The sequence below is a fragment of the Siphateles boraxobius genome, unplaced genomic scaffold (assembly GCF_051911475.1).
Source record: "Siphateles boraxobius isolate OS27281-9 unplaced genomic scaffold, OSU_SipBor_1 130, whole genome shotgun sequence".
Classification (NCBI taxonomy): Eukaryota; Metazoa; Chordata; class Actinopteri; order Cypriniformes; family Leuciscidae; genus Siphateles; species Siphateles boraxobius.
In genome coordinates, this window is record NW_027508734.1 from 16,191,726 (window position 1) to 16,442,500 (window position 250,775).

Sequence of the window (250,775 nt, forward strand, 5' to 3'; positions counted from 1 at the left end):
CTGAGGGGCCTTATGTAGATTTATTCTTGGTTTTAGATGTTCCAACTTCCAGGAGGATTGTAGTACATTTCATTCAACAGACATTCAAACATTATGAGTGTGTGGTAAACTTCAATGTTGTTGGTTTGTGGAAGAAAATAATTTTCTGATTTGTTTTCGGAAATATCAGAATACAACTTTTAAATGCACAGTCAGCATGACTTCGAAATTACCTGATTACCATGACACTACATAGTAATGTATATAGGCTAGCTACTAACAAATAGGCATTGACGCGTGAATCAAATCAATGTTGTTATTCCATGGGCTACCATTAAAATGAGGTCTGTCGTTCTAAAATCTATTTAAATGCATTCTTAATCAACACACATGCGACACAAAAGCTACTACAATTTTGCCATTATGATATACATGAATCTTTCCTTTGACTCTCCTTTATGAACATTTACTAAGAACTACGATTCTTTCATCAATAGCCACAAGATGTCAGTGTTCACTAAAGTTTTAAAGAAGACGTACACATTTGTGTTGCATCATTGTACGTCACCACCCAACACCCAGTGGAGGTTGTAAAAATACGTAGGCCTACTTGTTTTCATTTTTAAGCTCATGTAGATCCTCTTCTTTTATATCAAAATACCGTTCTTAGAAAACTTGTCTTTTTAGAAACTTCCTTTAGAAAAGTTTGTAGAATCAGTCTTATTCTTATACTTGGAGACCTTGCCCCTTATAAACAGTTAAAAGGGAAGCCTAATGAGATTCTAAAGATAATGGTTAGTTGGACATATTGCCTTTATTCCAAAGAAACCGTGTAACCTAGCTTATCAAGTTCCATGATTGTCATAAAAAAAATCTCACTCACTCACTGTCCATTAGCTCATTTAGAATAGATCATGATGACTCTGCAATTTTTTTTTTTTTTTTGTGGCATTGTAAAGCCCGACTGGATCGGCCCAATGGAGGTTTTCTGATCAGTGGGTGAAGGTCTCTGCGCTTTACCGTCTTTCCGCGTGGCAAAGTAATTTGATTACATACATTTTATCACATGTATTAACTCGTTATTTCATCTGACTCCATAAATGAAAAAAAGGTTTTAATGACATCTGTGCATCAAGTGTGAGCGAATGTTTGAATGTATTCTTTTTAACTCTTTACTGAAAATAATATCAGAGTCGATTAGAATAAAATCAAATGTTTACAATTTAAAATGTCAAGTAAATGTATCACGCCAGTTGCATAATCAGTTCAAAGATAATAGATACAAACATCAAATGCTCTAGAATAAAGAGAGAAGATGCTATACCTTGACATTATAAAAACGACATTATGCGAAGTGGTTACAGAGAACACCCTGAGCTCGCCTAGTTGCAATTCATTATATAGACATACCTCATTTCAAATGTAAACATGAGTTCACAGTGGGAATTCACATTAATCACTGGGGGCATAAATTGATTTACATGGAACCATTTGCTAACAGTGAGAATTTGCATTGAGTTAACACCTTCTGAGAACATGAGGCCATATGCCTGGAAGACACACCCTCCTATGTATGTGAATTATTTCCAAACACATAAATACCTTATTACCTTCCGGTTTACTTCTTTGAGAATGACACGTTTGTACCAGTCGCACTGAGACATTTCAATGATATCAAATGTGTGATACTGTATGAAGATTATTCACATTAAACTATATAGATTCTTGGGTGAATTTCAGGTGATCTCAACATGAGGGAGAAGGAGTGATGGGAGAATGGAGGGGTCAAGGGAAAAGATGTCGATTTGGATTGCTTAGGTGAGACTCGCGTCTCGAATGGTGCACAAGAGAGAAATTCAAAAGTTAATTTGCTTTGTTCTCTCAGAGAGTTGCGCTCTCTTCCAGTTTTTCCAGTCTTACAGCATAAAAATCTTTTTTCTGGTTTGTGCATATCTTTCCTAGAGGATGAAAACATGACAATAATTTTTAAAAATCAAATCTATTTGTAAAAAAAAATAAAGGACACAACATTATTAATGCAGAGTCTATGCCTAAAATAACATGATTGTTGTTATATGAGCAAACCATTGAAGCACTTGACATCAGACTTTAACAATGGCTTTCCCAATGTTTTCCCCCTGCAGCATCCCCATGAACGCAGCAGGCATGTTTTCAAACCCAACAGTGACATGTTCCTTACACTTCAGCTTTCCCTGTAAATCACCAAATCAAGAGAAACTGCATCATTATCCAAATATGAATACTGAGATAAAGTTAGTATCAACCAAGCAAGCATGCGGATGTACCTCTTGCATCCAGGTCAACATTCGCTTTAGAGACTCCTCATTTTTATTTTCCCACCTGCTCACCAAGAATCCTTCCATTTTCAGCTGCTTAAAAATCATGTGCATGTGTAGATAAGGACCTAAAAAGGACAAACACATTATCACAGCTGTAAATGAACAGGAGTCTATGTCTACCCAATTCTTCATGTCTAATTTTTTGCTTCAGTAATGGTGACTAAACTTTTTTTGCATTGCTAACAGGTATTGACTCTATAGTGTAAAGGTCATTCAAAGCACTCTCTCTTGAGCTGTGTTCGAAATCGTCTCCTATAACCTTATTCACTATTCCCTGCATCACTCCACTAATATAGTCCACTTGAAGGAGTGAATAAAAATGAGTGAGCGAATTCGGACACTGATTGCGCTGAAGTGCTGCTGCTTTTGTACAGTTTGTGCTTGAGGTTAAATAATCATCTGAAACTTAGCAAACTGGTAACTCCAGTAGTATTGCAAAGATTTATCTTGAACTCTATCAAGAAACTAGCATGTATAAACCTTATTTATATAATTTAATAGTCATTTAAAATGGAATTCGATTTGTACCTGTATGATATTAAGCTGTACCCACATTGGACCAGAGGTTTGGAAAATGGATGTATGGATGATTCACCTTCAGGCGGTAGTTTCTGACGAGACGTGGGAATTCATTCAGCATGAACTTCACAGTGCATTATGGGTATTCTCTGGCCGTTATGTGTAGATCAGTTGCACACTCGTTATTGCAGTGCATTGTGGGATTGAATGAGTGCACTCGATAACGTCCACTATGGTTTCGGACACCACTACAAATGGCTGTCCTCCAAATAGTGCCCTATTTAAAGGTATAGGGGTTGATTTCGTACACAGCCCAGGTTAACAGCACCATGAGAATCACACACATAAAAAGACTCAAACCTGTTTGTGGGGTGGTGTCATTGTACATTGATATTCCTCCACAAACAGCAATACGCCCAAAAGCCTTCATCTGTGGAATAGCAACACTCGAAAAAGGGCCGCCCACCTGGAAACCAAACCAAATCACTGAAAAATCAAGATTACGAATATGTCTTTTTTAATTAAAAAGGGCCACAAAAAAGCATAGTTTTTTGACAATTAGTATTAGAAAATATATTAACCTATTAGTATCAGTCAGTTCTTACATTCTCAAAATAGCAGTCATATCCTTCAGGTGAAGCTTTCTTCAGTGTTTCCTCCAGTGATGTGACAGTCTTATAGTTAAAGGCCTGGTCAAAGCCCAGGTCCTTCAGGTATGCCACCTTGTTATCACTTCCTGCAGATCCCACAACCTTGCAACCTTTAAGTTTGGCAATTTGACCGACTACAGAGCCCACCGCCCCTGCAGCTGCATTCACCAGTAAGGTTTCTCCTGGTTTAATGGCACAGACCTCCTCCAAACCGTAGAGTGCAGTCAGCCTGTGGCACACAGTCAATGTTATTTATTATCTATTCATGTATCATTTTATCATATAAAGTTTGATTTCTATTTGGTGCCTCAAATAAAAGATCCAGTACAATTTGTAAAGGAGTCGAAATAGGATTGCATCAGAATTAAGGTCCATTCAGACCAGGAATGATAACTATATTAGCACCCACAAGATAACATTATGTTTTTTACAAGTGTACACTGCGGTGGTCTGCTGCTTTTAATGCTTGAGCATTTTGATGTTGGTTAGGTTCTGATTGGCTGTCAATGTTTCTTTCGTTCATCAACTGAAAAAAAATGGTATGAAAGTGATTCCTAAAACATCGTTCTTCTATGTGGTTATCTTTATAGCTGCAGTGTAGGCTTCCCTATTCTCATATGCCTACTTTTTGTGGGCAGTCAGAAAAGAACACAATTTATTTGCTATCAGCCAAAAACACTTCTGAGAACATATGTTTAAAAGCGATCCAAAACGAATGACATTAAACAGAGAACATGTGGGCAACAAATGTTTGTCACGTAAAGCCAGAAGTGAATTATAAAACACATCTACTTTTCCCAGAACTCGGTAATGTCTACTCACAACATCTGTGATGCTCTTTGATGTGCTCAAATGAAACATCAGATAACAACTATATCAATGTGGATTAAGCCTTTGACCTACCTTTCCAAGACCATTTGTAAAAGAAGCAATTGTGGGTTTGAAAGAAGCAGTGGGTCTTACCCTGGCATGCCAATGGCTCCGATGGCATGGGAGAGGGGGACATCTTGAGGCCAGTCAACCAAGACCTTGTTGAGATCACTCCCATCTGACACAGTATGTGTTCTCCAACCACATCGACCAATCACATGGCAGCCCACGGGAAATGAAGGATTATTACTTTGAATCACCCTATAGTCAAAATAGAAGAAAGAAGAGACTTTGATTGGAAAATTAAATGATCACATTAAGTAAGTAAATATTTTTTTTGAAAGTGGTTTATAAATCACCAACTCCAATAAGTATATAGTCGGCAATCGGCATGACATGTAAGTTGTGATAAACGTTTGTAAAAGCTCTTTCTGATTCTGACACACAAGTGAAATAATAAGTTTCATAAGTGAAATAACTTGTAGAACAAGAAAAACTGTAGGGTGGGACTTGATTTTGTCCTTGTGACTCATGTGAGTGAGAGATTGTCCTGATGTCATTGCAAGAGAGAGGGGAAGTTACTTTCATTAAAGATTACAAGGGCACATTATTTAAAAAATAATGAGGTGCAAGGATAAATTATTTATAACAAACATTGCAATAATCCATAAAAATAAGAATGGTCTTTTTCGATTTTGTGACTTTAAAAAGGAGAGGCAAATTCAAACTGGTTTTATATGGTCTCTTAAAGTATGCAGTTTAAACAGCCATTACTTTTAACATTGTGCCAGTTCTTGATCTAACTATCTAATGGTCAGTGATGGTAAATGAGTTGCAGATGCATTTCTTTTCGAATGATAACCAGATGGTTGGAAAGATCCCATTTTACACTGACTGAATAATCATGGTTTCATTTGTAATCTTGATGAGAGGGACTGAACAGGATGAAGCCAACTGTTATTGAACTGAATAGCTATTTCTTTTACTTGGCAACTTGAGTTCCGATCATCACGTCTCCTTCTTGCATTCGAACACGACTGTATGGTCTAGAAGAAATTAAAAAGATACAATTTTATTTTTAGGGGAAATAAAAATGAATGCCTCAAACATATCACACAAATCAAACAAGGAATGATTTTCAAACAAGCACGATCAGTATGACATGTAATCAGGCCCTTAAATGGAGATATTGGTGCAGCTGCTTATTACAGATTTCTCACTCACCGCATATAAGGGTCCACACTAAGGAACAGTGCCTCCAGAAGAACCTCTGAAGAGCAAGAATAAATTATATTTAAGAGAGAAAATATGAAAAATATAATTTGAGATTTAAAGAGCACAAACCTCCATCTCTGGGCGCAGAGAGCTTCTCTAGTTTCAGCTCAAAGTCGGTGTCTTTGGGAAAGCCCTCAAAGTGCTGCTTCAGAACCCAGGTTTTAGCTTGAGTCATGGCTCTTTGTTTCGAACTGTAAAAGTAAACAAAAATAATATTGCATACATAAGTTAACACAGGCAAAGTGTAAAAAGAAGTTGTGTAACCTTCGAAACAACAGACTGCGTTGATTTGCTTACATATCACATTAGCAATAGCCTAAAAAAAGTAGCGTAAACAGTTTGTACAATATAAGTAACCGTAATAATATAAGTAATATAAGTGAACCAACAACATGTTTATTAGATCCAATACCCACTAAACTACTGAAAGAAGTGTTACCTGTAGTGGAAGAGCCTCTTCTTAATATTATTAACTCATCTTTATTTTTAGGTCATGTTCCAAAAATATTCAAGCTGGCAGTAATAAAACCTCTCATTAAGAAACCGCAATTAGATCCAAATAACTTAGCAAATAACAGACCCATCTCAAATCTTCCATTTATGTCTAAAATACTAGAAAAAATTGTGTCCGCTCAATTGTGCTCTTTCTTGCAAGAAAATGATATCTATGAAAAACTCCAGTCGGGATTCAGACCGCATCATAGCACAGAAACTGCGCAAGTTAAAATTACAAATGATTTACTTTTAGCTTCTGACCAAGGCTGTATCTCAATACTAGTTCTACTCGATCTTAGCGATGCGTTCGACACTATAGATCATAAAATACTCTTGAATCGACTACAAAACTACACTGGTGTTCAGGGACAGGCATTAAGCTGGTTTAGATCGTACTTATCAGACCGTTACCATTTTGTCTGTTTAAATGGGGAAAAATCGAAGATAACGTCAGTAGACTATGGAGTGTCGCAAGGATCGGTTTTAGGCCCTCTGCTATTCTCAATATATATGCTGCCACTTGGTAATATTATAAGAAAACATGGAATTAATTTCCACTGTTATGCTGATGACACTCAATTATATATCTAATCACGACCAGATGAAAACACTAACTTATCTAAATTGACAGAGTTTCTAAATGATATAAAATGCTGGATGACGTGTAATTTCCTGCTATTAAATTCAGATAAAACGGAGGTACTACTTATTGGTCCAAAAAAACTACCCACAAACTCACTTACAATACAACTTTAATTTAGAAGGACGTCCTGTTACTTTATCCACTACAGTAAAAGACCTGGGTGTTATACTAGACCGCAACTTGACTTTCGAAAATCATATTTCATATATTACAAGAACAGCCTTTTTCCACCTTAGAAACATTGCTAAGCTACGTAAAATGCTATCTGTTTCTGATGCAGAAAAGTTAGTTCATGCATTCATGACCTCGAGACTAGATTATTGTAATGCTATATTAGCTGGTTGTCCTGCATCCTCAATAAACAAGCTACAGTTGGTGCAAAATGCAGCCGCTAGAGTTCTTACTAGATCAAGAAAATATGATCATATAACACCTATTTTATCATCTCTACACTGGTTACCTATTAAGTTACGTATCAATTACAAAGTATTCCTACTGACCTATAAAGCCCTAAATGGTTTAGCTCCTGTGTATTTAACAGACCTTCTATCGCCATACAATCCATCGCGCTCTTTAAGATCACTAAATTCGAGGCTTCTGGTCATTCCTAGGATATTTAAGTCCACTAAAGGAGGGAGGGCGTTCTCACATTTAGCTCCTAAACTCTGGAATAGCCTTCCTGATATTGTTCGTGACTTAGACTCGCTGTCCCAGTTTAAAACTAGATTAAAGACGCATCTCTTTAACCAAGCATTCACTTAATGCTTAACCTTTAATACTACTGCTGAATCAGTTCGAATGCATTAACATTATGAACATCAGCTATGCTAATTATTTCCCATCTGCCTTTCTGCTGTTATTTCGGGACGCTAGTCCCGAGGTAAATAGCGTTCGTCAGCTCCAGTTTGTATCAAGCCTCTCACGGAGACTTCAGATGCCCCAACGCCTGTGAAGAGACGACTCGACGCCTGTGAAGAGACGACTCAAAGCCGGCGATATGTTATGCCATACATTAATACATGATTAACTAACTGTATTTTTCTATGTATATTTACGAAATGCACTTTCTGTAAAGCTGCTTTGAGACAATGTGTATTGTGAAAAGCGCTATACAAATAAATTTGAATTGAAATTGAACGACGCCTCGTGGTGCCAGCCCAAAGAGTCAAGTCAAGTCAAGTCACCTTTATTTATATAGTGCTTTTTACAATACAGATTGTATCAAAGCAGCTTCACAGTGATAACAAGAAAATAATATAACAGAGTTTGTTTCTAAAAGAAAATTGAGTCAACGTCCACCTTAAGTAAGGCAGATCAATAATATTATTGAATATTAAATGTCCCCAACTAAGCAAGCCAAAAGCCAAGGCAACAGTGGCAAGGAACCAAAACTCCATCAGGTGACAGAATGGAGAAAAAAAACCTTGGGAGAAGGAGGCACAAAATCACTCCCACAATCTCAATTCAAAAAAGGCCATTTAAAAAAAATGTCTAAAGACACATCTTTTTCGTTTTTCTGATAAAAAAAAATCAGTGTACGACTCGTTACAGCATATATTTTATACAGTTGCCCTCCTGCTGGTCTGATTGCTTCTATTGTTCTCTTCATTTGTAGGTTGCTTTTGACAAAAGCGTCTGCTAAATGATTAAATGTAAGCAACCATTCTTCTTCTATTCTTTTAATGTATGTTGGCAACCCCACTTAAAGCGCAGCACGTAAAGTGAGCATGATACAAGGGACAAAACAACTAGTGATTAAACAACAACAACATCAACAAAATACAATAAGTATATATACTTTACAAAGTGACCTTAAATCCTATTTATTGAACAAATTGCTTTGAAATATATATACATATATAATTGGATAATAGACTTTATACTGTGCTGAAGCATTCTTTAGTATTGCCTTAAGTGTTACATTTTCAATATTCAGAATACTTAATTATTTTTGAAATAACCATAAGTAACGTTAGTACACATACCCGTTAATGTACACAAAGCTATCTATTCTTCTATACTTCCTAGTGTTGCGCAGAGAACTTGTTTAATGCCCTCCCACAGCCCATATACTGCTAAGCGCTTGGCTGAATCTAAATCATGTGACCCTTTGTATTTATCTGATTGGCCGACTTGATATGTCAATCATCTTCAACGAAGAGGCTTCTGATTTCTCCCGCAGTCAACTGCTTGAAGTCAACTTCTATATATTTGTATACAGTTTTAACCAGCATTATAACATTATTCCAACTTATGTGGCAATAAATAAGATTAATTAATCATATAAATATTATAATTTGAGAAACCACCCACCCCCACGTCATGTGACGAAAGCAAGCGCGGGCATTTCGGAAGAGTGACACGCGAGCGAGAAAGACTACAATAACGTTGCATCAAATCGCAAACTGTGCTGTTTTTAAAGGTAGGGGGTATTTTTAATTATATACTGCTTTGTGACATACATGTAAAAGTCCGTTTTAACTGAATTGTGGCAAAAGCAAGATAAAGAGCTCGGTTTAACGGCTCTTATGTTCAAAATATTGTAACTTATTCATCTGATATTCTGACGTTAAAGCTAAAGCAACTTTGACTTTAGCTGTCTTTGAGGTATTAGTCATCATGACCATAGGGGAAAAAAAGAAGGAAAAAAAAGTTTTGTGGAAACTGCTTTTTCCAAATCTGTTTTTCACAGAAGAACATATCAGGCTAAATCACCTCAGTGACGTTTATTACTGTTTATCAGTCATTTTCAGCACGCCCAGCTGCAGCAGACGTAACGTTATGTGGGCTTACTTGGCTAACGTTATGCTGAAAGGCTCTAGATGAGAAACTAAAAATAAGTGCACTTTAACTGATGAAACTTTGATTAAAAGCTGAGCAAAGCAACATGTTTGTTTATAACCTATATCCTGTTCACCTGAAATTGTTAAACTTTGAATGTAATTATAGTAAATTTTAGTTGTTTTGTCTTTGAGTATAGCTTACTCAGGTTGTTACAAGCGTTGTGAGACTATATACAAATTCTGTTTCAATAGTTCTGGTAATTTTTTGTTTTGATTATAAAAATGGTTTCAATTCTAAAAATATTTATGTAATGTTACAGTTAGTTCTAAATAGCCTTAGGAATCCTCATTTGGATGGGTAGGTAAGGTTGTGTGTAATAAATAAATTAGTCCTTGATGTTAAATAAGAAATGTTTCTTGATCACCAAATCATCATATTAGAATGATTTCTGAAGGAACAAGCAACACTGAAGACTGGAGTAAAGATGCTAAAAATTCTGCTTTACCATTTTTTATTTATTTGAATATATATATATATATAATTTAAAATTGTTATAATGTTTGCACAACCTTATTGTTTTTACTATATTTCGATTAAATAAATACATAAGAGACTTATTTCAACAACATTTTTAAAAATCTTACCGACCCCAAACGGTAGGTTGTGTGTGCGTGTATGTTTTCCAGATTGCACACAGTACAGTATTTTGCAGCACTCAACCCTGTGGGACCTCCTTTTGTGAATGTGTATAATATGTCAGGCTTCCCATAATGTCCTTTGACTATCTGCCTTAGGATAACTGAATATCTGACGTGTGAGCCGAGTTCACATAAGCAGACATGCTGGATGGGGCTCAGTTCGTTGAGGCATTGTCACGGTTGGGTTACCCACGGGCGTCTGTGCTGGAAGGTTCTGAATTTGACTGGTTATTTGACACCGCACCAGAAAACCTGCACCTTTTACGTGTTGTCTGCAACCGCCTAAACCGCAGCAATGTTCTAACGCCAGAAGAATTGCAAGCATACAAGGCACTCCGGGAGTCTGGTAAGCCCAACTTGGATGAGGCGTCTCTGGCTGAGCTCCTTAAAACCTGCTTGCCTGTGGATGGGGGTGTAGGGTCACAGGGCTGTTCTGCGCTGGGTGGAGAGGGAAATGTAACAATTGAGGACCTTGAGACAGAACTTCAAGCTCTCCGCGAGGAAAAGCAGCTAAAACAACGCAGACTCAACAAGCTGCAGATGCTAGCTACCAACTGGGCTGCGAACTCCTCTGCATCCCAAGCACTGCTGCAGGAAGGAGGCAGTGTGGTAAAAGATGCCAACTCTGCCTTGGCAGCTGAAAACGCATGCACCAACTCAGCAGTAGAGAACTTGTCAAAGGAGACCACCAAACTGGCTGGCTTTTTCCAAACCAGCCCTCATTTCCTTAGGAGTAAAGATGGAGCCGCTCCACCTCTAGTTCCTCAATCAGGAACCCCAGTACTCCCCTCTCAGTTGTCTCTAGAGCCGTTCCTCCAGCAACAGGAGCAATTCACTAAAGCGTTGGCTGCCTACACTCAGCGTCAGTTCTTTCAAGGCATCTCGGACATGATGGAGAGCTCCACATTCAATCGCTGCCAGCTGACAAATCTGAGCTGCTGCAGTGAGAATGAGGAAGAAGAGAATGATGGACTGGTGGAGCTCAGGAGGAAAGAGATGGCACAACTCCAGTGGGCATATATAGTGGCACAGTACCAGCTGGTGAAAGAGAGGGCAGAGGAGCGTGGTGACAAAGCAGCAAAAGACTGGCTCATCCAGCAAATGAAAAGCAGCACAGAGGTACACGTTTTTACTGCTGATACTTTTTATGGCTAGCTGTGTATTTCCTTTGGTCCTTTATTTTTCAAGACTAGTAAAGTTTAACAGAAGCAAAGACTACGTATACACCATGCAAAAGTCAATAAGTGTTTTTTCTTTTGTTTGTTTTTTTACTTTTAAGAAATTCAGCAATAACGCATTAAATTGGTAAAAAGTGAAAGAGACATTCATAATATTACTTAAGATTTCTATTTCAAGGGGGAGGGTGAAACATTGAGTTTTAGTTATTTAGTATTAGATCATAGCTGACATCCATTTTGTATATGTGTGAAACAGCTTTTTAGCCACTATTCTAACATGTTCGCCAGTAAATTTGGTTGAAGATAAACACACTGTGCTAGGAGAAGAAACTTGTGCATGGGACTTTTAAATAATGATACAGTTGAGGCATTATTTTCTGTCTCTTGGATTGAGTATACCTATAAATGTTTCTAATTTTCATTCTTCCCTCCCTCTCGTAGTCTCTGTGCTACTCACATGTGAGCAGGATTGAGCCTGATCTACGGTCTGAGATCCTCTCAATTCAGTCTGAAATTCAGTCTCTAATGTTAGACCCAGTCCGCTCCGCATTACGAGACTGTGCCCGCCTCCTTAACATCCCCGTGGTGCGTGGTGACCTCACTCTTCAAGTAGCCAGGCAAAATTACTACACCTCCAGACAGAGCGAAGTTCGCAACCAGCTTCTCAGTCAGAAGGCCTTCTTCGAACTTGTGCGTCTGGCCCAGGATGCTGAGCTCCTTAGAGGGAAGAGGGTGATGGAGCAGCTTGATGAAATGGTGAAGAGGCTAGAAGGGGCAGCAGAAGCTGCTACTCAGAGAGAAAACACTCTGACACAAACTCACTTGACTCAAGTCCCCTACCTTGGTCCTAATGCTAAACAACAGATCATGAGCTCCAAAGACACAGCCTTTAGCAGGTAGCCATGTGTGGAGAGAAGTTTAATTTACTTTTTCTTTTTACAGTATAATGCAGGTTTAGATTGTAAGACTATATCCTGTGTTCATCCTTCAGGTTGCTGCAGATGCTCGAGATGGGTAAGGCCTCAACGGAAAGACAGGATCCATTCCAAACCTACGGTAGGCTGGAAACAACAGCCTTCAACCTACAGGAGAATCTGGTCAATGTACAAGAGGCTTTGGATGGGGCCAGACGAGAGCAAGCCTTTGCTGGAGCTCGGTTAGAAAGTGACCGAGATGCGCTCGACCAAGTGGCGTACTCGGACATTGTGCAGCCTCTCCTGAGGCCGCAGGTATGTGCTACAGCCACATCTGCACTGGAGCTCTGCCCTCATGCACAGGTATGTCTTTCTTTTTTCTCCACCTTACCGCCATCATCCCTTGAACATGAATCCCAAGAAACGTGAGCAGATTAATTTGTCAACATTCATGACTTGTAAAAAGCATGCACCTCTCATCATTTGGTGGTGGATTTTTCTGCATAGTAATTTTGTTTTATTGCTGTTTTAAGACTTGGTATTTTCATTCTTTTGTGAAAAGATTCAAAATTGTCTGGCTTCTGTATTCTTTCCTGTCACTGCAACACCTCACTGTAGGGCTGTAATCAACCAAAGAAAATCTTGGTCGACTGAAGTCCTGAAATTTCGACTAATTAGTCGACTAAAACGTAAAAAAAACTAGCTGCGCAGTACTTGGTAGCCTTGTCCGCCTAAATGAATTGAAAAATAAACATAAAAAACCAGCAGGGTATTTGCAGTATATTAAATCGTTTTTTGACCAAATTATTTTGCACTGAAATGACACACTGTCGGCTCTGACAGCATTGCATCACGTGCACTTGTGCAATATAGCCTATGATTTCCGAAAATAGTACTATGTCAACTAGCGATATCAGCACGAGAACTGTTGAAGAATATGCAACATAATTTAGACAATTGTTTTTGTCATATGTAATGATAACTGACAGACACTATCATTTCAGCCGCTCTGTGCATGTCCTCGCACAGAGCGAGGCTGAAGCTCAGCTTCGCAGACACGAATAGACTATTAACTTAAAGCTTTTACTCTTAAACACACAAGACACGTCCACTTTAATAAAAAAAAACTTTTACTCTTAAACACACAAGACACGTCCACTTTAATAAAAAAAAAACTTTTACTCTTAAACACACAAGACACGACCACTTTAATAAAAAAAAAAAATTGTATTAAGCAAACCAGATCAAGACGAGAGCAGAAACTAAATAAAGTGCATAACTGAAAAATAAAGTATAGGCTCAAAATAAATACAAATAGTGGGCACAGCAATTGCTGTATAACTGCAGGCGCACCCGCACGCACTGACGGTAGCATCTCCCAGACCATGCTGGAAACATTTTATGGTTCACTTTTATTATAGTGACCATTTATTTCTAGTAGGGGTGTGCCATATCATACCGTCCACGATAATACCGGTATACATTTTTACATGATAAAAAAGTGTCATATCGCGATATCAATGATATAGCGACGCGATGACGTATGGCGCATTTACTTTCCCTAGCACGCACAACAACAACACCTGTCTGAGCACGAGAGCAGCCTGTCAGCCTCCGATGACGATTTAGCAATTTCACTAACAGCTTGAGTGTTCAGCGGGGCTGCCGACGCGCGTCTTCTCTCGCGCGCGTTTAGGAGTCGGGACATGACTGAATGGTCTCTTGCACAATCGGGCCATCAGTGCATCGTAACTAAAGTTTATAATCAAGTCTTCTTAATTCTTATCAGTTTAAACATTCAAGCGGTTTTAAACTATCCATTAAGCTACTCGCGCACTCTCTGAGAGAGTTGCACTGCGTCTGCGTGCATACATAGAGTAGCCTACAGCTCGCGAGAAACTAAAGCAAAATTGTGTAAAACTTACGGTCTTGGTAAGTATTCTCATAAACACAGTCGGTTATGTATAAAACGCATGTGACAGTGTGACAGACAGTATAATGAAAACAGCAATGGATCCGTGCACTAGCTGTAAAAGTGACAGCAGCCATAGGCTATGCGTCTGTCATTAATGTTGTCGTCAAAACAACAAAAGATAGCTTTAATTGTGATGAATTAGAATTATTAGCCTATGTATTTAATTTAATCAGGAAACAGAACTAAAAGACTATGTGTTATTTTACATTTGATTACTTTATTATGTTTCTGTAGTATTTCTGAATACTGGTGTTAGACCTACACACATTTAACATTTAATTCAAAGATTGAAATCAAGCTTCCTTGTGTCGTGTAAACTCTTAACAACAAAATTACCACATTGTAAAAACGCAATGAGTGAGCAAACATTTTGGCGAGATAAACATACTAAGAAAATTTTCAACAACAACAAAAAAAATGTCTATATCGTCATAAATATCATTATCGCAAATATTCTTGAAATATCGTGATAGAATTTTGAGGCCATATCGCCCACCCCTAATTTCTAGTATTATAAAGTGCCCAAATCCAATAAATAATACTAGAAATAAATGGTGCAGGTGCGCCTGCAGTTATAAAACGAGTATTACTAATTGGCATACTTCAATGTTTTATGCCAATTCTGATTTGTTCATTCATATAGGCTACTCGAAACAGACGGGGCAACCCAACGCAGACAAGTTAGCTTACCGTTTTTAGGTGATATGCCATGTTTGATGTCGAGCTGTGATATGCAAACTGTTGTTTGCAAACTTTGCTTTCAACTTTTTTTCTATTTTCTATTTTCATAAAATGCTGCCACACTCCCGATGTCGTTGACATGGTAGATTACTCTGACAGTAAATTAAATGCTAAATTCAGCAAACCACCATGGATGATGCAGACCAATGCCTTGTTCTTTCTTCAATCTGTCTCCAGTGGGTTGGGCTAATCCAAAAAAGTGAAAACAAGGGGGGTGTTCTGAAGACAGACTGTTACCTGTGAAACAGGGGTGCTCTGAAAACACCCCCATTAGCAATTAGTGATGAAATGAATGTAATGAAATTAATGCGGCAAAAGGTCAACTAATCAGAATTTTAGTCGAGCCAGAACGTATCGAACGATAAATCGACTAGTCGACTTGGAGATTACAGCCCTACCTCACTGTCTGTGAAACACATTTTATTGGACTGTGATATTTGTTTTGTACTCTGAGAACAGTTCTGTTTTGCTGACACCCATGAAAAGCTTTTTAACAAAGTTAGTCCAGAATCACTTTTAGAGTTTTAAATGGACCTTACGTTTTGGCCGTTATTGGCCATGACATTTAAAACAATTCAAAATTGTTTTCAAAATACTATTCAACACACATAATATTTAATTTCTTGTCTTCACTTCCCATTTTAATGTAATCTGTTCAATTTAATTTCTCCTCTTCACCTCTCATTTTAATGATTACCTTATTAGCAGTGAATTAGATCAGTTTGTAGTTATGTTGTTCACCACTTGCATGCACAGAAAGCAATCAGTGTTCATTAGAAGTTTAAATCCTCTCCGTCTGACTTGTTCCAACCTACTCTCTCTGTTTAGGAGCTCACAATGGTTCTAGATGAGCTAGAGGTGAAGCAAAAGACCTTGTACACACTTCTTCAGGACATAGTTGGAGACTTGAAGGCCAAACGAGGGAGACTTGAACGCAGTGAATCCCTGAGGAGAGAGAGGGAACTGTATGTCTATTTCCATCTGGACCCAAAACTGCTCAGTAGAGCAGTGAGAGATATAGAGGCTCGAGCAGGAATGTAGAATCAGATCTCCTTTGTCTTCACCAGCCAACATATACAGAGGTCCCTGCTGCGAAAATACGTCTGACCGAGAAATTAATGTTAGATGCAGATTAGGACATGGACAATTGTTGCTTCTATGTTGTCGAGCTCCATAGATCTTATATTCTCATGTATTCTTTATTAATCTGCTAAAAGTTAATGTTCTTTAGGTATGTCAAATTTGTGTTCAATGCCTACAGTTTCACATTAATTTGCATTTGTACTTTTACAAATGAGCCACACCTTGTATAAATAATGGTGTATGTATATGTTTTGTGATTAAACAGTTCTATCTGTGAATAAACATATGTAAATGATGGAGCAAATATTTTTTTGTGTGTGTTTCTCAAACTTTTTTAAAAAGCATGTTTTTTGTGGCCTAAACGCAGTTAAGAATTTCATCTTATTAAAAAGACCACAACAAAACACGAGTCTACTATGTGTATTATCTTGTAATAGATTTGAGTATACTGACAGACATTGGAACATTACATTTCCACTCATATATTGTGTAGTGGACAGAGTATGACAGCAGTTTTGCTTGTGCACATTTGATCCCTTTACTATCAGATTTCAATCCAGCACCTCTTAAATTGCACCTCTTAAATTGCACTTAAATTGCAGTATTTTTCTGCATATGTGACTACAGGGTTAAGACAGACTAGGAGAGCAGGAAATGAGATGGAGAACTACCTCTGCAGCAGTCTGAATGCAGCTCCTCTCTCTGCAGCTGCGCAGAGCATCATAGCAGCCCTTCAGTTCCAGTATGTGCACAGAGCAGACAGAAGCAGAGCTAGTGAGTTAGAAACATTCCAACAATATTATTAACTTGAGACTAATTATGGCCAATAGAAGTTTGTTTTTTATTGGTTTGTTCACACTCAATTGTCTGTCTGAGGGAATCTGTTAATTCAAAATTACAGCCTTGAGTAGTAGAGGCTTCAGACTGTCTCAGCATCAGGGCAGAGATGACAGAAATCAAGACATCTGCACTGGGAAAATCAGGTGAGTAGTAAGAGTTTTGGACATACTGTATATTGAGTCAACAATACTTTATATATTATTTTCATTACTGCTAATAAAATTATTGTTCATTTGACTTTTGAACTTAAAATGCTGATGTCTTTGCCTTGAACAAATTAACATTTATATTATTTATTCTCTGATTGTGTTATCTTTTGATTCATGTATTCTTTATCTCTTTAGAGACTTGGACTTAAATATTCTGGCAGAAGATTCAAACCAATTCATGCTAAAGGATGAGACCAGTAATGAGAGGTTTGCACTCTACTATGCTGGTGATATCATAAAGTCCAACACCCAGCCTCATATACCGGTAGCACAGGGAGAAAACAGTTTATGCTTTAATAGCGTGGGGAGCCCTCAGTCTAGTCCAGACATGACAGAAGCAGAGATCCATAAACTGACCTTGGGTAAAAGGCGGTGGATTCAACCAGCAAGCCCCATTGAAAAAGGCCCAGTAGGTTGTAATCAACATGAGACTACCCCAGTGAAGAAGATCAGCTTTAGCCAGCTTACGTTGCCTACTAACAACTGTCATCCAGCATCCGAAGAAGAGTGCAAAAGGACTGATAATGTGGACAAGCAAAGTATGAATGGACAGATAGACCAACTATGGAGCTGTCGATCAGAGTTGACAGAGAACGATAACTGTGATTCTATTTGTGAGGAAATCTCAAAAGAGGCCAGAGCTGACAAAGCTGTGTTCATACAAGTGCAGCATAACAGTTTTATATCTAATGCAGAGAAACCAACATATACGTATCAGGATCTGGAGACCAGCCATTGCCGGCAAGATAATCTAAACTCTGATTTGTCAGCTCCAGTGGAAAGTTGTGCATATGCCAAAGGATGTGGGAGCATCTTTGTCCTTGAATGTGAGCAAGACGCACCTGTTAGGCCAGGTGAAATACTGGACTCAGTGAGGGAAAAAGAAGACAGCGACTCAGAAAGAAGAGAGATTACTAAGAGTAGAACTAGTAAGTACAGCGCTTGATAGACTTCTAGACAATACAAATAATTTAAAAAAATACTTATTCTTTGTATTGTATATTCTCCCAGTGTTCCTGCTTTAACTAGGCTGAAAATGTTTTCATTTGCAAACAAATTGTTAACCAGTTCTAGATTAAACCAATTTCAGTCTTATCAAAATAATTAATAATTTTTTGGTTGATGTTTAAAATGGTTTTAGATGGTATATAGCACATTGCAGGACATGTCAACTTTCCATAAATACAAGCTGATACTAATGATACTACAAACAGACACTATTACTGGACAGAAATTAGCTTATTTTTATCGTGCATGCAGGTTCTCCCAAGCCAGATGAGAATACAATCCTGATGCCTGTTGAAGAGAGAACTGGAAAGATAGCGTCCACCAGTGGTGGTGTGCAGCACAGCATCCAGCCCCACTCTCAGGTAATGCACATACTCACTCCAGAGCAGAGAGATGGCAGTTCTGGCTGTGTTATGTCATCAGAGAGGTAATTTTTAGGCTAATTTTCTGTATCATTTTATCCCCCCCACTATTTCAGTTAATGTTTTTTTTGTCCTGACCTTGCAAAAGAACTTTTCATCTATGAGTTTTATTCTGTGTGAGACTCTAAACTTTAGAGTCTAAAGTGATAAGAAAATGCAGCACAAGTAAAAAGTGGTCTTTCAGGGATCAGTTAACGTGTAAACGTTTGAGCATAGGGATCACTCTCTTCTCAGAAGGCTCCGAGTGGTCCATTAGCAGTGCTGCAATGTGGAAATGAAGATAAAGCATAAATATATTTATTTTAAATTTTCTTTGTACAGAGAAGAAAAAAACGAAAACTTCCCTGGAGTTATAAAGTGCGAAGCATCAGAGTGATGAACTGACAATAAACTAAGCATACACGCACATACAATGTTGTATTACAATCTAAAGGACAGCATTCTTTCAACTGCTCACAGAGTTCTATAGACAGAGATCACTAAATTCTATATGTTCTATATAGCATGAACATTAAAATGCCCCTATTATCTGTGGATCAATTATCTAGTGTGCAAGTATATTTTGATCCTGAGTTCTTGTAGCTTTTTTTTTTAAACATCTTTAAAGGTGAAACAGTTTACTAATGAATAATGGAAATCTCTTACTGCAGATGTCTGTTACATAAAGAATCACAGGGGTCGTTTAGAGGTTGAGAAGTGCCAGACAAAGACTTGTCCTTGCAGTGATAAAAGTGTGGGTGAATCAGCCTGAAAACAGCTTTAGGGAGCTTTATTAGTGACAGCCTGGGAACTGTGTGTGAATATTCTCTTTTTGAAGCTTTTTTGAAGCTGATTTTTTTGGCACTGACATCCACACTCTGAAATAGAGGGTTGCGTGTGGATGGCTGTCTGCTGCCTATTTAAGCTTTTTGGTGTTATGAAATTGACTTTATTTGCATTGCTTTTGTTAAATATTCTCTTCACATGTGAATAAGAGATAGTGTGAACTGACAACTCCTCTTCTTAAACTCTACCTGCATTTGTTTTCTTGACATACAGGCTGGTGAGGGAAACTCTTTTCCAAAGCTTATTAGAAAATGGGAACCCCCTGGACCCTTACAGGAAGCTCCTAAGATCACTTCATCCCAGGAGTTGTGTGATAAGACACTTAGAAACCTAACATTCTGCCATGCAAAAATAAAGGACTCAGTGCAGCTCTTAAAACCAAAAGCTCCACAGTCTGGTGTCAAGAGGCAGAGACATCTCCTCAGACCCCAGAAAGAATCGAAGAGGCAAGGATGCAATAAACCGAATAACTTCAAACTCCCCAAGCCCTCCGATCCAAGTCTGTCAGGATCCAAAATGAGCTATCAAATGTCTCCGGAAACAGATATAAAAGAAGATGGAACCACTGCAACCTCTAGAGGGGCTTTTAGTTTGATTTCTGATCCCAGGGTGTGTGACACAGGCCGTCTCTCACAAGAGGATAGAGAATGTATGTTAGAGGAGGTTGGAAAAGCGAAAGCATTAGTTGTCACCATGGTATACCAAGATGGCTCCATACAACTGGACCCAGAACAGGTGTGTTTACAGATTTATTCTATGATATTCATCTAAATAAGTTTGGAGAAGGAAAACATTGATTGTGGGCTTTAGTCATTTTTAAAATTACAGTAAATGCATTTATAATGTAACAAAACATTTCTAATTAAAAAAAAAAATTAAATCCTGAAAAATATGTCACTATTTCCAACGAAAATATTAAGCATTACAACTGTTTTCAACATTTATAATAATAACTATTTCTTCAGCACCAAATCAGGAGTAATGGCTGCTGAAAATTCAGCTTGCCATCACAGAAATAAATTTATAATATCAGTCATTTTAAATTGTAATAATATTTCAAAATATTACTGTTCAATCAATGTATTTGTCAAATACATGCAGCCTTAGTTTCAGAACTCATTTAAAAAAACCAACTCATTCAAGGCACATTGAAATTTTTGGTAATGTATGTGAGCATTAATGGCTTGGTGTGTTCAATGTCTCTTCTAAAGAGGCTGTGCCCTGCAGTGTGTGGCCTGCTGGTTTTGCTAAAGACTGATTTGGACTCAGAGGGACTACAGGACAGGCCACCAGAGAGAGTGCTATACCTCAGACTAGAGCAAACACCAGCCTGGGCCCAACAAGACTTTATACAAAAGCAGGATGCCTTCACCAGGTGTGCTTGTATTTTTTGGAGAGGAAATGAGAAAAAGACAGTGTTTGTCTAATCTTTTACTATCCCTGCTTTTTTCTGTCACAGATTCATTTTTATTTTTTTAAGGTATACTGTTACATGTGTAATGTGGTCACTGTGTAGGTAAGCACATGTGTGGATATGATATTTAGAGATGCTGTAGGTGGTGTTCAGTGTGTGTTTCTCTGTATCTGTTTGTGTCCTTAGAGAGCTGCTGCTGCGAATGATGTGTGGCAAAAAGCTGTTTGTGTGCTTTAAAGCTAAAGACCTGCTTCGCACAGCATTGAGACACTTCAGCAGAGACCTGAGCTGGAAACAAGGTGACACATATGAAGGTCCTTTATCTCTGACTAAACAGTTACCATGTTATGTAGAGTAGGATTCAAATTCTAAGACTACATCGACATTTTTTAGAGAACTGGAAGTAAACAGTGGGTTAAGACATCAAAAAGTTGAGTGAAGATTTTAAATATTGTTCTATAATTCTGTAATATATTTTATCCATTGTTTCTAAGTCAATCATTTGTTAAAGCAAATTTGTGACTTATCTTGTTAACTCCTTTTAGAAGGTTAGATGTTCTTGAAACACAAGATGCTCTTAAAATCATGCTGTGTCAGCTTGAGTGCTGCTGTCATTAAGGCAACAGGCATACATTCCAGATACTACAAAAATTCTGAAATTCATACTTTTATAATAATAATATTCTTTATTTTCTATAGCGCCCTTGAAAGATAAATCTCAAAGCGCTTCACAAAAATAAGAAAAAATCAAAGAAATACAACAGTAACAGTTAAAAGACCAGCTTCGAAGGAGCGGAGATCACGCGTTGGGATGTACGGGATTAAATGTTCTGACAAATATTGAGGAGCCAGACCATGCAAAGCCTTATAAGTAAACATGAGAATTTTAAACTCAACATGAAACCTGACAGGGAGCCAGTGTAAGGACTCCAAAATAGTAATGATGTGATTCCTATTACTTGTCCTAGTCAGGATTTTGGCTGCAGAATTTTGAACAAACTAATTTGTTTAGCGTAGCTTTTTATGCTGATATGAAATTAAAGAGGATCTATTATGCAAAATTCGCTTTTATAAGATGTTTGAACATAGATGTTGTGTTCCCAGTGTGTAAACAACCTCCCTATAATGGTAAAAATCCTCCCAGTCCTTTTTTATAATCCCCATAAATCATAAACCATCTCACCAAACGAGGTGTTCCAGATTTACGTAAGAGTAGGGGGAAGCCCCAGCCATGACTAGTGATGATCTGTTATCTCCAGCTAATGTTTTATATATTTGAGCAAATCTTTTTACGCCGGACTGCTTCACAAACGAGGGTCAGATCAATGGTGGATTTGCACAAAAGTTGTTTCTGAAAGATTTTTAGATTAACATGACGGTACATGCTAGTCGATGGGTTGAATCAACTTAACTCCACAAGAACTACATAAATGTATCTACTAACAATTTAGAAACATCCAGTTGTATTCTAAAAGGTTTAAATTCGGTGTCCGACTCCGGTTCGATCATGTAAGGCTGAAAACCGTGTCTGACATTTTGGCTGCTTGGCATCCACCAGTTTTGTTGTTGCTGGAGTATCCGAAGCACGAGTTGGGCTGTTGCATTTAAAGGGACACACACAAACGTGTTTTTGCTCACACCCAAACAGTTTCAAAAAGGTGTACTAAATTAACTCTGAAGCCCGGGACACACCAAGCCAATGGACAATGTTGGGCCATTTTTGAGCATTGGTTGGCTCTCTTAACTGAGAGTTCCAATGCAGGAATATTTTCATAATAACATAAGCTGAGTGTTATGAAGAAAGTGAACAAGTGCTTTGTACAGGTCCTTCTCAAAAAATTTGCATATTGTGATAAAGTTCATTATTTTCCATAATGTAATGATAAAAATTAAACTTTCATATATTTTAGATTCATTGCACACCAACTGAAATATTTCAGGTGTTTTATTGTTTTAATACTGATGATTTTGGCATACAGCTCATGAAAACCCAAAATTCCTGTCTCAAAAAATTAGCATATTTCATCCGACCAATAAAAGAAGTGTTTTTAATACAAAAAAAAAAGTCAACCTTCAAATAATTATGTTCAGTTATGCACACAATAGTCAATACTTGGTCGGGAATCCTTTTGCAGAAATGACTGCTTCAATGCGGCGTGACATGGAGGCGATCAGCCTGTGGTACTGCTGAGGTGTTATGGAGGCCCAGGATGCTTCGATAGCGGCCTTAAGCTCATCCAGAGTGTTGGGTCTTGCGTCTCTCAACTTTCTCTTCTCAATATCCCACAGATTCTCTATGGGGTTCAGGTCAGGAGAGTTGGCAGGCCAATTGAGCACAGTAATACCATGGTCAGTAAACCATTTACCAGTGGTTTTGGCACTGTGAGCAGGTGCCAGGTCGTGCTGAAAAATGAAATCTTCATCTCCATAAAGCTTTTCAGCAGATGGAAGCATGAAGTGCTCCAAAATCTCCTGATAGCTAGCTGCATTGGCCCTGCCCTTGATAAAACACAGTGCACTAACACCAGCGGCTGACATGGCACCCCAGACCATCACTGACTGTGGGTACTTGACACTGGACTTCAGGCATTTTGGCATTTCCTTCTCCCCAGTCTTCCTCCAGACTCTGGCACCTTGATTTCCGAATGACATGCAAAACTGAGCAACAGTCCAGTGCTGCTTCTCTGTAGCCCAGGTCAGTCGCTTCTGCCGCTGTTTCTGGTTCAAAAGTGGCTTGACCTGGGGAATGCGGCACCTGTAGCCCATTTCCTGCACACGCCTGTGCACGGTGGCTCTGGTTGTTTCTACTCCAGACTCAGTCCACTGCTTCCGCAGGTCCCCCAAGGTCTGGAATCGGTCCTTCTCCACAATCTTCCTCAGGGTCCGGTCACCTCTTCTCGTTGTGCAGCGTTTTTTGCCACACTTTTTCCTTCCCACAGACTTCCCACTGAGGTGCCTTGATACAGCACTCTGGGAACAGCCTATTTGTTCAGAAATTTCTTTCTGTCTTACCCTCTTGCTTGAGGGTGTCAATGAAGGCCTTCTGGACAGCAGTCAGGTCGGCAGTCTTACCCATGATTGCGGTTTTGAGTAATGAAACAGGCTGGGAGTTTTTAAAAGCCTCAGGAATCTTTTGCAGGTGTTTATAATTAATTAGTTGATTCAGATGATTAGGTTAATAGCTTGTTTAGAGACCCTTTTCATGATATGCTAATTTTTTGAGACAGGAATTTGGGGTTTTCATGAGCTGTATGCCAAAATCATCAGTATTAAAACAATAAAAGACCTGAAATATTTCAGTTGGTGTGCAATGAATCTAAAATATATGAAAGTTTAATTTTTATCATTACATTATGGAAAATAATTAACTTTATCACAATATGCTAATTTTTTTGAGAAGGACCTGTGTATCTGCAGTCCTAATTTCGGTTTCCCTTTTGAATGACGAAAATAGACTATTGATACCTGCTGATATAGACAGTTATTTCCTTACACACAGGTGCGGAACGCACATGCTAGTTGATAGTCGCCTGTTGTCCTTTTGGTGTGTTCAAGCGCAGTTTGGCCCAGATGCTGCTGACGCAAAGTGACAACATAGTCAGCTTTCGTCGCCAATAGTTCTTTGACGTCGACTTTTTGTGTCCTGAAATATTTACAGTGGTGCTCTCACTAATGGACTTTTGAACCCCACTGTATATTCACAAAAGTTGGAAATACTGTTTAAATTTAGACATTACCATTAGATATAGACTTTCTTAATACATCTAATAATGTTTTAAATGAATTTGGGAACAGTGGTATATTGTGGGTAATATTTGAGTAATTTGTGACTTTGATTTCTGATTCTGTGCAGTGTTGGGGTGTCAAATCATGGATCCTCAGATTGCGGCGTGGTTGTTAGATCCTGGCAACTCTGCTACCTGCTTTCAGACCCTGCTTTCCAAACACTACACACATCCAGTTCCGCCCACACTGGAACCTGTGCTTGGGCAAGCCAAGGTTCAGGATATAAACTTGATCAATAAATAGTGGTCAGGAAAGGCCCCAGCTGGTGTATTTGAATTTTGACTTGGTAATGACACTTTTATTGGTGACATTGTCCCTCTTCTTACTGCTTATAAGGTGACTCAAGCGATTTCAAATTTGTCTCTTCTACACAAGCTAATGTTGGAACTACATAACAAGCTTCGGGTAATTGAACCTGAATCTTTTCTAAATAAAGCATAATGTACACTGTTTCTCAGTTTTCACTCTTACTCACAATTTTCCGTCCCTGTCTGTCTTTTTCTCTATAGACTCAGGGGCTGTGGCAGCTCTATTCTGGCATAGAACAGAAGATGATTCCAGTTCTGGCAGGTCAGAGTAAACGATTCTAGAGATGAAAAGTGAATGATTTAACTTACAGAATCTCACCATACTGCATATCCGTGATCTATACATTTTATGATATAACTGTAGTCAATCATTTTATCCCTTTAAAGTCGTCATGAATTAAAAACTTACCCTATTTACTTTGTTAGCGCACATTACTAGTCTTGTGGTGAATAATTAATCTGCGCAAGTTAATACACAGAAAAAAAATGGTAATGTCATGGTAATCTTTAATCAAAATCTGAACATTTGCTTTCGCTCTGGAATGGCGTTCCTTCTCTGACGTCAGTTTGACGGCTTGGGTTGAATATCCTTAACCACTCCCCTCCAACCGTCAGTTTTCCATGAGCGAGGGATGGAGAGGTGGTGCACTAAAGTAAAACCCTGCCCTCTATTCAATATTCCGTTTCCCTTGGAAATACGTCACAACACTGGAGAAAAGTCGGTTGCAACTTCGGTTTACGGGGACTTATTTTTGATAATCAAAATTACACATTTTAACTTCTTTTTTTTTTGTGAAAATGTCTTCATGCTTTAAAATAGTTTGAATGTTACTCCACACCCTTGCTTCATTTAGTATACACAGAACCTCCACTCAAACACACCAGCTCAGACTACCTGATCCACTCGCTCAACTTTACTGTAGTAAACGCTGCATGAAGGCAAGTGGAAATACTGGTTTAATTCAGCCATACATGTTTGAACCAGAAACTGATTCAGAAGAAGTGGAAGTGTGAATTATGCAGGGTCGTCTATAAGTCAATGTATCGGAATAGTAATGCGTTTTATGTATCTCTCTCTACATCATCTGACACATAACGTTAACTGATATGATTAGTATTTGGCTTGACTATGTCTTCAAACAGCTAATAATGTTTTGTTAATGTTACACCATCTCAGAGTTAGACAGCAGCCTTCTAAAATCAGCATCCTTAAAAATGCTTTAAACATCATAGAAAGTCAGTGGAGAAAAGCCCCACCCTGCATGTTGACGGGATTGGTTACATGTTTGAGATGGTAGGAAACAGGGCCGGTGTTTCGACTGCCTGCCAAAGTATTACCCCCCTCGTTGAAGTCACCAGCTGATATCCTAAACCCATACCCCACAACTAATCCTAAACCCTACCAATACTAGGGGGGTAATAATTTGACGGGGGTCAGAATTCGCCACAACACCAGTTTCAAACACCGTTTTTTTTAGACAATGAATGACAAAGAAAAATTAGATTTTCACCACAGGGGGTATTTTGCATTTGCAATGGAGCCAATAATTTTAAGGTGCTGCTTTAACATTATTCTATTCTTGCTCTCTCTCAGCAATGGAGAGCTATAAAATGCATGTGGACAAGGAGGCCTTGAAAAAGACTTCAGAGATGTTGGGGGTAAGAGTTGTTTATGTGATTCTTTGAAACAACTATAAACTGATTTTCACAGGCCTATCTACCCTGAGAGGGAATGGAAGGTCTGTTATATGTAGTTAATTTTAATGAGTAGATCTGTCACTGCTCAAAAAGAACATGAGAATGACACATATATTGTTTTCTCTAGTCCTTTGTCTATATTAATTTCATACGCTTCTACACTTTTCACAATTCCTCCTCTTCTATCATTCTTCTACATTCCTCTCATCCTTCCCCAGTTCTCTCTGAAGAAAGGAAGGGATGAATAAAACTCTACTGTGTTATTCTTTGTTAGCGGTTTTATTCTATCTTCTGTTTTTGAAAATGTCAGAATGTAAAGATTCTCACTTCTAATTAGGGTCTCCTGTGCTCTCTCTCAGTCTAAGCTGAAGCAGTTAGAGCAGGAGGCTCACCAGGCTGCAGGTCAAAAGTTCTTGGTATCCAGCAGTGCTCAGCTCAGAGTGGTCAGTGTTTTTGAATGACTTCGCTAAACTTGAAAGCATTTTTTTTATGCACAAAATGTCTATTAAGTAGGTCCCTAGGTTTTGAAATAAGGTCTTGTGCCCGGTCAGTTCATTTTGTTCTGTCTTTGGTCTGTTGATAAATGAGTGTATAGTGTAAATGTATAAACAAACCTCTCCTCCTTTCAGATCCTCTTCGAGAAGCTGCATTTACATGAACTTTGTGAGAATAAGAAGCTTCCCAAAACAATCAAACAACAGCAGTCAACATCAGAAACCGCTGTGAGCACACATTTAATGTCCTTATATATGCACATGAACTTGAGTGGTGGTGTCATAGATGTTATTGTTTATATTTAATTATTGTCTTCACCAATTTTAATGCTTAGGGCCAGATTTACTAAATGCTGGGGACACACTTAACCACTAGCTGAAACATTCAATACTGAACTGAACACACTTAAAGACTGTTTCCAACGACTGGAGTCGTAAGTATCAAATTACATTCATAATCGGCCTTACAGTCGTTAAGTGTGTCCCCGGCTTAACGGCAAATTAGCGTGAGAGCGCAATTCCAAAATCCAAAAGCAGCAAAGGGAAAGCGCACAAAGTTATGTGCGTGATCTACTTACGATGCGCAAATTAAAGAGCACAGACGCATTCGGATCATTTCCATAATGACCAACGCAATCTACCAGTTAGTGTCTGGTTTAAGACGTTTTTTTGGGCGGAAACATGAGTAAATTGGTGAGTGGAAACCTTAGTAAATCACCTTGCATGATTCATTTAAATACTCTCCTCCCATAAATGATGCGTCTGAAAGGGAAACTCCTACAGATGTATATGCAATAAGGTCAGCCGCAAAAACAACTCTGTCCATGCCTTTTCAGTGCTAATTTTTCACTGTGTGTCTTTAGTAAATCCTTACAGTAGTTTTTTAACGGCAAAAGAGGGTTTGTGCTGGCACAAGCTATTAGTAAATCTGGCCCTTAGTTTGCAGGTTTTAATGATTAACGCACATATCAAATTCTCAGATTACTTGATACACATTTAAATTTTAGATACGCAGCATAAGACAAATGGCTCATATGCTACAGAAGATTTTTTCTTCTAATGTATTAGATGTTTTTTTTCTCTAGGTCTCCTATTGGAACACAATGTCTGATTCTTTCGCTAAAATTAAAAGAGGAGTCTTATCTTTTTTGTATAATTCAGCATAACTGCCCCTTTTTTAATGTTTTTTTCTGCACTCTATTATAGCTATTACAACTACAGAAGCTGCATCCACTGCCCAAAATCGTACTGGAATACAGACAGATTCACAAAATCAAGACTGCATTTGTGGATGGCATTTTGTCTTGTACAAACAAGGTGAGACATTTCACATGTAGGCTAGAAATCAAACCATATCAGATTTGATTTTAAAACATGCCTTTTTTATTGTGCTGTTGTTTTTCTTATGTCCAACCGACAGTATAAAAGTTTATTATTAAATTTATATGTAATGTTTTTATTTTATTTTAATTTTGTTTTATCCAATGTTTTCCATTTATCTATCTGAATAGATTGTCATTGTTGAAATTTTTTTTTTTATTAGGTGTTCAAGCACTTTAGTGCTGAAAACCTATTGTATTTGCATAGGTGGCGCTACAGCAACCAAAAGTACTAAATTTGGGCCTGAAAAAAAAAATGTTAAGTCCAATTTTGTCCAAAACCTACTTTTGCGAACTAGTCCCTGGTTTTTCGCCCGATCGGAACCAGACCAGTCTAGGACAATTCTCTGGACTCTCTAGATCAATAATTATCGAAAAAAAGTTGAAATTTTGCAATTGGGTGGCTGTAACACGGTCATTTAGAAAAAGGGGTGGGGCAAAATACACTCAAAAGCCTATAAATCATAAATAAAAACTCAGAACTTCACAAAAATTGATGAGCATATGTGTCATAACATGGTGAAGAAGCATGCAAAGTTTCATGGAGATCGGACCATTGGTTGCGCTATAACTGTCAAAAAGGTCTCATTCTTATTAGGTGTTCAAGCACTTTAGTGCTGAAAACCTATTGTATTTGCTATTTGAAAAAAAAAAATTGCCCTAAAACGCATCGTGCAGCCCAAACCGTAAGGCCTAGAGACTTGAAACTCGGCCAGATGGTAGGCCACACTTTTGGGGAGAAACTATCAGAGTATGACCCCGATTGGCCCATAGGTGGCGCTACAGCAACCAAAAGTACTAAATTGCTAATAACTCCTAGACTGTTGGTCCTAGCCACATGCTTTTTACACCACTGGGATCCTTGGCTCAAGACGAACAAGATGTACAAAAAATGATGAGCATATGTGTCATAATATGGTGAAGAAGCATGCAAAGTTTCATGGAGATCGGACCATAGGTGGCGCTATAACTGTTAAAAAGCTTCAAAACCATTTATTTCCTATGGTAAATTGCCTGTATTAGCCGTAAATGGTCTTTTCCATCTACGATCATATAATGTTCATATCATAATGTTCAAAACATCATAAATCATTCTAGAATGTGGTATATCATGGTAAATCATCCTATAACATGGTCGATTCCATCTATGATGTCAGTGGTTAAATGCTTGCTACATAAAACTTAATGTCTTTTGATGCTTGTGTGGTTAAAAATCTTAAATGCCTTAACTGCTTGAACACCGCTAAATGCTGCTTGCAGCTTTAATTTTTTTTATTTCTCTGCTTCTCAGACATTCATTTCTTCCACATGGAATCAGACCAGTACAGTGAGTGGCAGACTGTCTGCCAAACATCCTGTGAGTACTTCTCCTTTTTCCTTTCAACTCTCTATCATTTGCCTGGTTACTATTCAGCTGTCCTCCCTTTATCTCTCCTTCACTTTCCTAGTTTTTTTATGCTCTGTTTTTTTTTTCACACACATCCACACGCCCACTCTTTGCATTTTAAAAAGTCCTGGGCCTGGCCTGGGTAACATTTTGAACAAAATAAGATTTGACTCAGCCCTTTGCTGCCCTATTATATGGTACTATTCTCTCCTCTCTGGCTCTGTTGTGACAGATCTATAGCTCATCTCTAGATCTGTTTCAGGGTCCAGCATACACATATCTGCTTCCTCTAGGCGCATTTTCAATCCATCAATCAAGCCATTCATTCTTTCTTTCTTTAATAATTGAACTTGTCATTATTTTTTACTTCAAGAAATCCCTCACACCATACGCTTGTCACGTATGTTTATAAATGATCTGTGTCTCCTTCACACTGAATTCAGTCGAGTCACCTCTGGAGGTTTATTCATCTGAGTATTGTACTGTAACCTGTGCATTTAATTTCTGTTGATGAGCTAGCATATAAATGGACTGTCATTAGCTGTTAGGATGAATTGAGAAAAATAATCAGCCATAAATTGCAGTCTAGGGAAGATTGAGAGCATCCTAAGAAAGTACCAGTTCATACAGTATGATGCCGATGCAGTATAAACACCACCTCAATAAGAGATTCATTGCACAGCATGGTTGGCTTCATTGATTATAATCTTTATCACAAGTTTTCACAAGAGTGCCGCTTTGTGCACTAGTGTTGTGATTACTATGGCAGTGATATTTGCTTGCTTTTTTGAATATAATATATATTTTTCATTCTGCTAACTTCACATTCCAAAGTTTCTGGTTTGACAACCGTATTTAAATTTGAATCCAATTGACGGGGATAACCATAGCAATTAATGGAATAAAACTATCTGGTACTGTATGTCAAATGATCTCTGCATTAAGTCTTGGTGTGTAAATGCAAAATGATACACCTGAAACTTTTCCTATGTAAAGTGTTACTTTTTCGTTTTATGACTGACTTTTCAAATTAGTAACTCAGTGACGTTTTACATAGAACTATTTTATAGCTAAAAACCTGTAAATTTATAAGATATGATCTGTCCTGAGATTGAATATATTTTTATTTCATGAATAGGATAAGCTAATATTACAAACTGTTTTTTTTTGCATTTAATTTGGATTTATTGTCAGTACTTGGCTCGTAATTCACATGGCTGTGTTCGTCCACCACCCCCGAAGACCACTTTCATACTTTTCATTACTTTTTTCCCTGCTCTTACTCTTTCAAAATCATTCCTAAGCAAGTCTAAGCAAGAAGCTTTCATGCAATCAGGATTTAAGAAGGATTAGAATCACATTTTTTCATTGCTGATTTTTGTGCTATAGTTCATGTCTATGTATTTTCTGAGAGCTTCAAATGTTACATATTAGTAAAGCTTTATATGTTTTTCGATTTTAGATTTCACATAAATGCTGTTCTTTTGAACTTTCTATTCATCAAAGAGTACAAAAAATCAATCATGGCTTCCACAAAAATATTATGCAGCACAACTGTTTTCAACATAGAATAATAATGAATAAGATTTTGGGGGAAAAAATTAGCACCAAGTCAGCAAATTTGATAGACCATGTGACGCTAAAGACTGGAGTAATGACTGGTGAATGACTGCTGCTTTGCCATCACAGGAATAAATTGCATTTTAAAATATATTGAAATAGAATACAGTTATTTTAAATTATAATAATGTTTTACAAAGTTTACTGTTTTTACTGTATGTTTGATCAAAGAAATGCAGCATTGGTGAGCATAATAGACTTTTCAAAACATTAACCCGTACTTTTGAACCGGAACGTGTGGGTGTGTGTGTTATTTTTCGCCATATTTATTATTCACATTTTTTTTCGCCATTGAAACTTGGACTTTTAGGGATAGACAAAGTCGTGTCCAATCAATAGGTTGTGCATTTTTTTGTGGCATGTCTAATACTCAAAACCAGTATTTTCTTTTTTATTCGTTCATTAGAATTTTTTGAGGTATTTTCAATGTTTTGTGTAATATGAATTCTACCCCTACTATTGGTGAAACTTGAATGCTGTGCTATGCCGCAGAGGGGGTGGCTGCCTTGTGCTGATATCTTTCTGTAATACACATTCACACTTTCATTATTGCTTTCTCTTTTCCACTTCCCTTTTGTCTTTGAACACGCACAAAAATCTACCTCGGCACAAATGAAGCTGGCTGGCAGCAAATTTTTTCAATATTAATACAGGTTTGCTAAAGACAAAGCTTTTGCAGGCTTTAGAGTCACAACAAAAATTGAGCTGCCTTTGGAACAGAATCCCGCAAGTGTTCTTGAACAGAAGGCCAAACATTTCTTTTTCATCTGGAGATGAGCACAGACTCCTTGGACAATCACACCAAACAACAATAGAACGAGGACAGACGTCTTTCTCTTAGAATTTCTTCGTCTTCCTGCTATGTTTTTTACTGTTTATATCAGTTTTTTATATAGATTGACTATACTACTACACTACTCATTTAAACACTCTCTCAAGGTGTTTTCAAAGTGCAATTAAACAAACTCAAGTTCTCTCCATATGTAAAGAGTTTCTGGGTTCCATTGGACGAGTTAGTGTTGTGGTGGCTGTTGCATCTGAGTGATGCATGGCTTTCCTCTTGTCATTTGAAGTTGGCTACATCAAAGCATCACAGGGATGTGTAATAACGCTGTGTGACTCACTGTGTGTGTGTGAGCTGATTAATTAAATTGTCCTCTGACACAGAGAGCAGGCAGGATTACATTTGTGTATGTAACCTCCCACACACACACACACTCCTTGAGAATATTCTTGTACTCGGCACAATACTGTCATCTCTCTTCACTGACTGCATTATGCATCAGGGAGATCTTTCTGAAGGGCTCTGCCAGCATTACAGCAACACTTGGCATCAAGTTTGATGAACGTCCTGTCTGCATAAATTCATGGATAACCAAACCACTGAGTCCATGAGCTTTGGACTTTAAATGATGGAGATAGAAAGTTTGTAATACAGTATCTCTCTGTTAAAAATTCACCCTATCTATTTTCTAAATGCATGTTATTGATCTTATTGTAAACGATTCATCCATGGATGTTTTCTTTTTCTTTCTTTTTTTTTTAACTTGTAATTTTTAATCAAAATATAACTTGATCCGGTGAAAACTTTTCACCTTAAATGTTTACTTTTTTTGATAATCTGTAATACTCTGATGTATGTCACAATACAGAATAAAACAGAGGTCTTCAATACTGCTCCTGGGGACCCAGCAAAGTTCCTGCAAAGTTTATTTCCAACCTACTTCAGCACACCCTGTGTATTTTCAAGTGATACTGAAGAGCTTGAATTAGCTGCTTCAGGTGTGTTTGATAAGGGTTAGAAATACACTATGCTGGACTGTAGGTCCCCAGGAGCAGGGTTGAAGGCCTCTGGAACAAAACAATAAATAAATGTTTCATTAAATGAAAGGATGGACAGATACATGTTGGTGCATCACATGCGTGGAATAGAAAAATTTGTTACAGAATTTTGGCTATATTAACTATAATGACATTGTATGGTGTGTCTAATCTTAATTTTTCCTTTTTATCATTATTATTGTTATTCCAGAGATCCACTGACCTTGTGTTACTATGTTAATACAGTTAGGTCCTATTAATTGTTACTGGACTTTCATTTAGCTAAAGATCAATGATCTTCTAATTAACATTACATATTTAGTACTCAAACATCTCCAACTGGTAAATGATTGGTATTATACATACATACATCTTTTTCCAACCCCAAATAATTAATCTTTTCATTAGTGTATGGTGTAAGACCAAATACCAATTGCATATGGAGCACCTGCTAAGTTGCATAATATTTTTTTGCTGAAAAATCAACCCACTTGATTTTGACAGACTTTGAAGTCCCCTGGATAGTGATTTTCACACATGGAAATTTGCAACCACATCTGTGTCTATATACTGTATTTGATGAGTCACTTTGCAGAGAAAAACATCAGTGGAAGCATCAGAAAAATGGGTCACACACATCACAGGTGTGTTTATGCATGTGTGTGTACTTTTTGCTTGAACACCAATGCATTTGATTCTTTCCACATTTGTTTTCTAGGGGAGCGTGCAAAAGGGATCCTCAACAAAGCCTGACTGACTGCCCTAACAAAGCACTTAGCCTATACTGTTTATTCACTACAAACAAGTGCTCAATCACTGAGCATCGAGCTGAAACAAAAACATCGTACAGCAAACCAGACTCTACAAACCAAAGTAGCCCATTAGGAGTCAATGAGATGCACGTCTATGTTATTATTTTCACAGTGCCTGGTTCTGATGAGCTCTAAAACAACAACCTGCTAAAATGTTAATTGCGTTTCTGCATGGACCTCAGTTTCTGTGTTTTTTAAGCTTTTGCCACACAACACAAACAGTAGCAGATGAATAACAGCAGTGCATTCGGCATGTGCTAATGAGATATAGAGAGCATCAGGGACATCTTACTGTGGTTTCAGTTGTCTCACAGGCTTTAGAAACATCTGTGCCTCAAAGCATCAAAACATTAGTCTTGCTGTGGTTTTTCTAAAGATGGGCCACAGGGAGGAATAGTTATATTTCAGTAATTTGCCAAAGACTGCTGAAAATCACTTTGAAGACTTCAAAATGATGACTCGGATGTGTAAGACTTTGAGGATAATTTAGTCCCTGTCTATGGTGTTTCAAGGCCATTAGCAGGTTATTGAGTTAGTTTCCACTGTAAGCAAGCCATTGCAAAATATTTGAAGTAGTGTATGGTTTGTATATATTGAAAAGTGCATGAGTGTGTGTTCGAGGCCTCTACTGTATCAGAAACAGCAGAAGCAGCATGTTTCGGTGTTGTCATGCCGACAGGGTGCCGTTGTGGGATGGCAATGGATCTCGCCCATCGTCTGGGTGATTGAAGGGTTTGTTGCCACGGAAACTGCGAAGAAACATAGGGAAAGGGTGTACAGTGGGGTTAATTTCACTTGAAATGTGACTGAAATAAAATGGTGTTACTAAAACAAATCCCTAACCTAAAATAATTGATATCCTTCTGACAGGATGTGAGATATAGTGTTTTATACTCTGTGAAGGTCTGGTTGGTGAATTCTGTGCTTACATTGCTCTATTAATTAATAAATCATCCAAACCTCTTTAACCTCTGAATCAATATAGCAGATTCTCCAGCCAGTACTGGCCAGCTATTAACGCCCCACCTCACGCCTCCTACAGCAAATGTGTGCACACGCACAGACTCTCGCTGCATAGCTTTTCTTTCAGCTTCAACCCCCTGTTGTGTCGGTTAATGAGCATCCAACACCCCTGTGTGTAATAATGATCTTCTGTGTGGGCGTTGGTGTGTACTGCGGTAAAGATGAGGTAGATGCAATGATGCAAAGGCTCCAGCAGATAGCAGCAGCCTTGAGCTATAGAACCATTGTACGGCATGCTAGCTGAGAAATATTCTTTGCAACTATTCTATTCTTCAGTAGATATTTTTTAGATACATTTTACGGTGCCAGCGGCTGAAGTAGCTTAGATGTAGAAATTCTATTCTTTCACTTGTGTCATTGTTTCTAACTTTCATCTTTGCTCATTTCTGAACAGTTTTGGGGCCTTGTATTACAGAACTTCTCATGTTATTGCATCGTTGGGATGAATTGCTGACGATTTATTCTTCATTCATTCAAGTCACTTTCGATAAAAGCATCTGTGAAATGTGTCATGCTCATGTTTTTTGATTGGGATGCTGTGAGACTGACAGCCTTTGTCTTGTGCTTTTAGAATAAATACTGTACGATAATGTTCATTTTGGTTAATGCAACAGCAAACATGAAATTAATTTTTAATAAGCAATACTTTTAGAGCATTTATTCTTCTCAGCTTAATAACATTACATTACATTAATCATAACATTTGATTCTATTAATCAAAGATTCCTGAAAAAAATGTATTATGATATCCACAACAATAATAAGCAGCACAACCGTTTTCATCATTGATGATACTAATGTTTCTTGATCATCTCAGCATATCAGAAGGATTTCTAAAGGATCATGTGACTGGTACCTGGAGTAAATATATTAAAATAGACAACAGTTAATTTCAGTTCTATTAATATTTCACAATATTACTGTTTTTACTGTATTTTTGATCAAATAAAGACAGCCCCAACTTTTGGTACAGAATATTTGTAAAATAACCTAAATGCTGTAAAAATTTTAGCTAATGGTACATAATACATGGACTAATGTTAAAATTTGAGAGGTGTTACCGCATTTTAAAACTTATTGCAACATTTTGCAATTAAACTAATCAACTGTCCTGGGGGAAATGACTGTTTTGACTGAACATTGCATCAGGGAAGAGGTGTGAGACTGTTTCTTCCACTCAGCAAACACGTTCACAGGACAGTTACAAATTTTCATGGACACTCAACATACATAAATTCAGGCCTCCCCATCTGATAGTTACACTCAAACACACAGTTTCCTGCTTCCTCAACTACTCTCATAATTAAAGAGACCCTGACTCAACAGCTGGAGGGAACTGAAGGGCAGCGTTTGTGTGAGTGATGCGTATTGATTGTGTGTGTGTGTGTGTCAGCAGTAACAGAAGGAGCTGACCCAAGCTGCATGTTGTTGTTTTTTTTTGTTTTTTTTGCCTTGTCATCTGTCTTTGTAACCAGGGTGATGCCAACAATGTCACCCAACCCCACATTGGAAATGGACATTGGAGTATGTTGCACTGTAATTCAAAGCCAGTGTGATGAGAGAGAGAGAGAGAGAGAGAGAGAGAGAGAATGGAAACCTGAGGATGGATGTAAAATCTGTCTAATCAGGCAGATGCAACAGACAGTGAGTGTACATGTATGTGTTTGCAGTGAGCGATAGACTATAACCACCTCTACTACCGTGAGAGAGCGAGAGTCCTCGTCTTATTGACTCCCTGTATGTGTGTGTTAACACTGGTGCAGCATATGTTGAGGAGGGGAGAGGCCTGCAGGGTGGAGACCAGCCTTCTGTCACCCTGGCAACGCTCCTGCAGTGCCAGCACTCTGTATGAGAGATGAGGGTTTAAATTAAGGGAAGTCCTATGCTGGGGGTGATATTGAAACAGAGAAGAGCAGTGGGTGGGTTTGTTACACCACTGAGGCCGTGCGTATTGCAGTATGCTCGTATCGTGTAGGGTATCGACTCTGAGGGTTGGGCCGATTGCTCCCTGCTGTCAGAACTATTAGTATCGCGCCCCCAGTGATGCTTGTTCATCAAGCTGAGCAGGCAGATCTGACAGATCAACCAACCCTTCGCTCATACTTTTACCAGAGATAGCCCTACTTGAACATACTATATTTTGAACGATTTTCTGCACGTAACCTATTGTATCTTGTATATTTGTTTATTATTTTTTCTCTTTCGCTATTTGATCATGCTTTCAGCTATCAAGAGTGTAGCTGTCAGCTTACTTTTAGCCAATTTTAACCCTTTAAAGCCTGGCATTTAAATCATATTCAGAAAAATCTATTTTTTTAAATGGAAAAGTTTATTGAACATGTTTTTTTGTTAAGTATAATATTCGATCTGATTGATATTTTTAAGGTTTTCTTGGCTCAGATAGTATGATATAGAAGAAGAATACTAGGGCAGAAAAAAACACCTCAGTTTTATTCAGAGGCCCAAACTGAGCAAAAATATCCAATTTGATGTAGTTGCTGATATTAATATGACTTTCACTTGAAAATACGATGAAATTCTGATTGTGATCTTGTATTGTAAACAATGAGATTTGTATAACACTAGCAGACTACTTGAATATAATGCATATAACTTTTTAGTTGTCACTCCATATCTCCCAATAATGTCTTAATATTATGTATTATGATCAAAGCTCTTTAGTTTTTATTTTGGGTTGCAAAACATAATGCAATGCAATATAATGATGATTGAGAGTACAAAATAATGTTCCTTAAAAGCCTTATGAAGCTTAATACTCACATTCTGGGGAAAAACAATCTTGAAATATTACTTACAATATATATTTGCTTCATAAAAACGGTAAAGATTCCACAGCGTAACGACACATGAACCATGAACTGAAATATTTTTTTATTAAATATTCTAAACTCTCAATCAGATGACAGAAGGTATGTACAGTTGTAGCTTTTGTACAGCAAGTTTTGATCATGTTGCTAATTTAGTGGGCTTAGAAATCTGTGCATATGATAAAGTAGGCTTTATAGGGTTAAAAAATTAAAATCCATTCCATGTAATTCCTCAAATTTTTCCCACAAACTATTTCAGATAAAGTGTTCAGATTCCATTTGAGTCCATATTTACAAAGAAGAAACGCATAAATGCACATAAATATTCTGAAGGACATAAAGGACTTCCTTAAAGTTGGCATGAAACAGAAATTGTGATTCAGGTCCTTTTCCTATTGTGACGTATATCCGACTGAAGCGGCTTATCAAACAAGAAAAAATGTAGGATTGGACTTTGTATTTGTCCATCTGGAATTGATTGATTTGTTGTCGCTTGCTAATTGCTCATGTGAGTGACAGGTTACTGGAAGGGAGGGAATGGTCGTCCTGCTCTCGTACTGGTGTGCACATCATTAGAAAAGAGATGAGCGGGGGGATGAGAGATGTAAAGAGGGAGGTGAATGTTTTTGATAAAGTATGAGTATGAGGGCACAAGAATTTTAAGAAAATAATGATTTGCACGGATAAATCTCTCATAATAAACACTACAGTATTCCTTAAATTAAAATTGTCCATTTTAATATTATGGTGACTTTAAGAATTGCTTTAGAGCATTCATAAATTTTGCTGTTTGAAGTGACAACTTAATTTCCACCCCCATACATACACACTCTGTTTACTCTTCATTTAACCCCCATCCCCTACCCTTTTTTGTTCTCTACTTCTTTTTGCCCTGTCTCCCTCTCTCTCTATTGAATAATTGATCGCCTGAGCTATGGATGAGCAGCGGTGTGTGCTTCAGTCTGAATTCTGCTACCATAGAAAAATCACCTGCCATGAGAGTGAAGAATGTGTGTAAGGGAGCAAGAGAACTGAACAGAGAGAGAGAAGGTGGGACGAAAGAATCAGGGTTACAGAGAGTAAATGGTACATGGAAGATTGCTCTCAAGCCTTGACTTTCAAAAATGTGTCTTCAGTGCCAGTGTGTGTATGTATGAGTGTTAATGTGCCCTTTTGTGTGTTTGTGTGAGAAAAGAATGGTAAGCAGAATTTTCTTTGTCCAGATTAAGCCGGATTAGAGTCAGAGTGTAGCACTGAGTCCAGCCTGATCCTTGGATCAATACCACTGCTCTTTCCTCTGCGCTTTCCTCCATCTTTGTCTTGTTTTACTTGTTCTGTTTCTCTTTTTCTCCCAATCTTTGAGTTTATGCATCCAATCAGTGTTTTTCAATGTTCTAGTGTCTATGTTCAGACTATACTGTAGTTATACTGAATTGTCACAAATACATAAGAAATAAAACCTAATAATTGAAAATAACAACAAATAGATTTGTAAAAGGAGATAAAGTTCAGTCTGACACTCAAAACATGGTTTTATTTTATGCAAATGACCGATTGACCATGATTATCCATCTTATTACATGGCATTGGCTACATACCAAATAAATAAATAAATGGACAAAAATATTGAATTGATTGGTTAATTATTAATCTTCATACAAAATAATTTGACTATGTAATGCTACAGTTGTCCAATTAGATTCAGGTATTCCAGAGAGCCATGCAGTAGTGATATTACTAATAATTATAAGAAAGAAAGGAATTATATCTCCCCCTTTCTCTCTCTCTCGTGTGCAGAGACTCTCTATACCTCTCTCTATCTACCTTCTATCTGTATTATTTTACTGTCAATCAATAGAGCTACTCAAATAGAACCAGAGAGCCTCAGCAGCTATTAAAAGCTCTTCCTCTCTCCCAGACTACCAGCATCTATCACACCCAGACAACAGATTTACTGCACACAATAACCTGAGATACTCAACTCATATCATTTCTACACACATGCTATAAACCGCAACACAATGCTGATTTTAGGATGGGATCGAATCACAAATACTGCAGTTCTAATAGAGATGTAGACATGGGGCAGTCAATCATGTGAGGGTAAAAATGCTGATCGAGCACAATGTTCCTGTTCACATTTTACATTCAGAATAAAGACAATCAATGATCAGCACAGATATTTTAAGATGTTTGATGCAGGAAGAATTTTGAATATCTTTCACTAATTCAAATACTTCAAGACACACATGACTGCACGGTTAAACTGAGAGGGAGCCGTTTTGTGTTTGTATGAGAAAGATGGGAGAGTGTTTGTGACTGGCCTTGAAGCTGTATATCTCTTCCCTCTTAGCGTTTGTAGATTTACCGCTGAAATAAAGCACTGGGAGTAGAGGACGGACCTTCACACCAGCACTCTCCTTTCATTCAGACAAAAACAGATGCAAACCTGTTACCTGCAGACTCCCTCACACACATTTGGGCATCCCATCATTTCCCTTTGGCATGTTCTTTCTCTGTGCATCATTGTCTCTGTCTCTCACACACAAACACATGAGTGCTGAGCAGCTCCTTTCCTAGATCCTGAGAGCTTAATTTGTTCTTCAAAAAAGATGAGGAAAAGTAGGACTAATGATGGTTTTACTACCGACTACTCATGCCACCACCCCTCTGCTTTAAGATCATAAGGCCGGGCGTCTGTTTCAGATCCAGAGACAGCAAGACCGTCTGTCAGCCAAACAGTTTAGATCTCATGTTCAAAAAGCTATCATGACTTTACCAGATTAATTCTTTATTCTCTTCATCTCATTAATGTATTTTATCCCTCAGTAGACTGATAATGGGCAAAGCATATTTTATATTCCTTCCCAGGGACAGTTTGAAATTAATTTAAAACCCCAGTAAGAGACGGATCTCATTCATTTACTGATTGGAAAGACACCACTGCATCGTGCCATAGCGGCCCCGTTTGGCATTTTGTAAGCCCTGTGAAGTCTGCATATTTGTTAAAGCCAGGGCTAAATTTAACCTACTCTTTGTGATATGGTATTGGATGTGAGAGGCGCAGTGATGTGCTTTTCAGGGTGACTGAATCAGACGCTTTCAAATGAATAATAACTGGTTCTTTCCTCCTCCTGTAGAATTTTCAAGCTCTTCCGAAGCTTCCACTGCAGATCTCTAAGAAACAGTACATCCAAGGTAAAGTATGTGTGTAATTAGAAACTCACATGCATGTGCACGTTTATATTTTTACAAAAAAAAATAAAAAATTAAATAGATGCTATTCTTTTGGACTTTCTATTCATGAAATAATCCTGATTTTTTTTTATGATGGTTTCCAAAAAAATATTAAGCAGAACAACTGTTTTCAGCATTTGATAACAATAAAAAATGTTTCTTGAGCACCACATTCAATTTTTTTAAATAATATCTGAAGGATGTCAGACACTCTAGGCTGGTGTCAATAGCTGTATATCTGTCATGGGATACTCAAGTCTTGATCTGGAGTAAAATTTGGGCTTCTAAATCTAATTTCAAGTGCGATTCACCACTTTTTTTTTTGGGCGGTGTTGACAGTTGTTACTTAAATAACCCCAATTAGGGTCTACACAAGGCTTTAGTAAGAGAAAGGGCCTTCTGTTGATAGAGTATGAATGCAAAAACAATTTTTAATCTTATGCTCCCATTTCATTTTAATACTGATGATTTTGGCATACAGCTCATGAAAACCCAAAAGGTTTTGGCATGGAGGCAATCAGCCTGTGGCACTGCTGAGGTGTTATGGAGGCCCAGGATGCTTCGATAGCGGCCTTAAGCTCATCCAGAGTGTTGGGTCTTGCGTCTCTCAACTTTCTCTTCACAATATCCCACAGATTCTCTAAGGGGTTCAGGTCAGGAGAGTTGGCAGGCCAATTGAGCACAGTAATACCATGGTCAGTAAACCATTTACCAGTGGTTTTGGCACTGTGAGCAGGTGCCAGGTCGTGCTGAAAGATGAAATCTTCATCTCCATAAAGCTTTTCAGCAGATGGAAGCATGAAGTGCTCCAAAATCTCCTGATAGCTAGCTGCATTGACCCTGCCCTTGATAAAACACAGTGGACCAACACCAGCAGCTGACATGGCACCCCAGACCATCACTGACTGTGGGTACTTGACACTGGACTTCAGGCATTTTGGCATTTCCTTCTCCCCAGTCTCCCTCCCAACTCTGGCACCTTGATTTCCGAATGACATGCAAAATTTGCTTTCATCTGAAAAAAGTACTTTGGACCACTGAGCAACAGTCCAGTGCTGCTTCTCTGTAGCCCAGGTCAGGCGCTTCTGCCGCTGTTTCTGGTTCAAAAATGGCTTGATCTGGGGAATACGGCACCTGTAGCCCATTTCCTGCACACGCCTGTGCACGGTGGCTCTGGATGTTTCTACTCCAGACTCAGTCCACTGCTTCCGCAGGTCCCCCAAGGTCTGGAATCGGTCCTTCTCCACAATCTTCCTCAGGGTCCGGTCACCTCTTCTCGTTGTGCAGCGTTTTTTGCCACACTTTTTCCTTCCCACAGACTTCCCACTGAGGTGCCTTGATACAGCACTCTGGGAACAGCCTGTTTGTTCAGAAATTTCTTTCAGTGTCTTACCCTCTTGCTTGTGGGTGTCAATGATGGCCTTCTGACAGCAGTCCGGTCGGCAGTCTTACCCATGATTGCGGTTTTGAGTAATGAAACAGGCTGGGAGTTTTTAAAAGCCTCAGGAATCTTTTGCAGGAGTTTAGAGTTAATTAGTTGATTCAGATGATTAGGTTAATAGTTCGTTTAGAGACCCTTTTCATGATATGCTAATTTTTTGAGATAGGAATTTTGGGTTTTCATGAGCTGTATGCCAAAATCATCAGTATTAAAACAATAAAAGACCTGAAATATTTCAGTTGGTGTGCAATGAATCTAAAATATATGAAAGTTTAATTTTTATCATTACATTATGGAAAATAATGAACTTTTTCACAATATGATAATTTTTTGAGAAGGACATGTACGCATATACATACATAGTTTTTATGACAGACTCCACTCATGAGACTCCACTCATTTGAACTGTTGCTGTCCAAAATGGTGCCTCAGATCACTAGGAACTAGAACATCTAGGCACAGGAAAAGTTTCTTCCCACAGAATATTTCCCTCTCGAATAGTTCAATGTTTTAAGTATGTAAAAGTGCAATACCCCACTTTTTTGTGCAATTTCTTTGTAAATTAATTTAATCCTATTTATTCATATTATTATTCCCAATATTGTAAATATATATTCATTATCTGTATGCGTTTATTCTGACTAAACCTATCTGCATCTTTATACTTTTTAAAATTTGTTATTCTTAAATGTTATGTCTTGTTATAGTTTTATTTGTGTACTGGAAGCTTCAATACCAAGGTAAATTATCCCTTGTGTGTACAAGCACACTTGGCAATAAAGCTTTGTCTGGTTTCTGATATACAATCCACATAACCCTTCACATGTCATATTTTATCAAACTCCCTTTCTTTTCTCTGTCATGCTCGTTATTGACATTAACATGCTCTTTACATATATTCTGTAAAAGCATATACCTAGAGCTTTATTCACCTTTGTCTTGCTCCTCAGTTCTCCTTTTTAGCACTTTCACCTTCTTCTGCACTGCTTTTCTCTCTTCGTGTCCTTTATATGGACCTCATCTGTGACTGATAAACGGCTGATATTAAATTAAAATTCTTTCATAAAGCTGCAGTCCGTAACTTTTTTGGGTTAACAATTATCCAAAATAAATTGAGCAAGTACATAACCAGCCAGTGTTCAAAACTATCTGCTTGCCTTAGTTCGATTCAAAACAGTAAGCTTGTAATAATATTTTTAATCTAAGTGGTACTGGTGTATTTCTGCGGGAAATTGGAGCATGTCTTTGCTTCATTACGTCACATTTGTACACATAAAGAAGGTGTCTCGGCTAGTAGGCTATATTGCGTGTGAGGATGTTGGAGGTGGAGATTTATAGCCTTTTCTCACAGCACTTGATATAATTTAACTTATCAGTTTGATGTCGGATCCAGAAAGGTTCAAACGACTATCACCACTGACAACTGGAGATTTACCCGTTGTAAAATGCAAAAGACTTCGAACTTCGGAGTGGCTACAGAAAAAAGGAGACTGCAACCGGGCCCATGCGAAAACAAGGATAAATATCGTAAGGGCGTTAAATGTAGTCGCGCACTGCTGATGTTGTTGAACATTAACAATTTGAGAAGAAAGTATAATTTGCATGGTTTGACGTTATATGATAAGTGATCGTTAGATTTAATCAGCGCAATTTACTGCAATGCTTTTTTTCCCTTAGTTGGTCAGAACAAAAGTGGATGTTACTTGTTCAAACGACATTTTCCGGTGAAAATTCTAATGTTGGTCATACTACAAAAAAGTAAAATCTGTGATTCCAAATGACAATATCCACAACGGCGCGGTGACTGACAGCCGCACATTCTCCTCGAAACATTGTATTCATCTGCGCTGTGCCGTGCTGAGGCACAACCCACATAACGTTGATAATTCCACAAATAACTGCAATTGCACATTTCGAACAGAGATGGCGACAAAGAGGAAAAACTACGGACTGCAGCTTTAAGTAAATTAAAAACACTAAAAACTAAAATCAGTCATTTTAAATGCTACAAGTAGATTTAGATGCCACCGCATTATAATGCACAGTATGAAAACAAAAGATAATTAATTTTGGGATTTGCTAAAAACAGTGTTATTCAGTTGTGTTTTTAATAATTAATGTTAAGTCCGCTTTAGATGATGGGAAAAAGTAATCTAAATGTAAATCTAAGAGAAATTATTTCACCTAACAACTATGTGTGTACTGTATCAGGCATCCCTGATTACATTCCTTTGTGACTTTAGAGCTTAAATTGTACAAGGTTTTAAACAAAAATACTGTGATAAAATATCATATATTGTGTTTAGAAGTCTGACTCATTGTATTATGTGTTTTAACTGATGATTTTATTGTTATTGGTGTGTGTATAGGAAAGAACTCTGATGTAGTGACTGTGCACCCACGTGCCATGTTCATTCCACGAGAGGGTTGGACTTTCCTCTCTGCAGGTGAGTGTCTCTGAAAAGCCAAACTTCTCTTTTCGAAACCTCTTGCTGATGTTTTATTTAGTTTGTAAAGCTTTGTGCTGTGATGTGCACCACAATAATGGTGTTTTTAGGACAAGTACTTGTACGTCTGGGTATGTGTCTGTTTGTTCTGACAGCAGTGAGTGTGTGTGAGGTGTGTCAGTGTGTTGTTACATAACTGTGTCATGGCAAGGACAGCATAACCTGCCGTAGAAGAGGCCAGCCTTCAGACCCCATGGCAATAGCGTACTCACAACCTTTGAAACAGCCTGTTCTGGCCCACAATCTCATCTTTTGGCCGGACAACAAAGTTGTACAAACCCCTTAAACTGTGTGTATGAGAGGGAGATGGGGACACAGGGGAGTGATGTGAGATCACTTAATTGCCGTTTGTCTCTTTGATATTTTTAAGCCTCAGGAGGAATCATTCATTTTATATGTTTGCTGACATATGCATAATTTGTGTGTGTGTGCACGTGTGTGTGCGCGGGGGCTGGTTCAGTAGCAGTATGAGTTCCTGTCCCTGTGGTGGCCTTGTCACATCCAATCGTACAATGTGTCCGGCTGTTTCCAGAAGGAGAACAGAAAGGCTAGAATGAGGACAAAGTCATCCCTCGTTCCCCCCTTGTCTGGCGGCCTCTTTAGAGCAGAATGAACTCCCTCTATTTTATCCCCTGCATCTCTCCTGAACTCTCCGCTGAGCCTTCAGATCAGATAATAATACTTAAATTTATCCTTTCATATCAGGTACTTTTCAACTAAAACCATTATTCCCAAGAGGCCTTGGAACCTTTTTCTTAACTGCTCCATCAGTCAATACCACCCTTCAATAAATATGTTTTACTTTCCGCTTACTGAGGATAGAGGTGCATCAAACAGCAAACTAGATAGAGCCGCAGCATTTTTGAGGGGACTTTTATTTCCGGTTGTTTTTTTTAAGCATTAAGACAGTAGTGAGAGGAGATAGAAAAGTATTGGCGAGATAAAGAGGAGAGGATGGATTCAAATCTGAATCTCCCATATAAGAACCAAAGCTTAACTGTCTGAAATATTTTTACATTTGTTTAATTATTAAATTTGAGCTGGTATAATATAGAAACAAAGGGTAGATTAGGCTTGTTTTTATACATTCATGTATTTGTTAGTTGTATTCAGTTTTTATTTTTAACCAAAACTACTAAAATTAGAAATGTTGCCTTGGCAAGAAATGAAATGAAAGTTTGAAGTGCTGTGATGTTGAAGTGCTAAAATTACTAAAACTGAAGTAAAAATAAATGAAAGCTAAATATTAATAAAACAATAACATAAAATGACAAACAAAATCAAAATTGCTAAATTTTAAATAAAGCTAAAATATATCTAAAAGCTATTTAAATTAATAAATAAATAGTATATAAATATTACTATTTATATACTATACTATAATAGCTATACTATACCAAAATAACTGTTGTTTTTTCTGTTTAGCTCAGACCAGATCAATTGCATGTCTTGTCAAATCAATCATACAGGGATCTTGCATCTGTGTGAACAGGGAAACATATCTATCTGGTATCTGAGCACTGAGCACACTGCTTATGAAGTCATGGATTTTGTATGTCTATGTTTAGACCACCTTCTAATTTATAAATCAATGTGGGACTATTTTTGCACTAAGACCAGGCTTGTCTTAACAGAGCCACTGCTTTTCAATATGTTTTCTAATAGATCTTAATTTAGCTGGCTCGGAGTAAAGGGAATTTGCTCTTAAGCCCAATTTATACTTCTGCGTCGGACCTACGCCGGAGCCTCTACGCCGTAGACTACGCTTTGGTTTTAATTTATACTTCTGCGTCGTTGTCCGCGTTGACGCACGCAGAGGGAGCATGTGAAATCCGAGGGAGCGGTTTGAGCAGACCAATCACAGCGCTTGCGTCCGCGTAGAATTGACGCGTTGTTACATTTTTGGAGAGGTGTATGTCAGGGTACGCCAAAGGGTACGCGTACTACGCACAGCCTATGACGTAGCTACGGCGTAAGTTCGACGCAGAAGTATAAATTGGGCTTTATGCCTAGATATTTAGTTTTGGACCATAGACAACATCTGGCACTAAAAGGAGAGGACATAAGAAAACTATGAATATTGGTGTTTGCTAAAAGTGATAACTTTTGCTCATACTTAAGGTTAGGGCTCTTCAAAACACCTAATTTTTAAACCATAGCACATAACTCATCTCGCACCACTTGTCTAAGAGTGTGCCTGTTCCGTTTTCTTTTCACGGAAAGGTCAACCCAGTGTACCCAGCATATTACTTGGTATTCCACATTTGTTTGTTAATTTTTCAAAAAGGATAATCAGGTAATAAACTAAGTGGCTGCACACTGGGTTGAAAGTTATTACAAATAAAATGAATCGCGCTTCCTTTTCACGTAGTAAATACCGGTCACATGTTTCACAGCACATTCCTCTCTTAAAGAGGCATTACACTATTATATACCTCAAACGTTTCTCCGTGTGTGTTACTTGCAACATTTGTAACTCTGGTTTAAGGTAAACATTTGAATTACAAAACTTCACAAATGACAACTCCACAGAAAACATAACACCTCCCACTTAAGTTCCTGATCTTGTGATCCAGGGAACTTACCAAAATCACTCAAAGGACCCTCTTTAATTATATATGCCACAGGGCCCTTAGTTTTGCACAATGTCTATGTGTAAGTGTCTGATGAAGTCACGACCGATGGAAAACCAGCTTAGTTCAATATCAAAGTTAATCACATGTCTTTGGCAGGTGTGTGGTGTACTGCCTGGGTATGCGAGGTATGGGATGTGCATGCTCTTATTTCTTCATGTATGTGCAATGTGATGGGCATGGTGGCAGCACTAGGCTTACACCAACCAGCCCACAGGGGTTTGGGCCAGGGAATTGGGCAGTGTGCAGAATGAGAGGGTTTCAGAAAGAGGCGGGTGTCATGGTGGCTGGGGTGGATGAGCTTCATCCTCCACCAGAAGAAGGACCACCAGTCTTCTCACGTCTCTTCTGATAACTGTCATGGGCAGTGAAGAACTCATCTTTTTCCGGCCACCCATCGGGGAAACAGGAAGGCCAGCACATGTTGCGATGTCAGCATCCCTGACAATTCCTTTACTGTCAGGATAAGCTGTCAGAATCCGGCCCAAACGAAACTGACCTCTCAAAGCATTTGGGTCAGCAATCCAGACGAGATCGCCGACTTTGACGTTCCTCTCCGTCCGATGCCACTTATGTAAAATAAACAGATTTGGGCCAGCTAGTTCCCTCCACTTTGCCCAGAACCGGTCCACTCTGATTTGAATAGCCCTTAGACGACGCCAGAGATGGGTCTCTAGGTCAAGCCCACTAGTGTGTCCTCCAAGCGATGCTATACCCAGTATAAGGGAGTTGGGTGTTAAATACTCGATTGAGTCTTCCTGCTCTTGAGCTCTGGCATCGATTGGGCGTTCATTTGTCAGGTTGGCTGCCTGATAGAACAGAATTTGGAGCTCCCCCATGTGAGAGACTCTTCAGCTCCTCCGAGGCTCATGAGCACCCTCTTCAAAAGCTTCACAGCAGCCTCCGCAGCTCCATTCCTGTGGGGTGCGTCTGCAGGGTGAAAATCCCACTTCCACTCAGTCCCGTTCTTAGCGGCTACATCTTCTAAAGACGTAGCCTGCAGGCAAGCTAGATTTTTATGCAGCTCACACAGAGCCGGCTCTGTCGGACCATAGTTTCCATGGATGCCCCCTCAGAGAAACAAAGCGGGAGTATGCTTGGAGGAAGCTTTCTGCCGACTGGTCATTAGTGAGTTCCGCATGGATGGCTCTCGAGGCCATACAACAGAAAACAATACCCTAGACCTTCTTACTTGACCTTCTTTTAACAGCGTCTTTCACCTCAAGGGGTCAAAAAGGTCGAGGGTTGTATACTCAAATGGGCTTGCTCTTTTGGTATGCTCTTGAGGGAGATCACTCATTACTTGCTGACACATCTTGGCTCTTTGCTTTCAGAAGGTGACACAGTTGTTCAGCACCTTCTTAACTGTTCTTCATCCCTGCATGATCCAGGCTTTCCTTCTTGTCCGTAGACAGGTAGAGGCAACACCTTCATGATTTTCTTCATGTGCCTCCCTGGCCAGTAGGGTTGCGAGCCATGACAGGCATGGGATTAGCAGTACAGCCACTCTATCCTCATTCCAGCGTTGGATTCTCCCTCCGCAGATTAAGAGTCCTGTCTTTTCCTCCTTCTGAACAACCAGGCGATCCATGGTCGTGTCCCGAAACTCAACACCATCTTGAGCTTTGAGAGCTAGATCTTTGAATGCTGTTGCTCTTTTTTCCACAGACAGGTATGGTCTTGCCTCCCACTTTGACTGAACTGGGGCCTGGCTGTTACCTAGCCAGATTTCTACTGCTTGTCTTATCCAAGCAATGGTCCCGCGTAACCGTGCAAGTGAACTGAACCTTCAGGGGTCCACAAGACGCACAGGTTCAACACTGGTTGGGCCTGACCATTTCCTGGGCTGGTCTTCAGCTGTAACCAGTGCCGAGAACGCCTTCCTCCGAAGTCCTCTTATCTTTTCCACAACAGAGGGGTTGATCTCTCTGGCAGTTTTCACAGGCCAATCTGATTCAGACAACTTCAAAAATTCTGGGCCTTACTGCCAGACTGATCCTTCAGCAAGCTCCTCAGGGGATGCCTCCCTTGTGATGAGGTCGGTGACGTTCTGTCTTCCTTCAACCCACCTCCAGCTCTCTACTGATCCAGCTTTTTGGATTTCTCCAAACCGGTTTGCAAAAAATGTCTGATAGCCATAACTATCTTTCTAGATGGCTCCCAGGATTGTCTGACTATCGACAAAATGAATCCACCGATCGACCTTGATGTAGCAGTGCTTCTCGAAGTATGTTTTTAGGCGGGATGCAAAGACAGCTCTGCACAGCTCTGCTTTAATGACATCACCTTTCTGGTCTAGAGGAGTGAACTTGGCCTTTGATTCAACCAGCTTCACTATGACTCCATCTTCTGTCTCCCACTGTAGGTAAAGAACGGCTCTGTAGGTAGCTTCACTACCATCGGAAAACGTGATCCCCATTGGGTGACCTATGGCTCCAAAGGGTGTAAGACTCCTGTCGAATCTAAGTTGGCCAATCCTCACATATTGCTCAAAGAGTTTTATTGCAGCCTCTCGAAGACGTGACGAAAGAGGATCATTCCAGGTGCCCTTGGAGGGATGGTCTCTTCCTGCTTCCTGAAAGGACTCTCTTATGAGCATCACTCCTCGCTGCTTGGCAGGTGAGGCCAGACCGATGCGGTCATAAAACCCTGCGATCTGACTTAGCAGCATGCATCGGGTGAGAGGGTTGGGGGTGCTGCCTCTGATCTCATCCTCTTGTAGATCCAGACCTGTCCTCATCTTTCCTCTCCTCCTTGAGAAGTTCACTGACGTCAGCACACAGAGTTTGTCAGATTCGGGTTCATATCCCAATCCCAGTGCCTTGTTCTCCTCGTCCCATATCTGGTTGGGGAATATCAGAGTCTTGGGCTCTGTTGACCTGATGTTGCTGAGGTCAGTGGGTTTTCCACTCCTCCCACTTTGGTCTGTCAGGACCCAGGGCTTGAGGGAGAAGCCACCTGCTTTTAAGATTTCTTCCACTCCTTCAGTCATCCTGACCAGAGTTTGGAGATCATCATGCAACCTCAAGATGTCGTCCACATAGCAGTCCTCTATCAGGATCTGGCACTCTTCAACCATGGATTTGAACTGAGGCAAGTTTGCCGTCTCTCTTATGGCAACCTGAGTGATGCATCCAGCAGGATTGTCGCCGATGTTGACTCTGATGACGGCAAACACACCGATTTCATCTTCGGGGTTATCCCTCCAGAGGAATCGATGGAGGTGGACGACCTCGTCCTTCAGCCACACTGAATTATATATTTTCTTCACACCGCCAAGGGCAGCCTAAAATCTGCTCCTGAATCTATGCAGGACACCTCGGATCGGGGTGTTCAAGCTCAACCCTCTGAACTCCTGGCTACTGTTACAGACTATCCTCACTGGCGTTGAGCTAGAATGAGGATTCGGGGCAACCAGATGGCTGATGTACCAGATTGGGCCGTTCCAGCCTTTGATCTTTTCCTTTGTGAGCTCGATGGCTGCTCCTCTTGATACCATCTCGCGAATCTGCTCTCCATATGCCGCTTTCCACTCAGGTTCTTTTGCCAGCCGAACCTCTGTGTTCTGGAAAGTTGCTACTACTGCTCGGCGGTTATCTGGCAGAATTGCTGGGCTTACTTTCCATGGGTAGGCCGCATCCCAGTGTGGGGCATCGCTATGTTTGTCCGCTAGCACATAAGAGAGGCAGTCCTTTATTTTTTCTAAGTCCCTTTCTTCTCCAAGGGTCATCTCTTTGCCTCCCGGAGGGCACTTGCTGCACTTGCAGCTCCCGCATTTCGGGTCACATGCTGCTCCAATACTATCCCACTTGAACCACTCAAACACCTCCTTATTCGTGACAGTGGTGTTGCTGAGGGTCACTTCATCCATCCTCGTTGGGTCCTCACTCAAGTCTTTGGTGTCCACCAGGACCTCCTTGTACACCCTTGAGGATGTTCTCATAGACCTTGCAAAGTGAGTTTCAGACTGGTGCAGCATTAGGTCAACCACCTCATAGAGATAAGGGTGAGTACCGCCAACAGTTTTGCCCAATAGGCCATCCCACAGTGCTAGATCTCCCTCCAACTTGAACGGTTGTGGAACTAGCCGACCTTCCCTGTGGCTGATCAGAAGATCGGTGTTCTCAGGACGAACCAGCTCTTCTGCTGTGACGTCAGGAAAGTTCTTTTCCAGTTGATGCGTAGTGGCAGGCCGACTTATCTCCGCAATATTCTCCAGGCTGTAGCAGAGCAGTTTGTGCTCCATTACCGTCCCCTTGATGGTCTTCACTCTTAGTCGCAGGGAGTACCTCTTGGTTATGACTGTCATTTTCGTCCCTCCTATTCCGTGACAACTAACTTGATGCGTTCACCAATCAGTCCAAGGCACTGGGCAGGGTTATTTGTTATATAGTTGGTGTCAGAGGTAAGATTAATAAGAGTGCCTATCAGCTGGCCTGAGTTAGTTGTCACTTCCAATAACATCATTATAACTGGGTACTCTTTCAGTCCACCCTTCAGCAGTGCAGATCATAGGTAGGCCCTGAAGGTAGGCCCTGAACCTCATCGGATATCTTCAGGACAGTTTTTGCCTTGTTCCCGAAGGGGTTGTCAAGGTGCTGAACATTTCATACGCCGATGCACAGCTAGACAGAACCAAGTCTTTCTTCACCCGGTCACCAAGACTTGCCAGGAGGTGGAACCTTGTAACAGCAGCCTTCCTCAGTGGGTCTCACAGCTGTTCCATCTCTTCCCACTCAGCCTTCCACCGATAGTAGTCGGTCATGTCTCCCGAGAACTTGGTCAGGCGTGACCTTTCAAGACTGATCTGTGGTCTGAAGCCGTACGCCCCGAGATGCAGGCCAGGGACGCTTAGTTGTGGTGCATATGGAAACGCAGGTGCTCCAGTACTGTATACAGGTGTTACACTGGGGATTTGGGGCCGCGTGCTAACTCTAGTGGGCTCCTCGCCGGACTTGCTATGCTCTTCATTAGTACCTGCTTCTTCAACCTCTTGTCTCCCGTCGACCTCTTCTACCCGCTTCAACTTTTGCCAGCTCCGTACCCATTCATGCAGTCTGTTGACCAGCTTGTATAGCTGCTGCTTATACACTGTTGTCTTGGCTCCAGGGACAAGACCTTCCCATTCAAACACCTTCTGCTCAAGCATTTTGATTCTCTCCACCAGGTTCTCTCTCAGGACTTGAAAGTCGACGTCCTCCTTCACATCAGTGTCCTCCACTTCAGTACATTTCTCCTCTGCACCGTCGGCGTACAATTTAAGGTTGACATAGGTGAATTTGGACCATAACGTCTCCTTAGCGAGCTGGAGCGTTTCTGTATAGGTGGTAAAGCACGACGCCACCGTTTCTCCTCTACATTCTTTTTCTGTTTTTTCTTCCTTGCTATCCACTTTTCCTAGAGCATCAACATATTCGAGTCCAGTGTCGTGCAGCTTTCCAAAGTCCACACCAAGTGCTCTGATCTCGTCAATAAGCACTCTTTTTTTCTAGGAGGTCTACAGTGAGGGACAACTTTTTGGCTCTCTTGCTAAAAGAGCTCTATGCTGTTGAGTGCTTTCCTTTTAAGGCCATTATTCTGCCGAATCCATCTTCCTTTCCCTGCACTGACCAAGACGCTATCTCACAGAGGCGTCTATTCGGCCTGTTCCTCTTCACTTGGTGCTCCTTCACTGGTCAATGCTGATAGGGCAGTGGCAAACTTGGCTTAACGCTCTCGAACCTTTGGTTTATTACTGTTCCGTTTTCTTCCCACGGAAAGGGCAACCCAGTGTACCCAGGATATTACTCAGTATTCCACATTTGTTTGTTTATTTTTTTCACAAAGGATAATCAGGTTATAAACCAAGTGCCTGCACACCGGGTTGAAAGTTATTACAAACTAAATGAATCGCGCTTCCTTTTCAGGTAGTAAATACCGGTCACATGTTTCACAGCACATTCCTCTCTTAAAGAGGCATTACACTATTATATATCTCAAACGTTTTTACATAAGTGTTACTTGCAACACTTGTAACTCTGGTTTAAGGTAAACATTTGAATTACAAAACTTCACAAATGACAGAACTCCACAGAAAACACAACAGTGCCATTGATTTTCCAGTCGATATGGCGAAAAAATTTATAAAATCAACAGCTAGCTATATCTAGGGACCAGAATATCATAGACACCTGAGACCAGTAAATAACCACCCAGAACATCTTCAAGGTGGAGTCACATTAGCGAAATTTTGTATACATTTTGTGGGTAGAGAATGATCCATTGTCAATAGTGTAGCAATGCATGAAGCAGCTTTAAGCGTGACCAATGTGGACGTCCAATGGGAATTTTTCTGCCATCACAGAAAAGTATTGTTTGTGTGGATTCCCATTGAAATGACTAGATTTTGTTCACAAAATGTCGCTGATCTTAACACAACCTTACCATCATGATGGAAAATTTTGCTCAGGCAAGCTCCACTCTCATTTTCTTCTGAATTCTAGTTGGTTCCATGGTTTATAAATGAGGTTTTAATTAGAAATGCACACGATCAAACAGCAATTCTAAATCAGTAAGTCAATATATTTGCCTATAAGTATTCAGCCAGTCTATTGCTTTTAACTGTTCTGTGTGCATGGAGTTGTTGACTTCATATGTTAAATACACATGCTACCTGCTGCAACCTTCATTTTTATCATTCTGGTAACTGAAATAAAAAGATATGCTGACACAAGGACATTGGCATTTAATAAACTTCTAATAAAAACGTGAAGCTAGTACAGGAATAGATTTAATCTGACAAACTTCCCTAAGTAGCTCTAAATGGAATACAGTTATGGTGATATGCATATATACTTTAGGCCTATTAGATGAATCTTTTCTTTATTCTCTGTTATTTTGTTTCTAGCCATCATACCACTGGAAAAGATTGACTGTGGCTCATTTAAAGAAGCTCATTTTGGACAAAGTTTAATGTAGTTTTATCCAAGGTTGCCACCTTGTCCTCATTGAAGCATCAAACTATCTTAAATGATTGATGTTGTCCTATTTAGCTTAAAAAAAATTCTCTTCAAATGTCTCAATGGTTGAAGTTTAAACTGTAATTTAATTTCATAATATTCACTTTATTGTTCTTTCCATCAAAAGACATAAGATACACATACTGCCTCAAGCCTGGTTAGTCAGGATTTCAGGTTTAATTAATGTGGCTTTATTAGACTCAATTTATAAAGAAAGGACTATGGAATATGAGCTGACATTATGTCATGCCATTTGACTCTGTCACGTATCAATAGCAGAGGAAATGACACATAATCTTCACTGGCTTTTCGACTGACACTGTCCCCCGGCTTGGCCGCATGCTGTTCTTTCATAATTAGATTCACACTGTTCATTTATTCATTATCTATTAATGTTCTGTTATCATACTTGGGGAAACGCATAAACAAATTGATTTGTCTTCATTTGTCCATTCGACCGCTCAGTTGATGGACAATTTAGATCAGATTAACTTTCACTTGAGCTGCTGCTTCTGCCAAAGATGAGCCACTTCTCCCTCCTAAAGGAAAGTAACAACCAAATAATTATTTCTCTTCTCAGAATCTCTCCTACCCTTTTTACCTTAGTAAATAAAGCTCAGCAAACTCTCAAATTACTTGATATAACGGTTTAAATCCAACATAATTAAACACTAATACACGGCAAATAGTTTATTTCATAGTCCAAAAACAGGATATGGCACTGTGTTGGGTATGTATGAAGGTGAGTCAGTGCTGCTCTGGCAGTCACTTCAGTAAAAACACACATACACACACTCTCTGTCCCTCTCACTCATACAGTCTTTATCCTCCCTTAACCTATCCTTACTGATCCTCTCTCATATTCTCTTTTATCTGACGGAGAAGCTGATAGGTGCATTACTGTTCCTACTGACACTGATGGGAGAGATGCCATCATTCACTGCTAACTTCTCCCCCTTTATCTTGTTATAAGGAAGAAGTTATAAAAAATGTTGTGTGGTTGAAGTTTAAATTTGGAGGTCATTATGACATCTGTCTCTGTGTGTTTTTAGATTTCTGTCAGGTGGAGTTGCGTCTCTTGGCTCAACTGTCAGCTGACCCACAGTTACTGAGAATCTTTCAGAACCCTGAGGCAGACGCATTCACTATGCTGGCAGCCCAATGGTGGGTAAACACACCACAAGAGTGTCACATCCCAACACTTATACAGAACACATATTTGCTTCTCTCATTTTGATCTTTACATATTTGTTTTTAGAGACACACATACACTAAAATGTTTGGGGTCAGTAAGAAAAATGAATACTTTTACTTAAGAACTATCACAGAATCCTGAAAAAATTTATCAACATCAAATGTGTACACATAAATATTAAGCAGTTTTCAGCATTGACAATAATTATAAGAAATGTTTCTTAAGCACCAAATCTGATGGATCATGTGAAATTTTAGTTTTGCCATCACAGGAATAAATTAAATATTAAAATAGAAACCCATTGTATTTTAAACTGTTATAATATTTTACAATATTACTACTGATGTCTTTTATATTTTAATGAAAGTGCTAGGTAATTTTTTTTAATTGTGTTGATGCTAACAAATTAAACAATATTAGTCCCAGAGAGTAAAGTAAAAAGTGTTTAAAGAATGCTAGATGCTCCATTTGTCACACACATGAAGGGTAATAAACAGGCTGTCAAGAGGGCAGAGTCCTGCAGTACCAGTCTGTGTTTTTCACCCTGCGGCTGTGTGCAGTGAACCAGACAGAGAGCAAGACAGAGAGGCAATCGAGAGAGATGAGAGCCGATCAGTCTGATGCTCACATCTCCACAGTTACGATAGCACACGGAGACAGGCCTGTCAAGACAAAGTGTGATGTGATTGCTGACATGAGCCCTATGTGTGTGAGGACGGATTCTTGCCCCCACTCTGTAACTTACTATCTAATGACCCCAGATCCTCCCAGTGTTTCTGTGGGTATGTGCCTTATTTTATGTTTGTGTGATGCTTACCACAAAGAGCCAAGATTTTGATATTATAAAGTCTAAGTGTTGGCTAACACTAGCCGCGGCTCTAATGCAGTAAGACATCTGCTGGCAGCCCCTGATTCCCTGTCACAAACACTGATGCCTCCAGCATACCAGCACTACTGGCACTTTCATTACATAAATGTCTATGTCTCTGTCTCTGTCTTTAGGAAGGGTGTGAGCGAGGACACAGTGAGTTTGGAGGACAGAGAGCATGCCAAGCGTATCGTCTACTCTGTGGTTTATGGAGCTGGTGAGAACTATGTTACCCATAATGCATGCATGCCATCCCCTCAATCTAGAGAAATAACAGAACATTTTAATATTCATTATTTATTTTAATTGCAACTCTAGCCTTGAATAGTGCTGTAAGCAATTTGTTTTTTTGCTAACTTTGACAACGCAACCTTCTCTCCAGTGGCTGTTGCAAGCAGTTTTGTGAAGTCTTGCATGCTGCCATCTTTGCTCATGGCGACTCCCTTGAGCTGCAAATACCATGTTACTAATTACTGTTGAGCAGCAAGAAAACAACACCCCGACAGCACTGAAAGAACGTGCACAGTCCCAAGTTGGAGTAAAACACAAAAATATTTATCTGTATTTGAATATCATCCTGACAGGAATAGCTTATTGTTCATAGTGGTTGCTAGCAGAGATCTCCCAGAATCTGGCTTCCATGACTACAACATGAGAAGAATCTTATTATATGTGTGTGGAGGAGAGAGAGGGACTGAAGGAGGGTGTCACTGTTCTACTTTACTTTACTTTAACTGGGTCAGCTTGAACCTACCTCTGCTTTTTTTCTCTCTTTTATATTTTTCAGTCCAGCGTCTCACCAAGTGGCTCACTAAAAAGTGTTTGTGAGCGTTAAGTTGCTAAATAAGACATTTATTGCACTCTTACAAAGACACAGAGCTTGATGCAATAGAGCGAAACATGTTCATTTCTACCATACTGTCATTAGGAAAACTGGGAAATAGAGACAGCATGAGAAAGGCAATATGGAATGACAGAGTGCTGGTAGAAAGTGAGTGAGAGAAGAGGGGTGAGAGCGCCACAGTGTCAGCATATGTTGATAATCTTGCAGAATGCGATGGATTGCCATGGTTACAGAATGCTAAAAGGGGGTGTACCATGGAAGATAATCAAAAACAAACACACACTCTTAGGTGAGGGGGAGGGGTGGACACACATACACACAATTGGGTCAGACTATAAGAGGCTAACAATTGAGTATCCCAGAGAGAAGGATGATTTAGAGGTGGAGAGGTTGGAGTAATTATGCAAAAGGAGGAGCACCAGAGAGCAAATGATCTCAACGAGTGAGAATGCAGACACACACTCTTCATCACTTCTGCGTACCTCTTTCCATCTTCATCTCACTGCTCACATGCTTGATATATTCACTCTCCATCTCTGTCTATAAATAATCTCAATTACAGGCAGACAGAAGGTCAGATGAAAATGAGCCTGAGTCTCGCTTATATATGAACTCTGTCCTATGTTATTCAACAGGTCACTTTGCGTAAAGAAAGTCGCTTGTAATGGCGACTAGTTGTTACTGTAGTTGGACTGATGCCAAATTCTTTGTATTTTGATTGGTTGGAGTAATGCAAGTAGCTACCCTATGTCTGATGCTACAGTGTTTCTTCTGTATTTATTTGTGCTGCTTTCTAAGCATCACTGTTATTATCAACACTATAATTAGGGTTAGAGATCTGAACCAACCATTAGACCTTAGTATTGAACTATGGCACACAGCTTACTTGTGCTGTGGACATGATAATGCCATAAATTGTGTGGCGTAATGAAGAAAGGTGTGCTGATGATGACTTAGAATTTTTGCCTGATGGAGAATAAAATGGAGTAAAAAAACTCAGTTTACTGGATGTAAACTCATGGACTTACCACTGCTGTTCAAAAGTTTGGGGTCAGTAAGATTTTTTTGTGTTTTTGGAAGTAAATTTTGCTCACCAATGCTGGATTTATTTGATTAAAAACAGGAAAAAATCATATTTTAAAATATGAATACAATTTTAAGTAACTTGTCTATTTTAATATATTTAGAAAATTAATTTAGTACTGTGATGGCAAAGCTGAATTTTTTGCATCATTCAGTGTCACATGATCCTTCAGAAATTATTCTGATATGCTGATTTGGTGCTCAAGAAACATTTCTTATTGTTATTATCAGTGCTGAAAACCGTCGGCTGCTTAATATTTTTGTGGAAACAGTGATGCATTCTTTCAGGTTTCTTTGATGAATAGAAAGTTTAAAAAAACAATTTATTTGAAATCGAAATCTTTTGTAACACTATAAATGTCTTTTTTTTTTCAATATAACGTTTCCTTGCTAAATAAAAGTATTAATTTATTTTTAAAAAAATCTGAATGACCCCAAACTTTTAAACTACAGTGTACATGTTATATCACATACTACACATCAGAAGTTATAGTTAGTGGTCAAACTTAGTGCTCTCATGTTTTTGTCACATTTGTTGTCATGGTAGTTGCTGCCATAGCAACATTGGTTTTATTGGCACATGAGTTTAGCCTTTTTCTCGCCAATAATTCTGTGCCTCACCTCATTGTGTCTTTTTTTGTCTCACCTTGAACTGTTTTAAGCTTGGAATATTTGCTGTTGTCCACTGACTCTCTCTCCCTCTTTCTCGCACACAGGAAGAGAGCGGTTATCTAGTATTCTGGGTGTGAGTGCAGAGGAGGCTGGCCGTTTTCAGGAAACTTTCCTACATACGTACAGAGAAGTGCCGGCCTTCATCCAGGACATTATCCAGCACTGCCACGAACACGGTGTGTGTGATAAATGGAAAGTAGAAACTAGGCAGAGCAGCACAGCAGCTGATGCTCACTTACAAAACTCACTGTGTTTAGAGCTGCCTTTAGGACACACTTTTACTGATATTACACACATCATGGTTTTTACACCACTGTGTGAACTTCACACAAAGTCGCTCACACTCATTCTTTCACTTCTCTTACTGCGTCTCACAGTTACGTTTCCTGCTGCCATTTATATTCTATCTAAGTTCTCCTCATTGTTGCTTAAAAAGATCCAGCAGGCAGGTTACTGGCTATATTTACTATTATTATCAAATTTGAAATTTAAATTTAGTTTGGTGTGATGTTTTGGCTTGATAAATGATAATACATTGTATGCCAATGCAGAATAGAGAAAAATACAAGGCAGTTAAAGCTGCAGTAGGGAGTTTTGAGAAAATGTTGACTTAGCCTGAAAATTTGAACAAGCACAACTTACAGGACCAACCCCCTTGCTCTCTGCTGCGCTACAGCCCTCCCTCCACAGCTCCTCCCCCACAGCTCCTCCCTCCACAGCTCCTCCCCCACAGCTCCTCCCTCCACAGCTCCTCCCCCACAGCTCCTCCCTCCACAGCTCCTCCCCCACAGCTCCTCCCCCACAGCTCCTCCCCCACAGCTCCTCCCTCCACAGCTCCTCCCTCCACAGCTCCTCCCCCACAGCGGAGCCTGCCGTGAACGCGCAGGCTAGTAAGCAGGACCACCGATGACGGCGGATTATAAACAGTTATGGAACATTCACTAATAGGGACGAAACATCAACAATATGCTTTACATTGACTATGGCCTTCCCATACTTTGACTACAAACTTGGTCCTCAAATCATTATGTATTTTGCAATACATGTAACTTTAACGTTGCACTCTTTCTATAAGTTATAAATAGCTACTAAGATAACGTTAAAGGATTAGTTCACTTTTAAAAAAAACTTTTGCTGATAATTTACTCACCCCCATGTCATCCAAGATGTCCATGTCTTTCTTTCTTCAGTCGAAAAGAAATTAAGGTTTTTGATGAAAACATTCCAGGCTTTTTCTACATATAATGGACTTCAATAGGACACAAACGTTTCAAGGACCAAATGACAGTTTCAGCGCAGCTTCATAGGGCTTTAAACGATACCAGACGATGAATAAGGGTCTTATCTAGCGAAACGATCGGTCATTGGAGCTTTAAGTAGAAGTAAGCTAACATAAAAATAGTTAAGTATGAATGATTAAAAGCTAACATATAATGAAAAGATAATATAGTAATGGCATATATAGGCTTGGGAAGATTTGAAGCTACGTCTTTGTCAGGCATTGTCAGATTGAGTCTGACAGTAAACCGTTATCTTACTGCTGTGATGTACAGTGCTTTGTGTTTACTTTATATAAACTGGTTAGTAGTAATAACCAATGGGTATCTTTTAACTGGCAATGGAGTGGAAAATTATTGTCCTTGAAAAATCTTTTTCATGTCAGCTGAAATTTAAAGGAGACATGAATATTATGGGAACTAAAAGAGAAAGCATTCCCTCTTACCAATGAAAAATTACTGAGACTTTGACAGTACCTTTGCTATCAAACATTTCATAATTTCACTGTATTGTATTGTATTGAATCAGAAAATCAGTCGGAATGAATCAAAAATGTATATATTTATTGTCAGTGTTCCTGTTCTAATAGCTGATGATCTCGTTTATTGCATTCTGTAAATTCACATATAGGTTATAAAATGAGTGAAGTGCTCAAAGTTACTCATCAAACAGGCACCTCAGAATGTGAAACTGAAGGTCCAGGACTGCAAGTTCCAGCAAGTGCGCTCATTACACAATCAATACTGGAGGTATTGACATGCCTGCACAGCAACAAAACACCTGCTATCATTTTGCTGGGAAATTTATCAGGTTTTGAAAGGGAGGAAAGATATTCAAGAAAATGATATTGAGAAGGGCTTTAAAGCCTGAGCTTTCTCTCGCAGTAATCTGTTCTAGAACAGGGTGTTCCAGTAGGAATCTGATATAGTCTAATCTTCTGTTCAGGGAGACTTTATGTGCTGACTTTTGATTTGGAGAGTTAATTTTATGTAGTTTAATGTGAAAGAGACAAGACTGATACAGGATCTTTCTCAGAGGTGAAAAGTAAAATTACTTATTACCTGCTGATGCATGCTTTGATGGAGGGCCTGAACTACAATGACCCCAAACGGTATTTGGAAACTTAATGGGATAGTTCATCCAAAAATGATTATGTCATCATTTACTCACACCCATTTTATTCCAAACCTGTATCTTACTAATGTGAAACTATTAAAGAAGATATTTTGAGGAATTACAATTTTTTTTTGTCCATATGATGGAAGTCAGTGGTCACCAAAATAGTTTGGTATCAACATTATTCAAAATATTTTTTTTGTGTCTCGCACAAGGACAGAATTTTCTTTTTGGGCGGACTGTCCCTTTAAGCTACAAAGGTAAAAGCTAAAAACGTATGCGTGTCATTTCATGAACAAAATATCCAATTAAATTACATTTATTTTCAAAGAAATATAACACAAACTCACTTATGATGCAATAACTTTTACAAAAAGAGGTTTGGACAATTTCTGCTTGTCAAATAGTATGGTAGTTAATCTGACCTGCTAGGGCGCCTGCCTGAATTTGAGGGTAGTTGATGTCATACATCCTCTGAAATGGTCACAGCTGGTTAAAACTGCAAATACGGTTTTATTGTATTTTGGTTTTATATAATGCAATGAAATAAATTGAAGTGTCTTAAAGGGATAGTTCACCTAATAACGAAAGTTCTGATGAAACTTGTGTCGTTCCAAACCTGTGACTGACTAACTTCAGTGGAATCTGAAATATTTTATTTATTTTTAATATTAATTTATATATTTTTTTGGCCATATAATAAAAATTGTTTGTTGTTTTGGACTCCACTCTGAACTATCCCTTTAAGTGTCCAAATATATGTGGCCACTGTATGTTACTTCAGTACACAAACTTTGTAATGTGACACATACGGGTGATGACTTACTGTCATACATTTCGATGAGGCTAACATTTCACATTTGCCAAAACTCACAGAAACAGGCAGCACACGTGCTCATAATCCTCAATAGCAGAGAAACACAGTAGCACATTCCAGTGATGTGTCATTAGTGTTGTCAGTACGTATGATGCGCCCACACTGAGCCACACACATTCCTGAACAGTGTTACACATATACATGCAGTGGTCTCTCTTTGTGTCCCATAACTCCTGGCGTCTCTGTGCTTCTGGGAAAAAGATTTTTCAAATGAGTCCACCAGCTGACCTCACTCTTTTCCATCAGGGGTTTATGCGTAAAGCTTGACCTATTGTCTGCCTTACCCCGGAATGCATTGGCATGAGTGATTCGTAAAGAGTCTGTGTGTGAATGAGTGACTGAGTATAATAAGGTTGAAAGTGTGTATAAGTTGCTGTGTATGTTCTTTCTTATTGATGCCTTAGGTTTTGTGAAGTCCATAATGGGAAGGCGCCGTTCCCTCCCTCACATTCACTCTGCTGACTGGAGCCTTCGAAACCAAGCAGAGAGACAGGCTGTCAACTTTGTACTACAGGGTATTGTGTGTTTCTACTTGTGTTTGTAATGTGTGTGGCATTTGTGATTGTCACAATGACTGTGTGTGACCCTTCAGGCTCAGCTGCAGACCTAGCCAAAATGGCCATGATCAAAATCTGCTCTCAAGTGTCTTCTGCCTCTTACACTGCCAGGTACATCCATCCAGTTTTCCACTCCCTCTCTTATAATCCCATGTGTATCTTAATGATATATTTTGTATCTGGGAAATGTGGTAACATTTTACATTAAGTTTCAATTAGTTAAAGGGATTGCTCCCCCTAAAAACTGCCATCATTTACTCACCATCATGTTGTTCCAGACCTGTATGACTCTTCTGTGGAACATAAAAGAAGATACTTTGAAGAATGTTGGTAACCAAACTGCTTTGGTGACCACTGACCTCCATTGTGTGATTGAATAAACACTGAGAAATGCTGTTTCTTTTATCTTCCACAGAAGAAAGTCAGTCATACAGGTTTAGAAAGACATGAAGATGTCAATAATGGCAGAATTTTCCTTAGTGCATTAGGCATCATTCACTAACAATGAACAGTACTTTTGCAGCATTTATTAGTCTTGGTTTATGCTAATTTAGACATGCTAATACATTTTTAAAATTACAAGTTAATAAATTATATATATATATATATATATATATATATATATATTATTATTATTTCTTCTCAACAGATATCTTTACTTTCTCTTTCTGCATATCCCTTGATATTCTTTCTCTTTCTCTCTTAGCCTATCTGTGTGAATCACTCAACTTGCAGTGCAGCTCTATATTACAGTCATTTATCTTTGTTAGCATCTCTATCCCTCCCTCTTCATTCTATCTCCTCACCCCTCCCTCCAAGTCTCTTTCGATTCCTCTCAGTGAGTATTAGGAGATATGTCTGCAGTAGATGGCATCCAGACCGATGTAGAGCAATAAGATTACTGAACCTTTTAATGTAATATTGGCGTCACATTCCAGAAACTAAACGCATCATGGTTTAGTGGTCATGGTCTGGTCATTATATCCCAACGTTAAGATTGATAGTTCTGTTCTAGTTTCTGTGTGACTTGATCTTTTTAGGCTGGTGGCTCAAATCCACGATGAGCTGCTGTTTGAAGTGGAGATCTTACAATTGGAACAGTTTGCTGGTGAGGGTAACCTCACATGTCCTGTTATATGAACATGAAAGGAATATTCTGAGTGAAATACAAGTTAATTTCAAGTTCTGAGTAAATTATCTCTGAATTATTTTCTGTGGTAATCAGTATATAAATGTTAAAATAAGACTATTATAGTTTTTATTAATAATTTGATTAATTTGATAATTTGAATTTTGCTTTTTAAAATATTTATATTTTAGTTTAATTTTGTTACTTTTATTAGGTCCCTGAAACACAATCAGTAAGTTTAACAAAAATGTTTTAATAATTTCAGTTAACTCTAATAACTAAGCTGGTAATTGACATTAAGATGCAAATGCTGTCAAAAGAGCATAACTAGTATTTTACCCAGAATATTAGTTTAGAGACAAAAAGTGATTTCCCTTCAAAATTGTGAATCTTATGTTGGTGAACAGTGCTGGTGAAGAAGACCATGGAATCTCTTCAGCACATTGCAGATTTGGAAGTGAATATCTCTGTAAGTGAACTTCCACACAGCTTTATTTAAAAGACAATTATTTATCTTAGTATGAAGACGAGCTTCTGGATGTAGAGAACATGCTGTGATCTATTCAGAGTCTTCCTTGTTCTTTTACAAGCATTTTATTGCTCTAATAGAAGCCTTAATCATATCAGACAGACTATCAAACAGATTTGTCTACTAGAAAAGCGATTTGCTGTGTCACAGCGTTTGTTGGTAACCTAATTAAGCTGAATTACATTTCCAGATGGCCTTCCATCCTTTAATTTACTATAAAACTGAACGATGCAGCAGATGTAGGTCAAAAGATATAGAGGATCTAGTGATGGTAGTTCATTTCTTTCTATTCTCAGGTGCCTCTCAAAGTCTCACTGTCCACAGGACGGTCATGGGGCTCAATGTGTGAGATGAACCTCCCCTGCACCACTACAGCTACTTCTGTCTGAGTCTCCCACTCTTCCTCGCCATCCCGTTACTATGGTAACCGAGCAGCTGCAGTTCTCAATTCTTGTTACTTGCTGATGTATCCGAGGGCAACGGGAGCAGGCTGGATCGTACCAGTTTCTCTTTTGGGGGGCTTCCCTTCATTCATTTCTAGCCTTTCACTGTTATTCTGTTCTTCTCTCTGTTCAGAGGTTTATATCTCTTTGCATGAGAATGGAAGTAGCTAGTAAATCTTTGTTCATTTTCAATGTTTGTGCATCTTATATTCAATTTATCTGTCAACTCACATATTCAGTGAATAAATAAATATGAGCCTCTGTCCAGAACAGGCTTAATTTCAGCTGTATTACTGGCAATGCTATCTGTTTCTCAGCTGCTATGATGAATCGTCTGTCTCCTGATGAATATTAATAAACTCAGTCCTCATTTAGTGAGTCTCGCTCACTCCATTTTAAACCTGTTAATCTTATCTCTTCCGTTTCCACGGCACCTCACAACTCGTTCAGCAGCTCCCACTGGCCTTTCTCACGTGTACACAGTCCACATACATACTGACCCAGATTTTCTTGTCCGTTTGGGGCGTCAGATCTTATGCCCCTTCGCAATGCCCCCTATCAATACAAACACACCCTTGAAAAATGTTCCAGTCTCTGTGCTGGTTGTTGTGTTTTTAAAGGCTCTAAGTTACCCTCTCTGAACGTCAAATGACTGCAAGCCTGTCTTAAAGGTCTGGCACTGAGAGTAGATACATTTTACCATGCTAGGTCACGATCTGTTTGTTCTTTCTCAAAGTCATTAATTAATTCTCAGTACTCACTGAGAATTGGCATAGAAGATCTTTTAGAATGTGCAATGGGGGTCAATAATGAGGTCATGTTTTGCACAAAGTATTTGAACCTTGCATGTTACTTATGACTATGAATAATGTTGCCCTTATTTAACCAGACTTTGTAATTTTTGAATGTACATTTGTACATGTGTACACATGCAACTTCAGGCACATGTGCACAAGCTTTATGCATCATTCCTTTAATTGATACAGTATGTACATCCTTTTCTTTCATAAATCAGGAAAACTTTTCTTTACATCTTTATAAAGTTCCTGTGTATCAAGGAAATTAAAGAAAAAGAGAAAAGGTGGGAATGTAAAAAGCAGTTTAAAAAAAATTCCAAAGGAAACCCAGGCAGTACAATGATTTCAGACCCAAAGAACCAGGTGATCACTGCGACCAAACAGGTAAAGCAAGGTCAGATTTACCATGCTGAAAAACTAAAACCTCCCTTTTCTTTCCCCAAACTTCATTATCATACTAAAACCAGCCCCATCTTGTTGCTACTGACCCGCCCCATGTATGGTTGCATATCATTTCCCTGCTATGCTTTGTATAGGCTTGTTTCTATAGTAACAGGCAGCCAATGACTGAAATGTGTTTAACACACTGACAAAATGGAGCAACTAATGTCAACTCATACCAGAAACTGTAAACATGAGCATTTCTAAAGCAAAGAAAAATGTTACTCGCAACTTGAGAAATTGTTTTAGTGCCATACATTTCCAAAGTGATTTACCCATAAATTAGCAATAATTTTAAATAATTAGTAACCTGCTGGCACTTTGCAATGCTTCTAAGAACCCCTAATAAGTGCTAAGAGGATGCAGGGTCTCCGAAAGTTGCTTCTGCTTCTCTGACTGGCACAAATGGAAGCAGATTGTATAGTTAGAATTGTCTCAGTTTGCAGTTGTTTCCCAAAGTGAATTGTTGTTGTTGTTGTTTTTTTGTAAACGTCTTAATTATATTCATATAGTTTCTGTTACAAAACGATCACAAAATGTCCCCAAATGCTATTTACAGTTAATTACACTTTACAGCTTTACATATATTAAAATGTTAATAAAAAAGGTTAATTGTTTTCAAGAAAAATAATAAAGCTTTGTAGATATGAACCTGCATATTGTGCCACTTGTAAAACTGGCAGTGTGGTGTTGATTGCCGTCACAGATTGTTGGAAACTGCACTCCTCGTGAATCAGGAGACAGTGGATTTTTAAGACCAACCAATTGTGGTTCAGAGCTTGACGTAACTTTCAGAGGCCCATGACATCACTCGCTCACAAAGGTTTCTCGCTTATTTTTGTGGGTTTCGTATCAGTACAACATAAAAATCCACCATAAACTGAAGAATTCAAGATGCAAGTAAACATGTTAGTTGTAATTAGAATTAAGGAAATATAAAAAAATGAGAATATACAAAAAAGAAAATTCACATTCACACTTTGTCAGGCCTTGGCTTGCCCATGGTGATGTTGCTGTGCCATTACTAATAACATCTTAGCGACTGTCACCAGTAAAGTATGAGGGATTGAACATCAATGCAGCATTAGAACATTTATATAATCTCATGGGTCATGTTCTTGTTATGTTTGTTTTTTCCCCAACTGTGATACTTTGCATTATTGCTTTATAAAATGGCACATAGGATTGATTTCCACATGAATACTACAAAGATGAGTTTATCTTAAAGACAAATGGCAAAATAAGGAAATACAGCAAACATCTCAACTTTGGCAAATGCAACTTTTTAAGAAATACTGTTGATACATTGTAGTGAATCATAGATAAGCACATGAGACAAACCCTTCTTTTTTTTAAATAAAAAAAAATTCAGAAAGTTGTGCTACAAGTGGCACTACCTCCTTAGCACTTGAAGCCACAATAAGTGAGTGCTTTCAACCCCAAAAAATGAGAGGAGAAGGAAGCAGCTCCACATTTTGATGTCCTGGCTTGTTCCATGCTTCACCTGAAGGGTGATAGTGATGCAGCAAGACCATCTATCATCGTGAATCTTCTCGAACTCCCTTCTCCTCTGTGAAACATTCTTAGCAGCCATCTTATTCATGCAGGTTACCAAGGTCAATCTGAATGCCTTGTATAGTATAACACTGATGTATAAGAATGCACTTTATTTCTGTGTTGTTGTTTTTTGAGACTTGGGTAAAACACCAGCTTTTTTCTTGCGTAACTTAACTTGGCCGCTGTCTTGAGCACTGCTCCAACTTTCAGAGACATTCTCCAGCCAATCGAGTCACCAGTCTAAACCCACATAGGACACTAACTGTACTGTATATATAAATCCAATTTAATTGAGCGCTTAGCATGTGAAAACGTTTTAGCATGTGCAAAACCAGCGGCATGATCAGGAACTGGTCAACGTGTTAGTTAAACACAAGCAGTCACACAATCATGGTGTTCTTGCTTGCACTTGCTTGCAATTTTAGCATCACAATAAGGCTCTCTTCTATCTGGCAACAATACATGCACCTTATAGATAAAATTCCCAATCCCATGCTAACTGCATTCGGAATAATAAGTTAAAGGTTTTTCAAGACAGTTGCTCTACAGAAGAATAACACTCAATTGAGCAAAATACCTCAATTACATCAATCACTGTTCAAATCTGGATCTTCAAAATACATAATACATTGCTGATTGCCGTGTACATTCAAATCTGCCAGCTCTCTGGTAAATCATTTATGTGTTTTTTCTGTTGATCTGTTACTGATTTCTAAATGTGGGATTGAACTTCATGCTCCTTGTATATTTTCATACTGTGTTACATTTGTGTTTGATCGTTTTGGTAATTGTTTCACAAGATATCAGGTTAGTGTGATCTGTAGCCTGTTTGCTTTGGGTTTACAAAGGAATTCATGTTTAAATATCCCATCACAGATTTGATCAGCCTAACCTTTCTTCTTAAGGATATTGGTGCATTCAAATATCCATTCAATGAGTCAATTTTAAGGGAGACAGGTGGATGCTATGTCTAATTTGACTGGCACACCCAACTGGCAAAGTTGTGTCTACAGAATTGCTTTCTTGGTGCCTTGTTCATTTCAAACTACATAGCTAAAATAGGGATGTCCTCAAGTAAAGTGAGAAGCGTCACTTAACTTATCTGTAATCAAAACAGCGCATTCAGTGAAAAAAATGTCAAGGCCTTCTTAATGATAAAAAAGAACATCTCGCAATATCCTAAAAGATGACAATAACTCAAGAATTTTAGAATGAACAAAAATTACATCGAAAAAAAAAACCGCTCCACTTTTAAGACTTGCCATGTTAAATATGGTATTTTCTTGCTCATTTTTCATTCAAAGACGTTTCATGCAACAACAATTTCTTTGAACAATGAAACACATATTTGTTATATGTTCAGTTAAAAAAAGAAGAAGCTTGTTTTACATATTTTTAAATATACTTCTTTTCAGGGGCAGGCACCGTACGCACAAACCAGGTACAGAGGCATGCCACATACTTGCATTGCTCTTGCATTCTACTATTGGCAGCTGTGATGTCATTGAAGCAGCAAGCTGGTGGGTAATCCTATTGTTTGGTTGACCCCGCCCATCGCACATTCTAAGCCATGCCCACAACTCTCCACACTGCTACTGTGACATCACAGAAGAATGGGGATAGATAGTACAAGCTAGAATGGGGAAAAGGGCGGTGCAACAAGACTCTGTGGTGCATGCAGAGAGAGGGGGGTGGGGGCGTGAAGGAGGGAGAGGTCTGGCCCAGGGTTGCAGTTAGATTTTTGGATGGGGGTGGGGTTAAAGTCAAGGAAAACTGGCAATGATCATGTTTGTTTTTGTTTTTTGCACTACATGTTACTACTATGTATTTTTAAATCACATTTAGTTTCTTAACTTTATACAACATTGTCACAGGTGAGGCTTTTTGTGGTTTGTCTCTCCCTCTGCTGGTACTGTGATAGGAGGATAGAGACGGAGAGAGATTATGGGTATGTCTTATATGTATGTTTTCAAACATTTTACATATACATTGAGTAGTTGCAGAATATAAAGCCTTAGATATTGTATACTTATACAATCCTTTTTATATATGTATCCAAATTTAGATTTGTGCCTAGTTTAATTTCAGGTTTATAATCTCATTTCTGCCTTTATGCCACCCAAGTTTAATTCAAATGCACTTGGATTCTGATCGCCTTTGTTTTTGCTTTTTTGTTTTGTTTTTGTATTTTAGACTTTGCTTTGGAGGAGCGATATCAGACAGCGTTTAAGCAATTTTTTTTTTTAACCAAAAAGTTTAATCAAGTCATTATTAAAACTTCATCAAATCGGTACACCAATAGATGTGAATATGAAATGTGTGTACACTAATAATCAGATTTCAAGTGAATTTAGACTTTTGTAAACGTGAATTTCCCTGACTACAACTTTAAATGTTAGCCAAATGAAGAGTAGAGAAGAAACATTTTCTTTAACATGAAAGAGCGTTCATGTTTTTCTGGTTATTTCTTAATGTTGATACTGTGGCTCAGCACTAGGAACCTGCTTAACCATCAAAACAAATCAAGATCATATTGCAAAGTTGTTATCGTAACCTATTAAACAAGGGGTGCTTAAGGATATAAATCACTGGCTTTATAATATTCCACATTTCTAGTTGTTTTTGTTCATCAGTTATACACAGTTGAAAAAATGCTGTGCTTTGGACTAAAAGTTACAATTGGATGGACTTTTTGACTCCACCAGACTGCCGCTGTTGCAACGTTCAAATGTACTTCGTCAAGAGGACAAGGTGGATTGATCTTTACTGCCTCCTTCCCTCCAGTTCCTACGTCCACTGCTTCCTGCACTGTGTTTATAGTGGTCTGTGCTACTCTGTGGATAGGCCTATAGGATGGATTGGAAAAAGATCAAAGGCAGAATTAAGCTGCCTTGGTTGATTTATGTGTTTAAGGGAGACTCTGTCACTGCGAACAAATTCACATTGTATCCCAATAAGATAAAATCATTTGGGGCTATTCAATTGTTCATGGTGTTTCAGGGCAAGATGACCATGAAAAGAAAGCCTAAGAGCAGAAACGTCAAATGTGGTCAAAGAAATGAAATGTCCCATTAAACCCCCTCAAAAACAATGAGCATAAAAAGGAATAAAAATAAATGTTGTAGGAATAGATGTGACTTTTTAAAAACGAAACAAAAACACAAATAAATAGGTAGAAGAAGAGGACCGGGTCAGTGGGTGGTTCAGGGTCATTGCCGGCATTGTCGTTTATATTCTATCTTCTGCGCTCATGTTAACCCTCTGTCTCTCACTCTTCGTGAAGCTGCAATCGGTACCGACTATAGCGAATTTGGAAGAAGAGCCTCTCCAGCGGTGAACGGGTCATTCCTGGCAGCGTGTGGTCGTCAGTATCCCCCACTCGCCGGAAACCCAAAGACTCGTACAGCTTGTGGGCGGCCATCTTGACGGCAGTTGTTCCCAGAACCACGGCTGAGAAGTTGTTTAACATGGCAAATTCTAGAACTCGTCGACCCAGGGCCTTGGCGATGCCTTTTCCACGGAAGCGAGAGTCCACGGACATGCGACGGAGTTCCAAGGTGTTGTCGTCTTCTCGACCTTGCGCTGCCACGATGCCCACCACCTGGCCTTGCAAAACTGCCACCCAGAAACAAGAGCCTGTGGGAATCAAAACAAAGAAGATATTCAGTTTTTGTCTTTAGAGTAAACATTAGCCAGCTATTTGTAAAAATCTTGCATCTAAAATATGACCTAGGTTTCATTTAATTATTTTGACTAAGCATTTTCTGCCCAATAGGGTCATGCTTATTTCCAACTGTATTCAGATTTTAGTATTCATGATGGTATAGGCTGCTCTTCAACACCCCTCATCGTTAGATCATCAAGCCAATCCATTTATTCAGTTCTAGACTAATTAAAATCTATTTATCTCACATTATATGGTTGACAATCAATGATTCAGTTGTCTTTGAATAAGACTAGCAAAGTAGCTGATGAGAGGGGTTATTAAGAAGCAGGGACCATGATATTGTTCAAAAAAATGTGCTGCACTGAAATTGTAAAGCAGAATTAAACTCTTTTTAAATGTGTATTTATGTTTTTGGTTGGCACACTTTTCCCACTTCATCAGCCTTATATATTTTTTATGCTCTAAAAAATTAAATTAAGTTCACCTGGAGATGTATACGATGTGCATTAGTGTGAGTGCAGATTACGAATAGGTTGTGTTCTGAAATGTGAAACCATATTTAAGCACACTGTGTAGCAGTCAGTATTTATGGATGTATAAATGTCCAAGTGTGCCATAAACAGAATATGAACCTGGGAGACATGTTTATGATTGATTTTTTGTAATTTTGTCATATTCATGTTTTAATAATAATGTATGGGGGAAACCTGTTATAATAAATTGTTTACCATTTTTTCAGAGGAAAAGTCAGACATAAAAATGTGCACCATCAAATGAGTTTCAAAGCTATTTGTAAGACCCATGATTGACGTAAATAAAACCTGCTGATCACGTCAGTACTGATGACTTGCATCAGTAATGCTGAGAATTCAATTTTTTTGCATATTTGTTTCCTGTTGGACAAGCCAACTGTCAGCTTTAGGTCAGATTCTTATTTTAACATGAGAGGAGCACAGATTACGGTAATTCTAATCTTAAACATTGTATTTTATGTCATGCTTGTGAGGCTCAGCTCTGTTATAAATAACTAAATTACTTACTGAGTTGCAGTGAGAAAGGAGATAAATACGGTGAGGGGGCAGGACTGTCACATCTGTGCCATAGAAGCTGCAAAGACTACAAATACACAAGGACGCGACTGAGCTCTGGATTCTCCAAGACATAAGAAGTATAGCAGGAAAAGGTAAGTCTAAACCGATAGGTTTTCAATGACTTGATGTTATCTTTTATCATGCATACTAATAGTTGGATCAGTATTTGAACTTTCTGTTTTCTGTTAAAAATCGTGTTTCTGGCACAAGATCGATTAACTTCTCTGACACACTCCTCTGTTTTACAAGATTAACCCCTCCCTGTTCAAAACATGTTCTTAAGCATCTAGTCAATACCATCTTCTAAAATCTCTCGCCAAACTGTCGAAAAAAGTCATAAAAAAAGCAGTTGAACATTAAATAAAATCACAAAATCAAATACTGCAAGTGTAATATTTATGTAAGAGGGATTAGTTAATTCATGACGATAGCCGTGAGAACTAAACATTCAAATGTCTGGTTAAACTTTAGGCCTGTGATATTAATCTGTTCCAAATTATTATGCATTTTATTATATTTTTCAAATAAAGTGTTTGTTTGTTTTATTTCTCCATATCTATTTAGATAACTGATATCAATCTCAGACAGGTTTGTTAAATAGTTTGCCAGGTCTACTTTGGTAAATGCAAACCCTACTTAAACGGGTTCTTCCAGATTATTAAGCAGTTCACATAAAACACTGCACACTGGTCCATTTACAAATATAAATGTTTTATATTGGTTTTGTTCAAACAGTGCTGTTTCTTTTGCTATAGATATTTATTTAAAATTTCAGAATATAAAGCAATGTTAATTGTGTTCTTTAATTTGTTTCTTTTTCTTTTTTTTATAAAAAATATAACAAAAAGAACCGATAAGAATACCATTAAAGTACCTGATCGATAAGCCGTATCGGTTAGAGTAGTAAAACCTCAACGATACCCATCCCTAGTCATGACTGCATTAGTTTCAGGGCTGAGGAGCACTATTAATCACTGTGGAACTGAACGTCCTGCTGTACACTCATTAGTTTTACTACACCCCCTCCCCAGCTGTGTGTGTGTGTGTGTGTGTGTGTGTGTGTGTGTGTGTGTGTGTGTGTGTGTGTGTGTGTGGACCATTCAAATGGAGAAAAATAACATTCGCCAATAATATTGAACAACTTATTATGATCCAATTAAATCCTGATGGATAAAATCAAGTCCTGCTTCACATTATTTCTGCTGAATATGCAGTTTTACGCATCCCATTAAGGAAATTAAATGTCAAAAATGTCATTTCATGTCATCATTGATGACTAGTGGGAGCATAACAGATCTGTTGGTGTATTTTCCACATATTAAAGAGGTGTCTTCCTGTCCAAACTAGTGGTCTTTTTCAAGTATATCACTATGGTGCTGTATATTATGGGCTATTCCTTGTGTTTCCTTGTGCAAAAACCCTGTCTCTTTAAAAATAAAAGCCACTTCAAATAGATATTGAGTGCATTAAAGAAACATCAGCCTGGCAGATAACCCATATATTCTTTACCATTCCCTCCTCAGATGTAGGATTCCACATTAGCATAGCAAGAGAGAAAATCCCTTGGGAGAATCCTTTGTCTGCATGCAGCTACTAAACAAAACTACCACACATATTCACAACGGGGCTTTGATTCACACCTTCCCCCATTTCCTGACCCTACTCTTCAATTCTCTTTCACTTGATGCAGGACTAAATAAAAACCTTGTCTGCACTAAGGACTGAGAACTATTTATATATATATATATATATATATAAAGAAATAAACACTTTGATTCAACAAGGATGCATTCAATTGATAAAGTAACGGTGAAGAAATGTATAATGTTTAAAAAAGATTTCTATTTCAAATAAATTATGCTATTTTAAACGTTCTTTTCATCAAAGAATTCTAAAAAAAAAAAATATTGGTAAGATTCTTGTCTCTTATGTTCACCAAGGCTGCATTGTTTGAAATATTATTATCGATCAACCAAATATTATTATGAAATATTATTACAATTTAAAATAACTGTTTTCTATTTAAATATATTTTAAATTGTAAATTATTCCTTTGATGGCAAAGCTGAATTTTCAGCAAGTCTTCATTGTCAAGGGATCCTAAAGAAATCATTCCATTTGCTGATTTGTTGCATAAGAGCATAACATTTCTTCTTATTAACATTGTTGTAAACCGTTGTGCTGCTTAATATTTTTGTGGAAACTAATACATTGTGGTTTTTTTTTTTAAGATTCTCTGATGGAAAGTTCTAAAGAACAGCATTTTTTACTTTTTTTAAGTCTTTACGTCTGATCAATATCTATGCATCCTTTCTGAATAAAATAAATAATTTGTTTAAAAGATCAAATGAAATCCCCAAGCTTTGAACGCAAGTGTATCATTTTGCATCACTCACAGTGATTCTCCAGGCCTAAGATATATGAACTGGCTTTACTTCTAGCGATTACAGAGAGCATCTGGCTGTTTGCTAAGGCAGCTGCTCTGAATTTGACCGTGAAGTGATGCAACAGAGTTTATCATAGGAAATAAATGTCGCTGACGCTGTCTGAGGGAAGCCCATAGAATGATAAAAGATTTCAGCCATCCAGCTCTCAATCTGCACGTGCTACTACCATCTGCTAAACAATTCCAGAGTGCCAATCATACACAAGTAGGTTAAAGAACAGTTTTTATCTGCAAGGTATCAGGATACTAAAGAGCCACTAGCTACCTTCATCATTCTGTCCCTCTTCAACTGCACTTTGATTGTTATCTGCAGTATTTATTAGTATGTTTACTACTGCATCGCGGTTAAATGCACAATGGGATTCATTAACTGTACTGGATCTATTGCTAATTTATCCACCTGAAAGGGTTTGTTGTGTTTATCACCAAACTCTAAAATTTTGCTCTTTCTGCGCTTAAAATTGGATCATAAGTGGAAAGTTATTTTTTATTTTGGGGTGCTTTAAAGATTATAACTGAAAATCTGAGTTTACCTCAGTACAATTTGTATCAGCATTTTTCCTGCCTTCAATCGATAGGCCCACATGACTCAGAAGATTTATCCTCAAGAGCAGAACTGAGAGAGACTTTATGCATATTTCATGAGTCTTCAGCATTAAAGCTACACATCAGATATTCAGCCCATCTTGGACATTTAAAGTGCAGTATTTATCCTCAATTTCACAGGTACTGATCTTATATTTGTTCTGGTGAGATAAATGGTTGATTGAGGAAGCTGGTGCATTGTGGGAACTTGGAAATTCATACAATGAAATATTTTTTTCTCTTAAATATAGTAAGACTATGTAATATTACAAGTATTCGTGCCTAAGCATGTTATTAGATCAGCATAGTTATATTTTACTACCAAGTGCCCAGGTGCTGTTTGAAGTAGACATATTTATATCATATTTTATGTATATTATATTGTGCTTTATATATATATATATATATATATATAATGTCATTGACTTCACCAATATAATGAACTGCTTACAGTACCATTCAAAAGTTTGTCAGCAAGATTTTCTTTTAAATAAATTAATAGTTTTATTCAGCAAGGACACCTCAAATTGATCTAAAGTGACCAGTAAAATGTGTTACAAAAAATATTTTTTATATATGCTGCTCTTTTGAACTTTCTGTTCATCTAAACAATCATAAAAAAATGTATCGGTTTAAAAAAAATGTAGCAGCACATCGGTTTTCAACACTGATACTTTGGCACCAAATCAGCATTCAGGAATGATTTCTGAAGTATAATTAAAAATATTATAAATTGTAATATTTCATAATATTAATGTTTTTACTAAATATATTGTTGAAATAATTACAGCCTTAAGAGACTGCTTTAAAAAAACATAAAAAAATCTTACTGACCCCAAACTTTTGAACAGTGTGAGTGTTGTACAGGTTTGGCTATTCTTATGAGAGCCAAAATGTCCTCACTAATATAGCGAAACATGATGAAAACCTACTTGTGATGATAATTTTGTGTCAGTTTTTATGTGCGTGAAATTACCCCTTACCTGTGGGTTTCATGTAATACTCCTCAATGTCAGCCATATCAGTGTGCAGAGCGCAGTCCAGGTATTCTAGAATTACTTTTCTGCTGTAGTAATAACGTGCACCCATTAGAATAAACGGTGCGCAGAAGGTCAGTGTGAAGGATTTGGTCATAACATAGCACATTACTATGGAGAAATGGAAGAAAAATAAACGACACCTGTCAGAAAAGAGAATCAAATGTTTGATTTTTGGCAGAAGAGAGACAAACAGACAACAAATGTTTACACAATTAGGAGTGTGCAGAGAAACCCTAATTTACCAGGGCAGTGAGATGTAACGGAAAACTGACTAATTACGGTGTATCCTGTAATTAAAAAAAAGTAGTAAGTAACTTTATACACATGTACGGTTGGAATTTATTTTAATGGGCAATGGAGTGCACAATAACAGGGTCTTCATGGATGTAATTAAACTCAAGAAAATCTGAGTATGTTGGCACAGGATGGCGCCCTTGAGTACTACTGCGCATTGTTTACTGTCAACACAACTCTAACTAACTGTAAAATGCGCACAAAGTTTTAGCTATTCTAAAGAACACTTCAAGTTAGCCTTTATGCTGCATTTATCAGAGGAACAGTACCGTGATGCAGCATATTCTCTGAGCATATTTAGTATGCCGGTAAACATCGTTTAAAAAAAATCATTAATTTCAGCTGTAGGGTTATACATATTTTTTCAATGTAGCATAAAGGTTCAAAAAGGTTGCTGTTTAGCCAGATCGACACGATGCTCACTTACACCGCCTGTAGTTGAAAACCATTGAAAATCATTAGTAAACAAGAAAATGAAATAACCCATTAAATATTATGCGTATTATTAATGGTTATCAATTCTCTGTAAATTAAACGTCATAGACCTAAACAGGCAAAAACACAACTTCGTGCACTAACACGAGACGTATTGTGGGGAACGTCGTGCGCTCGCGCGGGACTCATTCATTCATTCATTCATCATTCGGAGCGCAGCGCGCGCGCACACACACATATTCACCGGTAACGCATGCTGCATGCTCTGAACTGCTGCTGTCTTTGTGACTCCTTGATATTCACTGGGATTGTATATTAAAGGTTTGTATATACAAATATTTCACGTCCGTAAAAAAACAAAAGTTAGCTTCATCGTTTTGAACATAAAATGTATGATGATTTGAGCATAAAATGTATCAATTGGGCTCATCATTTTAGTTAGACTCTTTTCATTTTAACAATTATTATACTTACTTATGAACTCAAACAGCTCAGAGCTTATTTTCACATGTTGCAGAGGAACAATGATGAAAGCGATACTCTCATCGTATTCCCGAATTTTGGTCACATACCTGTGAGAAAGACATAGATAATTTGGGTTCTAGTTTGCTGTTTTAGACCCCGAAATGCCGAATTAGGTATCCGCTCCATGATTCCCTCGTTGAAGATCCGGCGCACCTCTTCATGGTCCGAGCGTTCAAATTCGCGAATAAAAACCTGGTTCCGTTTTTCAACCTTATTCTCGGTCGCACTGGGAGAAGACGTCCACATTTGCGAGGAGGAAACTATAATTGAATCTTTTTTTGTCCCAGCTATGGCCTCGTGATCGTCTGCAACGATTTTAGTCTCGCAAACCATTTTGGGAGACGAACAATGCATGCAACTGGCCTGAAATGAACTGAAATTGGGGAGAAGCAAAAAAATAAAATAAAAGATGGATGATGGTCTTCTTTGTTATGGAAAGAAAAAAGACTGATGTATTACTGCAACCCCGAGCTTCCTCACGACCAAGACTTGCCGGTGCATCACAAGTGGTATTTATAATGCACCAAAGCCGCATTCAGATTCTGGGGTGTGGGTGTTCTCCTCATCTCGCTGATTGGATGCGGCGCTGTACCACATCACGGCGGTGGGAGGTGAAAGTACAAAAGATACACCGTAACGTATCTTTTTGAAACAGTATTTCCCCCCCCCCCCCGCCAGTACACCGGCGAAATCCCTCACATGTTTGTGTTTTGGGGGGAGAGTGAACTTGATGCGCTCTGGAGCGCCATGAACCCCGCGTGTGATTGCAGTATCTGCAACGTCACGACGATGCTGCGCAACATCAGTCTGCATACATCAGTGATACTCACCCGACCTGCACATTTTACAATGAGCGTGCAGATGTCGGTGGGTTTCATCCATTGGCATTGGCAACGTGCACTGCACAGCTTGTTTTACGAGAGTGTGTGAGTGACACTTTTACTGCACTGCAATGCTACGCTTTCTACGTAGCACAACAACCCTTTCTTCTTGGGACCCCAGATCATTGTGGTCGTGACTCGTGTCCACTCATTTGTAATAAGTGACTTTAAGGCAAGTTTTCTCAAAGTCGCTTATGTGTTTTGCGCTTATTTGCGCTTATTGGTCCGGGTCCTCTAGATCAGTAGCCTATGCGCAAAACTTCCGTATTCTGACAAGTCGCATCGTTTCCTGTCCAAAGTCTTTTGTATGTGCTTAGTTAAATATTGAGCTGTTAAAAGCTATAAAGATGAGCATAATCGATGACCATCTGATACCTTAAAATTTCATAGATACCGCCATCAGTTGACACTTTCTCTGACAAGCGAATGCAATGAGAACTCTTTTATTTTTTGTTCAAGTGACGTTCGGCATAAAGTCTATTTAATGTAGCCAATACGTTTGTGGTACGTTGACTCGCATAATGAAATCAAGATCCAGTGTTCATCATTTTTTTAAACATTGTAGCCCAGCCTGCCTATGAGAATCAGAACACACAGCCAATATGATATATGATCTATTTTATTTTATTTTTTGTCCTTTTTCGGATTCCCTCATTTACTAGCCTACATTTTCGATGTAGGATGTATTTTATCCTCTTTTCTAAATCTCTATCACAAGCTAAACACAACTCCCGCTATGACCGGATTACGTCAGTAGGCTAACTAAATGATTTAGGCTGCATATATGTTCTCTAAAGAAACTGATGCCCTGAAGAAATCGCCTCCATTTGAATAAGGTCGTATTGTACAGAACTAGTTTAGACTGGATCGCCCCGCCCTTTCTTCTTCTTATTCTTCCCCGACCATACCCTCCCCCTCCCAGACGAAAAAAGTCGTCTTCTTTTTTTCTAAATGTTTGAGCAGAATATATCTTACATGCGCCCTAAAACGAAAGTAACGTTTCTCAACAATTAAAAAAAATGAAAGCGCGATTAGTAATTGCTCTAGTGAAGATGCGGACTTTTCTCAGCATCAGCATCTGCGTGCAGACTGGTTGTTACGCCAACGGTCATGCGCGCGCGCTCGGGCTGCACTCTTGTCAGTTTGAAGATGTTGGTATTATCGTAATATTTAAGTATAGGCTAGTATAATATTTGTTAGAATATTTTTATTTTAATATTTTTTATTTTATTTTTATATTTTATATTATTATATATAATAATTTGATAATTGTTTTTTTTATCCTTTATTTCCTTGGCATTCTATGAAGAGATGTTGATACAATTAGAATGCATAACAAATCAAACGAAAATAGGGAAATTATTATATTCGGCCTATTACTAAATATTATTTTTTTACCAAAGAAAACAGTGAGAATCAAGAAGGCAATTATGAGGAATTCATGTTTAGTTTTGTTGATGTTGTAAATTTTATTTATGTATGTGCATATAGTGTTTGCTATCATGAAATCAGTACCACTTTACAATAAGGTTTCATTAGTTAAATTTGTTAACATGAACTAATAATGAACTGCACTTCTACAGCATTTATTAATTATTAATCTTAGTTAATATTAATTTCAGCATTTACTAACACATTATTCAAATCCAAAAGTTGTATTTGTTAACATTAGTTAATGCACTGACTATGACATAACATGAACAAACAATTAACAGGTGTATTATTATTAACGAAGATTAACAAATACAGTAACAAATCTGTTGCTCGTGGTTTGTTCATGTTAGTTAATACATGAATAATAAACAAATTAACCTTATTGTAAAGTGTTACTATGAAATCAAATATATAAATTCCTTACAATTTAGAGTTGGACATGGATTTAAGATTATTTCCCCAAGCTAATAACACTTGCTTAAGATAAAAACGAATGACATTGTCAGACTTAGAATGCGGCTGAAATCGAGTTATACTTTTATTTTAGTCAAGCATAACTCGCATGCTGCCGCAAAATTTACAGTAGCATGGTAGCATAAATGTAACATTTCCATATTAGCTTAACGTTACCCGCTGCTCTTAGTTTGAAGACTCGCGGTGAACTGCTGCTTACTTGGTGCTGCAGTCAGAGGAAACTCCGCTTACCACTTCATCTCCGCCAAATGCTTCCGCCCCAAAAATAATTTTATTACTTTTTTTTAATGAAAAATTATTCTTAACTCATCAGATCTACTTAAAAAGTGGTTCAATTGTTGGTTCCTTTTGAATAGCCTACTTTGGGTAGCCTGCATGAGGTCACTTGTTTCTCCTTCCATTGTCCTTATTATGTAACTTGACCTTTGACCTCAGCAGTCCAGAGTGAAGTGGCAACCCCAGATGCCAGACAGCACCAAAACTGCATAGTGTGTACTTCATTTTGCTGCAACCATTGACTTTTCAGATTCTCAGAAATAGTAATCACTAGTGTGTGAGTGTGCGTGCGTGACAATGTTGTGGTTTCCGAGATACCTACTAAAGCCAAGTCTGTGTATTGTAAAGTTGAGTAATTAGCATTACTCAACTTTACTCATTTCCGCAAATACGAGTCACGCGTCAATGGTTAAGTAGCTCTAGGGCTTTTGTACTTTGAGTATAAGAAATTAGTTTTGTGTTTTCATTTACTGTGTGATATTAGCAAGTGAGAAAGAGCAACAACAAAAAAAACAGCTTTAAACTAGAGTCTTAATAACCTTGATCTTGATAGAAACTATAAAAAAACATTAGTCTACAAGATTATCTGCAGTCTAGATCATTTTGACAAAAATAACTGTCATAACATTCTTTTATTTTGCTTGCAACAGTAGTAGGTGTATATTTACATAAACCCAGGGTTGTAGAATTTAAAAGGAACGCTATGAACGTGTCCCTACAATATCCAATGACTCTGATGTGTCCCACTCCCAAGCAATAATTTCCGAAATCAAGGACGCGGACAAAACAACATTCCTCGACGCCCCTGTTTCCAGCTCCGCCCTCTTAGGCCCGGCGGTGAGGCGGTTCTCCGAGAGGTACACGGAAGCGCAGAAGTCGTCCCAGGCTATGCGACACTTCCTGCCGAAACGCTCCAGCTCCGCTTCAAGTGGCCCAAGGCCGCCCCGCCTTCTATGCGTCCAGCCAGGCCGGTGAAACAGGCCTCTCAGCCCCGCCCTGCGGCTGATGCCCGCCACCAACAGCGATCAGCAAAGCACTTTCTGGCGCCAGGGCCTGCAACCCAGCGCCGTAACAGACGTCAGGCCGCCGAAGACCTCCTAGCGTCGAGGCTAAAGAGAGAGGGCCCGTGTCTCGCGCTTTCCGGACCACCCTCAAAGAAAACAGCGACACTTCGCACAACTCCCTGTTCAGCTCGGGAGGCTGGAGATTTTATTACTGTAAACATGCCCGTTGCACTGCGCGCGCCTCTACAAACAAACGCCGTTTTCACGGCAACCCACATAAAGCACAAAAAGAGTATGTTTCACAATTACAACACACGGGTTCATGGCACCCCTTTGTCAACCCCCCGCCCCAATTGTTATACTGTCTTGTCCCCAGGCAAAAGCCTATACAATCAGTCCAATACTCAGTACGTGCACAAATCACAATATAAAGGTGTTAGGCGGCCCGTCCCAAACTGTGTGTCAAACCCTAGCCACACGCGAGCTGGCCTGGCAAGCCATCCCCGATGTGTTCGAGTTGGGTCATAAGCATTATAAAGCAAGGTTACTTGCTCCAATTCGCTCGCAGATCCCCAAAGTTTCAGGCGGTCGTCGAGACTTCAGTGAGAAGCAGCGTGGGTCTCGTGTGTCGGGCCGAAATTCATAATCTGTTAGCAAAAGGGGCGATAGAGCTAATCCCCACCGCACTAAGAGACTCGGGGTTTTACAGCCGCTATTTTTTAGTCCCGAAAAAAGACGGCGGTCTCAGACCCTTACTAGATTTGAGATATTTGAACAAGGCTCTCATGAAACGGCCTTTCAAAATGTTAACTACCAAACATATCCTCGCGCAAGTTTGCCCGGGGGATTGTTTTTTTACAGTGGATTTTTTTTTACGGTGGATCTGAAAGATGCATATTTTCACATTCAAATAAACCCTCGTCACAGGCCATTCTTGAGATTCGCCTTTGAGGGCCAGGCTTATCAATACACCGTTCTGCCGTTCGGTCTGTCCCTGGCAGCCCGTACTTTCACGAAGTGCAAAGACGCAGCGCTTTCTCCCCTGAGACATGTGCTAAATTATCTCGACGACTGGCTAGTTCTGGCTTAATCAAGAACCGAACTACTGTCATACAGGAATTTGATTCTCGGCCATTTGAAATGCCCGGGTCTCAAAATCAATATAACCAAGAGCAAACTTATCCCCAGCCAGAGTGTGGTTTTTCTTGGCACAGTTATCGACTCTATAACAATGACAGCGCGGCTTACAGGGGAGCGCGTGCTCTCTGTACGGATGCTAGCAGCCTCTTTCAAGGCAAGCGAGCGTGCACCTCTAAAGAAATATCAGAAACTTCTCGGTCTTATGGCGGCAGCATCATCAGTACTCCCAATGGGATTACTGCGCATGCACCCGCTGCAACACTGGCTCAAACGCCGTGTGCCAACCCATGCATGGCAATCAGGCAACCTGCGCATCATGGTGAATCACAGTTCTTTGTGGACCTTGATTCCCTGGCGGGCTCAGGACTGGTACCACGAGGGTGTGACCTTGGGAGTTGTTTCCAGGAGGTAAATGGTTTTTACAGACGCGTCCAACCTGGGTTGGGGAGCGCTGCACGAGGGCAAGCCTGCCTCTGGTTGAGCACGGAGCAGGGCTTACATATCAACTGTCTGGAAATGAAAGCAGTTTGTTTGGCCCTCAAAGCATTTCTGCCAAACCTCAAAGGTCACCACGTTTTAGTCCGCACGGACAACACATCAGTGGTAGCCTACATAAATCGCCAGGGCGGCATCAGGTCGGGCAACCTGTATACCATAGCGAGAGACCTCCTCTTGTGGGCACAGACCAATCTGAGCTCTCTGAGAGCAGCGCATATCCCTGGCGTCCAGAATCTGGGTGCGGATATGCTCTCACGGGGCAACACTCCCCTGGGCAAGTGGTCCCTGAACTCACAAACGATCAGTCTAATATGGAGTGTGTTCGGCGAGGCCGAAGTCGACCTTTTTGCCTCAAGAACAAACACTCAATGCGCAGTGTTCTTCTCGAAGAAAAGGGATGCGCTGGCCCATCTCTTTATGCCTCTTTATTCCCCCCGTCTCGATGATTCCTCAGGTCATCAAACGGGTCAGGGAGAGCGGATGCCCAGTCCCTATATGTATAATCACATATACATTTTTTTATAAAACCCGCCTTTGGCCGGTTATATTTTCTATACTGCTGGACCCGACAGTGTCCGGTCCTATTAGTGTATTATGTTAGTTAAGTTACTGACATATAAATATATAAATATATATATATATATATATATATATATATATATATTACTAGACCCGACGGTGTCCGGTCTATTCATATATGTGTTTGGTTTTGGCTTGTTTTCTGCAAGCTCGGGGTCTGAGCTGCAGTAGGCAACCAGTTACTTATGGTGCGGGGTTTTGCATGGCATCCCCACTGCGTATAGCTACGCAATACGAAGTGACCGTTTGAAAGGGAACTACTGGGTTACTATCGTAACCTCAGTTCCCTGAGGGAACGAGTATTGCGTAGCTGGCCGCACTATAGTAATCTGGCAAGTTGTCGCTTCAGTCGTTATAAACCTGCTATAATGGCGCTTTTCGGGGACTAATATTCTTTTGGTGTGCTCTGACGTGTATGACGTAATGCTAGCTCAGTGGTGCACACGTCAGAGGCGCCCACGCCATTGGATGTGCTTTTGCCGCAGCGCAGCCAATGTGTGAGCCAGACATTCCCTGTGCTAGCTGTCAGCTGCAAATACGTTTTACATTATAGACTTCTGCTACGCAATACTCGTTCCCTATCTCAGGGAACTGAGGTTTCGATAGTAACCGAGTAGTTTTTACTACTGTATTACAATCACAGATAAGTGGCTAACAATCGTTAGTTTTGTGTGTCAGAGAGAGAGAGATTGAGATTGTGTAACGTTATGCTTAAGTGTGTGTGTTTGTGTAACCCTAGATTATAGGGACTAAATGTCACCACAAAGATGGCAATATCCGAAATATTTGTCCTTGTGGGGACTTGTGGGACTTTTAAAAAAAATTAAACAGCTTAAAATGTAAAAATGCCGAAGGTTTTCTGTGATAGGATTGGGATATAATATACAGTTTGTACAGTATAAAATCATTAGGTCTGTAAAAAGTCCCCATAAAACATAAAAACACAACATTGCTTGGTCTTGTTGAAATAAGAGGACTGTTGAAGTTGAAACCCTTGTCATCCCATCCCAGTCTCATCAACTGAGGCTGAAATATGTTTCAGTGCTCTTTAAGGAGACTGAAAACATGAACCATGGCACGTGACATGAACGTGACACTTAAAGGTTAGTTCACCCAAAAATTTAAATTCTGTCAGTACTCACCCTCATGTTGTTGCCACCCCGTAAGACTTTCGTTCATCTTCGGAACACAAATTAAGATATTTTTGATGAAATCTGGAGGTGGTTCACTCCTTCATAGGCTGCTAGAAAATGTATATCTGCCAAAAAGTATTTTCGTTGCTTGATAATATTAATGTTGAGCCACTGTAGTCACTTAGACTATTTTAACGATGTCTTTACTAACTTTTCTGGGATGGCAGATATTAATTACCTATCAGAAGGAGTGATCCAGCTCTCAGATTTCATCAAATATATCTTAATTTGTGATCCGAAGATGAACAAAAGTCTTACGGGGTGAGTAATTACTGACAGAATTTTCATTTTTGGGTAAACTAACCCTTTAAGAGTATTGCTGTGTGCCATGTCCAACAGGACAAACTGGACATTATTGATGCGAAATAAATATGCCAACAGTTAATTTCTGTTAAGTTCACTTAAAAATGGAAATTCTATTAATAATATTATTAATATTAATAATATTACTTGTGCGCTGTATTTTATTCAGAACGAACAACGCGTTTCGCATATAGCGTCCTCGTGTTAGAATCTGAGGACGCTATATGCGAAATGCGTTGTTCGTTCTGAATAAAATACAGTGCACAATTACTGAACTGAGTTCTTTTTGGTGCTCTATTTTTTTCAGAACGAACAACGCATTTCGCATATAGCGTCCTCAGATTCTAACACGAGGACGCTATATGCGAAACGCGTTTTTCGCTCTGAATAAAATAAAGTCAATAGTGTATGGTAGTGTTCTTATTATTATTGTCACCCACGATTAAATGTCAGAATGTCCGTCTTTGCCGAGTATCCTTGTAAACACAGTCATTTATGTCTTAAGTGAATGTAAACAGTTGAGAAAGAAAGCGCATGAGTATCAGTATTTTAGATCCGCGCATTTGGTCTTAAAGTGACAGCTGCCTAAGAAACAGTCATCTGCGTCAGTAATGTTAATCAAACAACAGAAGACAAAGAGAAAATTACTCACTGCTCTTGACTGAATCCCTTTTGTAACTTTAATAAGAATAAATGTTAATTTACACAGTGAAGATATGCAGTGTTTTTTGTACGTTTAATACTTTATACACTTTATGTAGTATATTTAGTATTTAAGCTTATTCTTATTTCTAGTAATTGGCGTTTTGATGTCAGGTATCTATTTCATTTATGTCTATTGCTATTTTGATCCTGTTGCTTGTGATTAGTATCTTTCTTATTTTAATTATCACTGTTGAGTTGTCTTCAGTAAAATTTGTGAGTGACATTGAGAGACAAGACTGTTTAGCTGTTTATTTCTAAATGACAATTAATGGAAACTTAATACTTCTTTACGGTACCATCATTGACCAATTTAACTGCAAAAAGGAGTTAATATAACTTATCAGGCTTGTATAATGTGCAGACCTTTTGCATTATACATTTATGTACATCTGAAATGTTGTTTTGCCTGATTATTCAGTGACTGTTTGACTTTGAGCAGTTTTGTAAAACAGACTTTCTCTTGCTCTGTAAAAGTGCTCAATGTGGTTAATTATTTCTTCAAAAACATTTAATTATATGAACATTAGTATCTTCATAATTATATGACGCTATTAAGATATTTTATTAATTATATAGTGTATACTGATGTATATCATTTGTAATCATGTGATTAGTGCGACATGATTAAAAGTACTGCAGATTAGAGAGGATACAGAAGGGACTAATATTCCTCACACAGCTTTTACTAGTAACTCATAAAAACAGAGCGAAAGGAAGTGGCAGAATGAAGGAGAGAACTGGCAGGAAACCAGCATGTGTTAATGGGTTGAATGCGATGCTGTGTCCTCTGATCTGTCAGCTGCACACACATCGCCATGAATGGTGTTCACCCAGAACCGCATGGGTCAGGTGAGGTACTCCTACCCCCACAGCTGAACCAATGTGACCTTTTTGTGTCACTTCTTTTAAATATCAGATTTTTTCTGAGGGGCTTTATAAGGTTAGGGGGAAATTAAAATATTAAGTGTTTCTATTAAATCCAGTAATGCTGCAGTCTTAATCATTATTAAATATTCCAATCTAACAGGATTTGGGATCGGGACTGTTTGGGTGGTTAACATGTAATCATTTAGCAGATGCTTTTATCTAAAGCATCTTAAAATATGAAAAACTTTATTTTACACTTTATTTTAAGATGACAGTTACATTGTACTTACTCAAATAAGTAATATTAATCAACTATATACTTACTATAGAGTTAGTTACTTGTGTTTATGCATAATTTACTGTTATTACTATTGTAAGTACATGTAGTAACAAGTAACTACGTCACCTTAAAATAAAGTGTTACCAAAAAAAGCACAAGCAATTTAAAATACAGTAGCCAACAAAAAGCAGCAGTTTAATAATGAATGTCAAGAGTAAATTAGAGTAGCACAAAAGGAAGAGCAGAAATATAGCAGCCTAAAAGTGGAGAAAATGATACAGGCTGTAGATATTATTAAATGTGTTACCCTACAACAGGTAAAGTAGAGAACGGCAGAAAGCATCATTAAGCAAAGGGATCATTGCTTATGAATAGTGGAATGACTTGTTTTAATGCTTTAGGGCAGGTGTTTTCAAACTGGGGTCCGGAGACCCACAAAGGTGTGCTAGACCCCATTGCAAATGAGTGCTAGACCGTCTGCCAAAAAAGTTCAAAGAAAAAAATTTTAAAAATATAATCATCATAAAATATATAATACACATTTACAGAATTTGACATTTGCTTTCTAAATAATAGTCATAATAATGAAATCATGAGGTAAATCATTATTTTGTTGTATTGACAGCCAAAGTTATGTCTAATAAAATGCTGTATAGAAAAAGAGGCTTGATGGAACTAATATTTTCCAGATAAATAAAAATGTTTACACAGTTATAATAATTAATTTGTTTAGTATGAAACTGTCTATGCATGAAAATATGTAGCTTTCTTTATATTTTAGGAAGGGGTCCTTGCAAAATCCATGGCATTGCGAATTTGAAAACCCCTGCTTTAGAGGGTCATAATTAATTTTAAATCCAATCTTCTTGTTATATGATAATTTGGTAATATAAACTAGTGTTTTTGAGTGCATGGATTCCATTGTAATCAGTATCACTGTGCGTCTCTTTTGTTCCAGGATTTTTTGATTCTAAAAATAATCCATCTGTGGGTGCGTCCCAGGATGCCCACCATCCGCACACTGTGTCCACTTTCCTCTGGGACTCATGCCTAGTGCCAGGGGCATCATCCACCCAGACACTACTGTCAGCATCGGGACACAGGGTCAGAGAGAGGGAGACCAGGAGAATTACAGAGAGAGAATGTGTTTAAGAGGGAGGGCAGGAGGAGGAGAGTGAAACAGGAACAAACCGGATCCTCCATCCTGTAGGAGACAGACAGACGGGTCTGGGAGGGAGGCTGGAGGTGTGTTCTCCTCGAAAAAACAGACAGCAACTCTGTATTTTTTCAAAATCAGCAAGAGATGTAGTGGTGTCAGCAGATGCATAATGCAACAGGGCGTCACCTCATAGCAGATCGTCAGTTAAGTACAACACACACACACACGTACGTTTACAGTGTGTGTAATGGGGCGATCTTTTTTTCTTCCGAATCCATCATTTCTCTGCAGACCCCCTGCTCAGAAACTCTTTACACCAGAATGGTGTGGTAGTGTCTTTCTCACTCGCTCTCTTTCTTGCCTAGAATGGGGAAAGTGAATATTTTATCATCAGAAATGGCCATGCTCAGACCTATTCATAGTTTAGCCTCCTAACGAGTAATTCATTTGAGGCTTCTGCAAAAGTATGTTTGCATAATTAATGGATTATGATCTTTAAGTATTCATGAGCTACTCACTACATGGGTGAAACACCCTCCAAGGTCCTTGTGGCTGGTCTGAGATGAGTATTGCCATTTATTTTTATTTTAGATGTGCATTTCTAACTCCTGTTGTTTGGTTATGACTTAAATTAGCCTGTTAATATTTGCTGGACATCATGAATGAAGCTAAAATGTAACTCAGACTCTCATCCAACATCTGCCTTCCTCATCCATCATCATAATAAAAGCTCACCTAATTGATCAATGGATAATGTCTTAAATAGATGTTTAAATTCATTGTGACAACTATTCTGTTTCCCTCCCATTTGTATCCTCCCCAAATTGTTTTTCAATTTTATTGAAACATGCATTGATTCATTGCAGGTATATGAGTTCTGTATGTTTCAGAGATCATATTTGTTTTTGTGTTTCAGTTTTTCCTGTGAAACAGAAACTTTTTTTATGCAAATATGCTATATATACGAAAAAGCACTGTGCATCCTTTTTAACCAAAGGTTTTCTTTTACCCTCCTTTAATTACACTAAACCGTCATCAGTTGATGCAAACGAAGAGTGTATCATCAGGGAAAGTTTGTTTGTTTATTTACCAGTGTCAGTAGTTTGGATGGCTTCACACTGCAGTTTTACACCGAGGCATTCTCTGAATTCCCCTGTTTTCTGATGTTGTGTGTATTTTTCCCTTAACTTGCTTGCGCAGCAGAGCAGTGTTTTCACACCCCAATGGGAAGTGCTGCATTGCTGCGACAGTTATAATGAACCTTTATATCCTTCCGCCCCCATCTGGTTATTTAATGCGTTACATGCGATGTAACTCGCATGTAACGCATTAAATAACTTCTATATGCTTCTATCAAATAATTTTCGATAAAAAAAAACTCATTTAGTGCATCTGCTGGTTTCTGCTAATCTGAAGGAGAGATCACATAATCAAAGATTTTATGCACGTTGACAAGACACAAATGATTTACAATGCGAAATATGGTGTCATATGTTTTAATGCACTTTTTCTACACACAAAAAGACATTGTTACAGCTGTGAACTTAGCCTACATCTTAGTACCAAAGTAATCTCTATAGGAACCTTACTTCAAGTTCCATCTTAATAAAACCATCCATAAATCCTCATATAAAATTCTAGACTATCACTTTACATGCAGATTCATTTCTAGTCATATATCTATAATCTAATAATCTTACTGAAGACTCTTTAAGACAACTCCTGGAGATTTCAATTCTGATATTTAATTCATCTAAAATGACTATTGTGACTTATAATCAGATATTTCTAGAATTGAAATATAAAACGCAATTCAACATTTGAAAAAAAAAAAACAGTCTACTGTGTAAATAATTATAAGTAGTGTGTTTTATGTTTTCAGAATATTTTGCAGTGCATTGTGCCTGGAGAGGAAACACTTACCCCTGTCTTTATACACACTTATGTAAAATTAAATGTATTAGTTGCTGCTCTAATACGTGCCTCTCATAATTGACATTTAAACTGCGGAATGCTGTGTTGTCTTTAGTCAGGAATGTGTATTTATGATACTCTATGCACATACTACAATGAAAGATAAAAAGATAAAACATGTTTCATGTGACACATGACAGGAACCATGTTTGAGTGTGTATTATGATGAGAGCAGGTAGTATCCTTTAGGTATATAATGATTTCTATATCTGAGTGCAGTGTTTACGTCTGGCTTTTTTTAGCGCAGACTGCTGGCCGGCATGCAGTCGCACAGTACCCTCTTCTCAGCCCTCAGCACCAAATTCTCCGTCTGAAAAATATAAGATATGACAAAGCAAAAGTGAAGCCCCAAGGTGTCTGTCTCCAAAATTTCTCAAAGATGCTTCATTGACCAGATCGACCAGACATGAACCTCTTTCATGGCTTGATTCTGTAATTGCTAAATTAACAGGGATTGACATTGAAGTCCGCATGAAATGGAAGTTGCAATAGTATTTTCTTTGTTATTGTGATGTATATCTGAGTGAAATGGCTTCTCGAACGAGTTTGGATCCCTGTGGTTTGTTACTGCAGTGATGTCATGTGATTGACAGATTGCCCCGCCCTCGTGCCAGTAAACACATCATCAGAGAAGAAAAGAAATGTCTTTGTAAGTGGGAGAGAAAGTTATTTCAATTAAAGGGCACATGATGTGCACAGATAAATCATTTATAATAAATACTGCAATATTCCACTAAAGAAATAACATTTGTCAATTTTGATTTCATGGTGACTTTATATTAAGGATTTTCAACCATATACTGTAACCATATATTGAAGGGGGTCAGCAAATTATCGTTGGCTCTTAAACTAATTTTTGTAATAAAATGGAAATTTAAAAGCTTAAGTTGAAAAGGTAAAGTTCAAAAATGTTTTATTGTCTCTCCTACATTATAATATCCACAATAAATATATAATTGAGACAACACTTTCATCTTAGTCCACCAAGTCCTTGGCCTGACTGCATTCAAGACTGCATTTAATGGTTTTATGTACGTCTCAAATGTCTCGATGTGATCTTACCCGTGAGTCTAAGTTAAAAGCCGTTTTCTTCAGGTCTTGCAAGGCTCTCTGCATGAACTCAAAGGCATGACAATCAACGCATGGCCGGCCTATTAAAACAAAATTGTACAGTAGGTAATGAATTCACATTGAACAGCAGCAGGGTTAATATCATTAATTAAACCTTTTAAAATTCAACTATTTTTGTTGTAAGTACGAGGGGAAGTTATTTAGCAAAATATAAATATTAGATGAAAACTCAAAATAAAAGAAAATGCGAAATGTTGGCAACTAGCTGAAATATGATTAAGTGCTAAAATTACTAAGTGCAGATAAAAACTAATGCTGAAATAAAAATAAATTAAACCTAAATGGTAATGTTTTTATTTTAAAAAATGACAAAAGCACATAAAACTACTAAAAAATGAAAATAAAATGAAAACTGCAAATATAAAAATAACAGCTAACCCAAAATATGAATCATAACTATATTAAGTATATACATATTACTAAAACAGCAATGCTCCGGAAACGCCATACCCAGTGTTGAGAAGACATGAAATGATAAATTGCTTGTTTCCCACACGCCTATAAAAGCACACAGTCTTACTCTCAGCGGGGATGACCGTCCCTGATTCCTCGGCATGAATGTGTTTGAAACCGATGAGCTGGATCAGCAGCAGCAGCAGCAGCATCACTGTCGCTAGTTCTCCGCTTGGCCTCATACTGTCGCGCAGCAGCACTGTAAACAATACCTGCGGAATCACAACAGACTCAGCGCTTAGAAGGTGCAATGGACAAAATGCTCGTAATATTTACATTTTACCGTATAGCAGACGGTTTTGATAAAATCGACTAACAAATTGAGAAATACCTTACAAAAGACAGACTAACAAAGAGAAAATTAGAGACAGTCGAGCATCATATTTTGTTTTATTTTACCTTTATCTTTATATAAATGGTCAAATATGGTCATTTACAAATACGATCACCAAAACACTCCAGTCCCACTCCTGTTAGGCGCATCAATGCAGCTAATAAAAGCAGAGCTAATTTGCATTAACGTTACCTGTAGTCTGATAAAGCCAGCAGTTCCGTTAGTCAAACCTACGCCCTCCTATTCGTTCAGGACTCAGTTTCGTTGCGGAGCATTGATTGCGTTTTTTGAGGTCTATTGTCCTTCGCGGAGCACCGTAGGAGCGAGTCCGATATGTTTAACGCCCAGGCAACGTTTTTCTCTCTGATTGGCTACTGCTGGTCACATGGGTTCTATCCTCACTCGCTTTGAGTGTAGTAATAATTATTTTATTGTCTGTGAATAATATAAGTTTTGATATTTATTGCATAACTAATTAGGAACAGTGCAAGTTTTAATAATTGTATTAGTTGTTTAATTAACAGGATAGATAGATAGATAGATAGATAGATAGATAGATAGATAGATAGATAGATAGATAGATAGATAGATAGATAGATAGATAGATAGATAGATAGATAGATAGATACTGACTAACCAACTAACTATATTTAGACCAAATATCATATTCAGAAATAAAGTTTACAGAATAATAAAAGTAGACAATGTTAGAGACTCTTTGGTGAGCTTTATTTTGTATTTTATACCCTATTGTATGCCTTGTATACCCTATTTTATTATAATATTAAAAATTGTTATAATAATGTTATATAATAAAAGGTAATAATATAAAATAATAATTTTTTTTGCATAATTGTACAATGTTAAAATTTAAGTGCATGCATGCATGTTAATGTTTTTGTTTTTTAAATACATTTTATTCAGAATTAAATTCACACAACATATTAGCACTGCTAAATTAGATAACAAGTGGTATTATTATTAATCAACAATTGTATACAAAACACAGGTTGTAAACAAAACACATGGCAAGGGATAATAGCCAATGTTTACACAAGCCAAATCAAAATAGACTACATAAAACATAAAAATAAGCACTGTTGAATAAATCACTTATAAGTCAGATAATATACTGATTCAATGTTTGTGAAAGTTTTCAACTTGTGATCACACGGGTCCTAGCGCGCTCATGTGTGTTTTCTTAGGTAGCCTGTTAAAATGCCCGATCTCATTATTCGTCTTTTTCCAAGATGGCGTCGATGAGGGAGAGCGACACCGGCCTGTGGCTCCACAACAAACTTGGATCGACAGACGAGCTGTGGACACCTTCGAGCATCGCTTCCCTACTCACCGTATCGGTCATCGACAACATACGCCTGTGTTTCTCCAGTCTGTCGCCTCCGGTGAAGCTCAAACTCTTGCTGGGGATGCTGCATCTCCCGCGCAGGACCGTGGATGAGGTGCGACTGCAGGACTCATCCACCTACACACACACTCACACTCACAAACAAACTGTCTTAACTTCCTAGTGTGGCATGCTTTATTGGAGTGGCATGTTGTTTACTGGCAGTAATTGTGTTATATGTTGCTGACACTGACACGTATGTGTTGCATGTGTAATAATAACATGGCTTCCACCATGAGACCCCTGCAGCAGCTGCTGTGCTGTCTGGATAATGTCAGTCTCCGGCTGCTGTTTGTCTTCAGCCTATGGGCTTGAGCTAACCTGCTAGCCTTCCTGTATGTAAACATGTAACTTAGTCAACTTTCTGACTGTTGTTGTCATGTTCTTTTGATGCAGTTTATTTCTATGTTTGGAAGAGTAAAATGCCCCCTTATAAATATTTGCCATGGTATCTGTAGTTTTAGCCAAAACACCACATTTAGTACAGTCATTGCTAATACTGTAAACCAATGGTAACTTGATGATGACCAGACTCTGCTGTAATAAAAAATACACTAGTCACGGATTTTGGCGGGAACTTTGATTACCATGGTATTTTGTGTGTAAGTGAGAAGTCTCGGCACTCACTCAATAAAAACCGTTCATATACAGTTGCGACCATGCATGTACTTACCTCTTGCTGAATCTGTTAAATGTCAATCATTTTAACAAAATAAGAGGGATCATAATAATTGCATGTTGTTTATTATTAAACGAAATACATGTTGGAAATCATGTATGCAGCTTTTGTAAAGCTTGAAATATGATTGTTTTATTGAGTTTTATTGACTCACAGTCATTGTAAATAATGTAACTAAAAAACTATTTTTTTAGACATGGTAAATTGTATAGAATAATAGATTAATGGCATTAAAACAAAACTCAATTTAAAGTTTTGTTCATCAAGTGTGCCTCATCAGTAGTTGTAGTTAATTATTTCACTGAATTCCTGTCATGATTGTTTTTTTTGTTTGTTTTTTCGTGTGTGCATATTGCCTCGGGGGACTAAAAAGTAGGGAAATCTACAGTAGCAATAATGTAAGCAGTGGTGGAATGATCTATTTACAGTATGGAGCAAACCACTGTGAAATAGTAGCAGATTCATTTGACAAACTGACTAGGTTAAATCTTTTATTCTCTCTCTCTATCTCATTGTATCCCTTATATTCCAGATGAAGGAAGCTCTATCAGAGATCATTCAGTTGGCCACTGTGGACTCTGAGCCGTGGGTGTTAATGGTGGCCGATATCTTGAAATCATTTCCAGAGACCGGCTCGCTAAACCTGGATTTGGAGGAGCAGAACCCAAATGTACAGGACATACTTGGAGAGCTGCGTGAGAAAGGTTGGTCTGACATCAATGATTGGAGTGCTAGCAAAGGGTCAAAAGTCATTGTAAATAATTTCACTCCTCCATCTCTTCACAATAAATTCTAGTCTAGGTTCAGATATTTCTCCACCCTTGACTTCTTTTGACTACATATTAGGATTGTTATTTTTGGTCAGTTTGACAGCTCATTATTGGTCTTTTTACTTGTGTCTGACAGACGTCTTTGTTAGGCGCACTGTCTCACGACAAATTTCAAAGACAGTGTGTCTAGTTACAAGTTTGATTTTGAGTGCTATATTACTGCCTTGGGCTCAAAATATCTGTGTGTTGTGTTCATAAACAGTTACTGACTGCAAAGTGCTAACCAAAATGCCTCTGTAAACATTAACAATATTAAAAATTATATATTAGTGTTTTCATGATCGATCATTGGCCATGATCTCAATTACTCTATATTCAAGTAAAGTGACATTTATTGTGTTTGTGTGGGGTTGTTCTTAGCTTGTGATGAATATTCTCACTTGCCTGTTACTTGGAAGTGCATATGGTAAGTATGCAATTTGGTAAAAAAGCATCTGCTGGGACTTACTGTTGATGTTTGCACCTCTATCCAGTAAATGAATGTGAAGCGTCATCAATGTTGCCTTTGGAGTGTCAGTATCTGAACAAGAGTGCTTTGACTACGCTGGTGGGGCCACTCACTCCACCCATCAAGCACTTCCAGCTCAAAAGGAAGCCCAAGAGTGCCACGCTCAGAGCTGAACTGCTTCAGAAATGTAAGTGTGTTTGATTTATTGGTGCCAGAAAAAGTTTTCAGCGTGAATTCATTAAAGTCATTTAAAATAAGAGTTTACACTTGTTTGTTGAGTGTTGATTGCCATGTGTATTGTCCATTAATATTTGTTCTAAAGCCACAGAGACTGCCCAGCAGTTAAAGAAAACCGCAGGAGTGCCTTTTCACTCCAAAGGAAGAGGTCTGGTGAAGAAGATTGACACCACAAGTAAGATTTAGATCCCAAAAATATTTGTATGGTAAAATTATATTACTGTCATGACAATAGTATCAAACCTTAGTTAGGGGTCATTAAGATTTATAAGAAACATACTTTTATTCAGCAAAAATGCATTACATTAATTAAAAGTGACAGTAAAACATTTATAGTGTTACAAAAGACTTTGGTAGCACTTTACAATAAGGTTTCTTTCACTTGTTAACATTAGTTAACTACATTAGTTAAGATGAACTAAGGATGAACAATACTTCTACAGCGTTTATTAGGGGTTAAACGGATCGTAGTTGATCCTTGATCCTTACGGACCAGGCCCCATGATTCGGTATGCTTGTGTTTCACGGATTAATTTTCTAAGTTTCACCATCAATACGGCACTCACTCGCACACACAGAGATCTGCGTTTCAGATAGCAAGCGAACAGCGAATTGATTCCTCTTTCGCATCTCCATGTACTTGAACAGACTCATACACACACAGTTGTCAAAATACAAGTCTCAGCAAGTATTCTTGTAAACAGTCGGTTATGACTTAAGTGAACGTAAACAGCTGAGAAAGAAGTTTGATGTGTATCAGTATATTGGATCCGTGCATTCGGTCTTAGTGACAGCAGCCTATAAATACCTGCTGCTGTCAAAGTCATTAATGTTAATCAAACAACAAAACACAGCTTTAAAAAAGATTAATCTATATTTATATATATAATTTTTCTTTCTATTTTACATTTAGGCCTAACTATTACATCTATACCTGAATACACTACAGTTGGACCTTATGTTATTTGTAACTTTATTATATTTTATTTATCTATGCTTGTAATTAGTCTTTTTAATCTTATTTTTACTGACTTTTTCTTCACTTACCTTTGAAAATGTTTGAACTTTATTAAATAGGCTAGTCGTTTTTAATGTGGTATTGAAGTACTTTGTTTTTTAACTAATTAATGGAAAGCAAAGCAAACATTTTCTGATCCTTGAATCAAAAAACGTAATATGATCCGAACCGCGAGCTTTGTGATCCGTTGAATCACTAGCATTTATTAATCTCAGTTCATGTTAATTTCTACATTTACTACAACATTATTAAAAGTTGTATTCTGTTAACATTAGTTAATGCACTGTGAACTTACATGAACATGCACATTTTATCAACTAACATTATAACACAGGTATATAAATTCTATAAAATGTATCACTCATTGTTAGCTTATATTAGTTAATTCATCAATTATTGTTAATAAGTTAGACTTGTGTTACTAAGATTTCAATTTCAAATAAATTCTGAACTTTCTATTCATGAAAGAATCCTGATGTATCACGGATCTATCCATGTAATGCATCACGGTTTCTACAAAAACATTAAGCATCACAGCTGTTTTCAGCATTGAAATGTTTCTTGAGCAGCAAATCAGCATATTAGGATAATTTCTTAAGGATCATGGGACACTGAAGACTACGTAATTATAATTAAATTATACAGAAAATTCAGCTTTACCATCACAGGAATAAGTTACGCTTTGAAATATATTAAAATACAACAGTTACTTTAAATTGTAATAATATTTCACAATATTACTTTTTGATTGTATTTTTGATCAAATAAATGTCCTTGGTGAGCATTAGACTTCTTTTAAAAACATTTTAAAAATCTTAAAACGGCACGAGATTAATAATGAATGATTGTCTGTCTTTTCTCAGCACCGCTGAAGGGAATTCCCAAAGCCCCATTCCGGAGCCCTACCACCCCAAGCATGTTCAGCCCTCCCAGTAACATAACCCCTATTGCCCCTGCCCGCACACCCCTGCGCAAAGAAAGGGGGGTCAAGGTAACTGTCTAGCAATGACTAGTTCAGTCCAGTCATGAACTGTATTTTGTCTAGTTCATATGGATGTCATAATCTTTGTATAGGCTTTATATTGTCAGGTTATGTGAATGTGTGTTTACTTGCAGTTGTTGGATATATCCGAGTTGGATATGGTAGGAGCTGGCAGAGAAGCTAAAAGGAGAAGAAAGACTTTGGGTAAGTTTAAGAAGTATTTTGAGTGTATTTTGAGTGCTCTGCATTTTCAGTTATATTGTATTTTGGTCTTATTTAGACACAGAAGCTGGAGAGAAGGCGGCCAAAGAAGAGGCGGTTGTGGAGAACGCAACACCAGACTACGCAGCTGGCTTGGTGTCCACACAGGTAGTTTTGGAAATCTTATCAGCCATGTGATGGCTTCCTTGAATGTTGGTCAGAACAAAACTTAAATCTGTTTCCCTTCTCCTCACAACAGAAACTTGGGGCGCTAAACAACGAGAGTGCTCTGCCGTCAACCAGTTACCTTCCCGCCACCCCCAGCATGGTTCCTTCCTCGTCTTACATTCCCAGTTCAGAGACACAGCCAGGTGAGCCATCGACAGATGCAGGATGGGATGGATGCAAAAAAATATATTTCAGTAGAAAATCTATTAAGTAGACACAACAGATATTAACAGGAAGCCAAGCTAACTGTGAGCTTAAAGTCTTCTAAATGCCCATTTTTCTGCATTGTGTTAATATTCAGCGAATGCAGGCGGTTCAGGGCGTGAACCTACAAACCGGCAGTCGGAGGAGTCGTCCGCGCCAAATGCAGCTTCTGCTTCACTACCTGGCCAGTTTAAACAGCGGCCGCCCATGTATAATGCCAGCACTGCCAGTCCCACCGCCCCCACTTCACCAACCACGCCAACCAGCACGCCCATCAACAATGCCCCGCCTCCTGCCGCCACAGCAGCACAGCCAGACATGCCCACGCAGCCGCCCACCACTGCAGCCCAGCCCGCACCCTCGCCAGCACCCCCACAGACCCAGCCCAAAAAGAACCTGTCGCTCACGGTAAGAATTCATGGATATGATAATGATTTTAATGGACTGTCTTTTTTGTAATGTTACTAAGCAACAGTTTTATTTAGAAATTTCGTTAATGAATGTTTAAAAAAAAAAAAAATGTGTTAATTGAAAATGGCGAAAAAGAGGTTATCATGGATAACGCATATTAAGTCACAGTACATTTCCAACATCTTAATGTGCGATATGATCACACTTTCCTTAATGGCGTTTGTACATAATCAATTTTTCCTAATACTTATTATATTTCTAAATTGAACCTTTATTTCCTATATTTCTATATATTTCCTATATAGAACCTATATTTCTAAATTGAACCTTTAAATGAATGTGATTCTCTCCTTACTATATATTTCATTTACAATTCCTAGCCATTGGTCCGTTGTTGGAGGGTCTGCCTGCAGCCATTTACGAGTTATGGCTTTCCTACTGCTTGCTAAAAGTATCTTTAATAAGTATTTATCCATGTCTAAAACAGTTTTTGGTATTTCCCCTAGATATAATGTAATAAATGAATAGTCAAACTCTTCTCTGATTATGTTTAATTTCAGCCCAAAAAATATGAAAATGATTAGCCATTGATGTTCCACATTGCCTCAAACAAAAGCCCCGACTCTGTGTGCTTGTGTGTAGTGCTCATAGTTTTTAAGAAACTATTAAGTTGTAAAGAAATCGTACTGAATTCTTTCATCCAAACTCCCTCAATGTTGTTAGAAGATGAATTGTTTAAAAGTATTTTGTGCTCACCAAGGCTGCATTTATTTGGTCCAAAATACAGTAATTCAGTAATATTGTGAAATACTATTTAAAATGACTGGTTTCTATTTAAAGAGATTTTAAAATGTAATATATTCCGGTACATTTTTTTTAATGGAATTTGTAAGCTTATAAAAGTATTTACTGACACTGATAAATGTAATGCATCCTTGCTGAATAAAAGTATTCATTTCTTTGGTAGTATATAGTCTTTGAAGTTTAATTTTTATTTTGCATCGTCCACAGAGAGAACAGATGTATGCTGCGCAGGAAATGTTCAAGACTGCAAACAAAGTAACACGGCCTGAAAAAGCCCTCATCCTGGGCTTCATGGCAGGATCACGAGGTATTCTGGATTTGCTTTCATCAGTTTCTGTTGATCGATTGACAATATTACAGTTCCTCTTTGTTCTAAATGACCCTCCTAATTTTCCCGACAGAAAACCCCTGTCCAGAGCAGGGTGACATCATTCAGATCAAACTAAGTGAGCACACAGAAGTTCTGCCTAAAGCGGACGGAACCGGCAGCACCACAATGCTGGTGGACACAGTGTTTGAGATGAACTACTCAACTGGACAATGGACCCGCCTCAAGAAATACAAACCCATAACCAACGTCTCCTGAGGAGGACTGGGTTCACAAACAGGGCGTTTACATAGACACATATGTATACATTCACACACCCCTCTTCGATGTCACCTGAGGAGTGCTTTAAAACAAATATTGTGTACATACGCTGGAATGTACATATTTACGGGCCAAAATCTGAGGTATTGGGAATATGCGCTAGTGAATCTCTGGATGCTGGTTTCAGACAGTTACAAAGGACTTCCTGTTTGGTTGACCTCATGTCCTATCTCTGTTCCTGCGTTGCCAAAGACAGGGACCCTCTTACAAAACAGCTGTTTTCTTTATCTTTTTGTTAATGTTTGTATCGTCTCTTGTTTTAAGGCCCATTTCAGTTTTCATAGTGTCAGGGAAAGTGATGCGGGCTGGTTAGTTTGTGTCTTAACCTATTTTTGATTGACACATTATTAAGAGATCTTAAAAGGGTACAAACATGCTATTACAGTGTCCCACCAATGAAACAAAAGAATCTGTCCATGTGTTTTCACACTGAGAATGTTTAAAAATGTTTTCAAGTTCCTCCTTGGATGGGAAAGAAAGAAAGAAATGAAAACAATAAAATGTGTAAAACAGGTTTTCTGTTTAGTACTTCTCAAGAACGTTATTTTTATTTATTTTTTTGTTAAGGATGAAATAAATGAAAACGTGTCCAGATTTGAATGAGTCATTTGCTGAAGCCTCGGTATAAATAATATTGGTTGCCAGTAAACGGACACAACCTAGTTCTTGCGAGTTGTTATTTTTACACCGTATCTGTGTTCAAAAGTCTGTGACCCAAATGTTGAACAGATTTTAATAACATGGCTGACAATGCTGAAATAAGAAACCTTTGGTACAGTGCAACGTTTCTGAAGTGGAACAATGACAGGTGAACTCCAACCGTAAGTTTTAATTTAAGGGTATTTTCACCCATATTTTACAAATGGTTTAAAAAGTCTATCTTTAACTTAAAGGTATTTGGATGGTTTTAAATTACATTCTGTTTGCAATAACATCTGTATTATTTGAATCAAGTGAAATTGTTCTGCTTTGAGTACTCTTGAAGACAACATTCAGCACAACAGTTACATATACTTTCAGGATCAGAATCAGGTAGGACCTGAAATAACTATTTAGAAAATCCCTAAAGCCTTCTCTTAAGATATGCTGCTTAAATGATTACGCTTACTTACTAAAGACCTTAGCTTTCTAACTACTGATTTATCTTAATGGGACAGTTCACTCCTAAATGAAAATTCTGTAATTTTACTCACCCTCATGTTACAAACCTGTATGACTTTCATCTGTGGAAGAAAGAAGATGATAAAAGAAGATCATTGGATAAGTGTTTCAGTGTAATTGTCCAAATGGGCAGTGGGCACCAAAACTGTTTGGTTTCCAATGTTCTTCAAATATTTTCTTATGTGTTTCACCGCAGAAAGAAAGTCCTATGAGTTTGGAACAATGTGAGGGCAAGTACATGATGAGAAATTTCATTTTTGGGTCAACTATCCCTTTAAATCAATGTTTGTTGAGGTGGTCTATTTCTGAGAAACTTGCTTTGCTATGTCATGCCTAGATCCAGCATTTCCTCCAGTGTCTTCACTGCTCAAGCCACTCCAGGATCGACCCAGCCTCCGAAAGTCTTCTCCAGGTAGAGCGCCACAGCCAAGGGCAGACGGTCTTGAAACTTCCCAGCCACCACCTGCACGCCCAAAGGCAATCGCTCCTTACTCAATCCCAGTGGACACTGGGTCACCGGCAGGCCGAGGATGTTCAGGATCCCTAGAAATAGGTGAAAACAAGTGAAAGTGGTTTCAATTATATTAATTTATATTCTTTGCTGTACATTTAAAGGATTTCCAACTACCTCTATTTGACAGTCCTAATGTTATTGATTAGCCTTACTGCAATGTATAAACTCAATATTGAAGTCTGTGCCTGTCTGATCCCTTCAACTAATAATGGCTTTAATCTCTTTAGTAACTTTTTGTAATCCATTTCTTGACCGTAATAGACACATTATTAAGGTTATTGTTACTTAATGGACTCCATATCTATTGTCCAGATCGAGAGCATCAAATTTCCAAAATTGGACATTGTGTGTTTAATAATATATGATAAAGGCACAACAATCTCTGGTTCTAATGATTGAGACTGACACATGGTAACTGCTAACAATAATATGATCAATTAAATTACATAAAGGCTTATGTTTGAGATTGTTAGTTAAGCAACTGTTACCTGTGTAACCGATATTATATGGGGTAAATAGGGGGTGGTGGTGTTTGGGGGCGAGAAGAGGATGAGAAGGATAGAGCAGCACTCCATCTGTCCCCAGCAGATCCTCCATCTCTCTTTGCAGTTCTTCCTTCTGCTTTAGCATGAACTGAGATGGCTTAGAGCTGTGAGAACTCTCCATTAGAGCCAAACCTGAAATCAGCCACAAGGGAAATACATGCGTCTCCTCCCGGTTGCTACTTTGAAAGACGTTTGAAGAACAAGATCAGAACAAGCCCCAATTATTCAACCCTGAACAACCACAGTTAAAATATGACTGATCTAATACTAAATAGTAATTGTTGGCAAACAGTGTTCGAGTTTACCAATAGCAGCCACAGTGTGTTCAGATCTTCCAAATGTCCTCTTTATTAGCTCCCAAATAGGCCACACGGAGCCTCCATCTGCCATTAGCTCAACAAAAGACTGTGGAGGCTGGAATAAACAGACACACAAAAAACTTGCTCTAATTCTCTGCATGTACCATGTTTTTTGTGGTTGCTACAGTCATTTGTTGAAAGCAAGTAAACAATATATACATAAGACAAGTGAGTTCAATATTGGTTCAGTTCACTGTGTAAAGTTCATCAATTATAAAAACGAGTTCAATTCATCTATAAGCAGCTCTCAAGTCAGTTCAATGTTGATTCAGTTCAGTTCAATAACAGTGTCGATCTTGTGAAAAATTGCCAGTCATGAAACAAATTTGATCCAGTCAAATATATGATAATACTGAATATTAAGTAACTTATGGTATACTACACACCATGCCATCCTTGTCAGGTAGAGCCAAGAATGTGTCCCAAATCTCAAAAGAGTATTTGAGCTGAGGAAAACTAACTTCTTTAACTGTAACTCCCAGATCCGCCTCTAAACGTGCAGCTACCTGCGAACAGAAACAACAAACATTTTTCAAATAAGGCTCATATTAGTATTTTGCATATATTCACCAATATAGCTGATTACAGAAGTATTATATATGTGTATGTTAAATGCAAATAATGGAGTAGTTGTTTTGGTTTGTTCCTCAGCCTCTTTTGAGCTTCAATGAGCTGTTTGTCTACTGGAGATGTCAATGGAGATCTACCATCATCTACCACAGTGAAGAAATGTAACTTTTTCAGATCCACCTCTTTTGAGAGGAAGAGCCTAGAAAATAATACTTGGTGTGAGTACAAACAAAAAAAAAACTGATTTTTGCATTCTCTGGTTTATATCTGTGGAATGTACTTGTCTGCAGTGGGCCCAGCCATTATCTTCAGAAGAAGGAGCAGGTCTTCAGCGTAGCGACACATTGGACCAGTACTCAGGTAGTCATTTTGGAGACCAGAACATGTGGGAAACTGATCCTCATTTGAAACCACATCTGAAATTAAATCAAACTCTCCCTTTTATGTTAAGATGCACCCTATTTGTCCTATTAACAGAAAGCTGTGTGTTTTTCTGATTGTTCTTACAGCAAAATGCATACCTTTTGATGGTTTGTGGCCAAATATCCCATTGAAAAAACACGGCATGCGGATACTTCCTCCAATGTCAGAACCGATACCTATCACAGATGCACCACCACCGATGATACTTCCCTCTCCACCTTAATTTTTCAATTTTCCAAGTCAAGTCATCCTCATTTATATAGCGCTTTTAACAATGTAGGTTGTTTCAAAGCAGCTTTTTACAGAGATAAACATATAATTGAAGGTAACAGAGATTGGTCTGGTTTTATAGTGGATCTTGAATAATGTTATTTCCAGCTAAAGTTAGTTTTGATTTCTTTGACCAAGAAAGAATCGATGTTTAATAGTTTATGGCTAATTATCAACTTTTTAATGTTATGTTAAGCTGAACATCAGTGCAAAAAACATGTAATTTAAACCGTGACCAATGAAATATAATTTTTGTATAGTCTTAATATGAGTTTAATATTTATATAAGGTTTATTTAAAAAAAAACTTTTTTTTTTTTTTTGCAAGACCTGAGCTTCCTCCACACATCCTTTCGAGGTCATAGGGGTTACTGGTGATCCCATAGAGGTGGTTGTTGGACTCCATCCACATGCAAAGCTCACTAGTGTTGGTGACACCTAGAGGAATGGCTCCAGCTCTCTTCAACAGAGCCACGGGAGGAGCATCCACATTGGCAAGTACTCTACCTCGGGATTTCAACCCGCCAGAATTAGGCATACCTGTGGGAGTGCAGATAACATAAAAATGAATAATTTCTACTATCCTATACAGCAGGGCTCGACATTAAAGGGGTCATTGGATGCAAAATTCACTTTTATATGGTGTTTGCATATAAATGTGTCTTTGCAGTGTGTGGACACAACCACCATACAATGGAAAATATCCATTCACTCCTTTTTTTTTAATCCTCAGAAAGTCTAAACACTCTCAATAATCAAGCCATTTTTATTTTCTGAGCAATATGATGTCATCTTGCTCATGTCCGCCCACGACCACTGACAAACTGTCCCGTATTAACTGTCCCGTATTAGCATATATCTGCCCTCAGCCATTTGTATACTGTCCACCAATGCAGGTTGCCAAGGCAGTCTTGTGTTGACACCCCCCATGGAAGAGAGGGGTGCGGTGAGCAGTTGCTCATTATCATTTAAAAAGACATGGACCGAAACGGGTCGCTGTGAAGAGAGCTGTTTTTGAGGAGGTAAAAAGGGTGTTGTTTTACACAACCATTGAGGAATTTTAACCAAAGTATGTTAAAAACTTTACATGAAGACCCTAAAGAATCATACCAACTTGTGGAAAATCCGATGACCCCTTTAAGCCTTGTCATGTGCTCGGTCATTCACTTGTCCAAGTAAAAAAGTTGCTTGTCTGTAAAAAATATAAAAATGCACACCAAAAAAAGCACAAAAGTAAATATAATTTATTCTGAAGCAATATTCTCTTCAGAGTTCTATCAGCTTCGACATTTAAATCTGCATATTTTTACAATATTTAAATTAATAAATATGTTATTATGATATTATGAAAACATATTTGATATTGTAAAGATTTAGATTTTAGTTGACATTGTTTTATAATTTCACCAATCTTGAAGCTTGCACTTAGAAAACAAATAGTGTTAGTCCAAAACAGTACATTTTCCATACCAAGTCATTTTCAGTACAATCAGTTAGTCGTTGATAGGTCCATTGATTTGTACATTGCATTGAATGGACTATATTTTCTTAGCAGAAGCTTTAAAAGAGTATACAGGTAGGATTGTAAAAATTCAAATCAATATTTGGTAATACGTTATTGTGATGGTCCACTTTAGACATTCTTTTAATTATAAGTAACTTTATTTTGATGGTCCCCCAACGGACGTTCTACAGGCTGTAACTAACTATGCATGTACATGTCAACCTATTCTACTAACCCTAACTGGAGTTAGTAGAATGTCTAAAGTGGACTATCAAAATAAAGTGTAGCCCAATATTTTATTTCCATGTTAAAATAGCGAGAATTACAGTCAAATAGACTTCATCTCAAAATAAACCTAGTCAGGGTGATACTGTGTAGATGGATGCAAGGCAGAGAGGATTATGGGAAGTGTACCCTGTAGTGCGAATGACTCTTTGACAGATAGTGGAACACCCAGCAGTGGAAATCGGTTCCTCAGAACTTCCTCTCCTCCATTCTCCTCCTCTATTAGTCTGTCTGCATGAGCGGCTTCCTGAAGGGCGGATGAGAACCTGAAAGAGACGACAGTGGACATTTATAGTGAAATGTCCTGTTAAGTCATCAATAAATATTGTTACTACCCTTTATAAAGCGAGTGCTCACCTGTCTTTGACCAAAGCATTGAGCAGTGGGTTTACTTCCTGTATCCTGTCAATGTAGGCCTGCACAACCTCCACACTAGTAACCTGAATTTACAAATCAAAAAGGTTAATGTTCATTATTACAAAAGACCATGGCAAGCAGTGGTGTTTTAGTCTAGCCCCTTCTACAGTGGTGAATATGTAAGTGAAGAGTGATGTTGTTTTAGGACTTCTATATTACTTGCGTACATAATCACTGACATAATCACAGACATTATCAGAGGAGCCTGTTAACATTGTTTATCATATTTCGCAGTTCCTGTAGTGTAAAAAGGGTTTTTTCTTAAAAGAAATGATGTAATAATAAAAAAGTATGTTTACTAAAAAATTTCTCAATTGATAATTTATATATCATATGTCATTCCAAACCTATATGACTTTCTTTTGTGGAACAGATTTTCTTTTTTAAATCTCATGTTTTTTTGACCCAATTGATATTCATTTGATGGACAAAAACAGTTTTTCTAATTCTCATTTGTGTTCCACAGAACAACTTCAAAAATATTTTCTATGACATGAGGGTGTGTAAAGTACACAATTTCATTTTTGGTTGAACTGAACTTTTTTTTTTCTGGACAGTTTTAAGGCTTTTTTTAATGGCATGTCTCGTGTTATTTAGTAAGCAACAAATAAAGCACAGTGCAAATATGTTTTCTCCACATGTAGGAGCTTTGGACATAAAGGTCAGGGAAGTGAGCCACAGTCTAGATTTTATTGTGCCGGAACATTTTGGCTTCAGAGCTCTTTGTTACTTTTATCCATGATAAAGTCAACAAGATAACTCAAGATTACAGTCTAGTCTATAAATATATGCAATAAAGCATGCCTGATTTAAACCTTTGGAACAGAAACACTGTTACATCAATAAATTACATTTAAGTTTGGTGCTGAGCTGTCATTCTTTTAGTGCACACTACAGACATTGTTGCCTGGCTGGCATAATAGAAACAGAGATTTATCCGTGAAAAAAAAAAAAAAAACGCAAGAAACCTTAAGACTAAATAATTGATTATGTTGATTAGCCTTCTTTTCATTCATTAATTTAGCCTCTATACATTCGCTAATGCTCAGCCATGACAGATCTAATGCAAATGAAATGCCAAACCTCTCTTCGGCGTATCTTTTCAGCCAGTTGCACTGCAGAGAGAGTAAGCAGTGGGTTTCTGATAGGAGGGAGATGTTTTGGTCTCTTTGAGCCGGGTGAGACCAGCCTAAAGAGAGCCAAGAACAGCCTGGGCACGAGGACCAGGAGGCAGTGCTGCACACGCTCTCCGATTGTCAAAGCCATTGTGGGGAGAGCAGAGATCATGCAGCAACAGATGAAAAGAGCAGGGTACACATGACACACCTCTAGCATTTCATCACTGTAGACGCTGCATTTTGACCTTATTTATCTACCTGGTATCAATCACAATACTTATGGAGTCACCACTTTTATGGTCAAGTCACCTTTATTTATAAAATGCTTTATACAATACAGATTGTTTCAAAGCAGTTTTACAGTGATAACGTGAAATGATGCATTTCGGCTGCTGTTCAGCTGAAGTCAGTTCAGCGTTGATTCAGTTCCTTTGTAACTTCATCAGGTGACAGAATGGAGGAAAAAAAACTTTTGGAGAAACCAGGCTCAGTCGGGGGGCCAGTTCTCCTCTGGCCAACGAACAAACACGGTGTGGTTAAGGTGTGATGTGGTATCATAGATATGATACGGTCCATTTATAAATGATGAGGTTTTGTACACAGGTGCAGATGCAAAGCTCGGGCCAATAAGGGACAATGGGGTGAGAAAATTTAGGGAAAATCCAGGTTAATACTTTAGGTCCCATTCTTGTCCCATTCTTGTACAAAACTGTCCTGTAAACTGATATTTATTTAAAAAGGCAGTTTATACTATTGACTTTTATAATATTGACTTCATAGTTGGTGATACAGCATACTTTTAATTCATGTGAAAAAAAATCATACATTAGTTATGCATAATATTGTAGTTTCTCTCTCTCTCTCTCTCCTTCTCTCTCTCTCATATGTAAAAAGATATAAATGGCACAAATGCAATGAGACTGTTGAAATGAAAATGTTTTGGCTTTTCATTTGTCATAGCTTCCTCCAGCAGTCAACTGGTGTCTAAAGGGCTTCACAAGTATTGTCTGTACTATTCTTTCTGTATCTGGTATGTCTTAAAAATATATATCTTCCATGTGTTTATCGCAGGTCTTTCTCTTAACAAATGTTCCCAACAACAGTGTATCAAACAGCCAATAAAGCTGTAAAACTTCATCTGTTCCATGTGAGTAAAAAAAATATGGGAGGAGCTATGGGATTAATGTAGGTGGGTGGGAGCTTTCAGTGAAATGAAACTGACATTTTTTAAAACTTTTTGGAAACGTTTTTTTCTTTAGACAACAGAATGTTTGTTCATCCATTCATACGTAAGAGGCATGAGAGCGCAGCTGACACTCACAGGTACGTGAAAGAAATATAGTGGCATGTTATGGTCTTAGGTAGCTGTCTAGTATTCTATTCGCTGGCACATTCCGTTAAAAACCGGATGTGCCACTATAGCAGCATGTGCCAATGACTTCTGTTTGTAAGATGCCATGCCACTTAATATTAATACTGTTACTGGAGGTGGCTGTAATGATGTGCACGACATGGGATTTACAGAAATAAACTTTAATAATAAATCCAGGGACAAACTCAGGAGAACACAACCATGTTAAACCATCGAAAACTCGGGAAAATGCACAGAAGAAACTAAGGATTTAAATACACAGGCAATGGAAATTAACAGAACTAGAAACAGATGTAAAACTAATGACTAACTATAGAAATTAATAAGGAACACATGAACACAAACAGGGAAACTAAAACACTATGACAATTAAACAGATAATAACCGTTACACATAATAATAACCATTACTAATTGCTGAGCAAAAAAATCAGTATGTTAGAGAGATTTTTTTGAAGGATCATGTGACACTACCAGTGTGAGTGTGTGGAGTGGGTCTGGTGGTGCGAAGGTCAGCTGCCTGCACTTTGCTGGTTGTGACATTTTTTTATCACCTTCTTTGGAGGGTGTGGTTGTCAGGGGAAGGGGGCTCATGAGTTTCAGTGCCCTGGGGGTACTAATCCAGCCCTCAGACCGGAGTGATAGTTAAATAGTAGTTTAAATTGTTTTAATTCCTGTCACTGTTTCTCCAAGAATGTTTCACCATCAAAAATAAAACGGCCTTTTCCCCTGTTATAGCTAACATGAGATGAAAAAAATATATAACTTTAATTTTATTTGGCTATATGAAGATAAATTATTTTTATTTTAAAGTTTTTGAAAATGCGATTTAAAAAAAAGTATTAATATGTGTGAGTTGTTGTATTACTCTATGAATCTACTGGTCATCATTTTTATTTTGAAATAAGACTTAATGTGGCCTTTTTTATTTATTTAAATCTTAAAAAGGGCAAAAGCACTGTCAGAATCTCCAAAACCAAGAGCCAGGAATCTGGATTTATCTCCATGTAAGTCTAACCCACAAAAATAATGGATTAGTGCTTGAAAGACATAATAATTTTCCTCATTTGTGAAGGAAATATCAGAAATTAAGTTCATATTTTTTCAAATATCTTTTTTTTCAGCCCCGTCATCCTCCACTGGTCTGACTGAGGAGCTCCAGTGTTCAATCTGTCTGGATGTGTTCACCAATCCAGTCACTACTCCATGTGGACACAACTTCTGCCAGATCTGCCTAAAAGAATGCTGGGGCAACAGTAAGGACTACAACTGCCCAATATGTAAAAAAATATTCAACCAAAAACCTGAGCTCAAGGTCAATACAACACTCAGAGCCATTGTAGATCTCTATAAAAAGAGAAATCGTCTGAAAATACCTGAAGTGTTGTGTGACATCTGTACGAAGACGAAACTGAAAGCCCTGAAGTCGTGCCCTGTGTGTCAGAGCTCTTACTGTGAGACTCACCTGAAGCGTCATTTGAGTGTTCCAGGTTTAAAACAACACAAACTTATCAACCCTGTAAAAAATCTCCAGGATCATTTGTGTCAGAAACACGACAGACCTCTTGAGCTGTTCTGTAGAGATGATCAGACATGCGTGTGTGTGATCTGCACTGTGACCGAGCACAAGACTCACAATAACGTCCCTGTAGAGGAGGAGAGTGTAAAGAAGAAGGTAGGACATAGCTAAATGAAAACATGTCTTTAGAATACTCAAAAAGAGAAGAACAGACTTAAGACGTTTTTTCAAGGATCATTTTTAATTGATTTTACTTTATTATTTTATGTATGTTAATGTAGTCTTTTTATATTCTTGTTTTCTGCCTTGAGAACCTTGCTTTTAAGGCACTATTATTATTGTCATCATCATTGTTATTATTATTATTATTGTTGCTGTTCTTTATAGACTCAGCTGATGAAGTCACGGACAGATGTGCTGCAAATGATCCAAGGCAGAATAAAGAAAACTAAAGAAATCCAACACTCAATAAAGCTGAGAAAAGCAAGTTTGTGTTCATATATACAGTTTATATTATATTAATTATTTATTATTTAATAGTATTTATAGAAAATGAAATATTTGATTTGTAGATACGTTTTTAAAAAGTTCTGAAAAATAAAGGATTTTTTTCCCATGATTCTCACTAACCAGAAGAACACTGAAAAAGAGAAAGCGGACTGTGTTGAGCTGTTCACGGATCTGATCCGCTCCATAGAGAGCTGTCAGTCTGAGCTGCTGGAGGTGATGGAGCAGAAGCAGAAAGCTGAAGAGAAACAGGCTGAAGAGCTCATTAAAGAGCTGGAGCTGGAGATCACTGAGCTGAAGAGGAGAAACACTGAGCTGGAGCAGCTCTCACACACTGAAGATCACCTGCGCCTCCTACAGGTCAGTGTCCGTCTGTCTGCTCACTGCACATCACAGGACAACACTCAACATGCTTCTCTCCTGCTGTAGATTTATCCATCCCTGTGCAGCCCGTTAGACACCAAGATCTGGACAGGGATCAGTATTAACACTTGCGGGAGTGTGGAGACTTTGAGGAGTGCTCTGGCTCAGCTGCAGGACACTCTAGATAAGAAACTCAGTCAAACTGGTAGGTTGCACAGATTTTCATTTCACAATAATTGTCTTATCTCAATTCATCAGCTATTACAGAATGATCAAACTTTTGCAAACAGTCACTTTTCAAAAAGGCCAGGTTGCTAATGTAAGGTCCTTGCATTCTTTCAAATATGTTTTTTAATCACATGCATCAGTCTGCAGTGTATTATTTGCCCTATAGCATTTAAACAAGAATTCAATTCATAAATGTCTATATGTAAATAAAGATCTCATCATATTTTGTTATCATGTATGTCACAGTGATGAAGAGGATCCAGCGGTATGCAGGTACAGTGTATGATACTCGCTCATATATATTCTCACAGTACATTAAATGAACTGATAAGGGATTTACAGCATTCCAGTTTGACTGAACTTGTTATTCCACAATCTTGGAATGAAGTTGTGATTCAAATTCTCTCTCTCTCAGTGGACGTGACTCTGGATCCTAATAAATCACACCCTGAACTGACCCTATCTGAAGATGGAAAACAAGTGCGACTTGGAAACATAAAGCATGACTACTGCAAGAGGTTTGATAAATGTATTATTGTGCTGGGAAAGGAGGGTTTTTCCTCTGGGAGGTTTTATTTTGAGGTGCAGGTACAGGGAATGACACAGTGGTGTTTAGGTGTGGCAAGAGAATCCATTAACAGGAAGAGGGATCTGTATCTGTGTCCTGAGAATGGAAATTGGAGTTTGTGGCAAAGTAATGGAAACGTGTATAAAGCTGGTGAGTCTTCCCCTGTGTCTCTCTCCCTGAAAGTGAAGCCCCAGAAGGTGGGTGTGTTTGTGGATTATGAGGAGGGTCTGATCTCCTTTTACGATGTTGAGTCCAGGTCTCATATCTACTCTTTCACCAATCAGTTTTTTACTGAGAAACTCTATCCATATTTAAGCCCTTGGACTAATGATAAAGGTAAACATTCAGCACCGCTGATCATCTCACCTGTCAGTTACAATGAATAAATTACACCCAAATAAGAGGTCCTAGATGAAGATGATTTAAAAAATAAATATATAATCATGGATCTGATTCAGGAAATATTTCTGTGCTTTTACGTAAAGATTGAGAGTACGGTATGTACATTTTTATTACACACTGTACAAATCTATGTAATGCAGTAATGGTAAATTTTCCTTCATTTTTGTAGAAAGTTATTTTATGCATGTCAAAGTGTAATGATGCGACAATCACCTGTAAATAATCATACCTTTTCAATTATTGCCTGGCATAATAAAAAATCTGAACTTTATCCATAAAATATCTTTCATTTATTTAAACAGGTTTACGTACATTGTTAATACATGAATACATACGTTATTAAGTTGTGATGATAGCTAATTGCAACAATAATTCCTATAGTGCATAACACATATTTTTAACATATTTTCATATTTTAAGTATGAATGCATCATTTAAAAAGTGTGGACCCCTCTTCTATAGCCCTCATATTAGATCAGGTTAATCTTAACTTTGGGCACATTATTTTCTGATTAGTCTCATGCCACTAGATGGCAGCAGTGTAGAGTAGTATGAGCAGTTTCTACATGGTATGTACGTGAGCACACGATACACTCCTTCATTTTCTGCATGCAATAACAATTCTACTCCCATTAACAACAGCAAGAGGAGCAATTTAATAAGCTCTGTGCGCTCAAGCATGACTCATTTATTCAAGAGGCCAGCCAGATGTGTGCTTTATTTACCGTGAGATGTGCTCTTGCACTATGAAATTCATCAGTCAAAAGGTCATATGATACGAAGTAAGCTTAAGGGTGACTAAAACAGTCGTAAACGTTTTTAAATTGATTTTTATTTAATATTTCGTGAATTATATATAGTGACGTCACACATGTAATAAACTTAAAAGAACTGCAGGGTGGCCAATGCTGTCGTCAAAACGAAAGCACTTTTAAGTTCATAAATAAGTCAACACTGACAGTCTTTCTCAATAATTCATACATCATAGATTTGATAGCATGTTGTCTTCGCATAAAGTTTCTCAAAGCACGATTAAAAATTATAGGCTATAAAATATATTAACCAACTGTACTTGTAAATAGTGCATTGACTTAATTAAAACAAAACAAAAATAATCCCACTGTCGTCATGTATCAATTTATTATACATTTGCATATCACAAAAAGTTCTAATAAGACCTTAATTGTTATTGACCTTTATGGCTATTGTGTTAGTGGCAATTTGGAAAATTGGCATTGACAAAGATTCTCGACAGATTGAGCTAAATTCATTTAATAATGCAGTCGTTTAAAAAAAATTAAAGCATTTTTTTCTTTGAAATGGTTAAAAAAATATATTGTGTAATTCGCACACTTGTTTGAAATAATATTAAGTTCTAAAACTAGCGAATTACTGCCTAAATAAAAAATATTGCTTTTATTGCTAGCCAACAGAGATAGTCTACACAATTATACAAAAAGGGGATGTGGGCTAAAAGTAAGTATGGGGGGCGTGGTGTCCCGTTTCATCAACATCACTACATGGCTTGGCGTGCGCGCGCCCCTGCAGGTGATCTGCCGCCGCTGCTGCTGCTGGACCCGCCCAGGTGAGTCGCTTCCAATAAGAGCTCAAACTGACTCTGCACACATTTCCTGCGACTTTCATACACAAATGCCAGTAGGGGCTCCCCGTTTAGTCGCTTTCAAAATGAAACACGAGGGGAGTTGAGCAGTCGCATCCGAGAACTTTAGGATTTACAAAAGACTGAAAACTGTAAGGTGGTGAAGCGAAGACTTGATAAGTTTATAGGCTACCTGTAGAGCAGCGCAGGTAAGCTGGGTTGAATGACGATAAACGACATGGTGATAAATATATGATATTGATTGGAACAAGGTTACTTTAAAATGATAAGTGACGGTATCAAATATAGTTTTAGATTAGTAGCGACAGCGCGTATGGGCTCACTTTTCTATGTGAAATGTGGCTGTTATCTGCAGTCCGACTTTAGCGGAAGATGCACACTATCATTTACACTAACTTAGTTCAACTTCACCAAGCATACTGACCGCAAGACTTGCTCTTGCAAACACGCTTTAAGCAGACACTGATCAGGTGATATCAACATATCTGTCGTTGACATTGATTCTCATCTCTTATCTGAAACAGGAATGTGATGCATTACTAAAAATGAGGCCAAACATCAGTACGGAGGAAGCGACGCACGAGACCTGAAGATCGGTCACGCGCCGGACGCGCAACGGGAATTTGCGTTTAGCTGCTCTTAACTTGATCGAAAGGCGGGCCACTTTTTACTGTCCAAAAAATACAGCGACCTCGAAACTGGAGTGTTGCGTGACCGTCAGAGATATGTAAACGCTCGTGGTAGAATTTAGAGTGCGCGAGAGAATGTCATTAGGGACCTTCGTCATGGACCAAGATGACTTGGAGCCGGAGGCTTCAGATTCTCTTATGCACGGGATTCACGGAGCGCACCGGGCCAGGCCGTCCTCTTACCGGGCGCTGCGCAGTGCCGTGTCCAGCCTGGCGCGAATAGATGACTTCATCTGCGAGAAGATCGGCTCAGGTTTCTTCTCAGAGGTTTTCAAGGTAAATATTTGTCATGTTATTTGTTTTATGCTTTTTAGCACATTGCACGTGGTGCATTTCCAGCAAAGTGTTATGAATGCATATAATATAAAATCATTTTTGTTATGCAGTATATTTGTTTATATCATACAGTATGTGTTAGTCTTGGACTTGTCTTGACTATATATTGAACGGATGGCATATTTGCCTTTTCACTTTCACCCTCTTAGTATTGAATATGCTACTAATATTAACCATAATATTTTATAATAGCAAAAGCAAGGATTTAAATGAAATGCATTTATTAATTTTCTGTAGTACTAGTTGGTTTGTCTACAGTAATATTGTTTGATAAAATTACTGAAATCTGCATTGTATTATCAAAAGGTGTTTAATTAAAAAAAGTACTTTATTGATAACCTTAGGCTAACCTAATCCCTATGGCATTACTAAATTCTACTCTTTATTTCCATTCTGTTATGTTCAATCCTGTTCGTTCACTTATAATAAAATGAAGTTCCTAAGCTTGAGTAGAGCATATTTGTGGTATACACCTGCATGCAAGTTCTTAATTAAATGAACATTACAGAGCTCATAAGGTACTACATAACAGAAATGATCCTGTTATAAAGTGACTTTTGGCAACTGTAACCATCTTTTCACTTCAAGCTGACTATCATTGTGCCTCCAGGTTTTGTAGCCCTGTTAATTCATGGTCCATTTCACATTCTCAACCAATTTATGAACCTCTTTGCAAAATTCAGATGATAAAAACAGTCTTCACATTCTGGCGGTCCTCTTCCTGCTAAAAGAAAAAGGGTTCGTGACCTGTGTAAGGACAGTAGGTCTGTGTTGGTGTGAAAGTGGATACCCGTTGACAAGGTGCGCAGGTGTGCTGGAAACTCTACTCCTGTGTTTGTGAGGCCGAGACTGAAAGAGAGAGAAGAGACCTAATTAGCATCCCTCATAGATCACCCTGTAGGCCAATTTACTGACCACACTCCAAATATGGCAATAACTTCCTGCGGGTTATTGCCTGCAAGAATGTCATTGCTGATTAGGTCAATATATATGCAAATATGTGGTTGCTGCTTTTTATTTCTGTTTGTAGTGCAAGGGTTATGAAAGATGTAAATATGGCATGTTTAATTATGTAGTACCTCAGCTAATAGTCCACAGTTATAAGATTAATTTTAGTTTGTTTTCAACAGATTCTTTACATAATGGCCTACAACAATACTATTGAGCAATCTCGCAGTGTCTATACCTGTCGTGACAGATCCTTCAGGTGCTGTTTTTATTTTTCAAAGGCTTTGCAGACTGTCAACAGTAAGAACTTATCCAAAAAAAAAAAGTTTCTTTCGTTCTCTTCTAATTGTTTGATCTGAAAATTCTTTCTTGGGTCGGTTCAGATAATGGCTTGGTTGATATTTAATCAGTTCTACAGGAGAAAAAAAATATTGCTCAATGCACCCATGCTGCCTTTTTCTGCCTACCTTGATAAAACCAAAACAAGTGATGAAAGAGGAGATAATTTTGGATTTCTCTTGGTTTGATGCTCAGCTCATCGTGGGATCAGCAGGCTTTCTCATTTTAGGCTGTGCCAAGACAAACTAGCTATTTATGTGAGAATCCCCTACACGAATCTGATGGAGGTTGGAGAGCAAGAATTAAATCAAGAGAGCAAGAGGGTTTTTTTCTGTCTGCCTTCTAACTCGCAAAAAAGAATCATCATCTGCATGGTTTATTTGCTTTAAAACCCGTGTATGGAAAATAGATAAAGGCTCCTAAATGTATTTGGACACTTAAAAATGCCTGAATGTCAATGAATTAGCTAACAAAATATCAAAACAAGTGCCATTTCTTTATAAATTGCTAATTTTGTAAAGTTTACAAATGATAAAACATTCACATCACATTATTGACACTTGTATCCATCCAAAGCAACTTATAGTGCGTTAATTGTAAAGTATATGTATCAGTGCATGCATTCTTTGGGGCCTCTGTAGGTGATACAGTTTTCTTATTGGATGAATAATGATGGAGAGTTCTCAATGGATATTGGGGTTCTCTTTTTCATACCTTTACATTTGAGCATTGTGTTGAGGTCCCTGTATCGAGTGTGCTCATTAAGTCTTAGTGTGTTCCTGAACTACAGTAATGAGTCTGGAGACTGCACGTGATCTGCGTTTGACAAAGGGGTGATGTCACGGTAACGCGTCTTGGGTTCCACAAATTAGAAAAGATGCTCATCGATGGGATCTGGTTCCCTCTTGGAGTCACGCGTTTTAAAAATGGACTCTCTTCCATTAAATATAGATATGAGTAGTGTGGTAAAAACACACTGGCAGTGGGGTTTTCAGTAGAAGGGGATCATTTGTGAAATGATCATTAAATACCTGTTCTCATTGGTCAGACAGTTTGAGGTTGCAAACAATTTGCAAGCTAGTTTTGACATGATTTCGAAAGCCTGAATTTACAACACAAAGTCCCCCTTTGGTGCTTCCCTTTTGCTCTCTCTCCTATTTTCTCTTTCTATTCTTGTTCTTCGGTGTCTCTTACTTGTCTGGGCATGCATGATTGTCAAGCTCTATTGCTGCCTTAGAGCTCCTCCACGTTTGTTTGAGTTTGCGTATGTTTTAAATATCAGTGCAGTCTGAACAATTTGAAGTCTGTTTGTGAATGCATTTTCATACATTTTGCAAGTGTGTGTTTGTGAGAATAAGCTTTGGTCGGAGGGTGATTAAAGATTTCTGCTCATAACCCAAAAAATCTAGGTAGAAGCTTATCTCTTGTGTTGCCATTGTAACTTTGATTGTCCTCACATGAACTGTTTTCACTTTGAATCAAATGTAGGGCTACACAATATATATGTATATATAATTAAATACTTCATCGTGGATGCTAATTTCCCGTTTTTACATTTAGATTAGCAAAGTGCTGGATGATTCAATGAAAAGAAACGTTAATCTTTTAAAACACTAATAATTTAACACTGTGAAATGTAATCTCGAATTGAAAAAACAATCTTACAGTGCATTACACAATTGAGATGCCTAAATTTACACATTTAAAACTATTGATCTTATGTTTTATTACTTTTTTTATTTAGACAAAATAGTATAGAATTGAAATATCTGGTATTTGGTTATCTGCCATAGCATTATAAACATTGTTTTATAGGTATTGGACAGAAGTTTAATATCAGTGCATCCTTAAAAATGCCACATAGCTAACAGAGGTAAACTGGGTGTCAATGCCAGTGTTTTACATTCAAATAACGTTTGTATAAAGAAAACAAAGTACAGGATCATGTTAAGCTTCCATCTGTGGAAGCTGTGAAGAAGGAAAATGTTGTGTGTGTGTCTGATAATGTTGTAGGGCCTGTTAAGTGCTCTGTGGGGCTCTATTGGGTCTCTCTGGCAGTGTGCAGTAGCGTGTGAGTGGGTGGTAATGATGCTCTGTTAAGTGCTGTCTCAGACCACCTGTCTAAACTGCAATATGAGAAGTATGCTGATAGAAATTAAATTCATCACATACATACACACTCATCCAAACTCTTATAACCTCTGTTTTTCATGCACTCAACAGCATATAAAGCAACCTCAATGTGCATTCAGCAACTGTTTGCCTTGTCAGATGTAGTGCAAGAGTGCGTGTTCGTGTATTAGAGTGTGCAGGGTCCATGGAGACGTGGCCTGACAGGTAGTGCACATTCTCTGAGTCTGACACATTACGCAGTGACAATTATGTGGGCAACCCTAGTTAAAATTGTGCCTTTTTTTTCCCAATCCCACGCACACCTCTCCTCCCTCTTAAAAACTAATGCTGTACAGCTAATTTGATATGCATGGATTCTGTCCTCATAGAATTCCATGGAAAGCTCCACAAAATTTGAACAGCTGTCATTCACATAGCTCTATACAACCCCTACCCCTTGTTTGCTTGTTTAAAAAATGTGGTCAATTGGATACTGGTTTCAGCTAAAAGGTTTACAGTTCATTTGAAATGTTTTGCCATATGAATCCATCCCACATAGAGCTGAATAATCACTTGAAATAAATGGAGAAATTATAATTTCTGCTGCTGCGATTAACTGCAGCTTTCTACTCTTGAGTCAAAGGTTTGTATTCAAAATGATCAACAGTTATGATTTTGAAATTGAAATCAACAACTTAAAATGTGAAAGCACTCCGATTCTATATACTATTGTTACTTGGGAAAAGAAGACTTTCTCTCAGTTGCCTCAAGGACCTCAATTCTCACTGCACAGATATTTTTATCACTGGATGCCGAAATGCATATTATGTGTGTTTAAGGCGTCTTCTGTATCCATCCCTGAGAATGCACTGTTTACCTTTGATAAAAGCAGTGTATTGGACACACACCCTCAGATATGTGAGCAATCGTTCACTCTTCATCATTCTAGCTGCAGGGCTGAGTTTTATCAGATAATTTATGGATTTTAAACTTTCAGGCTATTGATCTTCTTGAGACTCGCAAAAGCAGATAATGGTGCTCATTGTTATCATGATATCTTAGCTTGCACGCTTTGGCGCTGCAGGCAAGTTCAGCCAGCCAGACGGCACGGCACAGGTTTGGGTGTCACCAATCAGGGATGGGTTTCTGCCTTTGCTTTATTAGATTGTCATATTGCTTTTGTATTGACATTCAAAGATGAAGAACACACTTGATGCAGAGAGTTTCAGTCCTTGAGGGAAAATCTTGCTCTGGGTGTCTGTCATCGAGGGGACATGTTCAGACAACATTAGACTTAGTCAATAGCATACTTTTTAAATTTATAGTGATGAAACAAGACACACATTATAATTTGTGCCCCATAAATCTTTTTTTTTTTTTTTTTTTTAAGTTGCCTTGGACCATTATATAATGGTTCTCAGTTCAACTGTATGTGTGCTATTGGGGCTACTACTTAGTGTAGATATGGACCAGGCAGGTTGAGTATTCAAATCTCCAGCTTGAAATCAAGCAGTGTGTTGTGGGTCTGTTTCGTATTTCCTTTGAGATGTGACCTGATGAGCCACTCCAAAAAAGGAAAGATAATGAATACATTTTGACTTGTGATGATGTTACTTAAAGGGATAGTTCACCCCAAAATAAAAAATTGTCATTTACTCGACCTCAAGTTGTTCCAAACCTGTATAAATGAAAGCTATTTTTAAGAATATGGGTAGCCAAACAGTTGATGGGCCCCATTGACTTCCATAGTATAGAATTTTTTTTTCATGGAAGTCAACTGTTTGGTTACAGACATTCTTCAAAATAACATCTTTTGTGTTCAGCAGGAGAAAGACATTCATACATGTTTGGAACAACTTGAGGGTGAGTAAATGATGACAGAATTAACATTTTTGGGCGAACTATCCCTTTAATTTTAGGCCTTTTGTCGTCTTGACCTTTTGTACAAAGGAGTTCACATGGTCAGTGTCACAAACTTGCCTATATTTGATTAGTAACGTACAAAATCAATTTCATGTAACTTTCTTTGTTTTAAATTCAACTTTAAAACTTTTATTTCTAAATTTTAAATTCCACATTTTCGATACAGACTCAACTCTATGTCCTCTTGAGTGCAGAGAATTGTCTCCTGCAGCCAGGGACTTTGAAGTGTGGAATGAATCGTGTGTGTGTGTGTGTGTGTGTGTGTCTGTGTGTCTGTGTAAGAGGGAGAGAAGAGGGCCAGAGATCTCTGTCCAGCTGCCCCAGACATGAATAGACCTTTAAAGTCTGTCTGTGACACAAGTGTTTTCTCTCGCTCTCTTTCTCTGAAGGTGCAGCATCGTATCACTGGGCAGGTGATGGCTCTGAAGATGAACACCATGGCCAGTAACAGAGCCAACATGTTGAAGGAGGTACAGCTGATGAACCGCCTAAGACATCCCAACATACTCAGGTCTGCAGCATCTACATTCACTGACAACAGGGCTGGCTGACACTGAATGTACACAATATACATGCAGTGGGGATTTGGCCATTAGATTTCATAATGTGCTACTAAAATGATCATATTGTGTAAAAAAAAAATTAAACTACGTTTTTTCTGTACTTTATTGGATTAAACTTTCCACAATAGATGTTTTATTTGATTTATATCACGGTTTCCACAAAATTATTAGGCAGCACAACTGTTGTCTACATTGATAATAATAAGAAATTATCCTTGCACCAAATCAGCATATATGAATGATTTCTAAAGGACCATGTGACACTGAAGACTGGAGTAATGATGTGAATTTTAAAGTGTAAATTATTTCTGTAATCTGTGTTTTTGATCAAATAAATGCTGCTTTGTGCATGAGACTTAATTCAACAATTTTTTACACATTTTACCGGCCCCAAACTTATGAATTGTATATTTTAATTATATATTGAACAAATTTCAAAACACAAACCCTTATACATATCTCTTAATTTTTTCAGTTCTTTTAGTTGTGATAATGCAAAATTAAATTGCATAATAATTTATGCAAACCATTAAGTATATTATAATTAAAAATGCTGTAATCAATTTCAGCCATTTTGATCATTTTTGTGAGGCTTGGCCACTGTTAGATTGAATCCCATCAATTCAAGCAATTTACCATAACCATTATAACCATCTGGTACCATATGTACCATGGTACCACCTACAGTACCTCAGTTATTTGGTAAATAAAATCACCAGTGTCTGGCCTAATGTCTCTCACGTGTACTAACACAGTCTAAGGTCAGGGCGGCAAGAGAGTTTCCAACTAGATGTTTGTTCATTTTTATGAATTTCCAAGTGTTTCTTTGAATAATTCATTCATTTAGAATGGAAGTTTTATCTAGAATGGAAAGTATTTTTTTGTTTTTTATGTCCAGCTTACCTAGAGGACAAAGTCTGTGCTGTTGGGCAACAAACACTGCATTGTATGAGAACATGAATATTAATGTCACAGGATGGTGGCTTTTGTCTTGGTCATGCCTCCATAATGGCAGCCACTGTTTATATAGAGTAAAATATTTAATTAGAAGCTGATGAGTAAATGTTTGACACTGTATGAGGAGGGAACAACACATTGTTATCACCTATGAAATACAAATATATTAAGCTTAAACTAATCCCCACATCAATGGCGTGTTTGTTTACATGTGCCATGGCAAAAAGTCTAGGTTCTTTTGTCTTCTTAACCTGCACCAGCTTGTGTGGTCTTGAGTGTTTGAATTAAATGCATGTCTGAGTGAGAGGGCACGAGAGAGAGTGTGTACATGCATGCTTAAGATTGCCTTCAAAGATTGCAGGTGTTCCAGCTCACATTCTTGAGATGGGTCACTCCTGAAGGAACTTGTTAGCACTTTCTCCTGTTTTTTTCCCCCAACACCCTTACCCTGTTTCTCTGTGTGTGTCCCATCAGGTTTGTGGGAGTGTGTGTACATGAGGGACACCTTCATGCCCTGACAGAGGTAAAGCAGTGAGAGTTATGATACACACAGATACACTTGAGCCCAATTTGTCAAAGTGAATGCAGCGATAATCTAACAAGCATAAAAAAAATCGTATTTATTTTTAATAGCCCTACAATTTTGATTAAGCCATCAAAATATGACGAAAATAATTTTGTAATTTTTTTAATATAAATGTATCTATCTGACAAAATTATTTGGCCAAAATGGCAAATTACAGCTACGTGTTTTACTTTACTATACAAAAATATTTTTGTTTGTATGATAGTCTTGCCAAAAATGATGTCCACACAATTGACTCTAAGCAAAACTACACAATATGCTTACAATGTCTTAAATTTTTTATAATATTTGAATAAAGGGTGAAGATAATCATTTTCACTTTTGGCCACTACTGTATAACTTCTAAATAGTTTTCAAAACAATCTTAACTGAAATGTATGTCTAAATGATGTAACATGAACATGACGCTTAGGGTGAAGAGCATAATTAATACTAAACGTTCAGTTTGTAGCACCTGCTAATCAATTGATAGCATTGTTTTTTTGTTTTTTTATCGATGTACCAATATCCCACGTATAGTTTAATGGGATAATGACTACATTTACTTGTAGGAGTGTTTGGGGATACTTTTGAAATCTATTATTTTTTCAAGTTTATTTTTGCCTCATATGGCTCAGAAATGACATACTTCACATTTACCCTTCAGGTAATTCTATATAGAAGATGCCCCAGTAAAGAAATGTTTGACCTCTGTGTGTATTGTAGTACATTAATGGCGGTAACCTGGAGCAGCTGCTGAACAGTGACATGTTCCTGTCCTGGTCTGTGAGAATAAACCTCAGTCTGGACATTGCCAGAGGACTGCAGTATCTCCACAGCAAGGGCATATTTCACAGAGATCTTACGTCAAAGGTACACACACTGGAAGGGTGTTTATTCCAGAGACTTTTTGTCAAAGATACACCTGCAGTCGTGTACCCAAGTGTATATTCCAAAAAAACATCACACTGGATTCGTACTGTTCACAACACAGCCATTTGAAGAAAATGTTTCTGTAAAATAATAAACAGAAATACACGGTAAGGACACACAAATGTTCATCTTTCGCTCTGAATGTGTTTTTTGTTTTGTAGAACTGTCTGGTACGCTGGGAGAATGGGCAGTGCAGTGCTGTGGTGGGGGACTTTGGACTGGCAGAGAAAATTCCTGATCATAGGTCAGTAAATTTCATCTTCATAACTCAAGAGATAAGATTAGATGTATACCGCACTCTTCCAGAGAGGGAGATGGAAGCAGCCAAAGACTGATTGATGAGCTTCTATTTTCCCATGAAGCACTTGTTTCTATAGGTGGAGAGTAAATGATTAAAGTGCATGTATGTAGTCAGCACATCTTCAGGTTTGTGCTGCCTCTACACATCCAGCCCAGGCATGTCCTGTTGTTGTTTCAGTAGATGTGTACACGGAGCTAAACATGCAAATGAAATAGATGTTAAATACCTAAGATATGCTCGAGTTATGATGTTGACTTTTACCCTTAATGACCCAAGTATCTATTCACACATGATGTGAGGCATGTACAGTTAATGCAGGAACACACACGCACATACAGTTCATGTAGACGCTCGGCTAGAATAACAATGGGGAAAAAATCCAACACACCCATTAAACCCAACTAAAGATTTAAACTCATGACAGACACTAAAGTACAAATAACAATTTCTAGATATTAAAAAAATATGAAGACTTCATTAATGGATGCATACATTATAGTATTTAAAATGATATAAAAAAGATTATCAAATACCAAACACACTACTGTTAAAAAGGTTTGGGGTCTGTTAGATGTTAATAAGAAGAAATTAATACTTTTATTCAGCAAGGACATATTAAATTGATCAAAAGTGATTGTAAAGACATTCATGATGTTATACAAGATTATTTTTTGTAAGTACTGTTCTTTCTAACATTCTGTTCATCAAAGAATCCTTATAAAAAACAAATCTCGGTTTCCACATAAATATTAAGCAGTACAACTGTTTTCAACATTGATAATAATAGGTAGTAGATAATAAAAGTAGCAAGATCAGCATATCAGAATAATTTCTGAAGGATCATGTGACACTGAAGACTGGAGAAATGATGCTGAAAATTCAGCTTTGCATCACAGGAATAAATTAGTCTTTCAAGCCCTAAACTTTTGAACGGTAGTCTACCTACGAAGAGCACTTCAATATTCAGAAATCATATTTTTGAGAAATCTGATTGTCCATATATTGAAGCCAGTATATGACCGTCCACAAGGGCACGGAAGCATATAATGATATACATTATTTTTTCAAGAAATCGCTCCCCTGATATTTCCTAGTGTGAGGATGGCTGAAGACTTTAATTGTGCAGATACATTTTTGGTCCTGGCAACTTGTTCATGATACTGTTGAGTGGCTTTTTACTGAGGAGAAATGAAGGGAGGAGGTAGCTTGGCCCTTACCAGCACATCAATTAGATTTGAGGCCTTTTATACACAATACGAGGGTGGCTTCAAAGCAAATTTGAAAGTGTATTGGTTAAAAAACTTCTTTTTTTCATCTTTAGAAAAAAAAGTGTTACACCTAAAGAAATTAAAGGACAATTCCGGCCAAAAATGAACCTAGGGCTAAATAGCACATGGGTACCGAGTCGACCGTTCTTTGGGATGCGTTTTCATGATAATCGAACGTACCCAGTTTTAACGTTAGTTTTAGTTTAACCACAGATTAGCTTATAACGTTACTAGTGTATGGGGCATCGAATAAGTAAAAAATAAAAATCGCTAGTTAATACCACTAACAAGGCTCAAAATAGCCCCACACTAACATGGAAGCATAATTAGGGTCTCTACCTGCAAGTGTGGGGCTATTTTGAGCCTTGTTAGTGGTATTAACTAGCGATTTTTATTTGTACTTATTCGATAAGTGTGTGTTATGAGCTAATCTTTGGTTAAACTAAAACTAACTTTAAAACTGGGTACATTCGGTCATCATGAAAACGCATCCCAGAGAACGGTCGACTCGATACCCATGTGTTATTTACCCCTAGGTTCATTTTTGGCCGGAATTGTCCTTTAATAGTGCTTTTGAGTGTTTTTTTTTTTTTTTTTTTTTTTTTTTACACTTAAGAGATTAAAATTTTAAGTGTAGCCAGTTGCTGTGTTGAGTTTCGTTTACAAAATAAATGAATCCTGTCTGACTACTAATAGTGCATTCTACAATGTTATTAATAACTGAATACTGTTGCTTTTGTGAAATGACTGTCATGTTGGTCAGCACAACATAAACAAAATAACTGCTTGCACCTTTTAGTAAGGGATTATATTTAATGATATTCCAGTGCTTTTATATTTGACCTGAAACTGTTTGGCCGGTGCAGACCACCGTATGTAACAGTTAATCCATGTATCCTGTGGATTAACATTGCTTTTAGTGAAGCACTCATGCTGTGACATATTAAAGTGATTCGCTGCTTGTGGAATCCATTCCTCAGCATAGGGTCTCTGTCTAAACTTATGTTTGAGAGCAGAGGTTTGTACTGTAAGTCTGTGTTCAGCTTTGCTTTAAAACACGGTCTCGGCCTGATGGGCTTGCTAATGTGTACCACAAGAACATGGTGTGTGTAATGTAAGTGCCATCAGAGAGCTATTTCTGTTCTGCCTTGGTCATCTTAGTGTCTTTGGTAAGAGAATACCAATGTTCAGAATAGCATACTACTATTATTTTACAGTATGTATATTTACTGTGCATAGTATGCAATTACACTACCGTTCAAAAGTTTGAAGTCGGTAAGATTTATATATAAAAAAAAAATGGCAAGGTCTCTGCTCACCAAGGCTGCATTTATTTGTTAAAAAATACAGTAAAACATTTTAAATTGTAATGATTTCACAATGTTACTAGGTGTGTTCTATTTTAATTTCTATTAATTGTTTTTTTATTATTATGCCAGCAAAGCTCAATTCATTCAGCTTCATTGTCTCCAGTGATCATTCAGAAATCATTCTAATATGCTGAGTTGCTGCTCAAGACATTCAGGTTTCTTTGATGAATAGAAAGTTCAATAATAGCATTATTTTTTTACAAATAGAAATATTTTATAACATTAAATGTCTTTACTGTCACCATTGATCAATTTATTGATTCTTGATGAATAAAAGTATTAATTTCTTTCTAAAAATATATATATATATATTCTTCCTTAGCCCACACTTGAATGGTCATGTACAACAGTTTACTGCATAAAGTACTGTCCCACAATGCAATGGGATTGACTTGACTTTCTCTTTTCAGTACGAAGAATAAACTAGAATTCCGTTTTCTTGACTGACCGTTTTATTGAGATACCAAATTTTTATAATTTTATTTACTACAATTGAATTTAAAAATGTAAACCAGTTGTACTAAGATGTTAATTGGATGCCACTTGCTCAGTTAAACACTGTTTGAAGTGTGTATTGTGGAATAATGCTTTCTGTTTTGCTTATTGAAGTGTGTATTGTGGAATAATGCTTTCTGTTTTGCTTACGTAGTAGTAGTAGTAGTAGTAGTAGTACTAGTAGTAGTAGTAGTTCAGTCAGTCAGATAGATGTTTCCGGCCCTGCATTCCTGTTTTATGTGTGAGAGAAAGGAAAAAAGAAAGACTGCACTCAAACTCACAGTTGGGCTTAACCCTATTTTTTTTTCTTTCTTTTTTTTTCAATGTTGGTATTTGTTTAAATGTTATGTAATTCATATTTTACTGTGCTTGCAAATGTTTACGTGTAAAACCACAAGTGTTTGTATATCTGAAAAAGTCTGAGCACATTGCTAAACGATGGCTTTTTGGAAAGCTCTCCTAAAAAGGACAAAGTATTTCAGCAGTTTGCTGCGGTAGATTCCGTCACTCTGACTAGCCCAAATCCCCAAATGGTGTTTACACTGTGGTACATTACTCCATTTATCTCTCTCTCTTCCCTTGTGTCCACTCTTCCCCTTTCAGTCTATTTATGCCAGTACACAGTCCTAGACCAAAATAAAACCAAGGAAGTGCATATCTCTCAGCAGTGTATGAGTGTGCCAGCTATAATTAAGATCTTACAAGGCCTTGTTTTATTTGTTATACATGCACACATAATCATCTGTGGGTTAATGGACTGGGGGGTTATGGGTGTTTAATGTGGAAATGGAGTAATAATAAAAAGATTAACAACTTATAGGTGCCCTTTAAGTATGTTTTCCCTTTGTCTGTTTTCAGTGATGAGGCAGGGAAAGAGAGCTTGTCTGTCGTTGGCTCCCCCTACTGGATGGCTCCAGAGGTGCTCAGAGGAGAGCACTACAATGAAAAGGTAAAACACTGTATGATTGATTACCCACATACAGGCCAGAGTCCTTTTAAATGACTGTTTCACCCACATTACTTATCAGATTACTGGTATTTCACAATATCAAATGCAAAGTTAGTGCCGTTATCCTCTTCGATTGAGAATATTGTTCTATTAAGTTCATTCTAATGTATAGGTTTTTAGAGCCTTAAAACACTGTTTTACACAGGTTGATGTGTTTGCCTACGGTATCATTCTCTGTGAGATTATTGGCCGGATACAGGCGGATCCTGACTTCCTCCCACGGACAGAGGTGAAAAACTGAACATACAGCATCTTTTATGCTCAGATCAAATGCTTTTATTATTTAAATATATTCTATTAAATACAAATGCTAAAAGGGTGTCTAAAAAGATTCTAAATTGCAAGACAAGTATGTTTTTGATATTTTTCCCTTTATTGCTGAGTGCTTTATTCCGCAATTGCAGATACAGTATTTTATTGGTCTATTTCTGTTTGGTTCACCCTTCCACCTAGTCTTTGCATGTCAGACTAACTCCTGTCACCAGTCTCATGTACTCACTCGATTTATGAATGTGGATCATAGTTTACTCTGTGTGAGATATAAGCACTGGCAATGATGCAGTGTTATGCTGAGCAAAAAGGGTGTCCAATCATGTTGAGTTTAATCATTTGCTGTATTTAAGTAATTTCATTAAAGTTTTTTTTTTAGTCATGCTATTACATATAAATCATTGTTTTTTACTTTTTACAACCAAAATACAAACCAATCTTTGTCATGGTGATTTATTTCTACAGTACAGCTTGTGCTCCATGCGATGGTAATATACAGCTGTGTATCAGCTTTGTACCTTTTTCCCTAAGACTGAAATTAGGTGGTGATTCTATGTTTCAGGACTTCGGTTTGGATGTGGAGGCCTTTCGGCAGATGGTGGGAGACAGTCCTCCTCATTTCTTCAACCTCACAGTGATCTGCTGCAGTGTAAGACCTCTTATCTACTGTCATGCCGGATCATACATCATCTCACGTTTACACCCACATACAGTAGTCTTCTTCTGCCTGTCCAAGTATACATGACGTAATGGGGAATCGAATGTTTCAAAGATTAAATTCACATCTTTCTGGAGCAAGCGCACAATGCTTGGGCAAATTGTATTCTAACCATATTACATGAGATACCAGGCTCTGCTACCACTGGAAAAGCGTTACCGTCAACTTGGATCATGTGTCCCTTGTAAACTAATCACGTTACAGCTTTAATGTCATTGAATCGCTTTGAGTTTTACAACTGTCAATCACTGTTTGTGAATACCATAAACAATGAATGTGTAGTGCCGTAAATGGAATAGTCCCTGTCGCAAAATCATCTTCTCCTATAAAAGAGAATTCCTTGTTGTTGAAAACTCCAAATATAGCTCACTCCGAAATAAATATTTAATAGCAAACACATTGAAGATTACTAGAAAGGTTGTCAGTTCATTAAGCTATAAGAATACTGAAGCTCCTCCTCCATTGACATCCATATAAAAAAACAAAACCTATTGTCCGCTACTTTTTTTTTGTGCTAATCTTGAAGGCTTGCCTTACAAAACGCTGGTGTAATTCGCATCGATAAATGCTGGTTAAAGCCAAGCTACAAATATATTATTCAAGTCTGTTAGTCTGACTTCTCAAAAATATGGCCAATTTTAATCAGCCAAAAGTGTTTACATGACATTTTAAAGATTCTGAAATGATATCTGTCTGTCTCTTTCTTCTCTCCCAGATGAACCCAGAGAGCCGACCCTCATTCACAGAGCTGGTGGCAGAGCTGGAGAAGAGAGTGAGTGATCGAGAGCAGAGTGAATGTATAGAGCCTGATGTACAGGGTGAGTCAGCAAAAAAAAAACATAGCCCAGGGAATGTGTTGCCAGAAGGCCTTTTTTTTTTTTTTTACCTTTATGTAAATACTTAACATACATAATGGAAATTCATGCCAATAAAATCATGTAACAGTCATAATTTAGTTTTAGAATATTTAAGAAATAAAATTCTTAAATATCTTTAGTTTCTTTTTTAATAGGGCCCTATACAATCAGTTTTATTTTTCCCTAAATTGTTAGTTCCCTAAATGTTTTTTCTTTTATTTTTTCTGGATTCTATTTTATTGGTTACATTTAAAATTTAGTCATTAAAAAGGATGTCTAATTAATTGAAATCATGTAATTACAGTTTATCAACAGTTTATTAGAAGTTTAACACGCTAATTTTTAGTGCCTATGAACTTTTTTACATTTTTCCCCACGTTCCATGTTTTTCATTGTAATGGCCTAAATTAAATTTTAATAATCAAAAATCATGTCTAATCAATTGAATTAATAAAACTTTAAAAATTTAATAATAGTTTTATTATTATTAACAATTAAGTACGCGTTTTCCGCATCATGAAAATCATAGGACCCTAATTTAATAATTATTATCTTGGTAAAATCTGAGCCTTAAATTAGTTTTTCTCTTTCCTTTCAGACCAGTTGTCCACAAACACAACGCCTTTGAGTCAAAAGCATTCTCTAGACATTCCTGCTTACCAGCGTCTCTGCCGTAGCAAGTCAGACGTGCTTCTCCCTCCATCCCCTCTCCTGACTCAGACCACACCGATGCGCGTCAACCCTTTCTCCCAGCGCCAGGACCTCAACGGCGGCCGCATCAAGCTCTTTGACACCCCCAGCAAGTCTGTTATTTCCCTCACCTTTGCTCTCCCTCCACCTCCTGACCCCAGCAGCCCTGTCTCCGGTGACAACGGCCCGCCCCATTTTCACAGACGCTGCCAGTCACTGCCCTGCACCCCAGAAGACATCCAGTCTCTGCGTGGAACTGGTGACAATGAGAAATGCAAGAATAATATAAGTGTTATGGACACATATTTAAATCCAGCCAATGTAAATATGTTGGACATGGGGAGGGACAGCGTGTTGACCACGAGCAATGAGAGTATTGCTGACCTGTCTAAAATTAGCGACCTTGCTGATGCTCCTGTTGAGGATGACAAGGAGAATCTTAAAATGGGAAGTCAAGAAACTGAAGCCGATGACTCTGGTCTCCTGTTAGATGTAGAGTTGATGTCTCCAAACAAATCAGTGTTTGAGGAGCCTATGGACTGCACAAGCTCTCCTGATACACTAGATGGCGCCGGCGTTACTTCAACAAAATCCTTCTCCAATGGCTGGAGCACCCCGGTCTCCAACGAACCGCCCTCTTTACCTCCATTACTAGACACGGACAACAACAACAGCACCATCCCTATTAACCGATCTCTGGGATGGGAGGCTAACAACTCCAACGGTGCCACTACCCCTCTTACGCCTCCGGAACAGGATGAGGTCATATCCTGTCTGGGTTGCTGCCTAGCAGGGATGAGTTTCCCCTCTATTTGCGCACGTGGACCTCGGCAAAACCCCTATAAGAACTTGAATGGCGATGCGGCAGGGAAAAGGCTTCTGTGCAAGGCATTGCCGCCCTCGCCCACAGAGCCGAACATTGCTCTGCCAAGCACACGGACATAAATTATAACTGCATGTTATATAGGTGAAGCACTATATTTAAAAAAGATTCTACTGCTTAATGCGCTTGTACTGCTCAGAAATGTCTTTCTGGATGGAGACAAACTCTGTATTATTGTTTAGACTAGGTGGATCATTTAGTATTCTGATCTAATGTCCTAGTCCTCTAAACTTGAACACTCCCATAGGTTTTAATGCCTTTCTAATGACACATGATGTTAATATTTTTGTTATTTTTACTATTATTTGAAAGATTATTGAAATATTGAGTGGAAAAAAAAATGTATTATTTTATTAATGACATTAAATGACATGAGCTAACAGGCTGTGTTGTGTCTTTGGAGGATGTGAATCACATTATTACTTTACATATTATATGTCACATGGTAAAATGGCTACAGAGTCTACATGATGTTATATGAGTCTATATGGAGAAAGTATATAATGTATAGGCCTAGATGATATGCTTATTCCATGCACTGTATAATGTATCTACAAAACGTATGTACACATACAATAGTTTAACATGCCATGAATTACAGGATGTTTTAAATGTACTTTATATCAGTAAAGTTTGGGTTCTGTAAGATTTATTTGAAGAAATTAATACTTTTATTCAGAAAGGATTAGTGTTGTCATGATACCAAAATTATGACTTCTATACGATACCAGACTAAAATACCTGAATCAATATCATGGGGAAAAAAACAAAAACAGTAAAAGTAACTGAAAAATATGACAGAACTTACAATTCATTGTTTTCTAAATTAATTTTTTTTTAAACTTAAAACTTTGTTCCTTCCCTGCTTTTTGACCATTCCCTCCCCTTTATTAAATAAAATATAATAATATTTAGCAAGTGCCAGTGTGTACGTCCTTACAAAGATGTCGACATTATTATCAATCATGTTAACAACTAACCTTTCACAATTCTGAACAGGTTTGGATGAGCAAAATCTTATTTCATGAAACGAGTTTTAATATTTTGTAAATGTAATTTTAGAATTACAATATAAATATTTAATTTAATTATATCTTTGTTATTAAAAATAAGCAAAAATCAAATTACAAACAATATGACGAATAGCCTACTAAGAGAAAAATAAAATAAAAAGTGCTTAATTTCTTTTTTGAATGCTAATGTTAAATAGATATACTGTAGCTGAAAAAACTAAAGTCTTCACTCTATAAATGAACTATAGACTGATTCTTAATAAATAGATACATTTATTCAGTCAAGCATTGGGTGATTGTCTATTTTCTGTTGTTTCATTAACATTAATTACACAGGATATTAGGCTGCTGGTCCGGCCTTTTAAGATTAATTTATACAAACGGTTTACATTCATTAAAGACATACCCAACCGTGTTTACGTGAATACTTGCCAGGAGGACGTACATTTTTTACACAGAATTTTGATTATTCAATCGAAATAATCCACGAAACAGTCGAGAACTGAAGTCGCGATCGCATGCTGTGAAAGCCGTGTGCTCGCGCTTCAGGTCTGAGCCCGGCAGCGCGAGCACGTCCCGCGCTTGTGGAAGCAGAGCTCTGCACACACATCCTGACTCCGCCTGTCACACATCGACGCAAATTAAAGAAACACTGCTCTTATTATTTAGAGCGCTGTCACTCTTATAGTACCACCGGTAGGCTACTAATAAATTTCATATCGTACCGATTTGAGTACCGGTGTATCGTGCAACACTAGAAAGGATGCATTCAGTTGATCAAAAGTGACAGCCTAAGGACTGTATCACTGAAGATTTCTTTCAAATTAATGCTGTTCTTTTCAACTTTCTATTCGTCAAAGAATCCTGAAAAAGTGTATCGTTTCCACAAAAATATGAAACTACACAACTTTCATCATTGATAATAAGAAATGTTTCTTGAGCACCAAATCCGTATTAGAATTATTTCTGAAGGATCGCAGGAATGAATAGGTTTAATATTTTACATTTAAAAATGTGCTAATTAAGCTAAATACAATACATTCAAATAGACAACAGTTAATTTTTTATATCATAAATGAATCAATTAAGTGCAGCCTTGGTGAGCATAAAATATTTATTAAAAAAATTATTCTTATCTGTAATAGGTTGTAAAATAATTCTGAATTATAGTGTTTATTATAAATTGTTAATGATTATATAATGATGGATCATGATATGATTGTCATTTTTGCTACCAGAGAGTGCTTTTGTTCTCTTCCTCCTGTTTCCTCTCTGCAGTGGGTTTAGTCCCTGTGTGGTTTTGTGGCATAGTCTAGTGAAGCTGTGACATCTGTCCTTTTCTCACTTTATCTGCTCACCCACTGAAAGTAAGAGCTAATGAAATCTCTCCCATTCCTCTGTTTAAGGTAAATCTTTCTATGTGAGTGTTCGTTTGTTTGTCATTATAAATTTGTAATATTAATATCATAATATAAATATGTTGTCGGTCAGCTTTGTACAGATATTATCAGCTATGGCATTTTGATAAATACAGCTTCTTTTCCCCTTAAAATAACGTGGAGGTGTGGGGATGCCTGTCACTGCCCTAAACTTGTTGGAATATTTTTTTCTGTTGATGTTTAATGTAGGTGAGTGTATATTTTTATATATTTTTTGTTTCTCTTGCTTTCTGTATTTGTTCATGCTTTCACATCTGTGATATAGGTTACACAGACAGGTGCAACATGTTCTTGTTTCCATGTGTTTCTTTTAGAGACTGTGCTCTCTGTCTGTGATGTCGGAGTCCGTACAATCGATTTGGGATGCCATCTTGAGTGGAATTGCCCTGATGCCAACCCTAAGACGACTTATACTGTCCAGACCAAGACACGTGGGTAAGTCTCATCTACACACAAAAGAATAGGTTTAGAAACACATGAGTAACTGAATGACGTGGAAGATTTTGTTTATAGGAGAAATGAGAGTCAGAAGCAGAGAGCAGTAGAGCGCTTGGCTGAGAGATGAAACTGTGTGTGGTTTTGCAGAAAAGCCACAGTCAAACACAATCCGGGCTTATTGCCCCATAGCAGATAGGCTATTGTTATGGCTTCAGGCACGCTGTTGGTTTCCTCTGAATTAGAATTGAAAAAGAAAATGACTCACAAGCGATCAAGCTCAATTTGCTCGCTCTTTACTTTTAAAAAAAAAATCACGCCCAATGGAAGAGTTGCGTTTTTAAGTAAGTGGAAGTCAGAGATATTTGTTTGTTTCACACGGTTTTGAATGGCCGGATGATCACCATAAAGAATTTTACGGCATCTTCATAAAGGGCTCTTGATATTGTGTGTTTGTGTTGCAGTACATCATGGGAAAATGTTTCACACTGCATCCAGATTTTCCAGCAAAGCTGTGATCTGACACATGTCTTTCCAAACATACACACCTACAACTTCATCAGTCTGAGATCAGAAGATTTTCCCGGGCTGAATGGATCTCTGCTCTGTGACCCTTTGAATGACTGTCAGTATTAAACCTCACCAAAATTTAGGAAAATTGTGCAAAGCTTGAAGCTTAAAAACAATTGCATTTAATAAACATTGTTTTCTTTTAAAAAAGCTACAGACATGCATTCACTAATATTAGATAATGTGTCAAAACATAAATGAAGGCCATCTGTTGATAACTAATTTACATAATTAGACAAGAATTTGTTGCAATTTCTCAAAAAGTGTTAAGATAAATACGTTCTCTTTTTTTGCCAGCTTTTGCCACATTCAGCCCCCCCAACATTATCATCTCCATGGACAATGGAAGTCTGTGGGTGACGGTAAATTTTCCCTGTCTTCCATCCGAAATCTGCACAACTTACGATTATAATGAAGAAGAGAAGGAGATGGCTTGCCTCTGCCCCATAAATGACTTTAAAAACATCTTGGCCACAGTCACGCTATACAACAAACAGAAGCTCTCTGACAGACAGGTGCACAGCTCTCATCTTCACATCCCTTTAACCCTATTTTACCGTTTTGGTTAAATGGAGCGTTCAGTTGTTTTATTTTTCTTGAAGACACGCACTGCTGAGGTGATCGAGGAAAACCCACTCAAAGTGGAATTTGGTTTTCTTCTACCAGGGCAAATGTACTGTGCTGTGGCCAACTTCACAGCTGAAGGTGTACTGGCCTCCTCTCCCACGAGCCTCCCGCAGTGTGTTTACATACCAGCAAACACTGGTGTGCATCATTCTACACAAGTGTTTGTACTTATTTTGTGGTGTAAAGATGCAGTAAATGCTGGGTAGATTACTTACAAATTGTAATCGGTTACTAATTCCAAATTACATGACAAAAATTGTAGTTGGTTACGAAATCCATTATAATTCATTAATTCTCTCAACTATTTTTTATATTACCTTAAATGTGTAAATAATTTACCGCTATTGTGAGAATGACGTTATTGTGTCTGATTATGTGTATTTTTAAAAAAGTAATGTAATTACAAGTACTTAATTTTTGGAATCTAATTACTACCCAGCACTGGATGCAGTACACATTTATTTGCATATGTTTGGTCAGTGTTTGTCGTGCACTAATGTTAGTGTGTGTGTTCTTCAGAAAGCCTCATCGCCATGATTGTGTGTGCTGTTCTCATTGCTCTTGGCCTAGTGATATTTCTGCTCTGGAGATACTGTGCACCTTCTGAACGTCCCTTGCCCAGATCTTTGGTACTGGATTTTATGTTTCAGCAATATTAAAACTTCAGGAATCACAAAATCAATTGTGGTTAATTAATTTAATCACTACACCCAATTCAAAGTTTGAAAACAAGAATCTATGTTTATAATTACAGCTGAAATACCAGAAATAACACAGAAGATGAAAAAATGTCACGTTTACAGTTACTCCTTCAGCAGGAGTATTAGAAGTGTTTAGTCGTTTTCTTGTAATTTAATGTCAGTGTAATTAAAGACAAAGTATAGTGTTATAAATGGGCATTATTTATTTTTTAAAACAGATTTACAGTGTTATATAGTGCCGAAATGTGTCAGTCTGTAATAAGGGTCCATATCAGCACTTTTGGAACCCTAGCCATCCAGTCAAATTAGACTTTGATAATAAAACCAGTTACTCAAAGGAGTGCTCCAAAACCTTCTAATGCAGATTCAATGGATTTTATTAATTGTTGCTTGTTTAATATGTCACAAACCAGTATTAAATGCATAAAATACAAACCATTAAACATTGTTTTTCCAGGTTTTACTTCGAGACCTGGAACTTGAGAGAGAGACATTCATTGACTCCAATAAGACTGCACCACACAACGAGAGCTTTGAGGGGGACCACGTTTCTGTTGTATCCATCTGTGACTTCACACTCACGGACAACCAGTCATCTTACTACAACACCCAAAGCCTGGGCAATGGGTATTACACAAGCCCCGTCCTACACGATCCAGACTGCATTGAGGGATCTGTGGAGTCTGGAGATTTGGGCGTAGAAGTCCAAAACAACAAGTTCCATTTGTTTCCATCACATCCGGTTCTAGAAGCAAACGTGGGATGTCCATATCAGAATCAGTGTGAGGAGACAACGAACATTCCTCTGAGCTCGGTGCAAGTGAAATGCACTCAAGAGGACGAGATGTCGACTAAAGACCCAGAGCGGTATGGGGACGTTGAGATGTTCAAAACTGAATATGAGACCAATAACCATGGGTCCGAGCTAATTCAAACTATTGATGGTTGTTCTCAAAAGACTGAATACATTTAGTTTGAATACAGCTTTTTTTCTATGCATCGCCATGTGGACATTGCATGCACTCAAAAATAGAGCCAAATGAACGTGAGCTTGCAGGGGCGAGGTTTAAACTGACTAAATGATTGGAGAAGTCTTGGAGATTGGAGAAGTTTTGCTTGACAACCCAGTGAAGGCATTTTAATTAAAAAAGAAAAGAAAAGATTTGAAAGAAAAAAAAAGTAAATAAAGGAAACAGCTACATGGATGAATCATCTACAATAAGATCTATATAATGCATTTATATAGTTACAGCATATAATTTGAATTATAATTTCAGGTCAAATTTAATAGTATTTTAGTCTAGATGGCTTCTAATGGTTAGGTCAAATGGAGTTAAGCACGTATGCCTTTACTGCAGAGTGAAATGTGTCACTTCTTGCACGTTTCTCATGGTCAAATGTCGCTGACCTGAATCTAGCAGTCATTATTACTGCCAACACACAATTCAGTGACTCACTCAAAACAGCAGAGCGCTATAAATCCTTATTCTGTCCGGGTAACTGTGAGTACGGTATGGTTTCTGTATGGCTCGATTCATTGTTTTCATTTTTGTTTTTTGCTCCATATTTTTTACTTCTGACTCAGAGTTGCCCCATTTCGACTCTCATTCTCTTCGGACCATGTCTCACAGCTAACCACGCTAAGGTGCACAATTTCTGCTGATGATGTCGTTTCTCTGGAACATTTATGGAAACGCTCCCAGGAACCGAGTGTGACTCTAGGTTCTGGAAAATGTAGCATATAGTATAGCCTATGTTGCGTTGTATAGAATTATGCATGTTTTTTCTTATTCTCTCCTTTTTGAGAAAGTGTACAAGTATGTGGAGTCGACATGTACAATTCTGTTCATTTTGGTACTGTAAAAGTGAAGGGAAATTTGTTAATAAATACAGTATTTTAGAATTTTTGTTTGACTTTTCCTGAAGCCATAATCATGTGACAAATATACCAACTCCAAACTGATTTCTAAAAGCAGTTATTAACTTCCATTTCACTCAAAAGATGACTCGAGTTTTAAATGTCAAGTTTCTTGTTGACCAAAAATAGCAGTGGAAAAAAGTCTGCATGGGTTCAAGTTCAGCTTTAATAAACCACAGCCCACAAGCCTGAAAAACATGCATACAGTACATGCATATTCAACTTAGCCTAACAGAAATATCAAGAAATGCAAAATAAATATGCACTTTTTAACCAAATATCATCACTTTATAGTGTTTTGGTTTGTGTGCATGTAGTATCTTTCTTCATCAGTGGTACTGTTCATTAATTGAATGAATTTTGTAACAGTAAGTTTCTTTTAATTACAAAAACAAAATAACTGAAGATTTGCATTAAAGTTGCTCTGTAAACTAATGCTGGGTGCAAGGTTTAATCCACAGAACCTATGTAGTCTAAAAATATATATATTGAGCTATAATCTCTAAGGCATTGGCCAATTTTTTTAAATAGGCTGTGCAATAAAGTTGTATTGAATACTCCTCATAGTAAGGTGTGACTCACTAACTGACTCGCACTGTAGGAAACATGCAAAGGTTCTCATCCAGAGAAACCTTTAAAACCACCATATGTATCAGAACCACCCATTGTCATAGAAGGATGTCTCCATACAGATAACAGTCCCTAATCAACCGTTTCAAATACATATTTAACAGATTATATATATATTTTTTTTTTTACCATTCTATTGTAAAAAATTTAACCGAGACTTCGGCTACTAATATAGAATCCAAATGTTTTATGAGTGTTAAAGTAAATATACTGTCAAATTAATACTGACCAGTAAACACAAATGCTAAAGTTGGAATCTTTATTTGGCTGTCTTTTTTTTTATTTTATTTTTTTTACACATATACAGTTAATTTTATATTTTATATACAAATATATTCAGCTTAGTCAAGACCTAGTGCATGAATGGTTCACGGGGAAAACGATGTCACTAGTGTGGCCTTGGCACGTGTCCTTTTCTCCCGTCTATCATTCAGTTGTTGTTGCCGTCCATCTATCTGTTGCTCACTGATTATGTGAGAACCAGGCTCCATGACATCACCTCATCTGCGCCAATACTGTGGATTTGAAATATAAAACATTAGTAAAAGTCCAATATGTCAGCTATGCCAATCACATGGGACCGCTATTGGGCCATTTATCAGGATCTGTCAATAATCATAGCTGATTAACAAAAGTGGGAACTCTATTATAAAGCTGGAATACACTGCAAGACTTTTAAAATATGCACAGATTTTTCATAAATTGCATCATAAATTGTTAAAGAGAAAAAAATGGGCATCATACACAAAATTAATGAGGATCACCCACTAAGTTTCAAGTTGTTCGATTACACTTTATTTTGATTGTCCACTTTCGACATTTTACTAACTGTGTAACTTGTGTCAACTAACTCTCATTAATTTGCAACTACATGTCAAGTAACTTATAGTATTAGTAGTAAAGACCTATTCGGATGGGACTAGTTTTCCAATTGGTCGTTAGAGAAATTCATGTTTCACAGACGTACTTTGCGATTTTAATCTTGTCCAAATCTGCCAAGTCTGAATTTTTCTCAAACAACCTCTGTAAAAATTCTAGGGCAAATGACCTACTGTTTTTCAGCAAATTCAACGGTCCTCTGAGAAATCTAATCCCAATACGAATGCGAATGTCTGTGATCGCTGATGTGGTATTATCTAACGCTTCTGGTGTGTTTTTTGACCTACTTGAACTATCGTTTGCACACCAATCTTCAGAATACTTTAATTTAATTTCAATATGTATTGTATCCGATGAAAAAATAACATATACAATTAATGAATAGAGCCAAATCTGCAAAACTGCAAATTGAGCCAAATCTGTGAAACAGCAAAGACTGCCCATTTTAATATCACTGTCAGGTAAGAGTAAGATACTTGTCTAGATTTCACAGATGCTATAAACTCATAAAGTTTACTTAATATATTTTTTTATAATTATTATTTAAATCATACTAACATATAATAAATTAAAATACATATACGTGACGCACACACAGCACATGACCTTCTGTAATAGCCACGTCTAGAAAAAACACACTCCCACCACTGAAATGGACATGGAGATTTTAGTCCCATCCGAATTGGTACATTAAATCATAGACGTTGAGTGATAAGAATTGTAACTCAAACGTCGTTTAGAAAACTAGTCCTGTCCGAACAGGGATTAAGTTGACATGTACTTGCAAAGCTACTTGTAGTCAGTAGAATGTCTGTTGGGGAGCATCACAATAAAGTGTTAGTAGATATTATGCAAACAGTATAGTAATACTCTACAGTACAAACGTTTGATCTCTGGATGGAATCAAAGACTAAAGCTAAAAAAATTGTCTGGGCTACACTGTGATTTAGTGAAATCTTTTAACCCTGACTGCCCAAAATCTGCAGACTTGGCCTGAACTTTGGCAACTAGAGTTAATTCATCCAGACAGCAAATCAGGGGGGAAAAAATCTGAGCAAAGTTTTGTAGTGTTTTCCAGAATTTAGCAGCACAGGCCAAAAATATTGCTACCATCCATAGAAATGAGACCAGTAAAAGAACAAGTTTGTTTTGAGCAACATCATAAATCGGCCTTGTCTTTAATAGTTTCAATGCTGAATTTGCAAAAGGGAAACAAGTATTGCGTTAAAAAATGAGGAAACATACACACCTGTGCAAATTTGTGTATCTGTTCAACCACTGCAGCAAACAAAGCCCCTACACTCTCATCAATCAGACTCTGCATATAATGCACTGCTTCCTCATCTGAGAGGTCCAATCGAAACTTGTCCTGAACCTGCAGTGGGCAGGCAAAGAATGAACAGGTTAAAATCTTGTTGTTCATTTTATTCTCCCTCTGAAATTTTGGGGCCAAACATTTAGAACCACGCACACCTTTTTCACAGTTTTGTCAGGCTCCAGTGCAATGTCTGGAATGTTCGCATCCACCATCAGAGAGAACAAATTCAGAATGAGATTGGAGTATCTGCATATGAGAACCAAAACAACAAAAAAGGTTATTTTTGATTTCAAGTTAGACATATTACATATAGGAAGTAGGTCTTCTTTAACTTGCCTGCGTAGATGCAGGAAGGCAGTGTAGCACTGTTTCCTGAACTCCTGGTATTGTTCGCTCTGCATGCCCCCCATACCTTCCACCATCTCCTTGCTCAACTTCATAGGGGGTGGCAGGGGTTTAGGGTCCCGACCCAAAATATACCCAAAATCGATATGGAACAGCTTCCCTGCAAGCCAGAGATACAGATCAGCACGCCCAATCTGTTTTTTCAGTGCATAAAGTCATTGAAAGCTGTGGTGCGTTTATCGAATGTACCAGTCTTTGTGAGAAGTAAATTGTCTAGATGTCTGTCTCCAACCCCTAGGATGTAGGTGATGACACAATAGCCCGCTGAAAAGTATATCATGATTTAGTACACGCAAATTATGATTTATAAAGCTAAATAAACAAACTGAAGCTCACCACAGCTTTTAACGTATGTGTCCATGACTTCAGAGCTGATGCCATATGGCCCCTTATCATTCGGAGCGTGCTTTCGGAAGAAACTCTGCATGGAGACGTAATTAATCAAGAGAAATAAAAAAGATATGAGAGCTTTTTCTTTAGTTATATTACAAATAAACACAGAAGCATGCGTTTACTACATCCCCTATTTGGTATGTGCCAAAGCACCTTGCACCTACAATTCTATTATACAAATGTAAGTAATAAAATATTACTTTTATTTTAAAATATTAAAATACGATAGTCTTTTTTCCCCCCTATTGTTGTGATGTATATCCAAGTGAAATGGTAGTCCAATCCTATTCATGGTGGGCCACGTTCCTGCAGATCTTAGCTCCAAACTGCACTAACGCATCTGCCTGGACCCTGAAGACCTTGATTTACGGGTTAGGGTTTGAACTGAACTTTGCAGGAAGGTGGCCCTGCAGAAGCAGGACTGCAGAACTGTTTTGTATTGCATTACCTGAATGTTGCCTTCAGTCGCCAAAACTTCAGCCACAGGCACTGATTGCATAAACTGCATAAAACCTGCAGACAAATCATATGCATCTAGTGTAAAATGAAACTCTCACATGTGCATTGACTGGCTCAATAGGTGAAGCAGTACTGACCATGTTTGGTGCTGGTCGCCAGAACTTTGTATGGAGTCAACTTCAGGTCCAAATTCTCTTTCCTCAGCAACTGTTGAAGATAAGAAAGCTAACAATCAACTAAAAATTCTATTAAACTCTTTTTTTTTTTCGCAGTAGCATTATATAAAACAACGGAAAATGTTTTTTTTGTGTGTGTGTACAGGTATGTAAGAAGTCATAATGAATACTATGTGTCCTGTTGGTACTGTGTGAGGAAATGAGCTTTTAATGAGCTCTTTGGACCTTATCCATGAGTGAAATAATCTGCAGGATGAGCTGGTCCTGTCTCAGGTCATCTCCATGTTTAAAGATGACTGGATATTGCTCCCCATCTTCTGTCTTAAAGATGAGCTTTGCCGGCATCAGAGCACTCTGAAAGAGGCAAAAACTGCGGTCAGGGGTGGATGGATGCATGTGAGACTCAGTGTAATGGATATAAATGATGCACAATACCTTAAAGAGTGTTGCAGTCTCAGGTATGATGCCTTTGATGCGGATTTGGGGTTCCAGAGGGAGAGGGATGGGCTCGATCTCTGACAGATTCACCTTCTCATTATCAGCCAACAGACTCTGTAACCGCTCCGTCTGTCAAAGACAGAAAAAATGAAATGTAACAAAAAACTTTACAAAAGATTCCTCATGATCTACGGCAGATATTCCGTACCTTTTTCTTGCGGTTTCCGCTCTCTCTCTGAACAGCTTTCATGAGTTGAACTAGTCTGTCTACAAATGTCTGCTGGGAGGCCAGAAGGGAGCGCATCACTCTTACACTCTTATCACCCTGGAAATAGACATAAATCATCACATATTATTTTCAATATCTTCTATTTCAACAATTCACATCTATTTACTTTTATCAACCAATCATATGTGGCATGAATTTGCAATATAATCAGACAAAATCACTTTTTGTATGCACTTTGAAAGTACAATCTTAACTAGACGGACAAATTGCTTGATGCTGATAACTTGAGCATCATGCCTGGTTAGGTACTGTAGTGTTCAAAAGTTGTTTTTTTATTTTAGCAACTTTTATTTAGCAAGGATGCATTATATTGATCAAAAGTGACAGAAAAGACATTTATAATGTTATAAAAGATATTTCAAACAAAGTGTGTTCTGTTCATCAATCAAAGAACCCTGAAAAAAATTATTTAAGATTGATAATAATAAGAATGTTTCTTGAGCACTAAATCAGCATATTAGAATGATTTCTGAAGGATCATGTGACACTGAAGACTGGAGTAATGATGCTGAAAATCCAGCTTTGCCATCACAGGAATTAATTACATTTAAAAAAATAAATAATTATAGATATTAAAATTTAATAATATTTAAAAAAAGCAAACAGATATTTAAATCGTAATACTATTTTACTGTATTTTTGATCAAAATAATTACAGCCTTGGTGAACATAAGAGACGTCTTGCAAAAACATTAGAAAGTCTTACTGACTCCAAACTTTTGAACAGTAGTGTATATTATCAAATTAGTTTGTTGTCAGTCATGTGGGTTCAGAATGTGAAGGTACCTTGAGCAGAGCCTGACTGAACCTCCTCATTACATTGATGTACATGTCATGGGTTTTTGGGTCTCTCTGCTGGGTGTCCTGATCCTCACACTCCACTATTACATACCTGCAGTAGAAGACAATATCCAAACTACATTTTCTTTTAGTTTTAAATCTTAGATAGGGAGTCTGTGAAAATTTTTATAGTCAAGCAAGAACTGCAAAACCCCTTGATTAATGAACTCACCAATATAGATAGTTTGCCAGAGTGGAGTTTTTGCAGGCACGTGATATAAGGAAAGTGCACAGATCTTGCTGTTGATCACAGGTCATACACACCGTTAAATAATCTCCACATCCCCTTTATCTAAAATAAACTGTTTTTTTTTACATCTGCTAACTTTTTATTTTACACTTACCTCTAGATTTTCACCATCTGGTCCCTCTTTGCCTTTCTGTCCACTGGGCATCACAGGGATGGTTGATGCCATCTGGGAACTGAAAAATAAATCAGTGAGTGGAACCCTCACGTTTTTTGTTTTTCAATTTTTAATTGTTTACAATTCCAACAGTACATATATTCTGAGCATCTCTGGAAATCGTGCATGCAAAGATGCAGGGAGGGGGTTCCACATTTCACATAGACGCATGTTCTGTGAGGTTTCAGCTAACCTTTCCAGATCTCCTACTGTTGAGCTCTCTGCCAGAACCCCCGGACTGCTGTCTCTCTTACTGGCAGGCTCCAAACCACCCTGGATATCAATGAAGTTCTCATATTTCAATGCCTGTACCAGCTGGAGCAAGTACATTAGCAGATCCTATAATGAATTACAAAGAGAGATGAGGTCTGTGTGTATGGTATGGTTATTGTATGCATCACAATTCATTCTTTAAAGAGTCCGAAAAATAAGCAGAATTAAATGTTTATCCGCAGGAATCAGGTTCCTCTAATGCATGAATCTGTTAGTTGTCCCAAAAGATTCCCATTGGTAATGGTGTGCATATTTAAGGATAGTTAATACTGCATTAGAAAGTATAAAATCATTTGACGCACAAAGACGTATACTGACACATATACTCTAGATAGAAGACATACATAAAGACACAGAAACACATATACTGTAGACTTTACCTCATCGTCAGCCTGCTGCAGCCTCGCGACAGCGTAGCGTCTGACTGTGGGGTTGGAAAACTGAGAAGACAGCAGCTCCAGGGAATCCTCCACATCCATCGGCCGCCACTTTCCCAGCAGCTCCAGGGCCTGTTTGGCCTCCTGGGGCAGATCCCAGTTCACACATTTCAGGAACTTAGTCAAAGCCTAAAAACAGAGCCACAATTAGATCCTGCCTTGGAGACAGAGTAAGACTGAGACACCACCCTACTACCAATGGGGCAACACTAGTAAACATGAACATAATTTCAAATGTTTGGGGTCGGTGAGATTTATTTATTATTATGTATTTATGCTCACCAAGGCTGCATTTATTTGATTAAAAAAAAACAGTAATTTTGTGAAACAACGGGTTCAATTTTAGATATTTTAAAATGTAATTTATTCCTGTGATGGCAAAATATTTTTGCAGGATTCTTTGATGACTAGAAAGTTTAAAAGAAAAGCATATATTTGCAATAGAAATCTTTTGTAACATTATACATGTCTTTACTGCCATGTCTTTACTTTACTTTTGATCAGTTTAATGCATCTTTGAAGAATAAAAGCCTTCATTTCTTTCTTACTGATCCAAAAACTTTTAAATGGTTAGTGTACAGTACATGTGCTCACTCACCTTTTCTTGTGTGGTGAGGTAGTATCTAAACTTCCACACAAGGTCCTGTTCCTCAGAGCTTAGCTGTTTAGTGGGTGGGTAGCTCACTATGATCTATGACAGATAAATATATACATTTTAAAAACACATCTGCAGAGATGTCTTGTGGACTTCTTTTTCTCTTCATCACTAACATTGAGTTGATCACGTGTGGCTGCATTAGGTTTGAGATCGTGGTCAGACGGTCCGCTGCGCAAACTACGGGCCAGTTTATGATGCTTACTCTCCACAAGGTTCTCCTGCAACAGAAAACCAGCACCAGTAAGTACCAACTTTGTCATTTTAATTTTTTTTTCACTTTTTACAAAAGTATTTTTTACATTATCAAGTGCCAAAATATGCATCACCATTTGTGTGTAAGGCCCAGTTTACACCTGGTATTAAGATGACAAGTGGACGACGCTTCCACCACTTTCGACCGATCCCAGAGGTAGTCAAAACTCATTAGACCACTTTGCTTTTGTAGTGTAAATGCTCATATGATCGAACAGCCACAAAAGACTGGCTTCTCTCCACGGCCTACTGACCTAATGCATAAACATTATAGGGAAATGTGCTATCCAGAAAGTATTTAAACTTTGATGGCTGAAGACCCAAGTTTGGTTTGAAGATGAAAAATTCCTGAACACGCACTCACCCTCCCCCTGAATAAATCAGGACAGAAGTAATTTAAGGGGGAAAAAAGAGATTAAAACACCAGGTGTAAACGGGAATGTGTCTCCCTCGTCTACTTGTGATCCGATCGACCAAAACACATCTTAATACCAGGTGTAAACGGCATAAGACACACATTTATCATAGATTTTCAAACCAATGAACCCAAGTTAACTGACTTTTTTGTTTTTATTTCCACTCACCATGCACATCTGTGGGTCTGGGACTTTCACAATATCTGAACTGGTTGGCAAAGGGGAGGAATCATCAGCATCCTGAAAAGAGAGTCACTCAAATTTAGAGTCTTTTAACTACACTCCTTTTAAATTTTTTGATTAATCAATGATTTAAAGTCAAAATAATAAAGGCATTCACAACCCATTTTACTTCAAAAAAGTAAAAATGTATTTTTCTAAAACTGTAAGTTGGGGCTTGTTTTTACCCATTTAAAAATGATAAGATTGTTAAAGTATTTATTTCTGACTGCTAATTTGCAGTTGGAATTGTGTGGGACTGCTTCCCTCCTGAAAATGTTTTTTGACACGAATAACCGTCAAGTTCAAGTTCATTAACCACATTAAATAACTCTATTAGCAATTGGTAAGATTTTTTAAAAACTGCTTTACCAACAACAAGCATATTCTAAAAATGCTTAAATAGTCATTTGGCTATTAGTTAACATTAACAACACAACCTAGTAAAGCAGAGCTGATACATTTTGATGAATCATGCATTAACAGGGAAAGTAAACAGGGTTATTTTGAATCAATTTTGACTTTGTAGCAAAAGATGTAGTTAAAAATGGATATACCTTTTCGTAATAGACAATGCTGTATTCTCGTTCGCCAGTTTTGACACGGGGGAATTCCACCATAAGGTACATGAAATTAGAGCTACGTTTCTCACTCTGTAGATTAAAAAAACATATTGTTTGACATATTGTGTTTTTTAGTTTGGGCTCTACAAAGAGGTTACAAAAATTATAGTGATGTCGTATCATGACACCGTTTACCCCAAACCCACTCACCTCATTGATCATCTCAATCTCTCTGAAGGTCAAGCGATCCAGCCAGTCTACTTTAACCATGTGACCCTGACGATGAGCTTTTGTTAGCTGGGAAAGACAGAAAGGCAAAGAAAGAGAGAGGAAAACTTAAAGAAAAAGACATGTTTCGAAGACCAGTAACACTAATACCTTGTGTGCACAATCCTTTAGCCAATCATATGACAGTGGCGTGTCAGCCAGCAAGAGCCTCAAACACAAAAACGCCCATTAGCAAGTGAGAAGATTCAGTGGTTGCCAGTACAAAGTAGTAGCACACCAAGATGACTCAGCCCTTTCTAAACAAACAGTTAGTAATAGTTAGTACAATAACACATCTCATCTAAAGGCCATCAAGAGTCTAAGAGGACTTTGTTTAACCAGCCATACTTGTGTTTTAGTGGCTAAACATAATATCCACGACATTTCAAGGAATGTTCCCAGTTCCAAACAAGTTAAGCTTTGTCAACGGCATCCACACCAAATCATTCTGACTTAGATGAATTATCCAGCACAACAATCTTTTTATTGAATCTTTAGATTCTTCTAAATTGTCCGTTTGATGTAGAACTGTTTTTCTGTAGATGAACATTTGGTTATACATTACAGACACTAAACAGAGGTTTAGGCAAGCGTACCAGCTTTTACATGGCCATAACATGAGTTGAAACAGTTAGTTGAAAGATATTGTTAAAAGGGCTCAAGTTGCATCAGACGTGCCATATTTTTTAAAATTAATTTATAGTAGAGCTACACGATTCTGTTTTTTTTGTTTTGTTTCACGATTCTGAATAGACCACTAAAACAAAATAACATGCAATTTACTAGAGGTTCTGATAAAATGTTAAATGCTCAAATTATATAAATTAAATTAAAAATATTTAATGAATTTTAATGAATTTTTAGAAAATTGGTTTGTTTGAATGAATAAACAATTGATTCAATGACTCACTCATAAAGACTCAACATTTTTAAACAAATCTCTTGAATGATTCAATGACAAATACATTTTTTAACAGTCAATTGTCACCAACTACTGGTGTAATGATGTAATTGATGCAATCTTTATTTTGATCACTACTCTAGACATCAGTGTTTATATATTTTATGTTAATTTGAATTATTGTCACATAAATAAAGATACTGTGTGGTTGAAAAGACTTTTTGTGAAGCTGTTTCAAATCTATACATGACAACTGCTCTCTCAGCACCAACGCAGATTTAGATGTCCGCTGTGAATGTACTTGTCTAAGGTTTAGTAGACATAGCCGAATCCTTGTCATTAAGAAATACGATTGCATGGGTGTTTTCATCGGTATCACGATCTTTTAACGATTAATCGAGCAGCTCTAATTTATAGTGTTATAAAAAGCGTTTCTCAATTCCCCTGAACACTTGGTCTGCTTTATAACATCTTTACTGCTGCACATAAATTCTCAAAAACAAAAATGAATATAAAATGTTAAATAAAAAAATTGGTTAGGGGAAACAATGTCCAAAATGTCAGTGCTTGAAAGTCCAAAACACACAGGAAATTATATACTTATGCTATTTGTGAAAATGTGGGTCAAATTTAACAAGCCAAGTATGGAACCCATCCTATATCTTGCCCAAAAATATGAGACAAGCACACACTCATACAAACACATTCATACATACACACACACTCGGCATTCCTGTCCCGTTTTCTCTCATACTCACGTCACTAAGTATCTCCAGGTCTGGGCCCTGGAACAGAGGGCAGTTAAAACATGTCCTCTTAGAGAACACACACACACACGCACACACACACACACACGCACACACGCACACACGCACGCACACACGCACGCATACACCGCACGCATACACCGCACCCATACACCGCACCCATACACCGCACTCACTCACAACACCCAAACATTTTCAATTCTCATTCTTTCCAAAAACTGGGTAATCTATAAACACAAACAGCACATCCATCTATCCCACCTTGCCACCCACTTTTCATTTAACTAATCCCTCAAGTGCAGTAACTGTCCACAGGCATATTTCTCGCCTTTCTGTCTCAGTTGGGCTTCACCACTCCCCAATCCCTCAACTGACCTTGGCTAGGCGGCCCATCTGGTCCTCTGACAGAGTGCTGCCTGTCCTTCCTGGTGTACTAGTGGGCTCACTGCCATCACCCTCCACGCCCGGCCACACCTTCAGATCATGCATGCCCTGCCGGAACATTCTGGTAGACAGAGGGAGAGAAGAAGAGAGATGAAGAAGGATAAGGGATTCCCCTTATTAGATGTAAAAGAGGGGTGGTGTGCAAACTTCTGTGGAAAAAATGTCAACAAAAAAAAACATCAAATTTGTCTCTTTAACAATCTCTTCCATAAATGATTAAGAACACCTCACTGACTATATTAACATGCACAGATTTGTATTAATTTGATATAATCACAGTTTCTGAATGCTGGTTATATGTAATTTAAATTCTGGATTACAATTTATCATGCGAGTGAAGATATGAATTATATGTATTCTGAACAAAATTTCAAAAGAGTGTTACTATAATTGCAAAAGACCAGTTTCTGTATTTACCAATTATGCATTCTAGTGCATAATTGGTAAATTTTATAGAAAGCCTTCTTCTTATGAATTAGAATGCAGGATGCTTCATTTTAATTTTGCACAAATATATCATGTCCAACTGTCCTTCAAAAACTAGACATATCTAGAAGAGAGTATGTAGCAAAGATTGGTGGGCCAGAATTGCACTGCATTTCACATGCACTGCATTTTCACATTTTATTTTTTAATGTTTTTGAAAGAAGTCTCTATTGCCCACCAAGACTACAATTATTTGTTAAAAAATAAAGTTTTTTTTATATATTTTAAAATGTAATTTATTCCTGTGCTGGCAAAGCTAAGTTTTCGGCAGCCATGTGGAATTTTTTTGTGGAAACCATGACATTTATTTTATTTTATTTTTTATTCTTTGATGAATAGAAAGAACAGCATTTATTTTATATCATTATTTTGTAAAATTATAATCCTATTAACTGTCACTTTTGATCAATTTTAAGGCAGCCTTGCTGAATAAAAGTAAAAAAAATAATCATATTGACCCCAAACCACTGAGAAATATTTGAAACTGATTGTGATAGTAGACACATTTAAAGGTTTTCAAAACAATTATTCTGATATTCAACAGATTATTTAAGTTTCTTTTAACCATAGATGCATTTCATTCAAATAGAGCTCAATCACATGACATTTTCAGGTGTTTACATGAAGGCTAATGAGGTACACACATAGATAATTTCTGATGGAACAGTAGACCTTTACCCATATTTCCCAAACAGGGTGACTGTAGTGCCCCCAACAGGTGTGGCACGGCCGGGTCCATACACATCCCAAACAGTTAGAGTCACCTGGGCACTCTGAGGCAGGTCAGGGTACTTCACTGGCAATCTAAGCCACTCGTTCCAGCTGCGAAGAAGAAAAAAACAGGATAATAATGTGACAAAACAGATGACTCAGTACAGTCAACAAACAAAATCTGAAGGTATTAATGTTTTTTTTCTAAATCATGAAAATTATTTATACTTGTCATGTATCTGTGTAAATATGTGAAAGGATGACAAAGGTATTAAAATATATAGGTATATATCTCAGCAACACATCTCTGGCATATTTTGTTTGGTTTCCTGCTCTGACTCATTACTGGTTCACACTTGCATAAAGTGAGCCACAGTGTGAGATATGGATTATTCGTTAAAAATAAAGTTTTTTTTCAGCCATGTGGAAAGTTTTTGTGGAAACCATGATATTTTTTTCTTTTCTTTTAAATTCTTTGATGAATAGAAAGTTCAAAAGAACAGCATTTATTTGATATAATTATTTTGTAAAATTATAATCCTATTAAATGTCACTTTTGATCAATTTTTAATGCAGCATTGCTGAATAAAAGTAAAAGTAAAAAAAAAAACAATATTGACCCCAAACCAGTGAGAAATAATTGAAACTGATTGTGATAGTAGACCGATTTAAAGTTTTCATAAAGTGAGCCACAGTGTGAGATACGGAGATTAACCGTTGTTAAATGTACTCACTTCCAGCGAGTGCTGAAGGCCTTGTAAGACGTCCGTACTGGCAGAGCGAGTGGCTTGCCCTCAGCAAACACCTGACAGGTGACGTACAGGTCGGAGCAGCTCTCCTGATAGAGTCCTGAGAATCGCAGCATGGGGTCCTCGAGCAGAGATTTATAGCTCTTCTGCTCTCTCTTGCCCTCTAGACTGCCTCTGCAAAAGCAAACACAAACGAAAGGCTATTTTTGCTCAGTCAGCACACAACATAATGTCAAGATATTTGGGGTCTAAATTTCAGCTATTTGACCAATGATTTCCATGACTTTTCCACCCCACATTATACTCACACTCACTGACACTAGTTGTAAGTACTTTCATTTGTGGAACAAAAAACTATTTTGAATTTAATGAAAGTAAATGGTGAATATGGCTCATAAAGGTAAAAGGATTATAGAATTTTAACTGTAAACACTTTATAACAAAACATGTTTTTTAGTAATTTACTTTGGAGATATGTTAACACTACTGATACACTAAGATTTTTTAAAATGTTTTTAAAAAGTTTCTTATGCTCACCAAGGCTGCATTTTTTTAGACAAAATACAGTAAAAACATCAATATTATGAAATATTATTACAATTTATAATGAATGTTTAAAATGTTTTCCATTTTAAATTGAAAAGGTTTTTCAAAAAATAAATTTCTATTTTTAAATGTAATTTATTCCTGTGACACTGAAGCTGAATTTTCTAAATCATTCTAATATGCTGATTTGGTGCTCAAGAGACATTTCAATCACAGTTGAATTTTTTTTTATGCATAAAGGGATAGTTCACCCAAAAATGAAAATTCTGTCATTAATTACTCACCTTCATGTCATACAAAATCTATAAGACATCCGTTCATCTTCGGAAAACAAATGAAGATCTTTTTAATGAAATCGTGAAAGTTTTCTCACGAATGAGAACCTCTATTGCAGCCCGAGAAAGGTATTAATGACATAATTTAAGTAATCCATGTGACTCCAGTGATTTAACCTCCTATTTACGAAGTGATGCAAGTGCTTTGTGCAACAACAAAAAAAACCATAATTTACCTCTTTATTTACAAAATAATAAGCATGTGTTGTGTTGACGCGAAAGCAGAAGTTGATGCCGTGAACGCGCGATTGAGATTAATATTTTGAAGAAGAAAAGAAGTGGAAAATGATATTATTTGTGCAAACAAAGCACTCATGTTGCTCCATAAAATTGAGGTTAAATCACTGGAGCCACATGGATTACTTTATAGATGTCCTTACTACCTTTCCCTGGCTTGAAAGTGGTAGTTGCATAGTCAATGGAGAGAAAGACAGCTCACATGAGCATGAGTAATTAATGATAGAATTTTAATTTTGGGTGAACTAACCCTTTAATATTTTTGTAATAAAAGTATTAATTTGTTTCAGTTTTGTTGATGTGTCCAATACTCTAAGCGTTAGTGCAACGCTTGTGCGAACGCTATTGGTGTTCGCAAGCATCTAAAATACGTAACATGCACTTTTTAAAAATGTTTTACTTAGACATTAACATTCCTTAAAGGACTTTTTTTATTATTCCTATCTCACACTTAAAGGTACAGTTTACCCAAAAATGAAAAAATTGGTCATCATTTACTCACCCTCATGTTTTTCCAAACCTGTATTAGTTTCTATCTTGTGCTGAACAAAAAAGAAGATATTTTAAAGAATGTTGGTCACCAGAAGGTTGCCGGCACCCTTGGTATTTTCTTTACTATGGAAGTCAATGGCTACTGTCAACTGTTTGATTACCAACATTCTTTAAAATATCTTCTTTTGTGTTCAGCACAAGAAAAAAAGCTAATACAAGTTTGGAACTTTGCAATGAGGCAAAATGTTCATTTTTGGGTGAACTATCCATTTAAATTATGAAGGTCAGCCCTGTCAAATCACCCCGTTATTTCAAGTGCTTCACATGGTGACAGCTCTTCTTCATGCAGTTTGGCTTCACTGTCTTATGATGAGGTCTTGCGTAAACGTTTGCTCACTAGCACCATGGGATTTGTCTGTCCTTCTAACGTAATGCAACACACACACACACACACACACACACACACACTGAAATTAAACTGACTCCATTATGCGCGCGTGTGTGCAGCCGGACAAAAACTAGGGGTCAGAAGAATAATTTATGATCCACACGCGGACAGAGACTCGTTAAGATCGAGGGCAAAAGGAGAATGATGTCAATAGACAGATGACAGCCCTAAAACACAACAGCTCTCGCTGGACTCGTGTTAACACTTCATTCTTCTGACTCAGTGTTGCCATGCTAGTTTTGGTAAACATCACAAAAACAACGATTTGATATAACGGAGGCAAGAGTCTTCCTTTCTACTTTTAAAATATAAATGTACTACATTAGGTCCTCTATTTAGGGAGATTTGGTGATTTTGTCTTTGACGAAGTAGACAATATATTTAAAAACAAACTATTAAATTACATAGAGTAGATATAGATGCATATGACGCACACCACATCTTCCAATAAGACGAGCGATGTTTCTATGAGCAATGAGCTGTTACTCGATCTCTGTTGACATTCTGCTGGTTTTGACAGTTCTGCAATCAAGACAATGACTAAGGACCAGAAACATACTCACATTTTCAGTTGGACGTTTATGTCTAAATCGCAACTATACACATAGTTAAACTTGTCTGTGTCCATCTTCAGTGATCGACGAAGTGTTATGCAAAACCGTAGTGAATAAAACGAAACGCATATAAAAGAAAACTGCAGATTTGTCAGGCGATGGAAGATCAACTGCAGGGCCTAACGTTATACCAAAGACCCTGCACTAGATCTGCAGGTGTTTTTGCTTTTCGTAACAGTTTATACTCTTGATATAACTTCGCCTGAATAATGACAACCAATATGGTCGGTCAAAAATACTAGCAGTCTTAATTTAAGACAACAATAAAGTTATAATGAACATCTGACGGTTTTCATCGCGTCCGCTTTTAGAAAGGAAAACATTAGAATCAAGACGTAAATAATCGATGTCAAGTTGTTCGATCGCGCAGCAGCTTGTTTTGACTGAGCGGATCAGAAATGGCTTATTTGGTCTGGTGAATCCTGTCTATGGGTGAATCTTTGTGACTTCCTGTTTGGTTTAACAACGGATAGTAAAAGAGGACAATTTTTGTAATGCGTTTAAAAGTCCTCTTGAACTGCATATTAGTTGTACAATGAGAATAGTTATTAGCATTGGTAATTCTGAGCTTAAAGTGGATTAAGGCAAGACATTGAAGATCATAGAAATATCTATTTTTTTATATAAAACTCATCTGATTTAGTTTCATTTGTTTAAATATGTTTAATTAATTTAATTTAATTATGTACTGCATTTTATGAATGCCATTAAAGAGGATACATTCATTATGTCATGTGATGTTGTAGCTGTTTAGCATCTATTTAAACAAACTATTGTGGTTTATCTTTTTATCTGTATTATCTAAGGAAAATAAGGGTCTCAGATAACTGGACACAAGTTCCCCCTCTTAGTAGATGACTGTTTTCTGTAGCCAAATGCTGTGAGAAAGAACTAGTGAATTATGCTTATTTCTGTAATCAAGTTCAGGCCTTGGGAAAGTCTAAATAGGGAGTCAAATAAAATGTTTAAAATTAAAAATTATTTACAAGCATAAGGTATCATATTTTGGGATATTGATGAAGATCGAAGAGGATGAAGTTGAACCAGAAGCATACATTTATGGTAAAAGGAAGTAGGAGGCCTTATGATAATCTGTTCATTTGTTAATACAATCAATTCTGAAAGTCTTTGTTCTATGATACATTGATATGACAAGAAATATGAAAAGTGTATCTGATCAATAAACTTTCAAGGTGGTGTCTCATTCTTCCCACGTGTGCCCGCATGGATCTGAAGCAGAAGACGGAAAAACAGAGCAAAGTTTGTAGGAAGATATTAAATAATGAATACATTTTTTTTTTTTTGAGAGTTTGCCAATACAAGAAATTGTTTTCGACACTCAACTCATTGTGTGATTATTTAACAAGCTCGGATTTACTGTGAAACCAGTTGGTTATGGGCTTTGTCAACCATTCTGAACAGCAGGTGGACAAGTCCTTTGCAATTGCTATCTGTCTTTTGGGTGCATGAACATAATGCTCTCCAAGTATCTTCTCCAATGCAATGAACATTGTATTGGTGTGTTTGTGTATATAGGCACCAAAATAGGTTGTACTTCCTAAAAATGTCATCTCTCTTCACATAAAGTGTTTCTTGCCATCATTTGCAAGGGCAGAAAATGAACCGAGCCAATAAAATGATTGAAAAAACAAGCTGTTCTTTGCTTTTAATTTACATCCGTTGGCAGCTTGGCATCCGACCACTTGCATCCAAATCTTAGTGCAACCTTGGGTCCCCCTGCACATTAGTGTGTGGTTATGTAATAAATGGTGATGAGTCAGACTGCACAACAGAACAGGACCGCAGTCCATTACATCCTCCGCTCGGGACTCAAGAGCTGTTAAAGAGGATAAGGCTCATTGCCACCCCTCATGTGTTCCGAACACTCACAGAGGGGGCTCTGCTTCCTTGCTCCCAAGTTTAAGGCCAAATTCATTTGAGCTGAAGCCAAAGGGCAGATGCACTCTTGGGATGATGAAGGTTTCCACTGGCTAACAGGTCTGAATGTTTGTTTTCAGGAATTTCTTATGACCAATCAACAATTGCTCATATGATGGATTGAGTATTTGCAGGTGTGATCAATCTTAATTATGTGCAATGCATCTTTGCATTTTTTTTTTATCATTAATAAAAATGGGTTGTCAAATTTAATTCATTGTAAACTAAACTAAAATGCTTTCGTAGAATCAAAAGATTGATTCAAATTAAAGACTGAATTGAACAAAAAAGCTTTATATGAGGCAAAAATGAACACATTTGTATTATTTAGGTTTTTTGCTTATTAATTTATTATTTTGGTTTCAATTTTATACATCAGTGATTTGCAACAAGGGGTACTTAGAGAATTTTGCTTTGTTAAACTATGACTTTTTGAATTAAATATATACGGTATGTCATTGAAATTGTATTCAGGGTGCGAATAACGGGGGTCTGACCCCTGAAGGCCATTGTGTAATTCGTACCCTGTTTGTATTGTAATTTAATATGTGTAATAATAAATGTGTTGTAACTTTTTGCACTTCAACAACAGGTGTTGTTTTTAAATGTGCTGTTAACTGTGATCGAACATTCAGTTCCTTTTTTAAAAAGAGGCGCGTAATCTTATTTATACTTGTGCTGTCTTTTTTACAGCGATAGGCTATACCTATTAGAATTCGATTCTGGGCAAATAATCCTATTTTCCTAGAATTGCATTACTGGCTACATAAGACATAAGTTGGGAAACGGTGGGATAGGTTACCAGGTTTGATAAAATGATTTAACATGCATGCTACCGAAACCAACTGTACCTGTTGAATAGACTAATTCATACTAGCACTTTTAGTTACTCCTTCCATTTAACAACAATTACCAAAGATAAATTGCCAACCACAAAAATAAGAACTTCTACCCAAATGGCCTTCTGGCAAATTTTTAGCTCTTATTTTACACAAATCATGTCCTATGAGGCAAAAATGTTTAAATACTACACCAGTTCTAACGTTCAACCAGGGGTAAACAAGTTCAGAATGTACGACCAGAGCAGAGGAGAGACTGTGAGTCACTTTGTCCAAACTGAGGTGCTAGTCAGAGCCATAGAGCAGTAGTACAACATGCTGTACACCGGGAGGAGCTTTCAACAACTTTCAGACTACTGTGGGGTGACACAGGCGTGAATGCTACAAACAGACTTTGTGGTACCCTAAGGCCTCCTTGGAAAACGCCTGTTTCTTCTATCGCAACTTTTTCCATCTTGATAGCAAAGATGACGAGAGATGAGCTAATGTGCGAACTAGTATTATGTAATGTTTGGTTCTGGCTCAAAGAGCATTACCTTCTCGGCATCCGCTCAAAGCCTAATCCCTCGCGCTCGACATCTATCTAGAAATCCTTCCTTAACTACAAAAAAACATATTTCAGGAATATATTACATCTTCTTTGGTCATAAACACACACACACACACACACCTGCAGCAGTTGTGCAATAAACGTCCAAATCTGCCTTTATGAGCTTCCTCCTGCTCATGAACATCTTCAGCTGGACAAGGCCCATGTGAGGTCATCACAGCCATGACATCATCAGCATGAGCTCGGTCCAAAGAAGCAGATGAAGGTTATGGCAACATGAGGACCACAGTTGTGATAAATGCCTGTGTTTGAAGATCATCTAGTTACGGTGTTGTTGAGAATCACCATTTGACCCTCCACAGTTTTGTTCAAGAATGTGTGACAAAATATTGACGGTTAACTTATCATTTATACTACCAGTCAAAAGTTTGGAATAATTAAGATTTTTGTAGTGTTTTTGAAAAAGTCTTGTATTGTGAAGTTTTCTGTTTTTAATATATTTTAAAAGTAATTTATTAAGCTGAGTTTTCAGCATCATTACTCCAGTCTTCAGTGTCATGATCCTTCAGAAATAATTCTGATATGCTGATTTGGTAATAAGAAACATTGCTTATTATTATCAATGTTGAAAACAGTTTTTGCTGCTTAATCATTTTGTGGACACCATGATACTTTACCATTCAAAAGCTTGGGTTAAATAAGATCAAAGAAAACTGAAAAAAGTATCATGGTTTCTAGAAAAATATTAGTCAGAAAAAACTTTTAATTGAGCACCAATCAGCATATCAGAATGATTTCTGAAGGATCATGTGACGCTGAAGACTGGAGTAATGAAAATTCAGCATTGCCATCATAAGAATAAATTCAATTTTTAAATGTATTAACATAGAAAACAGTTATTTTAGATTCACAAGATTACTGTTTTAACTGCATTTTTATCAAATAAATGCAGCCTCGCTGAGCATAAAACACTTCTTTCAAAAATATGAAAATTATCTTTATTATTAGTGTACAACCACCAAAATGAACAGCTGATTATCTTTAACTGACAATCCATGTTCTCCATAATTATTCTGCGTCCTGTCTCGCGTCAACTTTTTGCTCTCTCACTCTCTTCCCGACCTCTCTTAGTCATCCCAGGATGTGTCAGAATTTCTATAGTTTTTCAAGGTCATGCCCAGTGGAGCGGAGAATGGCAATCACTGGAGAGAAAGAGCAAGTGGTGCCAAACCTCAGCTTTTTCCTTTACACCCAAACCCCCCCCCCCCCCCCCCCCTTAAACAGCACAACTAACCTGCCCCCACCCCAGAGACACACCTCAGGTAGGGGGTAAACCACTCCCCACACCCGTCCCCATGAACGAAAGGGGGTATAAATGAAGGTGCGAAAGAGGAGAGAGCAACTCAGAGGGTGATCGAACAACCGAGATGGATCCCAAGACGAGACATGACACATTTATGTTCTGCATGGCCTGTTTGGTGTGGACGACATGTTCAGCAGCACCAATGCAGTGTCACTTCAACTCTCAAGGTGAGAGCAAATGTCCTGTCTCATGATATTCCCTCCAAATCAGTTTTATACTCTCAAGGCTTGAGGAGATTGATATTCAGTGTGTTCGACGTCTCTCTTCACAGCTCTGTGTGAATATGATGGAAAGCATTACTCTATGGGAGAAAGCTGGATGGAGCAGGGCTGTGTGCAGTGCACCTGTCTGCACCCTGTGGGAGTGGGATGCTGCGAAACGTAAGAACTGTAACACTTCTATAGATAAAGAACCTGATGAATGAGAACAGTGAGATTTGTCAGTCTGATTTTGGTGCGTTGAGACCAAAAGTTGTTTATTGCCATCAATGGTTCCAGGAAGTCCCTTTAACATGGAACATTTCAATTGCACAAAAGGTTTCAGATTATTACAATCTTTTTCACACTTAAATATGGTTCTTTTAAGAACTGTTCACTGAATGGTATTTTATTGAACACAAATTGGTTGTTCTATGGCAGGGGTTCTCGAGATCCACATTCTGCGGAGTTTAGCAACCTTGATCAAACTCTCCAGCCTTAAATTTTCAAGTAATCCTGAAGACCGTTATTATCTTGTTCGGGTGTTTGATTAGGGTTGAAGCAAAACTCTGCAGGAAAGTGGATCTCAAGGACCAGAGTTGAGAACTCTGGCATCACTGTAAAAAAAAAAACTTTTGAGACCTTTAATTTTAAGAGAGTACTGTTTAGCTGCTTTGTACTTGTTGCTACATGGAACTAGTCCATTTTGATTTGTAATTTATAATTGTTGAATTACAGTGTGCATCGGCCTGTGGACTTTCCTCCCTGGTGTGAAGTTCGAGTTGAGTCGCTGACCTGCCAGGTCATGCTGGTTATGACCTCTGATCCTCGTCTGCCCTGCATTCCCGGAGAAGACAACAATGTTGACCCAAGACATGGAGCACTCACCATGAAACTAGAAGGTTAGCATGGAGGAAGCCTTCAAATCACAAATCATCTGCCTGTCAGCTAACATCTGTCTCACTGTTAAGTGAGATGGGATATTACTCCTTTAGCAACTGTATTCTCAACTATAACCATTTAAGGAAGCATTCTCAATTTAAAGGAAGCAAGGAAGTGGTTTGACATGTACAGTATGTAGGGGAGGAAAGCGAGTCCTGTGTTGGAACAATGTATTGGAGTGAAAGATCAGAAGTTCTTTTTATTTGTACGGAATGTTGTGCATTATGTGTATTTGTGCCTTTTCTACCATGTTATTATTACATCACTATAACATTAAATATTAGCAGTGAATGGCCTGTCATTGTCTCTTTTACAGTTCCTTCTCTCAATAACCAAGATGTTTTCAAGCTCTGAGAGCAAAATTAAATGTATATTCCATATTAAATCATTGCAATAAAACTCTTCATGAGACAAGCAATACTCTGATTTGATAATACATTTTGTCAATGTTGCTAATTTTAAGCAGCATAACCAAAGCTTTTCCTTAATTGTGTATGCACTATTGTAAATAACAGCTGACAAGCTTAGTAATATACTGTTTGTCTCATATTTAGAACATTTAATCTAATACATATATAAAAATCTATTTTCTTTAAACATTAAAAAATTAAAATAGTTTTGACAAATCATCAGCTACAAATAACTCTGAACAGATTTTATTCAGTTATGATTTGCATATAGAGAAAATGTACAAAATAGCTTGTAATTTAAATACAGCAGAAACCGTATGTCATTATAATTTGGAGCATTCATTGAAATATAGACAATAAAATACAGACATTTCAACATTACAAGAGGTAAAGCAGTCTGTTGGTCAAGACTGAAATGTTAAAGTTGCCTAAATAAAGAATTATCATCTCATTGCACGGCAAAAGATAAGAACCAGTAAAACAACTCCAAAAATAAGCTACATTAAAATTTGGAATAGACCGCTAACAACACTTCTCACAACAACAACTTGTTAGTTTTATGATTTTCCAGCACAAATACCAACACATCTCAAATGTTGATGCTGTTTGTCCCTGTGAACTGTGAAACGTATGAAGCTAGCGTGGGATTGGTGGGAAGCACTTTGATTGGCAGGTCCCAACTGAAGGTGTCCACATCCACATGCTCCGCCCCAGTCCATACTGTTACTTCTGACTGATTCTGCAGAACCACCGGTGCCTCCACTGGCTCCCGCGCTGTGACAAACTCAAAATGCAGTCGCCATCTTAACGTCACTGGGGAAGAGAATAAAAACATAGAATGGGAATGTTCCCTTATCACGGTTGATTTAAAATTGAAAATTAACTAAATTACGTCTCAAAATAATCGAGACTCTCAATGCACTTAGCCTGAACAAATATTTCCTTTACATACATATGTTCGATAATAGATTTAAAACTCCAGGTTTAAGCAAAACAAGAAATAAACCAATATGTCAACCAGAGTATCATTATATATGTTTTTTTCAGTTTAATTAATAAAATAAAAAATAAAAAAAACAAAGGTTTTCAAACCTATATCTGTGGTGAATCCAGGTGTGACGTTGAGGGGTACAGGAAGAGAGAAATGGCTGGAGGCTGTGTGCAAACAGGACTCTACATGTCGGCCATGACCAGTGACACTGACCGCCTGGCCGGGTCGTCTCTGGTACAGCTCTTGGACCTCCTCTTCACTTTGCAGACTTACTGAATACTGAGCAGACCAGACATAAATACACATGAACATTCCAGGAGCACATCATGAAGCATTTACATTCTCATTAAAGCTCCAGTAGGTAACTTTTGAAAACAAACATTGTTAAAACTGTCATTATGTCCTGACAGTAGAATATTAGACAGATAATCTGTGAAAAAATCAAGCTCCTCTGGCTCCTCCCTGTGGTCCTACTGCCATTTGCAGAAATACACCGCTCCCGGTCAGAAACAACCAATCAGAGCCAGGAGGAATGTCTTAGCAGTGTCAATCACGCTCGTGTACGCGCTAATCACCCCTCTCTTGCACAGCGCGAGCGCGTACCGTCGTTCGTGACTCTCCTGTTCGAACTCGTTCATCCAAATGAACAAATCTTTTTTCCGAGTCATTTCGTTCATTCAACGAACGAAATGACTCGAAAAAAGATTTTTTCATTTTGAACGATTCGTTTTCGGAGTCATTTCGTTCATTCAACGAACAAATGACTCGAAAAAAGATTTGTTCATTTTGATGAACGAGTTCGAACAGGATCACAACAGAGCAAAGCGAGCATTTGTGCTTATAAAACCTTTTTTTTTTTTTTTTGCTCAAACTTTTTTATTAAACCAAATGATATTACAACACAATAGATTACGTGCTTATAAAACCTAACATTTTTTATTTATTTTTGAAATGACCGATCGTTTCGCTAGATAAGACCCTTATTCATCGTCTGGTATCGTTTAAAGCCCTTTGAAGCTGCACTGAAACTGTCATTTGGTCCTCGAAACGTTTGTGTCCTATTGTAGTCCATTATATGGAGAAAAAGCCTGGAATGTTTTCATCAAAAACCCAAATTTATTTTCGACTGAAGAAAGAAAGACATGGACATCTTGGATGACATGGGGGTGAGTAAATTATCAGCAAAAGTTTTTTTTAAAGTGAACTAATCCTTTAACGTTATCTTAGTAGCTATTTATAACTTATAGAAAGAGTGCAACGTTAAAGTTACATGTATTGCAAAATACATAATGATTTGAGGACCAAGTTTGTAGTCAAAGTATGGGAAGGCCATAGTCAATGTAAAGCATATTGTTGATGTTTCGTCCCTATTAGTGAATGTTCCATAACTGTTTATAATCCGCCGTCATCGGTGGTCCTGCTTACTAGCCTGCGCGTTCACGGCAGGCTCCGCTGTGGGGGAGGAGCTGTGGGGGAGGAGCTGTGGAGGGAGGAGCTGTGGAGGGAGGAGCTGTGGGGGAGGAGCTGTGGGGGAGGAGCTGTGGGGGAGGAGCTGTGGAGGGAGGAGCTGTGGGGGAGGAGCTGTGGAGGGAGGAGCTGTGGGGGAGGAGCTGTGGAGGGAGGGCTGTAGCGCAGCAGAGAGCAAGGGGGTTGGTCCTGTAAGTTGTGCTTGTTCAAATTTTCAGGCTAAGTCAACATTTTCTCAAAACTCCCTACTGCAGCTTTAAGGGTCATTAAGATTTTTTTTTAAATAAATTATTTACTTTTATTCAGCAAAGATACATTAAATTTATCAAAAGTGACTTTTACATTGTTATAAAAAATATATATTTCAAAGAAATTGTTTTTTAAAGATTTTATTCCTTAAAATATCCTGAATAAATGATCAGTTTCCACAAAAAAATTAAGCTGCAGTGCAACTGTTTTCAACATTGATTATAATAAGAAATGTTTCTTGTGCACCAAATAAGAATATTAGAATGATTTATTAGAATGACACTGAAACCTAGAATAATAATGCTAAAAATTCAGCTTTGCCATCAAAGGACTAAATTACATAGTTATTTTAAATTGTATTAATATTTCAAAATATTACTTTTTTATTGTATTTTTGATTAAATAAACGCAGCCTTGGTTAGCATTAGACACAACATTTAAAAAAAATCTTATTGACCCCAAACTTTTGAACCGTAGTGTATACTATACCTGTAAACATGGAATATCCCCTTCTGAGAACGTGAAGGTGCCAATAACATCTTCACCGAGCCTGTACACAGTCTTAAAGATGCAGAACTTAGCCACTTTTCCCCGCACATTTGTGATGTTGAACATATCTGTGAAAGAAATGCATGTACTTATTACCATATTCACAGAGACACAGAATTCATAACTGAGCAGAGGACAAAAACATGATAAGAGATGAATTTCAAAGACACAAGCCTTCCCACAATCACTACCACCCACATTCACTCACGCACATGGGCATCGGCGTGAGGTGGTGATCATCAGCATATCCAGAGCTCTTTCTAACGGTCTTGTATCTCTCCGGCTTCCTTCCTCCTCCTCCAGGAAGGGGTTTGAGGGAGCCACTTCCTCATCCTGAGGGAACGGAGGCTCTGGCATACCTGCAAAAGAACATCATCTTACTATTGTGTGGGACATTTTATGGACACCTATTAACATCATCCAAAAAGCTTTTAGTTACAGATGTAGAGAGACAGGCATATTTGTCACTCGTGGTTCATTTATTCCGCAACCACAAAGTATCTGATAATAGGTGGTTTACCGAGAGAAAGCCAGTTGGTCTGATCATGTGATCTTAACTTGATGACGACCATGAAGGGTCGCTTTTTCGAAGTTGATATGACTCAGATCCTCATTTTATGCGAGTATATATAATTTCGCACTTATTTCTAAAAAGATTAATAATTTCTTTGTGTGTAAAAATAAAACAATTGGAGAGGGAAATATTAATGCATCTCAAATTCAGCCTGGTAAAAATGTATCTGCTTTGCATGGAAAGGGCTGAAAGGGAAACAAAGAGGGAAAAGAAGTGCAACCTACCATGAAGCACTAGCACTCTGAAAGGGACTCGCAGCAACTTGATAGGCGAGTTGACTCGCTGGCAGCCAATCGTGAGCTTGTACACATATTTCACTGCCTGACCCCGGAAACTGGGTGGACCGTCAGAGGGCACGACCTCACTATAGGTATCTGAACACGGGGATAACATTATTTGGCGGTAGTCACAGCTGAAGAAAAAAAAACTAGCAGAGTTCTGCTGAAAATGTCCTGTAGTTCAGGATGACATTAGCCAGGAATAATGTGCAATTAAACATAGTTAAACTTTGGCCAGCTGATGGTTGGTCCTGTGCCATGAGCCAGTTTTCAGAGAAATATCAACAATATGTGGGTAATGAGGAATATGCTTCATTCTGAAATGATTAAGGGGTTTACTTCTTATTACTGAAGTTGTGAAAGTGCTAACAGTGTAAACAACACAAACACTTTATAAAAAGAACATGTAATGTGCCATCTAAAAGTGTGAGGTTAATATGCAGTCTCTTACAGGTCTTGCTCTCTCCAGGGTCCAAACGAAGGTCACAGAACAAGATCTTAGGTGGTGTGTCCAGCACACACTGCCCTCGTTCACCTGGATCAATGAAGAAACAAGGGAACTCGTGAAATCTCTCCTCATAATCATGATCTAAATCCCTGCTCCAAAATCAAGAGGTTTCCAGTGAATAAATCTGCTTATACTTATACTGTAATATGAAAGACACAATCTATGTTAATGTTTAAATCGTTACACTATTTGATCTTTACATGCTTTATCAGCCATCACTAACAGTTTCTTGAATTTTATAGGGTTCTGAAACCTTGAAACAGAGCCAAAGTCAATAACTTATTTCAGCAGACTGACCTGGTACTTTGCATTTTCTCTAATTAACTATTGTTGTGACTTTGGCAGATCATTTTTGGTCATTATTCTGCACAGCATGTTTTTACCAACTTTCTGTTCATGTAATTCATGCTGGATAACCTTTGATCCATTTTAAGGTATGTGTGCCGGCCCCCTTTTCAGCTGTGCGGGTTCTGGAAGTATTTTTCTCATTCATTTTTCGTTAAAGAGTAATATAAGCCATAATCCAAGCCAATCAGCTACAAAGTGAATCACAACACTAGAAACTTTGATCTGAAGCAAAAAGAGTATTTGAAATTCGGACAAAAAGGTACAAGACTGTGTACTTAACGGCTTTAGTGAGGGAAATAACTACAATCCCATGAAGTATTGCAAACAGCATAATCAAATGAAAAAACGATGGAGAAATATACAACTATTCATTTACAAAAGTTGATTACATGTATGAAAACTATATATTGTAAGTTAATTGGAAAATATGCATATATATAGAAACTTTTCAGTATTATGACTTGAGAGCGTTTTTTGGAGCATGTTGCTCTGACTGTTGTAATTTTCAGTACAGCATCATGGGTAATGTAGTTTTACACCTTTCATTCCACTGTTAAACACAATTATTTTTAAAATAAGCAAATAATACAGGCTGACGGCTTCAGCAGAAGCAAATCCCATTGATTAACAACCGCGTAACTCACAGCAGGTCTGTCTTTAAAGGTTTATAAGTTATCGTTAAAAATGAAATAAATGAATCGAGTTTTTATTTCCGGAGCCCAACTGTTGCACTCAATAGAACTATTTGCAGTTTCCACAACCAGTACTTTCAGTTCCAAATTTACCTGGTATTCTGTTTTATTTCTGAAAATACAAACCTCTGTCTAACTAACTACAACCTTTTAGATATTGGCTGTTGAAAAAAAACTGCCCATGATTCTAGTCGCTTTATCTTTGAGTCAATATTAAAAATTGAGTAAAACAAGTGTGAGATCAGCTGCTTATTTATCACCTCTGCTTGGTATCAGCACAGTGTCACTCTCAGCTTGCACGTCCTGCTTGGTGCCCTGAGCGGGCAGAGCCACACGACTCTCGCTGGCATGGAACTGGCAGTGAATCTGAGCACTGGACCAAGCCAACATCTCACTGTGGAAGATTAACAGACTCACTTCGGAACATATTGGGATAGCACATATAATGACTGAAATGTAGATACACCAAAGCACAGCAGGGTTTAACTAATTAATGAGGCAGTGGCCAAAACTCAACCTTGCACATTACATTCATGCTGATTATAGTGTTATTTACCTGCTGGCAGATGTAGACAGATGTGACATGGGGTTTGTGAAGGTTATGAGACACTCTAAAACCTCCCCGGCCAAAAACACAGGCCCTCGGGCCATAGATGCCACCACCTCAATCATCTAAGGAAAAACAGAGAGGATATATATATATATATATATATATATATATATATATATATATATATATATATATATACCAGCTTGGTTTATTGGGTTATTGTAATGTTGTTGTTTTTTCTGAACTAGCGTAAACTGGTTTAAGCTGTTTTTAGCAGGTAAGAGTAAATCATCCAACAGACAAACATTTTGAAGAATAGCTTAGTTTTAAGAGATTTACATTTGAACTTATTGTCTAATACCTGTGGCACTGAAAGAACAAGAATCTCCTAATTAATCTGACTCTGATAGGAACATATGTGCAAAACTAGACTGTAGATAGATCTCTATATTTAAAGAGCTAAAGTCGTGCAGCTTGGCGCAGCGACGAATGTTTACTATGTTAGAAGGAAGTCCTAACATCACTTTAATGGTTTCCTTTAAAATACCTCGAAATTGCTTAAAACAAACGACCGCTATTTGTTCCCGTCGATATTTTCTACGTCGTATCCGTAAACGACAGAGGTTAAAAGACCGAGTTACCGGCGACGCTCCAGTGACTTAAAAACAAAACAAGAGTCGGTTTTCTCTGGGCCATTATGAGGTTTCCCTGAGTTTCTCTAAATGTCATTCGGGCTAACGTTACATTTATAACTGAAAAATTAAACGCTGTCATATAATGGAAATAAACTTGAGAAAAATTTTCGTTGTGCATAATATTTTGAATTACTCAGTACAGCATAACACGAGAAAGTATAAGATGTCATCGTTTGTATCAACTCCGGTATAGCGATGTCCAACTCGTGAACAAATCATTTGTTATGAGTCGATTACTTTGAATGAATCAATTGAATGGTACCCTGATAAACCGAGGGAACCGAGATTTATAATTGCAAAGGAAAGATTAGATAACATTTGCATGTACCTTAATTAATATTAAAAGTCATTTATATTTCTTGGCATAAAAAAAAATATTTTTTTACATTTTATTAAAATGCTGTTTAAAATCGACGTTTTGTATGAGAGTAACAAAGATAATGATTTATTAGCAAAATCAGGATTGAAACAAACTGGATTGGAACAGACTAAATAACGATAAACAAACTGTTCAAAAGAACCGATTCGAAGAAACGAGTACACACGTTCATCCACTCGCATTCGCTCCGTGGCACATCTGACGTAAAAGTTCCAGACCAAAAAATAAAAAGGGGTGGTAGATTTTCATCAAAACAAAACTGATAAGGAAAATTTAACGTTTGTTCGTTTAAATAGTCACGTCGTTGCTCATTAGACAAATTGTATACACGGAACAATGTTTATGTTTATTTTTAAAATACTGAGATGACGACACTGGTGAAAGTTACTCCCCCGTGTATTTACTCATTGGTTCAGTCCAACAGAAGGCCCTACGGTACTGCACTATCTCTAGGAATTGATCTCGGGCTTTAACCAGTACATTATTAAGAGATCCTGATGTGAAGTTCGGCATAAGATGATGTGTTTTTTAATTCAGGAATCTTATAAATCCTAAATACATTTTGTCTGTACAACTTAGCTTTTGCTGTTCACTTTGAAACATTGTCTCAAGATCCAACTGCAATCAGGTGGAACAGCAGCCACAGGGACACCGGGTGGCTCTACTGACCCGGTCATGCTGGCGAGCGTCGAAACTAGTGCAGCTCGCCACTGACGCGTCGCAGACCCCTGGTTGGGTGGTGTTGGAGCTGGTTCCCGGAGGCAAGGGTAAGATAGGTTTACACTGCTCCGCTGGACAGCGTGGGTTAGATAATAACAATGGGAAATACATTAATAATGCATCGGAAATCTAAAAAGCAAATATGACACGAGTAACCAAAAGTTTAGAGTGTGGCGATGAGTTGAAAAATTATAGTGGACATTATTGCATCAGATTGGACCAGCTTTCATTAAATGTGGCCAAAGCATGATTCTGTAATGGTGCTACGTTTTTCAAAATAGGGCCGAAAATTAAGTTTTACTATTTTTTTAATAAGTAAAAAGACGGTAAAAGTGAAGTGCTTGACTTTGACTTCTGCCTCAGAAGGTAGGCCTAATAATTATTTATATATAATCTGTATGCAAGTTTGCAATATTTGTGCAACACTAACCAGAGTTTGGGACATGTTAAAAATAATAGTTTGTGTGATTTAGAACATTTCTAGAATGTAATAGAATTTAATGGACAAAAAATAAATTTTAAATAAAAGTATGAAAACTACAAAGTTGATGAAAAGTTGAATTGCAGCAGAATGGAATCAGGGATACAATTCTTAAAAAAAAAAGGTGTCAGAGGTTTGAGGAATGTAATTTTTTTTGTAAAGGGCAGAAATCATGGATTAAATATGGATTACATATATTCAATTCAAATTAGTTAATAATAATATATTATTATTTTAAATAATATGTATTTTAGTTTATTCTTATTTTTTTAATATTAGTATTGTAGTGAATTTTAGTGCAGTATATCATGTCATGACATTGTATGATGTTCAGTCGAGAATGTCAAGACAGGCTTAGAGGGTGTGCGTGCGGCCAGGTGAATTGTACCTTACAGAAAAATGATAGGTTAGATTTGCCTGGAGTAGGGTTGAAATGAAGAAAAGGTCAAGGTATTGTTAGTTAATTGAACAGAAAAGGATCAGATTACAACTCCAGAATGTGGTTGTCGCTGGAAACTAAACTCTGTCGTTCCGTCACCCTGGTGACAGGTGAACTCTGCGTTCGTATGTAGATTACCTACCTGTGCATGCAGATCAAACAAGTGATCTTTACTCGTACCTGCACCACGCATTAGGTATGATGTCATTTTTAGATTTGTCACCAAACCATGTGTCATTAAGGTTGTTTATTGCTTTAGTCTTTAAATAAAGGAAATAACCTATATGAATTAACACTAACATCTATTTTGCCTTTTTTTTAAAGGATTTAGGGAGCTGATTTTTACACTTTTGGTTTGGACTGGTGATCCAGCTTCTAACTATGGATTTAAATGACAGCACATCTCTAGCCGAGCTGATGAGCCGGTACGTTTCTGCAGAAACAGGATTTGGTGTCCCCAAGAACGGCTGGCGGATATGTCTGGCACACGAGTTCAAAGAGAAGCGGAAACCGTTTCAAGCCAAAGATGTCTCATTGTCCAACATGATCGAGCATATTTCTTTAGGTGTCAGGTATGTATAACAAGACATGTCTCAATTTGTTTTTCCTGGCTTCACCTATAGTAAACACAATTTACAAAAGAATAATAGACTATTTGTTCACATCATAGGCTGCTGATATAGACCATTCTATACATCTCAAAGCAAAGGCCTTTTGCACTCTAATATTATATAGTTGAAATAGGAACAGGAAATGTTAAGAGGTTCTATTTTCACCTCAGAATAACATGTTTTCACTGCTTTCTGCTAAACCCTTCTCTTCTTGTTTCTTAGCAGCCAGATTTATTTAACTAACCAGTGTTTTATGGTAACTGATAACATCTTCATAAAACAAGGACAGCCCATTCTGTTTATTGCATCTCACATACTAGTTAAACTGGAGATGTCCTATAATGCAATGATGTACTGCATTCCATTCAATGCGTAGTTAGTTATTCCTCTCTAACTAGTTAGACTTACACAGTAACTTTAATGAAGTTCCTCCCTTTAAATGTAATAAACAGCCTGATCGCTTTTGGCCTGGGTTTAGGTACTGTATTTTGTTGTAGTAATTATTTTACACTATTAATTTTTCTCCAGCATCACGCTATTGCTGCATGGAATTTTCCAAGTCTTGTGATGTGTACTGTATTCATGTTGCTCAACCTTTACCACTCTTGATTGAGTAATCATAGTCCACACTAGCATAGAGCTAACATCTGTGATAATCCTATTGAGTCATACATTAAAACCTTCTATAGTAGGTGAAGGTTGCACTTTTGTAAATAAACTAATAATAACTGGAATAATAATTCAATAAATTCCAGTCAGTAGAGTAGCAACGGTGACTTTTTTCCCAGACCAGAGACAGTTGACAGCTTTTTTTCAGCCTTTCCCACAATGCCATCCTCCCTTTTATGAATGTGTGAATCAGTGTCTGTTTCTAAGCTCTGTTGTGCTTGAGTGCTACGACTAAAAACAGCTGTGTGTGCATTATAGCATGAGAATGAGCGAGACAGAAAAGAATGAGGGTTGGATGTTGTTGTTTAAGAGTGACTAAAGGGAAATGTTGTATGTATACAGTATGTGTGAGAGAGGTTAATTATTATGACTGACATTGTTGTGGTGCCATTAAGTCATATCTAAAGATGCAGTAAGCGATTTCTGAGAATCATTGTTGAACACTGTTGATATCAACCCAAACAATCATACTCCTCCATTCGTTGCTCCACCCCCAAAATGCACGAACACACAATGCAAGAGTGGATGTCTCTTTATCATAGGCAAGGCAAGGCAAGTTTATTTATTTAGCGCATTTCATACACAATGGTAATTCAAAGTGCTTTACATAGAAGAAATTAAAATAATCAAAAGATATCAGAATAATTAAAACTGTTTAGAATAAAAGATAAAATACAGAATAATTAAAACAGTTTAGAATAAAAGATAAAATACAGAATAATTAAAACAGTTTAGAATAAAAAATAAAATAATAAAATAAAATACAGTACGAGCAGTCGTACGAACAGTGGAACAGTGCTCATTCAGTAAATGCACAGCTAAACAGATGTGTTTTGAGTCTGGATTTGAATGTGACTACTGTAGAAAAACATTTGATCTCTTCTGGAAACTGGTTCCAGCTGCGGATGGCATAGTAGCTAAAACCGGACTCGCCATGCTTAGAGTGAACCCTTGGTATTTCAAACTGATGTGATCCTATTGATCTGAGTGATCTGTTGGGTTTATATTCACTGAGCATATCTGCAATGTATTGAGGTCCTAGGCCATTGAGTGATTTATATACCAGTAATAATACTTTAAAATCAATCCTAAATGTAACTGGCAGCCAGTGTAAAGACCTGAGGACTGGTGTGATGTGTTCATATTTTCTGGTTCTCCTCAAAATCCTAGCAGCAGCGTTCGGAATGAGCTGCAAATGTCTTATGGTCTTTTTGGGAAAGCCAGTGAGGAGTCCATTACAATAATCCACCCTGCTGGTGATGAAAGCATGCCCAAGTTTCTCTAAGTCTTGACTGGAAACAAAGCATCTAATTCTTGCAATATTTTTCAGGCGATAGTATGCTGGTTTAGTTATTGCTTTGACATGACTACTGAAACTAAGGTCTGACTCTAGAGTCACACCAAGATTCCTAACTTGATTTTTAGTTGTTTGACCCCTAGACTGAAGGTATGCATTCACCTTGAGAACTTCATCTTTGTTTCCAAACACAGTGACTTCAGTTTTGTCTTTGTTTAACTGAAGAAAGTTTTGGCACATCCACTTGTTTACTTCATCGATGCATTGGAACAGGGAGTTAATGGGGCTGTAATCGTTAGGCGATAGGGCTAAGTAGAGCTGTGTGTCGTCTGCATAGCGACGACAAGTAAGCGATTTGGTAAGCTACAAGGTAAGCGATTTGGTTATTTCTCATTATTTGGCTCATTGGGAGCATGTACAGGTTGAATAGGAGTGGCGCAAGAATTGAGCCTTGAGGGATTCCGCATGTCATGGGTGTCCACTCAGACTTATGATCTCCAATACTCGCATAATAACTCTCCCTCCTAAGTATGACCTGAACCATTTTAGGACTATCCCAGAAAGCCCGACCCAGTTTTCCAGCCTGTCAAGAAGTTGTTGTGATCGATAGTGTCAAATGCAGCACTGAGGTCGAGTAGTATCAGCACTGATAATTTGCTTGTATCAGTATTTAAGCGAATATCGTTTATTATCTTTATGAGCGCTGTCTCTGTGCTGTGATGCGGTCGGAAACCAGATTGAAAATTGTCAAAGTATCCATTCGAGCTTAAGAATTTGTTCAGCTGATTGAAGACAACTTTTTTCAATGATCTTGCCAATGAAAGGAAGATTTGAGATTGGTCTATAGTTGTTTAATATGGTCTTATCCAGATTGCTCTTTTTCAGGAGGGGCTTGACAACTGCAGTTTTCAGGGAGTTCGGAAAACTCCCAGAGAGAAGTGAGGCATTTACCACTTCTAGGAGATCTGCTTCCAAACAGTTAAACACACTTTTGAAGAAAGATGTGGGAAGTGCGTCAAGAGCACAGGTTGATGTTTTAAGGTGCTGTACAGTATCTTCCAAAATTTTGCCATTTATTTCTTTTTCGAAATAAGACATAGTGACTACTTTCTCAGGCTGTGGTCTGATCTGTCTGATCCCAGCGGAACTCAAGGATGAGCTGATCACCTTTCTGATATTATTGATTTTCTCAGAGAAGAAGGAAGCAAACTCACTGCACTTGCTGTCTGAGAGCATTTCACTGGGAATCTGGCTTGGGGGGTTTTTCAGTCTCTCTACAGTGGCAAAAAGAGTGTGTGTGTTGTTTATATTGCTGTTTATAATATTCGAGAGAAGAAAGTCTGTCTAGCTTTGCCTAGTTCCTTATTGAAAGCATGGATGCTGTCTTTGTAGATGTTATAATGGACTACAAGTTTTATCTTCCGCCACATCCGCTCTGCTTTTCTGCATTGTCTTTTCATATTTTGCACTGCTGTTGAGTTTCTCCAAGGTGCTTGTTTCCTGACTTACACAGGAGCAATATCATAACACTCTTAACTTTTGAGTTAAAAGAATCAAGTAGAAAATCAACAGAGTCAGCAGATATGCTTGGTGTTAAAGATATGGCCTTCATAAATAGTACACTAGTGTTCTCATTTAAGCATCTCTTCTTGACAGACACGATCTAGCTTCAATGGCAGGAGAGATCAATATATCAAAGAAAATACAGAAATGATCAGACAGTGCTACATCCTTAATAACAATTGATGAAATATTTAGACCCTTACTGATAAATAAATCTAGAGTGTGTCCATGATTATGTGTGGGTCCATGTACATGCTGAGTCAGATCAAAAGTTTTTAAAATTGTTTTGATTTCTTTTGCCATTTTGGTTTCTGCATTATCTATGTGAATGTTAAAATCTCCAGCAATGGCAAAGCAGTCAAACTCTTGAGAGGAAGAGGAAATTGTTGATAACAATTCTGTAAAGTCCTCAGCAAAGGCTGGAGAGTATTTTGGAGGCCTGTAAATAATGAGAAGTAAAATGCGTGGAGCACCTTTTAACACAATACCCAGATATTCGAAAGACGCGTAATTCCCAAATGATATTTGCTTACATTGATAGACATCTTTAATAAGAGCAGCTAAACCGCCACCTCTTCTGACAGCTCTGCAGACACTCATAAAAGTAAAGTTAGGAGGGGCTGTTTCATTGAGGACAGTTGCACTGCAGCTGTCTTCTAGCCAAGTTTCATTTAGCAACATAAAATCCAGGTTGTATGTGGTTATTAAGTCGTTGACTAGAAGTGATTTATTTTTAAGTGAGCGGATGTTTAAAAGTGCTAACTTAACAGTCTTACTTTTAGCCCCCACAGCAATCTTAGTTTGTTGTGTAATAGGCACCAGATTAGATGGGTTTGCTGTACGGCTTTTGAAGGCCTTAGACTTTCTATCATGTAATTGTACAGCAATAGAGAAAGATACAGGCACACTGGGTTCCCGCTTGTTCTGTAAACATTTGAGAAAGTTATTGTTGTCATAGCGGGGACCCGACACATATCACTGAGAGCTGGTATCAGTTGTTTTTGGTTCGCCTCGAGCCGCTGGAGTAGGGTGTGGGCCCTGGCGCTGTGGCAGAGGCCAAAGAGCTCTCACAGGAGGAGTGGAGGGCGAGCTTGGCCCGCAGGCTTTGGTGGTTGCAGGGCCTGCGATTTTTGGTTGGTATCTGGGGGCTTGCAGCAAAAGAGTGGGATTGTCTAGTTCCAGCATACACCAGTTGTTCCATTTTCTCTGAGAAGCACAGAAGTGGAGATGCTGGAGAGAGGGATAACGTGTCTGGTGAGAGCGGCTGTTGCTCTGATGTTATTGGAGGCTGTAATATGTTGTCCTGATTTCCCTGGCTGTTTTCCAGAAAGTCGTCCTTGGGTGCTGAATCTTGGAGCAGTTCTAATATGTCACAGTCTGTCTGTGGTGAGGTCTGTGGGCAGGGCTCAGCTGAGATTGTGTCCGTGAGCAGAGGTTGTTCTGGCTGAGTGGTGTTATCATTGTTCTTGTGTGATGTGTTAACCGCATGTACATTCAGGTGCTGAAAAGTCCTGTGGTCATTCATACTAGGGCTGGGCGATATGGAGCAAAAAATATATCTCGATATATTTTGCTATATCTCGATATACGATATATATCTCGATATCTTTACAGGAAAAATAACCCAACAAAAACTAATGCAAAAACAAATATGCCAAATACAACAGTCTTTTTTTTTATTGGAGTGCAAAGAGGTTGGCAGTTCATGTAGTCCAAAGTGCTTCTGCGACATTTAAAAAAAAAATCCCTGTATACAAAAATAATAATTGTATACAAATCAATTGCTGTATACAAAAATAATTCCCACCTGTCCCGTTTTACCGGGATTGTCATCCTTTTTAATAACATGTGCCGGGAAATGTATCGTTTTCGAAAGGCTGTGTGAATGTTCAAACCATGGTTCAAACCGTGTAGCGTGCGCACGACAGATAGGGAGAGAGCACCGTGTAGCGCGCGCACGCCAGAGAGGGACAGAGAGCGAGAGACCTTGCGTGTGTTTGCTAGTGTGCGTGTGTGCCTCAAGAAGTGCATGTAAGACAGCATTTAAGACGATCTTTTTAGACGAGTTCTGTAGCCTCCGGGCTAGTTGCGGGCGCCGCCATGTTGAATGAGACAACACGCGAGGGGAGGGGGAACAAAAGCAAGGAGGCGGGGGCGAGCACAGCGCAGAGAAGACAAAGCGGCAAAATCAGAATTAAATATAAACAATATATCGATAAATACGATAAGTCAAAATCCATATCGTGTTTAAAAAATATCTCGATATATTTTAAATATCGAGATATCGCCCACCCCTAATTCATACTGTATCCAGATGTGTGTGTGCCATTCAGGTTGAGTGGATTGGCACACACTGCAGAAGGATGACAGAGTAGATATTGTCCTTTAGCACTCTTGAACCAAGTTTGTTTGGGTGAAGGCCATCCTGTTGAAACAGTTGCCTCTGACTCCAGAAAAGATTGAAGTTGTCAATGAAGTTCACTTCTTTTATATTGCAGGTTTTTTGCAGGCATGTATTAAGCCCAAGCAACCATGAAAACCTGTTTGTTCCTCTTGCTGGGAGTGGTCCACTGATGAATGTTTGAACTTTCAGTCTTTTAAGTGTTTCAAAAAGTTCATTGAAATCCTTTTTAAGGAGTTCTGACTGCTCTTTATGAATATCATTCTTCTCCACATTAATGATGTGTCGATTTGCAGTCTTATGTTTCATAAGAATGTTCTGAAGTTCCCTGTTTATATCAGAAGCTGTTGCTTGTGGAAGGCAGCACGTTGTTGTATCCCTGCTATTAATGTTTCTGATTATGGAGTCGTCCACTATCAGAGTCCTGGGCCCATCTGCGCTCTGAGCTGAGTGCCACTGTCTGCTCGACCTTGAGCCCCAGTTAGCATCAGTGTTAGCTACAGGCTGAATCTGTCTGTGTTCGACCACATTCATCAAATTTGGGGCTTCCTCATTCATTAATATTTCAAATCTGTTCTCAAGATGTATAGGCGGTGGTAGGAGACCAGTGTTTGCAATCCTTGTCAGAGCCGTATCTGGGGTAGAGGATGCTACTGCGGCAATATGTGATGCTCGTGACCATCTGATGTCTCGAGTACCTTTGGGTCTGGCTCCCTGTTTTTGCCATCGATTTGTAAGTCAATCGGCCTGTTTCTCTACACTCAGTATAGCCTGTCGAGGAGCACTACATTTCTGGGACTCACCGGCTGTATGCTGAAGTCGCCCATGACGAAGCTCTGTTGTGTGTTCCGTCTGGTTTGGTGGTCCATTAATTTTGTTTCAAGAATTGCAATTTTTTGTAAAAGTCTGTGGCAGTTAGAGCAGCATGTAGATTCCAGAGGAGGCATTTTCTTATCCTTATGAATGTAGGCAGTTGTGTTTTCTCTTCCCCGGAATGTAAGCTTTCAGTGGGAGGCTGGTTGAATAAAATAATTCTGCTTTTTTTTTGTAGTGGTTAGTGGTAGTAGTAATCCATGCGTTTGAGCACTGTGCTGATTTGCTGAAGTTAAAATTAGGTGATAAAAGGAGATAAAATATAGAAATAGAGCAAAGCGCGGAGCAGTAAGCGAGAGCGTCCGAACAGTAGCTGAGCAGGAAGTAGTTCACAAGTAGTTCATAGTTGAAGCGAAGCAAAATAAATTGTAGATGATGAACGAACGACAAGGAAGAATAAAAAAATGCAGTTCACGAGTTTATACAAGCAAGATTTTGCAGCAGTGCACACTCAAAACCAGTGTTACTCGCGAATGGAGCAGAAACAGGCAACCTCGGCGTCCGTTTTCAGGTTTTCCCTCTTAGGTCTCTCCAGTGCTGGAAAGCTTTTCTAATAATAACATGGCTCCTGAAGCTCTTGCTTGATTACAACCCTTCTTTTTCCTGTGATATTCCTCTGACCTTTTTTTTTTAAAATGTCCTACAGCCATCTCTCTTTCTACAGTCTTTCTTCAAATCTCCCTCTTGCTCACTCTCCCTCCTCCCCCATCATGATTGGACACGCCCCCTACTGCTGATTGGCTACAAGTGTGTTGTGGTGCTCGGTCCAATCCACTTTCAACAGCAGTTTTCTGAAATAGCTTACTGCACCTTCAAGAAATCAAAGTGTGATTTATGCACATAGATACATGCCACTATATTCAACAAAACGCTCAGTTACCCATCTTCTCTGTATGTTGGTATGACAAAGAGAAAGGTCAGTTTTGTAAATTCCTCCTTGCTTTATGTTTGTCTGAGCAGGTATCTGAGATGGTGGTACAAAAAGACCCAGGTTGAGAAGAAGGCTCCTTTTATTGATATGTTTCGAGCTTTACCACTGAAACAAATTTATGGTAAGTGCAAAGACAACCAGAAATTTCAAAGCAATAACAGAAAACTTAAAATGAGCTCATGTAATGGAGTATGTGTTTTGTGCAGGTGCTCCTCTTGGTGGCATTGGGGGAGGCAGTATTACACGTGGATGGAGGGGGGATTTCTGCCGGTGGCAACTAAATCCCGGAATGTACCACTACAAAACCGTAATTGCTAACCAGGTAAAGGGCTGTTTGTGAACCAATAAATTACCTACTTAAGCCATACTTTGGTTCAAAAGTTTAGGGTCAGTAAGATTTATTATTTTATTTATTTGTTTGATAAGTAATTAATTCACTCATTTTCAGCAAGGACACATTAAATTGATTAAAAGTGACAGTAAATACATTTACAATGTTTCATTTCAATTTTAAATAAATGCTGTTCTTTTGAACTTTCTATTGATCAAAGAATCCTGAAAAACACATAATGTTTCCACATCAATATAAAGCTGCTCAACTGTTTTCAACATTGATAATACTAACTGTATCCTGAGCTGCAAATCAGCATATTAGAATGATTTCTGAAGGATCATGTGACACTGAAGCCTGGAGTAATGATGCTGATTGCTGAAGAATAAGCTTGTCATCACAGAAATAAATTACACATTCATTTTAAATTGTAATAATATTTTACAATATGAGCAAGTGTGTGTTGTCATATATGCAGGTGTTCAAATCTCTCTTTCACTCATTTTAAGTCTGTTTTAACCCCCTCTATGTCCTAGTTTACAGTATGTCTGCGCAGGGGGGGTCAGACAGTATACCAGCAGGTGTTGTCTACAGAGCGACCCCCAACTCTTCAGGATTGGAACTGGGGTTATTGTGGTGAATACGCCTTTTACCATGCCCTGTACCCACGAGCCTGGACCGTCTACCACCTGCCTGGCCAGAACGTCACTCTCACCTGCAGACAGGTGTCACCTGTCATCCCTCACGACTACAAGGTGACAAGCTGGGTTTGATATTTCAGCAAGAATGTGTTTGATATTTAAAGCACATTGTGTACACATACATACATATATATATATATATATATATATATATATATATATATATAGGGCTGTCAAAACGATTAATCACATTTAGTTTGTGTTTATTTTATATATATATATATATATATATATATATATATATATATATATATATATATATATATATATATACCCCCATTGCAAATCAGGTTTATTGGCAAAATGTACAGACTTTCAGCTGTTTGCAATGAACAAATCAAACAAACGTAATTGAAATAGCTCAACACAACAAATGTTTCAAGTGGTTTACCCAAATTTAACTGAAAATGCAACTTTTAATAACTTTAATATACCTCTGAATAGAATCAACAGCACAAATCTGTAAAAAAGGTGTTGTCTTAAGCACACCTGATGTAACTAATCAAGGGCTTATTAGTTGCACCAGGTGTGCTTGAGCTAGAACACATGAAATACCTGAACTGGCTAAGTTTGTTTGTTGAGTGTCACGTTTGACTGCAAAGTAAGAAATATGTCTCAAAAGAATGGTCCAAAAAGTTAAGAGAATGTATCATCACCCTTCACAAACAAGGAACAAGATACAAAAAGATTGTAAAGGCACTAAATGTTCCTAGAGACACTGTTGGAAGCATAGTTCGCAGGTTCAGAGTTAAAGGAACAGTGGTTACACTACCTGGACGGGGCAGAAAAAGGAAGCTATCAACGGCTACAACCAGTTTTCTGAGAAGGCAGGTTCAGAAAAACCCTCGAGTGACTCTAGAAGACTAGTGGCAACAGTAAGGCGTGTACTAAACGCATGCCAGTACTCCAAGACGTACACCACTACTGACCCAAAAGCACAAGAAAAGTCAGCTCCAATTTGCTCAAAATCATATAAATAAGCCACAGAGATTTTGGGATTCTTTTCTGTGGAGCGATTAAACAAAACTGGAAATTTTCGGCCCTCTGGATCAGCCGTATGTCTGGAGGAAGAAGAATGAAGCATATGCTGAAATGAACACTCTGTCTACAGTTCAGCATGGTGATGCTCTGGGACTGCTTTGCATCCTATGGCAAAGTTTTGGCATGGTTTTATTTCAGTTAGCCTAATAGCTGGTTTGATTTGCATTGAGAGATGATCTTATGGAAAGTACCCCATGCCAATCTCTAGGTATGGTGAAGGGTATTTGATGATGTGGGGATATTTTAATTCCAAAGGTCAAGAGAACTTTATCAGGATACATAGTATCCTGGATCCATGAAATAACTGGCCTTTAAAAATAATTTAACATAGGGGTGTACTGACTTATGCCCCCTGTATTTTAAGGAAGAACATTTATTAATTTACGATACATTATTCATCCACAAAGGAAATTGGTGTCCTTAAAGATTGGATTTTTCCTCATTTTTTTTAATTAAGGCATTAAGATCAATTTCCAAAAGATGATTTATTTATTCCTCTTTTTAGTCAACTTTAGCATGGGTGTATTCACTTATGCTAAGCACTGTATGTATGTATATATATATATATATATATACACACAGAGACACACACACACACACACACACACACACACACAAACACACATATATATATATAAATATAATAATAGTTACACGCACACATACAGTATATTAAATAAACGAACTTTTATGTAAATCGATTTGACAGTACTAAATATATTTTATATACATATACTTTTATTCAGCAATGACGTTTTAAAAGTGACAGTAAAGACATTTATTGTTACAAGTAAATGCTGTTATTTTCTTACACTTTCCAGAAAATATAAATTGGCACAACTGTTTTCAACATTGATACTAATAATAAGAAATGTTTCTTGAGCACAAAATCAGCATATTAGAATGAATTTTGAAGGATCATGTGACACTGAAGACTGGAGTAATGATGCTGAAAATTCAGCTTTGTCATCACAGGAATAAGTTGCATTTTAAAATATACTGAATCAGGGGGAACAAATGTTATATTGTAGAAACCCGAAATGTGCTGTTTCAAAACTTATCTCTTCTTCAGTAATATTGTGAAATACATACAAACAATGAGATTAGTTTTGAAACAGCAAATTTGGTGGATTAAAATGTAAAGATGGTGTGTGTGTGAGTGATTTTTAAATTTAATCCACCAAATATGCTGTTTCAAAACTAATCTCTTTTTGTCTTTCTCAGGACTCCAGTCTTCCTGTGGCTGTGTTTGTGTGGGACATTGAGAATAAGAATAACTACGCACTTGATGTTTCCATCATGTTCACGATGGTTAATGGGTCGGGCCATGAAGACGATAAGATAGGGGGCCACTGGAATGAACCATTTCACCTTGAAAAAGAGGGAAAATCTGTGTCTGGGGTTTTACTACATCACCAGACGCCTGTCAACCCTTACACTCTGTGTATAGCTGCAAGAGAGAAGGTAATGCATCATTGTAAATCTAGAAGCAGAAAGGTTTTGCTTGTAGTAAATACTTGAAGAAAACAACTCAACTGTTATAAGTTGTGCACTCACAAAAACTGTATACTCTGCCAAACTGGTTCCACACACAGTGTGTGCTCCTATGTCCCTGTGCAAATAAGAGTATTATTAAGGTGACTGATTGCTGTGGTTCACCACATTAAACTATGCAAATATATAGATAATGTAAAGTATTTAAGTGCTTGTTAAATGTTTTATTGGCAAACAAGACTTTAAAGACAGCTTAAACTGTTAATTACAGTTCCAAACATTCATTCTGCTGTAAGACAAAAAATATATATATAATTCGAAAAATATCTCAGTGCTTTTGAAAGTCAATGGATTCCAGTGTTGTTTTAGACTCCATTGACAGTCATTTAAAATAAAAACAATCTTCAAATAATCTTTCATGTTCCGCTGAAGACAGAAAGTCATACAGGTTTGTAACAACATTAAGGGTGAGCAAATTATGACAGAATTAAATGTTTTGGGTGAATTGTATTTTAAAATCTGTCTTGCTAGGTAGCTCACTAGGTTTTGAGACGGTTGTTGTACTTCCCCTTATCATTTAAAGTTTCACTTTATTTTAGTCCGACCAAGAGATCAGTCACCAGACAGCGTTTAGCCCAAAGGGAACCTGTAGTGCTCTGTGGAGTGACCTCATGACCGATGGACGACTTGACTCGCCTAAGGACTCCAGCACACCCACTAAGAAAGGGGAGAAAGTGGCGGCAGCACTGGCTGTGAGCTGCTCGGTGCCTGCTAACCATCACAACAGTGTGGAGTTCAGTTTGGCCTGGGATATGCCGAAAATTACATTTGGCTCCAGAGAGAGAATATATGTCAGGTATGTGTATATGGAAAAATTATAAATCCCTTCATTTCATGGAGCTTATTAATACATTACAGTTATGATCCATGATTTGCGTCTTGCTGGTTGGTTGTCTGTGGGAGGGAGATTCTCATTCTAGAGACCATATTATTGGACAAAAATATGGACTCAAAAACATGAGTCATCAGTATTTTTGGACCATTTTCTGAGAAGTGAACAACTGTAAATTTTTAATGCAAACAGCATTAAGTTGTGCAGGGGGAAATTATTTCAGTTCAGAGAATCCAGATGAATTAGACCATGATGTATAAATATTTTAATGATTAAAATAAACTGCATTATTTTCACTGTTGTTTTTTCGGTGTCTCCAACATATGGTGACAAAACTCGCTTGTGTTTGTTTTTTATCTGCTCTCTAATCTTTCTTTCATTCTCTTTGTACACATTATGGACCAGGTTACCTTGGACATACTGATGTCTTTCTTTCTTTTTTTTTGCATGTCACAGAGGTTGTATTTGATTTTTATCAAGCACAAGAATGTTTAACCTTAACAGAAATATGATCTATCAGTTCAAAGCTTCTTTAATACCCTATTTAAAGACCCTTTAAATAGGGTAATAAAAAAAACCTTAAATATTTTATGATAAAAATACATTTTTATTTTAAAAAAGTATTTTAATCCATTTACACTAAAAGTAAAAGAATTGGGGGTCTGTAAGTTTTTAAGAAAAAATCATTAATACTTTTATTCAGCAAGGATGCATTAAATTGATCAAAAGTTGCAGTAAAGACTTTACATTGTTACAAAAACATTATATTTCAAATAAATGGCTATATGTCCCAGTATAGTCCTAAAGGTAGACAAAATTAACTTTTAGCAGATACATGAATTATTGGTTTAATAGTTGTTGTCTTAACTGAGAAAAAATATTGGTGAAATAACTGAGGGCTTAAAAAATAACTTATGTTTTAAATCAAGGCACAAACACTTTGATATGTCTCATCCATGCTTCATGTTTCAAAAGGAAACAACACTTAAGCAATTTCAAGAGATTTTTTAAAAGGAAGTGGTGTGGCTATGACATAGAAAGAAGCTTCATTATTTACAAGCTTCATGAAAGGAAGAGACTAATCATCAGTCATAAATTGAGCTCAGGAAAATTCTGAAGGGTCACAGTTTGTGCTCTTTATGAATTCATATAAGAGCAGCAATGATGATTTGTTTAATCTCAGAGAACCCAGGAGACAATGATGCATACATAATACTAATTTAAAAAATATGTCATTACTTTTGTTTGCATTACGATAATGGGAATTGGGGAAAATATGCTTAATCATTATATGAAGATCTTAATGGTCCTAGAAATATGTCTTGGTTTGTTTATGCAATATACAGTTGCATTTGAGATGATGAAATAATACCCTTTTATGCTATGAAGCAATAACAGGGTGTGTATGTCGTTTGTTTCAGGAGATACACACGTTATTATGGCACCAAAGGAGACGCTGCCCCGTCTCTATCTCACTACGCACTCACACACTACAGTAAATGGGAGGAGAGCATTGATGAGTGGCAGAGGCCGATTCTACAGGATGGGTACAGAAATGTCATTTCCCCATGAAATATTTCAAGCGTGATAATGGCGTAATAGCGTGCGCTGTCAGTTAATCAAGTTACCCACGGCTGATTTGTGTGACTCTTTACAAAAGACTGTGTGTAAGCAAGCAGTCGTCTTTCCCGTGAATTGATTTGACTACTATTTATCGATTATGTGCATAGACAAGAGCAACCCTTATATGCCATTTTGTGCATATTATTAGTTTTGTTTCACCAGTCCCCATACTTTTGTTGAGTGCACTTCATATAGAATGAAATGTGTGTTTTTTGAGTGGTATTGCCCTAGTCACATGCAATATACTAATTCTGAGTGTCCATCTTTGTTTCAACATAAGGCAGCCATTATATTCAGTTACTAGGCTGATTCATCTATTGATATTTGGCCATTTTGAGATTAGCATTATCAGCGATGTCCTTATAATGCTATATGGATAATGCTAATTTTGGCAAAACTCTTTGCTGACTCAGTTTTAAAATGTACTGACAGCCCGTGGACAAAGCACGTTTACTAAATATTGTATGAAATAAATGTTCACTTAATTTATTTCAAGATTAATTTTTGTGTTTTTCATTTGTTATTATTAAAATAAATCAGTCACTGGTAGACTTTGTTCTTCTAGGTCTCTTCCTGCTTGGTATAAATCTGCTCTGTTTAATGAGCTCTACTTTGTTGTGGATGGAGGAACTGTGTGGGTGGAGCTTCCAGAGGATGCTGATATCAGCGGTGGGCTTCGTCCTGAGGATGGGGGGCTTCCAGCCCAGCCTGAAGTTGTCAAGGAGTACGGCCGATTCGCTTACCTGGAGGGTAACATTCAACATAACCTTAATATGCAAACTGAGCTCAAGATTATTTTAGAATAGGCTTATGACTTTTGGGACCGGTTTCACCGACCTTAGACCATGGCTGAGATTAAGCCAGGATTAGGCCTTAGTTTATTTAGGCAATTTAAGTAGCTTTTATAAATGTGCCTTAGAAAAATACATTACTGGTGTGCATCGTGAGACAAATCAATTGCACTGGCATAATTTAAAAGTGCAAGTTGCTTTCAGTTAAAACGGCTCAAACATTAATTTTTGTCTGGTAGTAGGCTTAAGCCTTGTCTGTGAAACAAGGGGTTGATTTAGAAACCAAAATTATTACTAGCATTAATGAGAGTAAATCTGTTGGCTGCTAGGTTCTAATAAGTGTTATTTCACTATTATTTATAGACTCTTATTGTATTAATTAATTGTTTGAATTAGCTTTTATTTTATATTTTCAATTTTAGTTTTCATTTCGTTATGTGCGTTTGTCATTTTTATTATTATTTGTATATTTCTATATAGCTTTGATTTGATTTTTATTTCAGTTTTAGTAATTTTAGTGTTTCAACTTAACCTAATTTGTTAGTTGCCAAGGCAACATTTCTTATTTTCGTTTAAGTTTGTCTAATATTTACATTTTATTTAATTTCAGCTTTATTTCAAATACCAACACGTTTTTTAATGATTTTAGTTATAACTTATAGTTAATTATTACAACACTAGTTGTAATCAGACAAATTGTCATACTTTAGATCTCAGTTCATTGTACACTAATGCCCGGTTTCACAGACCAGACTTAAGCTAGTCCCAGACTAAAATGCATGTTCGAGCTGTTTTAACGGAAAAGAAATTGCACTAAAATATGTAAGTGCCATTGTTTTGTCTCAAGATCATTTAAAATGTCACATTTTAAAAAAGCTACTTAAATGCCCTAATTTAACTAAGGCCCAATCCTGGCGTAATCTATAAGCCCTGTCTGTGAAACAGGGCCTAAATGTTCATTTAAGTTTAAATCAATGTAATTAATCAATTCTGTGTCTCTTACTGTCTTGTCCCAGGTCAGGAGTATAGGATGTATAACACGTATGATGTGCACTTCTATGCTTCATTCGCTCTCATCATGCTTTGGCCCAAGCTGGCTCTGAGTCTGCAATATGATATTGGTGAGCTAAGCTTCCATTTTTCTAATAACATTGAAGACCATATTCAAATTCATTAGTAATAACCTACTTTTTGTATTTTAAATTAATTTGTTGATACATTCCCATTCTGTTTGTTTAAATCTCTCTCTCTCTCTCTCTCTCTCTCTCTCTCTCTCTCTCTCTCTCTCTCTCTCTCTCTCTCTCTCTCTCTCTCTCTCTCTCTCTTATTTAGCTGGTAGTGTCGTTCAGCATGACCCTACAGAGAGATTAAATCTAATGGACGGCCGATACTCCCCAGTCAAGACCCGGGGCGTTGTACCTCACGACATTGGAGACCCTGGTGAGTTGTGCATAATAGGAGACCATGAATTCACACATGTTGCATATGGAAAAGACAGAAAGAGAAATAACCTAAAATAAAAATGGTAATAATCTTGATTTTGAACCTCTTTTCAATTTTTTCCTTGTGGAAACAGATGATGAGCCATGGGTTCGTGTCAACGCTTACTTGATCCACGATACAGCCGACTGGAAGGATCTGAACTTGAAGTTTGTTCTTCAGGTGTTCCGAGACTATCACCTGACCCAGGATGAGCAGTATCTGAAGGACATGTGGCCTGTATGCCAGGTGAGTTATTTGTGTCTTATTTTAGTAGTTTGTAAAGCATCATATCTTCTGTATATGTAAATGTTGAGGTGCTTGTCAAATGCTAAGTGCTTTAGGACACATTACTCAAACGCCTGATATTCTGGTTTATTCAGACAGTCATGGAAACAGAGTTGAAATTTGATAAAGATGGTGATGGGCTGATAGAAAATTCTGGCTATGCAGACCAGACATATGATGGATGGAAGGTGACAGGACCCAGGTTGGGGCTCAGGATGTTTATTTTATTTTATTTCTTAAAATGCAATTTCTCAGAATATTTCAACTATATGATTTTTATTTTTTAAATTGTATATTAAAAACCTGTATCATGGCACAGGTTTTGTAATGCCCTGTGTAGTAGCTCAAGTAACCCCTGTGTTTCTGCTCTTCCAGTGCATACTGTGGAGGTTTGTGGCTGGCATCAGTGTGCATGATGTGTAAAATGGCACGTGTGCTGAATTGCGAGTCTGTTTATCAGCGCTACAGAGATATTTTAGAAAGAGGAAGTGCAGCCTTTGACAAACTCTTGTGGAATGGTGAGTGTAAGCATACACAGTGCTACTTAAGCTAACTTTAATTTTCCATTTTTGTTAAAAAACTATCCTCATTCTTTTTAGGCCTCTTATAGACTCTTAGTATTGATGTTCAGTCTTCCATTAGATCTGTTTCTATACTGAGGTTTCATTTGGAAAGAGAATATGACTTGGAATAAAAAATGTAGTCTTCCAACAACATTAATTGAATTTTCCCCCTGTGGAATGTCTTTGTCTTTCTCTAACAGGCAAATACTACAATTATGACAGCAGTGGACAGAGTCTGTCTAACAGTGTAATGTCTGACCAGTGTGCAGGCCAGTGGTTCCTCAGGGCATCTGGACTTGGGGACGATGACTATCAGGTCAGCCTGAGAAAGATTTTACAAACATTTGATTGTATATTTACCACTTCGTTTTCATTTAAAGTCCCTGCACTCAATCATTATTTCCCTTAAAACTAATCTGTGCTCAACAAAATGACATATTTAAAAAAAAAAAAAATCCTGTGATAAATTCTTCATGCCTTAAAATAGCGTGAATGGTACTCCACATCATGAATATGCAAATTAGTCCCTGCCTCCACTCACTCACACCAGATCGGACTACCTGATCCACTCGCTCAACTTTACTGTAGTAAACGCTGCATAATCGCAAGTGGTAATACTGGTTTGATTCAGCTATACATGTTTGAACCAGAAACTGATTCAGTGAATTATACAGGGTCGTCTACAAGTCAATGTATCAGAATAGGAATGCGTTTTATGTATCACTCTCTACATCATCTGACACATAACGTTAACTGATATGATTAGTCTTTTGGCTTGACTATGTTATCAAATAGCTAATAATATTGTTATCAAATTGCTATTAAGGTGTTGCTAGTGTTACACAAACCATGTTCCCATTTGCCATCTCAGTCTGCCTTCTAAAAATCAGTCTCCTTAAAAACACTTTGATCGACTTAGAACGTCAGTGGAGAAAGGCATATAGTTTTCATTACATCGTAGTGAAAATGCATCATGTATATAACTCTCTATATTGCTAAAAGTACACAGTTTTTCATATCAACAGAAAAAGGCACCGGGATAACCTTGCTTCTCTTGATACCCCCCTGCTTTGCAGCATAGTAATGAAATGTTGAAGCCCGCCCGCATGTTGACGTGATTGGTCACAACATGTTTGTGACGTAAGAAACACCAGCGATTTCAAACCGTGTCTAACCGACTGTCTTTAGTTCACTGCAGTTTTAAGAAGAAAATACTCAGCAATAATGTTAACTGATGAATTTGCAGATGGTTTGTCTTAAAGCATATTAAAAACACCTCATAGACATATAAACAACATTTAAAACTTGATTTTCACCACAGGGGGTCTTTAAAAATAAATTTGTATGATTTCATTACCATGAGAAATAACGATAATCTTTAAAATACGGTTCAATGCCTTGACATAAATGTATTAGCTGTCATGTGCTAACAATAAAAAACAATTTATATTTAAATATCGAATCGAGTGTTGTTAAATGGGACAGTCTAGCGTATGGAGGATTGTTCTTGTCGCCTAGCAACTGTCGCAGCTGCCGTTGATGAGTGGCAGTAACATTTGTACTGGTCTTTTTGGAAAGTTATATTGAACTGTCTAAAAACAAAACAAGGATCACAACCTGTCTAAATATGTTCACCTTGGTCCATTTATGTACATAATAAAGGGTATAACTTTATAAAATTGCATCTTAGTAAGATATGTCAGCATTTAAACCTTTAATTTTTACATTTGTATCATTAGATATTCAAGCAAGTTTAAACCCAATTCTTACATTTAAAAGTATAATCAAGTAATTTAATGCAAAAAATCATTCAGTGCGCAATGAATCTTGGGATAAGTTAGACTGCGAAGGATCCACTCGTTCTGTCCAAAGTGATCCAGGATACGAAGGACGCATTTGTATGCCGCATTCGAAGGAGCCTTCGAATTGGGACAGCCTTCGTCGTGCCGCTGTGACACAATCAAACTTCGAATGATGCAGCCTCTGAATTGGGATGCAGCTAAACTTTGAAGAACAAAAATCTTTTGTAACATTATAAATGTTTAATGAGTCCTTGCTTTATAAAAGTATTGATTTCTTTGATTTAAAAAATGTGTATATTCATTTGTTGGACAAATGACACTTTTTTACATCCATCTCTCTGTGCAGGCTTTTCCCAAGGAGAAAATCTGTAGTGCATTGAAGTCAGTGTTTGACCTCAATGTCATGAGCTTTGCAGACGGGCAGATGGGTGCAGTGAATGGGATGAGACCAGAAGGTGTGCCTGATCGTTCCAGTGTCCAATCAGATGAGGTGTGGGTGGGAGTAGTGTACGGATTGGCAGCTACAATGATACATGAGGTAAGTCAAACCTCAGGTCATATCATCAGGTTTTAGATTAAGTGAACCTTTCGGTTATCTCCTAATACATCTCTCGGCATCTCCCAGGGCATGGTGGATGAGGGTCTGCGCACTGCAGAAGGCTGTTACCGTGCTGTATGGGAGAGAATGGGTATGGCCTTCCAGACTCCCGAAGCATACTGTGAGAAAAGCATTTACCGCTCTCTCGCGTATATGAGACCTCTGACCATCTGGGCAATGCAGCATGCTCTGAGCAATCGACCAAACCACAACAAAACCACTGATAAAGATGTGGGACAGGACTGAGTTGGAGCTGAAGAGAACTTGCACTGTCGAGCCTCCACAATAAAGTGACCTCTTAATCCTTGCATTTTGAACTTTTGAAGACTGCAAAAGAGCTTTGAATGTAATGTCATTGTGCGCCATTGGTTCACACAGAACCTAATTCCATTATTTTGTAAAGCTGACTTTTCCACTGAAAATGTGTATAAGCTTTACCACAGTCCTTCTATGTAGCAGCTGTAAATTATAATTTTACAAATGGTAAAGTGTAAAGACTTGGTCTCAGTGAACTGACATGCTGTTCATTATGATATAGTGTTAAGGGTCATTGAATCGAGTAGTTAGAGCATGATTCTATATCATTTTCACTGTACATTTTTATTTCTATTATGGGAAGGCATTATAGAATACTTGAAGAAAGGACTACTGTTTTTTTTTTTTAATAGCTGTCATTGCATGTCATAAATCATCTATCTGAGGATTTGAGTCAGTCCTGTACATTATTCTACAGAATTATAATAGATATATAATTGAGTACATTGGAATGAATGGTTACTGACATCAGAATCATTTTTTCATTAAAAGTATCATTAGGCATTTGTTTTCTCTGCAGTATTTAAAAGTTCTGGTGGTAAGGAAATGGTACTGCCCAAAGTTAAAATCAAATGCAAAACCCTGAAAAGCCCAAGCCTGGCTTTAGTGTGTGATTTAAATTACTGACTAGAAGTGAATTCCCATTTGTAACCTTTTAGGGAAGCCACAGCAATGCACACTACCATTCAAGCATTTGTTAAGAATCTCTTATTCTCACCAAGGCTGCATTTATTGGATCAAAAATAGTCAAAGTGGTAATATTGTGAAATATTACAATTTCAAATAAATTGGTATATTTCAAAATGTAACAATCCCTTTGAGCCCTTCAAAATCACTTTTTAGAATGTAATGGACTTTCAAGCAGGGTTGTAAACATTTATTACTTGAAATAAAATAAACAAGTAATTATTATTCTCAAAATAAACAAGAACTTATTTTATTTCAGCTTGTTGCCAATGCAACATTTCTCATTTTTGTTTAGGTTAAAGGTAGGGTTGGCAATTTCGGAGAGACTAGCAATAGCAAGCTAGCTTTGAAAGCATGAGATCCCACTCTCCGTTCAGAGTGTCTCCAAAGCCACGCCTCCAAAACACATGAACGTGCACAGCCAGAGCAGAGAACAGAGTCAGTCAAGCGTCACGAGAGACAGCTTTAAATTACCTCATGTCTCAAAGCACATAACATTACAATAATAATCAACGTAAACAACTTACAGAGCTCTTACTTTTACCACCTGACTGCTTCAGATTTATTTCGGTGTTGATAGTGTTTACATAGAAAGGCACATTAAATCGGAGTCTGAGGGCATTAACAGAACGTCCTGGGTTACTATCTTGCATTTATGGTTATGAGATGGCGTGAATGCGATGTAAGCTCATTGTTTTGGTTCAGGAGGAACTCTAAAAGGCTACTGCTGTTTTTTTGTTTTGTTTTTTGTTTTGTTTTTGGCCCTCAGTGGCTGTCTGTCTACAACTCTGCATAGCCTTACGGAATGCCTTTTTTAAAATTACGATTCCTACTCTTAATAAACCTAGTCAAAGCGCTAATGACAGTGTTTTGGTTTCAACCACTAGAGGTCTATCTTAAGCCTTCCAATCTGTTTGATGGAGATCTCTGTAGTGCTCCTTCAGTCCTGAGTGCTCTATCTCTCTGGAGCGATAGAGGAGAGGCGTCTAAAGTGCACACGGTGTGTGTGTGTGTGTGTGTATGTGAGAGAGAGAGAGAGAGAGCTGTGCCACACTGAGGTCTTATTTTAAACACTCTTGTTAAAAAATATATGAGAGTACTGATATTTAATTGATGGCCCTCCTAGACTGCGCAAGGTACTGTACCACGGGCTAGTCAGAAAGTAGCAGAGGAACTATCACAAATTTCACAAAACAAAAAACCCTAAACAGTATTATCACATTAGCAGTTTGAAAACACCATATTGATCTACATCTATTTAATAGGTGGATTCCCAGCTAACAAATATATATAACATTAATGTTTTGTCATTTTTTAATGTTGGCTGAAAGTTTTAAAAACGTTTTTTGGGGATTCCATTTTATAATTTTGCAAACATTATGGGAATGTTCCTTTTGATTAATTTCTGAACATCCTGAAACAAGATGTAACATTTAAAAAATGTTAGATGAAAATTAGAAAAACGATGCAGATGTGAAGGTTGTGTTGACGTTTGACAACATTATGGACAAGTTGCATAAACATAGCCATTATGTTAAGACTTAATGTCTTCAAGTCTAATCAGTCTTACTGTTCGGGATCGAATTAGACCAATCGACGATTTCATGTTACTGACTTTATGCAACTGGCCCCAGATAATTATGAATTAAAGTTCTATTAACATTACTAGAATAATGTTTTTTTCATAACTCTGACAGACCCTTGCCAGTAATATAATACAAAAATAGTCCTTAATAAAATGTAGACCTATGTGATCCCAACAGGACAAGCATAAAAATGGCACCTTTAGAATTTTGTGGAGGATATTCAGGGTGAACCCGAAGCCAAGAAAACTGTCTCATCACCACAATCCCTGTCCTATTCTATTCTGTATCAGAGATTAATGAAGCACAAAGAACATTCGTACCATGAAAATGAAAAAGATAAGCTCTAAACACTTCAATGTGCTCCTGCGCTCGCTTTGGCTTGAAGATGCGGATGTGTGCCTTTACTTGCAGGCCCACAAAGATAAGTTAGCTGCTTTTGGATTTATCTAAATGGAAAATGAGATCACAGTGCGCCTGAGCAGCCGGCACATCCAAACTACGTTAATAGGTGCCCATTATAACCATTATCTGCTTCCATAACAGAAACTTCAGTTATAATTAGATTTGGGGCGTTAATGGTACCTAACAAAATATAGCCTAAAAACATGGAAATGGTATATGTAAAGAAAAAGCAGGACAGAAGGTTCAGAGCTAAGAAAGCAGGACAGTATTGACGGTAAAATGTCTTATCTGATCTTTATTTCAGTTACTCTTTTAGCAGTGTTGGCAAAACAGAACAGTCTACAGCCTGCACAAAAAAAGGAGATATGGGAGAGATTGGAAAGAGAACAAATGATGGAGGAACGGAGAGAGAGAGCAGACTGCACACATGGCAAACCGAATTAAAGATTTGGTACAAGCAGGAGAATAAGACCAAAGACCTATCCATTATTATTCCACAATGTCATAATTATGTTTGGACATAAAAAAGACAAGCAAGAGATGCACACATCGAGAAGTCATATCTTTGGGAAAGGCATGCCACGGAGAGAGGGGTACGTTGTGGATTCTGATTAACTGTGCAGGATAAGAGGTGGAACAGAGCAACCACATGCACCTGCTTTGGTTAGATTGGGGTGGGTGAAGGTACAGAGGAGGAAGTGAGAGTTAAGAGCTCAGAGTTCACACTGACGGATCCTTGCATAACACAATCTCCAGCTCTGTGCGGAACAGCTTCCCTCCGTCAGACAACGCCATGATGCTCTTCTTTGAGCTAGCCAGGCTTTGAGGGTCAACGACCTAAAAGAGGACAAACATAGACGTCTATAAGAATTCAGACCAGTCATATTTGTTGCTGAAATGCAGCATCAGTGCAGGCTTAAATATTTAACTATGTATTTTTAAATGTATAATTTAATATGTAAAATACTGTTTGAAAGTTTGGGGGTGGCAAGATTTTGTTATGTTTTTGAAAGAAGTCTCTTAATGCTCACTAGGGCTGCATTAATACAGTAAAAATTCAGTAAAACAGTAATATTGTATATATTATTACAATTTTAAAATATCAGTTTTATATCTTAATATATTTTAAATTTGTAATTTATTCCTGTGAATTTTCAGCATCATTACTCCAGTCTTCAGTGTCACATGATCCTTCAGAAATTATTCTAAAATGCTGATTTGCTGCTCAAGAAACATTTCTTATTTATTATCAATATCAACTTCCTGCTCAATATTTTTGTGGAAACTGTGATACTTTTTTCAGGATTTTTTGATAAATACAAAGTTCAAAAGAGCAGCATTTATTTAAAATCAAAATCTTTTGTCATTATAAAAGTCTTTACTGTCACTTTAATTTAATGTATCCTTGTGGAATAAAAGTATTAAATTCTTCTCTTTTTTTAAATCAACCCAAAACTTTTGACCAGTAGTGTATGCAGTACATTTCTATCCATCATTTAATGTATCGATATTCAAAATTTGACATTTAAAACATCAATTTCATACCATTATTTCTGCAATTGTAGCTTCTATGACCATGTTTCCCCCACTCTGCAGCATTAAATTGTGTAAATGCCCTTTTTTGTGGTATATATGGCACTTTAGATGCAGCTTTTGTGGCACATTTTCAATTAAAAGATGTAATAGAGTGCTAAATTCCCATCCAACACCAATTTACCATTTTATGTTTCTGGTAGAGGTCTCTCAGCAGTGCATCCAGTTCATGTTCATCAATGTAACCATTTCCATCCTGTTAAAGCAAAAAGGAGGAAAAACGTTTTACATATATTTTAAAACAAACACATTTTAAAGACATTTTCTAACAGCACATTCGAAATCTGACGGAACGTGTTCTAGATGTATTGCAGATGATCAAATGCTCTAAAAAAAAAAACATCTTCCAGATGAAAACATGCACATCAAATATACGTCAATTATGCTTTGTGGTTGATATAGTAATGCTAAAGTGTTATTTTTTTGTGTATATGGTCATGTGTATTATTAACTCACAATACAAGACAAATTAACAAGGACACAAACGTGAGAAATATACGCATTATCTGACCTTGTCATAAAAGTTGAAGATTACTTCAAATTCTTCAGCAGATAGTTTGAAGTTCTGGCAATAAAGAGGGGGAAAAAATACATTAGTTTCAATGTTACAAGTTAAAAATAAAGCAAAAAACTGCACATATAAGATGTATAATGTTATACATATCGTGTATTTCTATGTATTGGTATAATGTATGCATATAATGTATAATTTTATAGAATAGTTTACTAATTTCAATATGCTTCCATATTATTAAAAAATTACTTAATTAACTGAATTAAAAAACTTAATTACAGTCTGATGAGTCTTAACATTATTACTAATCAATAAAGACAACTTGACTTTTGTAAAATTAATCTATTTAAAATTAATATTTTTTAATGTGATGGGGAAATCCCATTCATATACTATATATATATATATATATATATATATATATATATATATATATATATTCTGTGCATAATATATAGTAAAACTACACTCTACAGTCAAATTGAATAATGATACCCTTTCATGAATAATTATCTCATTCTCATGACTGAAAAGACAGCTTCAGCTGACATATTTTCAGCTGTTTTGTTGAGAGAGAGAGAGAGAGAGAGAGAGAGAGAGAGAGAGAGAGAGAGAGAGAGAGAGAGAGAGAGAGAGAGTCCAGTAAATGTGGGGAGACTGGGCCAGATCAGTACATCTCCAGGTTCAAGAATAATCTATGGAGATTATCGTAACTATAGTAGGATTGAAGTAATCCCTATCAACCCATGATCTCTGTGCCAGAAATCAGTTAGCAATCTGCTATCAGGTTCACACACAGACAAAACCTATAAACACACATACAGTAGGAACACAGACACACACACACACACACACGTATGTACCCAAATACACATTTGCCTGTAATAATGCATGTTTACTACATGATTTCAGCATAGATCTAAAAAAGAAACGCTTGCCATATTGCAAAATTCATCTTTTTCAGCCCTGACTGAATGCTACTGCTATTCTACCGTAACTGCTAGCAATGGCCAGTTTATTCATTTTTGCTTCTCCCCCTCCTAGCTTCCAGTATTATCACACTTTACTGTGCTAGTATACTGCTGAACTCTGTTTTTGCACATTTTACTATTGCCCATACACACCCTATCTTTTGTGCTACAAATGTCATTTGCACTGTACTGGTATTTGAACCTCTTTTGCCAACTTGCAACACTATTTGGTCTTATGCATGGGCGTATACGCGGGGGACGCACTTTTTCATAGGGCAAGTGTGTCAACGACAAGCTGAGGTTTTCACAGGTGTCTATAAATCGATATTTAAATCAAAAGAGACAAGGATAGTCTATACGTGACTTTCACGTTTCCATGGTAATCAGTCACTCGTGCATTAGCTTAGTGATAGTGACTGAAGCCCGTAGCTTAGAAGCCCGCACCCGCGCCGAATCCATCAGTTTCATTGAGTTCAAAATGGCAAAAAACTCTTCACTCCTTTTTCACGAAAAAGTCAAACACTGTAAGTTGTCATGTAGTATCCGAATTGTGTTGCACAATGATGAATAACTCCGCCTATTTCTCTTGTTGAATAATTAACAGGTTTTGTTGTAAATTCACTACCCGAACAAACATGCAATATTTTCAATCTTTTTTTACTCGCAATGCATTTTATTTTCAAAGATATGTTATCAAAGCTCTTCAAATTAGAATAAACATGGTGAATGTTAATGCTGAATTTGTATTTTCATGCATTAACAGCCACGATCTGCTTGAATCAGGCAGCGTTGTAACATGTGTACATGATGTTTATCATAATTTGGTAACACTTTACAATTAGATAAAAAAAAGTTTGTAGACAAACTTTAAGTTCTCTTGAAAAAGCCTAACTAGAAAGTTTGCAGTAGTTTTAAAAGCTTGAAGTTTGAAGGTTTTCAATTGGAAAGTTTTAGTTTAGTAAGACAGACTTTGTTTAGGCTAGTAATAAAATGTAATTTTGCCAAAAGAAGAACTTTGATTTTAAGTAAATGTTATTTTTAAATCAGCTTCAGTGTGATATTTAACCATATTATCATGCTTAACACTGATAATTTGAATAATTGTAATGCGATGATCAGATATCTAAATCAGAGAATATCATATGTTTGGACAGTTGGATTAATTATTTTTAACAGCGGATTCGGGGCACTCAAAGTTCACCAGATTACTGAATTTATCTTTAAAATGTACAAAATTTTCTTTCAGGGGGGCATGCCCCAGGACCCCCCTAGAGGTACAGAGATCCACCTACGAAAATACTGTGGTAACACAGTAGACTATATGATGGTCTATGAAAAATACACATTTTATTATCTTATTAAAATACATGATCAGGATTTTACCACCTTCGCCTCATTTTTAAAGCCAGGAAAAACCCTGCATGTGCAATATAAAGTACTGGACAACTTTCTTTATTTTTTCTGCTTTATTGCTTTAAAATAAATAGCATATTAAGCCAATTAAGCAAAAATCTGTCAACAAAAGTTCGAAGAAAAATAAAACTGGTATTACACTTGACATTCTATCCCCCTCACTTTTGAAATGATGGCTACGCCCCTGCTCTTATGGTTAGCTGATATATTCCACCGAGCTCGTTTACATGCACATTCTTAACCCGATCATGCTTAATAAGATGTAAAAGCGTTAACCCACATTACTTATCGGGAAAACACATCAAAACGGCTATATTTTTGCCCCTTACCCCAATTTCGCCCAGAGCGAGCGTTTCACAGTAGGGGATGAGGAAATATATCGCAAACTGAATCTTTCCTGACTCAAAAAATTATAAAAATGTGTTCTCATCTCGTGCAGGTAGAAGTGGTGCAGCCAAAATACTGCTTATTTATTTATTTAACATCACATCACACCTCACATAACGAATGGAATACTCAGAGTCAGATACAAGAATGATTAAGTTGACGTCACTACCGGGGAATAACCAGATATTTTTTAAATGAAGTCTTGTAAACGCGGTTTATTTGCATTGCCAGGTTATTGATTCATTTAACAGGTTAATTCAAACAAGCTGATTTGGGGGAGTTATCAGCGTATCGCGGTGTAGGTAATCATGCTCATTGACTCTAGTCCTGGAGGGCCACAGCACTGCAGAGTTTAGGTTGGTTTGACTTGAAGTGGCGCTGCACATACCAGTGTAGTGTATGACATCAAATCCTTCAGGCTTATTTGTAAACTACAGGTATGTGTTGGAACTAAACTCTGTAGGACTGTGGCCCTGCACTATACTTATATTTAAATAAAGGTGACTTATTTGGCAGACACTTTTAATCAAAAAAGCTTACATTGCATTGAAAGTTTACATGATCAGTTCATACATTCCCTGGGAAGCAAACCCATGATCTTGGTGTTGCTAGCACCACACTCTTCTGCAGAAACACTATATTTGTGCTCTGCAATCTAATCTAACATTGCCAAGACTGCTTGATCTTACCTGAAACTTGAGCAGAAAATTCTCTTGTACAGGAAGCAGTCTGAAGACAAAATATAACATACAATATTATATAACTGAAACAATATTGCATTAATATGCGACTCACTCTGAGGCCACCTCACCTAGCCATCTCGGACAATCCCAGTTTTCCATCACCATTCAGGTCAAACATTTTAAGCTGCATGAAAAAAGCATAAATTAAAGAGCAGTTGTGTGTGTGTGTGTGTGTGTGTGTGTGTGTGTGTGTGTGTGTGTGTGTGTGTGTGTGTGTGTGTGTGTGTGTGTGTGTGTGTGTGTGTGTGTGTGTGTGTGTGTGTGTGTGTGTCTACTCACTATGGTCTGTGTGTACTCGTTCAGTTTCTTGTCATCATAATGTCTGTTTGCTTTCTTCAACAGATCTGAGAGGAAGCCCTTGGGCAAAGAAATTATTTTATTTAGTAATGGATCTATAATAGCTATAGGACGTTCTGTGTGACCTATTGAGTTATACCTTCAGTTCATTGGATTCAATGTATCCGCTACGGTCATTATCATATTTTCTCCAAGCCTAAAAAATGAAACAATAGCATTAAAACAGATACCTCCAAACATATGTATAGTTTATTTGCCCTGTAAAGGTTAAACCGACAATGTTTCAATCAAAAATGTTCAGATTTGTATGTGATTATGTCATTGTCATCTTGATTAAACCAGTGAATTTTGTATTTGGGAATTACACTGGGATTACTGGTGAGCTGATCTACTGTGGAGGGATACCCACCTGCCCTGATTTACCAGGATGTGTTATTGTATGCATTATTGTACGTGTGTGTATTCCTCTGTAATGCTAGTTAAATGTCTTCATTGTAACCACACATTTGAAAATACTTTACTCTTCCACAACTCAGATGAACAGAATGAACATGTTTTGTATTATTTACAAAATCACCATGTTGTACAAATGAACCTCCATTAACCCAGTTACTCACACATACACACACTCTGTTCTTTTATGTATTGCAGTCCATTCATAATGGATAACCTACTGCAAATAGAGTTTTCTAGCTCTCTCTCTTTCACACAGATGTACACAAAAGCACCTCAGCTATTTAAAGATATTTCATGTTAACAATAAAACAATAATTTTGAAACTAATGAATCTAAAAACTAATGTAGAGTAGAAATTCATTTCACTTCAAGTCTCAACAGATCAGGATATCTATAAGTTTTGGCAAAAAAATAATCACTGTATGTTGTGTGTTACATACTGCCATAAACTCTGCACTGGATCCCACAAACTGTCTGAAGCACAATAGAAAATTCTCCTCTGTTGGCAAGATCTGAGCCAGCTGTAAAAGATAAAGAGAGAAAGATATATTGTCATCAAATCACTGTTACTAATAATATCATAACAAAAAAAATATAAAAAAATAAAATGTTTAATTATCAAAAGAATAAGTCTTGTAGTGCTCACTTGACCATTAAATATACTGAAAAGACACTGAACAATTAAATATATATATATATATATATATATATATATATATATATAGTCTCTTGAAAATGTACCAGAAATAGAAAAAAAATATTATATAGGACATAAAGTATATATAATATATATAGTACAAGTACAAGAAATATAATATAATATAATAGTCAATGTATCTTTTTTCCTGTGAGTTTTTCTATGCATTTTTGTTCGATAGTAAAATAAAATCTGTAGCTGAAGTTTGCGTTTGTTTTGTTCTTCCCTCATATTTAAAATATCAAAAAATATATATAAAATATTTTTCTCATATTTTTAATGCTTTAATCAAACCTGTAAGGTAATTGAAAACCAATATCCCCTCCAGACATCACACTTGCCCATTACTATATTTGATAGTACATAAAGTATACTAATAATATAAACATCAAATATACTTGAAATTAACTATGCATTCTTTCTTAACCACTACATTTTGACTCCAGTCTATAATTCCACTGAATGGGATTTCAGCACCATGGACAGCCGCACAGTGGAGCACAAAGCTCTTATCCAAAGCAGCTACACGATCAACCAAGTGCTGCTGTCTAAGTTGATGCCTGTGTATAAAGCCTGCAAGAGCTGGACAGGGATGAGAGACCATTTCATGCTCTTGGTTATCTTTCTCGGCCTCAGCGGAGGAGCTCATCAATGCTGAACTGCTGAAGGGACACTAAACCATACCAAACCGAAAAGTTAGTAAAGCTCTGAAACCATCAGCCTATGACAAGTTCCACCTCTGAGTGCCCTGACACACAAACCTGGGCCTGCAAGATCACCTTCTGTCTATAAAAAGCTAAATGTATTTTTTAAGCCTTAAAATCCAAGTAATGATTTGTCTGATTAAAGGATGTGGATAGTGTTAGTAGATAGAGGACAAAAATAGTTTTATGATTATCTAATGGTTATTCTATATCTGAAACACATAGATCATATATATATATATAGACACGTAGATCATGTGTGTGCGTGTGTGTGTGTGCGTGCGTGCGTGCGTGCGTGCGTGCGTGCGTGCGTGTGTGTGTGTGTGTGTGTGTGTGTGTGTGTGTGTGTGTGTGTGTGTGTGTGTGTGTGTGTGTGTGTGTGAATCAAAGCAGACATTATTCCAGTTTTCAGTGTCATTCTATCATTCTAATATTTTGATTTGGTGCTCAAGAAATATTTCTTATTATTATCAATGTTGTAAACAGTTGTGCTGCTCAATATTTTGTGAAAACCGCGCTGCTTTCTTTGATGAATGGTTCAAAACAGCCTTTATTTGAAATTAGTTGTACTTTTTTCATTCTTGCTGGGATGAACAATAATAATTTTATGTTAGTATCTTTTCGCAGAGGAACAGAAATCAACGGAATAGAGATGTTCGCTTTTTACAATAAATGTGCTTGTTGTAAAAAGCGAACATCTCTATTCTGTTGATTTCTGATCCTCTTCGAAAAGATACTAACATAAAATTATTATTGTTCATCCCAGCAAGAATGAAAAAAAGTGCAACTAACTTCAAAATGCTGATACCTCACTATCAAATTCAAGCAGAAAAACCCAAAAAGCAGGAAAGCAGAAGATGACAGATACGATGATCCCAACATTGCTAATCTGAGCTGCCATCTTAGATTCACACGCAACACACAGAAGAACCAAATCATTGACTCATACAGGCCTTGAAAAGGGTCTGAATGAGCAGCGGAAATTCTGCCAGCTTTCAAGATAAAGTGGCATGTTTGAGATTGTGTACCAGATTGAAAACAGAAAAACGGTCTGAAGTGTGAGTGAAAAACAGTGGCCATCCAATCATACCACGTATGGACCACATATGGATTTTGTTCAATGTCATTTATAATTTTTAATACAGTGAGATTTGCATGATACAGATCATTTGAATATACTGTAACCACATCCCTTCTGCATTACCTGCGGGATCTCCTAGAAACTAAGCTTTAATCTGGTGCACGGAGAGGCTCTTCTCATCATTTCAAAACCATTTTACCTCCACTAAGCTATATAGGACTGACAAATAGGTAAAGGGAAAGAAATGTAAACGCTAAAACCATTTAAAGCAACCAGCCAAACAAACTCAACAGCTTCATAACTGAAGCAGGCTGACATTAATTGGCGAAAGGAAGGAGCTCATATGTTCATGTGGTCTCTGTGACCGGATTAGTGTGTTTTTTCTTCCAACATAAATCATTTTATCCATTTGCCCGTGCCGTCATCATGATGGACGTCGCCCCCCATCCTCTCCCTCCCCCTCATCCATCTCTCCCTACACTCATTCCTCTCACTGCCCCTCCCTTCATCATTCCATCATCCCCTCGATAGATGCCACCTTCTGCCCTCCTTCCAAACCCCTAATCTGCCCTCATTGTCCTCTTTATATTTCCTCGTGGTGTTCCATTAATCTCAGACGGTGGTTCTGCAGAACAGTTTCTCTGCAGAGCTTCAAACCATTGAAAAATGTACCTTTTCACCTTTAGTGAAAAAGGGTGGGAATTTACCTCTGACATCTCAATCTTCCCATCACCGTTCTCATCGAATTTCAGCATGAACTCTTTCATCCTGTCTTTGAACGAAGCATTTGAAGGATCCTGGAAACAAACACGTCTGACATGTAAAACAGCACTGTTCCTACTTCAATTAAGCCCAATTTATTTTTTCCAAATGTTCCAAGTGAACAGTCGCTGAAAAAAATCTTAAAACATGCCATGCAGAAACTGTATTGACATTAGAAAATATCAGCCAGATGGTATCTGCTCAGATGGCATGTGCATTAGGCTAGATTAATCTAGGCATCTCATTCTGTAGTTCTTAATAACTGTATGTGACATTCAGATCACCACTTATCAAGTACAACTGCGTCTGATGTTTTTACCATAATTAACGAACACACACAATTTGTGACTCACCACACTTTTCCGTGCCATCTCGAGCTCACGGATGAAATGTTCCAGTTCCTTCCCTTCAATGCAGCCATTGCCTAGAAGAAAATGAACTTAAGTTAATTTATTTAATTATGAGTTTAAACTGAACATCCAAGACACACAGATACTGTTCAACTCACATTATCTGATGTAATTTGACAATCATTTCCTCTTTATAAATGAAATGAGGGTCTTATAATCAGTTCTTGACTTGTTGATTTAAAATGCTGAAGGACAGCTAAATTCAATGAGCTACAAAGCGATTTTACCCATATTTTATGAGAAACAATGCTTTGTACAGGGAAAATTCTTGCATCTCAGACACAGTTTGTAGTTTCGCAGTCTAGTCATTTTTTGAATTGATCTAGTTCAAGTCTTAGTGGGTCTCCCCCCCTGGCAAGGCTGAAATTTTTACTGGTTTTGTCGAGTTCTGGAGACTTTTTTTTAGATGGTCATGCATGCAGATTGACCATCTTAAAAAATAGCTTTGGTTGGTTAAGCTGTTCTTTTCAGCAGGATTGATAGTAGATCTAGTGAAAGTCTGTAACAAGATGAATATATTACACTCCATGCTAAGCCTAAACCAGTTAAATATGGTTTGCTGGTCTTAGCTGGCCTCCCGTACTGGTCATTCTGATCTGTTGGCTGGTCTCATAGTGGTCTTAGGTACTTTTCAGCAGGTCAGACTTGAAAACCAACTGCCTGACCAGCTAATCCAGCTGAGTGCCATCTTTGCCAGGTTGACCACCAAATGAAGAGCAAACTGAGAGGCCAACTTAAACTAGCTAAAAGCAGCAAAGCATTTTAGGTTGTTTTTTTCCTCCCCAGCTGGACCGGTTCTCTTTCAACCCCCGCCCATCACTTTTCATCTGCCAAGTCTCTCAAATGCTGACACACAAATCAATTGGAAGGAAAGATTCCATTCCAGAGTGAAATCAATAATTCCAACAATGCCTGTGGGGCATAATTTACAGAGCCAAACTCGTGCCTAACGTTGAAAGAAGTTAACAGGGCGATAGCAGGCAATCATCCCTCTGGCGCTTTTTCAATTTCCCTGAATTATTCAAGAATACGCTTGTGCGTAAAACTGCATTGCACATTGCACGAGGATTCAACTTGAGTTAGTGTCCCGCTAGATCAGTGTTGCCAGATCCCGCAAAACAAGCGATTGTTTCTGAACAAAACGATCCTAAAACAACTTTATGTGGGGCAAGCAAAACATAAAATTACAATCTGGAAATGAGAACCCCCCCCTTAAAATTCTCAACCTACGACAGTCCATTAATATTTAAAAGCGACTCAATAGGCTTGTATTAAGCGGGTGTGGCAACTGCTCAAATAGGCTACTTGCATTTACTTTTGTTCATTTTTAACGTGCAACTCAATTAATTACTTTCCTATAAGTGTAGCCTAATAGGAAACTAAAAACGTTAATGTGTGTGCGGTAGACTATAGCACAAAGAAAAACCATGTTGAATACGCTTGCGTTTCAAACAAACCATAAAATAAACGAGTAGAAACAAAAAATATATGACTATATTTTAAAGGTTTGATTATTTGATTTTGTATTATTTGACAAGAATATAGCAGATATAGCCTATTTCTCCATCACAAAAAAAAACAACAACAACAAAAAACTGCGTATACCCAGAGACTCTTTCTAAAAGCATAGGTCATTGACGAAAATTAGATAAGATTAATTAGGCTACTTAATTTTTTTCAAAATAGGCGTAATAATCATTATTATTTGCTTTTGTATTTTAACATAGAATGTAGCTACAGGATATATATAAGTTCAAATATAATTATACAAGTTTAATGTAGCCTATAATTTTAATTGTAGGCTCAGTCATAAATCAAATGCAATATCCTACATAAATCAGGGTAGATAAGTAGCCCAATAGCATCTGACGTACGACTAAAAGGGCGCTTTTCGTCCCGGGACGTTACACTCACCGTCAGCATCAAATTTATTCCAGATGTCTAGAAACTGGGTGGCAGTGAGTTCCGCCAGGTGCAGAGAAAGGGGCTCTGGTGCTTTATTCGCCATATCCAGCCTTTAGTTTTCTCTCGCCTTAGGTTTTTTTTTTCTTTGTCTTATTTTCTTCTTCTTCAAAGAAACAAATGCCCTGTCTCTGAAGCACTCCTCTACCCCTATGCGAGTCTCTGGAAGTAGCCCGACAGAGACCGCAGTTTTAAACCCCCCACCGCTACTGTTGAAGCGTGCAGTTCACACACTCACCAAAAGGCGGCAGCATATTATAGCGCGTTTAAAACAGCTTCTGCATTCGAGTTCATTCAGATCTGTACTATAGGAGCATCACAGCGGGATTATGGAAATGAATTCAAATGTTCGCAAATCCTACGAGCTCGCACGCTTCCACGAGCAGAAAATAGCATCGCAGATTCCTAAAGTATATTGACAGTCACCAACATTGCCTGGAGTCGCTTAGAAAGATATGGAAGGCTTTATATAAAATGTAGTCAGTCATTTTATTTAAATATGCACATAATAAAATGTAGGCTACTCTCTAACAGAACTACATAGATAGATAGATAGATAGATAGATAGATAGATAGATAGATAGATAGATAGATAGATAGATAGATAGATAGATAGATAGATAGATAGATTTGTTTAGCAGCATTACAATCATGTTAGCGTGGTGTGTGTGTGAATCTGGGATGTGGAATTTTCATTCCCTGCCTTCCCCCTTTTCAACATTTTAACCAATGAACATATCAGGATATTTATAGGGAAAGAGAGAGAGAGAGAGAGAGAGAGAGAGAGAGAGAGAGAGAGAGAGAGAGAGAGAGAGAGAGAGAGAGATTGGGGAAGCACTGGCATTACAAAATTGGGAGACATATATAGAGAAACTGTAAAGGCATGGTCAGTAATATGCCATAAAAAGCAATCCCTGAAAGAAATTGCACTAAATTGGTAACTAAATTATAACTAAATTGGTATCATTTATTCATCAAACACACACTTGTCTCAGCAGTTTGGACAGAAGGATGCTTACATGACTCTGCCGGTCCTGGCTGAGGTGGTGAATGCTCTCCAGCACCTTTTTAATTACCTTTGAAAAGTCTTTTGTAATGTAATCCTGACATGATTGGTCATGATGAGAGACACTTGTAGAAGGATATGCTGGCGAGCCCTTTGAAACTGCACTTATGCACTTACTGCAAGAGAGGGGAAACGAGAGAAGAAACATTTAAGAGATTAAAAAGGGGCAGTAAGAAGGTTGGCAGAGATTACGTAAAAGAAAAAGATGTTAAAGGGTTCTGCTATTATATGTATCATTCAGAAGTTAGGGGTCGGTATGATTTTTTAAAAATGTCTTGCTTATCAAAGCTGCATTTATTTGCTAAAAAAAATAGTACAAACATAAATATTGTAAAAAAAACCATTAAAATAACTGTTTTCTATTTGAATACATCTTAAAATGTAATTCATTTCTGTGATGGCAAAGCTGAATTTTCAGCATAACTTTTGAGTCACATGATCCTTCAGAAATCATTCTAATATGCCGATTTTGTGCTCAAAAGCTTGAAAATAAATGTATTATTATGATCCGTGTTAAAAACAGCTGTGTTGCTTAATATTTTTGTGGAAACAGTGACACATTTTCTTCAAGGTTCTTATTATAAGGCATCATTGCAAAGAAAGTATTTTTTTATTTATCTTAATAATCCCACATTTTTGTAGTGCATATAGCTTTAGTGAATAAGTTTAACAGTTCAACATTCTTAAAATAGCATACTACACAATGTTAGGTGGATTCAGGCAAATTGAGCCAAAAATAAATGACGCCAGATTTCCCATAATCCAAATAAGTGACAGTGATCTCTGTCCTTCTGCCACCAAAAACATGATTGGCACATGTCCAGTTTTAGAGTGCAGCAAAGGGAATCTCCCTATAATCAGACATATGATACCATCTGCAAAATGTACCCACATATGTAGAACGTTGTTCGTTTGATGTAAGGGATAATACATTTTATTAGGCTATGCAGTATTTAACACATGAAGCACACACATATGTGCTTGCCTTGATCCTCCCCAAAGTCAAGAATAAGCCATGCCACTTCTGCCATATTCATGTGGTCTGTGATGAGCATGATTACCATCAACAGAATATTCACACTCAGCAAAGATAGGACACGCACAGGGTGTATACATGAATCCAGTCACTTCACTTCAACTATACACTCTTAAGAATAGGTTCCAAAAAAAGCTTCTACAGCCTGATGCTTTTTAGAAAACATCTATATAATGGTGTTTCAAAGTCCCCAGGATGACTTCCACCAGAAGAAAAGGTTCTATATAGAACCCTAAATGGTTCTTTCAGAAGCTTCATATACAACCTTTTAGGGGTTCCAGTCATTTTATTGAATTAGTTTTAATTTATTTTATTTTAATTCATTTTTAATTTTAATTAAAATTTTAATAATAATAAAAAACAGCTCACAAACCCATTATCACTAGAAAAAAAATTAAATAAACCATTAAACATGAAATTATTATGCAAACACTGAAGACATTTCTTCTTAGAACCTCGTCGGAATTAAGGGTTCTTTAAAATTGAGTCCCTAATTGAGAACCGGGTTCTAAATACAAACCCGTTAAACCTTTTTTCTAAGAGTGTCCTTTTTCCCTGTTAATGGAATATTCTTATAATACCAATAATATATTATTATTATTACTAATATATATATATTTTAAAATGAAACAATCTCCAATTAGCCAAACAATAAAAACATATAGTGAAAAATGGTTCTTAATAAAGACAAAAGGCTTCTTCTTCTGAACTTAAGGTGCAGCAATAAACCATGGCATAACCTTTTTAATAGTGTAGCCTAATAGGCGATGCATGTTTGATTGACAGGATAAAGACGGAAAAGAGAAGCGAAAATGTGAGAGATTTGAATCGTTATTAAGTAACAGATTTCCCTGTGAGTTTAAATAAAGCTTCGAAAGCAAATGTTCAATTTAGTCATTATTCTGAAAGGGTTGTGTGTGCTGACTAAACAAAAATTCTGTGTATGTGCCACTCAGAGTGCTCAGGCTGAAGTAGTGCGTGACTGGCACACACACACACACACACACACACACACACACACACACACACACACACACACGCACGCACGCACACACGCACGCACGCACGCACGCACGCACACACGCACGCACGCACGCACGCACACACGCACGCACGCACACACACGTCTGGAAAATGTGTGTGTGTGTGTGTGTGTGTGTGTGTGTGTGTGTGTGTGTGTGTGTGTGTGTGTGTGTGTGTGTGTGTGTGTGTGTGTGTGTGTGTAAACAAATATAATGTTTAGGAATGATCGAAGAGAAAATGTACACATGACTGACTTAGATCTCACCATTCAACAGAAGCAGCTCTGCAAACATATCCAACATCTTATAAAAATTTTAAAAACACTCCACAAAATAAAACACTTTCTTTAATATATCACGTCTTGGCATGCATAGATAACTCAGTACTAAGATCATAGAGTTATGGAGGTTTCCCATAACAAATCTCAGATCAGTTTAATGTTTAACTCATAATGCATTTCATTCCTCTAGATTAGAAGAGAGTGACATTAGAAAGAGGCTTTAAGAGCATTGGATTAAATATCCAATATGAATTTGTGGCATATGTCAAGATTTCAGTGAGAGATATTATTGTGAATATTCGCATGTGCAGCTCTTAGCGACATAATGTTTGCGCATGTCCAAATGTGTGTCACTCAACTGTCAGCAGTATATACTGAATTATTTTAGGAAAATGTGTTCATAGAAAATGTTAAGCCGATAGTTGCCAGGCTGAGGCTGAGGAAGGAACATCCATGAAAATCCCACTCCAACTGTGAATCTGTCCATATAGTCCTGATTGTTTATAAACCACAAAAGGCCTGCACAGCAGGTCACCGCTGCAGTTCTGCAAAGTGTGCAAAATTTACTGTTTGTATTTGTCAATATAAGTCTTACTATCAAAATACTCATGCGGCCCATCCTATACATGTTATTGAGTGTGCTCAAGGCTTTAACAATAGTCACGTACAGGCTAAAAAAAAAAACAGGCTTACATAGCTTTAGGATGATCCGTTTCTTTCTGTCTGTATTTAGAGTTTTGGGCTTCTTTGTGTGTGGCCAGGCTGAGGGAGAAGCAGAAACTTTATCTATCTGTTTAGCCATGATGAGAGAGCATTCTAAGGGGCCGTTTACACGTACGACACCGTTTTCAACTAAAAATGGAAACTTTTTATGCGAAATTTAACGTAAAATTTTGAAAGCGGTCTCCATGTACAACAAAAACGCGAATCTCTGTACGATGACATCATGCACATGTGTCATTATGTGTTCAATCTATAGTGTTCGTGTAAACGGGGATTGTTTTGACAATGGTGTGGTCTGTACGCGCAAAACTCAAAGAAAAACATCTCTGTTTTAAGCATATTGTCATGTAATTTAAGGAACCCTAATTTTAAAGATTAATAATATGTAGATTTTTATAAAATGGTTGCCTGAGAAAATGGTAAATTATGCAGTTACAAGTTGTGGCTCAACAGCTTATTGTCTAGAATCGTTGAATTTGTTAATATTCTAAAAAGAAAGAAAGGAAGACTTTTTTAAAGCTTTTTCATTTCAACCTGCTGTCTTTCACTATTTGTTTTGCGTGTTTATTAGTTTAGATGGAAATTGAATCAAATGATTGGATGAGGTTAGTGTTGGGAGAATAGCAGAAAGCCGCAGATCAGATGCATATGCAAGTACAGAACTCTCACTCGTGCTGTGCAGAAATCCATCCATAATAATCACAGTAGATAAGAACGTTGTTTACATACAAGAAATGAGAAGACAACGTGTGGGTGTGATAAGAGAACTTGTCAGATATGTGCAGAAACATTTACCTTCACGAGACACTTCTCCACATATTGGTAGATATTTCCATAAACACATTTCTGGACAGAAAAATGGCCATATGTTGTTCATTGTCTTTTGTTGCATCACTCAGCCAGAACCACATCTGTCAACATAAAAAATGTATAACTCAGATAACATAGCCACTGGCTTTACACTTGACTTGTTATATTCAGGGTTCATGCAGTGAGTTAAAGTAAAAACCTTTTTACTTAGAGGGGTGAATATTGAAATGGTCACAATATTTATTAAGAAAAAGGAGCAAATTCATACCAAAATTTGTGCTGGGCAGATCAATAGGCCTACTTATTTTTTATACTCTATATGTGAGGACAACAATCAATACTGTGAAACTAGGAGTGAAAACAAGTTTTTAACCCCAATATACTCTTACAAATGTTCCCAATAAAGCAATGAATACTGTAACAATATGACCCTGCTGGTAAATGATTTCTACTGCTCTCTGTATGTACAGGTATGTGTAGCACCACTGTCTGATTATTTATTTGTATGTATCAGATGGTTATTTTCTTCTCAAGCAAATGGTCCCAAATTCATATATATATATATATATATATATATATATATATATATATATATATATATATATATTCTTGCTGGCTTATATTGGCCAATACAGGTTTATTACACAACATATATGATGTACTCAACCATACACCCCTGGGAAATAAAAACAAAAACAAATTTGGCCAAGCCAAAAATATTTGGTCTTACAAATAATGGTCTTTTAATGGTCTTAACCATTTTAAATTACACCTCACTAGTCAGGAAATTAGGACCAGGCCAGAACATGTGCCTGATGGACTCGTTCTTGGTTGTCTTTGCAATTTGGGCAGGAGCATTGTCTTGCTGAAAAGTAACATCTGATCATTCCTCTTTAGATAACAACTTTTGATTTGTGGGAAGCAAGCCATTCTGCAATATTCTCCTGTATTCCATGAAATCAAATGAACATCCAAAGCAGTCTCTTCCTATATGGTTCACTGTGGTGGAGATGAATTTATTATTATTTTTCTCAGCAGAATTTCCAAGACACCGCTCTGGAGCATCACCATGCAACTCAACTTCATTGTGATTCATCACTCAACATACAACTTTCCATATTCAGCCAAAAACGTTTTGATGTTTTTAATGAGACAGCAATGGCTTTAATGTATTTGCTTAAACGTTGCTAATTTCCTGACCAATAATTTATGGTTAAGATAATTAAAAGCTTAGTCTTTAACCATTTTGGGCTTGGCCCTTTTTTCTTTTTTCCCCTAGGAGTGTATATACCAGTCAATATGTGCATATAGTACCATTTAACCTTACATTTTGATAACAGTTAGTTGCTATTTAGGGCATTACCAACTAGATATTTGAAAGAAAACAATCCATATATGTCCATTGAAGAAAAAAATTTAATAAATCAGACAGGACAGACAACTTGATCAAGGCAACTCATATAATTTCAACTATTTAAAAAAAAATGGCAATGAAACATAAATATTAAAATAAACACGCTGAACTGCATATGCAGTCATATGCAGCATATTAAAGGTTAAAGAAAGATTTTCCCCAGTATAAATATATAAAACAAGGGTATTCTGTGTTCCATTATAACCAATATATCCTAAATATGCACTGTGGCACTGGCACAAACTGAAGCTGCGGGTTTAACTGAAGTAAACTCAGGCATGACTATAGTCAAATATAGTCTAACTCAAAAGTTCTCTCAGAGGATATAGCCATAAAGGACTAGCATTATGCGCTCTATTCAACCTGCATGAGCACATGCAGCTGCTGTCGGATGACAGCAGAATTGAAGGAAGACAGGAAACGAGGTAATTCACCTCTGAGAAGTTCCTCTAAAGGTACAAACTGCAGAACCTGCCTCCCCAGCTCAAGTTTAACTTTCTTCATTTTCTCCATCACGTCCCGGAGAAAGTCCAGCAGCCGGGGTAGGGCTGAAGGTGGAGAGAAACCCATACACACAAGAGCAGCAGGAGGCCAACCAGATAAGCAACGGAATGTAATGTAACGAAAGCACAGGTGGAGTGTGAAAACTAGGCCGGAGGTGAAACGTGTTAAGGCCGAACACAAGGGAATCACCAGGGTTGACCCAAGACGCTGGTTCTGCAGAGCAAAAAGCATAGCGTTCAGAAGTTCAAATTGATAGTCTGGTTGTCCGTCGTGCAACGCTGAATCCTGTGCATCACAACAGGAGGGTCCTTGCAAAAACTCTGGCTGGAATTGAATGCCTACAAGTGTGCCATCACACCATGACTGGCTTCCCAGCACCAAACAAGATGTCACATCCGGATGGCTGCAAATCTCAGATAAGATGCTTACAGGGGAGTCAATCCTGCAGGAGTTGCATATTGGCATGGCTCTGTCAGAATGATTCACCGTCTTGACCCTCAGGTTCTCTTCCAGAGCTTCATTCAGGAAGTCTAGCATTTCTTGGTCACAGAAGGTGGAACTGCAGACTTTGGGCAGGGCAGCTCCCACAAGGGCAAACCAGGAGCCCAAATCGCACTCATCCAATGGGCCACTAAGTACAATCTCACATCCTTCTTTACCCGCAAGATGCTTCTCTATTAATCCACCATAATTTCCTTGAGCAAGTCGCTGCTTCCATCCCTGAAGTTCCATCTCCTTGCGCTTATTGAAAGATCCCATTTGCTTCCTCTCACAGTGTTTTACCCATCTGGCCACCCCACCACGGCAAACCCAGCTTTTCCGAGGAAGGTAGTGAACATTGAAACGTTTTGTATAAAAATCTGCTGCATATTCCCTGAGCTGCTCCAATTGCCTGCGCTGTTCTACGCTCATGTCTACAAAAAGCCTGAGGTTCTCCTGGATTGTGTTAACTTGCAATGCATGGAAAAAAGTGCATATCTCTTCATGCTGACTTAGAAATGAGTCTGGAATGCAGTGAAGGGGAAAGAGTGCCACTGTGGACGACAAGTCTGGCCCGTAATTACGGATTAACTTTGAGAGCAATGGTCGAATTTGTTCTTTGGCCTGATAGTCCAAGCACACTATATACAGTTCTGAATTTCCAGATTTGCTTGTGCCTGGCTTGAAGACGTTCACGGAACGGAAGCAGCATGCAAGGAGATACAACAGACAGACAGATGAGTGTTCAAATAGTGTGAACATCTTCAGAACAAACGAGCCTCCAGTTCCTAACAGCAGCAGCGCACAAACGGCTTCGCAATACTGTAGTGGAGCAACTAATCTCTCCTGCTCTCCTGGGTCTCCCTGACAGTCAAAGCTTCCATCTGCTGTAACCAAATCAACACTGCGCATATTGCTCACAAATTTTGGCAGTTCCAGCAGATGCTTCTGAAGCATTATGTCGCCTGTGTTGTCGGATCCAAAGAACCACCAAGGCAGAGTGTGTGCGATGAGTCTGTCATCTGTAATAGTGCAGTCACGTCCGTTGGCTTCATAGTATGGATTTAAAGTGTTCGCAACCCAGTTCCAGTCGCAGTGTAGGACACTCGTCTTGAGGAAGTGATTCAGAGCTGATATGAAGGCACCAGGGGCTTCACACAAGTGTATGGAGCTCAACTCGCCAATCTTCAAAGCATTGTCCGGAAGAAGTTTAAAAGTGCCTAGGATCTCATAGAACTTGGCCCAAGCCTGCGTGCATAGCTCTGCGTTGGTTGTGGAGCGAAGGTGGGCTGTAACAGTGCCAGCTCGGTTGGTGAAACAAGTATGCTGGTGCCATACTGTCAGGTCTTTATCACTGAGTTGATTCTTCACTTCATTTAGTGATCTCTTCAGAACCTGCAAACGTGGGTGATTTGCATAAGGATCACAGAGCACCACACTTGGGTCAGGCAACATCCATTCTCCTCTAGCTGGGGGAACATAACCTCTAACCTTGTTGAAGAGCTGGTGAACCTCAGCACATATTTCCTCATCACAAGTTTCAAGGGCATTAGATTTTTTTGGTGCTGTTCTTTTTCTCCCTCCCCGGCCCCGGTTCATCTTTCAAAGCTATGTTCGGTGACATCAATCACTCAAAAAAAAAAAAAACCCTGTAAAAGACAAAAACAATCAATCAAGATTTTTATTAGCACTATAACAATGGCAGAATATGAATAGTTTAAAGGGATAGTTCAACCAAAAATGGAAATTGTGTCATCATTTACCCATCATCATGTCTTTCCAAACCTGTATGATTGTCTTTCTTCTGTGGTACACACAACAAAATAACATGTTTTGAAAAATGCTAGAAGTCAATGGTAAAATGTTTTGGTTACCATTGCATGAAACATTTCTCAAAATGTATTTTAAAGGGTTAGTTCACCCAAAAATGAAAATTCTGTCAGTATTTTACTCACCCTCATGTTGTTCCAATCCCGTAAGACCTTCGTTCATCTTGGGAACACAAATTAAGATATTTTTGATGAAATCTGAGAGCTGGATCACTCCTCCATAGTAGTCCATAGGCTTCTTCTGGGATTGAAACTTGCCAGCCCAAAAAAGTCATTAAAGACATCGTTAAAATAGTCCAAGTGACTACAGTGGCTCAATCTTAAATTTATCAAATGACGATAATACTTTTTGTGACGTACACAATACTAATAGTGAGCCTACGTGTGACGTAGCTCTACGCTATCAGACTACGTTAACTGACGTAGAGGCCAACAGAGAAGGAAATGAATAGTTGAAATAAAGTCGTTATTTTTGTTTGTTTTTGCGCACAAAAAGTATTCTTGTCGCTTGATAAACTTAAGATTGAGCCACTGTAGTCACTTGGACTATTTTAACGATGTCTTTAATAACTTTTCGGGGCTGGCAAGTTTCAATCCCAGAAGAAGCCTATGGACTAGTATGGAGGAGTGATCCAGCTCTCAGATTTCATCAAAAATATCTTAATTTGTGTTCCGAAGATGAACGAAGGTCTTACGGGGTTGGAACAACATGAGGGTGAGTAAATACTGACAAAATTTTCTTTTTTGGGTGAACTATCCCTTTAAGTTCCACAGAACAAAATACAGGGTTGAAATGACAGCAGTAAAATTACGAATTTAATTTTTTGGGGTAAATAGTAATACCAGTTGGGTTTAATAGTAATACCAGTAACTGCTGAAATGTTTCTAGGGACTTCCTACTAGCAATCCTAAGCTTTATATGCTTAAATATGACACTGAGACTCACTGTTGTTGTCTCACAATTGCTATTCTGCATGCATGCTCCGATTTATTTATTTATTTAGTGCAGGTGTCAATGCAAAACCCGCAGGCAAAAGGGTCAAACAACATTAACTCTCAGATATGCTCAATCAAAATTACTTTTTAAGATTCACTGAATAATTATGTTGTTGTTTTACCATGTTATATATAGAATAATGTCTTATTACAGTTCATTATAAAATTTATATTTGGGTAGTTGATTCGATTTAGGGTTACAATTTATATGAAAATGTAAAGTTAGGTCCTGCAACTGGACAACCTTTCTTATAATTTTGACACCTTTTTAAAACCTTTTTTTTTCTTTTGCCTTCACTGGCTAATTTTAATGGTCCTGCAGTGTGTGTGAGAAATGTATTTTAACATGAATTAAAATGGCACATTTTTTTCATAGTCTCTCAATAAATACTGGTTACAAAAGCTGCATGTACAATAATAAAAAGTAAGAAGCCAAATGCTGTTTAAAAAGGGTTTTAGGTGGAGTATAGCCTGTCACACAACTTCCCAAAAGTATTTTATGTCAACTAACGTTAAGTTGCCTATTTATTTCCAGTGATGCAATTTCCTTGCATTAAGGGAAGCTTATGATTTGCTTTGTGTTTTTATAGACCAACAAACATCTGTCCATGACACAATAGGGGAAAAAACAGCGTAAAACCCCAGTGTTTTCATTTCTAAGGATCGTGGATTGCATCTCACTGTCTGGCTAGCTAGCAAACAAGCTAACAAGGCTACATTATCTTAGAAAGGTAAATTAAAGCTTCGTCCAAAAGGTATAGTGTTTAATTTATGATTGTAGAATGTTATTTTATTAACCGCTTCTTAATATCAACCGAATATCCGACAGAGCTGACATATTTACGCTTTCATTGATATGGGAGTGTGTGGCTAGTTTAGGGAAGATTTGAAGGAAAATACGATGTGTCGATTACGGCCTGCTAAATTGAACTGGATCACTAAAAACGAAGATTTAGTATTTTGATTTTTTGCATAAATGTTTACCAGAATTCGATGTCATTCAAGATACTAACAGAATGAGACCTGCATACCGACCTCAGTACGGCTTCTCGCTTCCTCGTGCATGGCTCAGTGTTATGCTGTGCGACCTTTTTTTACAGTCTATGTGTGCGACACTACAACTTCAATTGTGACGGGAGGGGGAGGGACTTTAAGACATTTTTGTATTTAAAACAATTCCGAAGGCTAAATTGAGATGTTGAAATTAAATTGTTAATGTTTTACTTAGGCTGTTTTGATGTTTGGATGTTCCTTCTGCATTTATTCTCTCTCTCTGTACAGCAAGTGAGAAATAGTTGATTGATGTTTTTCAAAATTTTCACAAAAACTCATTCTGGAAAATTGTAAAAATACAGCAGCCGCACACTCAAACACTGTGCAAGATCAATTTATTAGCAAGCTTTCGGTCTTGCCTGAAGAAGGTCGCACGACCGAAAGCTTGCTGTATTTTTACAATTTTCCATAATGATTTAATGTAGCAGCACCTCTCTACAAGACTTTTTTGACGGATGAGCGGTGGTTCTTTTCTATTTTTTCACAAAAACTCATTCAACATTTGCAGAAAAAAGTATAGTATTGTAAGGAATATTTTATAGTACCCTACTGAATGTCCTATAGCACTTGCATACTGTGAAAATACAGTGACCCAACTGCAAAAGCCAAAAAAGGTTACAGTAAAACAACTCTAAATGAAAAGCATGTTACAGTACGCTCAGAAAAGTTGCAACTGCAAAATCAAGTTAAGTGAGAGAGATTGATGTGACCAAACCAACTGTACATAATACACGTCATTTCCAAAACTGATTCAAAATGTTGCACTGAATGTTAATACCAACATTGGATGGAAACAATATAAGAGGGAAAGCAAGAAGATGTGTATAAGAGGTGGTGAACAAAGAGGATGAGGACGAGAAAGAGCAGGTGGAGAATGCTGTCAAGGCTGGATCTGGCTTTAGGGTTTTTCCCTTTGCCTGCAGAGATGACATTGTCTGTGAATGATGTGGACAAAGTCCTCCGGCCGGACCAACATGAAGACATGACACTAAAGCAGAATCAATCTCTCTGAACAATTTTGAGTTGTTGGGTGTAAATGATGGCAGCTGTGTTGTATTGTGTTTAACTTTTGCCTGCCTGTTTTTAGCGTTTTGAAACACAAGTGCATCACAGTGAAAAATGTGTTTTAGTGAGTGAGTTTAGAATTTTGCAAAAAGACTGAGTGCTAGAGTGGTTTATTTGACAAATTGGTTTAGGCTATTGAGAATTTGGTTCAGAGAATGGGGTTTTACTGTTTTAGCAATTCAGAAAAACTGTAATAACTGAACTGTGATTTATAACTCCCTTCGTCATCTTTGGACTAATTATACGTTACAGATATAAGCATATAGTTTTATAAACACTTTGCTATTGCTTCAAATCTTATATCTGTATGTTTTATATCATGGAATCTCTTAAACAAACTCTCTCGCATATAAAACAGGCTACACTATTCATTGAGCAAGATCCACTGTCCCATTCTTTGATTTATAAACCAGCATGTCTTACAACAAATTGTGTTTTAACAAACAAAATGTATTGAATTCAAATCATGTCACCCATGGAAAATGGGGGAAGAAATATTGCCACTATAAGCAATATGAATGTGTGTGAGCAGAGATAAGAGAGATGCAGAGAAATTTCCCCTGGCTCAGCACATAGAAGTATGCGTCCGTATAACTGCCTGTGCAAGTGTGAATTTAAGGCATTAATCTGTCAGGGTCGAATCATTACTATGGAGATGACAAGCTGCTTGCATGGATATTTTGACCCAATTGCTCTTGTACAGTAAATGCCCAAGAAACAGAAAAAGGGTCAAGCGAGAAATTCAGATATGTTTAAGGTGACAGAATGAAAAGAAATGGCACCATAGACTTACAGAAATGTATATATATATATATATATATATATATATTGTTCTTTTGCCAACCAATTCTGTGACATTATTGTCAAATGAGCAGCATTTAGATGACCAGAATAGAGCTGAGCTGATGTGTGGGTGCTGTCATGCATAAATGTACACTACATGTGTGCTCAAGTGTGTTCATCAACATAAGGGTGCTTGTGCTTGCTGTGCGTTCAGCTGTCTCATATGGATGTGCATTCATGTGTATGAGAGTTGCATTAAAGTGAGCACACTTATGTTGAAATGAGTGGATTAGAATGCAGAATGCTAAGAGATTGATAAACATTGACAAGGGTAATGAGTGAGCATGTTATGGTTTCTTAATTGTAACATCTTATTGCTGTAATCGGTAGATTGCTGCCTTTGAGGAAAGAATTTAACCCTATTGCTTCAGGGGGAACGTCACTATAATAAATACACTGAAAGCCACTAAAGTGCCTGGTAAATGACGGTTTGTATGGAGGTCTACCTCGTTCACTTTAACACATTGAGGCGTGGTTTCACAGGGTTTGGATTAAACCAGGATTAGGCCTAGTTCAATTAGGTTAGTTATGTAGCTTTTATAAACGTGCCTTAGAAAACATGACAGATTAAGATAGTCAGTGCAAGTTGAATTTAGTTAAAACAGCTCAATTACGCATTTTAGTCTGAATAAGGCTTAAGACTTGTCTGAGAAACCGGGGGTGAGTCTGAGAGAGATTGGTAATGTGATGATCAGTGTTGTGTTCTAGTATGTTTTTCAGATTGGTACCCTGCAGGAAGGTCTGTGCCACTGCCAGAAAGATAATGGGAGTATAGGCTACATTGACAAAAGCTTTGCTTTAAACTGCTGCTTCTCCTAATGTCAGAGCCAGAGAACTGTCTCGCTATGTACATTAGGCGGTACATTAGACTGTACACCCTCGACTGTACATTAGGACGAACTCTGAACTGACCTGAAATGTTAATTTTACTAAATGTTTTATTAGCATCTTGTGATTATTGCTTGTTTTTTTAACCCCTCAACCCTGTTGAGAGATTTCTATGAAAGCTTGTTTCCGCCACGGAACAAAGCAATTTTAAAAGATAACTTTATATCTCGCGTTATAAATTCAGAATTGTGAGATATATGCCTATTACTATAGGCTACTGGCAATTACTAGTTATAAACTAAGAATTGCTAGATATAAACTCGAAATTGCTTGAAAAAAAAAGAAGTCAGAATTGTGAGTTATAAAGTCAGATTTTTTCTGACTTTATAACTCGCTATTCTGAAAAAATTCTTATTTATAACTCACAATTTTAACTTTCTCCCTTCGCAATTTCGAGTTTTCAAATTACTTATTTTCTCAGAATTGCTAGGCTACACGCAATTGTGAGTTATAGGCTAAAGTCAAATTCTGAGGAAAAAAGACTGTCTTTTTAATTTACGCAATTCTGAGGGGGAAAATATAATTAGCCTATGTGAGATGGGAAAAGTCACAATGATATAAAAAGTCGCAATCACCTTTTATATTATTCCGTAAATTTCCGTTATCTGCAAATTAACCCCCCCCCCCCCCCCTTGTAGTTGCATCTTTTAGGGAAATAGCAGGGATTATTTTATGACTCTTTCTGTCAGACTCTTCAGATAATTGGCAGATCAAGCATGCTGTTTGTGAGTATGTGTTAGTACATTCTCTCACAGTCCTCTTGTGTTTGACAGGTAATTGACATGTTTTTTGCAGTCTATGATCGGCTTTCCAGCTTAATAGCTCAATGCAGATGTTCTAACAACATGACAAATTGGACATCACTGAACTTCTGTTAATCACATAGCTGAATGGAAAGGAAATAGTTGCTCATCAATGTGGAAATGACTGGTAAAGAAAGGTAAGTGTTTACCTTGACGCTTTGATCACACTTGCTGGATGCAGGCTTAGCTTTCATTAAATGGTTAAAATACAGCTTGTGTATTCTCATGTCCAGAATTCCTAGACTCATAACATCGTGTCACACTTCTACATGATATGAACAACAGCTCCCCCATGTGGACTTTTCATGTTATTGTGTAGCAGAAGGGTTAGGATAAACTTTATTACCTCTATTTATGTTGCATTTTAATTTGAAATGCAAGCCATCTCTCTATTTTTTTACATTCTTGCATTTTCTACATTAGTTTTCACGCCTCGTGTTAAATATCCTCTTCATTATAGCTCACGTAACAGACAAGTGATTATTATTTCAAATAACATAGTTAAAATATTACAAGTCTCAACATAGCCTAATGGGAGAACAATTCAAGTTACTAGGTCATTAATTGTCTTTGTCAAAAGTTTTGAGCTGTAAAAATCTCACGACTGCACCAGCTTCAGTTTGACCAATTTGAATGTTCCTGTCCAGCGCAGTTTCCATGTAAAAATTATCGCTGTTGTAGTTTGAAAGTTATGACTCAAGAGTTGATAACGGCCAACTTTCCTGAGTTTTCCCAGACCGTCGCACAATGGACAATACAGCGGTCGACAAAGTTCCTGCCCTTGGTATAATTTCATTGGTCAGTTAGAGCGAAGCGCTATCCTAATTGGCTGTTCCCTCTGTCACTCAAATCTACTCCCCAGTCTCAAGCACTTCTTCCGCTGAGAGTCCATGGAAAGCCCATCACTGGCCAACCCACCGCCTGTCTCCTCATGCGTGGAATCTCCGGTTGTCGTGATGAGGTTGCATCGTGATTGCATGGCGATCGGACGGAGCTGAAAGCACAGAAGTCATGATGGAGACCGTAGAGCAGCTGGTGTCTTTCCAGCACATCCATGTGCAACTGAACGGAGGCGCTCCGTGGGGATTCACTCTGAAAGGAGGGCTGGAGCACGGCGAGCCACTCATCATTACTAAAGTAAGAGTTTACAAAGAGTTAGAAACTCATATTACATGCTTGTGTGCGTCTCATTGATTATATTCAAACACTTGGTTACTTTGTGCTGAAAGTTTTAACTCGCTGTTTATGCTTGAATGAAATGTAGCGGTGCATTGATGGATGTTTTGGAACTTTGTGAAAACCTAGTGGCAAGGAAATGGACATGATATAAACATAAGACCAAGAGCATCCTTAATGCTCGTGTTTAAACTGTTATTTGAACAAATGACAGATCATGATCTCATGAGATCTGTGAATCATTGACTTTCAAGATCCATGAAAACCCAAAGAAAGGAATGAATAATCAATGTTTGCATTAGAGCGAAATTATTCAATTTATTGGATCACTGAACATAGGTGAAGTGGCCTGGGCACTAATGCATATATTATTCATTATCCATTCACTATCTAAAGTTTGGATAGACCAACAAATTGGCAAACCTAATTAATCTGCCAAAAAGATGGCTTATTGGCTTGGTTGAAGTGGTCAATTCATTCAGCATCAGATCCTAATTCTACTGACTGCAATATCAAAGGATTTGTGTTTTTGAATATTTTACAAGGAATTTTGTGTGAACATTTTGTAAAATAAGCATAAATGTTTATATATGTTGTGCACATTCTATTTTGCATTAAATTGTATTACATTGTCTGTCTTGCTCTGTAGAAATTACATCTGCTTTCAAAAGTTGTGTATATTTTTGTATTATAGGTCCTTTATATGTATGAGCCTGAGGCAGATTATAGGATACTAGTCGTTCAATTAATTTTTTTACACAAAATGATCAGTAATAATAACAAATAAGCTAAAATACACTTTTCATATGTATTGTCACGTGTAATAATTGAAAAAAATCGATTTTATCCAAAAATATTAAAATAATCCGTTATGTTAATACTTTTAAATTTAACCCACTATGACTACATTTCTTCCAACTAGTACTGTTTTTTTCCCTCACAGGTAGGTAAGGGAATCATGTTTTATTCCTTCTTCTTCCACCCCCATTTCCTCTCCAATGGCATTTGACCGAAAAGTGTTGATTTATTTTTCTTAAATGAAGATGTTTTGGGGGGACAAGACCCCCAGAGATCACATTCCCAGACTCTGCCCTCTGAGTCAGCGGGGAGGAGGGGGAGGGCGGTATTTTTTTGTCTGACAGAGGGAAGAAATTAGTTTGATTTGTGCCTTAGTTTTCAGCATGTCTTCGAATGAGTTCACAGTTGTTTATTCTGGTGCTAAAAACATCTCGACAACTTTTAATGTGCGTTGAGTCGGTTTGGCTGTGTGGTTGGTAAAATGTCTTTTCTTAGCTGTGCTGTGTTTAATTGAAAGTGCTTTAACACTTTGCCTCATGTCTCAAAGCACGTAACATTGCAATAATAATAAATGTAAACAACTTACAGGAACTCTTGCCTGTACCACCTGACTGCTGCAGATTAATATCAGCGTTTATAGTGTTGACATAGAAACGCATAAATCCTAAATGCCATCTCGTAATTACGGTTAGGACATGGCGTGAACGCAGCATAAGCTTGTCGTTTTGGTTCAGGAGGAACGGTAAAAGGCGGCTGCTGTTTGTTTGCGGTGACCGTCCGCACAACTCTGCATAGCTTTGTGGAACGTGCTAATGACATTTGATCTCTGCGCGAGCAGGGTGTGCGGAGGTATGGAAATACATTTGTTCACAGGCAGATAGGAAATTGTACCTGCCATCAAACATTTTTTGGTCCTGAGACTTCCACAGAAGATGTACATGTTTTAATATTTAGACCTAGCTATTGATTGCTATTAGGATGTGAAGAGAGTTTTAACCAGTATAACAAAAAAGTGTTTATACATGGAAAAAACTGCCTACCCTACCTTTCATATTCATGCATTACCGTTATGTTTCTTAGGTGTCAGTGACTACGTTTACATGCAGCCAATAACTCGTTCAAAACCGGGATATTAGCAATAACCCGGTCACGCACGGCCATGTCCCGGTTTTTAAAAATCCATATAAAATATGATACCTGGGGTAACCCCTTTTCTAACCCGAATTTTTGGTCATGTAAACACGTATCGGCATATCCCCATAATGATTTGTGTTCTGCGCATGTTCTATTCGTAAGTAATCTTGGGCTGCGTCCGAAATCGCGTACTATGCGAGTAGGTACTACATTTAAATTAGAACGTACTTCTCAACCGTTAAAAAAGTACGTTCTATATAGTATGAATCCGGGTAGTATGAATGGAGTCCGGACGTACTACATGCGCCATGTTGAAATAGTCACGTGACATATCCTGTCATAACAGAGCGTCACGTGACAGACGCTGTCATAACAGCGCGAAAAATTAAAGAGCCCATTCCAGTGACTGCACCAACTTCGCGCTATGTTTTTAGTTTTGCTGTCCGTTTTCATCGGCGTTTTTACGTCGTTTGAGCTTACAGTCCAGAGGCGGCGTAGGTCAGCTACTCGCAGATCACGCCTTCGTCAATAGTTTACTTAGATGATGTTAAACAAACACAATTTAACCACAAAGAAACAAAAAGTGTTTATAGTACTTACACTTGAAAACAGCCGCGTCTCCGTTTTCCGCCATTTTTCAAATATAACGACAACAACTCCGCTCCCGTGGCATCATTGGATAGTAAAGTGTCCATCGTATGCGCACTTCAGAATCTCGGCGGAAGTAGTAGGTCATCCGGGTACTTTTCGCCTACTGTTTTTCGAATTCTATGATTTCGGACATACTACTCTGCTCGCGTACTGTTTTTCGCATACTATATAGTAGGGAAGTACGCGATTTCGGAAGCAGCCTTGGTCTTTTGAGTAGAGGAACTTCTCGGCGCATACAAAAACCCGCGTGCAGTATACCGGAAGTAAACGTGGCGGGACGCAGCACAGCATACTGTTTGAGCGAGGTCAGTACCAGCACCAAAGCGCAAACAAAGGCGATCGCTATCTGCCCCGACCTATTCATTATCCGCGTGCTGCTGCTGTTGTTGTCTTTGGATACAGGAAAAAGAATCGGAAATGACGCATATTGTGTCTTAAGGTTGTCCGTACGTCCAGACGCTAACCGTGCGTCGCCGTTTACATCGGGATATTGCAATTCCATGTTTATAGGAGTAACTCCCTCTGCTCACGCATGTAAACGGGTTATTCCTAATGTTTTAGAAACCCGAATAGTGACCTTAACCCGACCTTAACCCGACCATAACCCAAATATTGGCTGCATGTAAACGTAGTGGTGTTGTTTTCTTGTTATATTGAGTCATTTCTTCTTTTGAGTTTTTTTTAGCAGGCTGGTTAGTTCTCAGTAATTGTCAACTCTTGGTTTACTGGGGATTGGATCATTGCCAATTCTCATAACCTCATATTCACTGGCTGGACTTGTTAACTGCTTAACCTGAAACACATGCTTTGTTCGACACACAGTCCCTGCATCTGATTCTGTACACGCGTCTATGTCTACCTGGATCACTCGATTGTGAGGACTTTATTTGGATGTCATCATAAAGATGATATACAGAGGATTTGTCAGTGTTGGAGTCTTCTGGGGCTCATGGCTCCAGTCGCTGCCACTCACACTAATAGTTTTTCCATCTGATTTGGAGGCAAAGCACAACCTGCATGTTTGCATGTCTTTTTTTTTCATGGAATCTCTTGCCCTCTGATCCTATCTACCATCTTTGGGCCCTGGGGGCATTATTTTGAACCCCCCCCCAGTGGTCTCAGTAGACATTTATCTCAAAGAGTAAACATAAGAACCTGGCGCCCAAGGCATGACCCAATACACCCCCCAGGTGTTCAACATGTGCTCAAATTAAAATCCCATGATGGGTCATCGTGACCTCAGCCAGCAGTAAGAAGATACAACGGTATCAAGATTTATCAACAGCAAACAGTGGCTGGATATAATAGTAATTTCTACACTACATAAAAGTCTGAAAGTTGAAAATTAATAAGAATTTAATAGTAACAAACTTGGTCTTGCATCCCAATTGTAACACATTGAGCCGAACATCTTTAGGGTTCCAAAGCAACTTGTCCCCTGCGTGACAACATGTGATTTTCAAAATTGTGTCGAAAAATGTATGTAAACCATTTGTTTACAAAGAATGCTTGATTATTTTCCACATTTGTGCCTGTGCAAACCCCCCAGAATCCTCTAAGGCTTTTGCACTGAAATTGGCATCGAATGAACATGAGGAACAGGCTGATTTATGTATAAAAAACCTCATTGTTGCTGCTTTTCCCCCCTCACCACTTTGTTAATCATCCCTCCCTCACATTCCCTGTCTTTTTTGTTCTCCTATTAAAGGAGAGATGGAAACATTGCGCATTTCCTTGCATTTCTCTTTTTCTGCTGTGAAGTTTATGTAGACCACATGGCACTCCAATCATCCCTCTCTTCCCACTCCTAATCGGTCAGTGGAACTTATTCTCAGGCACTGGAGTTTTGAGGTGAAAGAAAGAACATTTTGGACCGAGAGATGGAAATGTTTTACGGGGTCAAGATGTTTATGTTTTAAGTTTGCTGGCAGTTTGAACTTGCAGTAGAACAGAACACTTATCGCCGTTATTTTTTTTAAAATTTTTGGAAGGTGTCCAACAGCATTAGTTCCGGAAGTATTCTATTTTATTTTATAAGTATATTTATTCTCTCCATAGGCATATTTTAACGCATGCACCAGACCAAACAGCTTAGAGATGAAACACAACATTACAATCTTTGATTCAAAGCCAAATAATAACAGGAAAAAAGCGAAAAGGCTATGTGTTGTTTTATTTTAAATAATTTTATGAGGAATGAACTACTCATCCCATTAAACACAGCTAATGATGTAATCAAAATAAACGAAATAAAAAAACAAATTAAGTTATAGTCAAGTTATTTTACAATTATTTTTAGACAAGTATAAAATACAATATAAACTGTTGCGAAAAAAGTGAGTAGTGTAATATTAAAATTTTTTTTTTTAAATCACACATATTGTTTCATACAGAGGTATATACTGTTAACAACCTTGAAGGTCATGGTAAGTCTGTCTTGAATCGTTTATGCATTTATTGCTAAAATTCATTTGCGCTATTATGAAAATGAATGGGGTTTTACTTCCAGAACGTGACTGTTGCGGCTGGAGCCATTTTTTCCACTTCTACTTCCATTTTTATCATCCTTCTGTTTAAAGTGATCTCTTTGTTTAAAGAAGGATTACTTCCCCATTTCTGTTACTCAGTAATGCCATACTTCTGTTTCTGGATAACACTCCCAAAGTTAAATCATATCAGTTTTGGATTGCTGTGTGAAACTCATTAATCCTGAGAGGTAATGCTTCCTTTTCCCACTGTTATTGCAATTGGATTTAATTGAGTAAATATATTGTTTCTTCAATTATTTGATAGAAGGCTGTTTGTTTTGAACGATATGTTGATTGTGGTGAAGTCCGCAGCTGGTTATGGGTGTGGGAAGGATCTGATATGTGACAGGAATGTGTGCTTGGCTCCCGTTGCCTTTGCCTTGGGCAGCGAGGCTTTGATGGTGGGAGAGATATTGGGGTCTTATTGCCTGAGCCCCTCCACCACAAACACTCACCAGTGTTTCCACATGGTCTCTTAACCGAGCTGGGAGTGACAGGACTTCTAATCAGTGAGGCATGTGTGTTAGCTGTGTGTGTTTGTTCTCTGAGTGAATGGTGGTGAAGTAGGGACCTGGAGAAATGATGTTATAATGATATCTCCGTGACGAAAATTATAACTGCACAGCTTATTTTAATGGCATTTCGGCAACAAGCCTTTGTCTAACGATTTCTGCATCGTGATATGATAATATTGGAATTGTATAATAATTGCAATATTCTTCGCTTTTTTGGCTTTTGGTCGAGTAGAAATAATTAAATGTAAATCTGCCTAAATGGCTGTTGTAATATTCTCAAAAGTATGAATGTAGTAGTACTCATGTGTAGAATGTAACAAAAAATATTATTGGGATGCACATTATATTGGTTATCGGACGTTTGATGTATACAGGTTGCCATATTTGAGCATTTTAGTGTTTTTTGTTGTTATCACCTAATACTACTCACTCACTTAAAGTTCCTCTAAACAAACAAAACAAATAATTTTATAACGACTGTTTAATGTAATCTTTAGCAAATCTCAATATGAAAATCAATTTTTTTTAAATACACTTTAAACATTTAGAATGGCTGTTTTGTTGTAATTAATATTAATCATTTCATTTTGTTTAAACAGTTGTATATCATTAATGTAAATCACCATTTATTGGATATATCAACCATAATATGAATATTATTATTTATTGGTTGTTTTTAGTGTTTTATTGTAATTCATTTTAATCATTTAATTTAGTTTAAAGAAAGTTGTATATCATTAAAATCACCTTTTATTGGATATATCAACCATAATGGGAAGATAATTATTTAAAAAATTTAAATGATTAATTATTTAAAAATTTATATCAGTGCATCCTTAAATCCATTCTTTGCTATCCATTCTGGCATCACATTTATACTGTTTACATGTGTGTTTGTGGCACTTTTGTAAAAACAAATATTTTATAAAGTTTGGTCTCTAAATGAAACAAATATGCATATTGTTGTTATTCTGCTAGTATAGACCTTTTCAACGATATATGACACAAGTCTAGGCTATCTGTTATGTATAATGATTTTACAGATAACAATTTCATCTGAAGCGTTTTTTTTTCATGCTATTAAAATTGAGCAAATTTAAAAGTACTTGGTAAGTGATGGGCATATTCCCTATATTCACTGTAAAGCCAACCTTCTTAGCTTTAAAATTACATATATTTTGTGTTGGTTAAGCAAGTGGCTGATAAGTAACGGGATAACTTAGTAGCATCCCCCTTAGGATTTAAGAGGTTGGTTAATGATTAATAGATTAATTGATCATTAATTTAAACTGATTGATTATGGGAATTTATGTAAATTGATATCATGAGTATGGAGATGATTATGTCTTTCCTAATTTGGTATAACTAAAAACTTACCGTTTAAGTGGTTTGTGGTCCTTTCAAGATTTAATGTGAAGACACATGGTAAATGATAATCAGGGAGTCAGTTTTCAAAGTTCATCTGTGTTCTGCAGGGGACCTGACCACATCAAACGCTCCACCAAAAGCTTGTATCCAACATTTTGGCTCAACCAGCCGTCAAAACCACTCCAAAGTCCTTTTTGCTCCCAGGGAGGTGAGTCTGGGGGATGGGGATGTGTGTGTGTGTGTGTGTGTGTGTGTGTGTGTGTGTGTGTGTGTGTGTGTGTGTGTGGAGGAGGTTAGCTGAGGGGACAAGGTCACTTCACACACATTACAACCTCAAAAGACTCACTATGGCCCTATTCATAAACGGCAGGAAACTAAGGAATGACAGGTCCTAAATTGAGCCATCATGATGCCCCTCCTCACCATGCACCCTCTCCTGTCTGCTATGACAGTGATGGATCAATCCAAGTTATCTTTGGTCCAAAGGTTGCTGGCTCTCTGACATCCACCATTGTCTTTTACGGAAACGAGGTCTGCTATACGCTCAAAATGTGTAATTAAGGCTATAATAGAGCAATCTCAGTGCAACGGGGTGACGTTGTGCATGTCAGACTAACAGATTTGTGCATATTTGGATTACGGATCATACCTCCAATATTTGCGCACATGCACACTTCCATTGCTCCAATAACAACCGAACTCACCAAAGTAATTTTTTGCCAAGTGTACTGGGAAGTGGTTTGATGTTCCTTTAATTTGCCTCTCGTTGAACTTTGTTAAAACAAAGACAATATCTGCCCGTCAGGAGGCTTCTTCTTGGCTGCACTTCAAACATGGCTTCTCACCTCTCGAGGAGAGAGACCTTGTTATGAGAGCACACACACTGCTGTTTCTGGACGGGCATCAAAAGGTGGAGGTTTTCCCAGTGCACGTCTAAAGCATGATTGATCACTTTGGGATGTTTGTGGAAATGTCCACCTGTGGTGATATATGTTGTCCTGATCGTCTTAAGAATGGATTTTTAAGTGAGTCGAATAAGCTGAACTGATTTATGAATGTGATCAAGTAACTGAACAATAAAGGCAGGTTGTTGATCTGGGTGTCATGTATGTGATTACTGGTGCGTTAATACTGACTCTGGGTGAGTGTTGGGTTTCCAGTATATGAATGCCAATTAATGTGGTCTAATTCGGTTTTGATATGTGCTCATGTGCCTGTGTTCAGTTTGTCAGCCAATGTGATAGCAAATGTTCTTATAACGATTTGGACATTTTTCGAAAACTATGACAGTTTTAAAGGTGTAGTTTAACAAAAAATGAAAATAATTGTATACTTTACTCACCTAATGCAGTGTTATTTTAGCATTATTTATATTGTCATTTTTCTTAGTTTTAGTTTTTTTCTGTTTAACCATAATTTTTTTTCTTTCTGTTTAGCCAAAATTTATTTATTTCCGTTTTTTATCATTTTAGTACTTCAACTTATTTCAGCTGCCAAATATATTTTTTCCCTAGGGATGGGAAATGGGATTTGGGGATGTGATTTTCCTTTTAGCTAGGGATGCACCAATCGATAGGCCGCAGATCGGTATTGGCCGGGAGGATCGGGAGTCACTAAATTTGGCCGTTCTCGTGAACCGATCGCAATTTGATGAGGTAAACCTGTAAAAAGTAGCATCATAAAAAAACATCATAAAACAATATAATATAATATTTGCCTTCATGTTCATTCAAATATGATGTTTCCAGACACGCTGTGCCAGGTTTGATGTCAGTGATGTCAAGCAGCATTGGTTATTGTTCTCTCATAACTGTTTGCAACATACCATATTTTAATGTATGTAAACTCAAATGAAGCTTGATAGGAAATCATTTGGAACAAAATTAGGGCAAGTAAATGATTTTTCAGACTTTTCCATTTTTGGGTGACCTATCCTTTTAAATCTTTTCTTTGAAACACTAATTGTAGTTATTTACATATTTGGTGTGTAATTTGTTTAGCTAGGACATTTTTAATGTGGACATTTTCAAACTATGACCGTTTTAATTGTAATCGTGCAGCTAGGTTAATGAGCTGATCCTTGCATTGATGTTTGAATGAGGTGTTGTTGTGCTGTTTTAATAGTTTGAGAAGGAAGTGCAAACAGCATTTGGCGGTTAAGACTGTGAAGGCAAACAAATTGAGGAATGTAATTCCCCACAGAAAGGCATATCTTCCCCCGAGTCTCCTTGAAACAAAACATGCTCTGTAAATCTTGTTTGATGGACTAAATGATTCTTGATGTATTTCTCTCTACTTTTATTTATTTGCACTTCTTAATTGTTATTTGTTGGCCACTACATTTCTTAGTTATGTCATTTGTTCACCAAAAAGCCTCTCCTGTGAATATAGGTCACTGGCTGTTGATTCAGTTGCAGCGGTGACCCATGGCTCTGTGTCACACCTTTAAAAGTCCCAGAGCACAATGGAACTTTAGACTCAGTCGGGCCGCAGCCATAGTTCAGCAAACTGAGGTAGCGTTCTCTCATTTTCCCCCAGCCTGAGCCTTGAATGAAGCCTTTGTCACCCTCTCACTCACGCTGTCTCACCCACCTTTTCTCTCTCAGCTTCTCTCTCTTTCTCCTTACACCCCCACTCTTCTGTCTATCCTCATAAATGAAGGAGCTAAAAGCCAGCAACAATATTCTCACCCACTCTGACCTTGAATCCATCCAAGTATGTCACTTTTCCAGGTTTGCCTGTATTCCCAGGTCTTAACTCTTACTTGGAGCGAAATCTCCCTTCCTGTGGTCCGGATCCTTCACTCCCATCTCCTCCCCATTTATGAGATCAGGCCAGCTCAAGGACACATGTGTCCCAGCCTGCACCGGTGACCTCAGATACTGAAGGAAAACGTTCTGATAAGCCCTTTGTTCTTAGTAGGGGAGCTTTGTTTCTGCTTTGCTGTAGTGCTGAGGTGTTTTCATAGCTCCAGATAAACCGAGTTTGTGTGTGTGGAGGGATAGATTAAGGAAACTTCAGTAGGGATAATACAAATGTCAGTCAGCCAGTCAGTCAGTCGGGTTGTGTTGTTGAGATGAGGCTCAAATCCTTGTCCAACAGTAGACAAAGGCAGTGCTGCAGAGGAGGGGGTTACTCAGGGCTCACAAACTCATTCTTCTCTTTTTTATGAGCAGCAGAAGACTGCGGTGCAAGCTTGGGTGCTTGAATGCATTCACTGACCACAGAGTTACAGAGCTTTCAATAGAACTGCTCATCAATCCCTGTTGTGTAGCTCAAATGAGAAGATATTGCGCTAGTCAAAGCTGATGTTCAGCAAAATGACCTAGAAAGTTCCCATGGCATATATATAAATAAATAAATAAATAAATAAATAAATACAAAATAGAGAGAGAGAAAGTGCTGCTCAAAAGTTTACACACCCCTTGCAGAATCTGTGAAAATGTGTGGATTAATAAGGAATCACACCAAGGCAAAAGAGTTTAAGTTTCCTGGAATGAGATGGGGACGTTTCCTGAAGAGGATTTGGGTGGGAATGGCAGCTGTTAGGCCTCGTCTTGTGGAGGCCAATGGCGGGTTCTGGGCACTATGGGGTTTCCTGAGTGACCCATTGACTCTGCTTTTGATTGCTGTGGAATGAAAGCAAAGCCTGAGATAGCTGACTGTGTGTGTACAGTATACTGTGTGTGCGTCAGGGCATGTTTGTGTTTTTTGAATGGATGTTCTGAATTGTATTCCCCCTAGCTTTTGGCATTTGGTATTCATTTTTACATTGAATATGTATAAACATTTGCAGGGGAACAAATTGCTATGAAGTGAGTCAGTTGGGAACATTATTATGTTTCAGGCAAGGAAATAAGCCTAATGATAAATACATGGCATGGTTTTAGTTTGCCTGAGGTCTTAAATTTCACTCCATTCTATAATAGCTCAGGAAAAGTATTTATTCCAGTTTTTGATTTGATAGGAAATTGCATTGACTAAATCTGAACTTACGTACACATAATTTCCATTTGGCTCAGTCTAGACATTTAAAATGTAACTTATAAGTAAAACTCATATAGTCCTTTCTCTGTCCTCCTCAATGGCTGTACCCATTTTTTTTTCTTTTGGTTCGTATGCATTCCCACATACATGTGAGTTATTTTCAACTCTTTCTTCACTCCAGCTGCTGTGATGTCTGTTGTTTTTTCTATCAGGATAACTGCAGAGCGAAATAGAGCCAAAACCCATGTTTACCACACTTCCTAGATCTGCCTTGGATGTCTTCGTCTCACACACTTCCTAATTATCCCACACTTTTCTTTCCATTTTTCCATGGCCACATTTCAAGTTTGTGTATAGCAGTGCATCCTTTCCCAGAGGGATCAGAGACATGGTTTCAAATCAGCTGTTGAAGGAGTATGTATGTGATGTTTTGACTCAGGTTATATAGTAATAAATCATATAATAATAATAATAATAATAATACATTTTATTTCTAAATGCGCTTTTCTTAAACCCAAAGCGCTACAGTAAAAGACACAAAAACAGCAAAGCAATACAACAATTAAAAAACCGTCTTAAATAAATGTGTCTTAATTAACTTTTTAAAATGTTCCTAAGTGGAAGCACATTCCATATCTTCGGGGCTTTATATGAATTTAGCTGGAAGGCCAGAGAACAAGGTATTACAATAATCTATCCTGGTTGTAATAAAGGCATGTATAAGCCTTTCTGTGTCTGCAAAAGAGAGAAAAGGTCTAAGTCGAGCAACATTTCTCAGATGGTAAAAAGCTGTTTTTGAGATGGTTTTTTATACGTGCTTCAAAAGTTAGTTGTGGATCAAAAATGACTCCCAAGATTCCGCACCTGTGAAGTGGGAGTTACCATGCTAGAATCAACAATTAAACTAATCTGCTCTGCCTTACGAGTAGCCGCCACTGTACCAATCTGCATCAATTCAGTTTTTGAGCCATTCAGCTTCAGGAAGTTATTCTGCATCCATACACTGATCTCTGCTAGACAACTACGTAAGGCTATTAATGAGCAGTGAACTTCAGGACTAGTGGTAATGTAAATCTGTGTATCATCAGCGTAGCAATGATATCCAAGACCGTATTTCTTGATGATCTGCCCAAGTGGAAGCATGTAGATGTCAAATAAAATTGGACCCAACACTGAGCCCTGAGGAACTCCCTGTCGAACAGGCACGGTATCAGATTTGTAATTCCCCAATCTTACAAACTGGGCATGGTTTGTTAAATAAGACCGAAACCAACTGAATACTGCACCAGAAAGACCCAGCCAATTTTCCAGACGATCTAGCAGAATAGAGTGACAAATAGTATCAAATGCAGCACTAAAGTCTAAAAAGACCAAAATACTGCATGCATCAGAATCTGCAGCAATAAGAAGCAATATAGACACAGGTCACCCTTATACTCTGGGGCTGTTTCTGTTCTGCAAACCTCTGGCTGCTCTCTGTTCGTGGTTTTCTGACTGGGGAAACCATTACAGGCATTGATAAATCAGCACTTGTTTTAGAGTAGTGTTCTTGGACAACCCTGCGAAAGTTCCTACTGGAAAAATTTGTGAATTACGGCTGAAAAATGTGTCCAAACATATATTGTAGGTCTTGTGAAAAATGTTATGACAAGTTCCTTAAAAATACGTTTTTTTTTAAAGACTCAACCCTCCCAGATTAGTGTCAGTCAAAATTAAATACTTATTCCACTTTTATGGAACATCATGTCATAAAATACAACTTGATATGTCCATTCTGCACTCTGTATCTATCACACATTCACTCTCTCTGTCTGCATTTCACTTTGCCACCAGCGTCCAAGTGTTTTCTATAAAACGGGCAACTGTGTTCCCTGTGTTCCCCATGTTTCTTTGCCTGTTGTGGGATAGGCAATGCTTGGTAAGACTCTTCTGGTTTCTAGGCAGCTCAGGCGGACCGTTCTTCTGTCCAGCTGTGGCATAATGACGGGCAGTGTGCCAGACTGGCAAAGAGCAACGCCCTGTTATTTATAGAGCGATAGAGGGGGTGACCTCATGCCGCCAGGGCTGATGCTGGGACTGGGAGACAGGGAGCCCATTCTTCACTGCTGCAGAGGTACGAGGTCCATATAGACCCTCTACTTATTGCAGATTGGTTTTCATGTGCATACTTTGATTAACATGATGAAATCGAGAACTGATCTGATCCCTGATGTGTTTATGCAGGTAAACCTTTTGCATTGTTTAACAATTCTTCGTATGAGAATTTTATTTGTATGTTGAATATTTGCATGCATTATGCAAGTTAATATTAATGAGATAGCCAGCAGTGGGCTTCTGTATGATAGTGGGAAAATATATATTTCATTTATTATTCTGTTAAGTAGGTTATTAGGCTACTTTTCCTGTCTCGTTGCAGTCCATTTCGGAGCGTGCGTTGCCTTGTGAACAGCGTCTCTTGCGCAGATTTTTGTGCCTTTTAATAGCTCTTTTAATGATTAAACGCGTCTGCAATTTAGCAACAGTATAGAGACTGCATTTTACAACAATCACCGATTGTGCTGATTTTGACGGTACGTTTGGGTTTTAGGAAGAAATGACAGCGCATTGCTGTGAAGAGAAGGAAGTTGCACTAGACAGAATGCGTCTAGTTTGTAATGGTTTCATCTCAAATATCATCTTTTTATAATCTTTATAATATAATATATATATAATGTATATAATCTCCGCGTGAGAGATCGCTCTCTCTCTCTTCTGGACTGCGAATAGCAAAATTGCATCACAGACAAATGTTTTAATATTATTATATATAGAAATGGCTGGCGTGATAAACATGTTCAAGATAACGTCTTTATAATAAATAGTAGGCCAACGTGTATTTTCTTAATTTCTCCAGTGGGCTACTCACAGCAGAACCGATAATGTCCGAGCTTATCGATACAGCGGTCTTTCAAAATTCAGTCCCGGGGCCCGTTTAATACCGGGTTTCGGTACCCATCCCTAATGCCTGGTGGATGGCCAAATGGAAAAATGTGTGGGTGACATTTTGACTTGGGCTAGTAAGTAACCACTTCAAACCAACCTAGAAAATGTATAGCTATACACTAAAACTAACTACTCACCTTAGCAACTAGTGCCTTTTCAAATACCTATGTATAACAGAGTTTTGGCAAATTTTGCCCTCACTCAGGACTAGAGACATCATATGATCTTGGTCTTTTTTTAATGTTAACCTATTTAATACTAGATTGTCTGCAGTGTGTAGTTCTGGGTCAGGCAACATGTCCTTTGCTGAATTTAGCAAACATATTGTAGTGGGAGAGGTGAGGTTCATCACTGTTCATCACTGTCCGACACTAACAGACACCCCTCCCTCCTGCGGTCTCTGAGCCTGGGAGTGGAAATGTATTTTTCGGTACACTGTTAGCATGACTAGGAATTGCCTTTCAAAGCCGTTATTGTATTAAAACTATTCCCATCCTGGGACTTATAATTTCGAGTCCTTCTCTTGTAATTTAAGGCGTTTCTCGCCTCCTCTAGCTAAAACGCAGACCGTATTTTATCTTGCAAAGGAGTGATTGGAAAGGAATCACAGTGGTGTTGTTTGTTTGCTGTAGCCTCTGCCCTTACTACTCATGTTGGGTGTTTTTATAAACAAAAAAGTCTGAGGCAGAAAGTTCCCCCTAACATTCACCTCCTCAACCATATTTTCCAACAGGTCTCCTTTGAAGAATGGGTACGGAAAATTTGATTCTTCGCATGGCATGTAAGGAGTGGTCGCTCCTGAGGGAGATTAAAGGAATGGGGAGAGCGATTTGTCACGTAGGACTGTTCAACTCTCCATAAAGGTCTCTTTGTGAACTTTATTTCACGATCACCAAGAAGCAAGTCAGTGCTCATGCCCAAGCCAAACAAGCACTCGTACACACACACACGCATGCACACACACGCATACACAGGTCTATGGAACATAGGTGTGGTTGCAGTTATTTTTATCAAGCCTCTAAGGAGAACATGAGCTCAAGGGAAAGGAAAGAAAGAGTGGGAGAACGAGACTACTGGGTGGGCATACAGGAAGAGAGAGAGAGAGAGCAAAGGATGGAGGTTGAGTGAGTTCCATGTGGTGTGTGCACCAGCTGACGCCAACAGTTTGACAAAAGTTCTTCACTCTAGGTTTTCTAAATAATTCAACAAGATCTGAGAGCGAACACGCATGGTTGAAGTGCCATTACATCATGGCCCCGGGTACCCATTAAACAGATTTAGTGGAGGACAAGGGGTGAATGCTCTTTTATCTTCTTCCCTCTCATTTTTATTTTGGTTTCCCGGTCTTCCTCGCAGGGAGTTGTGGAAGTTCTGAGCACTTTGGTATCTTATGAGGTAAGAAGGTGCGTTTGAGTTTGTTTTATTGCCAAGGGGGCACTCGTGTATGCCTGCCAACTATGTGAATTTTTTTTTTTTGTGCAATAGTGTTACATATCCGGCCATAAAACATACCCGCTATGCAGCAGATTGGATTTTAGGGTGGAAAAAGGCTGTGTTTGTTTTGAGTTTAATAAACTAATGGAAGGGCAGGCTACAACACTCATCTCCTGCACCAATGCACCCTGAGAACATACTGTACACCGGTTTCATTTAGACTCGCACAGAAGGTTTATTGGATTTGCTGCATAAATTCAGGTCTGAGATGGTACACTCATTCAGTCAGTTGAAAGCCAAGTGGAAAAATAGTTATTCAACCTTTGTCATCTCTGTTGCATGTACAAACAAACACATGCAACCTCTCAGAATTGAGATGAAGCCCCTGTGGTCCAGGCTGAAGGGCTTTGCGGATGTTGTTTGTGGTATCCGTAGAAACAGTCTGTTTGGAGCAGATGGGAAGGAAGAATGGAGCAAGAAAGAGCAATGTCTTCAGCGAGGCTGTAATTGTGACCATACATCTGAATAATGTTTCCATTACATGCATCCAGCCATTTTGCATATTAAACCAGCCAAATACATTAGAAAGACTTCAGGCCTCATTCAATGATAGACAGTCCTTCAGTCAGCATCTCTAAGTGATGTTATGTCTTTTCTCCTCAGGATGTGAAGAACAGCCTGAGAATATATGTAGTGTATCAAAAAGTTATCTAAAGGCAGTGACAAACCAAGCCTACCTTAAAGAACTAGCCACAAGGAAAGGCAAATGTGTTGTCGCCTTGTGTCGGCTGTGTCTGGGCCAAAAAACTGCACTTGAACACACCGCAAATACTACACTTGACTGCCAACTACTATGTTTGTTCTATGCCTGTGTAAGGAAATAACTGTCTGTATCAGTCTATATTCATAATTCAAATAGGGAAACCAAAACTATGACTGCAGATACACAAACCGTAAACAAAGCAGCTCTTCCGTACCATGAATAACCATGTTGTTATAAAAAAATGTTAAACTTAAAAGATGTTAAACTGAACATCCAGTCAGAGTGATCTCTCTCACCGACTGCCCCGACGCAAGCTGAGTTATCTCTCTCACCGACTGCCCCGACGCAAGCTGTTCACTAGTTGACTAGTGAACAGCTTGCCCTCCTGAAATCTGACTTGCTGAACATTTACAAAGCATTTACAAAGTTGCCCATGCATGTTCGGTTATTAAACATGTTTGGCTGATTTGATTATGCTTTCTGCTACTGGGTTTAATTATTTTATCCCTTATAAATTCATTTCACAGAATTTTTTAAGATTTTCACCCAAGATCAGCACAGAAAATGCAAAATCGTCTCCAGATTCTGTCTTGGTCTGCTTATGAGACAAAATCTTACTGAATATTTTGTGAAGTATGAACTCTACCCACATCCTGACTTTCGCTGTCCCCCACTGAGCATTTTATTCAGGCTGCATGAATATTCCCTTTATGCCCCTCTGGACACGTTCTGTCATTGATCTCCCCAAAAACCACGCTCAAATATTCCTGCAATGCTCACCACATACGAACATTCAAACACAACACATGTGCATCTGTTTACTCTACAATGCAGACCGACAGTTGGCATTGGATGAGTCTTATAAAAATGGTATAGTGTGTAAACATGTTTCAGAAAGATTTGGTTTCATTGTTGAAATACGTGGCTCACTTGTTACAAAATGGTGGCATGTGTATCCAAGGATGTTTTATTTACTCTGTCTGTCTTGAGTATGTTTACTGGCTCTGCTTCAAAGTCAAGAAAAAAATAGCCTGTTTTTGTGGTGTTGCATGCTGAATATAAACCTATTTAAGACAATCTTTTGTCATATGCAATAGGCTTTTATAATTTCTTGATTTCTCTCATGATTTCTTTATTTTTAGTTTTACATTTATTCATTTGGCAGACACTTTTATCCAAAGTGACATCCCTGGGAATGGAACCCATGACCCATTTTTTATATGAGGCCTGTAGTTTGAAACCCCTGGTCCGCAGCATGACGGTAGCTGCTGAAAAGAGAAATATGACTTAAATTTGAAAGCTTTGTGGCATTGGCAGTGTATTTTGATGGGTGGATTTGTGTAAAAAAAAAAAGGGCTCTAATATAAGAATTAAAACTGAATATGATACTCTGTTGTAATGTATGTGTCCGCCAAACATGAAGGGTGTGCATTTATGTTAGAAGCTGAGATTTACATGTGCGTGACTGAGTGAAAGTGTGATTTGTGTATGTTTTGACTGGGCTAATATTTTTTGTATGGGATTTACTTGGCTTTTGGAGCTGATCTTTGACCCTTTGTCCTATTTTATGTAGGAGGCTCCCTAATGGAATGACTTGGTATTGTGTGTCTGTACAAATTTTTGATGAATGGCTGTGAACTCTGTGCATATACAGTACAACATTGTATGTATATTTGACTTCCGACCTCTCTGCCCCATGTTTTTAAAAGAGGAAGTGGTTACATGTGAAATGGACAAGGCTGTGTGGGTAAACGTGCTTATCTGTAAGTAAGTTCTGTCAAGTGTGTGCGGGCTTTTCTGATTTAAGCGTTTAACCTCCATGTCCTCTTTGAGAGAGAATATGTGTTGTTATATGGCATTTTCAGAAATTTATTTTTTTCCCCTTATGTGGTGTGTGGACACAAAGGCTACAATGCATATTTAAACATTTAAATTTAGCCTTAAACTGTTTTTTTCTCTTGCTTATAGATAGAAGAGGGAGGAAAAGCAGCTCATTGTAAGAAGTTGAGAGTGGGGGATGAACTGGTGAACATTAATGGATCTGCTCTCTACGGCTCACGTCAAGAAGCTCTCATCCTCATCAAAGGTTCTTACAGGATTCTCAAAATCGTCATCCGAAGGTATGCAGACACAGACATATACACATTCGCTGACTTAAGTTTTGGACACGTTTACCATTGTTCTGGGAATTTTCAAGGGTGAAATTCAGAAATTTCATTTGGTATCCACATGATCTGGAATTTCGTGTGGGGCGAAATAATTCTCTGTGCAGATTATGCATCGGGTTCGATTTGTCATGAAAATTTTGCTGCGTTGACCAACAGAAGGTTGCTTGGATCGAAAGTGACTTCTGTGTGAGCTTCATACATTGCTACACTATTCGGGGGTTTCTGCAGGACTTAAAAAGTATTAATTCACCATTACCCAAATTAAGGACTTAAAAAGGTCTTAAATTAGAGCAGAACATCTTAAATTTATTAAGTCATGATGACATTAAATGTTGCATACATTGTAAAAAAAAAAATCTGTCCTCATTACTTTATAATTCAATTATTTAAACGCATTTAAACCAAGATGCGTTCACTCGAGATGCAACTGTAAAATGAAGTCTTGAAAAACTGAACAAGAACAAATGTCATTGAGATATTAAAACTTCCCTTTGAATTAAATTTTTTTTCTGAGCCCATTTGCAGATATTTGTTTGTTTTAATCATTAATAAAACAAATAATTTTCACAAAAAACAGTACTTCATATTTTATGTAATTTTGTATCTCCAGTAAATGCATCTTAATTTAAGAATCTTTAGACATTTGCACTGGAAAACAAACTGGAAGACAAAAATACTTAGGGAGGACATAACTTGTTTGCAGTGTGATCAGAAGATGCAGTAAAAGATATTTCCATATTCTAGTGGTTGGGAGCAGAGGTATTCAAACTTCTTCTCTGTAAAATGTATTAAAAAGGAATGGATATCTCCCTAAACATTTACATTTACAGAACATATTGACTTATTGTGTTCCCCTCAGTTTATTGCTTAAATTCTTTACTTGGTCTTAAAATAGTTTTAAACGTACCTTCATTAAACCTGCACAAACCTTGCTATTCACAATAGAATTTGTATTTTTATTTTTCACCAAATTTCGCCCGTAATGTTATTGCACCTTTATATTGAAACTGCCATTTTGACACACATAGTATATATGCTAACTTCAGATGCGGTCACATTTACCTTTTAGCAAAATTTTGTTGACGAAATCCAGTCTTTTCAAAAGGAATCCACACGATAAGAATTTTGCATTGGGGGAAAACTCCCTGTATATATTTTACATTGGGTTCAGTTCGTCATGCAATTTTTCTGTGTTTGTTGACCAACAAAACTAATGCGATTTGCACCTTTATAGTGAAATTTCCATTTTGATGTAGAGACTCAGACATGCACACATATAAGCTAACTTAAGATGCGGTAACATTTACCATTTATTGGTGAATTTTTGTAGGCAAAATCCAGTAATTTCATGCAAATTCGCCACTTTGAACTCTGTGGTTTGCAAGTGATTACTGTGCAAGCTTCAAACATCACTATACAATCAATAATATACAATGTACTTTCTTTGCTCACAAAATTATGTCTTGAAACTGCCATGATCACACAGTAAAACTGACATTTTGACTTCTGAAACATCCCACCCAGAGGATGTGACCAGGATATGCAGTGTTTCGCTGTTGGGAGAGCATCTGTGCAGTGGCTAAAACCATCAGTAGCCTCTGATTATGTGTCAGTTGTTTATTTTAGCTGGTGTGATGCAAGCTGACATCAGCAGAGTTTGGCAGACAGGAGAGTTTTGTCACCCATGACAGACAAAATTGACTGACACACCCTGTTTGACTCACTCACAGTAGCATGATCCAGAATCAGATCTTCTGATGTCAATATTACTCCTAGTTATCAGGGCATACATGTTTGAGCTCTATCCAGGTCAGTGTTGGTCCATTCAGTCTTACCACAGGGGTTTTCCCCTTTCCAGGCATGTGGACAATCAAAGTGTCATGTGATAGTGCCTCACTGTGGCTGTGTGCAGAGGCGCAGTTGAGGCGTCTAACCAACACATGCGCACACTCGCAAACATTTGAAGAATTTTAGTGATGCACTCACATGCAGTTGGTGATAAATGTTTACCTTTTATTGCTAGCTTTATGTGTACAGGGTAAATGAGGTGCTGCGTGTTGTTGTTGAGTCTGGACTGGACGTCCTGCCGGCTGAGTCCAACACATTCCAGTGTGTTGAGGCCTCACTGCATTAGTAGCTACCAGACAGCTGAGTGTACGTCCCACACTCCTCCCTCTTTCATCTGCTTTTTTCTCCTTTCTCATTTATTTATACTGTCCTCCCTTCCTCCCACTCAATAAAGCCACAATCTCCTCTCTTCATATTTTTTACCAACAGTCTCAGTAAAAAAAAAAAAACTTTCATAAAGCTTTCATAACCTCATTCTCTAGGTTAAATATTCTGTTACCACATTCTCTAACATCAATCTGTAGCCTCTCAGCATTTTGTAACTTGTTTAACCTTTTAACAGTTTATAATTTTAAAAACCTTATTTTTATGTGTTGTTACAGACATGTGATGTACATTGTTGTGTAAGTGTTCAAGAAAATGCAATAAAAAAAGTATTACAAAAAACGTATTTTTAGAAAAATAATCCATCTCTGTTGAGCCGTATAACAGTTGGTCGGAAGTGATGGTTTATAGTTAAAATCTTTTTTTAAATACTAGTATGTTTTTTTACACACGTCTATTGTTTCACTTCAACTTGGGTTATATGGATTACCGTCATGTTTGTTTTGTGTGGTTTCTGGATTACCGTCATGTTTGTTTTGTGTGGTTTCTGAAGTATCAACTTTTGGGATACTATCCACTTTCATTATATAGGCATCATTATATGTATATTATCCACTTTCGTTTTATATTTATATATATATATATATATATATATATATATATATATATATATATATATATATATAATTTTCCTAAAAATCTTCATGTGTGTTCATCTGAAGAAAGAAAGTCATGTCTATCTGCGACAGCATCTAGACATTTGTGTGTGCAGTATCCCTTGAACTTCATTTTATAGGCTCTCAACATTGTATAACTTTTGAAAGCTTATTCTCTAACCTGATTATCCTATAACATCTAGGGATTTACATTTTTACATTAGATAATACTGTTATCTAACACAATTGTACTAACATTTTAGCAAATCTCTAAATATCCATTATTCAAACTGTAAATTATAATTTTCAATATGACTATATTTTTTATTTATTTAGACTAAATTAATTGATTTTTAATATCTACCATACTGGTATCAGCTAGAATTTTATTATTGATGTATTCTTAATAAACACATTCTTGAACCTGTACCTTGTATACTTTAACCTGTATACCCTTATTCTAAAGCCTTTAAACAGTTTCTAACTTTTATAACCTCATTCTCTTGATTCAATACTCCTTAACTTCTGTGACCTCATATAATCTCTCATCATTCTTTAACCTCATTCTCAAACCTCTTGACAATCATCTAACCTCTTGACATTCTCTATTTATCTTATCTGTTGTAAATAAACCAATTCAATATGCTGTTTATTTTTGTTCATACTCAAACACCAACCCCTCTCACTCACAAGATTCTCAAAACACAAGAATTCTCATGAGATTTTTTACAACAAAACACAACCTACTTGAGTGCACTTAAGGTACGAGAAGTTAGAATTACAGTCTAGGACTACTAACATGCTTTTAGCCAAAGAAAAATCTGAACTTTTAAACCTCCAGGTTTAGGATAGCCATCCAAACACCAGCTTTGCAGAAGCTAGCCATAGAGTCAGAGGTTCAGGAGTGAGGGAGAGGAGAGGAGTGTAGAGATGGAAAAAAATACTTTTCTTTTTGCATCCGTTTATTTAGCTGCAAGTCAGAAATACTGCAGTCTTTGTGTTATTACCCTGCCTGCGGTTTCTCTCTTGCTGTGGTTTTTGTGTGTGTGTGTGTGTGTGTGTTTTGTATTTTTCTGTTTGTGGGTTTGATCCCTAGTAACACCAGTGGAACTGTGCCAGAGGCTCTTCAAGGAATCAGATTTGATTGTTTTATGCGGATTGACGGTTGCTGTATATGTTGTCTTTTTGCATGCAGCCTGTTTTTGTATAAAGCTGATAAGTTGGATTGGTTAGCATGCATGTGTATTCATGCTTGGCTATCAATCTAACATAGGCACTGCTGTGTCATTTAAGGTCAGTGCCATTGGCGCCATGTTTTAAATCGTGTCTGCATTGTGAGGACATTCAAATGGCTTTACCGAATTTTCATAGTCACTGTTACTCACCTTTAACCTTTAGCAAAAAACACACTATTGACCTTTCTGCATTATCAAGAATAGGTGTGTGTGAGTGAGTGAGTAAAAGAGAAAAAGAGGAAGGGGCTTAAGTATGACTTTGTGTATGTGAGGTTTTTGTAATGGTGTGTTTTGTATCTGTGCATCTTTGGACGTCAGTAGAGGTCACATGCATCATGAATGGCTCATTTCCACCTCCATTTCAAGGCCAAGGAATGTATGACTATTTAGTCAGCACCATTATAGAGATGTTTTTTTTGTGTATGTTTGAAAACCTACCTGCCAATCATTAGAAATTTAACTTAAATTAGTTTCTCTACTAATAGCAAAGCTGTACATTTAACTGCTTCAAAAACAGTGACGTTACCACCTCGCTACTGACAAATGTAATGTAAATTTTCAGTTGTAAACTATTTTATCAAAGTCAATTGACCCTTTGCAAAGACCCGACCCCCTTAGTTACTGTCGCTATGTCCGACAAGCTACGCCGCTCTCACGCACACACCATGTTCTCACGCAGTGAAAAATACATCGCGGATCAGAGAGGAGACTGACAATATACGCTGACAGACAGGACAGACCAGGTTACTTTTCGGTTACTTTTTATATTAAACATATTAAACAAAGTCTCACCTTTCAAATTTGGTCATTTTTAAAAAGAAATTTAAACAATAAATACCGTTTTGTGGCTCTTTAATGTGTCGTGACAGATCGCTGTAGAGCCTCAGTTAAAGCTGCTCGTGAACGATCATCTCTTCCTTCTAGTTCATTTATAGCATCAAATAAACATGAATGAACATAAGAAGGAATGTTGTTTTAACCGCGGAAAGGCGTCAGTATATTCAGGTTTTCAAGTTCAAATCCTCCCATGTTAATCTACTAACTCTCCTGACAGCTTTGTCGGACAAAATGGCAGATGGCGAAGTATGATTGGTCAGATCACCTGTCAATCAAGCTCTCTGCGAAGGGTCAATTTCAGGCAGTGCTGACAAGAAGTTTCTGTGTGCGTGTTTCTGTCTGTGTGCAAGTGCGTGTCTGTACTGTACTATGTGTGTGCAGAGAATGAGAGACAGTGTGCTTTCCATTGAAAATAAAAGGTAATGTAGAGGGAAAATCATGGAAATAGTTTGTCATTTTTGTCATTATCCTATTGTTAGTCATCTTTGTTTGTTAGTCATATTTGTTTGCTTTGCCAGTCTCTTTTGGGTTTTTAGTTCATTGGCTGTAAGGAAATAACTGATGTGGCAAAGTGATTGGGAATATGCAGTCGACAAACCTGGAACTACTTAAGTGTGTAAAATAGTTGCACAACTTAGAATGTTTGTAAACCAATCAGAGTCAAGCATTCAGCAGCCCTGTCGTATATATATGTGTGTGTATATATATATATATATATATATATATATATATATATCTCTATCATAAGTATATTGTCAGATTAATGTTGTACATATTGTTTTTTTGTACATATTTATTTGGTCACACTTTAGATTGAGGTCCAATTCTCACTGTAACTAACTATTAACTATGACTTTTACTTATTAGTAGTTAGTAAGGTAGTTGGGTTACACCTTTATTTTTAAGGTGTCATTGTTATAGTGTAATTATATATTTAATTATTGGGTAGGATTAAGGATGTAGAATATGGTCATGTAGAATAAGGCATTTATATGTGCTTTATAAGTACTATTAAACAGCCAATATTTTAGTCATATGCATGCTAATAAACAACTAGTTAATAGTGAGAATTGGACCCTAAACTTAATTAATTAGGATTATGTTAATATAACTGCATTTAAATAATTAAATAAATGCTTATTTGGTCCCCTCTGGTTGAGAACTACTGGTGTAAAGAAATCTGTTTGAAATAATTTATTGATATTTTTCAGTAATGACAGATTTTTAATCTATATTTTTGGATTAGAGCTGTTGTCTCCCGGTTTCTCTTTGTGAATGGGAAGGTGAGCTGTACAGTTAAAGGATGTTTGTGGTATGCCGTGTCCAGAGACACGCTGTATTGTTTTCCTGCACACACACTTTCTATTGTTCTTCAGCAGCTGTCTGGAATGCAGATTTGATCCACATTGGACCGAACTTATAATTGCTCACATTAATTCAGTGTTTGTGTCTTCAACTTTTGAGTTGTGTACCTGTTTAGTTAAGTACTGAAAGTATGAAAATGTATTATACACACTGAAAGAGTAGACGGGTTGTCTATTGATGTTATATAAACCTGATGTGCTCTGCCTGGAAGAGTGGTGGTGCCCATCTTGCAACAGAGAACAGTGTGCTCCTAAAATTTCTGGATGTCTGGTTCCTCCTAGTTTCAACTCCCACTTCCTGTTACACATGCTGACTGTAATAGCAGCTTTAGGAGCTGAGCTGGGAACCATGGGACAGAAATGTTTATTTACAGCAAATAACCATTGTCAGGGGCGGAAGATCTGTTTTGAAATGCATATTTTGTCCCTGACTTTAGCCAAGTCTGAGAAACAGACCTTATTTGGACTGCGAGCGTATACATTAAGATATTTAGATTCACACACTCATGCTCAGACTTAAAGGAAGGGTAGGTCTTTACAGGAAAGCCACGTGAGGGAAGGGAAGTGTTGCTGTCTTGCTTTGGCATATACGTCTGGATTTATTGAGTAGTTGGCACATTGTTTGTACACCATATGCCAGAAAAAAAACTACTGCAATAGATTATCCATACATAACAGCTTAAATTTTAAAGTTGCAGTGTGTCATTTCTGACCTGCTAGTGGTACCAAATGGAATTGCAATAGTCATTCCCCAATTTTTTTTCAATCAGAATATTTGGATTTTGATGTTGTTTAGACCCCAATTTTCCTCAAAATATCTTATTTTGTGTTCTACAGAAGACAGTAATGTGGGTTTGGAACAACTGTGAGTAAATGAAAATTGAATTTTCAACCATACCTTTAAACCACCCCAGAGTGAGCCAGAAATTGACATGTACATGTAGGGCTGCTCAAACAAACAGGAATATTTTGAAATCGCAGTGTTCACATTATTGGGTGTAATTCAAATAGATGTATTACACACATTACCTTTAATCATTACCAATTTTCCATGTCTCAGCATTTCTTGCATCTGTAAGACTGGAAAACTGGAAGAGAGCGCAACTGTGTAAGTTGCAAAGTGTAAGCAAAACACTTTGCATCATGTATTTTATAATGTCAAGGTATTGCATCTTCTCTCTTTATGCCAGAGCATTTGATGTTTGTATCTATCATTTTTGAACTGATTATGCAATTGGTGTGATACATTTATCTGACATGATAAATTGTAAACATTTGATTTTATTTCTAATCGACTGACATTATTTTCAGTAAAGAGTTAAAAAGAATAGTCAAACATTCGCTCACGCTTAATGATGCACAGATATCATTAAAATCTTTTTCATTTATGGAGTCAGATGAAATAACGAGTTAATACATATGAGAAAATGTATTTCATTTAATCCAATCACTTTGGCACGTGGAAAGACAGTAACGTGCAGAGACCTTCACCCACTGATCAGATGCCTCCTTTGGGCCGATTGTGTCGGGCTTACACATTGTTTAAATAAAAAAAGAGCAGTTAATATATTATACTTTTAGCCATGTGCAAATCGCATTACAGGAACCAATGGCTGTAATCTACTGTAAGAAGCCAACTGGCCAAATGCTGATATAAAACTGTAAGCACCACTTATCTCATGAGGAAATAAAGTGTGGAGAGCCACTTCGGTAATCATCTATCAAAGGTTAACTGGTCTCTCTGGGAGAAACCCCAGTTGCACTTCACTCTATGAGTTTATGATCTTGTGGTTTGGAGAGTCCGTGGAAGAGAGTTAGGGCAAGGACAGAGATCGCAAACTCAGGAAGCTTCAAGAAAAAAGAAGTTTCACGGAAAAAGGCCCTGTCCGCTGTGCTAAGGAACAAGAAAGAACAAAGGAGACTCAATGCCAAAACAATGGACATTCCTTACATTCCCAAGACCACCACCCCCCTCCTGACTTTCCACATATTAAGAACAAAACTCTAAGACCTTTCAGACTCCAAAACTTTCCACATGCCAGCCTCAGTGTATGGTGTTACTGTATAATATGTTTTTGATCAAATTTGAATGCACAGAATTTATAGTTTATGGCTTGCTGTGCTGTTTTTTGTTAAGAAAATGTGCCGGATTTCTATATATGTTTATACATTAGGGATGCATTGGTGGTCGATAATTATTTTAATGGTTTTGCGGACAATATGAAAAATGGATAATCATTTTGAGATTTGCTAAAGATGTTAATAACATTGTTTGGCATGCATGGTAATGGGTATGACCATGTTCATGTGTTAATCATGTGTCAATGTCAATCTCCTGTTGGTTAGTGTTGCTGCTACTGGAGAGCAAGTACAGGACTTGATACTGCCAATACATTCATGATGGAGTTGTTAGCAAGAAGGACATGCTGCTAGTGTTGTAACCAGGGTTTGAAATTAACCTTTTCACTCACCAGCCAATTTGGCTGCTAATTTTTTAAGTTACCAGCCATTCAGAACTTCTCCTAGCCAAAAGAAAATGAACCAGATTAACTACGTCGCAGTTTATATAGGATATATATATATATATATATATATATATATATATATATATATATATAATATAAAATAAAATTTGGATTTCATACATTCATTTCTTATTCAAACAAAATCCTGTCATCTAGCCATCTCCTCCCCTCCTCTTTCATCCTCATCACCAAAAATAAATTTTATGTGGACGGATCAATACAGTACAAAGAACATCAAAAAATGCAGGGTGTTGGAAAATAACAATGTCTTTTCTGTTACCCAAATGCTTTTTAATCTTCGCTATTGCTTCAATGCAAATGAATAAGCGCACCGTTATTTGTAGCCTAGTGACGGGCATGTTCAAGTAAGCCAGATATGCACAGATTCTACGCAATTCGCTGTATTTAATATATCACGATGACTCACGAGTTGAGTATTTGCGCTAAATCTGTGCAGATTTGGCTTATACAAACTTCCCCAGCAAAGTGAGTAAACATTAACCAACTCGCCAAATTGGCTAGTGATTTTACAGCATTACCCGCCAGTTAATTTCTATCCGCATTTGGCGGGTGTTAATTTCAAACACTGGTTGTCACGATACTGGAATTTCCAACTTGAGAAATGAAATTAATCAAATGTAAAATAACACTGGATAGATTTCATTGTAAAAAATGTAAAACATATACTTACAATAAAAGTTACAAAACAAGATCAGTGAGTAATTTTCTCTTTGTCTTTTGTTCTTTGATTAACATGACAGACAGCACCAGGTTTTTTAAGCTGCTGTCACTTTAAGATATTATGCACGGATACAATATACTGTTAGACAACATGCGTTTTCTCTCAACTATTTACATTTACGTTCCAAAACCGTCTGTATTTACCTGAATTCCCGGCAAGACAGCATTTTGACTTTTATTTAATGTATTTGACCGTTTAAGCACAATAAGCCTTGAAAAAGAATTACTTTTGGTTCTCACAATCGGTTTACCCATAATCAGGTTTTCCGAAACCTGCACAAATTACTTAAATTATGTGCATTACCAGCACTATTCAACTAGAGCGAATGAGACGAGTGAATGAGGAGGCAAGTGTGTGTCAAAATGTCAATTCTCTATCGAAGAGATGAGAGTGTGAGAACGTACAGCTGTTATCAGTGTATCGATACTGCAGAAAAGGAGTATTGGAACGGTTTCAGATATTTCAGTATCGATATTTATATTTCGATATGTATTGAATCGATATACATATCGAAATATTAATATTTTTGAATACACTACATGCTCCTGCTGCACAATATAGCCAACATGAATTACCCATTGCAGGTCTATACAGGTGGAGCTGGGGAAGGCGGAGGGTTTCTGAAAGCACGTTGCAACTGCTACAGTATATGCTGACCAAGTATTTGAAGGTTGAGCAGCAAGCTTATTGGCTACTGATAGAGCAGGAACTAATCAGCCGTGCAATAGAGAGAATTATGTGATTGCAAGCAGATTGAGATAAGGACCTATCAGCCTCCGCCATCTAGAGTTTTTATGACAGATTTATATTTTAGTTGTAATGGACAAAGGTGTGCCCCTTTTCCTTGAATATGTCAAGTGATCAATCCAGACAGTACTTGTGTGGGTTCATCTTTTGGGATTGCATTACGGTAGGACTGCGTACATCGAAATGGCTTCTTTTTTTATTAATAGGTCAAGTAGCCCAGGGTTTTGCGCCTTAGTCCACCTTCTCTCATCCTATTCAAAATGTTCTGCGGTATAACTCTGATATACTGGACATGTGGACAAGATATAGGCCATCAGTTATATTAACCTCTGTTCAGTTGCTAGGGAAAGAGTAAACGGATTTGTGGTGTTAACATGAGTGTAGACTGTGAAGCATCGTCAACCGCTCTGCATCTGTTTTAACATCTGTTATTTTAGTTTGTTTAGAACTGTTTGTTATTGAGTCTGGATTCTGCCACACTTTTATTCATTCACTTTATGCTCTTGTGATTGAGAGGCTACCGGGGTCATGACATGGCACATCTCTCTGCTATTTTTTCTGTCCAAAATAGTTAGGAAGGATTTGATGTGGCTGATAAGCTTTTAGGCTGCGATGCCTTTTTGTATGCTTTCTTTCCCCTTGAAAAATTCTAAAATCAGAGTTAAAGAGAATTCAAAACAACAAACATGCTATTGTGCTGGAGAGCCCAACTCTTGACTGCTCCCTTCCTGGACTGGGCTTTTCGTTGTGCCCGTACTGGTAAAAGCCTGGGTGATTAAATGGAATGCAGCCTGTGCGTCTCGCTCGCTGTTTTCAGGAAGCAGGCAAACAAATGATGATGATTGCACCGACTGAAGTGGAGAGTGGTGTGCATGCATGCTTTTATTTATATATTTATTTATTTATCTATCAGGGACAATACAGAATGAAATTGTTGCATATACAGTAATTTCAGTCAACATTAGCTAATAGCTAATTTGAGGTCTAATGTCCATTAATTTAGGGATATACAAATGAATGAAACATGGTGTAATGTTTAAAAATACTTATTAGTACCATGAAACTATTTTGTACTTTGTTAGTACAAAGAAATTGAAACAGACTAATATGATTTAGTTTTCTTTTTTGAAACCGTTGACCAGCTGGATCCATGCAGAAGTAGTATTCACAGATCTCAATTACAATCTGTGCAAATCGCTATAGAAATGCTATATTCTTGATCAGTGCATTATTCTTGAACATGAACATATACTTGGATATGGGCGTGGTA

General features: G+C 37.7%; 16 protein-coding genes and 1 long non-coding RNA gene across 36 annotated transcripts in view; 9 read left to right on the top strand and 8 right to left on the bottom strand.

Annotated features, from left to right (window-relative positions):
• Positions 1–771: 771 nt before the first annotated feature.
• On the bottom strand, positions 772–8,852 carry ptgr1.1 (prostaglandin reductase 1, tandem duplicate 1). Its single transcript, XM_077228143.1, has 9 exons — positions 8,777–8,852; positions 5,723–5,844; positions 5,603–5,648; positions 5,365–5,424; positions 4,472–4,639; positions 3,464–3,737; positions 3,219–3,324; positions 2,286–2,404; positions 772–2,192 (listed from the first exon to the last, which is right to left on the bottom strand). Exons 2-9 carry the CDS (start codon positions 5,826–5,828, stop codon positions 2,082–2,084), a joined length of 990 nt encoding a protein of 329 aa, XP_077084258.1. The 5' UTR covers positions 5,829–5,844; positions 8,777–8,852; the 3' UTR covers positions 772–2,081.
• Positions 8,853–8,917: 65 nt separating this feature from the next.
• Positions 8,918–65,804, top strand: LOC143737152 (DNA polymerase nu-like). 11 transcript variants are annotated; one of them, XM_077228144.1, is made up of 26 exons: positions 9,005–9,213; positions 16,792–16,938; positions 17,066–17,147; positions 17,349–18,142; positions 18,474–18,583; positions 19,682–20,203; positions 20,680–20,843; positions 21,069–21,181; positions 24,736–24,881; positions 25,005–25,073; positions 25,178–25,238; positions 26,571–26,635; positions 27,034–27,117; positions 27,304–27,396; positions 28,375–28,485; positions 29,839–29,904; positions 41,179–41,236; positions 45,086–45,163; positions 55,907–56,018; positions 57,052–57,134; positions 59,561–59,692; positions 63,192–63,302; positions 63,380–63,455; positions 64,385–64,452; positions 64,881–64,942; positions 65,299–65,804. In XM_077228144.1, exons 2-26 carry the CDS (start codon positions 16,824–16,826, stop codon positions 65,389–65,391), a joined length of 3,468 nt encoding a protein of 1,155 aa, XP_077084259.1. In that variant the 5' UTR covers positions 9,005–9,213; positions 16,792–16,823; the 3' UTR covers positions 65,392–65,804. The 11 variants fall into 11 exon arrangements, 7 of the variants coding, with proteins under 7 accessions (XP_077084263.1, XP_077084260.1, XP_077084259.1 ...); XM_077228145.1 differs by lacking the exon at positions 59,561–59,692 and having other exon boundaries at positions 9,004–9,213; XM_077228146.1 differs by lacking the exons at positions 9,005–9,213; positions 16,792–16,938; positions 17,066–17,147 and having other exon boundaries at positions 17,356–17,420.
• A 598-nt stretch (positions 65,805–66,402) lies between these two features.
• On the bottom strand, positions 66,403–78,826 carry nat8l (N-acetyltransferase 8-like). Its single transcript, XM_077228152.1, has 3 exons — positions 78,371–78,826; positions 77,013–77,177; positions 66,403–71,876 (listed from the first exon to the last, which is right to left on the bottom strand). The coding sequence occupies exons 1-3, from the start codon at positions 78,675–78,677 to the stop codon at positions 71,509–71,511; spliced, it is 840 nt and encodes a 279-aa protein (XP_077084267.1). The 5' UTR covers positions 78,678–78,826; the 3' UTR covers positions 66,403–71,508.
• Positions 78,827–90,596: 11,770 nt separating this feature from the next.
• nicol1 (NELL2 interacting cell ontogeny regulator 1) lies at positions 90,597–94,486 on the bottom strand. Of its 2 annotated transcripts, none has more exons than XM_077228156.1 (4): positions 94,360–94,486; positions 92,742–92,886; positions 92,153–92,241; positions 90,597–91,400 (listed from the first exon to the last, which is right to left on the bottom strand). In XM_077228156.1, the coding sequence occupies exons 1-4, from the start codon at positions 94,378–94,380 to the stop codon at positions 91,329–91,331; spliced, it is 327 nt and encodes a 108-aa protein (XP_077084271.1). In that variant the 5' UTR covers positions 94,381–94,486; the 3' UTR covers positions 90,597–91,328. The 2 variants fall into 2 exon arrangements, with proteins under 2 accessions (XP_077084271.1, XP_077084272.1); XM_077228157.1 differs by lacking the exon at positions 94,360–94,486 and adding an exon at positions 93,201–93,368.
• On the top strand, positions 94,239–101,616 carry nelfa (negative elongation factor complex member A). Of its 2 annotated transcripts, none has more exons than XM_077228153.1 (11): positions 94,239–94,468; positions 95,625–95,796; positions 96,396–96,557; positions 96,693–96,782; positions 98,489–98,616; positions 98,742–98,811; positions 98,888–98,976; positions 99,068–99,179; positions 99,338–99,648; positions 100,663–100,762; positions 100,857–101,616. In XM_077228153.1, the coding sequence occupies exons 1-11, from the start codon at positions 94,259–94,261 to the stop codon at positions 101,039–101,041; spliced, it is 1,629 nt and encodes a 542-aa protein (XP_077084268.1). In that variant the 5' UTR covers positions 94,239–94,258; the 3' UTR covers positions 101,042–101,616. The 2 variants fall into 2 exon arrangements, with proteins under 2 accessions (XP_077084268.1, XP_077084269.1); XM_077228154.1 differs by lacking the exon at positions 94,239–94,468 and adding an exon at positions 94,588–94,748.
• Positions 101,617–101,823: 207 nt separating this feature from the next.
• On the bottom strand, positions 101,824–108,434 carry faah2b (fatty acid amide hydrolase 2b). Its single transcript, XM_077228155.1, has 11 exons — positions 108,235–108,434; positions 107,092–107,174; positions 106,864–107,000; positions 105,276–105,485; positions 104,775–104,894; positions 104,534–104,669; positions 104,335–104,452; positions 104,070–104,189; positions 103,630–103,738; positions 103,268–103,456; positions 101,824–102,808 (listed from the first exon to the last, which is right to left on the bottom strand). Exons 1-11 carry the CDS (start codon positions 108,415–108,417, stop codon positions 102,633–102,635), a joined length of 1,581 nt encoding a protein of 526 aa, XP_077084270.1. The 5' UTR covers positions 108,418–108,434; the 3' UTR covers positions 101,824–102,632.
• Positions 108,435–109,445: 1,011 nt separating this feature from the next.
• On the top strand, positions 109,446–113,498 carry btr09 (bloodthirsty-related gene family, member 9). The gene is made up of 8 exons (XM_077228160.1): positions 109,446–109,592; positions 110,589–110,647; positions 110,765–111,315; positions 111,547–111,642; positions 111,793–112,026; positions 112,096–112,234; positions 112,504–112,530; positions 112,673–113,498. Exons 1-8 carry the CDS (start codon positions 109,537–109,539, stop codon positions 113,209–113,211), a joined length of 1,701 nt encoding a protein of 566 aa, XP_077084275.1. The 5' UTR covers positions 109,446–109,536; the 3' UTR covers positions 113,212–113,498.
• A 1,349-nt stretch (positions 113,499–114,847) lies between these two features.
• tesk1b (testis associated actin remodelling kinase 1b) lies at positions 114,848–132,454 on the top strand. The gene is made up of 11 exons (XM_077228158.1): positions 114,848–115,036; positions 115,373–115,813; positions 121,585–121,706; positions 123,190–123,238; positions 124,007–124,153; positions 124,375–124,457; positions 128,506–128,596; positions 128,802–128,885; positions 129,489–129,575; positions 130,360–130,462; positions 131,100–132,454. The coding sequence occupies exons 2-11, from the start codon at positions 115,613–115,615 to the stop codon at positions 132,134–132,136; spliced, it is 2,004 nt and encodes a 667-aa protein (XP_077084273.1). The 5' UTR covers positions 114,848–115,036; positions 115,373–115,612; the 3' UTR covers positions 132,137–132,454.
• A 1,974-nt stretch (positions 132,455–134,428) lies between these two features.
• On the top strand, positions 134,429–135,049 carry LOC143736586 (uncharacterized). Its single transcript, XR_013203495.1, has 3 exons — positions 134,429–134,493; positions 134,650–134,715; positions 134,841–135,049. It is a non-coding gene; the product is annotated as an uncharacterized LOC143736586 (long non-coding RNA).
• An 85-nt stretch (positions 135,050–135,134) lies between these two features.
• On the top strand, positions 135,135–137,950 carry LOC143736587 (uncharacterized). The gene is made up of 5 exons (XM_077227270.1): positions 135,135–135,586; positions 135,829–136,046; positions 136,134–136,296; positions 136,678–136,787; positions 137,317–137,950. Exons 2-5 carry the CDS (start codon positions 135,867–135,869, stop codon positions 137,830–137,832), a joined length of 969 nt encoding a protein of 322 aa, XP_077083385.1. The 5' UTR covers positions 135,135–135,586; positions 135,829–135,866; the 3' UTR covers positions 137,833–137,950.
• A 1,702-nt stretch (positions 137,951–139,652) lies between these two features.
• Positions 139,653–158,396, bottom strand: pik3c3 (phosphatidylinositol 3-kinase, catalytic subunit type 3). Of its 4 annotated transcripts, none has more exons than XM_077228161.1 (26): positions 158,271–158,396; positions 152,137–152,325; positions 151,370–151,513; positions 150,137–150,266; positions 149,753–149,779; positions 148,037–148,123; positions 147,821–147,916; positions 147,213–147,284; positions 146,490–146,594; positions 146,317–146,409; positions 145,662–145,847; positions 145,202–145,347; positions 144,949–145,027; positions 144,777–144,844; positions 144,551–144,656; positions 143,684–143,800; positions 143,473–143,604; positions 143,263–143,391; positions 142,999–143,068; positions 142,851–142,915; positions 142,346–142,430; positions 142,199–142,273; positions 141,941–142,109; positions 141,760–141,850; positions 141,536–141,661; positions 139,653–139,922 (listed from the first exon to the last, which is right to left on the bottom strand). In XM_077228161.1, the coding sequence occupies exons 1-26, from the start codon at positions 158,372–158,374 to the stop codon at positions 139,908–139,910; spliced, it is 2,706 nt and encodes a 901-aa protein (XP_077084276.1). In that variant the 5' UTR covers positions 158,375–158,396; the 3' UTR covers positions 139,653–139,907. The 4 variants fall into 4 exon arrangements, with proteins under 4 accessions (XP_077084276.1, XP_077084278.1, XP_077084277.1 ...); XM_077228163.1 differs by lacking the exon at positions 158,271–158,396 and adding an exon at positions 154,773–155,153; XM_077228162.1 differs by lacking the exon at positions 149,753–149,779.
• A 1,092-nt stretch (positions 158,397–159,488) lies between these two features.
• msmp1 (microseminoprotein, prostate associated 1) lies at positions 159,489–161,023 on the top strand. The gene is made up of 3 exons (XM_077227272.1): positions 159,489–159,680; positions 159,785–159,893; positions 160,449–161,023. The coding sequence occupies exons 1-3, from the start codon at positions 159,578–159,580 to the stop codon at positions 160,615–160,617; spliced, it is 381 nt and encodes a 126-aa protein (XP_077083387.1). The 5' UTR covers positions 159,489–159,577; the 3' UTR covers positions 160,618–161,023.
• Positions 161,024–161,292: 269 nt separating this feature from the next.
• rgp1 (GP1 homolog, RAB6A GEF complex partner 1) lies at positions 161,293–167,967 on the bottom strand. 2 transcript variants are annotated; one of them, XM_077228165.1, is made up of 9 exons: positions 167,816–167,967; positions 167,275–167,390; positions 166,979–167,112; positions 165,622–165,705; positions 165,117–165,266; positions 164,531–164,677; positions 164,259–164,386; positions 162,155–162,332; positions 161,293–161,875 (listed from the first exon to the last, which is right to left on the bottom strand). In XM_077228165.1, exons 2-9 carry the CDS (start codon positions 167,388–167,390, stop codon positions 161,652–161,654), a joined length of 1,161 nt encoding a protein of 386 aa, XP_077084280.1. In that variant the 5' UTR covers positions 167,816–167,967; the 3' UTR covers positions 161,293–161,651. The 2 variants fall into 2 exon arrangements, with proteins under 2 accessions (XP_077084280.1, XP_077084281.1); XM_077228166.1 differs by having other exon boundaries at positions 167,630–167,921.
• A 564-nt stretch (positions 167,968–168,531) lies between these two features.
• gba2 (glucosidase, beta (bile acid) 2) lies at positions 168,532–191,170 on the top strand. Its single transcript, XM_077228167.1, has 17 exons — positions 168,532–169,109; positions 170,307–170,554; positions 178,357–178,448; positions 178,534–178,649; positions 179,195–179,413; positions 181,625–181,864; positions 182,494–182,750; positions 184,208–184,333; positions 184,975–185,159; positions 186,217–186,321; positions 186,533–186,640; positions 186,777–186,928; positions 187,063–187,169; positions 187,343–187,485; positions 187,731–187,846; positions 189,679–189,870; positions 189,958–191,170. Exons 2-17 carry the CDS (start codon positions 170,364–170,366, stop codon positions 190,174–190,176), a joined length of 2,568 nt encoding a protein of 855 aa, XP_077084282.1. The 5' UTR covers positions 168,532–169,109; positions 170,307–170,363; the 3' UTR covers positions 190,177–191,170.
• A 2,027-nt stretch (positions 191,171–193,197) lies between these two features.
• calb2b (calbindin 2b) lies at positions 193,198–205,096 on the bottom strand. The gene is made up of 11 exons (XM_077228168.1): positions 204,863–205,096; positions 202,892–202,962; positions 202,484–202,573; positions 199,735–199,815; positions 198,978–199,034; positions 198,821–198,898; positions 198,610–198,665; positions 198,488–198,527; positions 195,025–195,078; positions 194,638–194,709; positions 193,198–193,757 (listed from the first exon to the last, which is right to left on the bottom strand). The coding sequence occupies exons 1-11, from the start codon at positions 204,954–204,956 to the stop codon at positions 193,641–193,643; spliced, it is 810 nt and encodes a 269-aa protein (XP_077084283.1). The 5' UTR covers positions 204,957–205,096; the 3' UTR covers positions 193,198–193,640.
• Positions 205,097–211,246: 6,150 nt separating this feature from the next.
• cmtr2 (cap methyltransferase 2) lies at positions 211,247–216,211 on the bottom strand. 3 transcript variants are annotated; one of them, XM_077228170.1, is made up of 2 exons: positions 216,107–216,211; positions 211,247–213,876 (listed from the first exon to the last, which is right to left on the bottom strand). In XM_077228170.1, the coding sequence occupies exon 2, from the start codon at positions 213,843–213,845 to the stop codon at positions 211,617–211,619; it is 2,229 nt and encodes a 742-aa protein (XP_077084285.1). In that variant the 5' UTR covers positions 213,846–213,876; positions 216,107–216,211; the 3' UTR covers positions 211,247–211,616. The 3 variants fall into 3 exon arrangements, with proteins under 3 accessions (XP_077084285.1, XP_077084284.1, XP_077084286.1); XM_077228169.1 differs by having other exon boundaries at positions 211,247–213,895; XM_077228171.1 differs by having other exon boundaries at positions 216,103–216,211.
• A 4,383-nt stretch (positions 216,212–220,594) lies between these two features.
• Positions 220,595–250,775, top strand: part of shroom4 (shroom family member 4) — a 45,886-nt gene continuing 15,705 nt past the window's right edge. For both annotated transcript variants that reach the window (XM_077228173.1, XM_077228174.1), the window contains exons 1-2: positions 220,595–220,860; positions 239,028–239,179. In XM_077228173.1, coding sequence (XP_077084288.1) covers positions 220,735–220,860; positions 239,028–239,179 — 278 coding nt within the window. In that variant the 5' untranslated portion in view covers positions 220,595–220,734. The remainder of the gene's footprint in view (positions 220,861–239,027; positions 239,180–250,775) is intronic.

Excerpts from the sequence above, each read along its gene's own strand:
- ptgr1.1 (XM_077228143.1), bottom strand. The coding sequence starts at position 5,828 with ATGACTCAAGCTAAAACCTGGGTTCTGAAGCAGCACTTTGAGGGCTTT. Across the intron at positions 5,649-5,722 it reads CTCTGCGCCCAGAGATGGAG|AGGTTCTTCTGGAGGCACTG; the intron begins GTTTGTGCTCTT and ends CTTGCTCTTCAG. Across the intron at positions 3,325-3,463 it reads ATGACTGCTATTTTGAGAAT|GTGGGCGGCCCTTTTTCGAG; the intron begins GTAAGAACTGAC and ends TTTGGTTTCCAG.
- LOC143737152 (XM_077228144.1), top strand. The coding sequence starts at position 16,824 with ATGGAGAACTACCTCTGCAGCAGTCTGAATGCAGCTCCTCTCTCTGCA. Across the intron at positions 21,182-24,735 it reads AGACCTGAGCTGGAAACAAG|TGTTGGGGTGTCAAATCATG; the intron begins GTGACACATATG and ends GATTCTGTGCAG. Across the intron at positions 25,074-25,177 it reads AACTACATAACAAGCTTCGG|ACTCAGGGGCTGTGGCAGCT; the intron begins GTAATTGAACCT and ends TTTTCTCTATAG.
- nat8l (XM_077228152.1), bottom strand. The coding sequence starts at position 78,677 with ATGCATTGTTCGTCTCCCAAAATGGTTTGCGAGACTAAAATCGTTGCA. Across the intron at positions 77,178-78,370 it reads TATCTATGTCTTTCTCACAG|TAATGTGCTATGTTATGACC; the intron begins GTATGTGACCAA and ends ATTTCTCCATAG. Across the intron at positions 71,877-77,012 it reads GTATTACATGAAACCCACAG|GCTCTTGTTTCTGGGTGGCA; the intron begins GTAAGGGGTAAT and ends TGATTCCCACAG.
- nelfa (XM_077228153.1), top strand. The coding sequence starts at position 94,259 with ATGGCGTCGATGAGGGAGAGCGACACCGGCCTGTGGCTCCACAACAAA. Across the intron at positions 95,797-96,395 it reads TGGAGAGCTGCGTGAGAAAG|TAAATGAATGTGAAGCGTCA; the intron begins GTTGGTCTGACA and ends ACCTCTATCCAG. Across the intron at positions 96,558-96,692 it reads AGCTGAACTGCTTCAGAAAT|CCACAGAGACTGCCCAGCAG; the intron begins GTAAGTGTGTTT and ends TTTGTTCTAAAG.
- nicol1 (XM_077228156.1), bottom strand. The coding sequence starts at position 94,380 with ATGTTGTCGATGACCGATACG. Across the intron at positions 92,242-92,741 it reads GACGGTCATCCCCGCTGAGA|GCCGGCCATGCGTTGATTGT; the intron begins GTAAGACTGTGT and ends TTGTTTTAATAG. Across the intron at positions 91,401-92,152 it reads CTTTTAACTTAGACTCACGG|ACGGAGAATTTGGTGCTGAG; the intron begins GTAAGATCACAT and ends TATATTTTTCAG.
- faah2b (XM_077228155.1), bottom strand. The coding sequence starts at position 108,417 with ATGGCTTTGACAATCGGAGAGCGTGTGCAGCACTGCCTCCTGGTCCTC. Across the intron at positions 107,001-107,091 it reads AATGCTTTGGTCAAAGACAG|GTTCTCATCCGCCCTTCAGG; the intron begins GTGAGCACTCGC and ends CGTCTCTTTCAG. Across the intron at positions 104,895-105,275 it reads GATGTGTGGAGGAAGCTCAG|GTGGAGAGGGAAGTATCATC; the intron begins GTCTTGCAAAAA and ends TGAAAAATTAAG.
- btr09 (XM_077228160.1), top strand. The coding sequence starts at position 109,537 with ATGTTTGTTCATCCATTCATACGTAAGAGGCATGAGAGCGCAGCTGAC. Across the intron at positions 112,027-112,095 it reads ATCACCTGCGCCTCCTACAG|ATTTATCCATCCCTGTGCAG; the intron begins GTCAGTGTCCGT and ends CTCCTGCTGTAG. Across the intron at positions 112,235-112,503 it reads TAAGAAACTCAGTCAAACTG|TGATGAAGAGGATCCAGCGG; the intron begins GTAGGTTGCACA and ends TGTATGTCACAG.
- tesk1b (XM_077228158.1), top strand. The coding sequence starts at position 115,613 with ATGTCATTAGGGACCTTCGTCATGGACCAAGATGACTTGGAGCCGGAG. Across the intron at positions 128,597-128,801 it reads GAGAGCACTACAATGAAAAG|GTTGATGTGTTTGCCTACGG; the intron begins GTAAAACACTGT and ends TGTTTTACACAG. Across the intron at positions 130,463-131,099 it reads TATAGAGCCTGATGTACAGG|ACCAGTTGTCCACAAACACA; the intron begins GTGAGTCAGCAA and ends CTTTCCTTTCAG.
- LOC143736587 (XM_077227270.1), top strand. The coding sequence starts at position 135,867 with ATGGACAATGGAAGTCTGTGGGTGACGGTAAATTTTCCCTGTCTTCCA. Across the intron at positions 136,297-136,677 it reads TTACATACCAGCAAACACTG|AAAGCCTCATCGCCATGATT; the intron begins GTGTGCATCATT and ends TGTGTTCTTCAG. Across the intron at positions 136,788-137,316 it reads GTCCCTTGCCCAGATCTTTG|GTTTTACTTCGAGACCTGGA; the intron begins GTACTGGATTTT and ends TTGTTTTTCCAG.
- pik3c3 (XM_077228161.1), bottom strand. The coding sequence starts at position 158,374 with ATGGCTGTGATGACCTCACATGGGCCTTGTCCAGCTGAAGATGTTCAT. Across the intron at positions 145,848-146,316 it reads ACCTCACCACACAAGAAAAG|GCTTTGACTAAGTTCCTGAA; the intron begins GTGAGTGAGCAC and ends CTCTGTTTTTAG. Across the intron at positions 141,662-141,759 it reads CTGACAAAACTGTGAAAAAG|GTTCAGGACAAGTTTCGATT; the intron begins GTGTGCGTGGTT and ends TGCCCACTGCAG.
- msmp1 (XM_077227272.1), top strand. The coding sequence starts at position 159,578 with ATGGATCCCAAGACGAGACATGACACATTTATGTTCTGCATGGCCTGT. Across the intron at positions 159,681-159,784 it reads GTGTCACTTCAACTCTCAAG|CTCTGTGTGAATATGATGGA; the intron begins GTGAGAGCAAAT and ends CTCTCTTCACAG. Across the intron at positions 159,894-160,448 it reads GGAGTGGGATGCTGCGAAAC|TGTGCATCGGCCTGTGGACT; the intron begins GTAAGAACTGTA and ends GTTGAATTACAG.
- rgp1 (XM_077228165.1), bottom strand. The coding sequence starts at position 167,390 with ATGATTGAGGTGGTGGCATCTATGGCCCGAGGGCCTGTGTTTTTGGCC. Across the intron at positions 167,113-167,274 it reads CTGTCTACATCTGCCAGCAG|TGAGATGTTGGCTTGGTCCA; the intron begins GTAAATAACACT and ends AATCTTCCACAG. Across the intron at positions 162,333-164,258 it reads GGGATATTCCATGTTTACAG|TATTCAGTAAGTCTGCAAAG; the intron begins GTATAGTATACA and ends TGGTCTGCTCAG.
- gba2 (XM_077228167.1), top strand. The coding sequence starts at position 170,364 with ATGGATTTAAATGACAGCACATCTCTAGCCGAGCTGATGAGCCGGTAC. Across the intron at positions 186,322-186,532 it reads GAGTCTGCAATATGATATTG|CTGGTAGTGTCGTTCAGCAT; the intron begins GTGAGCTAAGCT and ends TCTCTTATTTAG. Across the intron at positions 186,641-186,776 it reads TCACGACATTGGAGACCCTG|ATGATGAGCCATGGGTTCGT; the intron begins GTGAGTTGTGCA and ends TTGTGGAAACAG.
- calb2b (XM_077228168.1), bottom strand. The coding sequence starts at position 204,956 with ATGGCGAATAAAGCACCAGAGCCCCTTTCTCTGCACCTGGCGGAACTC. Across the intron at positions 199,035-199,734 it reads CCAGTGCAGAGTTTATGGCA|GCTTGGAGAAAATATGATAA; the intron begins GTATGTAACACA and ends TTCATTTTTTAG. Across the intron at positions 194,710-195,024 it reads TCTTCAACTTTTATGACAAG|GATGGAAATGGTTACATTGA; the intron begins GTCAGATAATGC and ends TTGCTTTAACAG.
- cmtr2 (XM_077228170.1), bottom strand. The coding sequence starts at position 213,845 with ATGAACCGGGGCCGGGGAGGGAGAAAAAGAACAGCACCAAAAAAATCT.